Below are 241,813 nucleotides of genomic sequence, written 5' to 3' on the forward strand. Positions count from 1 at the left end.
ATCGCCCCCTGGTGGGCATGCCGGGTGGATCCCGGTCGGGCGCATGCGGGAGTCTGTCTGTCTGCCTCTCCGTTTCCAGCTTCGGAAAAATGAAAAAAAAAAATTAATGAACCAGGCCTACATGTATCAACATAGACTAACTCCTAAAAACGTAACAATCAAGTGGAAAGCAATTGTAGAAGGCAAGGTACAGTGAGATAGCCTATCTGGAAAGTTTAAAAACATAAAATGATGCCAAATGCTCAGGAAGGAGATCCGCCAACCTAACCGGTAGAGATGACCTTTGGGGATAGAGGGAAGGAGATGGGGTGGGTTGGGTGGACGCTGTTAGCAATTTTATAAGAATATTTTATTTTTTATTTTTATTTTTTTTCTTTTCATTTTTCTGAAGCTGGAAACAGGGAGAGACAGTCAGACAGACTCCCGCATGCGCCCGACCGGGATCCACCCGGCATGTCCACCATGGGGCGACGCTCTGCCCACCAGGGGGGCGATGCTCTGCCCCTCCGGGGCGTCGCCATGTTGCGACCAGAGCTACTCTAGCGCCTGAGGCAGCGGCCACAGAGCCATCCCCAGCGCCCGGGCCATCTTTGCTCCAATGGAGCCTTGGCTGCGGGAGGGGAAGAGAGAGACAGAGAGGAAAGCGCGGCGGAGGGGTGGAGAAGCAAATGGGCGCTTCTCCTGTGTGCCCTGGCCGGGAATCGAACCCGGGTCCTCCGCACGCTAGGCCGACGCTCTACCGCTGAGCCAACCGGCCAGGGCCTATAAGAATATTTTAAATGAGTGTGGCCAAATATGAACATTTGGTGAATCTGAGTAGTTGGGTCCACTAATTCTGCTTTATTATGTTCTACCATTTTTGTGTTTGAAATGGTTCATAATTAAAGATGTTGTTAGCGTGTGAGAGAGAAAAAAGAGAGAGAGAGAGACAGGAAGGGAGAGAGAGAAGGGAAGGAGATAGAGTGAGAAGCATCAATTCATAGTTGCGTCACTTTAATTGTTCATTCATTGCTTCTCATATGTGCCTTGACCTGGGGGCTCAAGCTGAGCCATTGACCCCTTGGCATGAGCAAGGGGGGCTCAAGTCAGCGACCTCTGAGCTCAAGCCAGCAACCATGGGATCATGTCTATGAACCCATACTCAAGCCAATGACCCTACACTCAAGTTGGTGAGCCTGCGCTCAAGCCGGATGAGCCCATGCTCAAGCCAGCGACCTCAGGGTTTCAAACTTGGGACCTCGGCATCCCAGGCTGACGCTCTATTCACTGTACCACCACCAGTCAGGCTTATAATTTAAAAATTTAAAAATAAGATTACGGTAAATATGCCTGCTCCAAGTGCTTCAGAAACTAGAGGCTTAAAAACATTCATTCCCTCTCTCCCACCTCAGGATTTGTTCTGTCCCTTTATGCCTCCAAGCTTTTCAGTCTCTCACTGGACACAGTCTGTGAGCGCCTCTGTGTGCCGGCCTGGTCTGGATACAGTGGTAATAGTGTCAGCAATCCCAGCACTCGTAGCTCATGTGCTGTTCCTTCTGCTTGTTCCTCTTCCTTATAGACTCAAACCAGAGTGACTTTCCAGACACAAGTGGTATTCTTCTTTCCTTCTTTTTAAAAATTTGATTTCTTTTTATACAAGGCACATCTAGGTTCAGGTCTTACTGATTTTGTAAGTATTCAAAGCAAGTAACCTGGCCTCTCTGAGCCTCGGTTTACTCATCTACAAAATGGAGGTGGTAGCACATCTCCCAGGGTTGTGTGAGAGTGAAGGAAACGTGTGTGATGCCTAAGCACAGCACCTGGCACGGAATGGGTGTGAGGACCCAGTCCCCTTCTGTCCTCACCCTTCTCAGGAGTGCCTGGCCCGTGGCTGGCCTCTGAGGATAGCACATGTTCTCACACTTTTCACTATCCGGAATTCCCCTTTTCATTATTTTCCCCATGCTTTGGAAGATTTTGATCCCAAATTGTATGTATTAAGTCATTATTAATTTATCTCTCATTTTTTATTAATCAAAGACATAGATAACTACCCCTCAGAGCTTCTGATCTGTGCAGCCAGCTGGGAGCTGCACGTGGTCGACATAATTCCAGCCAGAGGCAAAGGCACTCAACAGTGTGTGTGGTCTGGGCGGCCTGAGGAGGGGTGAACGCATAATAGATGCATCTTACTCGTTTTCTTTTCATTGGCCGTGCTTTGTGGAAGCTGCTGGCCTTGCCCGGGTGGCACTGCTTTGACAGGTCCCTAACTGATGGGCTAGGCTAGGGGCTGAGTTTTGGGAGCCAGGCTCTAGCATGGGGCCTCACATGCATCCCTGACCCCTCATCCCACAGAGCTCACTCCAAATAGATGGAGTGCACCATGTGCAGAAGAGCATGGGGTTCACATAGTGGGAGGTGGCAAAGCTGTCTGTGTGTGGGTCCCATAGGCTCTGGCTGGAGTCATCCCATCGTCCTGCCCCTTGCGCCCAATGCTGGCAGAGCATACTAGCTTGCGTTGGGACAGGGTGGCAGCCTTGGCCAGATCCCGGATCTCAGCCTTGGCACTGCAGCCAGGTGGGCACACTGGGCTGGATGGCAGGCCACACCAGCCAGCGTGGAGGGCAGGCGAGCCTGCACCAGCTCCCCCGCTTGGACTCGGGAGCTTCCCCTCCAGCCCGGCTGACCGCAGGGGAACCGGGCAGGAGAGGAGGGAGATGATGGTGGGGGGTGTTCGTAACAAGGAACAGAAAATTTGCGCTTAAAGTCTAATATGCTGAACGTAGAACCCTGATTGGAACATAAATTTGGGACATTGGGGTGGAAAGTGGAATGTGTAACCTGGAACACAAGAAAGTGACTTTATAACTAACTGCACGGGTGCTGGCTTCCAAGGCGGCCCTGGTTGCCCTCCCTCACCCGGCGCCCAGGCCACTGGCCCACACCTGCTCCTGGATGATGCTCATGGGCCGATTCCGGAAAAGTGAAAGTGAGCACGGAGGTAAACAACATTTACTGAATGTCTACCGAATGCCAGGTTTTCATCAGCTGTGCCAGGCTGGGTTTGCCCCAGAGCTGACGCTGAGCACAGAAGTTTCTATGGGGGATGATTCCGGGAAGCACAGGAAGGGATGGGAGAGGAAAACCAACAAAGTGTGTGCTGATGGGCAGGTTGCCCCAGGGGCAGCTGGAGCTCATCTGCCAGGGTCCCCCGGAAAGACTGTTGAATACCCCTCAAAGTCTCCCACCAAGTGGCATTTGTCCACCAACACCCATCATCCCTCAGGGGCTGAGGCTTGCCTCCAGTGCATCAGCTCCCCCACGCGTGGCCTCCCAGTGGTAGCTCAGTGCTTGGCAGCTAGAGAGGCCCTAAGGCAGAAAGGCGCAGGAAGCCTGGTGCACGGAGGAACTCTCTGCAGGTTCCTCCAGGTAAGCAGGGTGATGCAGGCATCACAGCAATAGTGGTGGAGAAAGTGGTGGTCTTGCATTAATTAGGGCAGGGCGCCTTAGCATGTCCACTCTCATCCCCCACCCATCCAGTGCAACCTCTGACCAGGTATCTGTTGAATGAATGAATTAACGAATGAATGACCTGGTGGAAGCATGTGGACGTGGGTTTGCTATCACTCTTCTGTAGAATGAAGATGGGACTTCCCTTCCTCCCAGGGCTGCTTTGAGGAATATAAAGATATTGCGCAAGTAAAGTGCCCAGCAGTGGGGCACTCTGAGTGTGTTAATTCCCTTCTTTTTCACTTGGAGCTCCCATGTGAGCCTGAGTGCAGCCAGGAGGCCCCAGAGGCTGAGCATGGCGATTTCTGTACTTGGGCTCTTTGAAGCTTGGCTTTGCCCCCCTTCTTGATGGGGGTGCTGATGTGCTGCTTCCCTGACCAGAATTGCCAGTGGCCTGAGGGGCAAGTTGGAGGCAGGAGGGACCAAGGCTCTTAATGAGGAAGGCTACAAGGGTCTTGGCACCCAGCTCTGCCACTTCAGGCATCTACAACCCTCTACCCCGAGTCTGCACCAAGCTCAGACCTCTTCTTCCTCCCCACAAAGGGCCTCTGTGTGGGAAGAATCATGTCTCGGTGAGAACACAGGCTTTGCAGCGGTCAGAGGCAAGTCAAGTTTCAGCTCTGCCACTGAGCAGCTGTGTGATCTTGGGCAAATCATTCATTTCTCTGAACTTCAGTGTCCTTGCTTGTAAACTAGGGATACTTTTATTCCATCTCTCAGCAAATGTTTATTGAGCACTTAATCTGTGCCATGGGCTGAAATACAGCAGTGATTAAATATGGATCTTTGCTCCCTGACTGATCATGTGCTGACGGGGAGACAGACAATAAACAGCCAGGAGTCTCAACCAGGATAGTTCTGCCCCCAAGCAGGTGTTTGGAGATGTTGAGGGACACGAACACCTCAAGAGCTGTGAAGATTATGTGGGATAATGTACACAGATCGCTGGCACACAGTAGGTGCCTAAACAAATACCTGTTGATAAATGAACTAAAAACAATTCTCTCTGAGCTCTGATTCCCAAACAGTGAAATAGCTGGTAATCCTTACCCTGCAAAGTTGTTACAAAGATTTCTAACTTTGTTTAATGAATTTAAGTTACTAAGTAGAGCTTATTATATGCCATGTATGCTTCTTCTAAAATCTTGTTATTCTCATTTTATATATGAGAAAACTTGAGGCACAGAAGAGGAGATTCAGGAACCTGCCCAAGGTCACATTGCCTGGATGTAGCTGGTTAGGAATGTGCCTGGCAAACCATAGGAGCTCAATAGTTGCTTTACTGTGGGGCATGGCAGGAGCTTGGAAGGCTCCCATGCTGAGTTGTTCTTTGTGCCTGAGACCTGGGTGTGAGTGAGTAGCTGAGGAGAGAGTTAGGGAGGGGAGAGTGTGGAGGGAAGGATGGGCAACCTTGAAGACAGGAGGGCCCAGAGGGTAAGAGGAGGCAGTAAAACACTCCAGACAACAACCCGGAGGTCATTATCCTGAGGCAGCCATTCTAGCAGCCTCTCCCGGGATAGGGAAGGACTCCAGGGCAATTTCCCCTTACGTAACTGTGAACTTTCTCTAACTTGCCTTGGCTTGTTAAAGAACCTGGCTGCAGCCCTGGCCAGTTGGCTCAGTGGTAGAGCGTAGGCCTGGCATGTCGGAGTCCCGGATTTGATTCCCGGCCAGGGCACACAGGAGAAGCGCCCATCTGCTTCTCTACTCCTCCCCCTCTCCTTCCTCTCTGTCTCTCTCTTCCCCTCCCGCAGCTTAGGCTCCATTGGAGCAAAGTTGGCCCGGGTGCTGAGGATGGCTCTATGGCCTCTGCCTCAGGCACTAGAATGGCTCTGGTTGCGACAGAGCAACGCCCCAGAAGGGCAGAGCATCGCCCCCTGGTGGGCATGCCGGGTGGATCCCGGTTGGGCGCATGTGGGAGTCTAACTGCCTCCCCTTTTCCAGCTTCAGAAAAATACAAAAAAAAAAAAAAAAGAACCTGGCTGGGCCAAAGATGCAGGACTAATTGTCCATCAAAGAGGAGGGGAGGGGAGCAGCTGGGCCAGCACGAGTCTGCCTCACTACCTCTGCCTTCTGGCCCAGCAGATCCCCTTCCGGGACCCCCTCAGTCAGGTTTCTCTGCTGACCACACCTCAGAGCACCGCCTTGCAGCTCTCCAGTCCTGAGTTTGATTCCTTAGTCCCCGGGTCTGCCACTTGCAGGGCATGGGATCCTGGACAGTCACTTCTGGCCAGTTTCTTCATCCGTGCAATGGCAAAGGTGGTACCTACTGAGAGGGTGGTATGAAGATCAAATGATGCAACCTACAGGAAGAGCTTAGCCAAACACCCAGCTCAATGCATGGCCACTGTAGTGGTGTAATGGCCACTCAAGGTGTTACGTAGCTCTTGTCTACCTGTAAACACCCAGACACCTACGGTGCACAGCTCTTTATAGTTTACAAAGCCCTTTTGCTTCTCAGATCCTGCATTTTGTCCTCATAGCAGCCCAGCGAGGTAGAGCAGAATTAGAGAGCTCCCTTCACACATGTGGAAATGGAGGCTCAGAGGAGGAAGTGAGTGACTGGCCTGAAGTCACACAGCCTCTCAGATGGGATGAGGGTCTAAACCTGGGGAGTTTCTAACCCAAACCCCTCAATCATTCCACTTGAACTGTGGATAATAGCAGTGACCAGAGCTCCCGTGAGGGGCCTGTTCTGTGCCTGACCCCCCCCCCCAGCTCCTGTCCGATCCTGGGACTGTGGGTACCCACACTGTGCAGTTGCTGCTCCGGGGCAGGCTCTTTGCCATGTGGGGCCTCTGTGTTCTCTGTGATGTGGGGACGGTACCCTCTTTCTTGGAGGATTGGGAGTTTCAGTGAAATGTGGAATGGAAGGGCCCAGAACCAGGAGGGTCCCACAGATGGTGGCAGTCCAGGCCCCCTCCTCACTTTCTTCCTGTTGGACCATAGTAGAGACTGTGAAAGTCATGCCCTTGTCCCAGGGCTCTTGGGAAACCTCAGCTTTGGCCCTTCTGGTCTTCTGGAAAACCATTCCTGGGTGTGGCCTTCATACCTGGCCTTTGGGAGCAGAGACAGGGTAGAATGACTGAGAGAAAAATAGACTCAGAGAGACAGGAGAGAGGAGAAGGGATGTGGCTTCCTCTTGCTGGCAGAGCCTCCGCCCTGGGGCTGGTACCTGGCTCCCAGGGGTGGGAGGAGCCAGCAAGACCCATGGGCCTCCTTCTGCTGCCCCCGGGGGTTCCACCCAGCCCACCACCAGCCTTGACTGCTCAGTGAGTGCCTCCCCCTGCCTCCCCTGCATTGAACTTTCTACCTTCTCTCTCACTCTCCTGGTTGTTCTCTCTCTGTATTCCCACCTCCTTTCTCCTTCTCCACATCACACAGGGCGCTGCCACTACCTACGCTGACCCCTTTCTATCAGGCACTGCAGAGGAAGGCTGGGGTTACACATACACTTCGCACCAGGCAGGTCCAGCCCCTGTGGACGGGGTGGGGGGGTACTTCTTGAGTGTTCCCACCTTCTGGCCTCTGTCATCAGGACCATGCTCATGGGGCGCCCAGTCCCTAGGCCTCTAGTTAATGGTGAGATGTGGCTCCCTGGGGCCCAACCAGAAGCCTCCTGCTCTGTCCTCTGTCCCACCCCCTTTTGACCGTCCAGACCCTTGTAGAAAAGGGAAGCATTAGGCAGCACCCTTGCTCTCCCCAGGGCACCATCCCTGGACTTGGGTACAGTGACAGAATGCAGGTATGAAAACAAAACTGGACTAGATACATTCGTGCACACCAGGACTGCGTGAGCACACACACTCGGGGTGAGGAACACTGAGGCACAGCATGCACCTGGAGATGATAATGTTACAGACACACAGACCTTCTACCAGCAGATAGCTGTGCACCCATGGGAATAGATGTGCACTTATAAAGATAAATGTTTACAGAGAGGCACATATCCCCTGAGATTGTCATGCACACATGCCACTTTGACATTTGCACTGAGACATGGAGATACACCCAGTGAGGGACATTCCCACAGAAGTCTTTGTGTAGATCCAGAGAGAGAGCTGGCACATGCAAGTCTCGATGTCGATCCATAGACGTGGAGACACAGGTATACGCAGAAGTATGTGTGATCTACGTGTATACCCAGAGGTGGGCATGTGTGCAAAAAACAGATATGCCTGCAGTGTTAGGTGAAGTCATAAAAGGGCATATTCATGCTCAGAATCAGGCAGTCACCCATAGAGACTTGTGTACGTGGTACCGGATGCATAGACACCAAGTGGGTTCATGCACCTGAGGATGATGGATTCATGACCAGATGCTGACTCGGGGCACCTAGAGATGAAAAAGATGCACAGTGACAAAGCAGGCACACGTGGTAGCACCCCCCAGACATACAGCACCCCGCCAGGGGCTGCCCTGTGTCCAGGAGCTCTGTCTGTGTGCGTGAAGAGGAGGGTCATCTCTATGCCAAGACACCCCTGGAAGTTGGAGAGCGGGTCCTCAGAGCCAGGGCTGACTGTCTCGTGAGCAGCTCAGGCACTCCTTAGTGACCTTGGTGGGCAGGTACCAGGTGCCTCTGTTGCTTCTCCACCACCTCCCTTGGGGACCAGGAGAGAAGGCTACTGATTGGAGGAAGGGGCAGCCAGGCAAGGGAGGCCTCACCCAAAGGTGACAGTTCTGCTTAGCGGGTTGGTTGCGTCACCACCTTGATGGGAAGCACCGGCCGAGTTTGACTGGGGGCAGCTCTGCGTCCAGTTTGGGAGCTGTCGAGTCCGCGGGGCCGAGGCGCACTCTGGCGGCGCCCGTTGGCTGCCAGCCCTGCAGCCGTCCTTGCCTTGCTCTTTGCTAGCCAAGTCCCGGTTTTGTCGTGGTAGGGATATGCCTGGCTTAGGGGATGAATCGTGCTCAGCCAGTCATGCTGACCAGTGATGTTCTAGGGCCAGGCAAGTGTCTTAGTGTGGGCTCTTCCAGAAGCTGACCCTGTGACGGATTGGAATGCATGCGGTTTATTTAGGAGAAAAAGGGAACACTGATAGCATTTAGTGACCGCTGGTGACCAAATATAGTTCGACTGTAGCATAGTCCTGCAGGCCTTGGAGCAGGGAGGGGAAGGGAGAGAGAGAAGACAGGAAGTGTGACACTCTTTTCAGGAAGCTGGGCTGTGAACGCCAGCAGAGGGAGGTGGTGGGAGCTGGGGGAAGATAGGCCATGGAAAGTGTGTATCCTTACCTCCACCCCCACCCACCCCCACCCCAGAGATGGGGAGATCTGCATGTGCTTAAATGTGGAGAAAGCCAGCCAGGCAGGCGTGGCTGAGGTTATGGAGAGGGAGGAGCTAGTGGAGAGTTAGGTACCTGAGCCAGAGGGAATGGTGGGCTCTGTACAGGTGGGGGATTGTCCTTGGACAAGGGATGGCACTACCTTTTCCTGAGGCTGGAGGAAAGGGTGCTGGAGCTTGTAGAGATGAAGGGTTTTGCTTTCTGGCTTGCCCTTTTGCTCCGTATGAAGACGTGTGGTCTTCTGCTGGGGGAGGTGGAGATGCAATGTCTCCAAGAGACTGGTGGCCATCTGGGATGATGTCTGTGGAGAATCTGAGAAACAGCCACCTAGGGAGACAAGGAAAGTAGGGGGGACTGAAACCCTAGGTCAGGCTGGAGACCGTGAACTGATGCTGTGCTGACTAGTGGTAACAGACTCTGCCCGGCACAGGTCCAGACACATGGCGAATGTGGCCAGTGGGGCTTGTCCAGCAGATGTCACCAAAGGAGAGCTGGATGACCCTGACCCTGGAGTCTAAGCCCAAGGAGGAAGATGGGGCAAGGGGTCCACAAGGTGGGGGAAGAACAGCAGAGAAGAAGGACTAGAGTGTCAGGAGTTTGCGTGAGAGTGCAGGCAGAGAGGTGATTGTTCGGGGGTGGAATGAACATGGCAGAGGTGAGCGGTTCAAGAGCCAGCAAGTCCTGGGGTTTGTCACAATAACAGAAATAGTCTTATGAGGGCTTAGTTGATGCTGCCATGGCCCTGCCTGCATCCTGCGACATCACCAGCCCCGGACACGCAGACAGCTGTGCCTGCAGCCCCTGGACTACAGCCCATGCCTAGGCAGGTTGGAAACGCCCGGGGGTGATGCCCTCACCAGCCTTCCCCCAGAGGCAGCTGGAAGTTGGTGGACAAACACTTCACATTCTTGCCCCTCAGTGGAATAACTCGGGGTGGTAGTCTACACTGTCTCTGGAGGTGTCCACAGGGGTTGAGCCTCGTTGGCCCACAATAGCAAACTGCTCGTTCACACACCCTGAACTTGCTTCTTCTTATCCCTGTCTCAGCTCCTCACTTCCACACCTGGGTTTCCTGGGGTCCTTTCTGACATAAACTACAAGTCCCCCCCCCCCAGTCCTGTCACAAGGTCTTCCTGTGGAACAACTCAAACCAAGATAGTGGCTCACCCCGTGGGAGCTGCAGCGTCCTGCTCTGTGAGATGGGAAGTCCAATACCTGCGTGGTGCGTGTGAGGCTCCTAGCACCACGCCCAGCACTGAGCAGGCACTGGGCTAGCTCTTTCCCTCACACAGTGGTTGTTTTATAAACGCTCCTGTCCCCTAGACTGCCCAGGACAGCTGAACCTTTCTGTTCCTGCCAATCAAGCCTCACAGGTAAGCAGATCCCTCAGGCCTGACTATTCCTGATGCTCTTTGCTGAACACCTCCCAGGTGGCCTCCCACGCTGGCAACAAAGGGCTCCCTGGGGACCTCCTGACAAAAGGATGGGCTGGAGACAACATGTGCTCTGGCAGATGGACATCTGAGTTCCTCTGAGGTAAATAAAAATCATGCTCGCTCCTAAGCACTGAGCCAGGCCCTGGGAAGACTTCCCTGCATTATCTCATCTAAGGCTCACAGCAGAGCGCAGGCCTTCTCCTGTCCCACAGACGAGGAGGCTGGGCTCAGAGAGGCTGGGTGACTTCCCCAGGCTCCCACAGCCTGGCAGTGCATGGGAGAGCCAGGATTCAGACCTCGTCTGTCTAACCAGAGCCCAGGCTCCTTACGGGGAGGCGGGAAAGGCCACATTTACCCCGGATGCCCCATGCCTGGTGCAGGTTCTGAGCGAGGAGCTGAGTAAATGAGCGCTGGGCTGCGCTGAACCAAATAGGGCTCTTAGAGGAAACAGATCCTGTTCCCTTGTGGACACCGAGCCTCGAAGGGCATTTCTGCAGCCTAGCTTCGAGCACAGGGTCAGGCACTTAGGGATGTTCAAGCAAGGTTTGTGGATCAATCAAAGAGTGAACACCTAATATTCTTGGCAAGAATTTACGCCTTGGTCCTGATCCATGATTGTGTTAGGAGTTGCACAATATGATTATCCCATTCTATTCTCCCTGCTGCATTCTCCCATGAAAAAGACTTTTCCCTCGTCAGCTGTCCACTGCAACCTCCTTCGCTCTCCCTCTGAGCTAGTGTAAGCATGTCTGAATGATGCTTGTCCTACTGATTAGAGGTTCCCTTCAGTTCCCCCATGAGTGGGGGAACCTGTAGCAAGCACCCATTATGTGCTTTAGTCTCAGCTACCATGTTTCATTTCTGCAGCAGCCCTATTGGCAGGGCTGAATGGTCCCCCTGGACAGTGAGTAAGACCTAGACACAGAAAAATTAGATGACTTGTTCCAGATCACCTGGCAAGCTGAAGGCTGACCTGGGACGGATCCCAGATGTATCTGCCCACACTCATGTCCTTGCTCCACCACCAAATTCCCTTCCAGCCCCAGCTTGCTTCCCTTCCCGACACTGTGTGGACAGTGCAGATCTCAGAACGTGTAAACCCGGTGACACTAGATCCGTCACCTTAGGGTGGAGTGAAGGAAGCAACTGGGGATCAGCTTACTAATTCGAGGGGCCGATGAATTATTTATCCCACCATTAACTTGGAGGCCCTTTCGGCCTCACCTCTCTTTCCCCTGCTCCAGACCCTCAGCATCTGGCCTGCTCAGCCTGCGGACCTGCAGGGTCCTGCTGAGGAGATGCTGGCAGAGCTGGGGGCCTGTCTGCTGCTGGCAATGACATTGCTGGGCCCACACTGCCGGACCCAAGCCACAAAAGGTAAGGAGCTCCTGGTGACAGGCAGGAACGGGAAAGTAGGGGGAGAGGTTGGGCCGGCCGCAGTGGGGGTCTCAGGAGGTTTCTATGTGGGAAGCCAGAGAGCAGGAGGCCCTTTTGGGAAGTTGACTGAGCTGAGGAGAGATATTTGCTCCTGAGTGGGGGAGACAGTATTTACAGAGTGCCTGTGATGTGCTGGATGCTTTACATTTATGATTGCATTTACTCTTCACAACAAACTTTAAGGTGGGTATTAGTCCCCCATATTACAGATGAGAAAACTGGCCCTGGCCCGTTGGTTCAGCGGTAGAGCGTCGGCCTGGCGTGCAGGAGTCCCGGGTTCGATTCCTGGCCAGGGCACACAGGAGAGGCACCCATCTGCTTCTCCACCCCTCCCCCTCTCCTTCCTCTCTGGCTCTTTCTTCCCCTCCCACAGCAGAGGCTCCATTGGAGCAAAAATGGCCCGGGCGCTGAGGATGGCTCTGTGGCCTCTACCTCAGGTGCTAGAATGGCTCTGGATGCAACAGAGCGACGCCCCAGAGGGGCAGGCAGAGCATCACTCCCTGGTGGGCATGCCGGGGTGGATCCTGGTCGGGCGCATGCGGGAGTCTGTCTGTCTGCCTCCCCATTTCCAGCTTTGGAAAAATGAAAAAAAAAGAAAAAGAAAACTGAGGGGGAGAGAGGTTAAGTCACCTGTTCAAGGCTGTATGGTTACCAAGAGCAAAGGGAATGGCTCAAAGAACTCTTACAGGGTTGTTGCTGGAAGGAATCTTCACTCTGCTCCTGGGAGGCTGCTGTCTTTCCCACTCAGCCAAGTGAAATCAGAATCCTTTGTCACAGCGTTCAGCACCCTCCAGCATTGGCTCTGATTCCTATATAATATCCAGCCTCAGTCCCTTACATCCCAGGGTATCCTGCACTCTGACAGAGAGTCACACCCCCTTCCAGAGGTGCTTCTCCCTCATGGCTTTCACCTGCTGGCTCCTGGCTCATCCACCAAACTAAGGTCAAAGACCACCTCCTCCAGGAAGCTTTCCACATCCTACCATCATTCTCAGATGCTCCCTCCTTGGAGCTCCTGAACCCTCTGCCAGCACCCTGGTCCCAGGCCACTCTGCGCTGCTCTAGCCCTTCGAGGGCCGTGTGCCTGTCTGTGAAGTGAAGGTAACATCAGTTCTCCATCACAGGGCGGGCAAGCAGCTGGGGCTCAGCAAAGAGCCGTTAGTGCATTTTCCTGCGACTCGGGAAGGAAACATAACTTGCCAGTCACCTGGTTGGTGGCACAAATGGGCAGGGCACACAGGTGTCTCGCTCCATGACTCGGTGGTGGGAGGAGCTAATTGTTCCTGTTTCCAGACACCAGGGCTTCAGTGGCCTTGGGTGACCTCGGGGGTCAGGGTGCCTGGCTGAGCCCTGGAAAAAACAGCCTCATTTGTGATGGGAAGGGAACTCCTTGGGAAGGTTGTTCTGCTCTGACCCTGTCAGGTCTTTCCATGTCCTCTGGGCAGGGCTGGGGGAAGGACAAGGACAACTACTGGACAGACTGTCCCTTTGTCCTCCTGCCATAAAGGCATGAATCAGACTCTCTTCCTGCCCTGGCCTGACCCAGGGGCCAGGCAGGGAGTCGATAATGTGAATTGGGTGTACACCTTGCAGCCCTTGCTTGGCTTTATGTCATCACTGCTCATAGCTACCCAGTGAGGGAGGTGTCATTATCCACATTTCACAGATGCACGACTGAGGCTCAGGACATTACGTAATGGTGAGCCTGAGCCTTTGTTTATGTCATTTCTCTCTCCATATCTTCTCATTCCTCCTAGTCAAACTCAAAAATCACCTCCTCTGTGAATCTTCTACCTCCCCTTGCTGGCCCCAGCAAGACTGGCCTCCCTTCCTCTGAACCCCTCAGCTCCTGTGTGGACAGCACTGTCACGCTGCACAGCTTTGCCTTAATAGCCTGATTCCCCACCTCTCTCCCACCTCCACCCCACCCCACCCCACCTCAACTGTGAACTCCCAGGGAGGGGCTCATGTTTGGTGAGTGTGTCTTCTCTTACGAGAACTTTGGTTAACAGTATTCTTCAATATGCTTTTGGTTGCAAGTGACAAACCCACCCTGGATGAATTTAAGCAAAAAGTGGGATGCGTAGGCTCTGCAACCAGGGTTACCTGCAGCCAGGGCATCTCGGCTTCAGGGTCATTTCCACTTTCCACGTGGTTCTTGTGATCTGCTGATGAGCTTTCTTAGTGAGTCCTGAGCATGGTCCCGCTGATGGTTCTCACTCCCAGCCTAGGGACTCGGGGGGACAGGGTTCTTCTCCAGGAATTCTGCAGCAGGACTCTGGCCTGACCTAGAGCACAGGCCCACCTTGCAGGCCAGTCACTATAGTGGTGATGGGAGCCCCAGGATTGCCCAGCTGGGAGCAGGGGAGCCAGTGTCTAAAAGAGGTGGGATGTTGTTGCAAGAGGTGGAGAAATGGTTGCTGGGTGGACCAAAAACAATAGATGACAACTATAGCAAGTAACTTTTCTTTCTGGGCCTCAGTTTTCTCATCTGTAAAATGGAGTCAATAATCTACTTTGTCTTATGGGGCTATTGTGAGGATGCTATAAGATCACTCACTCATTCAGCAAATATGCATTGAGCACCTGCTTTCTGCCAGGTACTGTGCTAGGTGCTTGGGATACAGCAGAGAACAAAACACAGAAATTCCTGCTCTCAGAGAACTTACAGTTTTTGTGGAGAGAGACAAGCAATGAACCAAACAAATAACTAAAATATGCAGTACACTGGATGGTGGTGAATGCTGTGGAAGAAAAGGTAGAGAAAGAGTAGGAGTTTGGGAGGGTTACATTGTAAATAGAGTGGTTGGGGAAAGCCTCCCTGAGAAGGTGACCAAGAATGTGTTGGGTTTGTTTGTTTGTTTTTAGCATGCATGCGAGAAAGAGAAAGAGAAAGAGACGGGAAGGGAGAAAGATGAGAAGGATCAACTTGTAGTTGTGATACTTTAGTTGTTCATTGATTGCTTCTCTCTTTTTTATTCAGTGTGAGGAGGGGAGGCAGAGACAGACTCCTGCATGCACCCCAACCGGGAGCCACCTGGCAAGCCCACCAGGGGGAGATGCTCTGCCCATCTGGGGCCATTGCTTCATTGCTCCGTTGCTCAGCAACTGAGGTCTATTTAGAGCCTTAGGCGGAGGTCATGGAGCCATCCTCAGCACCTGAGGCCAACTCATTCCAATTGAGCCATGGCTGCAGGAGAGGGGGAGAGAGAGAAAGAGAAAAAAAAAGTGAGAAGGGTTGGTGTGGAGAAGCGGAGAAGCAGATGGGCGCTTCTCCTGTGTGCCCTGACTGGGAATCAAACCCAGGACATCCACACACCGGGCCAATGCTTTACTATTAAGCCAACCATCCAGGGCCAGCCCTGATTGATTCTCATATGTGCCTTGACTGGGGGGCTCAAGACAAGCCAGTGACCCCTTGCTCAAGCCAGCTACCTTGGGCTCAAGCCCAAGGGATCATGTCCACGCTCAAGCCAGAGACTCTATGTTCAAGCTGGTAACCCCACACTCAAGCTGATGAGCCTGTGCTCAAGCCAGCGACCTTGGGGATTTGATCCTGGGACCTCACCATCCCAGGTTGATGCTCTATCCACTGTGCCACCACTGGTCAGGCAGAAATAAAATATCTTGCTTGACCTGTGGTGGTGCAGTGGATTGAGAGTTGACCCAGAACGCTGAACTCACCAGTTCAAAACCTAGGCTCACCAGGTCAAGGTATGTACGAGAAGCAATCAATTAACAGCTAAAGTGAAGCAACTACGAGTTGGTGCTCCTCACTCTGTCTTCTATCTCTCTCCTCTCTCCCTCTCTCTCTAAAAATCAATAAATAAAACAATCTATATTAAATTTATATTGATGTTTTTGATTCAAATTAAGTATCACAAAGGTTTGACTTAATTTTTAAATTTCATATTTGTATCATTCTTAGTTTCTATTGACATTAACATGCTTGCTTTATTTCAATATATAAACTATATTACAATATTTACTCTTATTACTAATATCAGTCTACTTAATATACTTGAAGATTTCTCTGTGGTTGATTTTGTCCTTGTGGAACATTCCACTAGGAATGCACAGTCAAAACAGTGTCTTTCAAAGTCATTTGAAATCTTTTTCCTCCATGTGACTGTGCCTCCAACTTGATATATAGTGAAGTTTATCTTTTTCAGTTTGGAATATTTAAGGGTTACTTAAATTTTTTGATAATTTAAAAATCATATTAAAATTATTCATAGTTATAAAGTCAAAATTATAAAACAAGTTGCATTTAAAGAGGCCCAGCGGTCATCCCTGCTCCTCCCATGTCTCCTTCCTCTGACAGAGGGTCATTCTTATTCGTTTCCTTCCATTGTTTTCTTTTTTAAACTATAAGTAAATATGTATGTATAAGAATATACTTTTAACATTAGAATAGGCTGTGCACATTTTCACTTAGGGTGAGAGGGAGGGGTTATTATTTTAAAAAAAATTTTTAAGGGCCTGACATATGGCACTATTTTATGTAAAATTATAGGCTCACTCGACACCTGTTTCCTTTCCCTGCTTTTTCTACATAGCACTTATAACTATTTAATATACTCTATATTTTACTTATTATGTTTGTTGTCTGTCTGCCCCACTAAAATGTAAAGTCCATGAGGGCAGAAATTTTTGTCTGTTTTGTTTCTGCTATGACCCCAGCACCTAGAATTGCTAGCACTCAAACGGTTTTTGCTGAATGAATAAAATAATGCTTGATAAATATCTGAAGAATAAGTAGAATACATGAATTAATCTAAGACTGTGGCTTCATGCTCCCTCATCCCAGCCCAAAGACCCAGCTTTGTAGTGGGGCCCCCCACCCAAGACCCTAGTGCTGACTTTGAGCCGTTCTTCTCTCTTACCCCAGGTGTCAAATGTGGGGGGGTGCTCTCAGCACCTTCTGGAAACTTCTCGAGCCCCAACTTCCCCAGACTCTACCCCTACAACATGGAGTGCAGCTGGCTGATCGTGGTGGCTGAGGGCTCCTCCGTGCTGCTCACCTTCCATGCCTTCGACCTGGAATACCACGACACCTGTGGCTTCGACTTCCTGGAGATCTACAACGGGGCTGCAGGAGACCGGGGCAACCTGCTGGGGAGGTTCTGTGGCCAGGCGCCCCCCCCACCCTTCACCTCCTCCTGGCACGTCATGTCTGTTATCTTCCACTCAGACAAGCACGTGGCCAGCCGCGGCTTTTCTGCAGGCTATCAGAAAGGCAAGGGGGACTTGGTGTCGGAGAGGGTGGTCCGGGCATGGAGGCAGAGGAAGAGCAGTGGGGCTACACTGAGACTTGCAGGGTCTCAGCATCTTAGCGTGTAGGCTGCTCCGTAACCTGGATGACCCTGCTGTCATAGCGCATGGGACAATGGCAGCCTCCGTTTGTAGTCTAGTAATTGCGGGTACCCATCCTCATGGTGACAATCCCCATGTCTCCCTCCATCGTTCCTGGGAGCCCCAGAGTGTCTCACTGTGCTCAGGAGCGAGGCCTCTCGTACTCTCCTATTCTTATCCTTCGTATCCCCTGGCCTGGCGTCAGGACACAGAGGGACGCCATGCTGCCACTGCTGCAGATCCCTCTGTGGCATCCCATTACTCATGGGCACGTGACTCCTTTCCCCGCCCCCAGGGTCCTCTGGACGGAAGGGACACCAGGATCTGTGTGGGACTGGTAATGCTTTACCTCCCAAAGCTTTTCATGACCTCGCCTCATGTATCTGGGGCCTCCAACCCCTCCCTCCTTCAACCAGGCTGGCACGCTGCCCCTTGGTGTAGTGAGGGAAGCAGAGCGCTTGCTCTCCTTGGCTCATTCCTTCTGTCCTGGGCTTCTCTGCGCAAACTCAGACCTCCTGTCTTCTCCAAAACCAAAAACAAAGGCCTTATTCATGGCAGCTCAAGCTATAGACTACTCCTGAGGCTCCTGGTACATGGGGTCCACCAACAACAATTAGGGGGCTCAGATGGGACACCAGTTCCCTCTGGCTTTAGAGGCGCAGAATTGTAGAATGCTAAACTATAAGACTCACAGACTGATTTAGTAACAGTTTCGGACTTTTGGACCCTTAAAATTTTAGAATGTTCAGATATCAAAGTCATAATACCATGGGCAGTGTATTCCAACATTTTTTAAAACAGTACCCTTATATCAAATTGGACCTTATGTTAATCCCTGATATATGAGAGATAAAGGTGACATTTTAGTGTATGCATTTATTTTGTAAGTTCATATTTTTAACATTTATTATAAATCAGTCATTGAAAATGTAAATCAATATTTATGGCCTCCAGTGAGTTAAAATGTTATGACCTGTGGTGGCACAGTGGATAAAACGTTGACCTGGAATGCTGAGATCACTGGTTTGAAAGCCCTGGCTTGCCTGGTCAAGACACAGACAAGAAGCAACTGCTTCTCACTTATCCCCACCCTCCTCTCTCTCTCCCTCTTCCTCTCTCTTGCCTCTTTCTTAATCAATAAAAAAATCTTTTAAAAAAATTCCACTTCAAACCCTGTAGCATACCTGTTTCACAGTTACAGTGAACTGATAGGAGTGTCCTCATTCTATAGTAATGTAGTTAAACAGATTACACAGAAAAATGTTACATGTAAAGCATGTAACTATGGACACTGTCTTTCACATTAAAAAGTAGTTTGGTCTGACTGGTGGCGTAGTGGATAGAGTGTCGAACTGGGACACGGAGGACCCAGGTTCGAAACCCCGAGGTCACCAGCTTAAGCGCGGGCTCATCTGGTTTGAGCAAGACTCACCAACTTGAGCACAAGGTTGCTGGCTTGAGCAAGGGGTCACTCGGTCTGCTGTAGCCCCCCAGTCAAGGCACATATGAGAAAGCAATCAATGAACAACTAAGGTGCTGCAACGAAGAATTGATGCTTCTCATCTCTCTCCCTTCCTGTCTGTCTGACCTTATCTGTCCCTCTCTCCGTTTCTCTCTGTCTCTCACAAAAAAAAAAAAAAAAAAAGTTGTTTGAGTACAGCATAAGGATGGAATTTGCTCCAGATGCCTGTAGGTAGATGGTCCAGAGGCCTCTGTGGAACCCCGGAGCATTATCTGAAAGACTCCACTGAAGGTGTTAGGTTTGGAAGGGCCCTCACAGGCTGTCTACACCAGCCCTCTCCTTTCACAGTCAATCAGTCTGAGACCAGAGAGAGAATGTGCCTCCCCAGGTCACAGGGCTTGGAGGGGAAACTGCTGGGACGAGAAGTCGAGGCCTTAGCAGCCCAGCACAGTGCTAGGTCCACATAGCCATGCCATGGGTGAGATTCTGGACTCTCAGGACACACGTCTAAGTGCACCCCTCCCAGCTGGTGGCCCCCAGCCAGTCACCGCATTCGTCATCAATGACCTCCTGGCTGTCTTGTTCACACGCGGTTCCAAAGGGGTTTCACCAGTGTCTTCTCAGAGTCTGCATGAGTCTGAGCCCAGTGGAGCAGGATGGGCAAGTCTTATGATTTCTAATAGTCACACGAGGCTCAGAGAGGCTGGGTGACTTGCCCAGGGTCACACAGCTAATATAAAGCAGAGTTGGGAGGACACTTGTCTTCAGACTTCAAGTCCATTTCTACTTCATCAGACCCTCTCTCTAAGCCTCAATTTCCTCACCTGTTAGGAAGGTTTAATAACATTCCCAAACTCAGTCACCTCAGCCTCTGTACCCCACTGGCCTGGTAGGAGGGGTCAGTCAGTATCACAAGGTCAAGTGCACAGGCCCTGCAGTTAGCCGAACCCTGTTTTCCATGTTATCAGCCAGGTGACTTGCTCTCAGGGCCCTGTCCATGTCCCTTGAGCCTTGCCTTTTTAACAGTTCCTGCTAACCTCATCTCCTTGTTTGAGAGCTTCTTCCCCTATCCCCAGCAGACCTCAGCCTGGACTCTCAGGGTGGCGTATGAATGCTCCAGCTTCCTTAATCTCAGGTGCCCTGCCTCTGCGGTGTGTGCTTTACCCATTCCCCAGAGTTCCCCAACAAGATTCAGCATCTGGCTTGACAGCGCCCTTTAGTAGCTATCTCCCCTCCTCTCCCCTTTAGTGGCCCTCACTCCCTCACTCCCCACAGGGCTACCCCTGTATCTCCCAAATAAACTCATTGTGCTCAAATCCTTGTCTCAGAGTCCCGGGGAAGCTAAACTCACACGGGTAAGTTACTTAACTTCTCTGTGCTTCCATATTCTCAACTGTAAAATAGGGAAAACCACTGCACGGATGTTATGGTAAATGGTTCGAAAAGATGTAGTGCTGAGTACCTGGCCTGTGCCTGCCACTTGGCAAGTGCTTAGTGGATGGTGACAAGTGGCACGTTGGGGGGGGGTGTCTGGTTCTCATGGGAGGAGATCATGGAGCCACAGGAAAGGAGAAAGGCTAGTTCAACTGGGCTTCCTTACAGATGTGTGTGGTGGTGTCCTGACGGGCCTGTCGGGAGTCCTCACCAGCCCCGAGTACCCGAACAACTACCCCAACAATGTGGAGTGCCACTGGGTGATCCAGGCCACCGGCCCTGCCACTGTCAAGCTGGTGTTCGTGGACTTCCAGGTGGAGGGCAACGAGGAGTGCACCTATGACTATGTGGCCGTGCTCGGGGGGCCTGGCCCTGCCCGGGGGCACCACTACTGTGGCAGCACCAGGCCCCCTTCCCTTGTGTCGCTGGGCCACGAGCTGCAGGTGGTCTTCAAGTCCGACTTTAACATCGGAGGCCGGGGTTTCAAGGCCTACTACTTTTCAGGTAAGAGGGACTGGGCGTCCACCCCAGTCCCCTGTGCATGGTGGGCTCCTGCCTTCCACAATGCTTGTGCGAGGAGAAGGCCACACTCTCCTGCCTCTGGGCTGTGTGCTTTGTGCTCTCTCTCTGCCTGGAATGCTCTAGCATACCCTTCCCTGCCTGGCCAATGCCAAGGCATAAGCATGCCACCTCCTCTGTGAAGACTTCCTGGCTCACTAAGAATCCCTTCCTTCAATTCCTTCTGGGAGGTTTTCATAGCAGCGATCTAACACGTCACTTCTGTGTGTGGTTTGTATGTCGATGTCCCCTGCCTGGCTGTGACTTCCTGTGGGCTTATCTTTACACCTGCCATGTAGTAGGTATTTCATTCATGTTGGTACAAGCGAAGGAATGAACCCTTGGGGTATTCACCATCTATAGAAGGAGATGGAAAAGGAAACAGACAATGATAACTCACTGTGACCTATGCTGTGTAACAGTAAGAATCATGGATGACATCCAGGAAGAGGAGAGAATTAGACAAAGCTTTGAAGGAGTTAGCCAGAAGCAGAAAGCAGGGAAGCGTGTTCCAAGCAGAGGGATCTGCATGTGTAAAGGCACAGAGGACAGAGGATTCGCTGTGCTTGTAGTACTAGGAGATGTTTGGTGAGTCTGGAAGGTAGGGGTGGATGAAGGCCAGTGAGAAAAGGATCAGGATCAGGTCATGAATTACATTGTCAAGTCCAAGTTTGGACCCAACTCTGAGGATAGGTATTAGGTACTGTGTTTGGATTGCTAACAGAGCCAGTGCTTATGAAGGGGTTTGCCAGTTGGAATGACAGTCCCAGCTTCCAGCTAGTTTCACGTTAAAGCATCTTTGGAATTGATTGTCTGGTTTTCTGGCCATGGTGCCTACAACCTCCCAGGGTGGTGTTAGGACCACGATAGCACCCGTTGCCCAAACTGCAGCTGCAGACAGTGACAGTCCCCACACTTCCCACACTGCTCCTTCTACCCACTCTTCCATAGGAGACTGCCAGGAGGTGTACACAGCCATACGGGGCAACTTCTCCAGCCCACAGTACCCCAGCCCCTACCCCAACAACATCCGATGCCACTGGACCATCCGCCTGCCTCCTGGCTATCGGGTCAAGATGTTCTTCCTGGACCTGGAACTGGAAGGGCCCAACAGCCTGACCAAAACCTGTGACTTTGACCATCTGGCAGCCTTTGATGGGACCAGCGAGGAGGCACCCCTGCTGGGGAACTGGTGTGGCCGCCACCTGCCGCCACCAGTCACCTCCAGCCGCAACCATCTCCTGCTCCTGCTACACACAGACCGCAGCACCACCCGCAGGGGCTTCTCCGTGGCCTACATTGGAGGTCAGCTGGGGTTGGTGGGTGGGTGTGCTGGGGGGGAAGGTGACGAGGCGGGGTCCCGGGTCTTTGCAGCCTCCTTCCTCCATCCCATGAACTGGACTCCCCAACCTCTTCCCGGTGGCTCCTGCTCTGGGTCCTTTGAGGCTTGCTTTCTTACACTATTGCAGGGACCTGTGTTTCCAGCTTCCAGCTCTGCTATCCCTAGTCCCTTCCTATCTGGTCCTTCCCCCATGGGCCCTGGCCTCTCTTATAATGTAGTTGATTTTGATCCTCTCTCCAGGGGCAATACAAAATATTGTAATATTGCTTATGGTAAACAGTTGGTATAACCACATAAATGCTGACCAGGCTTGCTTATATCAGTCAGAAAGCCTGACCGACAGTGGCTTGAACAAATGGCTTTTGTTTTCCTCACATAACAAGAAGTCTGGAGGTAGACAGCTCCTGTGTGTCGGTTCAGGGACTCAACGCTGTCCCAGCAGGTAGCTCTAGGATTCTCTTGGCCTTAGTACTGCAAAATGGCTGCCACAAGTTCAGGCATCATGTCATGTCCATCCGTGTTCACGGCTAGAAGAGGGTAGGAGAGGTGCCAGCCACAAATGTCCTTTTATCAAGAAAGCAAAGGCATTTTCAGAAGCCGTCAAAAGATTTCTCCTTGGTCTCATTGATGTGAACTTGCCCAGACAGCCATGCCTAACTGCAGAGGAGGCTGGGAAAGTTGGTCCTCAGCTTCTCCAGCCTCCAGAGTGCCAGTCAGATTTGCCAGCTGACAGTGTTCACCATCTCTCCCCTCTTCTCACACCCTTCCCTGGGCCAGAGCACAGAGCGCCTCAGTTCGGGACGGTTATGCCCTCTGCCTGACCCGGCTGAAGGTCTTTGTTGTGCAGGTGTGGAAACGAGGGAACAGAGAGAGGAGAGGACTTCACTGCAGTCGCATAAGCAGCGAGTGGCACAGCCAAGACTAGAACTCACTTCCCGGCCTTCTTGTGTGTCTGAGCAAGGCCCCCAGGGAGAGGACCCCAGACTGAGCTCAGAGAGACCAGGGTCACATCCAAATGCTGCCATTTACTGACCATCCATCTGTAAAGGGGTTGATGAATGCCCTAGACAGGCGGTCATTAAGATGAAATGAGGTGACACAGGTCACAGTGCCTGTCTCTGAGGGCATCCTTACTGAGGGTAGATTTCTTTCTCTCCTGTGCCTCAGACCTGTCTGCATTTGAAAGATCTTTCCTCTCCTCCTATGCAAGAGGGGATCGCAGAGGTGGGGATGGAAACAACAGAGCTGCAGCAAGCTAGCGGCAGAGAAGTGACCTGGGCAGACCAGCCTCTCGGGGCCTCAGCCAGCTCCATCCCTGAACTGGGCAAGGACTGTCCCTCTGTTGGAGGGACTCCCTTCTCCGATTGCGCTCTGGAGAGCCAGTGCCACGGGGCTCTGCCGCAGCTAGCCGGCAAGTCACTTTCTCTCCATGGGTCTCAGTTTTTCCACCTGTAAAATGAGGACATTGGCTGAAGGATCTTTAAAGTCCCTCTTCGCTCCCATAGTCTTAGTTCTGGGCCTGGGTCCTCTCCCAGCTCTGTGGGATCTCAGAAAAGCCACTTCTTTAGATGACCTCCAGAGACTGAGGATGGGGCAGCTCTAATCCTGGCTCCCGTGCAGGGGCAGGAGCCCCCTCCTACCCCCTCCGCCCCCAGATCCCTGTGGGAGCCCAGGGTCAGACAGGGGCACTCATGCTGGGCGAGGCGCCAGATGTGGCCCAGGCTGCAGCGGCCTCCTGGCTAGAGGACAGCCTCAGCATCAATCAGAGGTGTCACACAGTTCAGCGCCACCGAGATCACCGTGGGAGACGACAGACCCATAAATCCCCGACTGCCCAGACACCAGAGGCTGAAATATGTCTGAGGCATTTCCCGAAGAGGCGTTGAGAGTTCCAGGCCTTTGCCTGCCAGCTCCTTCCTGTTCCTCCCACCGGTCACCCTCCTTCCTTTCCCCTACACTCACCCCTGCCCCAGCAAGCACCGCCCCATACAAACACACACACACAGACACAGACACACACGCACACACACACATGTACACACACATGTACACGTACACACATACACACATGTACACACACACACACACACACACACACACACACGCTTGCACAGACCCAACACATGAATCACACCGCTGTGTCCTGGAGGGAGCAAGGGCCCCAGGTAGAGTGGAGAAGTCAGGACCTCTGGAATCCTAGAGACTCAATGGTTAAGATCCCTACTAAACAACTTCACCTCCAGAGCTTCAGTTTCCAAAACTATAGCAAGGGTTTAGTCACGTTCATGTCACGGGGTCATTGTGGGGAGAGAGTGAGGCTATCCTCACCACTGTTTTCAAAACTGCAGCCTCCCAACCCTCCCCCTCACCTCCCTCCACCAACACACACACTCTGCTCTCTGTCTTTATTCTTTGCCTTGTTTGCCTTCAGACCACTCAAACACTTAGGTGCATTTTACATATTTATTGTCCCTTCACTCAACTATAGTGTAAGTGCTGAGAGGGCAGGAATTTTGGGCTGTTTTTTTTTTTTTTTCCATTCTGTAACTGTGGTGCTTAGAATAATGCTTACACATAGTAGACCCTCAGTAAAGATTTGTTAACCAATTGAAAGAATTGCCTGGCACATGGCGAAGTAATCAGCAAATAATAGCTAAATCTTGATTAAAAATATTCATTCATTCATTCACTCATTCATTTAATCAAGTATTCATTCAGCATCTACTGTAGCTGCCAAGCTCTGTATGAGGTTCAGAAGACCCTGAGAAGCACGCGTGGTGCCTGTGCTGGGCCACTCGTTGTCTGATGGAGTTAAATGCAGTAATGCATATAAAACATCCCATAGGATTGCATAAGAGCCATTCCACTCTGTGCTCAGTTTTCCCGTTCACCACCCTTGGATGGGAGCTTGGGAGGGCGGCATCAGATTGCCTGTCCCTAAGACCTCCAGCTCCTCCCTCCTGTCCCCAGTTGTGCCCATGAACGTGAGCTGCTCCCGCACGGACTTCCAGATCCTGATCTCCACGCAGGCGCTGGCCCCACTGGGGCGGACCCAGGTCTACCTGGGCAGCCGTCGCTGTGCTGCCCAGGAAGTTGGCAGCACCTTCCGGATCCAGGCCCGCTTTGACACCTGCGGTACTGAGTCTCAGGTAGGGGCTGGGGGAGGAGGGCAGCAGGACGGAGGGGCTCTGGCCACTGCCGAAAGGCACCTGCCATTCCTGAGACATCAGCGTCTCTTTACCTCAGCAAACTTGTTCAGTGTAGACCCAACAGAGAACTTAAATAAGGGCAGCAGAGAAGGGGGCCTGTTGCACAACCCAGCACAACCGAAGGCCCCTATTGTAGGCTCCTCCCATCCGGCCCCAGGGGCTGACCTTCCCCGGAGGCTTTCCTGCTGTCCCCGCTCTGTTCTCCCTGGAGCTCCCCGTGGCCACCAGTCCTCACTTCTTCAACACGCAGAGCTGTGTGAGCCCTGCTGCCTCCTGCCCGCCCTCCCCTAATCTGTGGTCCGAATCCTTTCCTGGGTTCCACAAAACAAAAGGCCCTTCAAGTAACAGGATCCACCTCCCTCCAAAGGCTTGCAACTGAAATTTTCTATCTTTGTGTTTTAGAAACCTTAAACCCAGGCATGGGCCCTCAGAGCCCCTGAGCAGTGCCCCCTGCACCCTGATGTTTGTATTCTTAGGGATGGGTCAGGCACGGGAACGGGGAAAAGGAACAGTGGCCTCTATTAGGATGACCCCCTCGCCTCAGTATCGGGGATTTGACAGTCTGGCCTGGCAGAACTCACATGCCTTCCAGCATACCGTACTCCTCCACCCCCAACATGAGCTCTGGCCCCTCCAGTCCACCCCTGGCTTCCCTCGCCTCCTGGCAGCCACTGTCCTTTTGGCCTGAGAGGAGAAGTGGAGGTCAGTCTTGGCTGCTAAGATGATCTTCCCATACCCCTACTCCATGCCCTAAACCACTCAGGGATTTTCTTCGGGGCAGAACCACATTCTACAGAGTCATGAAATGATGGAGACAGGGAATGCAAGAATTGTATGATCTAGAACAGGGGTCCCCAAACTATGGCCCGCGGGCCGCATGCGGCCCCCCGAGGCCATTTATCCGGCCCCCGCCGCACTTCCGGAAGGGGCACCTCTTTCATTGGTGGTCAGTGAGAGGAGCAGAGTTCCCACTGAAATACTGGTCAGTTTGTTGATTTAAATTTACTTGTTCTTTATTTTAAATATTGTATTTGTTCCCATTTTGTTTTTTTACTTTAAAATAAGATATGTGCAGTGTGCATAGGGATTTGTTCATAGTTTTTTTTTTATAGTCCGGCCCTCCAACTGTCTGAGGGACAGTGAACTGGCCCCCTGTGTAAAAAGTTTGGGGACCCCTGATCTAGAAGGAAGAACTCATAGATACTCAGAGTCATGAAACCACCACCAGAACTTGGAACCACAGAAGCATAGAATCTTGGAGTCAATATTGTGGAAACTAGAAGCTGAGAACCTTAGACTCATGGATTCTTAGTGTAATGCTTTCAAGTCTTAGTTAGCCCCAAGAGAACCAGCCTCTGCGCTGAGTTGCTTTTGAAGATGCACGGCTCAGACGGCTAAAAGCATGGCAGCCTTTCTGTGCGTCTCTTACAAAATGTTGCAGACTTGATTTTATAGCTATAACATCATGTGTGGCCTTCCTGCCCCAAGCTTCTCACTCATCAAAAACTTTCCTGTGCCCCATTTTATGAGTTTGTTCTCCCTTCTTTATTACGTAGATTCACTTCCGCCCTTTGACTGGATCCCCTTCCACTCTTAGGTCCTCTCTTTTTTTGCCTAGTGTCCCGATTCTGTGTTACAAAAATCCAGGATGCCAGTCCTCTTCAGAGGGTGTGGTGGCTGACAGGCTAAGGGCACAAATACAGATGGTTCCTTGGGGACATGGACTCGGAACCTTTTGAGAACGCAGAGTTGGGAGAGATCGACCCTTAAGGTCACCTGGTCTACAAAACTTCCTTCTCCAAAGTGTCCGGTGATGGCAGCTTCTCGCGCCTGCTCACTCTGTTTTAGGGTGTTTTGATTTTTTTTTTTTTTTTTTTTTGTATTTTTCCGAAGCTGGAAACGGGGAGGCAGTCAGACAGACTCCCGCATGCGCCCGACCGGGATCCACCCGGCATGCCCACCAGGGGGCGATGCTCTGCCCCTCTGGGGCGTCGCTCTGCCGTGACCAGAGCCACTCTAGCGCCTGAGGCAGAGGCCACAGAGCCATCCTCAGCGCCCGGGCAAACTTTGCTCCAGTGGAGCCTTGGCTGCGGGAGGGGAAGAGAGAGACAGAGAGGAAGGAGAGGGGGAGGGGTGGAGAAGCAGATGGGCGCTTCTCCTGTGTGCCCTGGCCGGGAATCGAACCCAGGACTCCTGCACGCCAGGCCGACGCTCTACCACTGAGCCAACTGGCCAGGGCCTAGAGTGCTTTGATTTTTAAAGCCTTGTGTCAGCCACCACTGTGCATGGGCAGTTGGCCACCTGAGGAGTCCACGGCTGCTGCACATTTCGAGTGGTGGGGAGAGGAGCCCTGTATCAATGCAGCCCCTGCTCCAGACCACATCAGGCTGCCCAGCAAATGCTGCCCCAATACCTCACCATCTCAGGGCAACTTGACCCATTCCTTTCTCATCAGTGGAGGTGGGGAGAGCAACGGTGTGCCAAACTCACATCTTACTCCTCAATGGCTCTTCCCAACCTTAAGGTGGTGCCACTCTGGTGACCAGGGACTCAGCAGCAGGGACACATTATTGCTGCAGACATAATTGGGAGAAAAGATTCCAGAAGGAAGGTCACATAACACCAGGGCCAGACCTTCTATCTGGGAAGCAGGAGACTTGGCTTCCGGACCTAGCTGTGGGCGTGATTGCCTTTGCTAGGCCTCGTGGTCACAGCTGTAACTTGCCAAGGAAGGGAGATTGAGCTAGGTGCCGTGAAAGTCCCCTTTGACTCCATGTTCGTTGATTTAGTGAGGCAAGATGACTAAGAGCACAGTTAAGAATTGGGAAGATCTGGGTGAGAACATGTTCCCTGTCACTTGTGTGCTGTGTGACCTCAGGCAAGGGATTTAACCTCTGGGCCTCAGTTTCCTCATCTGTAAAGTGGGGGTATTAATGGTACCAATAAGAGAAGGATGTTGTGAGAATTAAATGAGATAATGCACTTGAGATACCAAGCCCAGAACGTGGCAAATGTCCCTGTGATTATTGTTACTATCTGTCACAGACCCAGCCTCTGTGAAGCCAGAGCAAACCCTGACCCGTCAAATCTGATATTGTCCTTCCTGACACCCTCACAGCAACCCTTCTACACGTGGGGACACTGAGGCTCCGTGTGGGAAGGGCCTAGAGTCCAGGCTCCTGGGGTTCTTCCCCCTGAGTACTGAGTCCTCACATATCTAGGGGGGCACAGTTAGCTCTAGGCCCCTTCAGATGTGAATGAGTGCCCTGTGACCCCCACAGAGAAGGAACAACACTTCAGTGGTCGTCAGCGTGCTGTACATCGACTTCTCGGCTGGTGGGCAGGAGGACATCCACAAGTACGAGGTTCACTGTGAGCCCCGGCGCAAGGAGGCTTCTGTCCACCTGCTGTCCGGCTCTGACTGGCTTGGGCCCTATGCTGCCATGGCTGAGCACCTTCAGGAAGCACCACCCATGGATGAAACAGAGATACTGGAGGGCCCTGTGGCCATGGTGGCTCAGGACACCAGTGACATTGTCTTCCTGGGCCTTTGCATCCTGGCGGGAGTCCTCATGGTCATTGCCATTGTGGTCCTGATGCTGCTGTGAGAAGGTAAGGTAGGGACCTGGCATCTGGCATCCCAGGGAGGCAGCTTGGGAACCCCACAACAGGGATGGGACCAGGCCTTGTTGACTTGCTGGTGACCATGGACAAGTCACTGTCCCTCTCTGAGCCTCAGTTTCCTGAGGACTATCACTCTGCCATGCTTATCTCACAGGACTGGCATGAGGCTCAGAGAAGAGTATGGGTGGATAAGAGCTTTGTGAACGATAGCATGGCATGTATGAGTATGCAATTGTTGTCATTAATTTTAAAGATATAAAAGAACTGTGTGTGTTACTGTCACTGGAGACAGAGTGATTAACGCTGACTCATTCTATAACCTGTAAGTGTTTCACCAACTCAGGGTACAAATAAGGGCATCTCTTATTTTTCAACTAACCACGCATCCCAAGCCTTCATTAGCAGAAAGTTCAGTATCCATCCAGAGGCTTTCACTCTCCCCGAATTGATCCAAGAACGTGAGGACTTCTGTCTGAAGCAGCTCAGGGCTGCTTCTAAACTCCAGAACAGAGAAAGGGAACAGAAACCCCACCTAGGACTGTCGTTTCGGGCCCTGCCACATGGTGTTGCTGTTGAAGACTGGCTGTGTGCATCCTGGTGGACGCCTGCCCACTGAGGAGGCGATGCCCTGCTGGGTCAGATCCCTGTGTAAACCACAGGCAGATCCACACTGTGCTCAGTAGTGAGGCTGGAGGCCGAAACCGGTATCTCCTTCATGTTGGCATTTTCCCCAAAATATTTTGTAATCTTTGACTGAAAAGCTGATTGAAGTCCCACATGTCTCTGTCCTCCTCACCCCTGATGTTGAGCTTAGATCACCAGCCTGCCCTTCCCCTCCAGATGAGTTCTCTTGGAGCACTCTGGATCTTCTACCATTAGGTTTCACTTGCAGCTACTCCAGTCTACTCACATGTTTCTAATTTCCCACCACAGGGAGCAGGGGCTGGGTTCCGAATGCTGACCTGTGAGAAAACCTCGGACATCCTTATGTGGATTGGTACATCCCTCCCCAGAGCTCTACATAGCAGGAAGTGGAACAATCTTGTTAATGAAAAAGAAACAAGACATGCATTTATAATTCACCACTTTCCCTTGTTCACCTTTATATTTGCATAATACATCATTCAATGGAGTCCTTCCTTAATAACAGAAATCTCCAAATTGTGTTCACCACTGATGTCAATTTAAAAGACCGTAGCCAATTACAGTTCTTTCAACAACCCAACAAACATCCGGCTGTTTCCAGCTTTGTATCTGTTGTTGTGACAGGCCTCGGGCACACAACAGTTAACACATCCAGGAAATTCCTTCCTCCTAGGTGCTTCTGATCAGTGCAGCAACATCAGGGGCGGGAGGGCAGGTACCTGGGTAACTCGCAGAGTAAAGAACTGGAAAGAAGAGAGCCAACATAAGAAATGAATTAAGCGGGAAGCCTGACCAGGTGGTGGCACAGTGGATAGGGTATCGACCTGGAACACTGAGGACCCAGGTTCAAAATCCCGAGATCACTGGCTTGAGCGTGGGATCATAGCCATGACCCCATGGCTGCTGGCTTTAGCCCAAAGTCGCTGGCTTGAACAAGGGGTCCCTGGCTCAGTTGGAGCCCCCCCCATCAAGGCATATATGAGAAAGCAATCAATGAACAGCTAAGGTGCCGCAACTGTGAGTTGATGCTTCTCATCTCTCTCCTTTCCTGTCTGTCCCTGTCTCTCTGTCTGTTTCTCTCGCCCTAAAAATAACAAGAAAATAAGTGGATTAAGGGAAAAAAAGTTGCCTGGACATTAGGAGAACTGGATTCAAGTCCAAGTTCTTCTTCTTATTAATTGTGTGAGCCTGGGCAAGTCATTTTGATTCTATGAGTCCTGATACCTCCACTTGCAAAATGGGACCACAGATAAGAGCTTGCTGTGAAGATGTAGCAACATGATGAATTAAAGAAGTCTTTTGGGGTAATGAATGTGACAGCAGGAGAGAGTCTGGACTGCTACCTCAGGCCCCTTGCTCTTTCTCTCCCACCCACCTTCTCACTCTCAGACACCTCTAGCCACTGGGCCACACTACCACTCCCAGATTGCATTGTGAACACTTCACAAACCACCTGGGTCTCCATATCCCTGTCTGGGAAGGACCAGCTATACATCAGATACTCTCTGTGGCTGACCTCCTCCAGGTTCTGCCCTCCAGAACTCATGGGTGGACCTTGGAGTACAGCTGGTGGGCCCCAGACAGGTGGGCCCAAGCTGGCCTTGTCCCTGTCACTTCATCATGGTGGGGAGACAATAGCTCAGCCTGTGCGAAGCCTAATTCTCAAAGCTGAGTGTGTGAGTGAGTGTGTGGACGTGCATTCATGCGGGGAAGTTGGGGGCCTCCATCTGTACTCCAGCAGCTGACCTGCAAGGGCTACTGCACAGAGGCCAGAGCTCGGGCCCTGCAGCCGGGCCACCAGCGCGCCACTACGTGTTGGCTGTGTCACCGTGGGCAAGTAACCTCATCTCTATAATAATGTGTACTTCATCAGTTCACTGTGGGAATTAAATGAGATGATGTGTGACAGTGCCCAGGACACAGGAAGGATGCAACACAATTCAGTTGTTACCACTGACTGTGCAAAAGCTCTGGACTGGAAACCCAAGCTCTCGGCCCAGCTCTGCCGCTGGCTGGCTGTGCAGCCATGGGAGAGCCCATTCCCTTCTCTGGCCTCGTTTTCCCTATTTTCAAAATGTGAGAAGCATCATTATCACCCCCAGCACTGTCACTGTCATAGCCACCACCCTAAGCTCTGACTATGTGGCAGGTGTTTAAGATGTGTCATCTCACTCATTTAAGCCACCTTGTAAGGCTGACATAAATTGCCCCCATTTTACAGATGAGGAAACTGAGGTTTGGGAAGTGAAAGTGCTGTGCCCAAGATTACACGGCTATGAAATGTTGAAGCTGGTCTGAAAGGCGCCAGTTCTTCCCTGAGCTGGGGCACTACGCAAAAAGCTGGGTCCTCTTGGGACCCCAGGCCACTGCTCTCAAACATCACAGCTGTGTCTGGTTGGGAAAGAACGGGAATGGCTGAGAGGGAGAGGGTGCTCAGGTGCTGCCATTCCCTGCCCTCAGGTCAGCCAGCATGCTGATTATCCTATGTTAGCTGCAGGAAATAACAGGCTTTGTGACAGCACAGTGTCTATTAGAAATGAAAGGTCTGAAATGATACCCATTAGCCAACACGCCCCGGCCCCGGAAGAGTGTCAGGGCATGGCGAGCATGGCACAGCATTCCTGCTCACCTGCCAGCTCCCTTTTCAGAAAGTGGGTGGCTGTGAAGGAGCCTGGCTTGAACCCCAGCTTTTTCCCCATTGGCTGTGTGGCCCTGGGACATGCTTATCCCCCAGCTAGGAGCTTGGGTCCTCCTCCCAGCCTGTCTCATAGAGCCAATGCTACTGATGAGGAAGTTTTCGGCAAATGGATGTGCTGGCCTTGGGAAAATACCTTCTGAGCTGCAGGTCAGACAGACCTGAGTGCATTTCCAGTTTTTCCCTGAGTCTGTGTGACCTTGGGCAGGTTGCTCAGCTTCTCTGAGCCTCAGTTTCCTTATGTATGGAATGGAATAGAAAGATCCTCTTTACAAGCTGATTGTAAGGGCAGAGAACATGAAGAGAGCTCCCCATATGGGGCCTCCACCAGGACGAGTCAGAAAGTGGTTGGCTGGCAGGTCGGGCCTGACAATGGCTTCCCTGAGGAGTCCTCAACTCCCAGAGCTGGAGGGGGCCTGACAAGAACGCAAGCCCCGCACCATCTCCTCCCACCTCCCACTGCTGAGCCAGCCCAGCCTCCCCGCTCTCCTGCTGTTCTCCAGTGGACCCGGCCCTCCTATCTCCAGGCCCCTCTGCGTGGAGTGTCCTTGCACCAGAGCACTGCCTGACCTGGCTCCTTCACATCCTTCCCTGACCATGTACCATTTTACCCACACGTATCACTGTGCTCCCTCGGGGGGGGGGGCTTACTTTATTCTGTCACAGAACTCTGTATCCCCACCTGCAATGGTGTGACAGCCGTGTTTGCCCTTGCTCCTCTAGACCTGATCCCCTCACTGTGGTGCCAGCACCATGAAGGAGGTTGTCCCCTTGTCCACCCCACCAGAGCCTGGCACACGAGCCTTCCACGAGTGTGGATGAGTGAGTGAGCAAGCAAGCCAGTGAATGAATGGATAAATTTGATGCAATTCCATTCATTCAACCCTACGTGTGTGACTGTATTTGTACTTTGGGACAATTGGAGTCAAGGACATCTCCCAGTGTCTTCTCTGAGCCACCCTCTTCCCGCTTCATGGAACGCAGACAGACTCAGACGGGGCCCTCCCTCCAGGAGCTCACGCCTGGGGCAAAGAACCAGCTCTAAGGCACACCCTGCCTGCAGGGACCGTACCACTGGGGGTCCACAGGAATCAGCAGATACCCAGTAAAATCAGGAATCTGAAATGAGTTTAATAAAGGGGTTATTTATTAATTTTTAATAATTTTTCAGCTATAGTTAACATACACTATCATGTTGCTCTCAGGTGTACAACATAGTTATTACACATTTATATACCTTACAAAGTGACCACCCCGATAAGTCTAGTCAGTACCCATCTGCCACCCTACAAAGTTATTACAGTATTACTGACTATATTCCCTGGGTTGTACTTTACATCCCCACAGCTGTTTTCATAACTGGCAGTTTGTGTTTCTTAGTCCCTTCCCCTTTTTCACCGAGTCCCCCAACCCCCTCCCATCTGGCAACCATCAAAATGTTTTCTGTATCTGTGAGTCTGTTTCTGTTTTGCTTATTCATTTATTTTGATTTTTTGGATTCCACACATAAGTGAAATCATATTGTATTTGTCTTTCTCTATCTGACTTGTTTCACTTAGCATAATTTCCTCTAGGTCCATCCTTATTGTCGCAAATGGCAAAATTTCATTCTCTTTCGGCTGGGTAATATTCCACTGTCTATATGGCATAAAGGGGCTGTTTGCAAAGGTGCAGGTGGGGTGCAGAGAAGCCACCAGGAGAGTGCAGAAGCGGGGGCTGCTGACAGTGAGGTCATTACCGTCCTCAGGCCTGAAGAGTGAGGAGAGGAACACAAACCAGCCAGGGAAGCCCTCGCTTTCCTCCTACCCTCCAGTCTCCCTGGGTAGGGGGTCCTCACTGGCTGAACACTGAGGGATGCAGACCATGTCTCCCCAGGGCACAGAGCAGGGTGGAGTGTAACAGTGAATCTGGAGGCTCAAATGGAAACAACACAGAAATAAACAAAAACTCTTTCCTCTCTAAGGCTTTTGGGAACAAGACAGGGTTAAAATTACTGACTCGACTTGTGTAGTGCTAGAGGAGCCCAGAGGAGCACTCATGCCCAGGAGGCTCATCAGGTAGAGGAGGGGGAATGCCATCCAGGCACAGGGAACAGCATGTGCTAATGCAAGGAGGCATGAAAGAGCATGTCATCATGACAGGTAGGCAGGAAAAGGGCCGCTGGGGGGCTGGGAGGTATTTGGGGTGAAGCTGGAAAGAGAGGCTGGGAAATGATTATTTAGGTCATCTGGATGGCACCACCTGCTTCTCTTAGAATGATGGGAGCCCTTGTGTCCTTGGCTTCAGAATGAAGACACCTACTGGACCAAGAAGCCAAGTGACTGCCCTTTTCTGTCTTGGGTGTGGGGTTCCTGTCTTGGCTCTGCCTCCAGCTTTCCACAATCTTTCCAAGTCTCAGTTTCCTCATTTGTAACTTGCAATTAAAAGTAGATACATTTATTGAAATTTACTCAATGACAGGCATTTTTAAAGATTTTTTTTTTTGTGCCTGACCAGGCGGTGGCGCAGTGGATAGAGCATCGAACTAGGATGTGGAGAACCCAGGTTTGAGACCCCGAGGTCGCCAACTTGAGCGCGGGCTCATCTGGTTTGAGCAAGGCTCACCAGCTTGAACCCAAGGTCGCTGGCTTGAGCAAGTGGTCACTCGCTCTGTTGTAGCCCCCCGGTCACGGCACATATGAGAAATCAATCAATGAACAACTAAGGAGCTGCAATGAAGAATTGATATTTCTCATCTCTCTCCCTTCCTATCTGTCTGTCCTTCTCTCTGACTCTCTCTGTCTCTGCCAAAAAAAAAAAAGTTTAAAAAAGATTATTTTTGGCATTTATTTTCTCCTTTAATTCTATAAACAGCAGCTGTTATTATTCCTTCTAAGAAACAGTACAGGTGGGATTCAGTAGGTGTGTCTGAAGAGCCCAGACCTTACAGTAAGGCAGGTGAGTAGAGTTAATGAGAAAAACAGATGGCAACTCTAAATCACACTTGTCACTGTAACAAGATACACGTGAGATATGACTATTGAGCTCTTTGTATCTGACTCAGATTCTAAACTCTTTCTATAAATTAGTTCATTTAATCCTTGTAGTAATGTGTGAAGTGGGTACTGTTATGAGTTCCATTTCACAGATGAGGAAACGGAGGCACTGACAAGTTGAATAATTTGCTTGAGGTCACAGCTAATAGTTCTCAGGAACTGTTCTAGACACTTCGTATGTATTAGCTTGTTTAGGCCTCACAGCATGCACAGAGGTTGCATACCTCACCCACGGTCACATTGCTAGTTAGTGGTGTGGCCAGGCCTCAAACAGGTGGTTGGATTTCAGAGTCCCCGCTCCTACCCAGCAGTGCTCATACTTCTTGGCACAGTGCCTAGTGCAGAGCATGACCTTGATAAGCATTGACCAGTCCTAGTGTGAGGCTGTCTGGGCTCCTGAGGTCCCAGAGAGGCCCCACTAACTGCTGCTGCATCACAGGGGCCTTGTCAGGGCTGCACTCAGGGGAGCCTTCAGGGAACTCCGTGGCCTGTCTGTTCTGCCCACACAGGCCTGGAACACATAGTGCAAGAGTCAGGTCTGCTACCCTGGGCACTGAGCCTCAGAGTGTCCCAGGGCCACTTCCATGTTGCCCTCCAAAGTCAACAACACCCCCTGCCTGACCTCCCTCCTGGAACATCTAGCCAGTGACTTTGGGCTTAAGCCAGAGACCATGGGATCACGTCTATGATCCCATGCTCAAGTGAGTGATCCCGCGCTCAAGCTGGTGAGCCTGTGCTCAAGCTGGTGACCTCAGGGTTTTGAACCTGAGACCTCAGCGTCCCAGGTTGACACTCTATCCACTGCGTCACCATCAGTCAGGCTGGGGGCTCTTTTAATGAAACCAAAACCACACAGATTCTCCCCAACTGTCCCCTGCCTTTTGGCCAAGAGGATCCTTCAGGGTATTTCTTCATGGCTGAGTGCCTGGGCCTGAACCGATGGGTGATGGAGGAACAGTGGGAGCATAAATGTGTGTAGTCCTGCCCAAAACCAACAATGACACAAAGCAGGTGAGCACTACGGCCAGAAAAGGAGCCCCAACCCTGCCTGGAAGCAAGGAGGGTCCCTCGCAGGTGGTGAGGCCGGGCAGGTCCTGGGGAATGAGCGGACGTTGAACAGGTCCTTCAAGGGGAGAGCGGCAGGGGAGGAAAGCCATTTCAGGCAGGGCTCAGTTGGAGATTAAAGATTTAGGAGCCTCAAGGGAACCCCGAGTTCACCACGTGGGTCAGCACAGAGTGGAACGAGACAGTGGAGGAGACAAGTCCAGAAAGTCTGAGAGGGGACAGGCGTTGCTGTCCAAAGACTTCCCACACAGCGGCCGTGTCAGCTCTTGGTCCCCATTTGGTGGCTTCAGGAGTCCTCTGGGGCATAAGGGTTTCCCCAAATCATAAATCCTGTCCACTGGCTTTGCAGCTGAAGCCCCAGAGAAGGTGATTGATCTACGGTCATTCAGAAGTGACAGAGTCACACTCAAGTCACCTGTCTCCTAGGGATGCTCTGTCCCTTGCAGCACACTCTCACTGTCCTGCCTCCTTCCTGGAGGTTAAGTTTTCACTTGACCAACGTAGGAGTCAGTCAGGACACCCCACGTTCCATAGGACTCCCCTGGCCACATTGTTGACCTGACCAGATCCCACCCACCCACATCACCTGGGCCAGGGAGTTTCCCTGTCTTTGAAACTAAACACAAACAAGCCCCAAAGAGAAATTGCCCCATGCTTGAGCTCCAGATAAATGGAGCTCGGGTCTATGGCGTGTACACACCTTTTGCCTCATAGCCAGGATAGGCTAGGAAACTGTTTGAATAAAACTCCCCTGAGCAGGTGCCCAGCCTTTTACACTTTGCAAAGTGTTTTCCCTAAACATTCTGCCCTTTGATCCTCACACCTGTCCTGAGAAGGAGGCATTACACACTTTACAGAGAGGGAAACTGAGGCTTGAGAGAGAAAGTAACGTACTCAAGGCCACACAACAAGCTGATGATACAAGTAACCCTAGGAGGCTGCATGTGTTGGTCTAGCAGTAGTTAAATGGCTCGTCTCTGATTAATATGGTGGGCAAAACCAAGAACCATTTGGTCTGAGTGGGACAGAGAAGTGCCATCGAGGCCAAGCCTTTCAAAGATGCAGGACAGTCCGCAGGCAGAATGGAGTGGAGCTAAGGAGAAGGGCTTTCAGGGCAGAAAAACTGAGCAAGGCCTGGAGGTGGGAAAGCAGGAGGTGCACAGGGAGCACTCCAGTGGGGCAGATGCGCAGGGAGTGTGGGGACATGTGGAAGTGGCACACTGCTTTCCCAGCGGCCCTCTTCTCCCTTGCTCTGTCTCCCAGCTGCCTCCCCTAACATCTCCTCTGCTGTCACTGTTGGCATTCGGAGTCTCTCCCATCATTCTGGAAGCTGCTGGAGGTAAGTGACTTGGTCTGGTTCATTTCGTGTCCTCAGCCTCCAGCACAGGGCTGGCCTGGCACAGAGATGGAGTCAGTGAGTGCAGAAAAATGAGTGAATGAGTATGCAGTGCCAGCTGCATTACATACAACAGCAGCTAACAGTGTTTTGAACACCAACCATGGGGTGCCTGGCTAACTGCTTTTTGCATACATCATCTCTTTATCCTGTGAGGGCTGTGTTATTATTTAGTTTTTTATTACCATCAAAACTCCATTTTATAAATTAGGAAACTGAGGCACAGAGAGGTGAAGAACGTAGATAAGGTAAAAGAACTTATAAGTGTCTTTCAGATTCATCCCCAAGCCAAAGGCTCATTGAGAGATTTTGCACACATTCTCAGCTCCATGGAGAGATTCCCTCCTGCACACACGTGTGCGCCCACAGGTGCACACAGATGCACACACAAATACGTCCAGGGCGCAGCCCTGTGCTCCTGGATGCCCGCCCAGCCTAGTGTAGGGGCTCGAAGGGCTGGTGCTGGGCCAAGGGCAGGGCAGGGCAGGGTAGGTGGGAAGGGTCAGGCGGGCTCTGAGACTGGGGGTGCCGCTCCCTGTCACCAGGCTTCTCCAGCTCTGTCAGGGTCTGGAAACGCTCTCCTTTCACATAGTCTGCCTGCCCCATGCAGTCTCCACCACAGACTATGACTCACAGAAAGGAAGCAAAGATCTCCCACAACCCTCTGGCATGGCAGGCCCTGAGCCGGCTCCTTATAAACAGCGTCATCCCTGGAGAGGCTCACAGGGTGCCCAAGTCACCCAGAGATGGAAAGGGAGTTCCAATCTAGGTGTGTTAGACCATCTGGCCCAACGTGTCCCTCGCTGCCCAAGTGTCTTACCAGAAGCCCCAACCCAAGACCCCTCTTTGTCTGAGAGAGGATGGTCCAGCCGCAGGGAGCAGGGGAGGGATGGGAGGGCAAGGCCTGACCTGAGCTCACACCATCAGTGGAGGGGGAGCTGGCACCAGGGCTTGGGGTGGGGATGGGCCACAAGATCATCTCTCCTGCCAGAGCTGAACTTGAGGCTGGTTGAAGGTCAGTCTGGAGGTTTGGGGAAACTTTGTCTGGACACTGGCCGTCTTTGCCAGCTCTGTCAGAGCAGAAAGAGCCCGTGGAAGGGAGGGGCCTGCTGGGAGTCAGGTGTCCAGACCAGGCCTGAGTTCTGAGCAGCAGGTGAGTTTGTGTGCGCTGTGTCCCTGTGCTGGCATTCACACACATGCATGGTTGGACAGGAGTGCTTTGAGTGCGGCTGGGGCACAGGGGCAAGGGGCTTGTGCTGCTATGTGTGCACGTGTGTTTGGGTGCGTTTGCATTTGCATATGTGTGTGTGTATCTAACACTACCCCCACTGTACCTTCATGTGTGCCCAGCCTGCTTTGGTCTATGAAACCCCATCTCTTCCAGGGTCTCATTTGATCCCCACCACAGAGCTGTGAGGAGGCATGGTGGGGGTCATGGAGAAAGGTCGGCTGAGAGGGAGCTAGGACTTCTGTGCACGGTGAGGGGGAAGGCCTGACTGCAGGGATACGCTATGTGTGTGTAATCATGCATAAGGGAATTCGTGTGCATGTGTGTATGTATGTGTGTGCGCACGCACCGCACACACACGCTTCCTCTAGAGGAGACTGGAAGTGATGATCCCTCAGGCCCCTTCCAGCTCCACAGAGCTTGTTCCTGAAGGGCTGTGTTGGACTATTTTGGGGTCAGTTTGGGCAGGAGCATGGGTCAAGGTCTATACACAGCTGGTGAGAGTAAAAGCTTGTGTGTGCTGTGGGTGGGCTGGAGTGTCTTCTTCCACCAGACGACAGTTCCTGAAACCCCAGGTCTTAAAGAGAGAGTTGGCCGACAGCTCTCCAGGCCCCTCTGCCCACCGGACAGAGGTCTGCACTGGTGTTGGGCATAGTCTTGCGGGGCCTTGAGCAGGGGTCTGTGGCACCACCAGGAAGCCGATGGCTGAGCCACTATATTTGGGTTTGCCAATTTCTTGGCAGGAAAAAGATCCAAAATGTTTCTCTGAGGTTTGTCTCCAACATCCCAAACCAGTCCCTAAATCCTCCTGACACCCTTCTCCTCCCCGACTCTTAAATCTTATTAGCGCGGACTAGGGCAGACAGACACCAACTAAATCCTTAAAACTGAGATAAGTAAAAGGTAGCCAAATGTCCCGGTCTGCCCAGGACTGAGGGGGTGCCCAGGACATGGGACTTCGAGTTTTAAAATCAGGTGACCTGGACTAGTCAGTCACCCTATTTGAGTGAGTGCAGCAGGGGAGAAAGGACAGGTGCAGTGGGGGCAACGTCCTGGAAACCTAAAGGCCCCTGTGTCCTCACCCCAGTGGAGGGTCTTGCTGGCTACAGACTCCCCGGACAATCTCTTCTGTCATGGGGGTTTCGTTACCATCTCTGTGGTATTTGGTGACTCTCAATCTGGGTCTTCCCCCAGAGCTCTCTCCTGGCTTCAGTCCCTTCGTCTGCGGGTCTGGATGACAGCACCAGGCTGTCCCATACAGAGCCGCTTCGCAGGACTCCAGTGAAACCATTATGTTCCCTGAGCCTCGTTCTCCTGTGTTCCTCTTTCGGTGAGCAGCCTTACCACCCACCGGTCACCCAGATGCACATCTGGGCTCCTCTTTGATCCCTCCCTCTCCCTCACCTCCCACATCCAGCCCTGTCAGTTCCATATACAGTACTGCTGCTCTCTCACCCCTGCCACCATCACACTGATACCAGGAGCCTCCCCTGGCCTCCCTGCCTCCAGCCATTGCGCTGGGTTCATCTTCTAGACCATGGACCATGGAGTCTAGTCCAAGATTAAGAATAAGAGAGAATGTTGGCTTGGACTTCCTTCTAAGTTCTGGGTTCTGAGAACTCTTGTTGTGCCACTTTGGCAACACTCCTTACTTATACCCTCCCCTGGAGGAACTGACAGGGTCACACTAGTGTCCTTGAGGGTTTTTGTCTGTGCGGGCTGGCCACAGCCAGTTCAAGCCCCCTCTGCTCCACTCCCACACTGCAGCTGGGGGGTCTTCGCGCTCCCCAGTGCTCTCGGGATGAAGCTGGAGCTCCTCACCTTGCTTACTAGGCCCTACATGACCAGCCCCTGTCACTCCTGGGGTGGCCCTTCTAACCATTGCTCTATCTGTTTCACTCTGCTGTTGGTTTTCTGTGTTCTGTGAAGAATGAGGATGATATGTGTGTAATGATGTAGGTGAGTGTGTGGTAGTTGTGATGGTGTATGTGTGGTGGTTGGGATGGTGTGTGTCTGTGTGTATGTGGTGGTTGGAATGGTGTGTGTCTGTGTGTGTGTATGGTGGTTGGGATGGTGTGTGTCTGTGTGTGTGTGGTGGTTGGGATGGTGTGTGTCTGTGTGTGTGTGGTGGTTGGGATGGTGTGTGTCTGTGTGTGTGTATGGTGATTGGATGATGTGTGTCTGTGTGTGTGTACAGTAGTTGGGATGGTGTGTGTCTTTGCATGTACAGTGAGTGGTTGGGATGGCATGTGAATTTGTTGGTAGGGACGGAATAGGGCTTTCAGACCCCTCACATCTATTAGTTCTATTTGTATCTGTTTTATGGATTGGGGTTCCTTATATGACTTCCTTTGTGAGAGGCTTCTATAGTTCTAAAACATTTGTAAAGATTCAGTGCTCTAGGACTACTTGTTCTCTCCTCTTCCGTGCCAGTGGGTTCCCACCTCTGTGTGTTTACCCAAGTTCTTCTGACGGCCTCCATCTCCGTCTAAAAATGCTGCCCTCTCAAACATCCTCACCTCCAAGAAGCTTCTGGGGTCACTGCCAGGACAGGATAGCTCCCTCGTCTATCCACCAGTGCCCTTCCTCTCTCCCTCCTTTGTGTTCTGGTCTTACTCGCCCACCTAGACTGAGAGCTCACTTCTGTAGCAATCTCCACACCGATACTCTTCCTTTCTCCTCTGCTGACTTGTGCACAGAGAAGAACAAAACCTTGACAGGATTGTTGGGCAGCACACGGCCTGGTGGGGAGACAGACAGAGGAGAAAGTCACGGGTCTGGTTTGGACCATCCAGATGGAAACGTCCTCCAAGCAGTTAGAGGTGTGGGTCTGGAGCTCAGGAGGAAGGCCGGGGAAGAAGACTGGGGCTCGACAGTCATCAGCATGTAGAGAAGGTTATCAGGAGAGTGGGGAGGAGGGAGGTGGGAGGGCTCCCTCATACTGTGTGCTCTGGAAGGCAAGTCCTGGCCATCTTGCTCACCACTGAGTCACCAGACCCAGCGCAAGGACCAACACATAAAAATAGCCACTGAAATCCTAGGTGGACAAAGGGAGGAGGCGACAAATCCCGAGACCTAGGAAGAGGAACCAGAAAAGTATAGATGTTAGAAAAACAGAGAGGAATGGGTTTCAAGGGCAAAGCAGCCAGCAGTGCTGATGTAGCAGCCATCAGTCTGGGTCAGAGCCAACAGCCATGATTTATATTTGGGAATGAGGAGAGCACTGGTGAATCAGGCAAGTGACATGGTGAAGGTGGAAGCCGGGGTCAGTGCCCGGTGAGCATGGAGTCAGATTTGCAGCAGTCAGGGACATCCCGAGAGCCCTTGCAGGAGAAGTGCATGAAGTGGAGGGGGAGTGGCAAAGACCCATCTGGTCAGCATCGGACCTGGTCAGGAAGCTGGGGTCTAACTGAATGACCTTGCCTAAGTCCCCCCGGCCTCTCTCGGGGGGTCTGCAGTGACTCTCCTGCATCCTCACTAGCTGTAGTCCTTGATGAGCCTCCGCAGGACCAGCCCTCACTTGATGCTGCTGGGACTCAGGCCCTTTGGCTCTGCTGAGGGAAGGACTTCCTACCTCGAGGAACACTGATGGGCACCCCTGTTTTTATTTTTTTTTTATTTTATTTTTTTTTACAGGGACAGAGAGAGAGTCAGAGAGAGGGATAGACAGGGACAGACAGGAATGAAGAGAGTGAGAAGCATCAATCATTAGTTTTTCGTTGCGACACCTTAGTTGTTCATTGATTGCTTTCTCATATGTGCCTTGACCGTGGGCCTTCAGCAGACGGAGTAACCCCTTGCTTGAACCAGCAACCTTGGGTCCAAGCTGGTGAGCTTTTGCTCAAACCAGGTGAACCCGTGCTCAAGCTGGCGACCTTGGGGTCTCAAACCTGGATCCTCTGCATCCCAGTACAACACTCTATTCACTGTGCCACTGCCTGGTCAGGCAACACCCCTGTTTTTAATTTTTTTATTTTATTTTATTTATTCATTTTTTTTTTTAGAGAGGAGAGAGAGAGGGAGAGAGATAGAGAGGGTGAAAGAGAGGAGAGAGAGAGACAGAGAGAGAAGGTGGAAAGGAGCTAGAAGCATCAACTCCCATATGTGCCTTGACCAGGCAAGCCCAGGGTTTCGAACCGGTGACCTCAGCATTTCCAGGTTGACGCTTTATCCACTGCGCCACCACAGGTCAGGCAACACCCCTGTTTTTAAATGGCCCTGGGAAGTAGGTATGTGGAGAAGAGATAACTAGTAGCTTATAGTTTTCTCCCCTCTCCTAAAGCTGAGATTTCTCTAAAGCCTTGGCACATCAGATGGAAAGGGGGAAGGCATTGGTGAGGAGCTGAGAGACTCTAGGAGCATCTAAGGTCAGAGGGAGGGTTGGTCTTGTATCCGGATGGCTCAAAAGACCCCATACCCACCTCACTGCTAGCTGGTCCTAGTCTAGTCATCCAGAGCTGCCATGGTCATTCCTAGCCCAGAGGTGACCCCCATGTCAGTGGTGAGAGCTCTGAGGGAAGAGTAGGGACCCTTTGGCTCTGACTGGCTTACTTCCTTGTTGAGTGACCGAGGGTCAGGAGGTCATTTCTCCAGTACTGTCTGTATCGTAGAGTTACCCAACTGCTTAATACCCTGACATTCTGGGCTCCAAACTGTCCTACCAAGACCAGTAGCAGTCACAGCATGGCACAAAAGGTCCCCAGAGACAGAGCCATCAGAAATGGGTGTGGGGACTAAAGGCTCCCCTACTATTTATTGAGGGCCTCGTAGCACCGAGCACTGTGCTGGCAGCAGATGTGCAGCCTGGGAGGCAGGAGCTTAGATTCTAGTCAAGCTCTGCCTTTAACCCACTGCATGACCTGGGTCTCCAACTTGCGTGTGTATGGGGATCAGAAGCACCAGGAGGTGACACCAGTTGCTGGGCCCCACCCCCAGTTTCTGATTTAGTAGATCTGGGATGAGGCCCAATATTTGCACATTTCTAACAAGTGCCCTAATGATGCTGACATTGCTAGTGGAGGGACCGCACTTCGGGAACTGCTGGCCTAGGTGCTGCCTTTCTCTGAGTCTGGATTTCCTCAGCTCTCCACAGGGGGACTCATGCTGGTTCTGCCCACCCCCTCCCAAGAGGTGCTGTGAGGCTCAAATGTAAAAATCCAGGTGAATTATGGAACTTCCCAGAGATGTTTGGGACCTCAAGATCCATCTGCCTGCACTCCGCACTTGACAGGAGAGGAAACTGAGGACCAGAGACTGCTCAGACCAAGGTCACAGTCAATTTGAAGGTGACGGAACTGGAACTAAAAACCGAGTCGCCTCCACCCTTCTGGGCTCCCTCAGCCTGAATAAGCTGTTTTAAGTATCTTGTCTTTTAGATGAAGTGACACCACATGGCTTTTGTAGAGGATGTTCTGAGTGTTCTGCTTGTGTCTCTTGGTGTTCACCATTTCTGGGCATGCTGACCTGATAGCTCCCAAGTGCCAGCCCCTGCAGCTGTGCCTGAGGACTTTCTTTGGCCTCAGAGCACACTCAGCCTGGGGCACGCATGCAGGAAAGTTGCCAGAGACTTAACATACACACTGCACCCCCCCCCACACACACACATCCAGCAGATCCCAGCCACTGTCTGGTAGGCACATCCCCTGCTCCCTCACCCTGGATTGGTTCATCTTTAATGCTCCTTCTATATTTTTAAAATTTTTTTTTAAATTTTATTTATTCATTTTAAAGAGGAGAGAGAAAGGGAGAGAGAGACAGAGAGGGAGAGAGAGAGGAGAGAGAGACAGAGAGAGAAGGTGGGAAGGAGCTAGAAGCATCAACTCCCATATGTGCCTTGACCAGGCAAGCCCAGGGTTTCAAACTGGCGACCTCAGCATTTCCAGGTCGACGCTTTATCCACTGCGCCACCACAGGTCAGGCAACTCCTTCTATATTATCACCCAGAATTCCTTGCTGGAATTGAGCCCTGGCTGGTTAGAGCAGAAACTTCCAGCCCTAGCCGGTTGGCTCAGTGGTAGAGCATCAGCCCAGCATGTGGATGTCCTGGATTCAATTCCCAATCAGGGCACACAGGAGAGGCGACCATCTGCTTCTCCACCCCTCCCCCTCCCCTTCTTTCTCTCTCTTCCCCTCGTACAGTCATGGCTCAACTGGTTCGAGTGCATCAGCCCTGGGTGCTGAGAATGGCTCAGTGGAGCCTCTGCCTCAGGTGCTAAAAATAGCTTGGGTTGTAAGCACGGCCCCAGATGAGCTGAGCATTAGCCCCAGATGGCGGTTGTCAAGTGGATCCCAGTTGGGGCACATGGAGGAGTCTGTCTCTCTATCTCCCCTCCTCTCACTTGGAAAAGAAGAAAAGAAACTTCCTTGATAACACACCCTTTACTTTTTTCCCTTCCTTGTCTCACCTTCCAGTACCTTAATAGTGCTTCTTCTGATCACCTTTCAAATTAACCGCTTGTCTCAAATCCTCATTTCTGGGTTTGTTCCTGGGGATCCCAGACACAGACAGTATAATAATAATTACCATTTATTTAACACCTATTATGTGTCAGTATCATGCACATATGTCCTCATGTGATCCTCATGACAACCTTTAGAAGTGGGCATTATTACCTCTGTGTCACTTTGGGGGTTACTCAGATTTAGAAGGAAGATGGCCTGACCAAGGATTGATAAGCTTTCAATCCACAAGGGGGGCCTGGATTTCCCCCCCCGGGGGCCCAGCCCCACTGGATGGTCACACCCAGAGAAGAAACAGTGTGGGGCACTTTTGAGCCCTGAAACTGTCCCCACAGAGACACCATTAATGGTGGCAAAAGTAGAATTCCTTCCAAGGGCCTCACATGAGGATACTGATGAAGGAGCCAGACCCAGAGAGGGAGAACAGACAATGGTCTTATGGTGACTGTGACTGACAATCTGGTTTGTGGCTTGTAACGTGGGTGGCCTTGGCCAGGCAGGTTCACACTGGATTCAGGCAGACGGCAGAGGAACTGCGGAGCCGGAAAGCGTTGGGCCATTTCCCGTTTAATCGATTCTCACAATGGTGGGCAAGCAAACAGGCAGGGGAGAACCTCTTCTCACAGCAACAGGCGAACAAACGGCAAACGGCTCCTCACAGTGGCGGGCAAGCAATCCGCCCTGAGGGAGGCACCCGTGGCTTTACAGTCTATACACACGGGGCTCTGCCACGTGCTCATGCACTAATCATGCAAAGTGCAAGCAAACAAGCCTGACACAGCTGTTTTCCCAACACGAGTACTTTGGGGAAGAATAACTGAGGAATTCTTTGAGAGGGATAAGTTCCTGCTTTTGTAGAAGGCTTAGTTAGGGTCACTGTCTTTTGGACAAGTAGAATGCCGGTGGCTGAGGCCAGGCAAGTTCACCTTGGATTCGGGCAGACGTTAGAAAAACTGTGGAGCCGGAAAGCACTGGGCCATTCTGTTTAATAATCTCACAATGGCAGATGAGCACACAGGCAGGGGAAACACCCTTTCAGGCGAACATACAGCAAAATGGCCCCTCACAGTGACAGACAGGCAGGCAACCCACACACCCACACACCCACCATCCCCCATCTCTCATCTCTCTCAAGCACAAGCACCCATAGCCTTGTATAGGCTATACACACATGCCCCTGCCATGTGCTCACGCAAAGTGCTTGCAGCCGTTAAACCTGCGAGCAAGCCTAATACAGCTGCCCCACAAGAATGGGACTCCACCTTGTAGTCACAGGCTGGTGAAGCCAGGCAGTGTTTAACGTCATATATTCTTGTGGGGACAGAAGATGGTCTTTGTGTACGAAAGTGCAATGTTTTATTTTAGATTTAAGTCTCAAAGCGTGTTTGCAGAGCAAATAGTATTGTTATATAAAAAGAAAGGCCCACTTTAGACTTCATAGTGGGTGCATTTTCCCTAGCGGGAACTTTGAATTTATCTCCCTATCTCTGGCCTCAATTTCCTCATGCATACCAAGCAAGGCAGCTGCATGGGCCCCAGGCTCTCTGAGGTCCCAGGGCTGACAGGGCCGGTGGCTCTCTTGGGGCTGCTTGGCAAGTCTAGGCAGGTTCCTGCCCTAGTCTCGCCTAGAAGCACATCTGTAATTGAGCCTGCAGGGTGGCTGTGACAGGCGCAGCCTGTAAATCTCCACTGGGGAAGCAGCCCAGGGAGATAAATTATGCTGCAGCTGGCTCCTCCTGGCGTTCCGGGAGCAGCCTGTGTCTGAGGGTAACGTGGAGAGAAGGGCTGACAAAGTCCTTCCTCATCGATGAGATACTCAATAGGGTGGGGGGGCATGAGGACCCAGGCCACCTCTGGGGGGCAGAAAAGAGAGGTCACAGAGTGGGGTTTGTTCTTTAGAGTCCATGAACAAGAGCATATGGTGATTTAAGCAAAACAGTGACTTGGTCAGAATGCATGTACTGTCATGGAGTGCTGACATGTCTCTCTCCTCCCCTGGGTTCTGAGGCCAAACACTGAGTCAGAACTGAGTCAGCTTAGTGAGACTGAGAGAGGGTATGTATCACTGAATACAAATAAGAGAAATATTAAAAATAGCTAATATTGAGTGCTTATTCTGGGCCAGACCCTATGATTATTTTGTTTTACATGTATTATTTATTCCTCACAACAATCCCAGGAGGTAGGTACTGTGGGGCAGCTGTGTTAGGCTTGCTCGCTGGTTTACTGGCTGCAAGCACTTGTCTGATTGGTGTGTGAGCAGGTGGCAGCGCCACGTGTGTGCATGGCCTCTGTAAGGCTGCGGGGGCTTGTGCTTGGGGAATGCGGATGCACGGATTGCCTGCCCACCACAGGAGGGGCCATTTTGCGGTTTGTTTGCCTGAGAGGCGGTTTCTCCTGCCTGTGTGCTTGTCCGCTGTTGTGAGACTTTATTAAATGAAATGGCCCAACGCTTTCCAGCTCCGCAGTTTTTCTACCGTCTGCCCGAATCCAATGTGGACCTGCCTGGCCTCGGCCACCGGCATTGCAGTACCTCACGATAGAGTTGAGAACACATGTCCATGGCACAGAGAGGTTAAGTAACTTGCTCAGGGTAACTCAGCTAGTAAGTGGCTGAGCCAGAATTTAAACCCAGGTCATTTGACTCCAGAGCTTGTGCCCTGAATCACTCTGCAAGCTGATCAATACAGTAGTGAGGACAACAACAACTTATGTGTCAGAAACCTGTCACGGGAACTAGAGGAAGAATTAACGAAGGCTGGACAAGGAGTTCCTTGTGGGGAAAAGAGCTGTGGTTAGGCTTGCTCACTGTGGTTAGGTTTCCCGGCTGCAAGCACTTTGCATGATTAGTGCGTGAGCACGAGGTGGAGAGCCACGTGTGTGTCTCTGTGAAAAGCTATGGGCGCTTTTCCTCGGTGGTGGTTTCTCAGATCGCTCTCCCGCCACCGTGAGGTGCAGTTCCCTGAGTCCCTCAGCTGCCACCGTGAGGGGTGGTGTTCCTGATCCCTTGCCCTCCACTGCAAAAAGCTGAAAAGCCAAAAAGCCTTTGCTTATCTGCTTGCCTGTCTCTCTGAGCCTCCAATAAACGGGTAATGGCCCGGTGCTTTCTGACTTCACAGTTCCTCTACCGTCTGCCTGAGTTCAGTGTGAACCTGCCTGGCCTCGGCCACCAGCATTACAGTTCCCAGGCAGGCTGGCAGAGGGAACATCGAGTGCAAAGAGAAGGGGCTGAGAAAGGTCATTGCACGTTAAGGAGTAATACCCTTGGGGAGGCTGAAGCATGGAGGGGCTGCACGCTGGGAGACGGGAGGCAAGGCCAGAGCCTGGTGAGCCTTGGTGCCAGGCTGAGAAGCACAGGCTCTGTCCTGTGGGCAGGGGTCGGGCAGTGACAGGGCCAGGTAGGAGGACCACACCACCTCTCACTAGCTCTGTAAGTGACAAGGCACTCCCCTCGTAGAACCTCATCTGTAAAGCAGGGGTGACAATGCCTGCCAAATTCTATTGATATCTCGGCGTTTGGGCAAAGACTAGTAAGGCAACAGACAAAAAGGATTTGAAAAACCGTGAGAGATTTGACAAAGGCAGGTTGGTGGGTTGGGCAGAAAAAGCAAACAGTCTGTAGGTGTGAATGTAGCCAGCTGTTTCCCATAGAGGTAATCAGATTCATTCCAGCTTTTATTGTTATTAGAAATGATGCTGGCCCTGGCCGGTTGGCTCAGCGATAGAGCATCGGCCTGGCGTGCAGGAGTCCCGGGTTCGATTCCCGGCCAGGGCACACAGGAGAAGCGCCCATCTGCTTCTCCACCCCTCCCCCTCTCCTTCCTCACTGTCTCTCTCTTCCCCTCCCGCAGCCAAGGCTCCATTGGAGCAAAGTTGGGCCGGGTGCTGAGGATGGCTCTGTCGCCTCTGCCTTAGGTGCTAGAATGGCTCTGATTGTGGCAGAGCGATGCCCCCAGATGGGCAGAGCATCGCCCCCTGGTGGGCATGCCGGGTGGATCCCGGTCGAGCGCATGCGGGAGTCTGTCTGTCTGCCTCCCGTTTCCAGCTTCGGGAAAAAAAAAAAAGAAATGATGCCTTTCGCTCCACTACCTCGCCTGAGGATCCTCAGACCTTTAAAGTTAGATGTAATTATTCCCATCTTACAAATGAAAACACTGAGGCAGAGAGGTGACAGGAGCCAACCCAGCCCTGCAGGCTGGAGGGCAGAGTCGACGCAGCCTGAGTTTCACAGCTACCTGGTGTGTTCTTTCGACCCCATCTGGCATCGCCATGTTGATGCTGAGCAGCTTGGCAGAGCTGACGCTTCCGAAGGGCACACCAAGGACACGAGGGGCAAGGAGGCAGGAGACAGCAAGAACTGATGACTGGAGGGATTCAGCGTTGGAATAGTCAGGTCTTGACGATTTGTCAATAGCCTCGAAGGTCTGTGACAGGTCATAATTTGTCATTTTACTGTGGCCCAAGTTTGGAGTCTATGCAGCAAGTCCAGTATGTGAAGCAAAAGCCAGTCAGTGAGCAGCTCTAACCGATGGCCCAGCGTCCACATCTCAACCCAACTTCCCGGTTCTCCTCTCCTTGGGGGAGGCAAGGTGGCCGGGCTGAGAACACACAAGAACTTTAGGAGCAGCCCATCTGGGGCAAAATCCCAGCTGTACCACTTGAGGCTGTGTGACCTTACGTAAGTGACTTCCTGTCTCTGAACCTGTTTCCTGATATGTAATACAAGGATAATAATACCTTTCTTACAGGCCTGTTAAGAGGATTAAATGAGATAGAAGTAATTTGTGGATTCTGCAGGACAGCCAATGAACTGGTGGTCCCAGCGTGGTCTGGAGTGGTGGGGATGGGAGACAGGGCTGCAGAGGTGGGAGACTTACTTCCCACCATACACCTTTTTGTAATTTTTCAAAAATAATCATGTGTAGGGTGCTTGTTATTCAAATAAATAATGGGATTTCAAAAACTGAGAAATGCCTGTAAAATACTTAACAGTCTTGACACAATGCTCTATAAATGTGAGCTTTCATTATTATACATATTATTCTAAAGCAGTTTTTAAGAACTCTGTGTCTTTGTGGAAAACAATTCTCCCCTGAAGTTAAATGCTCCTTGATGGAGCTGAAGAGGAAGAGGCTAAAGCAAGTGACGCTTCTTAGCCAGAAAATAAGTTTCACGGGGCCGACGCCTGCCTTTGACTTGACTCCCGCTGAGGCCGCACAGTCAGCTGAGGCCACTGCCCGGGCACCTGCAGGAGCAGGGCTGCTTCGCTGGAGAGGGGGGCTGGCCTGGTCAGGAAGGGCCTTGAGTGCACAGCAGCCCACAGCCTGGCCTGAAGCCTGTCTCCGCTCCTGCCGGCTGAGTAACCTTGGCCAGTCATCGAACCTCTGAGCCATCCGATGTTTTCATTTGACAAATGAGGATGATAATATTCATCTGCATTGCAGGGCTATTATGAAAGTTGTAAGAGAGTTATGTGGTAGCTATACTATCATCAGGTCTTTATCTTCATTATTAGAAGGTATTTTGGCTTTATCCTGGGACAGTGCGGGCCAGTCAAAGGCTGTCTGCCTGGTGTGGTAAGGTGGGATTTTATGGGATAAAAAGGTCACTGTGGAGGTCAGTTCAGACAGGGGACTAGAGGGGGAAAATGGGTGGAATCTGGGGATTCTCTGTGTGACCCTGCCCACTCCCATCCCATGTGACCTCTCCGAGCAGCACCCTTAGCCATGAATTGAACTAACCTAGGGAAAAGATGGTTCTGCATTGTGGCAGGAAAACAAAATCTGAATGTAACTAACAGAGCTTTACCTTATCCACTTGCCTGGGATGGTATTTATGCTAATCCTATTCCAAGCAAAAGCAACTCAGACTAATAAAAGCCACGCCTGAGCTCGGGACTGCACACCATCTGTCAGTCCGCACACTTGGGATTAGCCTTTCCTGGTAGTGTAGGCTGTGCTGCTTGGCCCCATGGGTTCTCGTGGGCCAGCCAGGAGGTGTGGAGCGGGAGCCATTCATTCGTTCACATGCACCTCATTCAGCATGTATGTATGGGGCCCTCCTGGGGCCAAGCCCTGTGCCAGGTACTGGAAGAGCCAGAGGAGACACAGACAAGCTTGCGCCTTCCACAAAGGGTGTGCTCTGTTGTGGGAAGCAGAAAAATAAAGTAAATAAATGAGCACGTTAAGATCAGGTGGTGCTAAATCCTGTGAAGAGAAAAGCACTGATGTGGCAGAGAGTGACCTGGACAGTGGGGGACTAATGAGAGGATGGTCAGTGAAGACCTCCGTGAGAACTGACAAGGTGGCAGCCCGGGGTTGGCAGCCCGTGCCAGGCAGAGGGAAAAGCGGATGCTTAGGTGCCAAGGAAGGGCCACAGTTGGCATGTCTGAGAGACAGAAGGCCTGAGCCGGTCAAGCCAAGGGTAGGAGTCAAGATGGAAACAGTACCAGAGGTCAAGACATGGGAGACCTTGTTGGCCAATGCAAGGACTTGGTGTGATGGGCACCACTGGAGAACTTCGAGCAGGGGAGGGACATGACTTAAAGTAGGTTTTAGATGTTTTAGTCAGAACTGCTAGATGGAGAACCGATTACAGGAGCGACAAGAGTGTCCTTGAGGAGACAAGGTAGGAGGCTCTGATACTGGGGTCGGGAGCCAAGTAGAACTGGGGTTATTTTGGAGGTAACGAGAGTAAGTTAAAGGGTAGAGTACCTAGCATAACCTCTAGCACACAGCAGGCGCTTACTACATGGTGGCTGGCGTTTTGACTTTTAATCCTCCTCTGCCAAATAGCCTCCCACAATAATACCTTTTAAACAAAATCCTGAGCCTGACCTGTGGTGGCGCAGTAGCTAAAACATTGACCTGGGCCTGACTGTGGATAAAGCGTTGACCTGGAAATGCTGAGGTCACCGGTTCAAAACCCCGGGCTTGCCTGGTCAAGGCACATATGGGAGTTGATGCTTCCAGCTCCTCCCCCCTTCTCTCTGTCTCTCCTCTCTCTCTCTCTCTCTCTCTCTCTCTCTCTTTCTCTCTCTGTCTCTCCCTCTCCTCTATAAAATGAATAAATAAAATAAAAAAAAAACAAAAACAAAAAAACACATTGACCTGGAATGCTGAGGTTGCTGGTTCAAAATCCTGGGCTTGCCTGGTCAAGGCACATATGAGAGTTGACGCTTCCTGCTCCTCCCCCCTTTCTCTCATTCTCTTTCTCTCTCTCTCTCATTCTCTCCCCTTGATAAAGGAATGAATTAAAAAATTAAAAATCCTGATATCTGATCAGCTCCCAGTACTGACCTGGGGGCCCCTGTGACAAGATTCATTTTCCTTTGTGGGCTGGCCTCAAGTTATGTCTTCCATGGGCTGCTTTCCTGTGAAGTGAACCTCTTGCGGGCCATGCATTTTCCGGCTCTGAAGCAATCCAACCCTTAGTGCTTCCTCAGGGAGCCTTGCTCTCTGCAGCAGGCAGGAGGGGATGGGGCTCTTGCATGTATAAGAGATCTCCTGACCCAGCACCAACTTCAGAACCACGAGAAACCCATGGCTTGGGTGAGATCCTAAGCGTGGACACAGGCACGAGTCTCACCTGGTCTCACTCACTCTCAGTGCATGTGTAACGAGTTCCTGCTCTGCTCCAGACTCTGTGCGGGGACACAGGAGTGAATCGGACCAGACTCTGTGCGGGGGCACAGGAGTGAATCGGACCAGACTCTGTGCGGGGACACAGGAGTGAATCGGACCAGACTCTGTGCGGGGACACAGGAGTGAATCGGACCAGACTCTGTGCGGGGACACAGGAGTGAATCAGACCAGACTCTGTGCGGGGGCACAGGAGTGAATTGGACACAGTCGTTGCCCTGCAGTTCACATTAAGGTGGAAGGGGAAATATAAATAATGCCTGATGGTGTTCTAGGTGCTCGATATTTGTTGATGAACAGTTACCCGCATGGTGAGTAAGCCCTTGATACTGTACCTATAATTTTACTTAGGTATTTCCTTATCTCAAAATCTTTAAAATTCTCACCTGACCAGGCAGTGGCGCAGTGGATGGTGTGTTGACCTGGGATGTTGAGGATCCAGGTTTGAAACCCTGAGGTTGTCAGCTTGAACAAGGGCTCATCTGGCTTGAGCATGGGCTCACCAGCTTGAGTGCAGGGTCATTGGCTTGAGTGTGGGATCACAGACATGACCCCATGCTCGCTGGCTTGAGCAAGGGGTCACTGGCTCAGCTGGAGCCCGTGGTCAAGGCACATATGAGAAAGCAAGCAATGAACAAGGTGCCACAAAGAAGAATTGATGCTTCTCACCTCTGTCCCTTCCTGTCTGCCTGTCTCTGTCTATCCCTTTCTCTCTTGCTTAAAAAAATAAATTTTAAATTCTCCAAGTAGAAATTCCCAGCCTAGAAAAGACTGGCCCCACCTTCTCCTGTCTCACATTCTTCCCTCCTGCACTTTGGCTCCAGTCACATTATCTTTATTGTTCCCTACTCTTTAACATTCCTCTGCCTTGCAGCACATACAAACCTGTCCTTGTACCCAGAATACCAACTACTTCTCCCATTCACTACATGTTAAACTCCTATAAGCCCAGCTCAGAAAGTAGCATCTTTGCAAAGCCTTCCTGATTCTCCCAAGACTAGGCCTGTCCACAGGTATCATTAGGCCTCCCTCCATTCTGTTCCCATGGTCCCCCACTCAGCCCTCCATTATGTCAGATGTTTATAGATCGGTGACTGTGAGCTCTGATACAGAGTCATTTCCTGGTTCATCTCAGTGGCCCGGGGCCTATTATAGGGCCTTACACAGAGAAAGGGGATATTCCAGAAGCATTTTCATTCATGGTGGTGATAAGGACAAGAGTACGGCTGTAGTATAGACAGATGTGAGAGACGAGAACGGGGCCAGGGAGGTCAGCAAATGCCTTGTAGGGTACGGCCTTGACTGCCAGGCCTTAGGGTAAATTTCAGCCACTGGAGAAAAATCTGAAGAAGAATAGGAAAAGACTAGGTCATGGGAGACAAGTAAATGCTGAGAAACTGTCCCAGGCAGAGAAGACTGGAGAGGCATGGTGACTTAAGTGCAATGTGGTATCCTGGATTGAATCCTGGAACCGGAAAAGAATAGAAAAACCAATGCCCACTTCAATGAGGCGAAAGAGCAGGGCAGGAGAACTATTTGGGGTTGTGATAGGGGATGTAAATATTGATTATATTTATGTGATATTCTCAAAGACTATTAGCCCTGGGTTCATTTCCCAACATAAATAAGAGAAGATAACCCTTGCCATTTAGAACTTAAGGTCTATTAATAGGTAAAAAAAAAAAAATCCTGTACCTCTATAAACATACAAAGATCATCCCCTTCTTCAACTCTGAAACCACTTCATGAAAATTCTATTCAGATGGGGAAATTGAGGCCTGAAGAGTTAAAATCGCTTGTCTCAGGTTGCTAGTTGAACAGCAATAAGCCAATGATTATCCTACTCAAAAGTAGGCATGAAGAGTTGCGGAGGAAAACGTCTTGCCAGTCATATAGTGTCTCTCACACAGCACAGTTGTCAGTGTGGTTTTTGCATTAAAATACATGAATTTATATTCATTGGAAAAAATCAGATTAGATTAGAACCCAAAGTATAGAATAAATATATGTGAGTTGATACTGATATTAAATAAATAAGGCAGAGCAAATCTTCCTTAGGGAAGAATTCCAAATAATATAAGTACTCTACCCTCCCCCAGCAATTTAATTCCCCCACCTTATAACAGGGTCTGGACTTAGTGACTCGCCTTCAAAGAATAGAGTAAGAAAAGGAAAACATTGTAACTTTCGAGTGGAGAGACCTGGCAAACACTACCTTCCCCACGCAATCAAGGCGAACATCACCAGTGATAAATGATGTGGATGTCATGTACCCCCTGATGAGAGGTGACAAGAAGGGCACCTCTGTGGTATTCCTCCCCAAACACATAACCCTCGTTTAGACATGAGGAAGTCAGCAGCCAAACTCAAACTGAGGAGCATTCTACAAAATGCCTGGCCAGCACTGCTCCAGACTGTCCAGGTCATGGGAAACTAGGAAAGGCTGAGAAACGGTCTCAGAGCAGAGGAGACTAGAGAGGCATGGTGATCAAAGGCAGTGGTATCCTGACTGAATCCTGGAACAGGAAAAGGACATTAGTGGAAAAACTTGTGAAGTCTGAATGAAGTTTGGAATTGAGCTAACAGTAATGTGCCTATGGTGAATTTTTTAATTTTGACAAATGTACCATATTAATATAAGATGTTAATGATAGGGGAAACTATCCTGGCTGGGTAGCTCAGTCAGAGCATCATCCTGATACACTGAGGTTGCAGGTTCGATTCCCAGTCAGGGGACATACAAGAATCAACCAATGAATGCATAAGTGAGTGGAACAACAAATCGATGTTTCTCTCTTTCTCCCTCTTAAAACAAAAACAAAAACAAAATACCAATAGGGCAAACTAGATGAAGCACATATAGGAATTCTCTGTATTATCTTTGAAACTATTTTTTAAATCTAAAATTATTCCAAAATAAAGTTTATTTAAAAAAAAAATCAGGCCTGACCTGTGGTGGCGCAGTGGATAAATCATCGACCAGGGATGCTGAGGTCGCCAGTTCAGGACCCTGGGCTTGCCTGGTCAAGGCACATATGGGAGTTGATGCTTCCTGCTCCCCCCACCCCTTCTGTCTCTCTTCTCTCTAAAATGAGTAAATAAAAAGAAATCTTTAAATATAATAAATTTTTTTTTTAAAAAGTAAGGAGCAAGTGAAAACAACCCCCCCCCTCCACTCCATCCAAAGCCTCTCTAAACTGGGTATGTATCTGTACACATCTTTTTCTTTTTCCTCTTTTTTTTTCAATATGTCCCAATAGGAATAGTTTTTCCCCTTATATAAATGGTTCATACTTTATATTTGGTTCTATAACCTTTTTCACTTAATAATTTGTCTTAGTGATATTTCCATGTTAGAACTTACAGAACTCTGCTGTCCAATACAGTAGCCACTAGCTACATGTGGCTATTAAACACTTGAAAATGTAGTTTGCCCAAATGGAGATGCGCTATGAGTGTAAAATGCTCACCAGATTGCAAAGACAACACGGGAAAGAACATACAGTCTCTCCATAATAATTTTTATGCTGATTACATATTGAAGTGATAATGTTTGAGGTATACAGAACTCAAAATATATTAATTTCATGTTTCTTTTTACATTTTTAAAAAATATTTATTCATTTTAGAAAGGAGAGAGAGGGAGAGAGAGAGAGAGAGGAGAGAGACAGAGAGAGAAGGGGGGGAGGAGCAGGAAGCATCAACTCCCATATGTGCCTTGACCAGGCAAGCCCAGGGTTTTGAACCGGCGACCTCAGCATTTCCAGGTCGACGCTTTACCCACTGCGCCACCACAGGTCAGGCTCTTTTTACATTTTTTTAGTGTGCTCTCTGGAAAATGTAAAATGACATATGTGGCTCACATTGTATTTCTATCAGACAGTGCTTGCTGTTACAGGAGCTGAACTCATTCTTTAAGCTATCTGTTGCGTAGTGTTCCAAAAGTTTGTATCACAATTTTATTTAACCATGCTTTTCTAATGTACATTTAGATTGTTTCTAAAATTTTATTACAAACCACATTATAATTAAAATCTTCAGACATGCCTTTGTGCACACATAAAAAAATTTCTCTAGAGCAGGGGTTGTTGGCAAAGTAAGATCCCCAGACCAAATCCAGCACAGTGCCTGCTTTTGTAAACAAAGTGTTATCAGAACACAACCACACCCATCATTTACATGTTATCTAAGGCTGCTTTTGCACTACAACAACAGAGCTGAGTAGTTTTGATGGAGACCAAATGACGGCCAAGCCTAAAATCTTTACTGTTTCTTTAAAAAAAGTTCACTGACCCCTGTTCTGAGTTGTTACCAACTACTAGAAGAGCTATGTTGCAGGTCCAGTTTCCTAGAAAGTAGACTCTGAGATAGAGGTTCGCCTATAGGAACTTTATTAGGGATTACTCTTAGGTGGAGGGAGGGAAAGAAGCAAGTTAGGCAGAGAGATAAACTGGACAATGTAGTATTAAGACTTCAGCTAGTCCCATGGGAGGTCCTTCAGTTGTCCTGAGTTGGGCCAATGGGGCCAGACCTTTATAACCCTGAACCAGCCTGCCCTGAGAAAGGAGTACACGTGGGTCAGGTAACTTTCTTCAGCTGAGGGAAAGTCCCAGTGAGGGCTGCTGGCTGAGAGGGCACAGGTCCACCGTCCTAGGGGCAGGGGAGGGGGCTTGGCAGTGCAGGAGAGCATAACTACAGTCCATACCTTGTACCACAGAGCTACTCATCCTTGTTTAAGCTCTGGGAGCCGCTTCCATGATTCTGGTGGACCTCTTTTCTTGGAGAAACTTATAGAGAAAAGTTAGTGGGACAAACAACAACCTCCACCACCATGACTGGTCTTGAGGCCACAACTGATACTCATCATCTCCTTCTGTTGTCCATTCTCGATCTCCCTTTCCCTCAGCTAGCACCTTTTCTGGCCTTAGTGACTTACATGGCGGCATAATCCAGGCGTCCCCAAACTGCGGCCTGAGGGCTGCATGCGGCCCCCTGAGGCCATTTATCCGGCCCCACCACACTTCCGGAAGGGGCACCTCTTTCATTGGTGGTCAGTGAGAGAAGCACTGTATGTGGCGGCCCTCCAAAGGTCTGAGGGACAGTGAACTGGCCCCCTGTGTAAAAAGTTTGGGAACCCCTGATAGACCCTCTATCCTGAGAGGTCTGGGCCTGTGATCACCATATCTTCTCAGGCTACAGACCCTGCACCTGTCGATTTACCATAAATATTGGTCAAGGGAGTACTAAGATATATCCAAATGGATCAATTGTGTACCAAAGATATACCTCCCTGCCTTCCACTGCTTTAAAGCAAACTTACCTCCTCCCAACGATCAGCATTAATTATCCCTGAAAGAACAGTGACTCCATTTTGTGTCTGCTGGTCCCTTGACACAAGGAGCTCAAAGTACCTGGATGGCAGTCACAGCTAAAAGTCCTGAAGTAATCTTGTTTGGGAACTAGGATCTCTAAACCGGCAGAATCCAGAACTGCGGGAACAAGAAGCACAAATGCTTCCTGGAGTGATCAGATTAAGACCGTTACCCGTGTATTCTGCCTGTTGGAGACAAAGTTCTGTGTAATGGTCTTTGATTTAGAATGCATGCTGCCTCCTGAAGGGTGGCACCCTATTCTCGCAGAGTTTCTGAGCTGGTGCCTTACAGTGCCTTCGAAAGATAGTTCCAAACTGGCAGCTTAAGGACAATGCAGGGCATGAAAGACACATGGGTTCCACGGCCTGCATCCACGGCTTCACCTCCCTTGCTGTAGTCATGTGGGATGCCAAGCCAGCGGGTCAAACACTCTGTAAACGCTTAGAAAGCTGTGCTGAATAAAACCTTACAAACAAAGCCATATCTGGAATATGTCCACTCCAGTGAAAATGAATTGCAGCTCTTTCCAGGGTGGAAAGGGTTTAATATAATCAACTTGTCAAGTGTCTGGTTGTTCTCCTGAAGGGATGGAGATGTGTCTGAGACTTAGAGTTGGTCTCTGTAACCGGCAGGCTGAACACTCAGCATCAGCAATAGCTAGATCAATTTTGGTGTGACACATACTATGGGGCCCATCCAGACCCTCTTCCTATGCCACCATGGTTACTGTCTATGCACCACTGTGCCAGCTCTGGAGTCGCCTTAGAGGCTGGCTGCTATCAACTGTACATACATGACTATTCAGGGCTTATTCCATGGTATACAACCTGGGGTGTGTTAACATGGAATACATGACCGTCACACTTGGTGTCCACTCTCAGAGGTCCAACCACATGCCTCTACCCAATTTCCTTGTCCCTGATTTTCCAATCTTACTCCTTCCAGACCCCTAGCTAAGCAGACAAGCTCGTCATGAGATCCATGTACAGTCTAACCTTGGGCCCTCTTTCTTTCCACAAAAAGTGGATGACTAGGTGCACTATCCAAAGCTCTGCCCATCGGAAAGACTTCCCCGTCTGCCGTCTTTCAAGGACACGCCTGCGTGGGACTGCAGCGCAGCTCCAGTCTGCTTCTGGCTTGCTCACTCATACTGAGCCGACTTCCCTGGGAACAAGTGTGCTCTTGTCACCACATGCTGGATATGAGAAGCTTCTCAGGCAACCACAGGTGGGCTGAGGGAGAGGCACTGGTGCAAAGGCGGTGGGTGACACAGATGTGGGCCACCTACTCATGCAGCTACCATCTGCCCTTTGGCCCTGCTGTGTCCAGTGCCGGTTGTACAGTGTCTATCTTCTGATGCCTTGCTGCTGAGAAACCAGCTCATGATAAGCAACTTTGACTCTACGGTCAACTTGATAATCCATGCTCAGACCATCAGGCTTTCCCAGAACACTGTAGCAAATCAGGAGCTGTGTTTTGAAAAGGGTGTAACTCCTGGCTACAGACAGCACGGCCCTGTTCCAGATCCCTAGAGGTCTACCTAGTGATTCTGCTCCTGGGCCTGGTCATAAACTCCATAGGCATCTTCTCCCAGCAGCGATACCTCAGATACCATGGATTCTGCTATATCATATGGCCCACACAGCATGGCTACTCGTACTATAGTCTGGACCTGCTGCTGAGCCCTTTCCTGATCTGGGCTCCCCTCAAAACTGGCAGTCTTCTGTGTCATCCACTATATGGGATGGAGCAGTGTTCCCAGATGTGGAATATACTGCCTCCAAAACCCAAAGAGGCCTACCAAGCATTGTGCTTCCTTATTAATGGGAGAGTGAGAGGTGCAATAATCTGTCTTTTACTTTGGAGAGAATGTCCCTACCATATCCTAGACCACTGGTCCCTACAATTTGCACTGATATGTCAGGCCCCTGTATCTTCATACTGTTTTCTTACACTCTCTGCAATGCATGTATTTCACTAAGGCTTCCAATATACTCATCGTTTCTTGCTTATCCAGCCCAATTAGCTGGTGTTGTCAAGGTAGTGGATCACTGTGATGTTCTGCAAGATGTCTAGGCAGTACAGGTCTTTTCAGACTAGGTCATGAGAGGGTGGGAACGTGAACAGCCCTGAGGCAAGACTGTAAATGTGTATTTTTGTCTGTTTGAAGCCAGTATGAACTGACTTTCCTTTCTGATAGGGAAAGAAAAGAGAAACATTCACCAGATTGGCGGCTGCATACCATGGACCCGAAAACATGTTAATGTGCTCTAGGAAAGATGCCATATCTGACGTAGCAGCTGCAATTAGAACTTAGAACTACCACTTGGTTGATTTTGCTGTAGAGTTCACTGTCATCTTCCAGGATCCATCTAATTTTTGTAGGGGCCAAACCAGTGAATTAAATAGAGATATAATGGTGATCACTATCCCTGCACCCTTTAGGTCTTTAAGGATGGCATTTATCTTTGCCAATCCCTGATTACTAATGAGGTTGAACATCTTCTAACATGTTTATTGGCTTACTTCCTTTTCTTTGAAATCCCATAATTCATAACCATTTGTCTTTTTTTTTTTTTTAATGGTTTATCTAGTCCTTGGCACTCACCTTCACTAGACTGTGAACTTCTTGGAGCCAGAGAGTATTTCTTCTTTATCCTTGTGACCCTTGCAATAAACACAGACTGAACGAGTGATTTTTAACAAGATGAAAAAGCAATATTTGATTGGACATCCTGGTCTTCTTGAATCTTGAAACTAACCTCCTTAGCTAATGGGTAAGCCAATCCCTGACAGCAATTATATCATTCTGGTTGATTTAAAAGAAAATACAATGTTATCCAATCAAACCATCATTCTTTTGAAATCAAGGCAGTGTCACTGAGCCAATCGAAGCTCCCAAAGCCTTGTTTTCTGGATGGACTCCCCTCGATAGCAATAATGGGCCGTAACAAACTAAGCCTTCGTCCCACATGGCTGTGATAAACGCATCCAAAACACATTACAAATCTCAGAATGAGGCTCTGAGGCCTGAGGCTGCAGCAAAAGAAAACCAAGGTTGACAGGCACAAGTGTAAGAACCTGATATTCTTTAAATGAAAAAAGGCCAGCTGCCTGTTCCTTCACCATTGAACACAGTAAATGCATTATCTGAGCTTCCTGCCATTTTTCAAAGCTGGGACTCTCTAATGATATCTGTTTGGTCAACTCTAAACTTCATTTGTCAAAAAAAAAAAAATCTCTAATTTAGTAAATCTCGAGTGTTCTTTGCTTGGCCATAAATTGTCGGAGTTTTAAAAATGTTTTAATTTTCTAAAATATGTTTATATAGAAACATTTTTATCTTTCTAAAATGCAAACCTCATTAGGCCCCTCACCTCCTCACAAAGTTCTCATAGCCTCCAATTATCTGAAGGCCAAAGACCAAACTTGTTCACAAAGCCTCTAGGGCCCCGGCTAATGCTTTTGCCCCATTCCTAAGAACCTTATACCTCTACCACTCTGCATCATCTGCCTACACTTCACACCTCTGGGCTTTTGTACATATACTTATCCTTTTGCTAAGAACTATCCTTTGGCCTGACCTGTGGTGGTGCAGTGGGTAAAGCATTGACCTGGAATGCTGAGGCTGCCCGTTGGAAGCCCTGGGCTTGCCTGGTCAAGACACATATAAAAGTTGATGCTTCCTACTCCTCCCTTCCTGCTCTCTCTCTCCCCCCTCTCTAAAATGAATAAAGTCTTAAAAAACACACACACAGAAAAAACCATCCTTCAAGACTTGGTTCAAACATGAACTCTTTAAAGACTTTTCCTTCCCTTAGAATATTAATCACTCCTTTCTATACTTTCTCAACACTGTAAATAAATATATACAACAAACACCTTTTATGCTGTGCTGTAATTATTTACTTATGTGTCTGTCTCCCCACCAAGACTAAGAGCTCCTCCAGGGTAGATGTTATAGCTTATCTATCACAGTTTCCCCAGTGCCAGTCTGGTCTTTGGCACACAGTGAATAGGCAACACTGCTTGTTGAATGAATGAATGAAAATTAAGACTCAGTCCCTACCCAAAGGACCAGGACCTTCAATTTAACCACAAGAAGGAAAGGATCAATGGGCTGCTGAAGCAGACTCTAATTTCCCCAACTTCCCTAGCAACCAAACACATTTAGAAGACACATTCATGCCTCGACTTACAGGTAACTCAGAGAACCTAGGAACTTTGCCCACACCATTTCAAGGGTCAAGCCTTTCATTTTTAACAGGCAGGAACGCAGAGATGCTTCTTAGTGGGTGGGTCAGCTCAGATGGATGATTGCAAGCCTCGTTTCCTTCAGCAAGCACTCAGAATAGCTCCATTAGCATTCATGGAAATTCTGCACATGCGTCAAGGAGAAAACAGCCACAAATAACACAGCCTGCATTTCCAAATCTCCAAAGCACATTTCTGCAATCATTTTACTTTCCAACTATCACCACTGAAGCCTTTCAGCCACAGAACAATTTGTTTTCAACCTACTCTGGGTTTTTAAGTTAGCACAACTTTTTGGTTGCTTATAAAGGGAAGCGTCTGACTTCCAGTCTCTCTCCCTGCTCCAGCTTCTCTTCTTCAGCCTGTTAACAAAAAAACCGATCAGCTCCTGCTCAGAACCAGCCCACAAACTTTCACCCGTTGCTCAAGACCCTTCAGATTTGTCCTGGTCCTTGCCTTCCTCTCCTGCCTCATTTCCAGCTACTCTCCTCTCCTCTGGCCACACCAGTCACCTTCCAGCACCTCACAGTTCTGATTCTTTCCATACTCTGCTTTCTTTGCCAGGCATACACCTCAACCACCCAGTTAACTACTTCTGACCTTTAAAATCGCACCACACACAGGTATCACCTCCTCCAGGAAGTATCACCTAATTTGATTAGATACCTTTTTTGTAGACCCACAACTAGTCATTCAACTATTCAATAGTTAAGGAGACTTGAGTTTGTATTAGGCTTTGTTCTAGGTGCTGGAGATACAGCAGAGAACAAAACAAAGACTCGGCTTTCATGAAGCTTAAATTCTTTTACTTATTTATTAAAAATAATTTAAAACAAATTCCTGTTTTTAAAATTTTTACATTGATTTGGGGGGGGGTAAGAGAGAGAGGAGAGGCGCACCAACTTGTTCTACTTAGTTGTTCCATTTAGTTGTGCACTCACTGATCACTTCTTGTACATGTCCTGACTGGGGATCGAACCCGTGACCTTGGTGCAAGGGGACAACACTTTATTCACTGCGCCATTCAGACAAGGCTGAATTTTTAAAAATTGATTTTTAGAGAGAGACAGAGACAGAGAAACATCTACTTGTAGTTATACCTACTTGTGTATTTGCTGGTTGACTCCTGCATGTGCACCGACTAGGGATCAAACCCACAACCTTGATGCATCAGGTTGACACTCCAACCAACTGAGCTATCTGGCCAGGGTTTACATTATTTATTTATTTTATTTTCTTACAGGGACAGAGAGTCAGAGAGAGGAATAGATAGGGACAGACAGACAGGAACAGAGAGAGATGAGAAGCATCAATCATTAGTTTTTCATTGTGACACCTTAGTTGTTCATTGATTGCTTTCTCATATGTGTCTTGACTGTGGGCCTTCAGCAGACCGAGTAGCCCCTTGCTTGAACCAGTGACCTTGGGTCCAAGCTGGTGAGCTTTTGCTCAAACCAGATGAGCCCATGCTCAAGCTGGCGACCTCAGGGTCTCGAACCTGGGTCCTCGGCATCCCAGTCCGACGCTCTATCCACTGCGCCACTGCCTGGTCAGGCTGACATTTTTTTTTTTTAAGTTAAGTTACAGGTGTACAATTCTATAATACATCATTTGTATATTGCATTGTATGCTTCCCACCCAACGTCTGTGTCTTTCCATCACCATATGCTTGACCCCCTTTATCCTCTTTCCCTTCCCCCTGCCCTCCCTTCGGCTCTGGTAACCACCATGCTGTTGGGCTACAATCTAGTGGGGAGATGGAATCAAACGCACAACCACAGAACACGTGGATATGTCCAGAACAATACACAGGGTATTATGGTAGGGGCAGGAGGGGGAGTCAGGTAGAGAGCAGCATTTCAGAGAGAAAATAGCATGTGAACACACTTAGAGGGAGAGGGGCAGGTGAGATTTCCAGCTTTGATGTGTCCTTTTGTTTCTAGTATAGAGAGGTGAATTTGAGGTTAAGACTGGGCGCAAAGCTACCAGTTAGGAAGCCATGTAGACAACCTGGGAAACAGGATTAAGTCCTAAAGTGGCAGCAGAGATGGAGAAGAGGCAAGAGATTCTAAATATACATGAGAAGTAAAAGTATTAGGGGTTGGTTGGGAAAGGGTAGGAGAGGAGGCATCTAGGCTGAGCCCTAGGTTCCTAGCTTGAGTACCTGGGTTGCCAGCATTGCCCAGTGAGAGAAGACATGTAATATCTGAGATACCCATGGGGCATCTAGAAGAAATCATCGGACACTCAGGGAGCATGTATAGTCTGAAGATACAAATTGGAACATCATCTGTATGTAACCATGAGAAAGCAAATAAAATTAATTAACCTGGGAGACTGTATCCAGTCAAACAGACATGGGTTTTGAATCTTAGCTCTGCCATTCACTATCTGTGTGACCTTCAGTAAGTTACTAAACCATTCTGAGCCTCATTTTTCTTATCTTTAATTGGATATTATTATTACATAAATGTCTATCACAGTGCTAAGCACATGGTAGGTGCTTAATTATTATTCTAGCTCTAGGACTTCCTAGCAATAGGAAACTGAACAAGATACTTCTACTTGGTAAGCCTCGGGTCTCACCTGCAGCTGCTGCTAGGTACCCACAGTACCACGTGGAATGGGTGTTCAATAAATGGTTGCTGAGTAAATGAAGAAATCTAAAAAACACTGAAACAATGCCTCCTAACAACAGGTGAGAGGTTTAAACAGGATTAAAAAAGACTATATAAATGCTAATAAATTATCCACCACTTAGAAGGTAGACGATGTTAGTTCCTTCCTTTCTGTCCTTTCTAACCCATCCTGTCTATTTTTGTATTTTAAACTGTTTTAATAGCTCCTTCTTTTCATATTACAAACATGCTCCAGTCTTCCCAAACCTTCTAGAAAACCTTCCTTGGCTCTAGCTATATCTCTCAAATTCTTGCCCAACCATTCTTTATTTTCACCAGCTACTCAACCCAAAACACTTTTCAATGAACAAGCCATATCTTTTGCTTTGGGGGGGGGGAAGCCCCAGTTTATTATTACTTTAAAAAAAGCAAATATCATTTACATAATTGTTCAAGCAGACTTATACAGAGGTATTGCATTTTAAAATATATATATGCAATTCTTCTACTACAGTAATTCATTTCAAGAGAAATTTCATTATGTATCTTCTACAGAGCCCTAAACCGAGAGAGCCAAGTATTCAAATAAACCCCAAGGTGTAGGGACGCTTCAAGCCAGTTCTTCATTAGAAGCCTCAGCATGGGGGCTCCAGAGACCAACACAGAAGGTCTTCCGGGGAGAGCTGAAACGTTCAGATAAGTGAGTTCTGGAAAAAAGGGGTAGTTGGCTGGCTCTGGCAGGCTCACCCCTGGGGTAGAGCAAAGAGAATAGACAGGGGAGTTCTGAGAGGCACCGGAGCTATCTAAACTCAGGGGGATGGAGCCGAGTGAGCGGCAGCAGTAATTGAGTTTCAGTTACCTGCAGGGTGGCGAAATAAAGTAGTAACTTCATCTGCCTGACACGGGGGAAGTTTAGAGGTGTCCTTGGCATACTCGCAGTGAAATCCATCACCTTTTTGCTGTGCTGGGTGATAGCAACCGTACAGCGCTTCCTAGTGACAGCCAGTGCGTGTCCTGTTAGGCAGCACCAGGCGCTGCTGCTAATGAAGCGCTTCCTGCAGGCCTGGCTCCCAGGCTCTCTGCAGCCTCTGTCTGAAGGAATGGCACCATGGGAAAATTTAGCACAGCCAGTGTCAGCCATCAGCCAGACTCAAAAGAGTCTTTGAATGGCAGAGGGGGGCACGTTTTCTTTTCTGCCCAGCCCAGGGTTAGAACCATCCTCCGGTCATTTTTTGTGGGTCTGTACAAACGTGCCAACCGGCAGAGAGCCGTTCTTCAGCTGAGCCCGGATTTCAGCTCGGTGCTTTAATGTGAAGACCAGGGCTCTCACCGTCCGCCGGTAAGGCCCATTAATGAGGCGGGAGCAGAGATGAAACGTTTCCCGCTCAATATTTTCAACCAGTAGGTGATCCATCTAAAAAACAGCAAAATTATCAAATTAGGGCCTTGCATTGCATAAGGATTTAAAAACAAGAGAGGCTGGAGCACTCTGCTCAGAAGCTTCCATTAATCAACTGAGATTCAAGGACATCTACTTCCTGTCACAAGAGAAACAGGAAGAGCAAATTAATTCCACCCTGGCAATTAAGGAACAAGGCCATGTGCTTTGTGACAGGGACCTCATTCACAACCCCTGCCGGGTGGTAATATTTGCCATTATAACAGGAAACTGGCCTGAACTAAGCAACGGGTACTGGGCCCTGTACTTTACCAACCAGGAAACGAAGACCAAGGGTAATAAATCAGTATAACAGTTTATAATTTTTGGCAGGGGGTGTTGTTTTAAAAGTGACTTTAACCCCTTAGTGCATTTCAGAAACACTGGGTCTGGATCCTAATATGTGTGTAGAGCAGTTATAAATCACTTTTCACATTTAATGCTCACAACTCCTATTACCTCATTTTACAGATGAGGAAATGGAATCAAAGGTAAAGAAAGGTTCAAGGTCTTATAACCACTAAGAGGCAGAGCCGGGACTCTGACCTGGAACCCCAACTCCGAAGTTCATGTTTCTTCCCTTTCGCCACACAAAGTGCCCCCTCAACATTCTGAGAGACCGGGAGAGTTTGGGGAGACGCTTGCAGGGTCAACTAAGCAGAGCAGGCTTGGGGATGGAACCTGTAGCAATTCTGGGGTGGTCTGGCTCAGGCCCAAATCCTCCTACAGACACAGACATAATCACTGTAGGACAGGTCTGGGATCTGTCCAGTCTGGGTCCAGGGTAGCGGGGCTGCTGGTCAGAAAGCCCAGTCCTACCTCTCTTTCCAGGCCCGTTCCAGCCACTCCCCACCCAGTCCTGAGCATGGGCCGCAGGGGCCCGCTAAGCTGCCTTCACCAACCTCTGCGCCTCTGCACAGGTACGTGTCCCTCAGCAAGGTCCACTTTCCCTAGGAAATACCTTCCTATTTGTATGTCAAAATTCAGCTAAAAAGCAAAATGCCAAAAATCAAATCCTAGCTCAGAGGGCTGAAAGTTCTTCTTTGGGTTACCACAATGTCCTGAGCTTCCCTTAGTCATTATCATAATACAGTTTTGGTTTTTTTTAATATATTTTTTTCTCTTTTAACGTTTTATTTTCTGAAGCTGGAAACGGGGAGAGACAGTCAGACAGACTCCCGCATGCGCCCGAAGGGGATCCACCCGGCACGCCCACCAGGGGCGAAGCTCTGCCCACCAGGGGGTGATGCTCTGCCCCTCCGGGGCGTTGCTCCGCCGCACCAGAGCCACTCTAGTGGCCGGGCCATCTTTGCTCGAATGGAGCCTTGGCTGCGGGAGGGGAAGAGAGAGACAGAGAGGAAGGAGGGGGGGTGGAGAAGCAAATGGGCGCCTCTTCTATGTGCCCTGGCCGGGAATCGAACCCGGGTCCCCCACACGCCAGGCCGACGCTCTACCGCTGAGCCAACCGGCCAGGGCCTCATGATACAGTTTGATGATCCATTTTTTGTTTGTCTCCCCTAACAGCGAGTTCCTTGAATACGAGGCACAAATTTCTCTCTCTTACTTCCTTTCCCCCTTCATTCAAATATTTATATAGCACTTACTATGTGCCTGGCTCTGTGCTTGGGGAGAGGAAAAAGCAGTAACAAAGGCTGGTACAGTGTCTGACTCCACAAAGAGCACAGTCCAGTCAGAACAAGTAGTGAACAGGGACTGGGAGTGTGCCGAGTGCTGGGAAAGAGGGCAGCCGTGCATTGGGCAAGCCAGCCAGGGCCACACCGTCAGGAAAGAAATTTTAAGGAAAAAAAAAAAATGCACCAGAAATAAAAAAGGATCATCTGACATTTGATAAAATATCCTAATATAAGGAATGGATGGACCAAAACAAACAGAAAAAAGAAACTTGGAAGAAATAAGGACCAAGAAGGGAGCAGAATAGGACTGAGGGAGAAATAGAGAATGAATGTCCAGGCCTAGACATCTGCCTAGGAATAGGAGACAAAAGACATTCAGGGACCTTTATGGTCCTCATCACTGACTGACCATCCAGGCCTGTGCTGGAGTGAGTGGACGTGGCGTCCTGTCTCTCCGGAACCCAGACTCCTCAAGCTTTTCAGGGCCGCCAAGGTGGGCACTGAACTAGCCTGTGGCCTAAGGCAGCCCTGGTAGATTACTTTAGGAGGCTACAAGGGTGGCTGGCTGTCTGCCCAGCATTTGCCCAACAACATTTGCCAGAGAACCTCCTCAATCCAGTGTGAGACTGTTTAGAGATTCACTTAGTTTAATGTCAAGAAAATGTTTTTTTTTGCCCTGGCTGGTTGGCTCAGTGGTTGAGTGTTGACCCTGTGTGTGGAAGTCCTGGGTTTGATTCCCAGTCAAGGCACACAGGAGAATCGACCATCTGCTTCTCCACCCCCCCTTCCCCTCCTGCAGCCATGGCTCTAATGGTTCGAGCTGTTGGGCCCTGAGCGCTGAGGATGGCTCCATGGCCTTGCCTTAGGCACTGAAGTGGATCGGTTGCTGAGCAATGGAGCAGTGCCCCCGATGGGCAGAGCATTGCCCTGTAGGGGGTTGCCAGATGGATCCCAGTCAGGCGCATGTGGAAGTCTGTCTCTCTGTCTCCCTGCCTCTCACTTAAGAAAATAATAATAATAAGTAAATGTTTTTTCCTTTTTACTAAATTTACTGGGGTGACACTGGTTAACAAAATTACACAGGTTTTGGGTGCACAATTCCACAACACATTGTTTGTACACTGTACTGTATTGTGTGTTCACCACCCAAGTTGAAAGGAGTAGTTGTTTAGGGATAAAGGGTGTATGCACACATTTAAAAAGGTCATTCCATTCCATCAAACTGTAGTATTTATACAAATAACAACAACAACAAAAAACTCTGAGGGTGCCTTGGAATTCACATAACTAGATACTCATACATATTTCATTTAGCAAATAGCTGCTGAGTCGCTACCTGAGTCTGTCCTGATCTGGGTAGTGGGGAAACTGAGCAGAAAAGACCTGACCCTGCCTTTCTAGGACCCAGCTTAGAGAGGAGATGCGTGTACACAAACAACCATGGGGTTGTGGAACAGGTGTTCTATCAGCCGTGTGGTGGGAATAGGGAGCAAGCATCTAACAATTCTCACATGTGCTTTCTAACTAAATGAAGGCCAATCTGAATGAAGAAATTAAGAAAAACATCAGGGACACTAAAATGTAAATTATGTGGGAAAATGTCATGTACCTTTTTGTATAACAAGTTCACTGCACGAAGTGAAGAATGCCTACTTATGACTGCCTTTGGATAATACAAACTTTCCCAAGTTGTTGAGTCCTTTCCAATGGGTCCTAACTTAGTGATTTAGGTAAGACTCTTGGGGACTTAGCTAAAGATCCAGAGTCTCACTGAGACCTTGAGAAAAAGGGGTTTTGCTGTGAGATGCATCTGTAGAAATAGAACTGGGAATGTTATAGAAAACCTAGGGACTTATTCAGGGACCATATTCCCTGGGCCTCTCATGATCTGCTTGGTCTCCTCCTCACAGATTTTTCCTCCTCTCTATTTGCCTTACTTGCCACCAATTCTAACTGCCTTCTTCTCCCCCCATACTCTACACATCTCTACTCACGGCCTCTGCTTCCTCAGAACTCCTCCAACATCTGTTTTGTCTCAACATTCCCATTGTTGTTTTTTTAGTATTTCCTAGTTCACATTTCTCAGAGGCAGAGAATCTGATTTGCCTTCCCTATCTATTTGTACCTGTGAGTTATCCAGTTGTTCTATCCTGGACAAATTGGCTATAGCTAGGAGAAGATATAAAACATGACCACCTAGAGCTATCTTTCATCAAGGATTCTGGCCTCAGTAGGAAATGGTGCCATAATCAATTAGTGATGTCTGCCACGTCTGTAAGCCCTTCATAAAGTAAGGGAACAAGGCCTTCTTCCTGTGTGTACCTTAAGTGCAGAACTCTCCACACTGTACTGTAACTATTTATTTGCCTATCTCCCCAAGAAGACTGTGAGCCCATCTAGGGATGATACTGTGTTGGATCCATTTCTAAACTCCCCATGCCTAGCATAGGTACTAGCACATGGTAAGAACTTAGTAAATATTGTATCTGTTAAATAAATGTCCTGTTTTCCCCATGTAAGTGCTCTCCTTTCCTACTCTTTCAATAACATCTTATATATAACAGATATGAAATATGTTTTTATTTTATATATTTTTTCTAGTTAGCAAAATCCTACCCCTCTTGCAAAGGCCAGTTCAATTGCCATCTCTTCCATACAACATTCCCAGATCCACCCATCAGATTTCACATTCTGTCCTTTGTGTGTCTACACCACGTGCTAGTACCACTATTTCAGATATAGTCTTGCCTTATATTAGTCATTTACAGGCTCTGAACCAGGAGAGAGTAAGCTTTCTTAATACCATATAATTTTTTTTGAGATTTCCTACTTCTTCTTCTTTTTTTTAATGTTTATTGTATAGATTTTAGAGAGAGAGGAATGGCGAGAGAGAGACAGGACTATCGATCTGTTCCTGTATGTGCCCTGACCAGGGATCGAACTGGCAACCTCTGCACTTCAGGACGATGCTCTCACCAACTGAGCTATTTGGTCAGGGCAAGTAAGCTTTCTTAAGATAACGAATGCAACTCACTTATATTTGCATTCTCCCCTGGCACTAGTGGAGCAGTACTAAACATTTACTGAATTGAATATCCACTGGAAACAAACTTTGTGTGAGTTTTAGTACAAATAGCATGCTTGAATTTGTACATATCTAACCACACTTTTTTTTGACCACTTAAATACATTTATGAAAGAGCTGGTCAAAGCCAGAGGTGCAGTTTGAGACCATTAAACAAAGAAAAAACTAACAGTCCCATATGGGGATGTACCCCTGACCTGGATCTCATTAGCACCATCTGACAACCAACTGGGCCAACCAGCCAGTGTTTCATAACTCTTAATGATACAGGCTCACTTTGAGAATCAGGTTCTTTTTTTTTTTAATGACATAATAGGAAAATGATCACAGGCTATGAGGTAGGAAGGAGAGTGGATAATGAGGAAGGGGAAGTAAGAGAATGACACCACAGGGGATGTTCATATGAGGAAAGATCTAAAAGATAGGGAGGAACAAAGAAGATCTGGAAGGGAGAAAGTAAAGGGGAATGGAGCCAGGGTCTCAACAATGGGAGTTTCTATTCATCTATTCCATTATCCCAAGAACAAGGAAACAATCCATGAACCTGGAAAGCAAGAGCTATACAGTAATAAAGAGACACATTTGACTGTGTGTGTATATTCCACATCTGTGGCTTTCACTATTAAAGAATATGACCAAAACAAATAACATGAAGACATTTTTTCTACAAAAATGTAATGAGTAGATCTGCAAAAACACATGCTAGGATCAAACTGGAAAGGCTTTTTAGTCATTGGACCAATAACTTACCCAACGGCTTACTGTCTGATAAAGCACATTTGTGGAGATCGGATGTCTGATTTGAATGCACTAAACATTGCTTACTGTCAAAGAATGGGTCATTGATTTACCCTAATATGAAAATGTTTCAGATGATAATAGGTGCTAAGTGTTAGCTGTTATGCAAAAGCGTTTATTATATAAAATTCTCTGACATATCAAACTTATAAAATTACTATCAAATACTGTTTATGCAAGGAAAATAGATTGATTTTTTCGCCAGGGAACAGAGTACGATGCATCCTTTTAATTTTTAAATTTTACTCTTTGGGAACAAAACCACTCAACTATGCTTAATCTGATATTTTTTCCAATTACATTAGAAAGCACTAACGAATGTATCACTTTTTTAACTTTGCTTTGTAACACTTGAGTGCTTACCACTCGATGTGCCATTTAAAGGATAATTAATGGATAAACTAAAAGGATAATTATTATGGAGTTTAATATAGTAGGCAAACTACTCATTAATCCTTACAAGCAGTGCTTCGTTATTATCATTTACGTAAAAAGATACCACAGGGAACTGCTATTTACCACCACATTAACTACTTATTATGTACCCACATCCTATGTTTCTGTACTAATTTTGGTTTATTTAAAATAAAAACTTTATTTAAAATATCAAATAGCAAGTCTTATTGGCTAATCAATACTCTAGAAAATGAGACTTACAACCTTCAAATTTTTTCTCCCTTCCAAAGATTTAATATTCATTAAAGCTTCGTTTAGGAAAAGGTAAGCAAATTTAACAGCATAGCAATTCGCTGAACTAGCAAACATTAAAAATTATAAATGAAAAAATAAACATATATAGAAAAGGATATACAAAATGACACTAACTGGCACTGATTTAAGATTAATAAGACTATCCAAATGTAAATAACTGTCAATTTTCTGCAGTGTTATTTAAATAATCAATAAAACTTGATTTATCTTATGGAACATTTGGCACATAACTGGCTCTTAATAATCTGGGATAATCATAACTTTATAGCATTCATTTAAAAAGCCACAATAATTCACCAAACAGAAAATGCACCAATGTTTCAATGGTGACCTTATTTTTCCTTTCTAAATTTTTCTCATTTTCTATTATAAGTTTATATTTAAAACCCAAAACTTTATTTTAAAAAAGTAAATAATATACTACAAGTCCATTTACCTTCTTTTTGTGGATGCATTATTAAAATAGAAAGGCTAAAATATTTTTCAGCGATTTAGCATTTAAATCAGACTTCTAAATTGCTTTTTTTGTTAATAATATTGTTGTTCTTAAGAAAACTTTAATAAGGATACCCTAAGAAGAAAAAATATAGATGTTACATGTCTGATTTTTCCAGAGTATAAATCGACCCCTAAGGTTTGTTTGATGATGGTTATTAATATTATTGTTAATGAGCAAAAATCCTTCTAGCATGTATGCTTCAAACAACTAATGTCATCTGAACTGCTGGTTAGAGAACAGGAATTATGTCTACTGAATTGAGACATAGCTTTAGAACTAAAGGTATGAGTATGGACAATAAATGCGGGAGTAAAGTAAAGTCTTTTCAATAAACAGCTATTTATTTTGTCATTGATATTGCATAACACAGTTTACCCCAGAATTTTTGCTACAGTGGGAAGGAAAAGAATTTTAAATGGAAGCAGCCAACATTTATTAAGTGACTTCTAATCACCAGGCACTATACTATTTTTTTTACATAAATGGTTGATTAATTCTTTCCAATAACCTTAGGTGGTAAGTATAAGAATTACTTTCCATATAAAAAAAATTTAGTCTCAAAAATGTTAAGGGAGGCCCTGGCTGGATAGCTCAGTTGGTTAGAGCATTCTACGTCAAGTTTATGGGTTCAACCCACAGTCAGGGCACATATGAGAATCAACTAATGAAAGAATAAGTAAGTGGAATGATAAATTGATGTTTCTCTCTCTTTCTCTAATAAGTTAATTAAAAAAAATGTCAAGGGATTTGCCTAAGGTGCCACAGCTGGTACATACTAGAGCCAGGGTTTTAGTCAAGGTCTTTCTAGTTCCTCTGTACAACCCTATCTCCCAAAATGATTACAAATCCAGAATGCTTATAGAAAAAGCAGAATAAAGCCATAACATTAAGACTATGAAAGTCCACTATAAAAATGTGAAGCTCACTCAACTAAGAGCTCCTAGTCTGACCAGGTGGTGATGCAGTGGGTAGTGTCGGCCTGGGATGCAGAGGACTCAGGTTCGAAACTCCGAGGTTGCCAGCTTGAGCACAGGCTCACCAGCTTGAGCATGGGATTATTGGCTTGAGTCTGGGATCACAGACGTGTCCCCGTGGTCATTAGCTCAAGCCAAAAGGTCGCTGGCTTGAAGCCCAAGGTTGCTGGCTTGAGCCTAAGGTCGCTGCCTTGAGTACTTGAGTAAAGGGTCACTGGCTTAGCTGGAGCTCCTGGGTCAAGATACATAAGAAAGCAATCAATGAACAAATATGATGCTGCAACAAAGACTTGATGCTTCTCATCTCTCTCTCTTCCCGTCTGTCTGTCCCTGTCTGTCTCTCTCTCACTAAAAAACAACAACAAAAAAAAAAGACCTCCTAGAAATCACATTATAACCAGACATTACCTCTAATTCCAACACTTCTGAGAGTAATTTCTGGGCGTTTTTCCTAAATGTCTCAGTTTTGGAATCACTTCGGACTTCAATAGATGGTCTATCTGCATGTTTCTCAATAAAAGTTCTCCACTCAGTGTAAACTTCTCTGGCAAGACAAGCCACTTCCGAATCTGAGTGCTGACGCATCTTGTTCACAGTGTGACCTGAACAAAATAAGAGAAAACAGAAAAAAAAAAAAGGTTGTTCTGTCTCCTGTAAAGTACAGGACCAGATGGACTTGGACTGACGTGCTATAGCAATTAGTAATTCACCCTCTGAAGGATTTGAAGGCTTTTGTGCAAATGACCATTTCTCAAAGACTAAGATTATAAGATAATCACTGGGGGAGAATCACTGGACTAGTCAATATAGTAAGTCATAAAATAGAAGCATGATCAATAGATACTTAGAACAACTAAGGTACCAATTCCTTAATCCAAAACTACAATAAAAGAAAATGAATTAAGCATTCTTATCTTTCTGGTACATCTTATCTTTCTTATATTTCAGAACAACCAAGTAGCTTTAGTTATTGAGGGAATAAATGTTCTTTATCCAGCTAATAAATGTAAAATGATTGACAGAATTTTAAAAAATCTGTGGCCCTGGCCGGTTGGCTCAGTGGTGGAGCATCGGCCTGGCGTGCAGAAGTCCCAGGTTCGATTCCCGGCCAGGGCACACAGGAGAAGCGCCCATCTGCTTCTCTACCTCTCCCCCTCGCCTTCCTCTCTGTCTCTCTCTTCCCCCCCTGCAGCGAGGCTCCATTGGAGCAAGGATGGCCCGGGTGCTGGGGATGGCTTCCTTGGCCTCTGCCCCAGGCGCTAGAGTGGCTCTGGTCGCAACAGAGCGACGCCCCGGAGGGGCAGAGCATCACCCCCTGGTGGGCAGAGCGTCACCCCCTGGTGGGCATGCCGGGTGGATCCTGGTCGGGCGCATGCAGGAGTCTGACTGTCTCTCCCCGTTTCCAGCTTTTTTTCCAGGAAAAAAAAAAAAAGGCTGACCTGTGGTGGCGCAGTGGGATAAAGCATAGATTTGGAACACTGAGGTCACCGGTTCGAAACCCCAGGCTTACCTGGTCAAGGCACATATGGGAGTGGATGCTTCCTGCTCCTCCCCCTTCTCTCTCTCTCTCTCTCTCCCTCTTTCCCTCTCTCTCTTCTCTGAAAATTGAATAAAGTCTTTAAAAAAATTAAAAAAAAAAATCTGTGGGACTTCCAGTTAAGATGGTGGCGTAAGTAAACATGGTATGTACCTCGCCTCCTCACAACCACATCAAAATTACAATGAAACTACAGAATAACCATTATTCAGAACCTCCTGAAATCTGGCTGAACGTAAATCCTACAACCAAGAAATGAAAAAGAAGCCATATTGAGACTGGTAGGGGTGGAGATGCAAAAAAGACTGGTCCCAAACCCACATATGGTGAATAAAAATCAGGAGGGGTAGTTCAGCTGTGGAGGGACCCCTCTGACCAGTGAGGGGTCCCAACCCCATACCAGGGTCCCCAACCCAGGGTTCCAGTGCCAGGAAGAGAAGTCCCCATAACTTCTGGCTGTCAAAACCAGCGAGGACTGTGGCTGAATGAGATGAAGGGGTGCTGGGGCCCCAGGCTGCTCCTCTCAAGGGCCCACACACGGACTTACTCAGACTCACTCCCTCTGAGCTTCAGCACAGGGGCAGCAGCTTGAAAGGCACAGAGGCATATAGGGAGGGACTGAATTGTCTGGCATCAAGGCGAGAGCTGGGGGTGGGCAGCTTTCTGCCAGACAAAGTGCTGGCAGAAGCCATTGTTCCTTTGATGGGCCCTCTCCCCACAGAGCTGGCAAGCGGGTGCCATATCTGAGACTCCATCAACCTGGCTCACATTATTTGCCACGTTCTGATGATTCCTTGAGGACCCACCCCTATCAACTTGCAGGGCCATCCAAGTTGTTTCCAGAGGCTTTTCCATTCAAATGGTCTGTCATGGCTCATGCTTCAGATTTTCCTAAAATCTCTAAAACAAGCATCTGGCCTCAGCATGCCCTGTACCTTTCACTGTGGCCACAGGCCTGGCACTAAGAGCAGACAGCCTTAGTTCACAGCTTGGCCTCACCTGGGCACCTCCAAGCCCAGCAAAAGTAGCAACCACCTACAGATTGCTTCATAGCTCATGCCAGGTGACCGCAGGCAGAACACAGGCAGTGGCTGACCTTGGCCTGCACCTCCCAGGAAGCCCCGGAACCACTGTACCAGTGGACAGCTTCAGACCATGTCAAAGTAGCACCCAACCATCTCCACAAGTGACACACTCAAAGAGCAGAATCAGCAAGCACCAGAGCCCCGCGGATCCTTGATAGTGGTTGCAGGTCACAGCCAGTCTTTGCAGACGATCAGCCTGGGGGGAAATCCCTCCCATTGATGTGCAACAACAATGAGGCTGAACTACAAGAGGTGGGTGTGCACAGCCCACATGGGGGCACACCCTGAGTGCCTGGGGGTTGGGGAGGCTATGTTCTGTAGGGTTCAGTGGCAGAGCCTCCCCAACCCCCAAATTTGTACTTCATAGTCCCTTCACCTTTTTTTACCCATCCCCCCATCTGACAAGTGTCAAAATATTCTCTGTATCTGTGAGTCTGTTTCTGTTCTGCTTGTTTATTTATTTTTAAGATTCAGTCATTGATACATATGTCTTTATTGCTATTTTATTGTTCAAATCTTTTATCTTTTTTTCTTCTTCTTAAAGAAGAGGTTTTAACATTTCAAATACTACTGGTTTGGTGGTGGTGAACTCCTTTAGTTTTTTTTCTTGTCTGGGAAGCTCTTTATCTGTCTTTCAATTCTAGATGATAGCTTTGCTGGATAGAGTAATCTTGGCTGTTAGATCCTTGCTTTTTATCACTTTGAATATTTTTTGCCAACTACATCCAGCATGAAAGGTTTCTGTTCAGAAATCAGCTGAAAGTCTTATGGGAGTGCCCTTGTAGGTAACTAACTGCTTTTCTCCTGCTGCTTTTAAGATTCTGTCTTTAATCCTTTACATTTTAATTATGATGCGTCTCGGTGCGGGTCTCTTTGAGTTCATCTTGTTTGGGACTCTCTGCACTGAACTTGTATATCTAGTTCCTTCACTATGTTAGGGAAGTCTTCTGTCATTATTTTTTCAAATAGGTTTTCAATTTCCTGCTATCTCTGTTCTTCCCGCATCCCCATGATGAGCCAATATTTATTTTCAAAGGTACATTTGTGGCCTGACTGGTGGTGGCACAGTGGACAGAGTGTTAACCTGGGACGCTGAAGTCTCAGGTTTGAAACCCTGAGGTTGCTGGCTTGAGCTCAAACTCGCCAGCTTGAGTGTAGGGTCTCTGGCTTGAGCATGGAATCATCAACAAGATCCCATGGGTAACTGGCTTGAACCCAACGACTGCTGGCTTGAAGCCCAGGGTCACTGGCTTGAACAAGGGGTCACTGGCTTAGCTTGAGCACTCTGGTCAAGGCACATATGAGAAGCAATCAATGAATAACTAAAGTGAGGCAACTACAAGTTGAAGCTTCTCATCTCTTTCTCTCTCTCTCTCTCTAAAAAAAAGTACATTTGTGTACACATATAAACACTATGTGTGTTTATATGCAGAAGAAAAATTCTAAAAGAATTTATAATGAAATTATTCATGGGTCTCCTCCGAGTAGTGGGACGGTGTGTGTCTATGAGTTCCAGCTCACAATCTTGTGGGTTGGGTCAAACTGTAAGCACTTCTAACAGTGCAGGCTATGCTGTAACAGAGCTGCATTCGGGCTTCTTTGGAATCAAGAACCTTCTCTATATGTGTTCCCCATCATATCCTTTTCTCTTTCCAAGAAATGCGCCTGACTAGGCTGTGGTGCAGTGGATAGAGCGTCGGACTGGGATGCAGAGGACCCAGGTTCGAAACCCCGAGGTCACCAGCTTGGGCACGGGCTCATCTGGTTTGAGCAAAAGCTCACCAGCTTAGACCCAAGGTCCCTGGCCCAAGCAAGGGGTTACTTGGTCTGCTGAAGGCCCGCAGTCAAGGCACATATGAGAAAGCAATCAATGAACAACTAAAGTGTCACAACAAAGAACTGATGATTGATGCTTCTCATCTCTCTTCGTTTCTGTCTGTCTGTCCCTTCTATTCCTCTGACTCTCTCTGTCCCTAAAAAAAAAAAAAAAAAAAGAAATGCGCTGTTGGTCCAGCTTTATATACAAGAACTGAAAACACAGAAGTCTCTCAAACAGAGTGCCCTCCTACTTGTCAAACCAATGCCTTCTTCATCCTGATGTTATTTGATTCTTCAGTGGCACCTGACACCGCTGCCTTCTTCCTTCTGAAATATTCTCTTCCACTGTTTTTTTTTTTGTATTTTTCTGAAGCTGGAAACGGGGAGAGACAGTCAGACAGACTCCCGCATGCGCCCGACCGGGATCCACCCGGCACGCCCACCAGGGGCGACGCTCTGCCCACCAGGGGACGATGCTCTGCCCCTCTGGGGCGTCGCTCTGTTGCGACCAGAGCCACTCTAGCGCCTGGGGCAGAGGCCAAGGAGCCATTCCCAGCGCCCGGGCCATCTTTGCTCCAATGGAGCCTTGCTGCAGAAGGGGAAGAGAGAGACAGGAAGGAGAGGGAGGGGGGCGTGGAGAGGCAAATGGGCGCCTCTCCTGTGTGCCCTGGCTGGGAATCGAACCCGGGACTTCTGCATGCCAGGCCGACGCTCTACCACTGAGCCAACCGGCCAGGGCCTCTTCCACTGTTTTTTTTGAGACACAATCTTTACTGGTTCTCCTCTTTCTTCTCTATTTCTTCTGCTGGTTGTAGATGCCTTGCTCGCTGCAGTGTTATTCTTAGTCTCTTCTCTTCTTTTTTCATCTGCCTTCCCTGAGTAATCCTACCCACTCCTGTGGTCCAACTACCATCTGCAAGCAGACGACTACCAAATATGTACCTCTAGCCCAGTGGTTCTCAACCTGTGGGTCGCGACCCCAGCGGGGGTCGAACGACCGGAACACTGGGGTCGCCTAAAGCCATCGGCAATACATATTTTATTTAAAAATGTATTGTATAATAGGCCCTGGCCGGTTGGCTCAGTGGTAGAGCGTCGGCCTGGCGTGCGGGGGACCCGGGTTCGATTCCCGGCCAGGGCACATAGGAGAAGCGCCCATTTGCTTCTCCACCACCCCCTCCTTCCTCTCTGTCTCTCTCTTCCCCTCCCGCAGCGAGGCTCCATTGGAGCAAAAATGGCCTGGGCGCTGGGGATGGCTCCTTAGCCTCTGCCCCAGGCGCTAGAGTGGCTCTGGTCGCCGCAGAGCGACGCCCCGGAGGGGCAGAGCATCGCCCCCTGGTGGGCAGAGCCTCGCCCCTGGTGGGCGTGCCGGGTGGATCCCGGTCGGGCGCATGCGGGAGTCTGTCTGACTGTCTCTCCCCGTTTCCAGCTTCAGAAAAAAAAAAAATGTATTGTATAATAAATATGTATTTTCCGATGGCTTTAGGCGACCCCTGTGTTCCGGTCGTTCGACCCCCGCCGGGGTCTTGACCCACAGGTTGAAAACTGCTGCTCTAGCCCAAAGGCTCTCAGTGAGCACAAGACCCACATATTTGTCCCCAACTACACATCTCTGATGTTTGTTTTGCAAACACCTCTAAATCAACATTTCTAAAATGGAAAACAAAATTCAACACGATTCCCCTCAGTCCCTCCTCCTGTATTTCCTATCACACAATGGTACCACCATTCACCCATCATGTCAGGCTCCTTAACATTTTTTTCTTTCCCTTTTTCTGTCCAGCTGCCTCTTTATCCTCCCTGCTACCCCTGATTCAGGTCCTCATCACCTCTCCACGGGTCTACTGCAATTATTTACTAACCAATCTCTGTCCTCAGTCTAGCCTTCTCCAATTTACCTTCTATAGTGAAGTCAAAAATAACTTTTTAAAAACACAACTTGATCACATCACTCCCTTACCAAATACTCTTCAGTGGCTCTCTCCACTGCCCTCAATTAATTCCTAAGTATAGCATTCAGCTCTGGATGACCCGACCCTCTTTGGCCTTACCTCTCATAAGGTCACCCTCTTTTCTCCCCCCTCACACCCAGCCCTCCTGCTCCTTTATCTCCATGCACTAAGTTCTAGACACAGGAAACAGTTTGTACATCCTTGTTCTGGTTCAGGCTGTCTAGCCTTCTTACATTTCTGTGCCTTAGCTCACTGTCCCCTCTGCCTAACAGGGGGTCCCCAATCTTTTTTACACAGGGGGCCAGCTCACTGTCCCTCAGACCGTTGGAGGGCCGCCACATACAGTGCTCCTCTCACTGACCACCAATGAAAGAGGTGCCCCTTCCGGAAGTGTGGCGGGGGGCCAGATAAATGGCCTCAGGGGGCCACATGCAGCCCATGGGGCCGTAGTTTGGGGATGCCTGGCCCTAGAATGTTTAAATGCTCACTTTCCCTTCTAAATTGCAAATATCTGAGGACAGAACCCATACCTTACTCCAAGTTATATTCTCAGCTCTCAGAATAGTGCCTACCACAGAATCATCAGTAAATGTTTGCTGAACTGAATCAAAGTTAAATAAAAAAAAAATTTATATTTGGATTTCAAATTGGTTTTGTACTAATATTTGAATATGGATGCAGTTGATTGGGAAAATCACACAATTGTAAACAAAATAATGGAACAACACAGTAAAGAATTGAATCCAAAGGCACTGGGAAAATCAAAAGCTTCTAATTCTTACCCATTGCTAAGAATTCTTTCTGCTTACTACTCCTAATTTTATATGAATTATCTCATTTAATTTTTATAACTAAACAATGAATTAAATACTATTTTTATATCTCTTTTTACAAATGAGAAACTGAAGCTCAGCAAAGTAACGTGCCCAGATCTCACGGCTAGTATGTGTGGAAGCCAGGGCTGGAATACAAGTGGCCTGACTCCAGGGCCTGTACACTAACACCCTTTACTTCTCTGTTGTTAGGAACTGGGACACAGGGAGTGTTCAATAAGGTTCTGTTGAGATGTTGTTCACCTTCTTGGTACTATTCCCAAATCAGAAGAGCACAGGCCTTGAGAGGGGGCGACAGGGCTTCAGGCTTCATCTCCCAGGACAGGGCAGTCCAGTCAATGCTTCTGGCCTGCAGGGGGCAATGCATCTCATGGATAACTCTCAGAGGAGCGCCACCCAGACTGGTCAGCAGCTCTGCCAGCACCAAGGAGATCATCCCAGGAAGGGCAAGGCTGTAAGGGAGCCCAGGGATGTAAGATTTGTTAGCAAAAGGAAGAAGTCTCAAAAAAAAAAAAAAAAGACAGCAGGAAAGGCAGTCTGGGCAGGAAAAGGAGAAGAAGAGAAGAAAAGAGAAGGGGGTGGTCTAAAGAACCTTTTTCTTAAAAAAAAAACCCACAAAAAAACAAGGCAAATGAAAACATAAATTTTAGATCACAAAAGGAATTTTGTGATAATAATGATGACAGTTAACTACTATACTAAATGCTTAACATACCTTAATTCATTTAATCCTCAGGACAATTCTATGAGGTAGGTGCTGCTGTGATTCTCCCATTTTATAGGTAAAGAACCTGAAAAACTAAGTTAAGTAACTCGCAAAGGACATGGCAAGCAAGGAGGTCCAGGCTTCAAAGACAGGCTGTTTGGCTCCAGAGCTCATGCAATAACCCTGTACTATTGCCTCTGGGGATGACACAGTTCTACCTCTTCCTGATTCAGATGAAAAAATGAGGATCCATGACCTCTCCCCAAGGTCACAAGTTGGTCAGTAGCTACATCAAGGAAGTTAATGATCTGCAAAAAGTCATTATTTGCTCCATGAAATTTATGTCGTAGAGCATGCAGTGTCACTGGCTGAGCTTATGATCTAGGTCAAGCCCCCCTGGGTTTAAGGGTAGGGGGTTTCTGCATCCCAGCACATCAAGTCAAATTCCCTATGGGAAGCAGTCTTTCACTCATTTAAGAAACATTAACAAATAAATAAATAAAATGCTAGGTATGTACCAGGCCCTGTGCTGCACACTGAGATAGAATGTTGACCAAGAGGCAGCCCTGTGTGTACTTAAGGAGCTCCAGGTAGGTCGAAGCACAGGAGGAGACACTTAAACAAATGCATAAAAGTGTTACAGGCCCGCCTGGCCTGTGGTGGCGGAGTGGATGGTGCATGCACCTGCAGTACTGAGGTCGCTGGTTTGAGCCCCTAGGCTTGCTCAGTCAGGGAATATTGCCACAAGCAATCAGTGATCAACTAAAGTGAAGCAACTATGAGTTGATACTTCTTGCTCCCCCACTGCTCTCTCCTCTCTCTGTACAATCAATCAAGAAAAGGAAGGAAGGAGGGAGGGAGGAAGGGAGGGAAGGAGGGAGGGAGGGAGTAAGTAAGTAAGTTACAGACCCTAGATGGTACTGAAAGGGGAGCCCAGGAAGGACCAAAAGGACTGAGTCAATTCAGATCACAAAGGAGCCAGGAAATACCATGAAAGAGGCAAATTTTCATCTTGAGTCTTGACATTGACTCCAGGAGACCGAACTCACAGAAGAAGTAAAGCGAACAAGATTATAGAACCTGAAATAGCATGGCATAATTTGAGGGCTTGTGGTAAGCAAAAGAGTGGTCCCCAAAGACAGCCTTGCCCTCATCCTCAGAACCTGTGATGTTACTTAACATGGAGAAAGGGACTTTGCAGATGTGATCAAGGTTAAGGACCCTGACGTGGGGTGGACGAGCCTGGGTTATCTTGGTGGGCCCAATCAAATCGCACTCCTTAAAGGCAGAAGAAACAGAAAGGTGGGTCAGAGAGATGAGGCGGCAATCCTCCAGCTCTGAAAACGGAGCACAGGAACCACGAGCAAGGAATACAAACAGCTTCTGGAAACCGGAAAAGGCAAGGGAGCAGATTCTCCCCTAGAGTGCCCAGAAAGGAATGTAGCCTTGCCAACACCTCTGTTTTAGCCCACTGAAACCCTACTGACCCATAGACCATAAGATAATAATGTGTTCTTTTATATCACTAATTCTGTGACAATTTGGTATAGCATTATTCATAGTAAATGAAGGACTGCTGAAGAACTGGGAATCTGTGGCACAACTTGAAACTAGAAGGCCACTGGAAAGGTCCTTGCCACAGACATTCGTTATCTTGGGCAAGTCAAATCATATCCCTGTTCATTCACTCACTCACTACTTTGTTCATTCAACAAATATTTTTAGCTGCACACAGATTATATTTCATCTGGGTTATGAAGGACAAGTAAAAGCCATTATGGACAAAGGTGCATGTTCAGGTTTCAGGAGGTAGTATAAAGAATATCTTAGCTTTGTCACTATTATTTGGTTTTCTGACCTGGGTAAATTACTTTAAACTCTCTAAACCTCAGTATTCCCAATTGTAAAATGGAGAAAATAACATTTACCTTCCAGAATTGTTATGTGGATCAAATGAGGTCATAGTCGGGAAAGCACTTAGCAAATATAGGTTTTCTTGTCAATCAATCATAAATGAAAATAAGACATCTCTGAAATCAGATCAATATGATTGACATACAACTTTTCCCAGAATATTCATATATACAGCACTGCAAAGTAGAGCATGCTTGCTGACCAGGTTGAGTGCAAGGCCTAACTCCACTGCCTCATCAGCCATCTACCCGATACCCCTACCACTGGTCTCCTTTAAAATGAAGGCAGCCAGCCATGGAGTCCCCATTATGAGTCCCCATTATGAGTCCCCATTATGTGCCAGGTCCACAGGCTTTTGTTTAGCCGCCCCTCAACTTCCCAGACCACTTGAGATCAGTGAGGCCACTCATTTTCCTTGCCTCTTAAACATTCTCCTCCTCGGCCTTCATGTCACAATACAAAAGTCCTGGCTCCCTTCCTCTCTCTCTAATTATATTCCTTCTGCCTCTTCACAGGGTCTTCTTCCTCTTCCTACTTCCTTACCATGGATCTTCCAAGTTCTATACTTCAGCCCTTGAATCTTTTCTTTTACTCAGAGAATTCATCCACTTACGGTATATGATTTTAAGCAAATGCTTCCAGGTAAATGACCACCAAATATGTATTTTTAGTCAAAAGCTCTCAAGTGAGCTTCAGTCTCACTTCCCCGATTGCCTGCTGGACATTGCTACCTGGAGAGTTCATGTGAGAGCAAAATGCTACAGGCATTGACTAACATGAACTAAATTCTGTTTGAAAGGCACTAACAGGCATGCAGTCCTATTTAAAAGAGGTGAGTTAAAGCAGATGGCAGGACCCCTAGAGATGGTCCAATAAAATAAAGGCCCATATGGCTACTGTCCAGGGCACAATGGCAGTCTTCTGCTTACTAACAAAGAACATGGCCCTAAGAGACCCAGGTTCTCATTATATCTCTGGTGCTAACTTACTATGTGGTCCTAGATAACTCACTTCATCTCTCTGGGTCTGTGTCCTTTATAAATTTATGTAGGTAAATGGATTTAAAAGTGTTATGCCATTGCCATTTACAAAGTTCATAAATAGAAAAAGTTTTAAGATCTCAACCAGTAAATGGACAAGGAATACAAACAATTCACACACACAAAAAGTGCCAATAAACACAGAAAAAGTCATTCTCTTGCAGCAAATGAAAACAAGATGCTATTTTAACCTATTAGTAAGACTTTCAGAAAATGGTAGGGATATAAAGTAGAACATTTCTAAAAATCCAAGATTCAAAAATGGATCAGGATTGGAGATACATACCCAAGAGCTGTTTGAATTAAGGCCTTGGTTAAGCTCGAGAGTGGATAGGCTCTCTGCTGGACTCGAGCAGAAGACTGAGGGCGGAGCGTTATGGAAGAGTACCCCATAATCGGGAACAGGGGACAAGGACTGAAGAAACAGGAATATAAGAAGCTAGAAAGAGTCATGGAGAAAATCTTATTTGACCATGTCATTTTCATTCTTTGGATGAATATATTCTGAGTTTCTGCTATATGCCACACCAATGCTGGAAACGTATCACTAAATAAAATGTGTTGCATGGTCCTGCTGGCATAGGGTTACTGCTTAGTAAATCAAAAATAAAGAAGCAAATAATTAAATAAGTAATTGCAAACTCAGGAAAGGGCTAAGGAAATAAACATTTAAAAAATTGGCAACAAGTTCAGTGTCACTTACATTGACAGAAAAAGACTGATCAATAGTTTCAAATTCGTGGTTCTGGGCAGATGAAAAATGAGACACAACTACTGGACTTGGATAGAATGAAATCACTGTGTCCTGAGAGAGAACAGTAGCTGTGGGAGAAGCCAGCATGAAAAGGATTGAATGAAGGAATGGGAGGTATAGAAATGGAAGTTGTGATTATCAATAATTTTTTTAAAGATTTTATTGATTTTTAGAGAGAGGAGAGTGAGAGAGAAAAATAGGGTGAGCAGGAAGCATCAACTTGTAGTAGTTGCTTCTCCTTTGTGCCTTGACCGGGCAAGCCTGGGGTTTTGAACAGGTGACCTCAGCGTGCCAGGTTGATGCTTTATCCACTGCACCACCACAGGCCAGGCAGATTATCAGTAATTTTTAAAGACATTTGGCTATAAAGGGAAGAAGAGAAGCAAGATGTCTGTAAGAGATGGCAAAGCCAATTAAAGGGAAAGACCTGAATCTGTATGAAAGCAGAAAGAACCAATGGATAGGGTAGGAGTGGCAACAAAATAAAGGGGCTTCTTGGCCTCTGCATCTCCAGTCAAGCCTTGCTAACGCCAGTCCATTTTCCCTGATAAGGCTGCTCTTCAAACCTGTCAATCAATGGGTTAGAATCTCTCCTATTTTAAAAATGATAACTTTCTTCAACCCCACATTCCCTTTCTAATATTGCCATCTCTCTTTCCTTTCAATATCAAACTTCTTGAAAGAGCTGTTTATCTTCGCAGTTTCATTTCCTCACCTCCTTCTCATTCCTCAATTTTCTGACCCTAACCCTGCCTTTGACCCTACCAAAACCATTTATAACCTTAACTTGCATACTTAATGTGCAAGTTTTAGATTTAGCATATTTGGCCTTTGAGAACAATGGACATTGCTGACCTAGAAATATTCCTTCCCATTTCATGACAGCATTCTTTCCTGTTTCCCTTGTCAGTCTCCTTCTCTAAGTCTCTTCAATATCAGTGTGCTTCAGGTTTTTGGACTTAGCTCTTGGCTTTTCTTAAATACTGTCCCTGGGCAAGCTCAATTTGCTCAATTTCTAACTATACGCTGATGATGACTCCCAAGTATATATGGATAGTCTCTCCTTAGCTTCAGCCTTGTACTTCCAACATTCTGTTGGACATTTCCTCTTGGATGTCCCACAGTATATAAAACACAATTAGTCTAAAACTGAATTTATTAATCTCTCCACCTCCATGATTGCTGTTCCCTATCTTAACGAGTAGTACTGCCACCCGCCTGCTTGACCATAACAGAATTCTAGGTTTTAGCCTTCTTCATTCCTTTATCTTCGTTCCCAACATCCAGTGAATCTCTAAGTCCTTTGGGATTTTATTGCATTTATGTCTCTTGCTTCCAACCACACTTCTCTGTCTCTGTGACTATTACTCCACCCGGGCCACCCTCATTTCTCAATCAGATGTTTTAGTAGCTTCTTCACTGGGCTTCCTGCCTCTAGGTTTGCTTTTCTCAATATTTTTCCCACATGGCAGCCAGATAGATTTTTTTATAAAATGTAAATGTAAATGTGCCACTCCTTCATTCAAAATCTTCCAATAATAATCACTTACTATCTTTAGGGTCTTTCACTGCAGTAAAACTAGATTCTAGATAAAAATCACCTCATTACCTCTTTTGTGTGTGTGTGTGTGTGTGTGTGTGTGTGTGACAGAGACAGAGAGAGGAAAAGACAGGGACAGACAGAGAGGAAGAGAGAGAGATGAGAAGCATCAATTCTTTGTTGCAGCATCTTAGTTGTTCATTGATTGCTTTCTCATATGTGCCTTGACCGAGGGACTATAGCAGTTCGAGTGACCCCTTGCTCAAACCAGATGAGTCCATGCCCAAGCTGGCGACCTCGGGGTTTTGAACCTGGGTCCTCCACATCCCAGTCCAACACTCTATCCACTGCACCACTGCCTGGCCAGGGCACCTCATTCCCTCTTAAAGAAAAGTAAGCAGAGGCTAAAAGGGTTGGCTCAGGGCAGGATGAGGTTAAACTAAGGGCTGATGTAAACAGTAATGCTGCTGAAATACTGACCATTGGGCCAATCGTGAAGTGAGAGAGCTGATCCTGGGACACTCACAATGACCTGGGACCCTTGAGAAGTGCACTGAAGTATTCTAGGTCAGCTGGGACCCTTTGTTATTGGCACAAAAAAAGAAAAAACGCTAATCCTCTATACAGGGAAGTTTCTCCAACTTAGTCCTACTAAATTCCCATAGATTGAAAGAAAATAATGCACTCACAATTAAAAATCAGGAAACACATGGGAAGGCAAGCACCATGAGACTCAGCAGAAACAATAAACAACAGATTTAAACCCCTAAGGACTACAAATACTAGAACAGTCAGATGAAAAATACTGAAGAACTATACATTAAATGTTTGAAGAAATAAAAGGTATAATCATAAGAATGTACAAATAATATTTTTAAAAGACTGATTTAGGGGGAAAAAGAAGCTTCTAAAACTGAAAAATAGTTTTTGAGATAAAGAACTCAATGAATGGGTTAAAAAGCAGATTAGAGTCAGCTAAAAAGAGAATTAGTGTCTCAGGAGATATATATCTGAAGAAACTTCCCAGAATATAACAAAAGCCAAAGAGATAAAAAATACACGACAAATAAGTAAGGGGTACGGGAAAAAATGTACCTCTAATTGTAGAATCTCAGAACGAAGTAATAGAATGAAAGAGAGGTACTTTTGAAGGGATAATGGCTGTAAAATTCTACAGATGAACACAAATCTACATGTCCAAGAAGTACACTATCTCTAGGTTAAACAAAAAGAAATATGTGCTGTGGCGGCCAGTCTATAAGATATCACCCAATGATCCTCACCTCCTGCTATTTATAACCTGTGTGTAGTTGCCTCCCAAACTGCACCAGGGTTGGTCTGTGTGCCCCACAGAATATGACAGAAGTGATGGTATATCACTTCCAGGATTAGGTTACAAGACCTGTAGCTTCCATCTTGGTTGTTCTGTCTTAGATCACTTGTTCTGGGGAAAGTCAGCTGCCATGCCATGAGCATCCTTAAGGAGAGGCCCATGTGATGAAGAACTGAGGCCTCCTACTAGCAGTTCTAGGAGTGAGCCATTTTGAATTGATCCTTCCAGTCTCTGTGTGGCTTCTTCAGCGTTCCTGGGTTGAAGAGTCCTTTTAGTTTAGTCCAAAGTTGGTTTTTCCAGCTGATAGTTCATAAAATTAGTTTGTAATCCACATTGGTTCTGGGAGGTAGATGCTGGTACGTCCGCCTACTCCAGCGCCATCTTGTCTCTCCTGAATTGATCCTTAAGTCCTGGTCAAACTTTAAGGTAACTAGAGTCCCAGCCAACAGCTTGACTGAAATCTCTTAAGAGACTATGAGCACCTGACCAGGTGGTGGCGCAGTGGATAGAGCGTCAAATTAGGATGTGCAGGACCCAGGTTCAAAACCCCAAGGTCACCAGTTTGAGTGCAGGCTCATCTGCTTGAGCGTGGGGTCACTGGATTGAGCGTGTGATCAACACCATGGTAGCTGGCTTGAGCCCAAGGTCACTGGCTTGAGCCCAAGGTCACTGGCTTGAGCAAGAGGTCACTTGCTCTGCTGTAGCCCCCCTTCCAAGTCAAGGCACATATGAAAAAGCAATCAATGAAAACTAAGGTGCCACAATGAAGAATTTATGCTTCTCATCTCTCTCCCTTCCTGCTGTCTGTCTGTCCCTATCTGTCCCTCTCTCTGACTCTCTCTGTCAAAAAAAAAAAAAGAAAATGTCACCCCATTAAAATTAATTAAAAAGAAAAAGAGAGAAACACTATGAGCCAGAATCAACCAGATAGCAGCTCCCAGATTCCTGACTCTGAAAAACTGTGTCAGAAAACAATATTTAAATTCCTCAATTTGGGGGTAATTTTTACACAGGGATAGATAACTAATATACTTGCTAAGACCAAACAGTTTTTAATGGCTTACAAAGAACCTTCTCCATCTGGTCCAGACTGTCTCTCTAGCTTCATGTCAAACACACCAAACTTCTTTTAGTTTCTGCAGTGCCTCCTGTTCTCAGCTCAAAGAATATACCTCCTGCCTGACATTCTTCAACGTCTTTTCCTTTACTCCCAATGCATATACTCCTTAGGCTAACTTCTGATCATCAGAATACTTATCACACTGTCTGATAGTCTTGTTAAATTGTCTGTCCTTCCATTAGACCAGGGGTCCCCAAACTACAGCCCGCGGGCCGCATGCGGCCCCCTGAGGCCATTTATCCGGCCCCCGCTGCACTTCCGGAAGGGGCACCTCTTTTCATTGGTGGTCAGTGAGAGGAGCACATTGACCATTTCATTAGCCAAAAGCAGGCCCATAGTTCCCACTGAAATACTGGTCAGTTTGTTGATTTAAATTTACTTGTTCTTTATTTTAAATATTGTATTTGTTCCCATTTTGTTTTTTTACTTTAAAATAAGATATGTGCGGGATTTGTTCATAGTTTTTTTTTATAGTCCGGCCCTCCAACAGTCTGAGGGACAGTGAACTGGCCCCCTGTGTAAAAAGTTTGGGGATCTCTGCATCAGACTATAGATTTCAAAGAGGCGTGGACAATAGCCGCCTCCATTATTATGCCAGCACGGTTCCTAGCACAAAGAAGGCACTCAGTAAACACTTGCCTCTTGTAGCCCACAGGATAGGGACAGGCAGGAGACTCAAGGTAGAAGAATGTAAACACATGCAGGCAATGATCCAAATGACTCTTCAGCTTAGCAACTGTCATAACTATAAAGAAATCAAGAAACACCTATATTTTCTAAACCTCAGGTTTAGGGAAGGCTTGGAGTAAGGTCAAGACTTAAAAGTTGGATGGTTTCCAGCTCCTCCCAAGTCAAGCCCCCTTGTTGTGGTTTCATTATGATCCTTGAATTAAAATCCCTGATCAGACACACCCATTCTTAAAAGCATATTCACAATTTACTCAAAGAACAAAATTGAAATGATTTTTTAAAAATTATCATACCCTGTATTTTCAGAATAATTCCAGCCTATTACATTGATATTTAAGGTCTGATCATAACTGTGCTGTGTGCCTAAACGTGAACATATATAGGTATATACATATATGTAAATATATACATGTCATAAAATATTAAATCACTAGTACCCTCTACTGGTGGAAATACCTTATCTGCTCATATGAATGGTCTTATTGCCCTCTAGTGACCACCACCTATAATGAGAAAACCCACCAGCAGATGGGAGCATTGCCTTGGCTGTGATGATAGGGTTTTATGTTCTTGAAGCCTCTAATTTTCTCAGATTCTGGTTTATATTACAGGGGTGCAACTCTCAAGACTCTTGGGGGGGCTCTCTGGGGGATTTCACACAGTTCTTGCCAGCTGTTAGAGCCAGTGTGAAGCTGCTCTGTCTCCTGCTTCTCATAAACAAGAGGTCAAGGGGATGCAGAGAAGGCAATGGCTGCACTAGTGCGGGTAAGAACAGCAGCTGTGAGTGACTGCCCTGGACTCCCTGGGGAGCCAGAGCAGCTTGAGGAACACATGTTGGCCCTCCCTTGCATATTATTCACAGTTGTGTGCTATACTAAAGCGGCAATTCAATGTAGTCCCTGACTTACCTTTCAAATATTTCCAACGCTATAACCAATGATGGAATAGCAAAGGATGCTATCGTTTTGTTTTTATAAACCGTACTTTACAAGTTATTTCTCCTCAAGACAGAAACTAGACAACTCTCTTTCAAGATTTCACTGACATGTCACCTCTTCTATGAAGCCTTTTCTGAATTCCCCAGATGTGACTACTCTTTCCTTATGCCAGCATATACCTTGTAGAGATCAGAATGGTACCCAGGATATTATTTGTTTTTATTTAAACCTATAATTTCTTATTGCTCACATTTGTCTACATGCTTATTTCTCCACCAAGCCCTAAATTCCTTGAGATCAGGAACCATGTCTTATTCATTTCTGCATACCCAGCATCAAGCACACTCAAAATGTTATCCATAGATCACTGCCAGTTACCAGTCCATGCGGTAAACACAGAAACTGAAGCATTTAGAAACTTTTATAGCAATCTGACAGAGTAATTCTACATCTGTTGGTCTCATTTTTAAAACTGGGGCTTGTATTTTGTATATTTTAATTTTATTTTTCTGGTAATTTTTATTATATATTCTAAAAGTATTGGTCTGCAAACAATGGAAAGTTTTTAAACAATGGTCCCTTACCATGGATAGTTTGAGAAGCACCGATATGAGAGATAACTTAATGTTTGAGTGAGGGAGGAAAGGGAAGGGAGGAGATAAAAATATAAGCACTTTGTATAACATTCAGAAGGAACATACCTATCCTTGTTGATTTTAATACTTCCCTGGAGGGTATTTTCTTCTTTAATTCTTGTAAGGTTTCAACTAGATTCTCTTTGGTTTGATCAGGAAGCTCCAACATAGTTTTCCATCTTTTTATGTCTTCTACAACCACAACTCTCTGGGAAAAGAAAAGTCATTTGGAAAATGGAACATTTTCATTAGAAAGACATCTGCCTTCACCTGAGCTAATGGGGCTCCTATTGACATATGAATTATTGATTATGACCTGAACCAAAGCACAGTATGTGTGATAGCCCCAAATGATGGGTAATTGCTTAAAAGCAGGTTCTGCTTACTGCAAATCAGGAAGAGAGTTACATCTATTAGGAAAAGTGCAACTTTTAATCTTACCATGTCAGACACCACTGGGCACTTAGCAGTGAGAAGCAATAGGATGAGAAAAAAAGAAAAATGATGCTGAGGTGAATCAACCATATAGCTCACTTAAGTGTGTTAATTCATAGGCAAGGACAGAGAGGAAAAAATCATAGACACATTTATTTCAACAATAAAAGCACACTTCAATAGCTCTCCACTTCCCAGATGATACAACTCAAACTGTTTCTTGTTTGAACAATTTTTAAAAACTTCAAACACATAGAAAGGTAGAGTAATTCACTATGTATTTATAATAAAAGTTAATATTTTGCCTTTTTTATTTTATAAATAAAACATTACAAAGTTTAACCCTTCACCAAACTCATTCCCCTCCTTCCATTCCTAGAAGAAGCTACCATACTTCCATTAAGTGTAAAATTTTAACAGTTAAGAAATCTGGGCGGAGGGATGAGAAGATTCTTTGTTCTGCACTGCAACTTTTCTTTAGTTTTGAAATTATTTCAATTAAAGAATTTAGAAAAGTAAACAGACAAAATAATAAAGTTGTTTTTATAATTAAAAACAAATCTTGTCTCAATGGTTATTACCCAGGGGAGGGGGCCGAGTTAGGAATGGAAGGGGACTCTGGGATCTGGAAATGCTTTTTCTTGATCTGGATACTGGTGACACAGGTGTGCTCACTTTGTGAAAATTTGTCAAGGTATACATTCATAATGTCCATTTTTCTACATGCATGTGATCAATAAAAAGCAACCAAAAAATCTCCCTCTCTATATATCGACTCCCTCTCCTGGCTGGGGTCTGCTTCCAGTCTAGCAGGAAGTGGTGGAAGGAGATGTCTGACTCTTCTACTTCTGTCATTGCTCCTCCTCCTCCTCCCTCTTCTGCTTCTTTGCTTTGGTCTCTGACTCTTCTGAAAGGCAGAAACCGCAAGAGCCAAGCTGAAAACAGGAGGCTAGTGTGTCCCAAAAGGAAAGTTTATTTTTAAAGTGCAAGGGTGCAAGCGGGCTGAGACCAGCAAAAGGGTGTCAGCCAAGAGCTGCGGGAGAGAGCAGTAGATAATAGAGGTTCAGGCATTTGCTGGCATGGGGTTGTCTGCACCTGAACATACTCAGATTAGCATATCAGGGTTTGCTACCTTGGTTACAGGCTGTTTCTTTTTTCCAACCCTCAGGCCATTCATGATAGCCTTGTCTCAAGGACATTTTTCAGAACCTTCCCAGGGTGGGTGGGTGAGTGGGTGGGTGGGTTGGGGGGTTTGCTTAAGGGGAAGTAGAATTTGGGAGAGGGAGATGCTTACTGAAGAAGTTGCCTTAGTGCAGCGGTTCTCAACCTGTGGGTCGCGACCCGTGTTTTGGTCGTTTGACCCCCTCCGGGGTCGCGACCCACAGGTTGAGAACCGCTGCCTTAGTGGAAGTTGGGTGAGAGGAATTTGAGGGGTTTTTTTTTTGTTTGTTTTTTTTGTATTTTTCTGAAGACAGAAACGAGGAGGCAGTCAGACTCCCGCATACGCCCGACCCGGCATGCCCACCAGGGGGCGATGCTCTGCCCATCTGGGGCATTGCTCTGTTGCAACCAGAGCCATTCTAGCGCCTGAGGTAGAGGCCATGGAGCCATCCTCAGCGCCTGGGCCAACTTTGCTCCAGTGGAGCCTTGGCTGCAGGAGGGGAAGAGAGAGACAGAGAGGAAGGAGAGGGGGAGGGGTGGAGAAACAGATGGGCGCTTCTCCTGTGTGCCCTGGCCGGGAGTCGAACCCGGGACTCCTGCACGCCAGGTCGACGCTCTACCACTGAGCCAACCGGCCAGGGCCAGGAATTTGAGTTTTAAAAGAGCTAATTTAACTCTCACACCTTCCAGGTTTGAAGCTAGGAAAAGTAGGAGCAATAGGACAGGAAAAGCCTTACTTTCTGTTGTGATACTATGCTAATCAGGTTTTAGTGCTCTGGGATATTTTCAATAGGAAGAAGGTATAAATATATCATTCTGCAACTTGATTTTTCACTCAATTAATTTTATTATTTTAATTTTTTTAGTGAGAGGAGGGGAGGCAGAGAGATAGACTCCCACATGTACACGATTGGTATCTACTGGGCAAGCCCACTAGGGGGCGATGCTCTGCCCATCTGGAGCCCTTGCTCTATTGCAACTAGAGCCATTTCTTAGCACCTGATGCGGAGGTCATAGAGCCATCCTCAGTGCCCGGAGCCAACTTGTTCCAATCGAGTCATGGCTACAGGAGGGAGGAGGAGAGAGAGAAAAAGGGGGGGGAGGGAGAGGTGAGGGAGGAAGGGTAGAGAAACAGATGGGCACGTCTCCTGTGTGCCCTGACTGGGAATAGAACCCAGGATATTCACATGCCGGACTGATGCTCTACCACTCAGCCAAATGGCCAGGGCCTCAATTTATTTTCTTGATTTTTTTTTTTTTTTCTGAAGCTGGAAACGGGGAGAGACAGTCAGACAGACTCCCGCATGCGCCCGACTGGGATCCACCCGGTACGCCCACCAGGGGCGATGCTCTGCCCACCAGGGGGCGATGCTCTGCCCCTCCGGGGCGTCGCTCTGCCATGACCAGAGCCACTCTAGCGCCTGGGGCAGAGGCCAAGGAGCCATCCCCAGCGCCCGGGGCAGAGGCCAAGGAGCCATCCCCAGCGCCCGGGCCATCTTTGCTCCAATGGAGCCTCGCTGCGGGAGGGGAAGAGAGAGACAGAGAGGAAGGAGGGGGGGGTGGAGAAGCAAATGGGTGCTTCTCCTATGTGCGCTGGCCGGGAATCGAACCCGGGTCCCCCGCACTCCAGGCCGACACTCTACCGCTGAGCCAACCGGCCAGGGCCTATTTTCTTGATTTATTCACACTGATATATATTATATAAAGCCAGATAATCCACTTTAATAGTACTGGATAGTATTCCATTATTTTTGTATACAAATATCTTAGAATTTTAAAATCTATTCCCCACATTCAGGGTTGCAGATAGTGTGAATTTAAACTATATATAGATACAGATAGATATGTAAATATAGATATAGATAGTTCTACTTTATTATAGTCAACTATTTTTTCATCCAAAACCCTGAGAAGACCACACTCTTCACGTTACTTCCTTGGACTAATGGAATTTTTCTAGTTCATTTTTTCTCAAACATGGAAGCCCTATTTTGGCTCTCAGCTTCATATGGGAGTTATTAGCCTGAGGACTTATGTGCAGTCCTCATACTGGCCCTAAATCCCCAGACCCTAAGCATTACATCTGGTTTCAATAGACCTATTCAACTTCAGCTCCCACTTGCACTCTGGGTTTGGATTTCTTCTCATGGCTCCTGAGGATTTCTTGTTCTTGCTTTTGAGTTCAGCTCTGTTTCCGAGACTTTTTATCCAGCATTCCTCCATGGTTAGGATGAGGTTCAGGATTCTACTCTGCTCATTCCAGCATATGGAACTATAGAAGCCCAACTCTTTGGCATGGCATAAAAGGCCTTACGTGACTTGGCTCCTGACTCCTCTTCAGTCTCATCATCTGTTCCAGATACACCAAAGTATTTGAAGCAATCTATAGATTCAACGCAATTTCTATCAAGATACCGATGGTGTATTTCACAGAACTAGAACAAATATTCTAAAAATTTAAATAGAACTTGAATAGCAACAGGATCTTGAGAAAGAACAAAGTGGAGGAATCGCACTACTTATATCAAACTATACTACATAGCATAGTAATCAAAACAGCATGGTACTGGCATAAGAACAGACATACAGATCAATGGAACAGAAGAGAAAGGCCAGAAATATATACATTCCTTTATAGTAAAATAATTTTTGACAAAGGAGGCAAAAACATACAATGGGGTAAAGAGAGTCTATTCAATAAATGATGTCGGGAATATTGGACAGATTCGTGCAAAAAAAAAGAAACTTGACCACCTTCTTACACCATACATAAGAATAAACTCAAAATAGATAAAATATTTAAAGGTTAGACTTGACACCATAAAAATCCTAAGAGAAAATATAGGCAGTAAAACCTCAGACATTTCTTATAGTAATATTTTTTCTGATATATATCCTCAGGTAAGGGAAACAAAAGAAAAAATAAACAAATGATACTACATCAAACTAAAAAGCTTTTGCACAACAAAGGAAACCATCCACAAAATGAAAAAACCTACTGAATGGGATACATATATGGGAGAACATATCTGCTCATACATCTGATAAGGAATTAATATGCAAAATTTATAAAACACTTATAAAATTCATCACCCAAACCACAAACAATCCAGTTAAAAATTGGGCAAAGGACACTTCTCCAAAGAGAACATACAGAGGGCCAATAGGCATATGAAAGACGCTCAGAGAAATACAAATTCAAACCACAATGAGATATCACTTCACACCTGTCAGAATGACTAGCACTAATATAGTGTGTCCGTAAAGTCATGGCGCACTTTTTTTTTTTTTTTAATTTTTATTTATTTATTCATTTTAGAGAGGAGAGGGAGAGACAGAGAGAGAGAGAGGACAGACAGAGAGAGAGAAAGGGGGAGGAGCTGGAAGCATCATCTCCCGTATGTGCCTTGACCAGGGTTTCAAACCGGCGACCTCAGCATCTCCAGGTTGAGGCTTTATCCACTGCGCCACGACAGGTCAGGCTCATGGCGCACTTTTGACTGGTCACAGGAAAGCAACAAAAGACCATAGAAATGTGAAATCTGCACCAAATAAAAGGAAAACCCTCCCAGTTTCTGTAGGATGATGTGGCAGCATGTGCACATGCGCAGATGATGACATAACACCATGTATACAGTGGAGCAGCCCACAGCCATGCCAGTCAAGATGTGGACGGTACAGAGGAAAGTTCAGTGTGTTCTGTGGCTCGCTAGATTTGAATCCGTGACCAAAGTGCAACGTGAATATTGGCGCGTTTATAACAAAGCACCACCACATAGGAATAACTATTCGGTGGGATAAGCAGTTGAAGGAAACCAGCAGTTTGGTGGAGAAACCCCATTCTGATAGGCCATCAGTCAGTGACGAGTCTGTAGAGGCTATACGGGAAAGCTACCGAAGGAGCCCTAAAAAATCTGTGCGTGAGCCCACATCGAACTGCACTAAATAGGTATGAAACTGGGAGCGTTTTCCTTTTATTTGGTGCAGATTTCACATTTCTATCGTCTTTTGTTGCTTTCCTTTGACTGGTCAAAAGTGCACCATGACTTTACGGACACACTGTATATCAACAAGCAACAAGTGCTGGCGAGGGTGGGGAGAAAAGGGAACCCTCCTGCATTGTTGGTGGGAATGCAGACTGGTGCAGCCACTGTGGAAAGCAGTATGGAGTGAACTCAAAAAATTAAAAATGAAACTGCTTTATGACCCAGCAATTCCACTTTTGAAAATTTATTCAAAGAAACCTAAAACACTAATTTAAAAGAATATATACACCTCTATATTCATTGCAGTGTTATTTACAATAGCCAAGATTTGTGTCCATCACGAGATGAGTGGGGAAAAAAGCTGTGGTACATGTACACAACGGAATACTACTTAGCTATAAAAAAGAAGGAAATCTTACCCTTTGTGAAAGCATGGACAGGCCTGGAGAACATTATGTTAAATGAAATAAGCTAGTCAGAGAAAGACAAGTATCATATCATTTCACTCATATATGGAATCTAATGAACAGAATGAACTAACAAGCAAAATAGCAACAAAGAGCAGGCTGACAGCTGGGGAGAGGGGGGCTGGGAGGATGGCAGGATGGAGGGATTGAGTAACAAAGAAAAAAAAAAAGAGAAAACTTATGGACATGGACAACAGTGTGGTGACTGCTGGGGGGAGGGTGGTTGCTGCCCAAATGAGTCAGTGTTTCACTCTCTGTCTGGAATGTTCTTTCTTTGCCTATCTATTTTTTTAAGACTCTCTTCAAATATCACCTCCTCTGTGAAGCCATTCTTGCCTCTCTCCAATCAGATTTGACCATACTCCTTTTTGGTCCATTTGTAATCTTTACAGACTTCTATTACTGTGTCTCTGTTTTGTTTTTTTTTACAGAGACAGAGAAAGGGATCGATAGGGACAGACAGGAACAGAGAGAGATGAGAAGCATCAATCATCAGTTTTTCATTGTGACACTTTAGTTGTTCATTGATTGCTTTCTCATATGTGCCTTGACCGTGGGGCTATAGCAGACTGAGTAACCCCTTGCTCGAGCCAGCGACCATGGGTCCAAGCTGGTGAGCTTTGCTCAAATCAGATGAGCTGACACTCAAGCTGGCGACCACGGGGGTCTCGAACCTGGGTCCTCCGCATCCCAGTCCAACACTCTATCCACACCACCACCACTTGGTCAGGCACTGTGTCTCTGCTTTTTGCATATACTTGTCTACTAGTCTATCTTCCCCACTGAACTGTGAACAACTTGAGGGCTGGAACAATTCATGTGTCTTTCTATACCTAGTGCAAAATTGGTGTGATTGAACAAAATCATTTCTACCCTCAGGGACTAAGTATAGTATAGTTTTCAGATCTAAAATTTTAGGGCGGAAATAGAAAAATATAAAAACCAGTTTCAGAACAGAAGAATTCCATATACATCAAAGAATGTTTTCTTATTTTCACCCAGATGTGGCCCCAAAACAGATATTTCAAGTGTATATCAGAATTTTGGAGAGGAAAAAGAGAGTGAACATGAAATATCACTGAGGTAGCTACACTGAGTAGTGGAATGGTTACTGCCAGAAAGGAAGGTGGTGCTCTCCAATATACCATCTAGTCTTACATTTTTTGGATGGCTGAAATATCAAGTTTGACAAAATCAATTAGGGACAACGATTCGCTCATAAACAATAACATGGGCACCATTCCATGGTGCTAGTCAATCAGACAAAGGGAGGAAAGGTTTTTTTTTTGTTTGTTTGTTTGTTTTTTTAAGAGAAAGAAGCTTTTTTTTTTTTTTTTAATTTTTATTTATTTATTTATTCATTTTTTAGAGAGGAGAGAGAGGGAGAGAGAGAGAGAGAGAGAGAGAGAAGGGGGAGGAGCTGGAAGTATCAACTCCCATATGTGCCTTGACCAGGCAAGCCCAGGGTTTCGAACCGGCGACCTCAGCATTTCCAGGTCGACGCTTTATCCACTGCGCCACCACAGGTCAGGCGGGAGGAAAGGTTTATAGAGCATTCTTAAGTGCTGAACCTAAAAAAATTAGCATATTCTAGAATTCTTTTAACTTAAAGAAATCTCGTATGGCAACCAACAGAAGAAATCACTTTCCCTTAAGGGAGTAAGAAGAGTTTAACCAAATTAACCTTTACCATTCAAATGTACACTACATGAGCTCTATTGAGTATCACTTTCATTGAATGTGATAAGGCTATGGCAAAATTACTTGTACTACACTGATAACAGAAATACAATGGTCCCAATATTCTTACGATTTCTGTTCTTCCTCTGCATGGCATTCAGAAACCTCCACTTTAACAGTTCACCACATTATGGGCAAACTGTAAAATCAGATTGTCTAGTTCAAATCCCAACTCTGCCACTTATAGCTGCATGACCTTGAGCAAATTATTTAATCTTTTTGTGCCTTATTATTCACCTGTAAAATATAAATAATGAAAGCATCCATTTTGCCTGGCCATCCACTGTGGTGGCACAATGGATAGAGCATTGACCTGGCATGCTGAAGTTGCCTGTTCAAAACCCTGGGCTTGCCCTGTCAAGGTACAAATGACAAGCAGCCAATGAACTAAATGAAGTGAAGCTGAAACATCTCACTCCACACCGCCCACTCTGTAAAATCAATACATAAAATCTTTTTTTAAAAAGCATCCATTTCACAGAGGAGTTATTAGAATTTAAAGAGTTAATATATGGAAAGCATTTAGTACAATGCCAGGCCCACAGAAATGGGCTCAATAGATGTTAGTAGTAACCATTACTGTTATCATCATCATCTTTCTCAGCTCCAGTTTTACTACACTAGCCTCTCCTTTTCTGTACATGAAAAGAGGAAACCATCAGTTTTTATCACATTCCAGGCACAATGCTTAGCCCTTTCAACATGCATTTATTTATTTAGTCCTCATAACATTGCAGGTTAGATACTGTTATTTCTGATGTTACAGATGAGGAAATCGAGGCTTGAACATTCAGCAAATTCTTGGCATTAAAATGTGATGCTGGTACGTGGGCATAAGTCATTTGGCAGACAGACCTATCTAACTCAATTTTAATTTGTCATTGCGTACACATGAAAGTAAGCACGTAAGTGTGCATAAGGAAAAGAGAACAGCGAGTACCACTTATTGAACAGCTATCTGTCACTACTTCTCTCTACCTAGCCAAATCTTTCCTTCCCTTTGGGGTGCGATAACCACTAAAACAAGATGCTGAGCTCTCTCCTCTTTTAACTTTTACTGTCCAAAAAAACACTTTTATAATAAATCACATATGATTTTATCATTACTTAATAATTTCTTATGCTATGATTCTCTAATAGGAAGTCCCATGAGGGCTCCTACTTTGACTTAAAGTTCTCTTATGTTCCCTACAGTACCTACCATAGTGTTGGATCTAAAGTTATTTCACAATAATATTTATAGAATAGTTTAATGTCCGGACCAGTTTAATGTAAGGGCATCTCCAAATAAAGATGATTCTCTTATTTATTTAATAAATTTTTACCTACAATGTAATAGGCACTGTGTTAGGTCTTAGAGAAGAATTAGAACATATTAAGACACTTTGGCCCCAGTCCTCAGGAGTTCATAGTAGACTAGGGAAAACTACCAGTTATCAGATAATTATAATAAAGTGAGGTAAGTGCTACAACAGATATTTGAGCCAAGTGCTAAGAGTATTAAAGAGGGATTAACTCCTCTAAATGACCTAGAAAGCATCTCAACATTCACTTATTTACCAACTATTTATTGACTACTTACTATGTGCCAAGCACTATGACAGGTCCAAAAATACAGGGGTAAATAAAATACCCAAGGTCCCTGTACCCATGTAATTTATAATCTAGGATTCACAGAAAAAGTTACATTTGAGTGGGATGACAAATGGGTAGAAATTTACTCTGTAAAAACAAAGAGAAAGGCTTTCTAGGAAAAGGAAAAAGCATTATTCAAAGCCCTGGAGACATGAAAGAGACTAGCTTATCTGAGAACAGCAAGAAATGGAGTGTGGTTAGAGAGTAGTCCTGTGAACACGGTGCTACAAGGAATAAGATGACAAGGCTCACTGGTCAGATCAGAAAGGGTAACACATGCCATGCCAAGGCTTTTGCAGTTTTAGTTCATTTGGTCATTCAGAAAAATGTATTGCAAATTTCTATATGCAAAGCCTGTGCCAGACACAGGGGACACAAAATCAGAAAGACATACTCTTTCAAGAAGCTTAGAGTATAGCAGGGCATGGGTATGTAAAGAAACACACAGAATTGAGCACAAGCAAGTGCAATGATAGGGGCATGTTTAAGATACAGGGATGGCTAGGGGATGTAAAACTGAATAAAAGAAACCTCATTTAAAATGGAGTTGGGCAGCCAGGAGAAGCTGTCATGCACTACCACTAGATATCAACTGCAGACCCCAACAGGAAGAGACCACATCTTGCACTCCCAACAAAAAATGTCCCTGTTTTACTACCAAAGAAATAGAAAGATTTGCTACCTGTCCAGAAACAAGCCTAGCCAATGAGAACCCTCAAAATTCAGCCAATTAGAAGTAATCAACATTCAGAACACTCTTCTTCCAATAGACTTATCTTCAAGGCAATCCCTTCCCAACATTTTTTTTTTATGACAGAGACAGAGAGAGGGACAGACAGGAAGGGAGAAAGACGAGAAGCAACACTTCTTTGCTGCAACTCCCCAGCTATTCATTGATTGCTCTCTCATATTTGCCTTGATTGGGGGGGGGGGCTACAGTAGACCAAGTGACCCCTTGCTCGAGCTAGCAACCTTCGGCTCAAGCTGGTGAGCCTTGCTCAAACCAGGTGAGCCCATGTTCAAGCTGGCGGCCTCAGGGCTCGAACCTGGGTCCTCCTAATGCTCTATCCACTGTACCACCGCCTGGTCAGGCCCCCCCTTTTTTTTTCTATAAAGTTTCCTCTCCTTTGTTTACTGACTTGACTAGTTTTTGCTATAGCGTGTTTGTGTTGAATTTCAATTCTCTGCCATTCCCAAATAAATTCATTTTCACTGGTAAAAAACTGGCTGTTTTATGTTTAAGTCAACAAGAAGGGAGTGATTAGATTGGCTCTGTATCTGGTGGACAGAAAGGACAGAATAAACTACTCTACTATGAACTATGTCATGGGGAACAAATAAGATTTCATAAAGTAAATGATAATAGCAAACACTTGCATAGTACTTAGAATGTGCCAGGCTCTGTTTCAAGTTCTTTATATACAGGCAGGGGCTAAAGTAGGTTTACAGTTATGAGTATGTAGAGTTTATTCTTTTTTTTTTAAGAGTTTATTCTTATATTATTATTTATTGTATTATTTTCCATATGAACAACGATATACCTACTTTTGCCCCACCTGATATATTGAGTCACTCAAACTTCATAACTACCTTATAAAATAGATATCATTTAATCTCATTTTATAGATGAAAGACAGTTTAAATAACTTGTTCAACATCACACCAGTAGCAATGGCAGAGCTGGGATTTTAACACAGGCAGTTTAAAATAGGATCTAGAATATGTGTTTTTAATTACTATATCATATCATCTCCAAGACAAGGGAGTAAAGCCATTCTAGGCCAACAGGAAAGCATATGCAAAGGTACAGAGGTATGAATGAGCACATCTTTGGTAAACTGTAAGCGGTTGACACTGGGTGAAATGTACATTAAGAAGAACCAGCAGGGGATGAGGCAGGCAGGTGCCAGGTCATGGAGGGCCTTGGGTGTCATGTAAAAAAAAGTCTTTATCGGCCCTGGCCGGTTGGCTCAGTGGTAGAGCGCTGGCCTGGCGTGCAGAAGTCCTGGGTTCGATTCCTGGCCAGGGCACACAGGAGAAGTGCTCATCTGCTTCTCCACCCCTCCCCTTCTCCTTCCTCTCTGTCTCTCTTCCCCTCCCGCAGCCGAGGCTCCACTGGAGCAAAGATGGCCCAGGCGCTGGGGATGGCTCCTCGGCCTCTGCCCCAGGCGCTAGAGTGGCTCTGATCGCAACAGAGCGATGCCCCGGAGGGGCAGAGCGTCGCCCCCTGGTGGGCGTGCCAGGTGGATCCCAGTCGGGCACATGCAGGAGTCTGTCTGACTGTCTCTCCCCGTTTCCGGCTTCAGAAAAATACAGAAAAAAAAATGTCTTTATCAATAAGTACTGAGAAACCACTGAAGGATTAGGCAGGGGAATGACTTGAGTATTTTTTAATTTTTTTAAAACTTACTTCTCTAGCCTGACCAGGTGGTGGCGCAGTGGATAGAGCGTCGGACTGGGATGAGGAAGGACCCAGGTTCGAGTCCCCGAGGTCGCCAGCTTGAGTGCGGGCTCATCTGGCTTGAGCAAAGAGCTCACCAGCTTGGACCCAAGGTCGCTGGCTCCAGCAGGGGGTTACTCGGTCTGCTGAAGGCCCACGGTCAAGGCACATGTGAGAAAGCAGTCAATGAACAACTAAGAAGTCGCAACGTGCAACGAGAAACTGATGATTGATGCTTCTCATCTCTCTCCGTTCCTGTCTGTCTGTCCCTGTCTATCTCTGCCTCTATAAAAAAAAAATTAATTAATTAATTAAAAAAAAAAAACTTACTTCTCTAGCCTGACCAGGCAGTGGTGCAGTGGATAGAGCGTCGGACTGGGACACAGAGGACCGAGGTTTGAAACCCCACGGTTGCTGGCTTGAGCACAGGCTCACTGGCTTGAGCGTGGGGTCGTTGGCTTGAGTGTGGAATCACAGACATGACCCCATGGTCGCTGGCTTGAGCCCAAGGTCGCTGGCTTGAGCAAGGGGTCACTCACTCTGCTGTAGCCTCCTGGTCAAGGCACATATGAGAAAGCAATCAATGAACAACTAAGGAGCTGCAATGAAGAATTGATGCTTCTCATCTCTCTCCCTGTGCTTGTCTGTCCCTGTCTCCCTCCCTCTGTCTCAAAAACAAACAAACAAACAAAAAAAACTTACTTCTCTAGCTAAGTGTAGGGGGGAGAATGACAGGAGATCTTAAGTTAAGAGACCATAGCACTGGTCTAGATAAAAACTAGTAAGATTTTGAATTTAGAGTGGGAGATATAAAGACAAAAAAGGTTTTTAGGAGGCAGAATTGAAAAATTGGACACAAGAGAAAAGAGTTAACGATGGTTTCTCTTTCTAGCCCTAGTTACTTAGCATATGGATATAAAAGTAAATACAGGAGAATAAAGAACAAGTTTTAAAGAAAAGCTATTGCATTTAATAGAAAGGTTATTCCATATGCCTACTGTTTATTTTGATTCCATAACCTTCATATGACTTATTCTTATCACCATATAGTGATTCTCAACTGGGGCACAAGTAAAGATATAGAGGGGAGAAGCATATAGAAGAAAATTAGATTTTAAGTGTTTGATGACCAGGCGGTGGTGCAATGGATAGAGCGTTGGACTGGGATGTGGAAGGACCCAGGTTTGGGACCTTGAGGTCTCCAGCTTGAGCAAGGGCTCATCTGGTTTGAGCAAAGCTCACCAGCTTGGACCCAAGGTCTCTGGCTTGAGCAAGGGATTACTCAAGGCCCTTCGGTCTGCTGAAGGCCCGCGCTCAAAGCACATGTGAGAAAGCAATCAATGAACAACTAGGGTGTCACAAAGTGCAACAAAAAACTAATGCTTGCCCTGGCTGGTTGGCTCAGTGGTAGAGCGTCGGCCTGGCGTGCAGAGGTCCCAGGTTCGATTCCTGGCCAGGGCACACAGGGGAAGCACCCATCTGCTTCTCCACCCCTCCCCCTCTCCTTCCTCTCTGTCTCTCTCTTCCCCTCCCGCAGCCAAGCTCCATTGGAACAAAGATGGCCCGGGCACTGGGGATGGCTCCTTGGCCTCTGCTCCAGGCGCTAGAGTGGCTCTGGTCACGACAGAGCGACGCCCCGGAGGGGCAGAGCATCACCCCCTGGTGGGCAGAGCGTCGCCCCCTGGTGGGCGTGCTGGGTGGATCCCGGTTGGGCGCATGCGGGAGTCTGTCTGACTGTCTCTCCCCGTTTCTAGCTTCAGAAAAATACAAAAAAAACCCCAAAAAACTAATGATTGATGCTTCTCATCTCTCCGTTCCTGTCTGTCTGTCTCTGTCTAGCTCTCTGACTCTCTCTCAGTCTCTGTTAAAAAAAAAAGGATTCCTAAAGAATTTAAGTGTTTGTATGTTAGTGTACCTGTAGTTTAATTATTACTCTATTTTCTTCCAGTCTGATATCACAATCCTGTTCATCACCATCCCTCATTGAGAATCACTGCTATAGATAATGATTCATGAATACTCTAAAAAAACAAGAGATGTGAAAAACTTGAATATGTTCCATGAAGTCACAGAACTGCAAGACGAGCTATAGAAATGATCCCTAAAAGTCTAGTCTTCACAGAACTGCAAGGCAAGGAGAGACTTTGAAGGTCATCAAGAGTTCAGTAGGTCTCAACCAAGGGCTCTCTGGAAATATGTGAGGACAATTTTTGGTTATCACAATGGGAGGTGCTATTGGCATTTTTTTGTGTGTGTGTATTTTTCTGAAGTTGGAAACGGGGGAGGCAGTCAGATCCACCTGGCACGCCCACCAGGGGGCGATGCTCTGCCCATCTGGAGTGTCGCTCTGTTGCAACCAGAGCCATTCTAGCGCCTGAGGCAGAGGCCACAGAGCCATCCTCAGTGCCCGGGCCATCTTTGCTCCAATGGAACCTTGGCTGCAGAAGGGGAAGAAAGAGACAGAGGGGAAGGAGAGGGGGAAGTGTGGAAAAGCAGATGGGCGCTTCTCCTGTGTGCCCTGGCCGGGGATTGAACCCGGGACTCCCGCACGCCAGGCCGACGCTCTACCACTGAGCCAACCGGCCAGGACCGCTATTGGCATTTAAGTGTCTGAGGGCCAGCAATGTTAAACTTCCTATAACTCACAAGACAGTCCCAAATAATGGAGAATTATCTTACCACAAATGACAACAGCACTCCTTTAAAGAAACGGTGATATGGTTCAACCCTACATTTTTTTTTTTTAAATATTTTGTTGTTTTTTGTTTTTTGTTTTTTTTTTAATTTTTTATTTATTCATTTTAGACAGGAGAGGGGGAGAGAGAGAGAGAGAGAAGGGGGGAGGAGCTGGAAGCATCAACTCCCATATGTGCCTTGACCAGGCAAGCCCAGAGTTTCGAACCGGCAACCTCAACATATCCAGGTCGACACTTTACCCACTGCGCCACCACAGGTCAGGCTCAACCCTACATTTTAAGGACAAGGATAAACTGAGATCCCAGAGAAGGAAATGCCTTGCTAAAGATCACCCACCTGCACAATGAGGACTAGAATACAGGGCTTCTGTTTATACCCCATCACTGTTTTCTAATCTTGATCTGGTAAGTCTCTGTCCTATCTAGGAAAGTCCATCTGAATATATAACTCAAGTACACAGAATGCCATCTTGCTGTCGTTCTTTGCACATTTTCTCTAGCCCCAGACTGCACTCTCACCCTCAGAAGTCTAGGTTGGAGGTCCAAGTAGGCAGTTATCAGCATGGGATGTCTTAACGATGAATAAGGTCACCCTGGCCAAATACAGAAAATGTGGCAAAGTTCTTGGGAGCACAAACCTTGCAGTCTAGTAGAGGAAGAGGAACCAATAAAGAAAACAGAAGTCAGTTATGTAGGAAGAGAGGTTCAAGAAGACAAAGGGAACTAATTACAAGCAGGTTTTTTTTTTTATTTCAGTGAACTATTAATTACCATTAATTGGGTATCTTTGTTGATTGAGTTGAGTGACTCATTGTTGGTTGTCTATTCTGTATCTATTCCTTGACTTTCTTGTTGCAGAGTCCTTTTTTTTTTTTAGCCAGTGACATAGATAGGGACAGACAGGAAAGGAGAAAGATGAGAAGCATCAATTCTTTTTTTTTTTTTTTTTTTTACAGAGAGAGAGAGAGTCAGGGAGAGGGATAGACAGGGACAGACAGACAGGAACAGAGAGATGAGAAGCATCAATCATTAGTTTTTCGTTGCGCATTGCGACACCTTAATTGTTCATTGATTGCTTTCTCATACGTGCCTTGACCGTGGGCCTTCAGCAGACCGAATAACCCCTTGCTGGAGCCAGCGACCTTGGGCTCAAGCTGGTGAGCTTTTGCTCAAACCAGATGAGCCCGTGCTCAAGCTGGCGACCTCAGGGTCTCGAACCTGGGTCTTCCGCATCCCAGTTCAAAGTTCTATCCACTGCGCCACTGCCCGGTCAGGCAGCATCAATTCTTCATTGCAGCACCTTTGTTGTTCATTGATTGCTTTCTCATATGTGCCTTGACCAGGAGCCAGTGACCCTTTGCTCAAGCCAGAGACCTTGGGCTTCAAGCCAGAGACCTTTGGGCTCAAGCCAGCAACCAAGGGGTCATGACTATGATTCCACACTCAAGCCAGTGACCCCTTCAAATCTGCGACCTCTGCCTCAGATGGACGGTCTATCCACTGTGCCACCACCTGGTCAAGTGCAAAGTCCATTAAAACAGTCTCTTTCCCAGTCTCAGTTATGGAGGTCATGTGATGCAGTTCTGGCCAATAAGATAAGAGAGTATAACCTAGCCTTACTGAGTTGGTACAGGGTACATAGAATCATACTTGGTACTTTAACATTCCTAACAGACAGAATTTTGCAAGAGGAATAACATAGGAGGCTGGTCCTTCAAGCTAGCAAAACACCAGGAAGCCAAAGCAATTAGAAAAGTGCAAAAGAAGTATGGGAATTAATAAATAGCAGTACAATAATTCATAGGTCTTTCTGCCTTGCTATCACAGTCCACTGCATTTTCTCTAGTCCCAGGTCCCCTCTCACCTTCAGAGATTCAATTGTGGCTTGCTTGTAAATCTTTCTTCCAGCATCTTTCTTCTGAGGACTATTCTGGAGTCTAGGCGTTCGAATGACGAATTTATCCATTTTGAGGGGACTCCAACTCCCTTCACATACTGGCAGTGTGTTCTGCTCAAGAAAGAGGGCAGATTCTAAAACATCATCAAAACTGCTGGGATATGTGTTCCCTAAAGTGACACATCTGGAAGCATTCTTGAATTATGAGGACTACTGGATGGAATTTACTGAAACTTGTACAATGATGGGTGTACTTCCTGAGTCAGGCAGTGCCTACTTTACTGGAGATTCCAATATTGTGCCAGGTGTTGAACCCAGTGACAAGTCTCTTCCAACTTAGGTTGGGTTATGGCAGGGTTAAAATTCCACTGGGTTCAGTGAAGCTCTAACAACTACCCCAGCATAGTCGGAATCCCAAGGGTTCCCTTAGTAACCAGCCATCAACAACCATTTCCAAATCTCCATGAACTGCTTGATGGTCAGAAGACCCTATCCACGACTACAGTCTTCTGGATCCCCGAGCAAAAATACACACCATCTTCCTCTGCCCTCAGCATTCCTGAGCCCAAGAAGGGGACCCTAGCAACGGTCTGACGTGAAACCCACCAGGAAGAGCAGCCTTGGCAGCAGCTAGGCCCCTCCAAAGAACACCTTCTGAGGCCCCCAAACCTGATGGAACTAAACGGAAGCTTCTTTCCAGGACGGTAGTTTCTCGGCAGAGGAGCCGTCCGCCCTCCGAGCGCCTCAGGGACACAGCAAACCACACTCCCCAGAATGCCCTGCGAAGGGAGCGGGTGAGGTCGCGCGCCGGGCGGCTGTAGTTCGCCCAGACCGATTTTTCCGACGGCACCGTGCACCTCCCGCCTGTGCGGAACTACGTGCCCCAGCGTGCACCTCCAAGGGAAGGAAAGAATCAGGGGGTGTGGGTTCGCTCTCGGTTCGCGATGGTTGGCTCCACCTCTTCTCTCCAATCTGGTAGTTTGTAGACCCAGGGCTGGGCGGAGGCGGCAATTTCGCGCGGGCCTGGGCGGGGAGGAGACCGCAGAGGCGGAAGCGGTGGCCCGTGGGGCGGAGAAGGGGCTGGCCCCGGAAGGAGGAGGAAACCCTGAAAAGAAAACAGCAACAAGCTGAGCTGCTGTGACAGAGAGAAACAAAATGGCGGCGCTGAAAGGGAGCCTCTGGGTCAGGGTCCCACTGGGGCTCCCGCCGCTGCTGCTGCTGACCATGGCCCTGGCCGGGGGCTCGGGAACCGCTTCGGCCGAAGCGTTTGACTCGGTCTTGGGCGATACGGCGTCTTGCCACCGGGCCTGTCAGTTGACCTACCCCTTGCACACCTACCCCAAGGTAGGGCCCCTCCGAACCGGGCTACAACCCTTCCCTGACCGCCCATTTCTCCGCTCTCCCGCAGCTCTTGTCGGCTCTGGGAACCTGGCCGTTGAGCCCACCTTTCAACCGCTGTCTCCTACTTGTGTAACTCCTGTTTTCCTCCCTAATCCTACCCGCTCCCTGCTGCTGCCGCCGTAATGACCGGAAGTTGGTGCTGCACCCACCCTATAATGGGCTAGAGGACAGATGAGAAACATTCGGTCTCTTTTACCCTGGGAACCCGCGGGGCAGCTGCGGAGACTAGCACTCTGAGCGGGAGGAGGATACTGATCATTCATGCAGGTCCTCACCTTCAAGGTGCGTAAGGAACGGGGGGGGGCACAGGAGGAGATAGGTACACAAGCTCTCGAAAGGTTAGTTCATAAATCCTGTTGACTGAGCACCTCTCAGACGCCTAGACAGTTCCCCTGTGGTAGGAAATGTAATGTACTAAGTCAGCCCGACGAGTTGTGAGACGCACAGGAAAGCTTTTCAGCCTGTATTCCAGGGACTGGGATGGTTTAGAAAAAGAAGCAGTTAGAGAACCCTGCGTGGAGAGAATTTACCATTCAGTGCAGAAGAGAGGGGATTCGAGGAGTAAGGAAATGAGACCGCCCCTCAGGGAAAGGGGATCACAGCCGACGGAAAGGTGTGACCGTACTTCCACTTCCTGCCGCTTTTCCTTTCATTCCATTCTACTTCCCAAGTTGTTTTTTCAGCTTCTTGAGAACTCTGTTTACTCAACATTCTAGATTGCCTGGTGACTCCCCCCACCCTTCCCCGTGTATATTTTGGATATATGCCTTCCTCACCCCACTGCCTTTATCTATCAGAGTTTTTGCTGATGTTCTCCTTTTTCTGCTTGTTTTCTCCTCTGTGCTGTATGCTTAACCGTGTGTCTAGTGCTTTTTGCTCCTACAAAGTGACCACAAGGACTGGTCCAGTGAAGTTAGGTTGTTCCTTATTGGCAAGTGTTTTCGAGTCTTTGAAAAGTTCTGGCCCTGGCCGGTTGGCTCAGTGGTAGAGCGTCGGCCTGGCGTGCAGAAGTCCCGGGTTCGATTCCCGGCCAGGGCACACAGGAGAAGCGCCCATCTGCTTCTCCACCCCTCCCCTTCTCCTTCCTCTCTGTCTCTCTCTTCCCCTCCTGCAGCCGAGGCTCCATTGGAGCAAAAGATGGCCCGGGCGCTGAGGATGGCTCTATAGCCTCTGCCTCAGGCGCTAGAATGGCCCTGGTTGCAGCAGAGCGACGCCCCAGATGGGCAGAGCATCGCCCCCTGGTGGGCATGCCAGGTGGATCCCGGTCGGGCGCATGCGGAAGTCTGTCTGACTGCCTCCCCGTTTCCAGCTTCAGAAAAATACACACACAAAAAAAAGTTCTGAATGCTTTCACTTCCCATATATGTCTGTTTACATTTTACATTGCATTGAGGATTATTCCTTTCAAGACAAAGTGTGGGAGAGGGTATTCTAAAATTTTCAGTCAGAGACTAATGCAGCGAAGAGAGAAATGAGAAATTCTGACTTCTACACTCAAATCAATGTATACTGTCCCTAAAAACATTTGCATGGGTTCAAATACAAACATACCGTACGTTTATTTTTTTTAATTTTTTTCCATTTTTCTGAAGCTGGAAACAGGGAGAGACAGTCAGACAGACTCCCGCATGCACCTGACCGGGATCCACCCGGCACGCCCACCAGGGGCGACGCTCTGCCCACCAGGGGGCGATGCTCTGCCCATCCTGGGCGTCGCCATGTTGCGACCAGAGCCACTCTAGCGCCTGAGGCAGAGGCCACAGAGCCATCCCCAGCGCCCGGGCCATCTTTGCTCCAATGGAACCTTGGCTGCGGGAGGGGAAGAGAGAGACAGAGAGGAAAGCGAGGCGGAGGGGTGGAGAAGCAAATGGGCGCTTCTCCTGTGTGCCCTGGCCGGGAATCGAACCCGGGTCTTCCGCACGCTAGGCCAACGCTCTACTGCTGAGCCAACCGGCCAGGGCGTACGTTTATATTAATAATGAAGCTAACTAGATCCAGCCTGGTCTTTTTTTTTTTTTAATGTAAAGTGTGGGCTCTGGAACCATACAAACCCAGCTTCCATCCCCAGTCCACTTTTACTATCTGTGTGCCTTGCTGATGACTTCTCCTCACTTCATTTTGTCAGCTGTAGAAAAATACCTTCCTACCCTGCAGAACTAGTGCGGGGATTAATGATAATATATGTGGCATACTTAGCACAGTGCCTAACATATGTCAGTAATTGTTTCTTGCCTGACAAGGTGGTGGCACAGTGGATAGAGCATCAGTCTGGGATACTGAGGATCCAGGTTCAAAACCTCGAGGTCACCTGCTTAAGCCCCGGCTCATCTAGCTTGAGCATGAGCTCACCAGCCTGAGCGTGGGGTCACCAGTTTGAGCATGGGATCATAGACATGACCCCCCATGGTCACTGGTTTGAAGCTCAAGGTTGCTGGCTTGAGCAAGAGGTCACTGGCTCAGCTGGAGCCCCCCAGTCAAGGCACATATGAAAAAGCAATCAATGAACAACTATGAGTTGATGTTGCATATCTCTCTCCCTTCCTGTCTGTCCCTCTCTCTGTCTCTCTTAAAAAAAAAGTCTCTTCCATTATATATTATGAAGCCTGTTTGGTATGTATATTATTAGTAGTGCTGAATAATGAGAGAATAGTTAGCTTGACTTAGTTCAGGATATGAAAATGCAAATAAAAGTCTTTAAATAGAATCATTGAGCCCTGGTTGGGTAGCTCAGTTGTTTAGAGTGTTGTCCTGATATGTCAAGATTGAGAGTTCAGTCGGTCAGAACACATACAAGAGTAAACCAATGAATGCATGAAAAGTGAAACAACAAGTCAATGTTTTTCTCTCGCTTTTTCTTTCTCTAAAAAACATTTTAAAATAAATAATATAGCCTGACCGGGCAGTGGCGCAGTGGATAGAGCGTCGGACTGGTATGCAGAGGACCCAGGTTCGAGACCCTGAGGTCACCAGCTTGAGCGCAGGTTCATCTGGCTTGAGCAGAAATCTCACCAGCTTGACCCAAGGTCGCTGGCTCGAGCAAGGGGTTACTTGGTCTGCTGAAGGCCCACGGTCAAGGCACATATGAGAAAGCAATCAATGAACAACTAAGGTCTCACAACGAAAAACTGATGATTGATGCTTCTCATCTCTCTCCGTTCCTGTCTGTCCCTGTCTATCCCTCTCTCTGACTCTCTCTCTCTGTCCTTGTAAAAAATAAATAAGTAAATAAATAATATAAATAGTATTATTGAGATTCCTTACAACTATTTAACTGGTATTCGGTTTGGTGGAGAATACCATTTCCTTGTTCTCTAAATCAGAGGATATATATTTTATAAAAGCTTACCAGTCATTTGTGATAAATGGGATGTGAATTATTTACTTAAAGTAATAATGTTATCTAGAACATGAAACACATACTTGGAATAAGGATATGATTTTTCATAACCATCTATTGAGTGTCTACTCTGTGCCGAGTGTTGTATCAGATGTTAAGTGATAGTACAGTGCCTGGCACATTATGGATGCTCATTAAATATGTTATTAATGTTATGTCTATTAGCTAGCATAGCACAATATTAATTATATTATGAGTATAAAATGTGTAATCCTCATATTCAAGATTGATAGAAGAGTATTGTCCCTGTGTTTCAACTGAGGAAACTGAAGCTGAGAGAGATCCAAAGTTGTATAGAATAAGTGGTGAGGCTGAGCTTCAAACCTAGACTCTTTTCACCATGCCATACATATTCTTTTCTGAAAATGGTACTGGAGGGCTTATTGGGTTGGTTTAACAGAAGAAAACATATCTGAAAATGAAATGGCATTCAGTAAAGCTCATACTAATGAGTTTATACATCCTTTGTGCAATAGAAGGAATTATGTGGTTCTCCAAAGACATGAGAATTCTTTCACTGTTGTACAAAGTCTGCAAAAGCTATTCAGGTATGAAATTTATTTTAATTGCTAAAATTCTTTCAATTTCACCAAACAATGAATGCAGCTAGAACTGAGGTCCAAAAATGTGCTCTCTTCAAAGCTGTATAATAAAGCTTCTTTTTTTATTTTTTTAAATTAAGTGATAGAAGGGGAGGCAGAGAGACAGACTCCCTCATATGCCCCAACCTGGATCCACCTGGCAAGCCCCCTACTGGACCATGCTGCCCATTTGGGGTATTGCTCAGCAACCAAACCACTTTTAGTGCCTGAGGCAGAGGCCAGGGAACCATCCTCAGCTGATGATGCACTAGAACCAATCAAACCAATCTAGTCATGGCTGTTGGAGGTGAAAAGGGGGAGGGGAGAGGAGGAGGGATGGAAAAGCAGATGGTCTCTTCTCCTGTGTGCCCTGACCAAGAATCCAACTCAGAACATCCACATGCTGGGCCAATGCTCTACCACTGAGCCAATCAGCCAGGGCCAAAGCTTGCTTGATATTAGACTGTAGCCATTTCTTGCTGATGGATTGCTACTGCTACATAAATTTTGTTAATCCTCTCCTGGAAAGAAATGCATAGCTTTGTATTCTATTGGTTGCTAACTGGTGTATACACATGCTGTTTTCTTACTAGGTGCCTGCCAGTTTGTACACAGTGGATCACACAGTAAGTTGAAGAGGTTCCTCTACATGTATTGTTTTGTTTCAAATACTTTATGTGTTAATTGAAGGAAAGCCTGTTGACAACATTGTCATTAGCCTGACTGGTAGTGGGTAGGGCGTTGACCTGGGTCCCAGGTTTGAAACCCTAAAGTTGCCAACTTGGGTGTGGGCTCACCAACATGATCCCATGGTCACTGGCTTGAGCCCAAAGGCTGCTGGCTTGAGAAGAGATCATTGGCTTGGCCTGAGCCCTTTGGTCAATGAAAGTATGAGAAGCAATAATGAACAACTAAGGGGACATAACTCTGAGTCGATGCTTCTCATCTCTCTCCCTTTCAGTCTCTCTCTCTCTCTCACTCTCTCACTCTCTCACTCACTCACTCGAAAAAAGACAGCCCTGTACCGGATAGCTGAGTTGGTTAGAGCATCATCCCAAAGCGCAGAGGTTACTGGTTCAATCCCTAGTCTGAGCATACACAGTAACAGATCAGTGTTCCTGTCTCTCTCTCACTCTCTCCTTTTCTCTCTAAAATCAATAAAATAAACATTTAAAAAAGAAAAAAAAAAGACATTGTCATTAGTCTTACTAAGCAGGTAACTTTTTTCAATAGTGAAGAATATATTCTTTCTTGAGCTGACACAAATATACAATGATGCCTATAACTATTGTTTTCTATTTTAAAACTATTTATGATTAACACTACTATTATTGAGCACCTTGTATGTCCCAGGCACTGTGCTAGGAATAGCTACCTCCAGTGTTATTGAGGGGATTAGAGATAATTTATAGCTATTATCTCCTTTTATGATGAGAAACAGAGTTAGATAGGTAAAGTAACATGTGCTGGGTCACTCACCTAAAAGGTTTTAATCCAGGTCTGGCTAATTCCATTGGCCTTTCCCATATGGCACACTATTGCTGCTGTTTGTGTGTTTAGTTAATAAGCCAAGATTTAAAAATCTTTTTATGTATGCATTTTTATAGATGTACACCTCACATTGTAGGGGCTGTTATAGCAATATTTGTCATGTGAAGACGATTGTGATACTTTTCCTGATAAGTTTATGATTTGTATAAATATTTATGTGGCAGAAGTATGCTATTGATCCTAAGGTACTTGCTTACTCATTTCTATCCCTGTTAATGTTCTGATTATGTCACTTAATTTTTTTCTTTCAATTTTTCCCACAAAATATGAGGAAAGAGTGATTTTACCCACTAGGCTTCTTTCTTGGATATCACTTTAAAAACAAACTGAAACCTCTTTATATGGCAGAGGTCTTGGATATGACCTGGCTCCTATCATTTTACTTTCAGTTATAAAATTTTTTATTGGAAAGTTTATAATAAACTCTACTAACTTTACTTTCCTTTGACCTTTTTTCCCTGAGGAAAATATATTATTTTTTTGTAATTCTCCCTGTTCTTGAATTCCCTAGGAAGAGGAGCTGTACGCATGTCAGAGAGGTTGCAGGCTGTTTTCAATTTGTCAGTTTGTGGATGACGGAATTGATTTAAATCGGACCAAATTGGAATGTGAATCTGGTAAGATGCTATGCTAATGACATGAACAGTATGTGACATTGGTGTTGTCTTTGAGATGTGTTATACTTTTAACATATTTTCCTTAGAAAATGACAAGCATAATGTTTAAACTAGTCATCTAACATATTTTAATTATTATGAAGTTAGAGTTTTAGTAGCTGCTAATAGAAATTTCATGGGCTTTAAATTTCATCTATTTGTTGAGACAATATTTATTTTGTACTGTGGATAGAACACCCTTGTTTAAGCAAGTGCTTGGTTTAGACAAATGCTGTAGTAATTACCCTTCTCATAATTCATCACTACCTTTTCAGTGGATGGTATAATTTTCCTAAGCCTTTCAATCATAGGCTAGTTGACTTAGCTCCTAGTTTTTTTTACTGAATCAGGCCTTTGATTCAGTATTTAATAGTGTATTCTTCTGTGGGTCACGCCAATAAAAGAAGTAACCGGAGTCTTTGTTGTCTCTCTTTTTTTTTTTTTGGTCTTTGTCATCTCTTAAAAAACTATTCTTACCTTTTGCTGAAAGAGATGAGATGTGTTTAATAAAAGAAACCTGTAATCAGGACAAAATTGACATTTAACTTTTTAAAGAACTATAATGGGATTTTGTCCATTTATTACATTACACTGTTTATTCATGTAGGAGGAAGCGTCTTACTCCCTATTGCTATCCCATGACTAATATCCAGGCTCTGTTATAACATTACCTTATTTTTTATGGTTCAGTCTCCTACCTAGCCATTTTTAATATGTGCATAATGCTTTTCAGTTTACTATCTAGTGTCTTTGAGAAGTATATTACAAGTACATGGCTGGGTTGGAAAGAAAAATAAGATTGTTATAGTAGTGAAATGTTCTGTCACAAGAAAGAAATGGCTCTAGTGAACTAAATGAAGAGAGTATATCTGGTAAAGATTCATTTCAACTTTAGAATCCCTCTGTAGAACATTTTCTAAGTTCCATTTTCTCAGAATTTAGGGTGTTAGACTGATTGTTTTATTTTTCCTTGCCATGTGAATACTCTTGCTTTGTGTGTGTGTGTGTGTGTGTGTGTGTGGCCCATATGGGGACCCTTGCTTTTCAACTAAACGATCTAGTTCTGAATAGTAACATCATAAAATATAAATCAGTAAATCACTAAAATATAGTTTGTTCAACCCTATGAAGTAGGTGGTTGTATTTCCATTTTAGACATTTGGAAGTCAATAGAGAGGTTAAACAATCATCCCAGGTCACGTACACAGCCAACAAATGATGGAGCCAAAACTTAAGATTACCTGTTAAATGAGGTTGCCTATTTAATGTTTTTTCCACTGTGCAAACCTTAGCTATGCGGCTCCCCTCTTATGAATATCATCGTATAGCCAGAGCCCGAGTATGTAATTAATAGATTTATTCCTGATTGAATTGTGGGAGATAAGAGATAGGGGTTTTATTAAAATGGTACATTTGCTACTATTACCAAATTTGGAAATTCATATTGAAATGCTTTTTAAGAAATTTCTTTATGAAATGCCATATCTCTTTTCTATCTTTTTCTCTCTCTCTCTCTTTCTTGTAATTTGACTATTTTTTCTCTTAACAGCATGTACAGAAGCGTATTCCCAATCTGATGAGCAGTATGCTTGCCATCTTGGTTGCCAGAACCAGCTTCCATTTGCTGAATTGAGACAAGAACAAGTATGAAACAAAATTTTCTTTCAAATTTGCCTGCTTAGATTGCACTTACTTGTATTAAAATATTTATCTCCTGCTTGATCCTGTTTTAGTGTTCTATTTTTTAATTAGTTTTCAGCAAGCAAATTATATGTTTGCAAATAGAAAAATCAATTCTATTTTTGTGTAATTCTTTACTGTTAAAAAATATGTTCATGCCTGACCTGTGGTGGCGCAGTGGATAAAGCATCGACCTGGAATGCTGAGGTCACCAGTTCAAAACCCTGGGCTTGCCTGGTCAAGGCACATATGGGAGTTGATGCTTCCTGCTCCTCCCCCTGTTCTCTCTCTATCTCTCCCTCTCTCTCTCTCCCCTCTCTCTAATAAAAATGAATAAATAAAATCTTTAAAAAAAATTAAAAAAAAAATGTTCATGTATGTAATCTCATTTTGTTTTTTCTCATGGGTTAGTGAAGATGTTATCCCCCTTTTACATTCAGAGAAACTGAGTTTCAGGAAAATTGATAGTTCGGAGTCCTTTTTTCCATTCCAGCTACAGTCATCATCATTTCTCATATATGTTACTAAATTAACTTCCAAACTATTTTTCCATTTTAACCCCCTCTAGTTTATCTTTTTGTGTGTCCAAACATTTATTTTTTAAATGGAAATCTCATCATATCATACTCCTATCTTATAGACTTCAGTTGTTCCCCACTGAGTATAGGTTCAAGTCCAAACCACTTATCACTACCTGGCTCATGATTACCTCTCCTATGTCATCTGTTATATTTCCCCATGCCTCATACTCTATGCTCCAAATGTACTGGGGAAAATTTCTTAATTTTATTAACTTTTGCATGGAAAATACAGCCATATGATTTAAAACTCAAAAGGTAAAAAAAATAAATAGTGAAAAGACTCCTGGCTCATATCTCTTTTCCTCCATGAAAGTAGCCTAAGTTACTAATACAGATATATTTTATTCACATACAAGAACATATGCATTCTTTTTTTAAAATTAAAGTATACATAATGAATGTCTGCTCTTTTTTCACTATGTAATATTCCATTGTAGAGATGTATCATTTATTTAAACATTCCTTTATTTATGGGCATGTAGGTTGTTTCTAATCTTTTTCCTTTAAAAATGATACTGCATATTTTGCACAATTATGAGTTAGAATTAGAGGAGAGATGATATCAATTAGTGTTAAATCTTATCAGTAACTTACTATATATGCACATATATGTTGAGCCCATAAATACTTTTCTCACTCTGCCCTGTATCATGTCTTACATTTTATCCATGTATTCTTTTGATATTTTTCTTTCTTTTTTCCATTGATGTTCATTATAGCATGATTTATTTTACTTGAAAGCATTAAAGATGAAAATGGTGTGATTTATCCTTTTCCCTTCTACTCTTGAGGCCTTGCTAGTCCTTATTTAATCAAATCTTAAGATTCTCCATATTTTTGGACCTGATTCAGAAGTTTTTTATTCTATACAGGTGATAGGTAGTTTATAAATATGTTTGGTGGCAAATTAAATGGATTTTCAACTTTACCATAGTCAATTTATATGGATAACTAAGAGTTTACTCTAATGCTAATGATTATCATAGATTCACCTAATTCTTTATAACCTGTCCCAATAAGGATTTGGAGAATCTTTATTATGTTGCTCTCTTGAATATACATATATAAATAATGATATATTTATCATGGTTTAATTTTTTTTAAAGCTCATGTCCCTGATGCCAAAAATGCATCTACTCTTCCCTCTAACTTTGGTGAGATCATTCTGGAGTGACATGATGGACTCTGCCCAGAGCTTTATAACCTCTTCATGGACTTTTTATCTTCAAGCTGATGATGGAAAAATAGTTATATTCCAGGTGACAACTATGCTTCATATATTCCCCTAAATACTAACAACCGTAAATATATATGTTTTGAATGTCTTGGCATAGAGCCATGTATGTAGTCACTTATAAATTGATTGTCAAATAATAATTACTTATTTGGCCTAATGGAAACATTGGACATTGTGACACAATTTGACTTACCCTTCTGTCTGCCCATTGGAAGCCTTTCTAAAGCACATCAGTCCTTATCAGACAAGAACTCTGAATTTTCTAAATTTTATAGTGGCTTAAATTGATCAAATAAAAACACTAGATATGGGAGATAATTAATATACTTTGACTATAAATAGTGGCATGAATTTGTGTATGGAAATAGAGAGAAGCAATATGATATAATTTTTAGTTGTTTTTAAGGTTTTTTCTCATAACTCTTGTAAGAGAGCTTACTGAAGAAGCAAATTGCATGCTAGAGAGGTAACTTTTCTCCTACCTCATTATTTACCATGTGATGTGATACTAGTAGCTATTTTTTTAAGGTTCTTATGTAGTAGGGAATATATGTATTTTATCTCAGATCTTAAAATAACCTCGTAAGGTTGTATTATCCCTATTTTATTGACAAAGAAACTGAGAGTCTAACTTGTTTAAGGGCACCCTGCCAGTGAGTAACAAAAATAGGCTTCAAACTTAGGTTCAAACTTTAGCTCCAAAGCTCATAATAGCACCCTACCATACTATCTTCCTTTTTTTTTTTTTTTTCTGTATTTTTCTGAAGCCGGAAACGGGGAGAGACAGTCAGACAGACTCCCACATGCGCCCGCCCGCGATCCACCTGGCACGCCCACCAGGGGGCGACGCTCTGCCCACCAGGGGGCGATGCTCTGCCCCTCCGGGGCGTTGCTCTGTTGCAACCAGAGCCACTCTAGCGCCTGGGGCAGAGGCTGAGGAGCCATCCCCAGCGCCCCGGCCATCTTTGCTCCAGTGGAGCCTCGGCTGCGGGAGGGGAAGAGAGAGACAGAGAGGAAGGAGAGGGGCATACTATCTTCCTTTTAATTTCATAGTTAAAATCCTTAAATTTGCAACCCCACAAGTTATGTTGTGGTACTATCTTTCTTTTGTAATCATTAAAGCGAACCTATAATTATTATTACTAAGTGAGTGGCTTACTGTAAGCCACTCTGTAAGGCTACTATGTGATCTTTAGCACTATCCTAAGCCTTGAGTTTCTAATTAGTAAAACACAGAAGAAATTTTTATTCTTTAAGTTCATGAATAAGTTCTGTGTCCTAAAGCTACTTAAGTTAAAACATAAGTTGACTCTTAAGAGTGGAGCCCTCATTCATTCCTGGTTAGATATGAGGTTAGTTTCGTTTCCCTCTTTGTGTCAACTTGAGTGTAACTAAGATGGAGAAGCCCCAGCTCCAGAGGATCAGTGTGCTATATATAAAGTGTGGAGTACTTAGCTATAATTTATGGATTACTCATACTTAAGGAAGAATGGAATGTTTCAGTTGAGAAAAAAATAGGGATAATAAATGTTTAGCCAAAAATTCTGGCAGTCTGCTGAATTATCCTGATCAACTAGAATTAGAACTCATTTTTGCAGGGCATGATATTTAATGCAGTATATTCTAATTTGTCCTTCTTTTTTCTACTTTTTAAAAATGTTGTCAGGAAGTTAAACTAATTGCTTGATGATGCCAGAAATCTGTTTGTAAGGCACTGGATCTGATATTTAGGAAGTGCAATTAAAATATATTGTAGTTAATGTGTTTTGTTTTGTTTTTATACTGTACTTCTGTTACTTTTCTCTCAGTTTGAATGTTTGTAGAGATGATGTGTTACTGAACTTGCTACTGAAGAAGACTTAAGAAGCACAGATAACTTACTTGCTCTCATCATTATTTCAGTCTAAGCCAGAGATCCAGTATGCACCACAGTTGGAGCACGAGCCTACAAATTTTAAAGAATCGTCACTAAGCAAAATGTCTTGTAAGTTTTATTTTAAGCTTCTTGGGATAAAAACATTAGCAGTCGAATCTGGTTGTGGCAAAATTGGTTGTGTGATTGTTTTTACACTAATGGAAGGTGAACAAACAATTTCTAAAATAATGGTTTTCAAACTTTAATGTGCATTAGGATCTGGAGAGCTTCTTAAAACAGATTTATGAGCACCATCACCAAAGTTTCCAATTTACTAGATCTGGTACAGAATTTGCATTTCTGACATTGTCTCAGGTGGGAACTGCACTTTTAAAACCACCATTCTAAAACCATTTAGTTTGCTTTGAATGATGTTGCGAGTATAAACTAATGAAGTATGCTGATATATCCCAATAAACCAAACAGTGAAACAATCCTGAAAGTATGAGTTTTTACTGTTATTTTTATTTCCATACTAGAATTGAATTTTAACTAATGGAATATAAAACATCAAGCTAAGGCTGAGCTTACCTTTTAAAATGTACTAGCTCATACTTCATTTAAGATACTGATTTAATTAACTTTCTAATTATTTTACTGGGTGGATAATGACAGCACATAATGCCATCTTTAACTTTACATTAGAATAAACCAAATTCTATTATTTAAACCCACATGTAATTAAATTGAATGCTTCAGTGTCATTTAGTATTTGGAAATAAAATAAGAAATCTTTAATGTAGTAGAATATCCATTTGGTTTTTTTTTTTTTTTATCTTTTTTTTTTTTTTTTCATTTTTTCTGAAGCTGGAAATGGGGAGAGACAGTCAGACAGACTCCCGCATGCGCCCGACCAGGATCCACCTGGCACGCCCACCAGGGGCGACGCTCTGCCCACCAGGGGGCGACAATCTGCCCATCCTGGGCGTCGCCATGTTGCGACCAGAGCCACTCTAGCGCCTGGGGCAGAGGCCACAGAGCCATCCCCAGCGCCCGGGCCATCTTTGCTCCAATGGAGCCTTGGCTGCGGGAGGGGAAGAGAGAGACAGAGAGGAAAGCGCGGCGGAGGGGTGGAGAAGCAAATGGGCGCTTCTCCTGTGTGCCCTGGCTGGGAATCGAACCCGGGTCCTCCGCACGCTAGGCCGACGCTCTACCGCTGAGCCAACCGGCCAGGGCTCCATTTGGTTTTTGATGTGCCGTAGGAGCTTTCATTCATTATTAAATGTATCAAATTATATTTATAAAAACAACTGGCCCTGGCTGGATAGCTTGATTGGTTAAAGCATCGTTCCTAAGTGCAGAGGTTGTGGTTTCGATCCCCGGTCAGGGCACATACAGGAACAGATGGATATTTCTTTCTTTCTCTCTCTCTCTTACTCTCTCTCGCTCTCTCTCGCTAAATCATTAAATAAAAAAACAAAAAAAAACCTGGTTATTACCTTGGCCAGTTGGCTCAGTGGTAGAGTGTCAACCCGGCTTGTTGAAGTCCTGGGTTTGATTCCTGGTCAGGGCATACAGGATAAGCAGTCTTCTACTTTTCCTCTGCCCCCCCTTCTCCTCCCAGAACCATGGCTTGATTGATTAGAGTGTATTGGCCCTGGGCACTAAGGATGGCTCTGTGGAGCCTCTGCCTCAGGCACTAAAAATAGCTCGGTTGCAAGCATTGGTCCCAGATGGGCCAAGAATTAGCCCCAGCCAGGGGTCATTGGGTGGATCCTGGTAGGGGCGCATGTGGAAGTCTGCGTTTATCTCCCTTCCTTTCACTTAAAATAAAAAAATAAAAATAAATAAAAACTGGTTTTCTATAAAGTATATAGATCTAAAAGTAGTCATTTGAGACTTTTGGAATACAGGATATCATAAACATGTATCTTGTTATTTCAGCAGATCTACAAATGAGAACATCACAAGCACACAGGAGCTATCTTGTGGATGGAGAAAGCGATGGCTTTTTAAGATGCCTATCTCTGTATGTATTCCTCTTTATTTTTTGAAACTTCTTTAACATTTTCTTTATTTTATTTATTTTTGAGAGAGAGAGAAACAGGAAGGGAGAGAGAAGAAACATCAACTCATGTAGTGTCACTTTTAGTTGTTCGTTGATTGCTTCTCCTACATGCCTTGACCAGGAGGCTTAAGCCAAGCCAGTGACCCCCTTGTTCAAGCCAGTGACCTTTGGGTTCAAACGAGTGACTTTGCATTCATGTTGATGATCTGGAGCTCAAGCTAGCGACCCTGCACTCAAGTTGGTAAGCCTCCATTCAGGCCAGATGAACCTCTGCTCAAGCCAGCAACCTTGGGGTTTTGAACCTGGGTCCTTGGTGTCCTAGGTCAACAGTCTAGTCACTGTGCCACTCTTTATTAATGGGTATAGGAGATAAAATCTGGGTTGGAGAGATAGATTCCTTTTTATTATTTTAAAATTTTATTAACTGCTCAAGAGTGAAACAACTTTTTTACCTTTTCCCTACCAAACTTATACTTTTGGATATTTTAGTTTATTTAAAAGGTAATACGCATACTACTTTGGTAAAACCCAAGCAGATAGTTTTTTCACAGTACAAAAGCTTGCTTGTTAGGATTTTTTGATTTATGTTAAGAAATGTGCTACTCCAGCCATTTAAATGAAGTATATGTTAATGGTTTGGGGATCAGATTTTTGTTTTTAGCGCAAGGCCACACTGAGATTATTAGAGGTAGCTAAGAACTATAGCTTAAGGAGGGCTCCATGTTTTATACTAAGGAGTATCAACTGTGTGGAGGATTCTGAAAGGCTGGCAGAGAAAAGTGGGCATGTGGGGGTAATTGGTCCCTTATGCCCTCTTAGGAAGGAATATCATGCTTTCTGAGGGTGAAAGGGCTTTATTAAAGTATGTGTGTTCTCACTCCTCCAAGGAGTTATGATATGAGTCCTCCCCCTACACCCCTTCCTCTAGAAATAATGAAAAAGAGAAAGTGGGTCTTAACACTTATTGGTAACTGTTTATACTCTCTGTGTCAGATACCAGGCCAAGCACTTGAGTGGAACCGCAGACAAGTGCTTGCCCTCATGCTCTCACACCATGTTCTATCTCAGGTGTAAGACTGCAGTAGTCCAAACTGCATGCTTCTTGTAATTTCTTGTGATAGAAATAGTTTCTTGACAGGTTTTATCAGATATCAGAAGGGTCTTATGGAATCTGGAGATTGATGCCTTTTACTGACTAAAATCAGTAAAGACTAGGTAAGAAAATAAGGACTTGACTTTAAATTTTCCCTTTCATTTCTAAACCTACTTTTGACCTTCTGCAGAAAAGAACAATTTTTCTTTCTAGTGTTTAGGATTTTTGTTGCAATGTGATCATTTAATAAAAGCTAAGTAATCACCTAATCTTAAATTATAATTTACTCTCAATACTTTTACTACTTGGCATCTTATTGGTGATTTATTGCTCTTTAAGATTTTGTCATTATACTTTAGTTCTTCTAAATCTAACATTTTAAAATTAATTTTGTAAATGTTTGAGGAAAGAACTAACTTTTTTTTTCTTTTTGCATTTTTCCAAAGCTGGAAACGGGGAGGCAGTCAGACAGACTCCCACATGTGCCCCACCGGGCTCCACCCGGCATGCCCACCAAGGGGCGATGCTCTGTCCATCTGGGGCATCGCTTTGTTGCATCCAGAGCCATTCTAGCGCCTAAGGCAGAGGCCACAGAGCCATCCTCAGCGCCCAAGCCATCTTTGCTCCAATGGAGCCTCGGCTGCGGGAGGGAAAGAGAGAGACAGAGAGGAAGGAGAAGGGGAGGGGTGGAGAAGCAGATGGGCGCTTCTCCTGTGTGCCCTGGCCGGGAATCGAACCCGGGACTCCTGCACGCCAGGCCGACGCTCTACCACTGAGCCAACCGGCCAGGGCACAACTAACTTTTTGACTAGAAATTTAATCCTATGAAGTTTCTGTACACAAACATCAATTATTATAATAGTGTACTACATTTTAATAAAAATAATTCTTTTTTTGTAACAGAAACAGAGAGATGGACAGATAGGGACAGACAGGAAGGGAGAGAGATGAGAAGCATCAATTCTTTGTTTCAGCACCTTAGTTGTTCATTGATTGCTTCCCCGTATATGCCTTGACCAGGAGGTTACAGCAGAGCGAGTGATCCCTTGCTCAAGCCAGCAACCTTGGGTTTAAGTCAGTGACTTTGGGCTTCAAGCCAGCAACCTTTTGGCTCAAGCTGGTAAGCCTGTGCTCAAGCCGATGACCTTGGGGTTTCGAACCTGTGTCTTCCGTGTCCCAGTTCGACACTCTATCCACTGTGCCACTGCCTGGTCGGGCTAAAAATAATTCTTTTAGAAATGCTTTTTTCTCTCATTGATATTATTTGACTTTTAGAACAGTGTAAACTGTGATAAGTAGATAGATAAGAGAGGTGAATCAACTATTCCCATGGTTATATATCTACTATGTTAAAATTCATACCTAGGTTCCCTAATTCTACATCTTCTACTCATCCTATTCTGCCATAGCTGTCTGCTTTTTAAAGGGTCATTATTTTTCCATGATTGCATACAAGATCACCTAGTTAGTCAGTGGAATCTGGTCTTCTGGCTTTTACTAGAGTGCTTCTTTTTATTTTATCACATAGTTGTTAGAAAGTTACCCTTGGCCTCCAGAATGGAAAATGAGGTCACACTCATTTTTCACTTACCATTTCTTTTTGGAGAGTTTATTATATGCCAGGTACTGTGTTAGGATCTTAAGACCTAAGAAAGGATGTTCAGTCTCTACCTCTATGGAGTTCTCAAGTCTAGTATAAAGACAGACATGCAAACAGTAAACAACACAAAAATGGTTGCTACATATTATAATACATACCTCTCCTATATATAGAGTGCAAGGAGTACTAAGTCTATCAGAGCTTTCAAAGGAAGGATTTACAGAGTAGATAGAAATGTCTTAAATGATGAGTTGAGATTTTTGCTAATTTTAGCACACTTGTTTAAGAGATTAGACCAAATCCAGGTAGACAGGAGTTTGATAGGAGCGGGAAAACAATAATTTTTAATGATCAAGAGAAGGCCTCTGTCCTGACCAGGCGGTGACACAGTGGATAGAACGTCGAACTGGGACACAGAGGACCCAGGTTCAAAACTCCAAGGTCACCAGCTTGAGCGTGGGCTTGCTAGCTTGAGAATAGGGTTGCTGGTTTGAGCATAGGATCATAGACATAACCCCATGGTCACTGGTTTGAGCCCAAAGGTCGCTGGCTTGAAGCCCAAGGTCGCTGGCTTGAGCAAGGGGTCACTCGCTCTGCTGTAGCTCCCTGGTCAAGGCACATATGAAAAAGCTATCAGTGAACAACAAAGGAGACACAATGAAGAATTGATGTTTCTCATTTCTTTCCCTTCCTGTCTATCTGTCCCTCCCTCTGTCTCTCTGTCACAAAAAAAAAAACCCCAAAAAAACCCCAAGAAGTGGGCTCTGTAAAGGAGAGAGGATCATGTTGGAGAACTTAGTTAAATCAGGGGCAAGTTACAAGGTCTGAACTAGGGCAGTAGGAGTAGGTAAGGAGTACAGGAGATGACAGAGATAGTTGAGAGTCTTGTAGGATAATGTTTTGTTGTAGAAGTTGAAGTAGATTGACTCCATAAAATGAGCCTTTGTTTTGTGGCTTAACTAGTTGTGACTAGAGCATATATCAAATATATCCTCGTGGTGTGGAAGGGAATTACTTAGCACTCAGGTTAGGACTGGAATATATAAATTAGGTATTTTTTCATTAAAAATATTTTTACTTTCTTATCTTTCTAAATTGGAATACTTACACATCATATTGGAGTTCCCTGCTTTTAGATACAATGCATTTTTTAAAGTCTACCTCTTTTGCTAAGTACAAACAATGACTGCATGCTTTTACCTTAGCATATTCAAGTGTTGGCAAACCATCAGGTGTATGGGTTATGGTGGGAACTTCATATATTTTATTAGGCAATATTGGGTGAGCATAGATGTGAAAATTGGACTATCTCGTTCAACTAGACTACCTAGTTACATAGTTTTTCAGAATTAGTCCCTTAAATATTTAAAAATAGCTTATCTTATTCCTATTTTTGAAATCTTAACCTATAGTTTGTCAAATAATATGTCAGAGAAGAAGCTCTAGTTGCTGATTCTTGTCACTGGCTTTCTACATTAAGATATTTTAGTCATAAGAAACATAATTATGTCTTTACTGAGATACTCCATAATGGGTACAGAATGCCTCATAATAGATGTACTCTTGTAAATTGAACTGTAAGTAAATTGTGGCAGGTTAAATATTTGAAATGTTCTAGAAAAGGTAATTTCTGGAAGCCTTTTGTGAATCTCCTTATAAAGCAAATGATTGTTTCATAATTTTCCTAGTCTATACCTTAACTCTGGGATATTGAGTTTCTTTAAAACAAGTATCATTGTAATATCTTGCAAAATAATATATGTGACACTTTTATAGCAGTGTGTAATTTATAGGACACTTTCATTTGCTTTATCTTATTTAGTAATTTAAAATTTTCTTTGACAGTAATTTGCTTTAATTTTACACATTTAAAAGAAAGCCAGTACTGTATGTGTGATTTTTTTAATTATAAAAGGGGTACAGCCGTGTTACAGAAACTTGAGAAATGGAGGGAAGGACTTCATACTACTCAAATATAGTACCTATTATAATATTTCCTTCTATACGTAAGGGTTTGTAATTGATTGTATAGATAGTAACCATAAAGTTTTAATCATATTATTCATCTAAGTACATAAGGTTGATTGCCTTTAATTACTAAGAATCTCCTATTTCTTATATTATAAAATTTTAACATGACTAATTGTTGATTTTTTTTTCCCAGTAACTCGGGGTGGATTTTAACCACAACTCTTGTCCTCTCGGTGATGGTATTGCTCTGGATTTGTTGTGCAACTGTTGCTACAGCTGTGGAGCAGTATGTTCCCTCTGAGGTAAATTTAATTCTAATACTTAGGCCATTTGAAGACTGAGCCCTGTGACTAATCATTAAATGCCTGTTTGTTTAACTAGAAAACCAAGGCCTCTCTACTAATGAAATGAGAGAAGATTTGGTGCTTTTAATCATACACCTGGGGGTTGGCACACATGAAAATTACAGGTTTGCAGCACAAGTATCACTGTTCCAGTTTTCTGTAAAGCTAACTACCATAGTTAACATATATGTTGGCTGGTTTGAGTAGTGTTTCTCTCTCTTCCTGGTTCTTTTTTTTTTTTTCTTTTTTCTTTTTAGACAGAGAGTCAGAGAAAGGGATAGATAGGGACAGACAGGCAGGAACGAAGAGAAATGAGAAGCATCAATCATCAGTTTCTCGTTGCGACATCTTAGTTGTTCATTGATTGCTCTCTCATATGTGCCTTGACCATGGGCCTTCAGCAGACCGAGCAACCCCTTACTCAAGCCAGTGACCTTGGGTCCAAGCTGGTGAGCTTCTGCCCAAACCAGATGAGCCTGTGCTCAAGCTGGTGACCTCGGGGTCTCGAACCTGAGTCTTCCGCATCCCAGTCCGACACTCTATCCACTGCGCCACCGCCTGGTCAGGCTCTTCCTGGTTCTTTGAGACTGAAAATAAGCTGTTGACATTAGTTCCTAAGGTGATTTTTTTTTAAGATTTTATTTATTGATTTTAGAGAGGGGGCAGAGACAGAAATGGGAGAGGAACAGGAAGCACCAATTTATAGTAGTTTCCTGTATGTGCCTTAACCAGGCAAGCCCAGGGTTTCAAATCAGCAACCTCATCATTCAGGTCGATGCTTTATCCACTACACCACCAGGTGCTAAGGCAGCAGTTCTCAACCTGTGGGTTGCGACCCACAGGTTGAGAACCGCTGTGCTAAGGTGATATTTAAAAAAGAAGACTTGAGCCTGACCAGGCGGTGGCGCAGTGGATAGAGCGTTGGACTGGGATGCGCAGGACCCAGATTCGAGACCCGGAGGTCGCCAGCTTGAGCACGGGCTCATCTGGTTTGAGCAAGGCTCACCAGCTTGAGCCCAAGGTCACTAGCTTGAGCAAGGGGTCACTTAGTCTGCTGTAGCCCCCCAGTCAAGGCACATATGAGAAAGCAATCAGTGAACAACTAAGGTGCCGTAGCGAAGAATTGATACTTCTCATCTCTCTCCCTTCCTGTCTGTCTGTCCCTATGACTCTGTCTCTGTCACAAAAAAATAAAATAAAAATAAATAAAAAAGAAGACTTATAGAACCACTTAAAATTTAAAGAGTAATTACTGCTTTAGGAGCAGCAAGGTTAGATTGTTTAATTTTGAGTTAAAGTATTCTGGTATCTAACCCTGAGAGAGATGGAAAACTATCACTGACTTCCTTGGTAATTAAAATTTAACTGACCCAAGAAACGTAACTTAAGATAAAGGGGTTTTGTTTTGGGAAATTTATAATTTGATGATTTAATTTGGCTTTCAAGGAAAGAAAGTTATTTATATAACTAAATATGAAATAATAATGTCTGTTGACCTCAACTCCAAATAAAATGAACTAGTTATCTTGTGCTTCGAAGGTACAATAGAAAAAGAGTGAAAAGAAGAAAGGAGAGCCATGGCTGGATAGCTCAGTTGGTTAGAGCATCCTCCCTAAGTGCAAAAGTTGCTGGTTCGATCCCCAGTCAGGGCACATAAGGAATAGATCAGTGTTTCTCTCTCCCTGTCTCTCTCTCCCTTCCTCTTTCACTAAAATTCAGTAATAAAAATTAAAAATAATTAATTAATTTCTGTTAAACAAAAAAAGAAGGGAAGAAAATTGAAATAGAATTTAACAATAAGTAAGTAGTTGGCATGTGCTTAGCATTGCACTAAAACAATCTTATTGTAATAGACTATAAAGATACCATTTTCTTTGTTTAAAACATTTTTACTGATTTTAGAGAAGAAGAGAGAGAGAGAATCAATTTGTTTTTTCATTTATTTATGCATTCATATGGTTGATTTTTATTAAACAGTTTATTTTTTTTAGATTTTATTTATTGATTTTTAGAGACAGGAGAGAAAGAAAGAAAGAGGGGGAAGAAACGGGAGACATCAATTCCTAATAGTTGCTTCTTGTCTGTGCCTTGACCAGGCAAGCCTAGAGTTTCGAACCAGTGACCTCAGTGTTCCAGGTCAACGCTTTATTCATTGCGCCACACAGGTCAGGCCCTTATTGATTCTTTTGAATGTGCCTTGACTAGGGAATCAAACCAGCAACTCTAGTGTATTGGGATGATGAACCAACTGCGCTCCCAGCCAGGACTAAAGATGTGTTTTGATAGAAGATTTACACATGAATAATCAAGATAATAATATGTTTTATTTTTTTAAGATGATATGTGATACAGGCAGCTAGAAAATGGGATAGGGTAATCTGATAACTAACCTCTATATAGTTCTTTAAAATTTACAAAGTATTTTCATATATCCTACATGTCCAGCAGTGCTCTATAGCAGGTTTTATCCATTTATAGATGAGTAAGCAGGCTTACAAAGTTCAGTTAACCATCCTGAGATTGCACAGCAAAGAAAGTATTGAGACTGGAATTCGCTCTTGTCTTTTAGACTCACAACTCCTGTGCTTTTTCCTGTATACTGTCTTTCCTATGACTGATAAGGATTTTATGTTGCACAAATAACAAGTATATAAAGCGCTAAGGAAAGCAGATACCATGTGCTGGGATTGTCAGATAAGGCTTTTAGGTAATGTGGATCTTGACCTGAACTTTGAAGAATGGGTAGGTATGGATTAGCAGAGAGCGGAGGGAGGACAGTTTTCCCAAATGTTGACAAAAATAAGCTAATTATCAGGGAAGTACTGTAAGGAACTGACTTGTTTGAAAGAATTTATATTAGGAAACTAAACCAAATGGATAAAGTTGGAAAGGATTGGGAATTAAAGTATTAAAGATTGCATAAACTTCTATAAAATTCATCTGCTTATGATATGAATGTACTGATGACATCCTCTTGCTACGTTACTTGTGTTATTTTTAGTTCTGATGTATATATTTTAGTCATTGTTTCTGATAAAATGAAATTACCCATCTTACATAGGATTGCCTTTGGCTATTCCGTTAAAGTTACCCCATGCACTCTAAATCCTGTACAAACAAAGCTACAAACCTATAGTAATACATCTTTGTTGACCTCTCCAGCATGTGGTACTTTATTCCTTCCTGTGTATATTACGAGCCCAATTCCTTCTCCTCACCCCTAGAACAACCTGGATTCTGGTCCCCAGACCTACTGACTAATTTGAGCATGTTCTACTAGGCACTGTTTTAAGTACTTTATATAAATTAGCTTATTTAGTCCTTTCACTAATTCTGTGCAATGGCTGACATTAGTATCCCCATTTTCCAGATCTGAAAACTATATGAGAGAGTATATAATTGCCCCAGTGGCACATACTAGTAAGTGGTAAAACCAGAATTTGAAACCAAAGCCAATATCCTTAAGTTTCTTTAGTTATCTGGGAATCATAAATAGGGGAGTTGATTTTGTGATTCATATCAGGAGCTGATCTCTTGTGTGCCCACTAACATTAGGAAGATGAATACTACTGGGACCACATGGTTCATGTTTTTGAGCCAGGATGCTCACACTCTCTCTTATTCAAATAGTTCTTAGGTGGATCTTCCATAATGTTTCCTCTCTTTCCTCCTTACTTGACTTGTGGAGGTATTGTTTAGATGTAACAATGCCTTTTGTGGTTTTGGTTACATCCTATAGACTTGGGGATCTTTCCTTCCCTTTCAGACAACTCTTGACCTTCCTTTTCATTTTAGATATTATCTCTACTGTGATGATTTTTGTTTTGATTGTATAGCTTTAATTCTGTGAGAAATTTTCTCTTTCAGATTTTTGGGGGAACACCTCCCTTTCCCCATTAGAGAGAGAGAGAACAGAAGGAGGGGTGGAGAAGCAGATGGTCATTTCTCCTGTGTGTCCTGACCAGGAATCGAACCCGAGACATACACATGCCTGGCCGATGTTCTATCACTGAGCCAACTGGCCAGGGAAAAGCTATCTAAACTTTACTTTTATAAAGCCTTTTTATTGATTTTATTATTGGAACATCAGTTATTTCTGACCCCTCTCCATAGCAACATGAGACTCCATTTTATTTATTTCTTTTCTCATCCCACAATAAGCCATAACTATTAATTATAGAAACAGTACAAATTTCAAACCAAGCTGTAGTAACTCTTTTGAAACACCAAAAAAGAGGTCCTCCTTTTAAGATTATTACATTGTTAATTCCATAATAGCATTTACAATATCATTACTGTTGTTCTTCAGGGCTCGAACTGCCTTTGCTCTTGACACATTTGCTTGTGACATCACCAATTCTATGTTGAGACTCCATTTTAATTATACAAGTGTAATTTATCTGTGAGCAGTGCTATTTATATTGTTATGTTATTTACATATAATATATGATCCTCAGTGTTTGTAGGAAATCATAAGCCTGCTGAGAGAATGAGTCTCCCCCAAGTAAGACCTGGTATCTTGGAGTTTCAACATGAAATATAAAAAGCTTCCTTTTCAAGCACTACAAAAAAACTTAAAATGGTGGTAATAAATGTCTGGAAAGTGGTCATAGAAACTTATGAGCAGCTTTATTTTTCTTATTTAGGAAAGCTCTAAAATAATTTATTTTTAGCCTGCTTTGCACATAGGTATTCGTCATATACCTAATAGCCAGAAAGAGTTGGCAAAGAATTTCATTTCTCTGATTGATCGTAAAGCAGTGTCATTTTGAATGACTTGATGTATAAAGATTTTGGTCCTCTTTTTCCACTTTTCTTCCTCTGTTCTTCCACATTTATATAATTTTTGAAACTTAATGGGGTGATACTGTCTCTTATTGAGTGATCAAGCTAAGAAGAGTTGTCATTCATAGTGGTCCTTGTCAGACAGGTCAAACTTGACATATAAGAACAGGGTTTAGCAGTATTAGATGTTCCTTCCTAAGATCATGCAGCCTCAGAAATTTGCTATAATGACAGATGTTGATATGCATGCATCCTCATTGTTATCTCTTCACATGTTTGCTTCCTTTTCCCTTATTTGTCAAAGCCATGATTACCTGATTTTATGTATTCAGTTAAAGGACTTCAGAAGACTCTTAAAAACATTAATGTTAGTAAATCACGTATGTTTATGGATAAGTTCTTATGTGCCCATCCTTATTCAAGGGATTAAAAGTATAGTGAAGAACAAGATTGTAAGGTATTTTTCCCCGCCGAGAAGGAAGGAACAGGCCAGAGCCACAAAGTGTGGAATAGCAGACGGCTTTATTGAGTACAGAGCGCACATCCCGCCCGGCAAGGTTCCCTGGCCCCAAAGAAAAAAGATAGAGGGGAGATGGAGGTCAGGGAAGTTGCACGGATTAAACCGCGTGGGAGATATTTAAAGGGCCCCTCTAGGGAAGTGGAGCTAACATGACGTGGTGAAATTTCACTGGCTGGCAGACGATCTTTCCAAATGGTTCCTGGGAAGCTTCCTTTGGCGGGTTTGATTGTGGGCGGTTCCAGCCAAAGTGGGCAGTCCTAGCCAAAGTGGGCGGGTCTGAGTTCCCCACGTGACCACCCCTCATTATCCACCGACCTTACATTCTGACCTTTTGTGTTAAATAGAAAAAGGGGCACCGTTTATTCATCTGGCTACTTCCTGCTGAATAGGGGCATTGTGGGGAAGGGGAGATTGGAAGGTGGTGGCTTTGAGGGGTGTCAGGAGGAACATCTGTGTGATCGTGATTGGAGAAACTTCAGGGATGCGGTCCTGTAAGGATTTTAAAAAAAGAGAGGAGTAATAGGGGATTTGCAGGGTCCAGCCTTTTGGTGAGCTGGAGATGGATGGAGTCCAGTGGTTCCGACTGCCAGTGGTCCTGTAAGGAGGCAAGCTTGAGGCAGAACTGCATGTCAGGAGTGGTGTAAAAAGGGGAAAGGAAGAGGGTCCCATCCATTCCCATAACCAAAACCTGTGAGGGAACTAGAGGTCCAGAGTATGAAGGTAAAAACAGAGAAGGCAGCCCCCATGTCCACAAGAAATGAAATGGACTTACTCACTTGTTGCAAAACCCTGGGTTCTCCGAGTCCAGGCTGTGTCCTAGGAGTTTGAGCGATGCACCCACCTGGCTGGATTGGCCTTCCATTTGGGAGGCTTGTCCTCCACGTAGAGACGCTGAGGAAAAAACCTGTTGCCCAAAGGGGCAATCACTCCGCCAGTGACTGGGCTGCTTGCAGTCAGGGCAGGGCTCAGTGGGCAGCCGTGGGCAGGGGCCCTGCTGGGACCAGTGGTCCTGCTTGCCACACTTAAAGCAAGCTTCTGGTGGCTCTGCTGGTCACAGGGTTGCCACAAGAGTCGGGGTTTGGAGCATTACCTTCTGATGCATGCGGGGCCTGGCAAACAGCCTTGGCCTGTTTCTACTAATTGGGACCGTTAAAAACTTTAAATGCCATGTTCACAGGTTCCATATAGGGGTTTGGGGGGTTGGGAATAAGAGGAGGGGGGCTCGTGCAGAGCCCGGCACCCAGATCCTGCAGGAAACGCTGGACAGGGCAGGAACTTCCTGCAAGAAAATTGGGGTTGGACATCCTGAAAACCGGTGTAAGAGCCAATGCCAGGCTGAGAAAGGCCTGACGGAGGGGCCCCTGGCCAGCAGGGGAGGAGAAAGAGATGGTAGTAGATGGTGAATAAGAAACAGGTTTTTGCGAAGGGAGGGGAGAGAGAGTTGGGAGTCCGCGGAGAAGGAAAGATTAGGAGTGGAGGTTTTAGGTGAGGTTTCTCTGGCCAGAAAAAGGCCTGTGCGGTGTGAAACAGGCGGCACAGAGATTAAGGACAGGTGCGCAAATAGAGGCCAAGAATGTAAGAGATCTCCAATCAGTTCCCAACTTTTTTGGCGATAGTTAAATTGGTGAGGGTGTTAACACCCAAAGTCCCTTCAGGAGGCTAATTCAGTGGGTTCTGTGGCCTGGCCACAGCGGAGAAGAAGAACAGTTTCTTCTTCCTTAGGGAGGGAGATTCCTGTGCCCCAACAGCTGCCCTCAGTTCTCGGAGTGGTCAGACTTGAGTATTAGTGTCCTAAAAACTCAAGGTCGAGCCACGGATGAAAATGGATGTGCTTGGGGAGGTCTCCACAAGCACACGCTCACTCGGACGGACAGAAAAGACTCCCCTGACGTAGCTATGGTTTCGGACAGGGAGTCTCGGAGGAAAGAACTGAGAGGAATGCTGGAGGCAAGGGACTTACGGTACTGTGCACCGAAGTGGCGCAGAGGTCCTGGTTCTTTCTTGGAGGGGGGGGGAAGGAGCAGTCCTTGCAGACTTCTAACTCCTTCCGGGTTTTCGGCACCAAAATGTAAGGTATTTTTCCCTGCCTAGAAGAAGGGAACGGGCCAGAGCCACAAAGTGTGGAATAGCAGACGGCTTTATTGAGTACAGAGCGCACATCCCGCCCGGCAAGGTTCCCTGGCCCCAAAGAAAAAAAGATGGAGGGAAGATGGAGGTCAGGGAAGTTGCACGGATTAAACCGCGTGGGAGATATTTAAAGGGTCCCTCTAGGGAAGTGGAGCTAACATGATGTGGTGAAATTTCACTGGCTGGCAGACGATCGCTTCTTTCCAAATGGTTCCTGGGAAGCTTCCTTTGGCGGGTTTGATTGTGGGCGGTTCCAGCCAAAGTGGGCAGTCCTAGCCAAGGCCCGCAGGTCTGAGTTCCCCACGTGACCATCCCTCATTATCCACCGACCTTACAAAGATCAAGATGAAATAGAGTTTAAGGTTTCCAAGACTTAGGAAGTAGGGTGAAACATGTCTTAAATTATATATAATAAACATTATTTTCTTTGTCTAAGAAAAAACAAGACCAAGAATCTTACCATTTAGAAGCTTTAAGTCTCAGAAAAGAATATAAATGCCACAGCTTTTTAATCCAAATTTTGTTAAGAAACTGAAGTTTTAGAAAAGATTTAAGTAACTTTTCCAAGATTCCATAACTGATTAGTGGCAGAGCGAAGCCTAAAGCCCAGATACATATTTACTAACTAAATTTATTTTTAATTTTAGAAGTAGTCTACAGCCATACCATCCTGAACGCGCCCTATCTCGTCTAATTTTAGAAGTAATATGTGTAAACATGAATTAAATCTTCCCCAGCCAATAGTTTTTAAAATTTTTTCTAAGTAGTTACCATTTTTATATTTTCTTTTTTTGTTTGTTTGTTTATCAGCTTTAGTAATATCTTTCTACTAAAAGCTGAACAATTAATTAGTTTCCTTACACTATCTCCCACCTCATCTCCATCTCTTCACATTGTTCTTTGTTGTTGTTTCAAATGTCAGACAGTTCTTGGTTGCTATTTCAAGGCTTTAAACGTTACTAGGTAAAGTTGTGAAAGTTGTTCTTTCACAATACCCTAGAGAAAATTATCACATGTGAATTCTGGGTTTTAAGGAGGTCACAATATATCAGATCCATGTCCAGTCCATCAACCACTGAGTCTGTTTGGAGGGTATTCTCTTACTGGAAAAATATAAGATACTAGACTATCTCCTTGCAGGATACTTGTTGCCTTGAAACAGTAGGCAGCAAACCATATCTGAAACCTGAAACAAGTAAGCAACCATCACGATGACGCCACTTTTAGAATATTTTTATTATCTCAGAAAGAAAACTCATACTCATTAGTAGTCACTCCCCTTTTCCTCCCAAGCACGACCACTACCACCCCAGCGATAGACAATATATGGTCTCTTGTGACTGGCCTCTTTCACTTAGTATGATGTTTTCAAGGTTCATTCATGTTGTAGCGTGTATCAGTATTGATAGATACCTAAAATCTTCCAGGTGCTCTTTATTCAACATCTTTTAAATGCACCTTTCTAACATTGAGTACTTCTATACTCTCTCAGTGAGGTCAGCACTTCAATTTGTAACTCATGATTCAGAGATGTATTGCTGTAGGAGTAAACAATAAAATCTATCTCATTTCTTTCTTTTTTCTTTTTTTTTTTTTTTTTTTTGTATTTTTCTGAAGCTGGAAACGGGGAGAGACAGACTCCTGCATGTGCCCGACCGGGATCCACCCGGCACGCCCACCAGGGGGCGAGGCTCTGCTCACCAGGGGGCGATGCTCTGCCCCTCCGGGGTGTTGCTCTATCACGACCAGAGCCATTCTAGCGCCTGGGGCAGAGGCCAAGGAGCCATCCCCAGCGCCCGGGCCATCTTTGCTCCAGTGGAGCCTCGCTGTGGGAAGGGAAGAGAGAGACAGAGAGGAAGGAGAGGGGGAGGGTGGAGAAGCAGATGGGCGCTTCTCCTGTGTGCCCTGGCCGGGAATTGAACCCGGGACCTCTACACGCCAGACCGACGCTCTACCACTGAACCAACCAGCCAGAGCTCTATCCTATTTCTTAATAAATACTTTTCATTTTGTTTTTCTGCTATTAGGAGCTAGACCCACATCTAAATAGACCTACTTGCATAAGATACTAGACATTAGCATTATACTCCAATGAATTTTATAACATTTGCAGTGACTCTATTTTATGCTTTTATTTTTTTTGTTTCACTATCTTCTTGGATAAGATAATAATTTTTTTTTTTTTTTTTTCATTTTTCTGAAGCTGGAAACAGGGAGAGACAGTCAGACAGACTCCCGCATGCGCCCGACCGGGATCCACCCGGCACGCCCACCAGGGGCAGTACTCTGCCCGTCCTGGGCGTCGCCATATTGCGATCAGAGCCACTCTAGCGCCTGAGGCAGAGGCCACAGAGCCATGCCCAGCGCCCGGGCCATCTTTGCTCCAATGGAGCCTTGGCTGCGGGAGGGGAAGAGAGAGACAGAGAGGAAAGCGCGGCGGAGGGGTGGAGAAGCAAATGGGCGCTTCTCCTATGTGCCCTGGCCGGGATCGAACCCGGGTCCTCCGCACGCTAGGCCGACGCTCTACCACTGAGCCAACCGGCCAGGGCCTTGGATAAGATAATAATTTAAGGAGCTTTTGTATGTTTATGAAGACCTTTCTGTCAGTATGAAAATGTTTCATGTAAATTCTTTGTTCTCGGCCCTGGCCGGTTGGCTCAGCGGTAGAGCGTCGGCCTGGCATGCGGGGGACCCGGGTTCGATTCCCAGCCAGGGCACATAGGAGAAGTGCCCATTTGCTTCCCCACCCCACCCCCTCCTTCCTCTCTGTCTCTCTCTTCCCCTCCCGCAGCCAAGGCTCCATTGGAGCAAAGATGGCCTGGGCGCTGGGGATGGCTCCTTGGCCTCTGCCCCAGGTGCTAGAGTGGCTCTGGTCCCGGCAGAGCGACGCCCCGGAGGGGCAGAGCATCGCCCCCTGGTGGGCAGAGCATCGCCCCTGGTGGGCGTGCCGGGTGGATCCCGGTCGGGTGCATGCGAGAGTCTGACTGTCTCTCCCCATTTCCAGCTTCAGAAAAATACAAAAAAAAAAAAAAATTCTTTGTTCTCACAGCCTTTTAAAACAGCACATTTTCCAAATGTATTTAGTTAAAACATTCAGTAACAAAGTTGCTTATTCCAACTTGACAACTTGGTTGGAGAGCTAAGATCTTAAAGAAATTGATCACTTATTAAAGCAGTGGTTTTCAACCACTGGTCCTTCAGAAATTTTATGCCGATTCGTGAAAGAGTTAACCGCCCTGATGTTGTATAAAGATTATACTTGGCCTGACCTGTGGTGGCGCAGTGGATAAAGCGTCGACCTGGAATGCTGAGGTCACCGGTTCAAAACCCTGGGATTACCTGGTCAAGGTACATTTGGGAGTTGATGCTTCCTGCTCCTCCCCCTTCTCTCTCTCCTCTCTCTCTCTCTCTCTCTCTCTCTCTCTCTCTCCCACCTCCTTCTCTCCTCTCTAAAATGAATAAAGTCTTAAAAAAAAAGATTATACTCAATGATTCTAGACTCTATAATTTTTGTACAACATTAGAGTGTTTAAATCTTTCACAGACCAGCATGAAATTTCAGGTGGACTGGCAGTTAAAAACCACTGACTTGCCTGACCTGTGGTGGCGCAGTGGATAAAGCATCGACCTGGAAATGCTGAGGTCGCCGGTTCGAAACCCTGGGCTTGCCTGGTCAAGGCACATATGGGAGTTGATGCTTCCAGCTCCTCTCCCTTCTCTCTTTCTGTCTCTCTCTCCTCTCTCTCCCTCTCTGTCTCTCCTCTCTAAAAATGAATAAATAAAAAAAATTAAATAAAAAAACCAAAAAAAAAAATAAAACAAACCACTGACTTAAAGAATCAAACATCGTACTCTGGCCAGTTAGCTTGGTTGGTTAGAGCATCATCCTGAAGTGCAGAAGTTTCCAGTTTGATCCCTAGTCAGGACACAAACAAAAGCAGATGTTTCTGTCTCTCTCCTGCTTTCTCCCTTCCTCTCTCTAAAAATCAATAAAATAAACATTTGAAAAAGATAAAAATAAAAAAAACTCAAATTAAAAAAGAAAAAATTACACATGGCAAATTAATGCTCTTGGTATGACCACACTAACTCCATTTAGACCTGAGCAATTTTTTTTGATACTCAGTTGTTATGCTTCTAAATATTTTAAGTTGGGACATGTGGAAAAGTTTTCTTTGGCCATCACTGGCAGTTGAATCACCTATCTGTAACACTTTGAGTAAAAGCATTCTTATTGAGGACATTTATAGAATTATTTTTATGAAATATCCATTGATTTAATTGTGGTTTGAAGACATACTTAGTGAAGTTTCTAATTATCTAAATTCTAACATGAATTGATTTTCTTTTGCAGAAGTTAAGTATCTACGGTGACTTGGAGTTTGTGAATGAACAAAAACTAAACAGATACCCAGCTTCTTCTCTGGTGGTGGTTAGGTCTGCAGCTGAAGATCATGAGGAAGCGGGGCCACTGCCTACAAAAGTGAATCTTGCTCATTCAGAAATTTAAGTTTTGGGGGGTCTTTTTTGTTTTTGTTTTTTTTAAAGAAAAATATAATAGATACCTAAATTTTCATTTCTCATAGAGCCTTTAAAATTGATGTCATTGAATATAGGGCTTAAAAATTACTATAAAATGAAAATAAAGTTACCCAAATATGTGAAGACTATATCTACTGTAATTTTACCTGTAGTCTTTTTCCCAGTAATTTAAGAGATGGATATTTGGGATTGTATTTTTATTTTAACATCTATAGCTACATTATTACTTGCATTGTTTTGTTTTCATTTTTAGCCACATTCTGTGAGCTGATCATTGTTTTACCCACCTGTCACCATGATACCATCAATCACTTTAATTCATAAGCTGAATATTCAGTAGGATATGATGCTTCCGCTCAGAAATGACCCACAACCTGTCATTTAAAATTTAGCAGGAAATGCACTTACACTACATTTTCAGTTGTATTGAACTGAAATCATTAAAATTGTATTTGAATAATTATATGCTGAAATTTGAATTAATATACTCAATTTTTCTCTCACCCCTACCCAACCTGGACCAGAATTATGAAATGTTCTGTTTCTACCTATGGCTATATAATATGATGATCAGGAAACAAATTGAAGTAAAAACGATGCAATCAGAAATGCATTTTAGGTTACTTGCACGGACTATAGATTTTTTTTTTTAATGAATCCAATGAAACATTTTTCTCTGGTAGAAAGCATATCAAGTACAAGTTTTTACTTGGCAAAAGCTATTATTATTATCATCATTCCTTTACCTATGGTGATACAAATTTGAAAATAAGAGTGATATCAGGTAACATGGTATACCAGAATCTTAACATGATTTGGTGTTATTTTACCATGAAATGTTTAATAACTTTGCAAACCAATACTTTCCTTATACAGAGGGCATTGCTGGCAGCTGAAGTAGTACTTTTTTTTAATAGAGACAGGAAGGGAGAGAGATGAGAAGCATCAACTTGTAGTTATGGCACTTTAGTTGTTCATTAATTGCTTCTCATATGTGCCTTGACCAGGGGTTCTCCTGCTGAGCCAGTGACCCCTTGCTCAAACCAGTGACCTTGGGCTTCAAGCCAGCAACCATGGGATCCTGCTGATGATTCCACACTCAAGCTGGATGAACCTGTGCTCAAGCTGGAGACCTTGGGGTTTTGAACCTGGGACCTCAGCGTTTCAGATCAACACTCTATCCACTGTGCCACCACCGGCCAGGCTAAAGTAGTACTTTTTGACTAAGGAATGAGACACACACTTATCTTACAGCCTAATCATCAGCTTTCTCTGAGTCGAGAAAAAAACAACTACTAATCAAGTAAGACCTTGGTCACAAAAATACAGGTTTTGGTTTTTAAAATAGTTTGACTAGATTTGGTAGAGGGTTAGAAGATACATGAACACACCCAGATGCAGAAGAGAGGAGTAAGCAGTCATTGGAGTCATCAAGAAATCAGTTTCTTATTTTTTATGAGAAAACAGTTATAGAACATGGGAATTGGGTTGGAGTACACCTTAAAGAAAAATCCTGGTTGTCTTATTTCTTACCCCTGGTACTTACTTAGTATCAGGGACAGGTTTAACTGAAACACATCTAGTGAAGCAAACTGAGGGGGAAATAAAATGCTGCAGATTTATAGGAGTCAGCACATTGTTAGAAAAGCCCTCCCTTATAAAAACAAAATAATAAGAAGAATACCTAGATAAAAAGGAGCAAATTGTAGATTGTCGTATATTCTCTCTCTCACCTGCCCTTGATTTTGTTTTTCTTTGCTTCCTGAGATACCCTTATTTGTCTTAAAAGTATTAATCCAAGTATAGACAAACTTTCCCCTTCTGTTTATGAGATTCATATATGTGAAAATAACCCAATCCTTCCTGATGTTCAGTAGGTAAGCAAATATCTGTGTCCTCCCCTCTTTTGATTTTAGGCTGATTAAATCACTGACATTTTCAAAGAGAATTTTACTTTAGCCTGACCAGGTGGTGGCGCAGTGGATAGAGTTTCAGACTGGGACGCAGAGGACCCAGGTTCGAAACCCCAAGGTCGCCAACTTGAGCGCAGTCTCATCAGCTTGAGCCCAAAGGCTGCTGACTTGAAGCCCGAGGTCACTGGTTTGAGCAAGGGGTCGCTCACTCTGCTGTAGCCCTCCAGGCAAGGCACATGTGAGAAAGCAATTAACAACTAAGGTGCTGCAACGAAGATGTGATGCTTCTCATCTCTTCCTTCCTGTCTGTCCCTCTTTGTCTTTCTCTGTCTCTCTCTGTCTCTGTCACCAGAAAAAAAAAAGAATTTAACTTTAAAAAAAGAAAAAATTAGCAGACCTATGGTGGTACAGTGGATAGAGTGTCAACCTGGAATGTGGGGTTGGAGTCATTGGTTTGAAGACCCTGGCTTGCCAGTCAGGGGCACATACAAGAAGCAACTACTACAAGTTGATGCTTACTGTTCCTACCCCCCCCCCATTTCTCTCTCTCTCTCTCCCTCTCTCTTTTCTTGTCTCTTTCTCCTGTCTGTGAATGAGGCTGTGATTGGCCACCTTAAATTAGATAGGTATTTATTTGGCAGAGTTGGGATAAAAACTCTGGTCTGTCTGACTCAACTTGAGGTTAGGCTCATCTCATGTCAAGAGGGTCTGTCCTAGGCACAGCCAGGTGAAGATGGAGTCCCAGATCATAGAAAATATAAGGAAAAACAAACCAAAGGGAGCGGGAAAAGTTGAAGAAGACTTCATGAAATGAGACTTTTACCTGGTCTGGGCAAGAAAGATGGATTTAAAAAGAGGAACCCAGCAGAAGTTACTCTATGTGAGTGACAAGCTACAGACTGGGAGATACCTTTAACCATTTTAACAAATGACGAATCCAACATAAATCTATAAGTCAATAAGAAGCCAAATCACCCATAAACGAGTGGGAAAGAGGTGAAAAAACAAATCACCAGGTAGGAAAATCCACATGACCAAATACATTTTTTAAAGAGCAGCCTAACAGCCTACAGTAAGTTAGTGCTTTTCTTTTCTTTCTATTTTTTCAATTTATTTATTTTAGAAGGGGAGAGGAGCAGAAAGCATCAACTCCCATATGTGCCTTGACCAGGCAAGCCCAGGGTCTCAACCAGTGACCTCAGCAATCCAGGTTGACACTTTATCCACTGTGCCAGCAGAGGCCAGGCAGTTGAGGTTTTCAAATTGTTCATTCAAATCTTATGGGGATCTTGTAAAGATGCAGGTTCTGGTTGGGTAACCAACTCCCACATGATGTGGCTGCTGGTCTGAGGACCAGACTTTTGAGTGGTGAGGGCATGGGTAGAGGTAAGGGTGTGAACCTTTCAGCCAGCCAGGCCTGTATCCTCTGCCACTTTTCAAACTATAGAAATGATCCCTGAAAGTATAGTCTTAACTCTGCCATTTTTCTCTTTTTTTTTTTTTTTTCTTTTTTAAAAAGAAGCTGGAAACGGGGAGAGACAGCCAGACAGACTCCCGCATGCGCCCGACCGGGATCCACCCGGCACGCCCACCAGGGGCGATGCTCTGCCCACCAGGGGGCGACGCTTCGCCCCTCCGGGGCGTCGCCCTGCCGCAACCCGAGCCACTCCAGCGCCTGGGGCAGAGGCCAAGGAGCCATCCACAGCGTCCCGGCCATCCCCGCTCCAATGGAGCCTTGGCTGCGGGAGGGGAAGAGAGAGACAGAGAGGAAGGAGGGGATGGGAGTGGAGAAGCAAATGGGCGCTTCTCCTATATGCCCTGGCCGGGAATCGAACCCGGGTCCCCCGCACGCCAGGCCGACGCTCCACCGCCGAGCCAACTGGCCAGGGCCTCTGCCATTTTTCAAATGTGAACCTTGGGCAAGTTATTAAATGTCTCTATGCATCAATTTCTTTTTTTTTTTAATTATTTTCTTCTCTGTGTGTGTGTGTTTTTTTAAGATTTTATTTATTTTTAGAGAGGAGACAGAGAAGGGGCAGGGGCAGGAAGCATCAACCCCCATATGTGCCTTGACCAGGCAAACCCAGGGTTTCGAACCAGCAACCTTGGCATTCTAGGTCAATGCTCTATCCACTGTGCCACTACAGTTTCCACATCTGTAAAATAGAGATGATAATAGTCTCTATCTTCTGGGGCTGAGAGGACCAAATGAGTTAATATATACAATCTAGGCCTGACCTGTGGTGGCGCAGTGGATAAAGCGTCGACCTGGAAATGCTGAGGTTGCCGGTTTGAAACCCTGGGCTTGCCTGGTCAAGGCACATATGGGAGTTGATGCTTCCTGCTCCTCCCCCCTTCTCTCTCTCTGTCTCTCCCTCTCCTCTCTAAAATGAATAAATTAAAAAATTAAAATATATATATATACAATCTAAAGCATGTCGTACAGCAGGTGGCTAAGGTAAGTGCTCAATACACAGTAGTGATCGGTGGTAGCAGTAGGAATTTCTAGAGATTCTTAAGCCTCATCACTGATGTGGAGCTAAAGCAGGTCCTGAAAAGCTTCTGCATTCAAATCTCCAGCCCTACCTTATAGGGCCTTGTCTCTGCACCTCAGGCTCTTTGTCAAATGGGGGTGAGAATTTTAACAACCCTAGAGCATTGACTCAGACTACAGAGTGGGGAAAGGCTGGGCAGGAGGAGGGCCCTCCCGCCCTTCCCTCCACCTGGGAGGCAACCTGAGGAGGGACGGCCCACAAGGGTGCGGCTAGGCTGCCCCTGGTGACAAGGCAGGGGACCTGCGCTGAGTTCTATGCACCCACCCCAGTGCCCAGAGACTGGAGCTGGGGGCTGAGTGCTTGGAACTGGAGACATGAACAAGATCTTCCCTCAGGTAGGATCTGCCCTGAGATGGCTCCTGCCCTGGGGGAGCCGACCTGGGGCAGGAGTGGGCCGTAAAGGGGAGATAGTTGTTGAGGTGGCTCAGCGTCCCTCTGCTCTGGACAGGGTGGGGAGGGATGCATCCACATCATGGGAGGGGGCATCAGGGAAAGCCTCTGAGAAGGAGCCATCTGAGATGCTTTGAAGGATCAGTGTTTACCAAGTGAACAGTGGAAGCAAAGGCATTCCAAGCAAAGGGCACAGTATAGGCAAAGGTGTGGAAATGTGAAGCGGTAATGATGAGTTCTTTTGTGAGTGGCTAGTGGTTCTATCTAAGGCTCTCAGTGACTTTTGTGAAAAATGCTTTTTTTGTGGCTCTACAAGGCTGGACTGAGCCCATGCCTCACTCTGTCTCAAGCAGGCGGATGGCAATGGCAATGCTGCTGCTGGAACCAAAGTCCTCCCTGGAGAAGAAGGTAAAGGATGGAGGGCCTAGGGCCAGTGCCCTGAGGCCCTCTCTCAGGTAGGGTTCCCTGAGGTTGGGCCATTGCTACAGAGGCTCAGAGAGGACACCCTAGGCTCCAACTGTCCCTCAGACCTCTCTGCTCCCTTCCAACTTCACTGCCAAGTTCCTGGCCAGCTAGGCTGATAACCTACTTAATGGAAAGCTGATAACCTACTTAATGGAGTTATTCATCTTTCTTCTGCACAAGCATTTGCTGAGCACCTACTGTATATTGCCTACCTCACAGACACTACACCACATATAGAATCCACCTGCGCCCTATACAGGAAAGAGCTCTGGAGTCAAATACTTGACCCAGTGGGTGACCTGGGCAACTCAGTTTACCACTGAGGGATAAAGTTGGCAGGATCATACACTTACTCAGAACCTACTATGTGCCACTGACTTGTGCGACTAGTTCATTTATTGAGCATCTACTATTTGCTCTGTCTTGACCCATATTTGATCAATGAGGAAGCAGACCCAGAGAGGTAGATACTAAATATGGCTATAAGAGATCAAGGCCCTATTATGTGCCTGACACTGCATGGTCTCTTAAATTCTTAGGACAGCTCTGAGACACCCCCCCCCTTCCTGTTATGGGGCAGTAACAGATGAGGCAGCTGAGGCTAAGAGAGGTTGAATCACTTGGCCAAGCTGGGATCCCACAGAGCTGGAAGGTGGGAGAGAGGGTTCAAATTCAAATCGGGGTCCTTCTGTTTGCAAAGCTCTGGTACCTTTGTTGCTTCATATTAATGTTTGTTTATTTCCAAGTCCTGGCTCATGATGGGCACTGTTGTAAAACAAATGCCTTCTTTTCCACATCTGTCCAGAGGAAGGATTGGCGCCTGAGGGCTTTCCAGCTTTGGAGAGCAGCATCTTCATCTGGGCGTGGGCCTCAGTTCTGCCCAAGTCTCTCCTGTGACCCCGTCTTGCCCATGGCCTGTGCTGTACAAATATTTGAGGAGTGGCTGCTTGGTTGACCAGGACGCTCTTGCTCAGCCTCACACTGTCTTGTCTCCCTGGTTACCTGAGTTTACCTGTGTTTGCTGACAACAAGGAAACCACAACTAGGGCTTGTAGAGGTTATCAGTTTTTTAGCTTTATGCTGCATCTCCTACTATCCTCTCCTTTCCCAACCACACATGAATCTCAGCTTCAGTCACACTGGGCCACTGGCTGTCCCCCACACACCACCCACCAGGACTTGATCCTCCTAAGCTTCCTATCTGGAATGTCCTCTCCTTGTACCCTTACCTCACCTGCCGGGCGAAATCCCACCCTCCTTCGAGCACCTGTGACACTTTGCTCACACTTCCTTAACCACACTTACTACCTGGCTCTGTGACCTACACAGGGACAGAGCTGACTAGCAGGTGAGCAGAATAGGCAGCTTCACAAATATGAGTGGGTTGGATGGATGAGACCTGAACTGACCTGAACTGGAGTCTTCCCTTCTCTCCTGGAGCTGTGGGGTCAGAGTATTCACAAAGCATCTACTATGTGCCTGCTTTTTTGCTGGAACCTGGGGACACAGATGTATCGAACCCGTTCTGCTTCTTTCTCTGAAATAACTGGGACCCAGAGCGCAGCAGTTGTACCCATACTCTCCTTTTAACCTGCCCATGAATTAATTGCATTTTAAGTGAAATTATAAACTTTCAGCTGGCAATGACTGAGCTATGAGTGCTTTTGTGTCCTCTACAGAGCAGGACACCTAGTAGGTTCTCAATAAAGCTTTCTTTTTTTTTTTTATTACTTCACAAGCAAGCAAAAATTAAAGGAACAGCCTGACCAGGCCGTGGCGCAGTGGATAGAGCGTCAGACTAGGATGCAGAGGACCCAGGTTCAAGACCCCGAGGTCACCAGCTTGAGCGTGGGCTCATCTGGTTTGAGCAAAAGCTCACCAGCTTAGACCCAAGGTCGCTGGCTTGAGCAAGGCGTTGCTCGGTCTGCTGTAGCCCCACGGTCAAGGCACATATGAGAAAGCAATCAATGAACAACTAAGGTGTCGCAACAAAGAACTAATGATTGATGCTTCTCATCTCTCTCCTTTCCTGTCTGTCTGTTCCTAACTATTCCTCACTCTGACTCTCTGTCTCTGTTTAAAAAAAAAAAATTAAAGGAACAAAGTAAATTAAAGGAGCAGGATGTTTCCAATTACCATTATTTTCATAGTGCTTAGGATACAGCCAGGTACATAGTAAATGCTCAGTAAACACTAACAATAGCTAAAACCTTTACTATATTAAAGCACTGTTTTAATATATTAAGTAGCTTAATTCTCTCGACATCCCTATGGTAGGTATTATTACCTTCATTTTCCACATCAGGAAACAGGCACAGAGAAGCAAAGTGACAGTCTCAGAGGGGCCCAGCTGGGAAGTGGGGGAGCTGGGATTTCAACCAGCCTCCTGGAGGGCTGCAAAATGGACAATCAGTTGTCATCGTGGAAAGTGTTCTGGTTTTGGTGGCAAATAGGTGTGAACTCACATCCCAGCTCTTCATGAGGTCAGACCTTGTCTTCTCTGAGCCTGTTTCCTCATCTATAAAGTGTTACTTTGAAAAATAAAATAATGGCTATGAAGGGCCTGCTGTAGTTTCTGCCCCATGATAGGGGTTTGAAAAGCAAACCCTGCCTTCTGAAGAGATGGCCTTGTGGAAGGACAGGAGGGTAAGGGCAGTGGAGCAGAAACCTGGGCCCCTCAGCTCAACTTGCCATTCACCAACTACAGAACTAGGGGCCAGGGACTGGTGCTTGGTGGCGGTAAGCCCACAGTCAGAACTGACAGCATCATGATGGGCTTAAGAAACTCCTCCTCCAGGGAACCTATTTGGCCCCCAAACAAATCCCCACATGGGGACAAGTCACTTATAGGAAGGTGGGCGGAGGGGGTCCCTGGGCCCCAGTGCTGGCTGCTCCACCACTGGTTTTCTGCTCCACACAGCAGGCTGCAGCCCCCTGTGCTGCTCTCGCCGAGGGGCCTGCCTTTCCATCTTTGTGCTGCTCCTGCTGGCAACTCTTGCAGCCCTGATCGCCGTGGTCACCATCCTTGGACCCCCACCACGTACTCCAGGTCAGGGTGGGCAAGAGAGGATGGGTCAGACTCGCTGGGAGGGAATGGAGGGTGCAGAAAAATGGGGGGAACCTGACCCTACCTGGCTTCTCCACGAAGTGACTTTTGGACAATTCCTTAAGGTACGTGCACAGACTCAGGCACACACACTGACATTAATGTGTCTCTGAGCTTCCATTTACACATCTGTAACCTGAGATGTTCAGAGAACTCAGCTTAGATGATCCACCTCCTCCAGGAAGCCTGCCTTAATCTCCAGGCTGGGTTAGGAGACTTGCCTCAGCCCCCACAACCTCCTGACTTCCTTTTCTCCTAGCCTGGCTGTCCTGAGTGGTGCCATCTGCCTGTGTGTCTGTCTCCATCATACAAGATAAGAGTGTGTCTGATACTTCCCTGTGGCCCAAGTTTCACTGGTGCACCCCAACATGGTCTCTGCCCTCACGGAGCTAACAATTTGGAGAGAGACATAGGCATTAATCAAATAAGCACATTAAGACAAGGTTAACAGGGCTCTGGGAGTCTGGAATAGGGCCTCTGACCCATCTGGGAATCAGCATGGACACCTTGAGAAATAGAAGGGAGCTGAGGCATGTGGGAAATGGGAATTGTTTAGTGAAGGTGATGATAGGAAAAGCATCCTAGGCACAGGGAACAGCATGTGCAGAGCCCCTGGGGTGGGAGGAATCATGAGGAGGAGAGACTGCAAGAAGGCCAGTGGATACAGAGGGCTGGAGCAGCGGGCAGGCCAGGTGCCTAGGGCCTCAAAGGCTGCACGGAGGAGGGAGCACACCATCCAGAGAGCCATAGGAAGGGGTTTGAACTGAGTGTAGAGTGTCACAGCCCCTACTTTTCTGACAAATGGTGGCTGGAGGGTGTAAGGGGACAAGATGAGGGAGGCTAAATTCACAGTTGTCTACATGCCTATGCAGAAATACAGGCACTTAGGGCAGATGTGCACACATAAGGAGTTGCACTCACGTGCTTGTATGTACACACATGTGTCTTTTTTATTTTTATTTATTGATTTTTTATTTTTTATTTTTTTTCCGAAGCTGGAAACGGGGAGGCAGTCAGACAGACTCCCACTTGCGCCCGACCGGGATCTACCCGGCACACCCACCAGGGGGTGATGCTCTGCCCATCCGGGCGTCGCTCTATCGCGATCAGAGCCACTCTAGCGCGATCAGAGCCACTCTAGCGCCTGGGGCGGAGGCTAAGGAGCCATCCCCAGCGCCCGGGCCATCTTTTGCTCCAATGGAGCCTTGGCTGTGGGAGGGGAAGAGAGAGACAGAGAGAAAGGAGAGGGGGAGGGGTGGAGAAGCAGATGAGCGCCTCTCCTGTGTGCCCTGGCCGGGAATCGAACCCAGGACTTCCGCACGCCAGGCCGATGCTCTACCACTGAGCCAACTGGCCAGGGCCTATTTATTGATTTTTAGAGAGAGTAAGGGAGAGAGACAGAGAGAAAGAAAGAGAGAAAGAAGCATCAGCCTGACCAGGTGGTGGTGCAGTGGATAGAGTGTCGGACTGGGATGCAGAAGGACCCAGGTTCGAGACCCCGAGGTCACCAGCTTGAGCGCTGGCTCATCTGGTTTGAGCAAAGCTCACCAGCTTGGACCCAAGGTCGCTGGCTCCAGCAAGGGGTTACTCGGTCTGCTGAAGGCCCATGGTCAAGGCACATATGAGAAAGCAATCAATGAACAACTAAGAAGTCGAAACGAAAAACTAATGATTGATGCTTCTCATCTCTCTCCATTCCTGTCTGTCTGTCCCTGTCTATCTCTGCCTCTGTAAAAATAAATAAATAAATAAATAAATAAATAAATAAATAAAATTTAAAAAAATAAAAACTATTTAAAAAAAAAAAGAAAGAAGCATCAATTTGTTGTTTCACTCATTCATGCCATCGTTGGTTGATTCTTTTATGTGCCCTGACCAGGAATTGACCTTGCAACATGTTGGGACAATGTTCTAACCAAGTGAGCTACCCAACCATGGCTGTGTGTCTGTGTTTATGTGTCTGTTATGTATGTGTCTCTGTATGTGCGTACATGTCTGTGTACTTGTGTGTGCATATCTGTGTGCATGTGCATTGTGTGTATGTGTGTGTGACAGTGTGAGAGTTTCTCAGAGTCAGTCCCCCTTGCACTAGCTGAGGCAGTTCTGGGAGCTAAAACATGTTTCCCATGTGCTCAAACGCACAAGCACAAACCTGCGGTCATCTCCAGTCTGCATGCATGTGTGCGCTGCTTGTAAGCCAGGGTGACCTCTCAACTTATCTGACAGTTTCTCTCCTTTAACTCTTTGGGGCAGCTCTGGGGGTGGGTGCCCCCCTCAATGGGTGGGAGGGAAGACTCTCAGAAAGAAGACATGTTAGATGGTGGCCCCCCATCCCTGGACACTGGGAAGGCAGCCCCGCCTTGGGAAAGAGCTGAGTCAGCAGGCCTGGGTTATTTGCTGTGCGACCGGGCTGTTACGCCTCTCTGAGCCCTCCTTTTCTCATCTATAAAATGGTGCTAATGATAATGCTTCAAAGGGGTTTAGGGGGGCAATAGAATAAAAATGTGAAAGTGCTTTGTGACCATGAAGTTGCGCCCAGATATAAGGAATGATGGCATAACGGTCCCCAGCCCAGGCCCAATATACTGTTTCTGATAACCCAACCCAGTGCCAGGAGCACCACCATTAAAACCATTTCACTGACTAAGCCCTGTCCTCAGGAGCCTCCTGTGAGACCATCAGGAAGATCTCAGTGAAGGAGGGAGCCGTGACTCACTCTGCACATTCTGTGTTCTGGTGTCATATAAATCTCCCCAACCATGCTATGGGTGTGCATTATGATCCTCATTTTGCAGACAAGAGATCTGAGGCTCAGAGAGGTAGATTCGCTTGCCCAAGGTCACTCAGCTGTCAAGTAGTAGAGCTGGGACTTTGGCCTCCAGTGCTAAGCTCAGTACCCTCCTCACTCCTCACTCCTCACTCCTCAGTGGGCCTCAGGTATGGGAACCTGGTGATGCTCTTGTGAGCACCACCCTTGACCCTCCAGGCTTCCCCCTGCCCAATCAGGGGCCCAGGCCTGTGTGACTCTGACAAACAGGACCGGCTTCCTGTGCCATGATCGAAGGAGCTGCATCTCGGCCAGTGGGGTCTGTGATGGCGTCCGCACCTGTCCCCATGGCGATGACGAGGATGAGGCTTTGTGCCGTGAGTACCTGCTCAGTTCTGCCCTGACTCTGGAGGGGCCTGCCAGGGCCCTTTGAGGGTTTACCCCCCCAACTCTAAGTAACCCTGCAGCCGAAATGAAGCTCAATCATTCTTGAAATTACCAGGCACTTTTGTGTCCTCAGCCCTTTGCTTATATGGTGCCCTCAGCCAGAAACACCTGTCCCCACCTGCACACATATTTATGTGCCCACATTAGGGAATGCCATCATTCTGTGCATCATGCCCAGAGAACCTGTATTCAAACTTCATGGCAGAGTTCAAGTGTATCTCTACCAGGAAGCTTTCCCTGACTCTTCTCTTTTTATTTATTTATTCATTATAGAGAGGGGAGAGAGAGAGAGAGAGAGAGAGAGAGAGAGAGAGAGAGAGAGAAGGGGAGGAGGAGCAGGAAGCATCAACTCCCATATGTGCCTTGACCAGGCAAGCCCAGTCTTTTGAACTGGCAACCTCAGCATTTCCAGGTTGACGCTTTATCCACTGCGCCACCACAGGTCTGACTCTTCTCTTTTTTTAAGTGAGAGGATTAAAGATAGAGAGACAGACCTCTGCATGTACCCCAACCAGGATTTACCTGGTGACTCGTGTGGGGCTGATGCTCTGCTCATATGGGGACCATGCTTGCAACTGAGCTATTTTCAGTGCCTGAGGCAAAGGTTCCACAGAGCCATCCTCAGCATCTGGGGCCAAGGTACTTGAATCAATTGAGCCATAGCTGTGGGAGAAAAGAGAGAGAGAGAGAAGAGGGAGGGGGAGGGGGAGGGGTGGAGAAGCAGATGGTCACTTCTCCTCTGTGCCCTGACTGGGAATCAAACCTAGGACTTCCACATGCTGTGTCAACACTTAATCCACTGAACCAATCAGCCAAGGTCTTTCCCTGACTCTTAGATCAGTTTAAGTTACCTCCTTTGGGCTCCCACAGCCTTTGTGATCCCCTGTGTCCCAGCCCTAGTCACGTTGGTTGTCATTCTTTGATTGGCATATTTGCCATGGCCATCAGACTGTAAACTCCTCTGGGGCAGGCCTGGTCTGCTTGACCTTGGAGACCCCAGTGTCTAGCACAGGGCATGACACAGAGGGGTATTCAGAATAATTTGCTGAATAAATGATGGAATGAGTAAGTAAATGGATGAATGGGATGATCTTGTCCCAGACCTTAAAGACCTGAAAATTCTCAGGAGAGAGGAGCCAGGACACTTTCCAGGAAGGAGGGAGAGAGCTTGGTTAAAGTGGGTGGAATAGGGGAGATAATGAGAGGAGTGCCTTTATATCATTAAACCTTCAAGACTAGAAGAGATCTTAAAATCATCTAGTCCATGTGCCAGCTCATGCCCAAATCCCCTCTATAACAAACCCAAGAGAAGCCACCTAACTTCCACTTGTATACTCCTGGGATGGGGAGCTCACTACAACTTGAGGCAGCAACTCCCATCATTGCATGGTTTTTCCATGAGAATGTCTCCCACTAGCATCCTTGATTGGTTCCAGCTCTGCCCTCTCATCAATCCCTGCCCCCAACAAACCACATTTTAATCTGTCTCCATGATGATGGCATTGCATGAAGTTGAAGACTGCTTTTTTGCCCCACATAAGTGTCCCTTTCTCTGGGCCACATTCTAAAATTCCAGACATCTCCCTTGTGTTCAATTTCCACCAGCATCCCACAGAACACATACCAGCTGCCCATGTTTGCCTCCCTGGACAGCCTCTAGAAGCATTCGTAACACTTCTGACCAGCTTTGGTTCGTCCAAGTAACAAGGGCTTTCCCCCTCTCAGATCTGAGTTACACTTCTATTAATGTGGCCTGAGTTTGTGTTAATTTTTGGTAGACTTGTCACTCTGCTGCCTAACGCAGAACCCACTTTCAAGAAAGGTATTCTGACTCCCTCTCTCAGGGTATGTGAACTCACGTCCTCTGAGTTCTGGGACCCAAGTGCAAGACTTCACATTTATTCTTGTTATGTTCCAGTTGTAGAAGGATTCCTGGAGATGTCGGAACTTGAACCTGGTCTTGCAGTAGACTGATTTTGGATCGGTGCCAAGGGGGACATTTCTGGAGGGAGGAAAGTGCAGGCAGTGGTGTAGGGTAGGGGTGCACAGAAGCTGAGCAGAGAATGAGGAAGTGGGAAGCAGCTCTCTGGGCATCTTGTTGGATGTACAGGAAAAGAACATTTCTCTCCTTTTGACTCGATCTCCTCCCTGGGAGATCTCCTCCTCATGCCCTTCCTGGGATGGATACACAGTGACCCCAAGTTTAGCAGCTGCCAAGGTGGCTAGGACAATCCACCTTCAGACAGCCCTGAGAAAGAAAGCTGTGGCCAGATGTAGACTTCCTCCTGCCTCATCTGTAGGAGATGTGCCCCAGAGTCTCCCCAAATTCCTTGTGGCCCACTGTGGAGACCCAGCCTCCTGGATCTACTCAGACCAAAAGTGCGATGGGACCAACAACTGCGGGGACTGCTCGGATGAACGGAGCCCAGGTGGGAATCGGCACAGGGTGGGCTGGGGCAGGTGGTCAGGCAGTGACCAGGGCTTGACCAGGAATCTCTGAGGTGCCCCCTGCACCCCCTCCTTGCATCCCTGCCTGGATGCCTCCAGTGGATGCCCTCACGTGGCTCCTTCTGGAGGTTTAGTGGTGGGGAACTCACTTTCAAGGACACAGAGGAGGAAGCTGGGGCTCAGAGGGTGATTGCGCAAGATGTCTGTAGCCCACCTAGAGTTTGAACTTGAGTTTCCCTCACCTCCTCTGCACCTCCCTACAACCTTGTGAGGAAAGCAGGGCAGGAGTCACTGGCCCCAATTTATATAAAGGTAAACTAATGCCAGAGAGCAGAAGGGACTTAATATAACAAATGATAGGAAGGGAGCTTGGTGAACCCTCCCTAATTCCAGGTCTCCTGACTCCGCATCTGGTGTCTTCCCCCCCCCCCCCCCCCCCCCCCGCATCTGGTGTCTTTTAACTGCCCTGATTTCTTTGCATTCTCTTCCTCAGTGTTTAATCAACAAACATGGTCTGAACACTGTGGCTGGGGATGTCCCAGGGTCTGCTAGAGCAGTGGTCCTCAACCCCCAGGCCCGCGGACCGGTACCGGTCCGTGGGCCATTTGGTACCGGTCTGCAGAGAAAGAATAAATAACTTACATTATTTCCGTTTTATTTATATTTAAGTCTGAACAATGTTTTATTTTTTTTAAATGACCAGATTCCCTCTGTTATATCCATCTAAGACTCACTCTTTTTTTTTTTTTTTTCTGAAGCTGGAAACAGGGAGAGACAGTCAGACAGACTCCCGCATGCGCCCGACCGGGATCCACCCGGCACGCCCACCAGGGGCGACGCTCTGCCCACCAGGGGGCGATGCTCTGCCCATCCTGGGCATCGCCATGTTGTGACCAGAGCCACTCTAGCGCCTGAGGCAGAGGCCACAGAGCCATCCCCAGCGCCCGGGCCATCTTTGCTCCAATGGAGCCTTGGCTGCGGGAGGGGAAGAGAAAGACAGAGAGGAAAGCGCGGCGGAGGGGTGGAGAAGCAAATGGGCGCTTCTCCTGTGTGCCCTGGCCGGGAATCGAACCCGGGTCCTCCGCACGCTAGGCCGACGCTCTACCGCTGAGCCAACCGGCCAGGGCAAGACTCACTCTTGATGCTTGTCTCGGTCACGTGATACATTTATCCGTCCCACCCTAAAGGCAGGTCCGTGAAAATATTTTCTGACATTAAACTGGTTCGTGGCCCAAAAAAGGTTGGGGACCACTGTGTTAGAGGACAGTAAGGAGTCAAACATGTGTCCTAGCCACAGGACTCACATCATGCTGATGCCAAAAGAAGTGATGAGGACATGGGGAGGTTTTTCTTGGGAAGAGAGGGTGTTAGAATCAAGGGAGACTTCTCAGAAGAGGCAGTATTCAAGTAGTCCTTGCAGGGGTCCCCAAACTTTTTACACAAGGGGCCAGTTCACTGTCCCTCAGACAGTTGGAGGGCCACCACATACAGTGCTCCTCTCACTGACCACCAATGAAAGAGGTGCCCCTTCTGGAAGTGCGGCGGGGGGCCGGATAAATGGCCTCAGGGGGCCACATGCGGCCCGCGGGCTGTAGTTTGGGGATGTCTGGTTAGAGATTGGGCAGGGTTTTGACAGGCTGGGTGTGCAGGGAAGAATGCTGGTGGCGCTGGGCACAGGGCAAAGGAAGTCATGAGGCACCCACAGGGAGTTCTAAGTGGGTGGTGGGGCTGAGTCAAGGTGAGGGAGAGAGGATGGGCTGGGGCACTATTCTTTAATAACAACCTGGAGAAGATGAGGGAACCGAGGCTTAGACAGGGTAAGAGACTTGCTTGAGGTCACACAGCCCAGGAATTGGGATCTAGTTTCTCTCTCCCCCAGGGATATAAGGAATACAGTCAACCCATGTCAGATGGGATGGGGCTCTGGGAAGCTATGGCAGGTGTGCCAGAGCTGGGGCGTGCCCTGGGCCTGGCAGGACACTACAGCTGCTCTTCTGTTGGCTCTTGTCCCTCCAGTGACTGAATGCCCACCCTGCGGCCCTGGGTGGTGGCGCTGCCCCTCAACTGTCTTCACGTATTGTGGCTGTGTCCCGAGGAGCCTCTGCCGGGACCATGTGCAGCACTGCTCTGACTGGTCTGACGAGTACTCCTGTCCTGGACCCTAAGTGGGCCGACTGGGTGGCACCGGTAATCCTTCACATGAGTGTCAAGTCGAAGAACACGAGGGCAGGAGGTAGACTTCAAGATCAACTAGTGTGATCTATGCACTGTTGCCTCTGAATAAGACTTGTCTCTCCTGCTTTTAAGATGTCCAGCCTCTCTTTGAATGCCTCCAGTGACAGGGAGCTCACTATCGTGTTAGGCAGCTCCTAACAAAGATGAGGGGAATCTGCTTCCATGATTTTAGGCCTGCTTCTGGACCCACACAGAGGAAATCTGCTCCTCTGCTCCAAGACAGATTTGCAGATCCTGACCTTAGAGAAAAGATAAGTCTGGGGCTCAAACATCAAACTGAAGAATCTAGGCCTTATGTAGAGTGCATGCCACTTCCTGTCCCTTTGGTACACACGGCAGATATTGCTGGGCTTGGCTACAGCCTCAGCATTTTTCTCATCTCAGTAATCCTAGCAGGCCCTACTGACTGATCACGTGAAATTGCACCTGAGACAGGGCTTTGTCATCTTGCCAATGGAACGCCATCCAGGAGGCTCTGAGCTATAGAGTAGATGGTCTGTAGAAAGATCTCCCCTCTGTCCACCCCATTCTCCAGCATAACACTCCCCACCCTCCACCCTGTGACCAGTGGCCAAACAGCCCAGGTTTCTTGTCGTAGGGATTGTATTTTGATCCCAGAGCCTGAGTGAATGAGCTTTTCTCTGCATACCATCCTAGCTTCACAACACACAAACAAGGATGGATGCTCCCACTAAAGAGATGAGGAAACCAAGGCCCAGAGGCAGAAATTACTTTCCCCATATCATATAGCAAAGTCAGTGCTAGAACGGGGACTGAAACACAGTCTGGTGTCCCAAACCTGAAACTTTTTCTGCTATCAATAGGATTATATCTTGGATTGTGGAGTAAAAGGGGGCATGCAGAGTCCCTGTAGGGTATCTTAAAAATTAGCTTAAGGGCCTGACCAGGCGGTGGTGCAGTGGATAGAGCATCGGACTGGGATGCAGAGGACCCAGGTTCGAGACCTCGAGGTCGCCAGCTTCAGCGCGGGCTCATTTGGTTTGAGCAAAAGCTCACCAGCTTGAACCCAAGGTCACTGGCTCCAGCAAGGGGTTACTCGGTCTGCTGAAGGCCCACGGTCAAGGCACATATGAGAAAGCAATCAATGAACAACTAAGGTGTTGCAACGCACAATGAAAAACTAATGATTGATGCTTCTCACCTCTCTCCATTCCTGTCTGTCTGTCCCTGTCTATCCCTTTCACTGACTCACTCTCTGTCTCTGTAAAAAATAAAAAAAATTAAAAAACTAGCTTGAGGGTCATAAAGTGATCCACACTTCTTCTGAAAGAGAGACTTGAAATGTGGCCAACAAGAGGGTTCCTGTTAAAGGAGACAGACATATTCCCATTTGGAATTAATAAAATCAGTTTTATATATCTCATGTGAGTTTTGAACTGAAACTGAGCATCTGAGAGACAGGTGAGCTCTGGTTCATTCATCACTCACTGAAGAGTCTCTACGCACCTGCTCGGGGCCAAGCTGGGTGCCGGGTACCCAGAAGTGAAGAGACCTGGGTCCCTGCACATCAGGAGCACAGGGTCCCTTGGAGGATGCACTTTGCACCATGGAAGGATGGAGGAACAGCAGGACATGCTAGACTGCGGGTACTGAAGAGGGGCCTCCAGGAGCCAGGACACAGTCACGTTCCTGACCCTGAGGCACTAGGACCAGCTCCTTGGACAGGGCATGTCAGGGATCCTCCCCAAGGGATGGTCAGCCCTGGGCTCTGGCACCTTCAGTTGAGTTTCTCTCTGACTGCAGCACAAGCAAGGAGCTGCGGGTTCACTTGGGGCATCCTGGGTTCTGAACACCAATCCAGAGGAGCTTCTTTCTTAGAGGAGGGGCATTTGGGCTGGCTCTGCAGGGCATGAGAACTTCCAGTGGTGCAGGTGGCAGTGAGGGGCATTCTCAGCTGAGGGGCCACGTGAACGAAGGTATGGGTGTGTGAGATGGTTCAGTTCAGCCAGGGAATGCCATTAGGTCAGGGCAGCCAAAACAGCAGTGGGGTTAGAGGGGAGACAGGAAGAGGTGAGGAGATGAGTGGGGACATGGTCCTAGAGGGCACAGCATGTCACACTTCATTCTAAGGACAGTGGTGATAAGGCATGATAAGCAACAGCACCATTTGGAGCTATAGTGACCTTTCATTACAACAGTCCAAGAAAGAGATGTTAGGACTGGGACAAAGTGGGCAGAGAGGAAGGGATGGTCAGGCGCTACTTCCTGGGAGAACACATGGGTCTTAGGAAATCTATGTGAGTGGGAGTCAAGAGGTGAAGAGGAAGGAAGACGAGGGAGTCCTGAGAGGGAGCCCCTGGCCTCCCGCCCTGGGCTATGGCTTCTCCAGCAGGATACCAGTCTCCAGGGAAGAGAGGGTTGAGCTGGTGCCTGGGGAACAAGAAGCTTGTTTTAGCACTCAAATGCCAACAGGCTCCTGGCGCCCTGAGCATTGGTTGTTGAAAACAAGGTCGCTGGGGCGAGACCATGGGAACATGAGCTTATGTTTGCTCATACCAGTCAGCCTTGGTGCTTCATGCGGCCGGAGAGCACCCAGTTCCCAGCAGGGGTTGGCTGTGCTGTGGTTGGGCCCTGTGCGAGAGAGGTAGGTGGACCTTGGTAGGCATCCAGCCCTAGGCTTCTTCAGTGGTGTGTGGCTCTTCTCAGAAAGACTCCCAGGGGCACCAGTATCGTGGCCCCCCTCGCAACCAAGCCCATCCGGGGGCCCCTGGGGGTACAGGGCTTCATTTTTCAGGATGGAGACGCCGAGGCCGGGACCAACCTGTGTAAGTGCACTCCGCGTGTCAGTAGCGGGGTGAGGACTAAAAGCCAGGTTCCTTTTCTTTTTAAATTTAATTAAGTTTATTGGTTAATGACATTGCATACATTTCAGGTGTGCAGTTCTATCATACAACATTAGTGCTGCATTGTGTGCTCAAAACCCAGAGTCTAGTCTTCTTCTGTCACCATATATTTGACCCCTTTAACCCTTTTCATCCTTCCCTCCACCCCCCCCTTTCCTCTGGTAACCACCATACTGTTGTCTGTGTCTATGAGTTTGTTTGTTCTTTGCTTTCTGTTTTATATCCCGCATGAGGGGAATCATAGGGTTCTTGTCCTTTTCCATCTCATTTATTCCATTTAGCATGATATTCTCAAGATTCAAGTGATCACAAATATAAAAGCCAGGTTTCTAGGAGCATGCATTAGCGTTTCTAGGAGCATGCATTAGCGCAGGGGTGCCCAAACTTTTTACACAGGGGGCCAGTTCACTGTCCCTCAGACCATTGGAGGGCCAGACTATAAAAAAAACTATGAACAAATCCCTATGCACACTGCACATATCTTATTTTAAAGTAAAAAAACAAAACGGGAACAAATACAATATTTAAAATAAAAAACAAGTAAATTTAAATCAACAAACTACCAGTATTTCAATGGGAACTATGGGCCTGCTTTTGGCTAATGAGATGGCCAATGTGCTCCTCTCACTGACCACCAATGAAAGAGGTGCCCCTTTCGGAAGTGCGGCGGGGGCTGGATAAATGGCCTTGGGGGCCACATGCGGCCAGCGGGCCGTAGTTTGGGGACCCCTGCATTAGCGTTTGCCGGGCACTTACCGTGGACCAGACACTGCTAAGTAAGAGCTTTAACTCTCATTCTTGCTATAACGCTCTGAGGGAGGAACTGTTTTTACATGAGACTCAGATAGGCCAGGCAGCTGGTTGCAGGGTCTATGACTGATGAGGCACAAAGCCAGTTGTCTGGGCACTTAGCCAGGCTAGTTTACTGTTTTATGCTATGTCTCATGAGGTCTAGAAGCTTCCTGTGGTGATGGTGCCTGAGCAGGGATGTGAGAGAGCCAGGTGGGAAGCAGGGGCAGGGCAGTCCTGACTGAGGAGTGTGAAGCGGTTCCCCACGGCTGGAGTGTGAGGAAGAGCCTCAGATTCTGGGCGGCAGGGAGTGAACTTGACTCAAGGCCGCGGGGAGCTGGCAGAGGAGTTCAGCAAGAAGGACACACTGGATTTCTCCTTCTGAGGAGGGACTGCAAAGAAGGCTCCCTCTGCACATTAGGAACAAGAATGTCATGGCCAGACTATCTTGCTGGCTTGTGGAGAAGGAAAAGTGAGATGTAGAATGTGAATGCCACTTGGAAACAGTAAAGCTTCAAGCAGAAGAAAGGGGAGTGCTAACTGCTATGTTAGGGGATTAATGAGTCTTAACAGCCAATATTTAGCAAGCAGTCAGTGCACGCCAAGTACTATTGCAAACTTTTGTATATCTTATCTCTTCTCATTTTCTCTAATCCTCACAACTATTACAGGAACCTGGTCTGGTTTTATGCTCACTTTACAGAGGCATGAATCTGTTTGCTTAAGATCACACAGCTTTTAAAGGACTTAACCAGGATCAAACCTTGCTAGGCCCAAATCCAGAGCCCACCGTACCCCGCCTTAACGTCTCACTCTCCCTCTGCCAGGACTCCCTAGAAGAGGAGAGCTGGAGCCCAAGCCAGGGAGCGGCAGCCTGGAAACAGGAGGTGGCTGCTGCTAGCGGAACAGCATTTGTTCTTTTCTTATTTACTGGCTCTTCCTTTCAGAAAGAAGCAGATGCCCTAGCAACCTCCAAACAGCACTCTGCAAGCCGGGGCCAGAAGCCACAGTGCTCAGTATGGCCAGCCAGGGCCCTCCCCTGGTTCTCACCATCAGAGCAGGGGATACACTGCCCCAGACTGCAGGGAGAGCCCAAGCAGCCAGCATCAATATTTGTCATCTCCCAGCATCCCTGGACCCAGCTCCAAGATCAGTACTTTAAGTAAATCAGGCTCTTTGCTGTGCAAACACACAGGGATAGATGGATGGAATTTAAAGTAGCTTACCCTTCGCCCCAAGGTTTGGACTGGAAATCTAGTCTGATTTAACCTTCTGCCGTTGCTGTTTGCCTGGAACTCTCAGTTCATCTTAAGACTCATTGAACTACAGACATCAAAGCTGGTGAGGAACTCAGAACCCAGTCGGGCTTTTGACAAGAGGATACAGCTTCTCAGGGAAAGAATGGATCAGCCCAAAGTAGCACTGCCTAATGGCTGCCGCTGGGATTCTGAGGGCCACCCAAGTCAAGGTAGAAGTGATTACTCTGAACCCTTAAAAAATAGTTTTCAGCCCTGGCCCGTTGGCTCAGTGGTAGAGCATCAGCCTGGTGTGCAGGAGTCCCGGGTTCGATTCCCGGCCAGGGCACACAGGAGAAGCGCCCATCTGCTTCTCCACCCCTCTCCCTCTCCTTCCTCTCTGTCTTTCTCTTCACCTCCCGCAGCCGGGGCTCCATTGGAGCAGTTTGCCCGGGTGCTGAGGATGGCTCTGTGGCCTCTGCCTCAGGCGCTAGAATGGCTGTGATTGCGGCAGAACGACGCCCCAGATGGGCAGAGCATCGCCCCCTGGTGGGCATGCCGGGTGGACTTCGGTTGGGCACATGTGGGAGTCTGTTTGCCTCCCCATTTCCAACTTCAGGAAAACAACAACAACAACAAAAAAAATAGTTTTCAAATCAAAACTTCAATGAGATACCATCTCACAATAGAAGGGCTATAATCAACAAGACAGGTAACAACAAGTGTTGGAGAGGCTGTGGAAAAAAGGAACCCTCATTCACTGCTGGTGGGAATGTGAGTTGGTACACCCACTATGGAAAACAGTATGAAGTTTCCTCAAAACATTAAGAATAGAGTTACCGTATGACCCAACAACCCCTCTACTGGGCATCTACCCCAAAAATGTGAAAATATTTATTCACAAAGATATATGTGCCCCTATGTTCACTGCAGCATTTTTCACAGTGGCCAAGACATGGAGACAACAGAAGTGTCCCTCGATAGAGGGTTGGATAAAGATGTGGTACAAGCCCTGGCCGGATGGCTCAGTGGTAGAGCGTTGGCCTGGCGTGCAGGAGTCCCGGGTTTGATTCCCGGCCAGGGCACACAGGAGAAGTGCCCATCTGCTTCTCCACCCCTCCCCCTCTCCTTCCTCTCTGTCTCTCTCTTCCCCTCCCACAGCCAAGGCTCCATTGGAGCGGGGTTGGCCCGGGTGCTGAGGTTGGCTCTGTGGCCTCTGCCTCAGGCACTAGAAGGCTCTGATCACAACAGAGCAATGCCCCAGATGGGCAGAGCATCGCCCCCTGGTTGGCATGCCGGTGGATCCCGGTCGGGCGCATGCGGGAGTCTGTCTGACTGTCTCCCGTTTCCAACTTCAGAAAAATACAAAAAAAAAAGAAGATGTGGTACATATATACAATGGAATACTACTCAGCCATAAGAAAAAATGAAATATTTCCATTTGCAACAACATGGATAGACCTTGAGAATATTATGCTAAGCAAAGTAAATCAGTCAGAAAAAGCTAAGAACCATATGATTTCACTCTTATGTGAGATATAAAACTGAAACTTATAGACATAGGCTACGCTACAGTATGGTGGTTATCAGAGGGTAGGAGGTATAAAGGGTAAAGAGAGTCAAACATATGGTGACAAAAGATGATCAGACCTTGGGCGGTGGGCACACAACGCAATGTACAGATTATGTATAATAAATGTATACCTGAAGCCTGTGGTGGGATTCAAATAATTTAACAACTGGTCTCTGCCCTAATGACCATTTTAAATATAAAAATATATACCAAAAATTAGTTTATTATTTCATGCATTTAATACTTAAATAAGAATAAAAGAGGTACACAAAACTAGATTATGTTATAAGTTTTAAAATATTAATTAAAAATATTAAATAATACCGGAAAAAAACTGTTATTTATTTCCAGTGACAGCTTGTCACCCCCTGGTTGTTCGGCACTTTTTCTCTTTATGTTATATGTTTGTTTACTGAAGTAACAAACGTCAGGGAATTAAAATGTAGTATTTCATCAAAGGTATAATGAATTTTATGAAATGAATAAATAAATATTACAAGCACAGTTCCATCAAAATTTTTTCTCCTGTGGACAGAATGGACATTATTACAGGCATTTAGAATACACTGTTGTGCAGATGGAGGTTAAAAAGAGTAAGGAATGTAAATTTGTGATTTCCACACTGGGCAGCTGCCCAGGTGCCCACCTTAGAGAGAACGCTGATTACAAGTGCCATTTTAACAACTGGTTTGCCGAACTCAACAAAAAATTAGGTATCGGTTCTGCAGAACCAGTGCAAACAGCTGAATCCCAACACTGTCTGTGGAGCTGGAACCTTGGCTTCAAGAAAGGAAAAGGCATTCACATTTGTTGGGCCCCCACGGAACTCAGCATGCTAAGCATTATCCCATTTCACAGCTCAGGAAACTGAGGCTCAGAACAGCCAGGGTCACATAGTCTGTCTGTCACACACTTGGGACTTAAAGAACAGATTTTTCTATTCCTTTGGGGACACTGGCAATCAGCTGAATCTCACCACTGCTTGAAGCCTATATAATCTTACTAGTCAATGTCACCCCAATAAATTTAATTTAAAAATAAAACTTTAAAAATGTTTTAATTGAGATATAATTTACATACAATGAAATGCACAGATCTTAATCATATGGTTCAATTAGTTTTTTAAAATAGCTTGATTGACGTATAATTGACACACAGAAAGCTACACAAAGTTAAAATGTATACTTTCATAAATTTGCACACATGCTTATACTCATGAAACTATCACAACTAAGATAATGACTACATCCATCACTCTCAAATGTCCTTGTATCCTTCATAACCCTTGGCTCTCACCCACTCTCATCCTCAAGGCCATACACAGGCAACCACTGATTTATTTTCTGTCAGTATAAATTAGCTTGTGCTTTTAAAGAATGTTATATAAATAGAATCATATATATATAGTATATACTCTTTTTATCTGTCTGGCTTCTTTCACTCAGAGTAACTGCTAGGAGATTTATCTGTGCTATAACATACCCAATAGTCATTCTTTTTATTTCTGAGGAGTATTCTGTCATATGGATATATCATCATTTGTGCATTCCAGGTTGAAGAAATGCATTCTTCACTTTCCATTCATTAATGGATTTTGGGTTATTCTCAGTATTTATTATTACAAATAAAACTGCTATAAACATTTATGTATAAGCCTTTATATGCATGTATGCTTTGATTTATCATGGGGGAGTATAGACTATTGGATGTGGTAGATGTATGTATACAGAGGTGGATTTAATAGCGGGAGCACCAAGCTTTATTTAAATCTTAAGCACCAAGTCACTGCTTAACCCAAATTTAGAAAAGTTAATAGTTTAACTTTTCATGAAACCACCTATTTTCCACGTGGTTTTATCACTTTACATTCCTGCCATCAGAATCTGAAAGTTCCAGTTGTTCCATATGCTTTTCAAGACTTGGTCTGTTCAGCCATTTTAATTTTAGCTATTCTAATAGGTGTGTGCTAGCATCTCATTGTGATTTTACTTTGCTTTTCGTAGTGACTAATGATACTGAGCACCTTTTTTTTTTTTTTTTTTGTATTTTTCTGAAGCTGAAAACGGGGAGAGACAGACAGACTCCCGCATGCGCCCGACCGGGATCCACCCGGCACACCCACCAGGGGCAACGCTCTACCCACCAGGGGCGATGCTCTGCCCCTCCGGGGCGTCGCTCTGCTGCGACCAGAGCCACTCTAGTGCCTGGGGCAGAGGCCAAGGAGCCATCCCCAGCGCCCAGGCCATCTTTGCTCCAATGGAGCCTTGGCTGCAGGAGGGGAGGAGAGAGACAGAGAGGAAGGAGGGGGGGGGGTGGAGAAGCAAATGGGCGCTTCTCCTATGTGCCCTGGCCGGGAATCGAACCCGGGTCCCCCCGCGCGCCAGGCCGACGCTCTACCGCTGAGCCAACCGGCCAGGGCCCTGAGCATCTTTTCATGTGCTCTATTACTACCCATTTATCTTCATCGGTAAAGGATTTATTCAAATCTTTTGCCCATTGATAAGATTGCTTATTTTTTCATTACTGGGTTTTGAGAGTTCTTTATATATTATGAATACATATCCTTTATCAGATAACATGATTTGCAAATATTTCTCCTGGTCTGTGGATTGCCTCTTCTTTTTTTTTTTTTTACTGAGACAGAGAGAGAGTCAGAGAGAGGGATAGATAGGGACAGACAGACAGGAACAGAGAGGGATGAGAAGCATCAATCATTAGTTTTTCATTGTGACACCTTAGTTGTTCATTGATTGCTTTCTCATATGTGCCTTGACCGGGGTGCTACAGCAGACCGAGCAACCCCTTGCTCAAGCCAGCGACCTTGGGTCTAAGCTGGTGAGCTCTGCTCAAACTAGATGAGCCCACGCTCAAGCCGGTGACCTTGGGGTCTTGAACCTGAGTCCTTCGCATCCCAGTCCGACGCTTTATCCACTGTGCCACCACCTGATCAGGCGCCTCTTCATCTTTTAACAGTGTCTTACAGAAGTTTTTGAATTTGATAAAATACAATTGATCAATATTTTTCTTTTATGAATCATGTTTTTGTATTTTTTGTGTTTAAAAAATCACTGCTTAACCCAAAGTCACAAAAATTAGCCTTTTAGTTTTAGGTTTTATGATTAGGTCTATGATTCATTTTGAGTTAATTTTTGTAGATAGTGCAAGGAATAAATCAAAATTCGATTTTGTTATTGTGTTTTTTGCACATGGAATCAGTTGTTCCTTTCTCTATTTAACTGACTTTGCAACTTTGTAAAATATCAGTTATCCATTTACTTGTGATCTAGTTGTTCCATTGATCTATTTGTCTGTCTTGATGTCAATACCACAGTGTCTTGATTCTTGTCCCTTTATAATAAATCTTAAAATCATGTAGTGTTGGTCCTACTTTTTCTTTTTCAAAGCTGTTTTAGCTAGTCTAGATCCTTTGTATTTCCATATGAATTTTAGACTCAGTTTGCTAAATTCTGCAAGGTCTGTAGGAATTTTGATTGGGATTGCATTGAAACTACAGATTACATTTGGGGAGAAATGCCATTGTAACATTGTTGAGTCGTCTCTCCCATGATTACATTATATCTCTTCCTTAATTTGTTTTCTAATTTTTCTCAGTAATATTTTCTAGTTTTCAGTGTACAAGTTTATAATTCCTTTGTCTGATTTATCTCTAAGTATTTCATATTTTTGATGGTAAGTGGTATTTTTAAATTTTAATTTTTAGATATAAAAAGTTAATATTTGTATATCGATCATGTATCATACAAAGTTGCTAAACTCACATATTAATTCTAGAAGATTTTTTTTTTGGTAAATTCCATCAGATTTTCTATGTTGGTAATTATAAAGCCTATGAGTAAATGCAGTCTTATTTCTTTGTTTCCAATGTGATGTCTTTTAATTCTTCTTTTGTCTTATTTCAGTGGCTGTTTACAATGTTGAATAGAAGTGGTAAGAGCTGACACTTGCCTTACCTGATTCATACATTCCTGAGCTAGAGGAGAGGGCATTTAGTCTTTCATCATTGACCATGTTAGCTGTAGGGTTTGGGCATGAGCTTTATCAGGCTGAGGAAATTTTTTTTTTCTTCATTTTTCCGAAGCTGGAAACGGGGAGGCAGTCAGACAGACTCCCGCATGCGCCCGACCGGGATCCACCCGGCATGCCCACCAGGGGGCGATGCTCTGCCCCTCTGGGGCGTTGCTCTGTTGCATCTAGAGCCATTCTAGCACCTGAGGCAGAGGCCACAGAGCCGTCCTCAGTGCCCGGGCCATCTTTGCTCCAGTGGAGCCTTGGCTGCAGGAGGGGAAGAGAGAGAGAGGAAGGAGAGGGGGTAGGGTGGAGAATCAGATGGGCGCTTCTCCTGTGTGCCCTGGCCAGGAATCGAACCCGGGACTCCTGCACGCCAGGCCGACGCTCTACCTCTGAGGCAACCGGCCAGGGCCTCAGGCTGAGGAAATTTTCTTCTGTTCCTAGTTTACTGAAAATTTATATCGGGAACAAGACAGTGAATTTTGTCAAATGTTTCTTCTGACAAAGGTTTTGATTCATATATTTTAAAACTGTGCATTTAGGTGCATATATGTTTAGGATTGTTATATCTTCTTGATGAACTGACCCATTTATCATTAGGTATTGATTTTTATCTCTGGTAATAGTCTTTGCTCTGAGATCTCTTTGATATTAATTTAGCCACACCAGTTTTTCCTAGCCCTGTGTGGTCATCAAGAACTGTTTCCTCTAATCCTGTTGGGTGGTTCTTTCCCTGGACTTGGGCAGTTTTCTCATATGCATGTGTTGAATACTTGAGGGGCACCCTCTACATATCTCTGAAGCTCTCTGTGTCTGTGTCACGGTGACAATGAACTACTCAGAGACCAGATGAAATGCTCTGAGGGGGCAAGGGGCAGCAACAGCCCCAGTCAGCAGACCGAAGAACTGAAGCCTTGTCCCCAAACTTAGATATTTATTAGCCAGTATAAATAACTCAAGGAAACAGACAACAGAAGTTCTCAGGGGGTGAAGTAAAGGGCAAGGAACATACTGACTTCTAATCTCTGTTCTGAGAGCCTAAACATTTGTTACTGAATCTTATCCTACTGTTTTGCTGTTTCCAGTGCACACTATTTCCAGTACGGGTCAGAGAGGCCCCTGGACTCTCATCCACTCAGGGCTTTCACCCTAGGGTGCCTCTCTGTCTCTAATTCTTTACTCTAACTCTGCAAGTCTTCACAGCATATTCCTACATGTCTGTAGCTTCTTTCTCCTCTCCACCACTCTTTTCTATGAGTACTCACTGCTTTGCTTTTCCTAAACTCTATACCCCATCTCCTTAATTCTGGATTCTGCCTGGATACCCTTCTCTGTGCTGTGGCTTGGACACTCTCTCCAGGCAGCAAGCTGGAGCAATTGTAGGGCTCACCTTGTTTCTTTCTCTCAGGGCTCACTGTCTTTCATTGCTTGATGTCCAGTGTTTAAACCATTGCTTCTGATAGTCTTCATATGCTTTTTGGTTGTTCCAGGCAGGAAAGTGAAGCTGATTCCATCACTCCACCTAGGCTGCTTTCTGAATCCTTTGAGCAAGGTAGAGGGAGATACCTTCCCAGAAGTCGTCCAGAACTAGCCAGGCTGGAGGTGGGGTGTGAGGGGAGGTGGTCTATCCTTGGGGATTAGTTCTATTTCATTCATTGAGAAAGCAGGGCCCAACCATTACTATTTCATTTCATAGGCTAGATCTAAGGCAGTGACTTCAGCTTCCTCTTTTCCCAAGATGCGAGTGGTGGAAGTGAGATCAAGGCCTGTAAAATTCTCCATTTAGCTTGCTCAGTGCCACGGAGAAATGTTGGCCCTGAGTCAGTCTGAGATTTACACCGACTCTTTCAGCAAGGGCTCCACATAGCCAAGCAGTTTCTCATCTGCAAAGCAGACTGAAATTTCCAGAATCCTTGTCTTGGAGAACCCTTGTCATTCTCATTCCATCATAGCATCTTCATCCAGACTCTCAGAGGGGTCCTGGGATCTGCCTCATCAGATTCTTGGGGGTGGAGGTGGGTGGCATACAGGGGTTTTGCTTGAGGGAAATCCAGGTTTCTGAGGCCAAACAGCTCTCCAGAATCAGAATGGAGGGGTTGGGGGTAGGTATCTGCACATTTTTTACACGCTCCCCGAGAGATCATTGGAAAATTCTGGGAATCACTGATTTAAATCCTAAGCCAGTTTTTCCCTTCCAAGAGATACAACCTTTGCTAGGTGTGCTATCTTGTTAAGCTATACTATCCCTTTCTGCTCCTAACCACATGAGCATTATGTGGCATAATTATTTTAAGGTTTTATTTATTGATTTTACAGAGAGAGGAGGAAGGGGAGCAAGAAGTATCAACTCATAGTTGCTTCACTTTAGTTGTTCATTGCTTGCTGTTGTATGTACTTTTTTTTTTTTACAGAGACAGAGAGAGAGTCAGAGAGAGGGATAGACAGGGACAGACAGACAGGAACAGAGAGAGATGAGAAGGATCAATCAGTTTTTCGTTGCAACACCTTAGTTGTTCAGTGATTGCTTTCTCATGTGTGCCTTGACCCGGGGGCTATAGCAGAACGAGTGACCCCTTGCTCAAGCCAGCAACCTTGGGTCCAAGCTGGTGAGCTTTGCTCAAACCAGATGAGCCCGCGTTCAAGTTGGTGACCTCGGAGTCTTGAATCTGGGTCCTCCACATCCCAGTCCGATGCTCTATCCACTCCGCCACCACCTGGTCAGGCGCTTGTTGTATGTACCTTAACCAGGCAAATGCAGGGTTTTGAACCAGTGACCTCAGTGTTCCAGGTCGATGCTCTATCCATTGTGCCACCACAGGCCAAGTGTAGAATAATTTTTTTTTAAGTGAGAGGAGGGGAGATAGACAGATTCCCCATGTGCCCTGACTGGAATCCATCTGGCAACCCATCTGGGCCCAAAACTGGAAATCAATCAAGCTATTTAGCACCTGAGGCTGAAGGTGGGACCAACGAGCTATCCTCAGCTCCTGGAGCTGACTCTTGAACCAATTGAGCCACTGGCTGCAGGAAGGGAAGAGGGAGAGAAGGGGGAGAGGGAGAGAAGAAGATGGTCACTTCTCCCGTGTGCCCTGATCTGGAATTGAACCTGGGATGTCCACACACCAGGCCAACACTATTCACTGAGCCAACTGGCCAAGGCCCCAAATGACATATTAAAACTCAATTTTACTTCTACAAAGAAAACAATCTACACTGCCTTTTTCATTTTATAAATTTCACAAATCATAGCTTTTGATATAATCCTGTGCAACAGGCTAGCACCTTGCCTAGCACTGAATAGCCAATACATATCAGATCTAACATCTACCTTTTATTTTATTTTTTTATTTTTTATTTTTTTGTATTTTTCTGAAGTTGGAAACAAGGAGGCAGTCAGACTCCCACATGCGCCTGACCGGGATCCACCCGGCATGCCCATCAAGGGCCAATGCTCTGCCCATCTGGGGTGTTGCTCTGTTGCATCCAGAGCCATTCTAGCGCCTGAGGCAGAGGCCATGGAGCCATCCTCAGCGCCCGGGCCATCTTTGCTCCAATGGAGCCTTGGGTGTGGGAGGGGAAGAAAGAGACAGAGAGGAAGGAGAGGGGGAGGGGTGGAGAAGCAGATGGGCGCCTCTCCTGTGTGCCCTGGCCAGGCATCAAACCCGGGATTCCTGCACACCAGGCCAATTCTCTACCACTGAGCCAACCGGCCAGGGCCCACATCTACCTTTTAAATCCTGGTTAAACTCCAGAGCATTTCCAAGTATCAAACCTGTCACATCAATTTTAATTCCTTAAGGTATTCTCTCTTCCCTTTACCTGGCAAGAGGTCTTGCTTTAAGCTTCCTGTTAAGGATAGAATACAGTCTAGAGCAGCACTGTTCAGTGGAAATATAATGCAAATCACAAATGCAAGCCATCTTGTTTTTTAGTAGACACATTAGAAAAATAAAAACAGGTGAAATTGTTATTTTTAACCCCCAAATTACCATCTTAACATGTAATCAATACTTTGATGTCTGATGTCCAATGTATATTTTACTACACATCTCAATTTGGACTAGCCACACTTAAAGTGTTAAATGGCCATAAATGACTAGGGGCTACCGTATTAGGGAAGGTTTAGAGCCTTGCTATTCAAAGTGTAGTCTGCAAAATAGAAGCACTGGCACCATCTGGAAACTTGATACAAATGCTGAATCTCTGATCCCACTCCAGATCTACTGAATTAGAATCTGCATTTTAACAAGAAGCCAGGTGATTTACATGCACAATAAAGCTGGAGAGCCACTGGTCCAAGGCAAGTCATTGGTCTTAGGTTTATCTTCAAACAGAAGTGATAATACTTTGTAGAACTACTATGAAGATTCCTGGTGTTTTACTTCATAGACATAATAGTTTAGATTTTAATAAATGGCAACTATTATTTAAAAGGCATTGCAAGAGTGGGCTTTAGAAATGGACAGAATGGAGTATACATTCTGGTTCTGCTATTTATAAACTGTGTCCTTGAACAACTCACTTGAGACTGAGTTTTCCTAACTCTAAATTGGGGCTAATACCTTTCTTCCATGGAGGACAGGGCATGACACAGGAGGCATTCAATATGGTGAGTGTGTGTGCACAACTGCATAACTGGCCGGGCTAAATTTGGTGTAGTAACAAATCATGCTAAGCTGCCTTGTTATTTCAGATGGCCTTCCATCCCAAACCAAAGTGTTATTTCCTGTGGCTCTAGTCCATATTTCATAAGCAGAACTTAAGGACAGCAAAACGTTTATTTGAAAAAATTACTATGTATTGAAAATATACATTAGAAATTACATACTTCCATAGCATTGCCCTCCCACACCACAAAAAGTAGAAATATCTCTTTGCTATGCTAATGCCATAGGTAAATTCAAACAAAAAGGAAAACAGCCCCCTTTCCTCATTTAGAGTTGTAGACAGGAGGGGGGGTCAACTTCTATCTTCCAATCAATAGGAATTTAGTAAGTCCCAGTCTTCCATAGCAAGACAAACATACTTCTGCTTTGCAGGCTGCGAAGAGTTACTCTGTTCCTTTTCTGGCTCTTCAAAACCTCTCTTCTTGCTCTTCGTTGACTCTTGGCTTGAAACAGCTTCACATTTCAACAATGGCCCATGGCATTCTGGGGCTTTCTCTCTATAGAACTGGAGCTTCTCAGAAGAGTTCGTGTGGGTGTCTGCCAGGGGACACTTCACTGTTTCTGTTCGAGCCCGCTTCCCATCTGTGAGAGAGAAGGGAAGGGTGATGAGTTTACTATGCAGTAACGCTAATACCTGCCTGGGTCTAGAAAGATAACCCAAAGAAAGTGACAAAGGCCCAAACAGGGTGACATTTAGATGAATTTATTCCCTTTTGAATGTCCTCTAAAATAACAGTGGCATATGCACTAGCCACTGAAGATGTGTATTCTGCTACTTACTTCCGGGATAAGAGACCTTAGGCAAGTGACTTGAGATTCAGTTTTCTCATCTTTTTTATTTATTTTTCTCTGAAGTGAGAAGTGGGGAGGCAGACTCCCATGTGTGCCTGACTGGGATCCACCCAGCATGCCCACCAGGGGGTGATGCTCTGCCCATCCAGGGTGTTGCTCCATTGCAACCAGAGCCATCCTAGCGTCTGAGGCGGAAGTCATGGAGCCATCCTCAGCACCTGGGCCAACTTTGCTCCAATGGAGCCTTGGCTGCAGGAGGGGAAGAGAGAGATAGAGAGGAAGAAGAGGGGGAAGGGTGGAGAAGCAGATCAGTACTTCTCCTGTGAGCCCTGGCCAGGAATCAAACCTGGGACTTCCACATGCCAGGCTGATGCTCTACCTCTGAGTGAGCCAGCCAGGGCCAGTTTTCTCATCTTCATAAGGGTGATGTGAAGATAAATGAAATAAGGTACATAAAATGCTAAGCACAATGCTTGGCACACAGTAAAAGCTAAAAACCATTTACTATTACTATTCAGAACCTGGACTTGACTGTCATCTAAGAAGCAAATTATATTACAAGTCCAGCAAATGATACATTATAAATATTTTTTGGTTTGCCCTGGCTTCTTGTTATTTTGTTACCTTTATTTTTCCTTCACTGGATTTCATCACTTATCCCCATTTAAAGAAATTATAGTAAAATATATGTAAGTAAATTTACTGTAACCATTTTTAAGTGTACAGTTCTGTGGCATTAAATACACTCACAATGCTGTATAACCATTACCACTATCCATCTCCAAAACTTTTTCATCTTGCAAAACTGAAACTCCATGCCCATTAAACAATAACTCCCTATTATCCTTCCCCTAGCCTGTGACAACAACCTTTCCACACTCTGTCTCTATGACCTGACTATTCTAGAGCTTCATATAAGAAGAATCATACACTATTTGTCTTTTTTTTGACTGGCTTATTTCACTTAGCATAATGTCTTCAAGTTTCCCCCCATTACAGCATGTTAAACTTTCCTTCATTTTTTTTTTTTTTTTGTATTTTTCTGAAGCTGGAAACGGGGAGAGACAGTCAGTCAGACTCCCGCATGCGCCCAACCGGGATCCACCCGGCACGCCCACCAGGGGGCGATGTTCTGCCCCTCCAGGGTGTCGCTCTGCCGCGACCAGAGCCACTCTAGCGCCTGGGGCAGAGGCCAAGGAGCCATCCTCAGCGCCCAGGCCATCTTTGCTCCAATAGAGCCTTGGCTGCGGGAGGGGAAGAGAGAGACAGAGAGGAAGGAGGGGGGGTGGGGGTGGACAAGCAAATGGGAGCTTCTCCTATGTGCCCTGGCCGGGAATCAAACCCAGGTCCCCCGCACGCCAGGCCGACGCTCTACCGCTGAGCCAACCAGCCAGGGCCTTTCCTTCATTTTTAAGGCTGAATAATCCACTGTACATAAATAATACATTTTGTTTATCCTTTCATCTGTTGAGCTGCTTCTACCTTTTGGCTCCACTTAATTCCTTTTAAATCTTCTGTAATCTATCTACTTTTGTGCCACTGCAAGTCATTAATGGAAGAAGATGGGTTATAAATACATACATTTAATAAACTATTTTTCAGGTACTGGTGCTCAAAGCCAAGTGTGAACTTACACTATAGGCTATGTTGAGCGAACACAAGTCTTGGTGATCTAATTAAGTCAGTACTATCGCAATTATTTTTCCCACTTTGTGAAAACAAGCTAACTGCTTTAAAGGTGCAAAAACCTAAGGGCAAAAATTACAAAAGAAAGGGAATTTCTCACAGAAACGCTGAGCTGCCTTTCGAGGTTCCAAGGCTTCTTGTGGCTTCACAGCTCCCGAAGTCACACGCTCCCACTGCAGAACGATCTAAAACGCATTGGGAAAGATATGAATCTGAACAAAATCTCAAACTTTTAATCTCAAACCTTCCGTGTTCCCCTTTGTTCCTTTTCTATAAACATAAACCCCTGCTGTAATCTTACTTCAGATCACTGGTAATAAGAATTAAAGAATCAAGTCAAGCCTGGATTTTAATACAGGAGTTAGCATACAAACACATTAGATATGTGTATTTGCATGACTCAGGAAAAAATTTCTTGCCCTTTGGTTAGGAAAAAATCTTTAAAGCTCTTGCCCTATTTTCATCTCTATACCAAGCTAGAAATAAACTGTATTTCCTTAAACTAAATACTAAAATTGAAAACCTTAGTCACTATTATTCACACATACCTAGTCTCACACTCTCATGCCCTAAAATACACCAAGTATAACTCAAACTCCTGTATGTGTTTAAAATGCCTACATTCCATATCCTCAAGATACTTTTTAAAACCATTACAAATGTATTTTTATTAAAAGCTACTACGAATTCTTTTGGAAATCCGGCTGAGTATACACTATTCATAAATAAATGATTATTTCACATGTACCATGAGTAACAAGAACTAAATTTAATATTTTTCATTATGGTATGCAATAAAATGATCATAAAGAAAAACATGTTCAGGACACAGAGGTAGTACAACACAGTTTAAGAACACAATTCACTCTACTACTTACTAGCCAAGGGATTCTTGGCAAGTGATTTAATTTCTGAGTCTCAATTTCTTCATCTGTTCCATAACATACATGAATGGTGTAGCACAGTGTCTGGCACACAGAAAGCACTTGATAAATATCAGCTGTCATCCCTTCTATACTACTTTTCCTGATTATGGAAAATGTGGACAAGTCTAAGAGAATGCCCAGATGGATTAGCTGAATCTGGTGACTTGGTGGGCAACTGAGAAAACAGTGCTTCCACTAAGAAATAAGAACATCAATAAGAAGAGCTTGGGGACAGGGAAGAAGAAAATGAGTTAGGTTCTGGACAAGCTGAATCTGAGATGCCAGGTGGAGATTTATGGATGATATTTAGGAATGGGCCTAGTGTGTGAGAGAAGGTGGAATTATCCCCACAGGGACAGTTAAAGCTCTGAGGACAGTAAAGATCACTATGGGAAAGTGAGCTGGAGATAGTGGAGAAGAGGTGAAGAATCAGCAAGAGCTAGAGGGAGGAGTGAAAAAGTTAGGGAAGAGCCAGGACAAAAACTGAGAGAGAGAGAAAGTACAGGGCAGACATGTTTATATCAACGCTGCAGAAAAGCCAAGGCAGGAGAAAATGAGATCACGTTACCTTCAAGAGAACACCTGCTCGCCTGATCAGGTGGTGGCGCAGTGGATAGAGCATCGGATTGGGATGCAGATGACCCAGGTTCGAGACCCCAAGGTTGCCAGCTTGAGCGCGGGCTCATCTGGTTTGAGCAAAGCTCACCAGCTTGGACCCAAGGTCCCTGGCTCGAGCAAGGGGTTACTCGGTCTGCTGAAGGCCCACAGTCAAGGCACATATGAGAAAGCAATCAATGAACAACTAAGGTGTCGCAATGAAAAACTGATGATTGATGCTTCTCATCTCTCCCCGTTCCTGTCTGTCTGTCCCTACCTATCCCTCTGACTCTCTGTCTCTGTAAAAAAAAAAAAAAGAAGAAAAAAAAAAAAAGGAACACCTGCTGTAGAGAAGTGGAGGCCAGACCTGGATTACAAAGGACTGAGAACTGAGTGGGCAATAAGGAGGTGGGAGAGATAATAGGAACAATTTACAGTTCTGCCGGGGGATGAAGAACATGTAAGAGTAATAGTTGTGTTTATACACAAAGAAAATAGCCAACATAGGGAGAGACTGAAGCTGCAATGGTGGAGCAGTAAAAGAAAGTAATTATTAGTAAAATATCACAGAGGAAGCTGGTGATCTTAGGGAATGGAACTGGAAAAATAAAACAAAAAACTAAAGGGTATCACTGGAATAAAATAGCATCTGTTTCCCTTAGATAGGAGGGAAGTAGAATATAGCTGAAGAAACAGCCTCATATTTTCTGTCTTCTGCTGAGAATGAGGCAGGAGCACTGAGTCAGCCTGAAACAGTTTCAATAAGGGATCAACAAGGGATAAAGCGCTGCGGCCCAGCCCTAGGGGCAAGGCTGAGGTGGCATGGCATGAAGCTGCACAGAGCCCAGTTCACCTACTGCAGGCCAGGCTGCTAGGGATTTTACTTCACCCATACCAAGCTCTGCAAGAGATATCCTGGTTCCTGCCATTTCAAAGGTGAAGAAACAGAGACTCAAAATTGCCTTGAGTCATACAGCTATTGGGTTGTCAAGCCAGGATCCCAAACCCAAGTCTCTAACTCGACGGCCTATGCTCTTTCCACCATGACACCTGCTACCAAACTACACCAAGTCTTTATTATGACCATCCCACACCTACCTGCCCAAGTCCACTATTGGGTATGTCTAGGATTCATCAGTGCTACCAACTGTCTGGCAACGCAATATGGTAATTATTTCAGCATGCATTTTCTGGACCAACTTCAAAGTGCTTCTGAAACACTGACTCACCAGCACCCCTTCCTGTTTACCTACAGGGAGGTGATACTACAATCAGGCAGTTGGACAGGTCCACCATCATGCATTGATGCCAAGGAGCAATCGAAAACAAAACAGTCTGGGGAGTCTTCTAGGCCCCCATCAAGAAATACTGGTGTCAAGTGTCTGAAGGAGAAAGGCACCAGCCTCCGGCAAGCTTGGATCTACTAGTGCCGAGTCCTGGGTTACCTTCTGACTTCCTACCTAAGTCTGTACTTTTCCAAGTTGAGAGAGACCATCAAGAAGATGACACCAAGTCCAAGTAAAGTTCAGCCAAGAGGATGAGGATGGGAATACTCAGAGAGAGAACAAAAAACACTCTTCCCCCCGAAGTCTCTGAGGTACAGAATTGTGCCCCCAAAAGAGGAAGTCAGATTTGAATCTTTATCAGTATGACTTATTCTCTTTCTAGACTGCTAAGAGAATCTGTCCTTCACAAGTTGGGTTATGCTGCTTTCTTCATAGCAAGACAGAATTCACTTATTTTTGAAACCTTTTATAAGATGGCATTTTCTCCTAGGTCCAATAAGAATGATGCACAACCTAGTAACCAGAGCATGAGATTTAAAGAGCAGCATCTAATACCTTTCCTTAAGTGGCGGGGTCAGTTATAGAACATCAGTATCTCCGACTTGACAAAAAATGGCACTTGAGCCAAGAAATACCAAGAGGATTAATGTTTGTTCAAAGTGTTGAATAAGAAGACACTTAGAATTAAAATGAAAAACCATGTCAATTGTAGGGGGGAAATAGGCAGTACCTGGTCAGCCCAGCCCTCAGTCTTGCAGTTACTGTGATCAAATTCCTTCAAAGGCACTTTGGAGTGGACAAGACCTATGTGGGTCTGGAGCTTGTGTTTGACAGCTTTGATGTCCTAGTGAGGGAAAGACAGAACAGGAAGCCCACACATCTGGTCAATTAGTACTTGCTTTCAACAGGAAATAAACACCATCATAAATATCAGCCTTTTCTAAACACCAATTAACAAAAGCAACATATCAAATTGTGAGTGCAGAAAAATAAGAGAAGGGAGTAAAAGTCCTACCTTGAGCCCTGTCCCAGAGATATCTAAGCAGTTTAGTTTTCTAAAAGAGAAGAGGTATCCAATTCCTGCATCTGTGATCTCAGGGTTACCTAGATGTCAAAAACACAGGTAGTATTCAGTTACAGTACAACCATTGCTAAAATGCCAACAATAAGGTCAGAAAAAAGGTCAAACAATGATAAAATATAAAATATTAAGTGAACAAACTTTTCAGAGTAAGTTAAATAGAGGGAGCTTATTTTTATTCTATCTGTAATATGAAGGAGCTACATGTGAGATTATCCTTAGATCCTTCAGCTCTAATTTTCTAGGAATTGGGAGGTTAGCAGAAAAATAAATTAACCAGGTAGTTATCCCAAAGGGTTTAATTTGCAACTATATGGCAATAACAAATATAAACTTGTATTAAATTGGTTCATCAGTCTTTGTTCATGGTCATTTCACTTCCAAAGGAAAAAGTCTTATTTTAAAAGGTTTTCAAAGGTTCTTGGCCACAGAGACTATTACTACTCTTACTAACTTGCTTATTTCCCCCCCAGAATCTTTTCTTACATATTACCTTCTCATATCCGAGAGTACTACATTTAGCACTGAGTCAAGGTCATGAGCACAGTGCCTGGTACACTGTAGGTGCCCAAAAAGTATTTGTTGAGTGAATACACTTTCCTGGGAGGAAGGCAGAACATTTATTATCATCTTCATTTTATAGAAGCCAAAACCAAGGCTCAGAGAGGTTAAATAACTTGTCCAAGGGGACACAGCTAATAATAGTAACAGAGCAACAAGGAATGCCCTTTGACCTTAAACCCAGCTCCTTCTATTCCTTTGACATACCATCCACCATCCCACCATACATTTAACAGATGCTCAGTTAAACTGTCAATGATTTCTATCAACTTTCTATCATTGGTGTCAATATCTGGTTAATCCCGAGTGAGTTACCACAATTGTGGATTCATCCAGATTTTCATCAAACAAATATTAAAAAAAACCTAGATGACAAATAACATGGTTCAGCAACTCAAAGAAAGTAAAGATGAACCAAATGTGCTTTATAGATGCTACGAATATGATAAACGGCTGTCCTGTCTGTATACAGTGAGTGGCAAGGATGAATCTGTCAGGCTTTTCCTACCGTAAAGAGGCCAGCATGCCAGGAGAGGTATTTGGCCAGGGGTCAGAGCCTCTGGCTTTAGCCCTGCTCTGCCACTAACTTGCTGTGGCACCTAGGAAAGTCCCCTCAATTTATCACCTCTGAAATGAAGGGAAGAACTAAATGATTTATAAGGCCAATCTTCAAACATTAATAATCTATCATTTCTAATAAAACTTACAAGATAAGTCTAATAATGTTAGATTTTCAAGGCCTCTTTTCATCACTCGAACTGGTGCTGTCATTTTCCGAACCCCAGCATCAGATAAACAATTATCCTTCAGGTGGAGTTGAGTTACACTAGAGAAACAAAGTCCATAAATAAATTAATTAAAGAGAGTTTGAGAAAGTACAGATGTAACATACTTTCATAAATTTTATTTAAAAATATAAAATATCCTCTAACCCCTATTTCACACCCAATGCATTTATTTAATGGAGTTAAAGATCTTTTAGTGCTATTTCAGTTACTAAGTGAGAGTTAACTGAGGGATTCAAGTATCTTATAGTATTAATCTCAGATCACAGAAGGCACTAAAGGTATATAGTAGAATGAAATAAATGGACTTCATTAAGGAGATGAATATACCTTGCTAAACACAAAAGTTGCATTCCTGACAAATACTGTGTAAAACCCACAAACACTCTAAATATGCCAGGAAAAGTCTGCTAAAGAACTCCTTTGAGAATTCTTTTGGCAAGCAAACAATCCTCTAAATTTAACTAGCTTTATAAATCCAGATTTTCAGAATTGGTTTTTAAGACATACCCATAATCCAATCCCATCCAGCTACCCTGACACTGGTATATAAATGTGTTCCCCTGTCCCACACACAAGAAATCTGAATTTTTACTAACCTCACATAAAAATAACTTTATACACTGCAGTATGCGTCTGTCCTGGGAAGGCCCCAGAAAGCGGGTTAGACTAAGGTTGTAATGCTGTTATCCCTCTGGGTGTTTATGAAACCACAAAGGAATCTATTTGGCCCCCCTCTCTGCTGACCAGACTGAGATCAGTCAGATTATTTGTGAATGTTATGAACTGGGTGCTTTCTGTAAATTATGTTTTTTGAAAAGGATGTATTTGGCTGTCTTTAATAGTTTATTTTTAAATAATTTATAGTTCACTGATAGTTAAAATAAAAAACAACTACAGAAAATTGTATAACTTCTCATTTCTTGCTTGAATAAACTAGAACTAGACAAATAAAGGGTAAAATCATGTTTCAACCATGTAGCTTCAAGTACTACACTGAAATTAAGGTTATTTATAAAAATGAACCACCTGACTTACTTTCATAAGAGTTGTCCAATCTATATTGTTTCTACCAAGTAAATGGAAGTTGAAAAAGTCTACGAAAGGCCCTGGCCGGTTGGCTCAGCGGTAGAGCGTCGGCCTGGCGTGTGGGGGACCCAGGTTCAATTCCCGGCCAGGGAACATAGGAGAAGCGCCCATTTGCTTCTCCACCCCCCCCTCCTTCCTCTCTATCTCTCTCTTCCCCTCCCGCAGCCAAGGCTCCATTGGAGCAAAGATGGCCCGGGCACTGGGGATGGCTCCTTGGCCTCTGCCCCAGGTGCTAGAGTGGCTCTGGTCGCGGCAGAGCAACGCCCCAGAGGGGCAGTGTATCGCCCCCTGGTGGGCACAGCCTCGCCCCTGGTGGGTGTGTCGGGTGGATCCAGGTCGGGCGCATGCGGGAGTCTGTCTGACTGTCTCTCCCCATTTCCAGCTTCAGAGAGAAAAAAAAAAAAAATCTACAAAAAATATTAGCAAATAAGCACAGGAGTGGGGGACAACTGGCATTCTTCAAGATGATCCTGATGGATAATTTTAAAAAATAATAAAACAATTCATCTGCAAATGGTGGCAATACCTAGACAGAGCCTCATTGGTGAGATGTTCTAGAAGTTCATGCTCATCTCCAAGCTTGCAACAGGAAAGATCCAGGCAGGTCAGCTCCCGGAAAGACTTAATCTCCTCAAGTTTTTCTGAAATCACCAGATATCTGTGGCATAGAGAAGAATCAACAGGTTTTCTTTCCCTTCTCTTAAAACATTACCATTTGTGGCTCTGTGCCGCAGTCAACATTACATCAGGACGAAGTGCAATGCAATAAGCAAACCTGACTGATTACTATGTGGGCACTGGTAGAATTTTTTCATTAGCAAATGCCTTGAAAGTCTTACATGATAACGAAATAAAAACTTTAAACAAGCAGCGGAAAGTATATGAACAAAGACAAGTCACAGGAGAAAACACCTGCTTTGTTAGAAGGCAGACAGACTTTGGTGGTATTGGGAACTTATTGAAGAATTTCCAAACTTTAGGACGCTCAAAAATTTTAAATTAATCTTTCCTCTAAGCTTACTTTTTATCTAATGCTCAATATTTAGTGGTTTGAAAACTGGAACAGGACCAAGAACTGTGGGTTCTAATCTTTTTTTTTTTTTGGTGACAGAGACAGAAAAAGACAGAGAGAGGGACAGATAGGGACAGACAGGATGGGAGAAAGATGAGAAGCATCAATTCTTCATTGTGGCACCTTAGTTGTTCATTGATTGCTTTCTCATATGTGCCTTGACCAGGCAGTATAATCTTTACATCCAAGAAAAAACCAAGATATATTTGGCAGATCACATTTTACCTTTCCTACTCAATCCCAAATTTAAGTAGCTGCTCACTCCACTGTGCCTCTGCTATCCTAACTTTACTTTGAAAATATGTGCAACATGATTACTATGAGGACTCACTCTAACCTAAATGGTTATTAAGACAAACCTATGAACACAACCAATTTAATGACACTGGAGCCCTTCGCCAAAGGAAGCATCAGGGAGATCTCCAAAGAAAAGGATATCAGCAAGGCATTCCCCATCCCAGGCTGTGGCTCCACCCTGCTTTCTAGTCGTTTATCTCTTTTAGATGACATCAGCGAGAAAAAATGAAAAGGGATTAGGTGTGACAGGAAACAGAGGGAGAGGATCCTAAAAGAACAGGGAAAGTGACTTGTGGCAAAAGAATGCTTTTCTCACTCCCTTTCCTCATGGATGTCTAGATGTTTTTCACAGAGAGATGGCATGCTAGGACCAGTGGGGTTATACTTACAAGTGTTCGCATCTCTACTCTGTCTACTCTGTCAGCTGGATAATAATGACCAAAAACAGGATGGGATAATCTATTGGTAAGAGAGAAGTTAGATCTCTTTTCTTCCTACTTCCAACAAAGGTAAGAGGTACAGAAGCTGTTGCTGGCCTGAGGGGTAGGTACAGATGGCCTGGGGCACTAATATCCTCTCTAAGCTGCCTGAACGACCAAGCTCAGCTGGGTACACAAATGGGCCTTATTTACTCAGACTATTTTAACTGCACTATAAATAAAGCTGCTGTTTTCCATCTTACAATCACAGAGTTGAAGTGAGTTTTAATGAGGATTTGGGGGATTACTGGAAATCAGAGAAAGAAAAACACATCCTTTGATCAATGAACTAAAAGATTTTTAGTAATTCTGAAACAGGTTATCTGAGAAGGACATAGCAATATATAACATAATTAACAAACATTATAAAAATCAAAGCTGAGAAACCAACATGCCTTACTAGATGTTTATCTAGAAGAGCAATTTTCAACCTTTTTCATCTCATGGCACACATAAATTACTAAAAATCTGCAGCACACCAAAATATATATATTACCTGTCCATCTGACAAAAATAAAAATAGTTATAATTTTGATTGCTTCACAAAATAATAATAATAGTAATTATGTACCCTTTTTGCTCCAGCATGACTTTTTAAAAAATCAGGTGCCTATATAAGGAGTTCTGGTACCAAGAATTAACCAATCAGACATAACCTTATGAAACATAACCAATAAAATTCAACTCTATTTTATGATCTATATATTTATGAATCAAAACAGAGAATTTACACTGGATGGCTATTGTGGTGTTGGCTGTTATCATTTTATATGTGACAATCTAAGGGAAAAGAGGTCAGTGCCCCTGCCTAAATAGTCAGTACATATTGTGTGTTTTAAAAATTCTTGCAGCACACTGGTTGAAAATTGCAGATCTAGAACATAAAGTTCTATAGTCTTGCTCCAAACTAGTCTTCCAATTTTCATCTTAAAGAGTTCAAAAGTGAAGGGAGAGCCTGACCAGGCGGTGGCGCAGTGGATGGAGCGTCAGACTGGGATGCAGAGGACCCAGGTTCGAGACCCTGAGGTCGCCAGCTTGAGTGCGGGCTCATCTGGTTTGAGCAAAGCTCACCAGCTTGGACCCAAGGTCACTGGCTTGAGCAAGGGGTTACTCGGTCTGCTGAAGGCCAGCAGTCAAGGCATATACGAGAAAGCAATCAATGAACAACTAGGGTGTCGCAACAAAAAACTGATTGATGCTTCTCATCTCTCTCCGTTCCTGTCTGTCCTTATCTATCCCTCTCTCTGTCTCTGAAAAAAAAAAAAAAAAAAGTGAAGGGAGAAGCAACAGAAAGAGCACAGACATATTTTAGTGTCAGACAGACCCGAGTTTGGATTCTAACAACTCTAATTACTTGTGTGATTGTGAGTTACTTACCTCTCCAAGCCTCAATTTCTCCAGCTAAAATATGACTGATGATTACTTCTTTTAAAGGATTATTAATGCTCTCGTTAAATGTTAGTTATAATTACTTCAGTTAGACAGGGTGATAGTTTAAGGAAAACATACTTGCCTCCCTGCGACCACCAGCGGGATTAAAAATCACCAGGGTTTCAACACAAAGAGGAGAGTTGTGCAGGGCTGGAACCCAGGTGCAGACACTCACTTCTCCTTCTGGCAGGCAGCTTTGCGACTCAACCCCAAGACAGCAAGCGCCTACACCTACCTACCCAATTGTCTTATTTTCTCAAGCTCTTTCCCTTTGACCTGAACGCTTCTGTGCTGGTAAAATCTTTGCTGCTGCTGTTTCAGCCCAGGATTGCAAATGCAAACCCACTCTCCTGCCCTCTTCCTATTTTCCTTTGGGAATTCAAAAGAAGGGAAGTTTGTGATCACAGTTGAAAATTGAACTCTTATTACTGAATAAGACAGTAAAATTGGCATTAAAATATGAGCCAAAAGATTATGTTAAAAGTGTTTCTTGCCCTGGCCAGATAGCTCAGTTGGTTAGAGCAGTGTTCTCCAACCTCCGGGCCGCAGACTGGTACCGGTCCGTGGGCCATTTGGTACCGGTCCGCTGAGAAAGAATAAATAACTTACATTATTTCCGTTTTATTTATATTTAAGTCGGAACGATGTTTTATTTTTTAAAAAATGACCAGATTCCCTCTGTTACATCTGTCTAAGACTCACTCTTGACGCTTGTCTCGTAAGTTCGACAATTACATTTAAAAATACCAGTTTTTACGCCGGTTGCATAATTTTATTTTGTGCATTTATCCGTCCCACCCTAAATGCCAGTCTGTGAAAATATTTTGACATTAAACCGGTCTGTGGCCCAAAAAAGGTTGGGGACCACTGGGTTAGAGCATCGTCCCGAAGCACAGAGGTTGCCAGTTCAATCCCAGGTCCGGGCACATGCAGACACAGATCTCGGTTCCCGTCTCTCTCTCTCTCTCTCTTCCTCTCTAAAATCAATAAATTTAAAAAAAAAAAAAAAAAAAAAAAAAAAAGACTTCATTCATTCCCTGTGGATGAAATACAGATGTCATCTATTAAGCTCTAAGCAAGAGATATTAAAAAAAAAAATGTTTCTTGTATCTTTCCTATTATACAAATAGTGCCTGACCAGTTGTGGCATGGTGGATAGAATGTCCACCTAGGACACTGAGGTCCCAGGCTTGAAACCCCAAGGTTGCTGGCTTGAGTATGGGATCATCGACATGATCCTGTGGTAGTTGGATTGAGCCCCCCAAAAAGCCGCTGGTTTGAAGCCCAAGGTCACTCATTGGCTTGGCTGGAGGCCCCGGGTCAAGGCACGTATGAGAAGCAATCAATGAACAACTAAAGCACTGCAACTAGGAGTTGCTGTTTCTCATCTCTCTCCCTTCCCTTCCCCTCTCTTCTAAAAAAAGGCACATCCGGCCCTGGCCGGTTGGCTCAGCGGTAGAGTGTTGGCCTGGTGTGCGGGGGACCCGGGTTCGATTCCCAGCCAGGGCACATAGGAGAAGCGCCCATTTGCTTCTCCACCCCCCCCTTCCTCTCTGTCTCTCTCTTCCCCTCCCGCAGCCAAGGCTCCATTGGAGCAAAGATGGCCCGGGCGCTGGGGATGGCTCCTTGGCCTCTGCCCCTAGAGTGGCTCTGGTTGCGGCAGAGCGACGCCCCGGAGGGGCAGAGTATCACCCCCTGGTGGGCGTGCTGGGTGGATCCCAGACAGGCGCATTCAGGAGTCTGACTGTCTCTCCCAGTTTCCAGCTTCAGAAAAATACAAAAAAAAAAAAAAAAAAAAAAAAGGGCACATCTTCCTTGGAGAAAAAAATTAAGAAAAAATGAAAAATAGGCCTGACCTGTGGTGGCGCAGTGGATAAAGCCTCGACCTGGAAATGCTGAGGTCGCCGGTTCGAAACCCTGGGCTTGCCTGGTCAAGGCACATATGGGAGTTGATGCTTCCAGCTCCTCCCCCCCCTTCTCTCTCTCTCTCTCTCTCTCTCTCTCTCTCTCCCTCTCCTCTCTAAAATGAATAAATAAAAAATTAAAAAGAAAATGAAAAATAAAAAATTAAAATCAGTTTCAATTCTACTATCTAGATTATATTTCAATGGGTTTCTCTTTTTTCTTTCCATATATGCAATACATATAAAAATTCCTATTTTAAAGACAAAACTGGGATCATGTAGTATATGTAATTTTATTTCTTTTTTTCACTTAGTATATAATGATAATTTCATAATTTTAAATGCTCTGAATATTATCTTAATAGTTATATATCTTATCATATGCATGTACCACAATTTGCTTAACTAATTTCTTACTGTTGGATAATCAGCTTTCAGGTTTCACCGTTACAATTACTACTATAATGAACACCCTTATGTAAAAATATTTGATCCTATATGTGATTATTACATAAGAAATTAGAATAGCTTTTTTTTATTTTTCTGAAGTGAGAAGTGGGGAGGCAGAGAGACTTCTGCATGCGCCTGACTGGGATCCACCCGGCATGCCCACCAGGTGGTGATGCTCTGCCCATCTGGGCCATAGCTCTGTTGCAACTAGAACCATTCTAGCACCTGAGGCAGAGGCCATGGAGCCATCCTCAGAGCCTGGGCCAACTTTGCTCCAATGAAGTTTTGGCTGAGGAAGGGGAAGAGAGAGAGAGAAATGAGAGGGGGAAGGGTGGAGAAGCAGATGGGCACTTCTCCTGTGTGCCTGGCTAGGAATGGAACCTGGGACTTCCACATGCCAGGCCGACATTTTATCACTGAGCCAACCGGCCAGGGCTAGAATAGATTCTCAATAAATGGAATTGACAGGCTAACAAATGTTATGTATAACTTTTAAGGCTCTTTTTTCTTTTTCACATCAGACAGGTAATGTGCCAATGCTATAACAAGGTGTGAGGAAAGCACATGTCACATGAGTGTGAAGACACAATCATCATGCTTATGAACTACAAAAATATCTTTCTTTAGGCCTGCCCTGTGCTGACGCAGTGGATAAAGCATTGACCTGGAACACTGGGCTTGCCTAGTCAAGGCATGTATGAGAGTTGATGTTTCTTTCCTGCTCCTTCCCCCCTTCACTCTCCCTTCTCTCTCCCCACTCTCTAAAATGAATCAAATCTTTAAATAATTTTTAATTATTGATGAGAGAAACACTGATTTGTTGTTCCACTCATTTATGCATTTACTGGGTGCTTCTTGTATGTGTTCTGACCAGGGATCAAACCCACAACCTTGGTGTACTGAGACAATGCTCTCAGCAACTGAGCTACCGGCCAGAGCATTAAGGCTCTTGATACATATTGCTAAGCTGCTTTCCAAAAATGCTACACTAACTTATGTGCTTGTCCTGGCCAGATAGCTCAGTGGTGAGAGCATTGTCCCGAAGCACAGAGGATGTCAGTTCAATCCCCAGTCACATACAGCAGTGGTCCCCAACCCCCAGGCCACGGACTGGTACCAGTCCGTGGGCCATTTGGTACCGGTCCGCAGAGAAAGAATAAATAACTTACATTATTTCTGTTTTATTTATATTTAAGCCTGAACAATGTTTTATTTTTTAAAAATGACTAGATTCCCTCTTTTACACCTGTCTAAGACTCACTCTTGATGCTTGTCTTGGTCATGTGATACATTTATTCATCCCACCCTAAAGGCCGGTCCATGAAAATATTTTCTGACATTAAACTGGTCTGTGGCCCCAAAAAGGCTGGGGACCACTGACATACAGGACAGACTGATGTTCCTGTCTTTCTCTCGCTCTCCCTCTTCCTCTGTATAAAATCAATAAAAAACATTTTTAAAAGCTCATGTGCTCATCAAACATGAATAAAAGTACTATTCTTATCCAATCTGACATCACAAATGAATAAAAAGCATTTTCACCATAATGAAAAAAACCCATAATGGGAAGTAGAGGGAAAAAAACAGAACACAAATTGTAGATTAGGATATAAAGATATGTATTTGTCTTTTTTTTAGAGGCAGGAAGGCAGAGAGACAGACTTCTGCATGCGCCCCAACTAGGAGCCATCTGGCAAGCCCCCTACTGGGTGATGCTCTGTTCATCTGGGGCCACTGCTCCACTGCTCAGCAACCAAGCTATTTCAGCACCTGAGGCAAGGTCATGGTGCCATCTTCAGCACCTGGGCCAACCTGCCCAAACTATTTGAGCCATGGCTGCGGGTAGGGAAGAGAGAGAAAGAGAGAAAGGGAGATAAGAGAGGGGGTGAAAAAGCAGATGGTCACTTCTCCTTTGTGACCTGACTGGGAATCAAACCCGGGACTACCACACACCGGACTGACTTTCTATCACTGAGCCAACTGGCCAGGGCCTAGATATGTATTTGAAAATGACTACCATGAATGTTGATACTATTAATTTTTTAATATTAGTTTTATGTATTTCCTAAATATATAGTTTGTATTACCTTGATCAAATAATCTTAAAACAAGGTATATATCATAATTCTATTTTTTTTTTTTTTTTTTTTTTTTGCATTTTTCTGAAGCTGGAAACAGGGAGAGACAGTCAGACAGACTCCCGCATGCGCCCGACCGGGATCCACCCGGCACGCCCACCAGGGGCGACGCTCTGGCCACCAGGGGGCGATGCTCTGCCCATCCTGGGCGTCGCCATGTTGCGACCCTCCTGGGTGTCGCCATGTTGCGACCAGAGCCACTCTAGCGCCTGGGGCAGAGGCCACAGAGCCATCCCCAGCGCCCGGGCCATCTTTGCTCCAATGGAGCCTTGGCTGCGGGAGGGGAAGAGAGAGACAGAGAGGAAGGCGCGGCGGAGGGGTGGAGAAGCAAATGGGCGCTTCTCCCATGTGCCCTGGCCGGGAATCGAACCCGGGTCCTCCGCACGCTAGGCCGACGCTCTACCGCTGAGCCAACCGGCCAGGGCTCTATTTTTCATTGTTTAAATTTTCTACAATAAATGTAAATAACTTGGGATAAAAAATAAAGAAAATGTATTTCAAATATATGAGCTGCAATGAAATACTGCTTGACTTTTTCATTTAGGCAAGGTAATTTTTTCCTTCCCACTGGCAGTACCCCCAGGCCTGTAACTGAGACAACAGCACAAAAACAGAACTTTCACAGGGTGTCTGCACAGTTCATGAGTACGTGGTCCTGTTTTTGTCTGCTTCTGTTTATGCCTTTTCTTTTTATAGTACAGTATTTAGCCTGGGATAAACAAATTAATTCTATGAGCAAATTAAATAAAGATTGCTTCTTTACTTTTTCAAGCATATGAGCTTAGTTACTTACACTTTCTGGTATGACTTTCTCTTATTTTATTACATACTTTCTGTTTAAGCCTAGTTTGTTTGTTTGTTTTTTAGTGAGAGAGAGACAGATGAGAAGCATCAACTTACAGTTGTGGCACTTTAGTTGTTCATTGGTTACTTCTCATATGTGCCTTGACCAGGGAGTTCCAGCCTAGCCAGCGACCCCTTGCTCAAGCCAGTGACCTTGGGCTCAAGTCAGTGACCAAGGGGTCATGTCTATGATCCCATGCTCAAGCTGGCGACCTCTAGTTCTGAACCTGGTTCCTCAGCATCCCAGATTGACACTCTATCTTCCCTGCACCACCACCTGGTCAGGCAAGCCTTGTTTTAATGATCATACAACTGTCCATCTTAATAGTAACCTGCCTTTCACATTTTTTAATTACAAAAAAGTTCATATAGTGGTATGCTATACAGCTATTTAAAAAATCTACAAGTACTGGCCCTGGCCGGTTGGCTCAGTGGTAGGGCGTCGACCTGGCGTGCAGAAGTCTCGGGTTCGATTCCTGGCCAGGGCACACAGGAGAAGAGCCCATCTGCTCCACCCCTCCCCCTCTCCTTCCTCTCTGTCTCTCTCTTCCCCTCCCTCAGCAAGGCTCCATTGGAGCAAAGATGGCCTGGGCGCTGGGGATGGCTCCTTGGCCTCTGCCCCAGGTGCTGGAATGGCTCTGGTCGCGACAGAGCGATGCCCAGGAGGGGCAGAGCATCGACCCCTGGTGGGCAGAGCGTCGCCCCCTGGTGGGCGTGCCGGGTGGATCCCGGTCGGGCGCATGCGGGAGTCTGTCTGTCTCTCGTTTCCAGCTTCAGAAAAAAAAAAAAAATCTACAAGTACTGATAAATGATTTCCTTTCCTTTTCTTTTTTTTTTTTTTTTTTTACAGGGACAAAAAGAGAGTCAGAGAGAGGGACAGACAGGAACAGAGAGAGAGATGAGAAGCATCAATCATTGTTTTTCCATTGTAACACCTTAGCTGTTCATTGACTGCTTTCTCATATGTGCCTTGACTGCGGATCTTCAGCAGACCGAGTAACCCCTTGCTCAAGCCAGTGACCTTGGGTCCAAGCTGGTGAGCTTTTGCTCAAACCAGATAAGCCCGTGCTCAAGCTGGCGACCTTGGAGTCTCGAACCTGGGTCTTCCGCATCCCAGTCCGACACTCTATCCACTGAGCCACCGCCTGGTCAGACTATGATAAATGATTTTCAAAATGTGAAGAGGCCCTGGCCGGTTGGCTCAGTGGTAGAGCGTCGGCCTGGCGTGTGGGGGACCCGGGTTTGATTCCCGGCCAGGGAACATAGGAGAAGCACCCATTTGCTTCTCCACCCCCTCCTCCTTCCTCTCTGTCTCTCTCTTCCCCTCTCACAGCCAAGGCTCCATTGGAGCAAAGATGGCCTGGGCGCTGGGGATGGCTCCTTGGCCTCTGCCCCAGGCGCTGGTCGCAGCAGAGCGACACCCCGGAGGGACAGAGCATCGCCCCCTGGTGGACAGAGTGTCGCCCCTGGTGGGCGTGCCAGGTGGATCCCGGTCGGGCGCATGCGGGAGTCTGTCTGTCTCTCCCCGTTTCCAGCTTCAGAAAAATACAAAAAAAAAAAAAAAAAAAGTGAAGAAACCAAGGTGCACAACAGTGTAAGCAGTGTGTTGCCATTTGTTTTGTTTTGTGTTTTTTTTTTCATTTTTTTCATTTTTCTGAAGCTGGAAACGGGGAGAGACAGTCAGACAGACTCCCGCATGCGCTCGACCGGGATCCACCCGGCACGCCCACCAGGGGCGACGCTCTGGCCACCAGGGGGCGATGCTCTGCCCATCCTGGGCGTCGCCATATTGCGACCAGAGCCACTCTAGCGCCTGAGGCAGAGGCCACAGAGCCATCCCCAGCGCCTGGGCCATCTCTGCTCCAATGGAGCCTTGGCTGCGGGAGGGGAAGAGAGAGACAGAGAGGAAAGCGCGGCGGAGGGGTGGAGAAGCAAATGGGCGCTTCTCCTGTGTGCCCTGGCCGGGAATCGAACCCGGGTCCTCCGCACGCTAGGCTGAGTGTGTTGCCATTTGTATGACAAAGAGGAGTATACTGTGTATGCATGTGTATGTGCAGAATATCTCTGGAAAGATATAAAAGAAATTGATAATAGTTGCTGATGATAATTGATGATAATTGGAGAGAAGAAATAGGAGATAGATGGGAGGGAGGCTTATGTTTCATTTTCTTTTTTGTATTTGCTTTAAATTCTTTTCTGTGCATATTTTTTTAAAATTTTCTCTTTTTAATTAGTAGATGCTTTGGAAGTCATTTTACATGATGGTCGAATAATAATTTTAAATAAATCAATTAAAGTATATGAGCAAAGGCAGAAACAAACAAAAAGAATTTGCTCTGTTAGGAAAGACAGACCTTGGTTTTAGTGTTGGGACCTTATTCGAAAATTTCTAAACTTCAGGCTACTTGAAATTTTAACCCTCATTCTTTTAAAGTTTCTTTTTATATAATGCTCAATATCTAGTGGTCTGAAAACTGGTAGAGCTGAGAATTCTGATTACTAATTTCCATATCCCCAAAAGCATACCAAGAGATATGTGGCAGATCACATCTTTCTTCTATTTTCTTTTACTAGAAAAGTTGGTAGAATAGTATTTTCTACCTAATAGAACTGTGGCAAAAAACAAATTCTTACAAAATAAGAATAACTTTCAAAATAAAGTTAAGTGTGGACTGGGGGAGTGAGGAGAGAAGACAATGATTTTCCTCAAAATGGCCTACCACTTTGTGTCCGAAAGCTCTAAATTGAAGTGCTACTTGATGGGGAAAGCCCCCAAGCCTATGGAGGCCTAGGGCTTGACACAATTAACACATCCAATAAAATACTCAATATCCTAATCAGAATACCCACCTGTTTCGTAAACACAGGGAGCAAAGCACCAGACTTCCGTAGGCCTCCGTGAATTTCTGTAAAGCTCTCAGCCCTGCACCAGGCTCTGTGAATTTCTGTCTGGCCTCAGCAGCAGAAAACAGCTTTTCAGCAATCTGCTCAGGAAAGCCAATAAGGGAATCAATGTGATCAACATTGTCGGAGATGAAGCCTAGGACCAGGCTGAAGAGGGATTTGGCAGAATATCGAAGGTTCCCCTCCCGGGTGTATGTGAAGATGAAATGATCAGTCTTCTCTTTCTGTGCAGTATCATCTTCCCTGTTCATGCAAAGCTCCACAGAGAAGCCTTTGGGAAACAGTCTGAAAGGCCTTGGCTTCTGCAGGCTGCTCCTAACGCCATCCAAGGCCAGATTGACCATGTGCAGCTGCCCATTCTCTCGCACATAGATGGGCCCTGGGTCCAGGTGGTTTTCTGAGTTGAGGTAGTAAGACATCGCCTTGCTTTCGACTGTAAAAGCAAGGCACAAGGGAAGCAAATCCAATTAAAATGCCATTTGTAACATGTAACTTCATCTTGCTGTGCCCAGCACTTTACAAGCCTAACAGGCAGGCCTTGTGGCTGGTTTGGGAGAATAAAGCTTGCCAGTTGCCTGTGAACCCTGGCACTGGAGGCTGCCTCTATTGCCTCTACCTAGAATGCCCTTTCCTACCCTCCCCCTTTTCTTAGTTATCTGGTGATCTCCGATTCATCTTTCAAAACCCAGCTGAAATCTCATTCTAAAATTTACCCTAAGTCAGTCTGTCGCAGAACTGGGCAAAGAATCATCTACAAGGAAAGTCATGGCAGCACAGCTGATATTAGCAAAACAACTGCTAACAACCTAAATGTCTGAAAACAAGTGTGCTATTAAATTATGATACATCCATACCATGGAATGTTATTCAATCATTAAAATTATAAATTTTTATTGATTTTCAAGTTACAAATCATACATTTGGAATGTGTTATTTGTTTTTTACACCATATTTATACACAGAATACGAACTAGAAATGAAGAATTTCCTTGTTACCATGGCACCTTCCCCACACTTCTCTGTTGTACTTGACTCAATGTTCTGCTACTGATTTGTTTCTGGGTCTGTGTTCTGCTGGTTTGAGCTCGATAGGAGGTACCAAGCTTAATTCAACCATATAACCAAAGGGCTCTAGCAACTACTAGGCCCTGGGCAGATATCTGTAGAACTAAAGTTTACTCATTTGCTAAACCTTACATAGACCACAAGCAACAGGGTTTTTATTGGATTTACAAAAGATCTCCATCACAAGAACTAAATAAAAGCAAATCCAGTCTGACCAAGTGGTGATGCAGTGGATACAATGTTGGCCTGGGATGCTGAGGACCCAGGTTCAAAACCTTGAGGTCGCCAGCTTGAGCATGGGCTCATCTGGTTTGAGTGTGGGCTCACCAGCTTGAGCGCTGGATTGCCAGTTTGAGCTTGGAAACCTAGACACAACCCCATGGTTGCTGGCTTGAACCCAAAGGTTGCTGCCTTGAAGCTCAAGGTCATTGGCTTGAGCAAGGAGTCACTACCTCGGCTGGAGCCCCCTGGGTCAAGGCACATGAGAAAGTAATCAATGAACAACTAAAGTGCCATAACTATGAATTTATGCTTCTGATCTCTCTCCCTTCCTATCTCTGTCTCTTCCTCTCTTGCTAAAACAAACAAACAAACAAACAAACAAAAAACGAAACTATTCTATCCCGTTGGAAGTATCACTTCTATTAAGGTCCTATTAGGGCACTTTTGAGATAAGGCAAAAATATCAAAAACAGTTAGATATTTATGCGATCACATGGGTGACATTTTGTGTCCAAGGACTAACTAGAATAAATACTAGTTTTCCTGAAGAATTTGAAGATTTCAAAACACACAAGAAACTGCTACATTAAATGGAAGTATTTGATTATCATTTCTACAACAATACATAGGGAGAAGAGAGGTAAAATTTAATATAATATAGGTCAAAAAGCTATTATCTTTGCAAGACTCACTGACTTTTAGAGTTAACCAACCCAGCTTCTGCACTGATGCAGGGCTAGGATGTAGCTATGATGACACTTAGAAGTGTCAGCAAACAATCAAGTCAGTGATCAAAAATGCTGAGTCTCTGGAGATCAAATAGTTGATCCTGTTTGCTGGCATCAGCACAATCCATGTTTCTCCCAAGGATAATTATGTGTGTAAAACACATGAGAAAAGAGGGCCCTACTTAGGCTGAGAGCCTCACCCTAACCTTTCCTGATCATTTTCTTATGTCCTACTCTGGTCATGCAATACTACCCAGGAAAACTGTTGGTGCTCTCTTTTCTCCCTGGCCTTTGCCCATTTGGCTCCCTTTGGCTGGAACAGTCTTCTCTGCTTCCCTGACTGAACTAATTCCTACTCATCATAATGCTCAGGTCACCACCATTCCTCTGCTGGGAACCCTTCCCTGTAGCAGTCAGTGTATGTCTGTCTGGTTTTTCCCAGAGCACCAATGGTTACTTCTCCATAGTACTCAGCACCATATACTATGTCTGTTCCCATTAATGTCCCCATAGTTGTGAGCTCTTTGAAGATAAGGCACTTATTTGATTTGTTCCTCTTTCCCAGGCCTAACTAACACAGCACCTACCACTGAGTAAGCCCTCAACAGATATTTGCTGAACTGACTGAGATGAAGTGTGAGACCTCAAAGGGACAGACTTAGTGCTCTGAGCTGCAGGGCCTGCTGATATTGTTGCTAGGACCCAGCTCCTCTTCCCGGCAACAGCTGTAGCTCCTCCCCCACTTGCTAGATCCTTCTGCAGGTGGTAGAAGCAAAGCAGATGATGGGAGTACACTGCTACTGGTACTACCAGGAGACGGAAAATATCTACGAACCAGAACACAACAACAACAAAAAACCTTCTGTCAGTGTCTTTTATCTCATAATCTTGCTAGCATTCATCCTGCTGCTAAGACGATGTCTCGCTTATTCTAAGCTCTTCTTCCAGTAGAAGTAAACATCTGGTCCCTTCAACCTCACAGACTTTAATCTTGATGAGAAGATAAAGCAGATCCCCTTTGATTGACCTTGTGATTGGACATTCAGAGCCCTACTCTCTGCAGATCAGAAAAAAGACAGCAGGTATAGTCCTAAAAGAAATGACTTGATTTTTAATAGAAAGGCAAATTTGGTGGAAGATAATGTATTATAATGGATCTGCATACTCTAAACTCCCTGGCAAAGAAATAGGATCTGCCCATCTGTAGTAATCCTAACACTCACCCCCAGCTGTGCCTTCCACAAACTTTGGAGTAAAATGAACAAATGGATGATTACTTGCACGAAAATGAGAATAGTCTGATTCTATCCAGCAGAGGGCACAGCAGCTTGGGATGGATGTTAACCCAGGCTGCCCCAAATCCTGGCAGTTTCTGCTTCCAGGGATTATTTTCAAAAAAGGGCACAGTTCTGGCTATATTTTTACCTTTAAATTACTCATCAAATGCTAGTTCTCTTTCTAAGTAACAAAATTAAATCCAATATCTCCTAAAGAGTAAACTCACATCATCTGTCCAGAAAGCCCAAAGCCTCTTGATTCTTCAAATATGGCACTGAAGAACTGATCTTTGTTCATGGTATCCTGGTGACCTTTGATTTCTACTACTGAATCTGTGCATCTTGCATTCTGCCAATAGGCGCTTCCTGAGACTTTGTGAGGTACTATAAAATGATCTAAGAGTTATAACCCTTAGTATTTATACCTTTCAAAGTTAAGAACCACAAAGGCAAGAGGATCCCACACAAAACTTCTATACTTGGCTTTTGCTTCTGCCTAGCTGTCGTCCAGGGTGGTCTATTATAAATAGGCCTCCTCAGGAGACATACCATGGTAAAAACCCCACACAAACTGTAATCAGTATCTGTAATAATAACAACGTCCAATGTAGATGTGCATTAGCTGTATTTTATATTAGATCAGCAGAGTAATAAAGGAATTCTAATAGTCTCCCAGACCCCTACAGAGAGGCAGTTCTGTAACTCATCCAACACTATAAAAAAATATCACAATAGTGCATGTTTAGTATTTGACTACTATAAATGAACCAACACCACCAAGCATGTCATTTCATCAAATGAATAAAATATAACCTCACTACATTAGTAACTCGGTTCTCTACAGCCTCTTTAAATAAGAGGCAAAATAAAAGAACTGATAACTAAACATAACAGTTCTTTAGAACTTGAAGCCAGCTTACCAAGCAAGAAACATGCCTATCCCAGTCAAGCAGGGGTTGGGGAAGTAGGAAGCAATAGTATTAAAATTGTGAGTTGAGTCTATGGACAGATCATTTGAAGAAAAAGGAAGAAAACATCTAACTTCAGTAGGTAAAATAAGTTAATAATCCCCGTAATGATAAATCATTGTAAACATTATGACAATAATGATAGTGGGTATGATAGCTACTACATATTCATTAAGTACCTACCAGTTGCCACGCACTGCGCTAGGTATTACATATATTAAATGAGCTCACATAATCTTCAACAATCCTATGAGGTCAGGACTTCCATTTAAAAGATGAAGAGGCTCAGAGAAGTAAATTAATTAACTTAAGGAACTGAGCTAATAAGTGGCAGAGACAGAATCCAATCTCAAGGCTGTATTCCTCCAAAGTTCAAGCTCTTTTCCATTGCATGATGCTGCCTCTCAAGAATAAAAATATGACATAAGCCTTGAGGATTAAAAAAAAAAAGTGTTAAAATTCATCTCACCCACCTGTTTTATCTCACTGGTATTGACTGGCTCAAGCTAGGAGGATGGGATGTGTATGTGTGCAGGGAAATTGAAGAAAAAAACACACAAAGAACAGTGGACATCTGAGGAAAGAGTTGGTGGGAAGAGAGCCAGGACAGAACTACGTTGAGGCCTCCCTTCTTCCTTCTGCCAGGGCAGAAATTACCCACATCCCCACACCAGGAAAACATCTGTCAACTCATGGCCTTCATCCCAAGGCTGCAGACACCCTTGGTTAATTTGAAAATGCAGAATTCTTGAGAAATTTTCCAACATGAAAACCCGAACAGAAACTAGTTTCAAACCAGGAATACCCAACTAACAATCTTTACCTTCATTGTTCTGTGTCAGCCACCATTATACAATTTTCAACTCCTCCCACTGTTTTTTCCCCCCTTAACTTGCATTTTTCCACCTGCCTTCTCACCCATACTCTTCCCTCTCCCAAGCTCCAGAGGATGATATCATACCCAGCTTGCCCGTCTTTTCAGGAACATACCAACCTCCCTCACATCTTGAGATTTTGTTTTTCTACCGGCTAACTAGAGCTTCTCACACAAAATCCAATCTCCACAGGAAAAATCCTAACTCCTCCTTTCTTCACTCACTCTCAACTCCTCTGCCCCCACCTCTAAAACCTTATGCCCTTCTAATCCTTCCATGGCCCTTCTGAAATCTGGCTCCCTGTCCCCCAGCCCCAAGCCCACCTCCACCAGCCTCCCCCTCCTTCCTCACATCATTCAACCCCTACCCACTCTGATCCCCAGACACCATCTAGCCTGTCCATCACTATCTATTCTTCCCTTCCTCTCCCTCTCAGAACTCCCTCTCCTAGGATACAAATTTCTCCATCTGTTACCTTGTCTTCTGTCTTCAACCTTCAAAACCCCCTCCCTTTAAGCCTCACTATGCTCAACTTCACAATCCACAGCCTCAACTTCTTTCTTCCCTTCCTTCAAGACCCCACCCTTTCTAATATTTCAATCCTAGATCCTTTCCTTCTTGCATTTCTCAAAGCCCCTTCCCCAGCACTGCAATTCTCCACTCTCTCAATTCCCACGCATACCCCTCCCCGAGTCCACTCAAAAACATCGTGCTCCCGCCCCGCCCCGAACCCCAGTTCCCACTCGCCCCCATACCTAACTAAACCTAGCACCACTACTTCACCCTTATACCCACCTTCCACACTCCTAGGTCCTCATCTTCACACCTTTCACTCAACCACACCCCAACTGCATCCCTCTCCGTCAACCCCTCCCCCACTCCGACCCCCCCTCCCCCGCCCCCACTCGCGACCCAGGGCTCCGTACGCGGCCCAGCCCGCGGCCGCCACCTACCTGTGCCCCTACCCGTGGCAGCGAGCTGCAGCTCCTCTGTGGCGGCTCCCTCCCCCCTCGGCGTGGCTGAGAGGGGAAGCGGCTCGGTGCTGCGGGCACAAAGCTAAGGAGGGTGGGACAGAGAAAGGATGGAGGAGGGAGGGGGCTGGGGGGGACCTAGCTCCGTGGGACCGCGGGGCTGACGGGGGCGGAGGGATAATAAGCTGGGCAAGGGAGGCGCGCGTGCGCGGAACCCGGCATGAGAGGCGGGGCCAGGCCTGGAGGCGGAGCTGGGCTCTGGGCAAGCGACTCGAAGGCCATGGGCTCGGATCTCGAAGAGGTGGCGACTGCGCGTGCGTGCTCGCGCGGGGGTAGGTCCCTTGAGTCTGGCGAGGCCCCAGGGATCGAGTTAAACCGGGGGAGGGTCTGCGGCGCGTGCTCCTGCACTTGCCTGGGTGGGAATGCGCAGCTCAGTCCGCGAAGTAGCTGAGCATGGGGGCGTGGCCTAGGGGTGGGGCCTGAGGGCTGGGTGAGGAAAAGAGCCCAGAGCGTAGACGTGCTGGATGGAGCCCTGCAATTCCGAGGAGAACCCGGCGGGTGGGAGGCAGTGGGAAAAGAAAGTGGGCGGGGCAGGGGAAGGGTTGAGACGCGCGGGGCGGGGCCTGCGGCCTAGGTGGGGCGGGTAAAGATGTATGTGCGCTGGGGAGTTCCGTGGAGGCCTGGGGGGAGGGGACGGGGCTCCGGGCGCGGCAGAAGGGACGTCCAGAGGCCGTACTCTCTCTGTGTGTGGAGCTAACCCGAGACCCAGGCAAGCGGGCTAGGCCGGCACCAGGGGAGGTGGGAACCTGGCTGGACAAGGTCGACAGGGAGGGATGCTAGTGGAGAGGGAAGCGAGAGCGAGTGGAGGTTGGGTCGTGAGAGGACGCGCGGCGCGGCGGCGGGAGGCGGGAGGGCGCCGAGCGGCCCCTGGTGAGGGGACGCGGATGGGGGAGATCGGCCTGAGGTCTGTTCTCTCCCCTTAGCACCAGAGACACTAGTGCCAGCCTATGAACTTTTTTCAGTTCTGAAGTAATGTTTTGACCCACAAAGGGAAAAACAGTTGAAAATTGAAATTAATAAATATCCGAATATAACCCACCAAGTTCAACGTAACCCACATAATTCTGCATTATATTTAATGTAGGATGAGTTCATTTAACGTATTTTATATAATTTCGGGCGGGGCTCCAAAAAAGTATGAATGTTTAGGGCACTCGGAGGTCTCGAAATGGCCTGGGACTTAGGAGAAGGATTTTTGGGGGATGCAAGTGAGAGGTGGTGTCAGGGCTGGTTTGCTTTTCAAGTGATACCAAGCTTAGACTGTAGTGGGCGGGGCCGGGGGGGAGTAGAGGAAGGCTGTCTTCTGATTTACGCAGAAGTGTCTAATAGATGTTATAGGAAAGGGTGTAAGCACCAGAACCAAAGAAAATGAACTGAGGACTAACTCGGAGAGGTTTTTGAAAAGAAGGACGTGAAATGGCCTGTGAACTGGAAGTGAATGGATTATTAAGTGGCTCTGACAGAACAAGGCATCAGAGAAGTCCAGGTTAGGGATCTTTAAAAATGCAAAGGATAGCACCCCAGAGTTCACACCCTGTGATAAACTGAGGCCTTGAGGGAATAAGTATATTTAGATTAAGGTATCCCAGGGTAAGATTAGACTGCATCCCCAAACTTGCATTTTGGAGTTGTGGGGGACTGTTCTGTGCACAATGGGATAGTTAGCAGGTAAAATGCCCAATAGCATCACGTCCCCCTCCCAGGTTGTGACAGCCCAAATGTCTCTAAACGTTGTTAAATGTCCCTTGGGAGACAAAAACACCCTGGACTACAAGATAAAACCCATTGTCTTTAACCTGGCTTTTAAGATGTTGCATTATCTGTTTGCTATCTATCTTTGCTAGAATTTAATTGAATATAAAAGAATCACCAAATGCAGGGATTCTTTCTATAGCTTCCTTCATAGATTATCACCTAGTCTTCTTGGACACTTTTAGGGATGGAAAAGATTTAAAATCTGTACTTTCCCAGAAAGTTCTTACATCTATGATGTCTTCCTGCTTAAAATTCCCATTTGTTGAGTCCAGTTCTCCCTCTTGGAGTTGTAAAAGAAAAATTCTAATTTTTTTTTTTTTAATTTGTGAATACTTGTGATGTTAAAAATTGTAGTCATATTTCTCTTATCTCTCTCTTGAAATGTTTCAGCCTGTATTTTAGCTTTATCCATGTGACATAGTTTATAGATTATCATAAACTTTCTGCTCTCCTCTGAACAGTATCGAGCCTGATAATGTCCTACTTAAAAATATACCACTCAGGGCCCTGGCCGGTTGGCTCAGCGGTAGAGCGTCGGCCTAGCGTGCGGAGGACCCGGGTTCGATTCCCGGCCAGGGCACACAGGAGAAGCGCCCATTTGCTTCTCCACTCCTCTGCCGCGCTTTCCCTCTCAGTCTCTCTCTTCCCCTCCCACAGCCGAGGCTCCATTGGAGCAAAGATGGCCCGGGCGCTGGGGATGGCTCTGTGGCCTCTGCCCCAGGCGCTGGAGTGGCTCTGGTCGCAACATGGTGACGCCCAGGATGGGCAGAGCATCGCCCCCTGGTGGGCAGAGCGTCGCCCCTGGTGGGCGTGCCGGGTGGATCCCGGTCGGGCGCATGCGGGAGTCTGTCTGACTGTCTCTCCCTATTTCCAGCTTCAGAAAAATGAAAAAATATATATATACCACTCAGAACTGAACACACTATTCTGGATGTAGATCACAATATTAGCATATAATAGATATATTATATTATTAGTTGCATACTTGTCCATCTTCCTTGACTCTGAGCTTGAAGGCAAGAATTGAGTATTAGTCACTATCTTTGTCTTAGGCTGTAGTTTGCATTACTATCACAGTGCCTGGTGGTTAGTTGGAGTCCAAAAATTTTGATGGAGTGTAGTTCCTTTACTTTTGGGAGCAGGTACAGTACACTCTTGCCTTATACTGACTTTGTAATGAACCAAACCTGTATGTTATAAAAAGCATTCTTGGCCCTGGCCGGGTGGCTCAGTGGTAGAGCGTCGGCCTGGCGTGCGGAGGTCCCGGGTTCGATTCCCGGCCAGGGCACACAGGAGAGGCGCCCATCTGCTTCTCCACCCCTCCCCCTCTCCTTCTTCTCTATCTCTCTCTTCCCCTCCCACAGCCGAAGCTCCATTGGAGCAAAAGATGGCACGGGCGTTGGGGATGGCTCCTTGGCCTCTGCCCCAGGCGCTGGAGTGGCTCTGGTCCCGACAGAGCAATGCCCCAGATGGGCAGAGCATTGCCCCCTGGTGGGTGTGCCGGGTGGATCCCGGTCGGGCGCATGCCGGAGTCTGTCTGACTGCCTCCCCTTTTCCAGCTTCAGAAAAGTACCAAAAAAAAAAAAAAAAGCATTCTTATCCTGGCCTGTGATGGCGCAGTGGATGGGTCTTTGACCTGGAATGCTGAGGTCGTCAGTTTGAATCCCTAGGCTTGCCCGGTCAACACATACATGAGAGAAGCAACTAATACACTTTGGTGCTTCCTGCTCCCCGCCACTTTCTTTTTCTCTGAAATCATTAAATAAAATCTTGGGGGAAAAAAGCATTCTTAGCTCATAGGCCATATGAAAACAGGTGGCAGGCTAGTTTTGACTGGCAAGCAGTAGTTTGGCAACCCCAATCTAGACTAGTCTTTATGTGATTAATTTTTTAAAAGTCTGAATATAGGCCTTTACTATTATCCTTATTAAAGATCTTACTTATTGCAGCCCATCTTTCTAGCTTGCTCGGATCGTTTTCTGTGCTGATTCTGCATCTAGTGTATTAGCAGACATCCCAGTTTTGCGTCATCTGCAAAACTGGTAAGTGTACTTTTCCCATCCTTAATATTGAATGGGAGAAGGATAGAGGTCTTCCACAGTTTATTTTGTTCTATTAATCATCATTAGTGTATTTGTTCTATTAATCATTTTTAGTATAGCCATTCAGAGAGTTATAAATGTGTGTCTACCTGAAGTACTGCCTGTCAGCCAACCCTCATTTCTCAATCTGATCCACAGGGTATCTTGAGAAGCTTTGTCTGAAGTTTTGTTGAAATGTTCAGAACTTGTCCCTAATTGGTAGTAACCCTATCAAACAAAAAGAAATGTAAAAGTGTAGTATAACTTTTGTGAACTACTGTTACTGCTGTTTCTTATTTTACTACATTTTGTTTACTTTTCAAAGCCATCATTTTAATAATGAAGTTTAATAATTTTGTTGAGAATTAGCATCCAAGTTCAAGTTCATTAGTCTGTTATTTCTAGGAATTCACAATCTTTCTTCTCTTCAAACTAAGGGTAAATGTTCATCTAATACCAGTCTTCTGCTGCCAGTAGTATTAAAAGCAAGAAAAAAATACAAATAAAAATTATTAGAAATTATGTCTTTTTCTTGACCAATCTTACAGTTTTAATATTAACATACTGGAATTTAAAATCACAATAAGCCCTGGCCCGTTGGCTCAGCGGTAGAGCATCGGCCTAGCGTGCGGAGGACCTGGGTTCGATTCCCGGCCAGGGCACACAGGAGAAGCGCCCATTTGCTTCTCCACTCCTCCGCCGCGCTTTCCTCTCTGTCTCTCTCTTCCCCTCCCGCAGCCAAGGCTCCATTGGAGCAAAGATGGCCCGGGCGCTGGGAATGGCTCCTTGGCCTCTGCCTCAGGCGCTAGAGTGGCTCTGGTCGCAACATGGCGAAGCCCAGAATGGGCAGAGTATCGCCCCTGGTGGGCGTGCCGGGTGGATCCCGGTCGGGCGCATGCGGGAGTCTGTCTGTCTCTCCCTGTTTCCAGCTTCAGAAAAATGAAAAAAATAAAAAAAATAAATAAAATCACAATAAAAATGAATTTTATGCCTATAAATATAAGAACCAAGAAGAAGTGGATAGTTTTCTATAAAATATAAATTTCAAAATTGTCTTAAGGTATACAGAACTTGAAAGAAGTATTGAACGTTAAATAGTAAAAAATATCTATCTACAAACACTTTGTCAAGCTTACAGGATCAAATAACCTGTCTTATACAAGTCATTCCAACAACTAGAAAAAGAGGGGAAGTTCTCCAACTTCATTATGTTGGGAGTACAGTCTTGATTTCGAAACGAGACATGGACTGAATAACAAAGGAAAATTATAGTTCAGTCTCACTTAGAAATATATTCTGCAAAAATGATAAATAAAATATTGGAAAACTGAATACCACTATGGATAAAAATAATATATCTTGGCCATGTAGATATAGAGTTTGTAGTGGGAATTGAGGATGCTATACCATTAGAGAATTTTGGATAAATTCATCACGTTATCGACCTGAAGAAAAGTCTGTATGACACATCTTAGTAAATATTAGAAGAGCATTTGATAAAATTTAATTCGTGCTTAAAAGAAAAACTAACAAACAAGAAATAAAGTAATTTCTATAACCCAATGAACAGTGTCTAACAGAATCTTCAGTGAAGATTACATCTAATGGTGAAATAGTAGAAATATTTTTCGGATGGTAAGAAATAAGATTTTTAAAAAATAAAGTTCTGGGTTTTTTTCTTTTTAAATATTCCATTAAATGCCCTGGCTGGGTAGTTCAGTGCAACAGAAGTCCTGGGTTCAACCCCTGCTCAGGGCACATACAAGAAGCAATCAATGAGTACACAACTAAATGGGAAAACTAAATGGAACAACTACGTGCAACAATGAGTTGATGCACCACCACCACCACCCAGTCTCTCTATTCCCTTCTCTCTCCCACTCCTCCTCCTTCTCCCTTACATCAGTGGAAAGATAAAAGAAAAAATTTTTTAAAAAAGATCCCATTCAAAATAGCAATAGATGCCTGGCCTATGGTGGCACAGTAGATAGCATTCACCTGGAATGCTGAGATCGCCAGTTCTAAATCATGGGCCTGCCCAATATAAGTACATACAACAAGCAAGCAATGAACAACTACAGTGAAGTAACTGTGAGTTGATACTTCTCACCCCTCCTCTCGTAAAATCAATACAATAAAATCTTTTTTTTTTTTTTAAAGGTGGCAAATTTGTTGAAACCATAGGCATCTAAGAGTAGATCAAGTAAAAGAGGTGAAGATACGTCTGGGGGGAACTTTTAAAACAGTTTAAGGACTTAAGTCTTAAATAAATGAAGAGATATGCCCAATTCATGGATATGAGACTCATTGTCACAAAAATGATATTCTTTCCAAATTGTAAGTGGAATTGAATTGCAATCAACACCTCAAACTTTTTTTCCCTGTAACTTAACAAAACTTTCTTATAAAGTACAAGGCTTAGAACCAAATCAATTTTTAAATTTAGAGGAATTTACCCTACTAGATATTAAGATGTATCTTATTCTATCCTTTTACTTTCAACCTAACAATATAGTTAGAATGGATCTCCTTATTCTTTTTTAAATTTCACTTACTAATTTTAGAGAGAAAGGACGGGAGAGAGAGAGACAAGAACAGCTCCTGACCAGAAGTTGAACTGGCAACCTCTGGGCTATGGGATGATGCTCTAGCCAACTGAGCTATCTGGCCAGGGTAAAGAATATCTCTTTAAAAGAGTACCTATGCCTGACCTGTGGTGGCGCAGTGGGTAAAGTGTTGACCTGGAAATGTTGAGGTCGCCAGTTCGAAACCCTGGGCTTGCCTGGTCAAGGCACATATGGGAGTTGATGCTTCCAGCTCCTCCCCCCTTCTCTCTCTCTCTCTCTCTCTCTCTCTCCCCCCCTCCTCGAAACATGAATAAATAAAAAAAAAAAAAAGAGTATCTAGTTGGTTGTTGTTTTTTTTATTCAGTTTGGTAATGTAGTGTTTAGTTTGTAAACATTTAATGGAATAATTGAAAGCTATCTTCTTGCCATTTATTTTCTATTTGTCTTTATTTTGTGTCTTCTTTTTGGTCTTCTTTCAGAGTAATAAAGTATTTTTATGCTATTCCATTTTTTCTTCTCTGTTGACCTTCTTTCTATAACTTTGTTTTATGGTTTTTAGTGGTGACTTCATTCTGATCCTAGAATTATAACATACATCCTTAACATTCTAGTCTATTTTGAATGAATATATCACTTAATGTTCAGTGTACAAAACTTTATTAAAGTATATGACAATAGTATAAAATATAGTTAAGAGGGATATCTATTAACTTCAGAATAGTTTTTACTTCTGAGCAAGGAAGAGAATGGGGCCAGTCAGGGCCTACATTTTAAAAAATATATATTTTAAGTAGATATGACAAAAATATTAACATTTATTAAATCAGGGCAGTGGTACAATATATGTATTTAATATATGTATTGTTCTCTGTACTTTGTCATTTGTTTATTTGAAATAGTTTCATTAAAAAAAAAAATTTAGATTGGGATCAGGGTGTAAAGCAGGGGTCTCAAACTCGCGGCCCGCGGGTCGCATGCGGCCCGCCAAACAATTTTGTGCGGCCCACAGACTGTTTTCAACTGCAGTGAGAAAAGTGTTGCGTAACAGTTGCCTTTTGTAGACCTAGTGCGGCCAGCCAAACGGCTGTGATCTTGCTCTGCGGCCCACATGCTGAGTTGAGTTTGAGACCCCTGGTGTAAAGGGTATTTGAAGCCTTCCTCACCTTTCTAAACACTCTTTTAACTCTTTGTAGATACAACTTTTCTAGTCACTTTGCATCTATATATTAGTTTTTGCCCCATTACCACCAGAGCAAGGATGAAGGTGAGTAAGAGCTGACGGAACCTTCTGTCTTCCTTCTGTCTTACCCACCAGGTTCATAGTAGAGCTCAGTAGTATCTTTTCAGGATATTTCTATTAAACTTAAAATATTATAATGCAGCGTAAATGTCTTTGACCATGACTCAAGGGAGAGATTAAGAATTTGAAAATAGGCCCTGGCCGGTTGGCTCAGTGGTAGAGTGTCGGCCTGGCGTGCAGAAGTCCCGGGTTCGATTCCCGGCCAGGGCACACAGGAGAAGCGCCCATCTGTTCTCCACCCCTCCCCCTCTCCTTCCGCTCTGTCTCTCTCTTCCCCTCCCACAGCTGAGGCTCCATTGGAGCAAAGATGGCCCAGGCACTGGGGATGGCTCCTTGGCCTCTGCCCCAGGTGCTGGAGTGGCACCTCTGGTAGCAATAGAGCGACGCCCCCGGAGGGGCAGAGCGACGCCCCCTGGTGGGCAGAGCATCGCCCCCTGGTGGGCGTGCCGGGTGGATCCCGGTCCGGCGCATGTCTGTCTGACTGTCTCTCCCAGTTTCTAGCTTCAGAAAAATACAAAAAAAAAAAAAAAAGAAAAAGAAAGAATTTGAAAATAAATAAAAGGATGTTTTCTTTCTTACATTTCTGCTAAATAAAATAATGATGATGTCTTTTAAGAATCAGCAGTCACAAAGAATTTTTTTCTTTGCTCCAGGTTTTTAAAAATAATTTCAGAAATACAATTTAAGTAATTCTTAAATTATTTTTTTAAAATTATTTTTATTTATTTATTCATTTTAGAGGAGAGAGAGAGAGAGAGAGAGAAGGGGGGAGGAGCAGGAAGCTTCAACTCCCATATGTGCCTTGACCGGGCAAGCCCAGGGTTTTGAACCGGCAACCTCAGCATTCCAAGTCGACGCTTTATCCACTGCGCCACCACAGGTCAGGCTCAATTTAAGTAATTCTTAAAAATTAACCCACTCATTATGTTGCCTTAGCTTGTTAACTATTTCTATAATATTATTGAGGGTTTTTTTAATTTTAGAAGCAGAAATACTATGTCACAGCAGTCAGGGACTTGTTTTATGAAGTAGTGTAGAAAATATTCATATCTTACCAATTATTCCTGGGAGTTTACTTATGTAAATAAACATGTTAGAGTTCCTTCCACTTGTTGAATAGCTTGGTTGTTAAGCTGTGTGCTAAGCAACAGGCTTTCTTTCTCTTTCTTTTCTCAGGTAAAGGGCCGAGAATCAAGAAGTGGCTTTTGTTGTGACTGTTTTGTTATTGTTTTATTTGCAGGTTGAACATTTTAAGATGAGAAAAGTTGACCTCTGCTTGAGCTCTGAAGGGGCTGAAGTGATTTTAGCTACATCAAGTGATGAAAAACACCCACCTGAAAATATGATTGATGGGTAAGAGTTACTATTCTCTTTAATAAAGTCTTGATAGGTCAGTGAACTCTGAGTACTGGGACTATGTGTTTTACAACACTAATACTGCTAAACATAGTTTAATAAACGTTTGGTGAACTAGATTACCTGACAATATTCACCTTTGGTCCCATTTCTGAAACTAATTTAGATGTATATATAATTAGGTTTTGATCATTTTCTTGATAATTCCTAGACTAACCTTTACATAGTTTTTTTCTTTTTTTTTAAATTTACTGTGTTAACATAGACTCAAGTGTCCTACTCAATATAACATCTCACCCCCCACCCCCGTGTCCTCCATTACCCCCACTCTCCTTAACTCTCTCCCCCCTTCCCTCTGGGATTTGCTGTCTTGTTTTCTGTATCCATGTGTTATGTATATATAATTTCACTAATCCCTTCATCTTCTCTGATTCCATCTTCTCATCCCCCTTCCCTCTGACTGCTGTCCCTCTGCTCCCTGTGACCCCGCCTCTGCCTCCATTCCGTTCCTCGGTTCACTTTGTTCATTAGAGTCCACATATAAATGAGATCATATATTTGTCTTTCTCTGCCTGGCTTATTTCACTTAGCATAATATTCTCCAGGTCCATCCATGCCATCGAAAAAGGTAAGATTTTCTTCTTTTTCATGGCTGTGTAGCATTCCATTGTGTATATGTACCACAGCTTTTTTTTAATCCACTCGTCCACTGATAGACATTTGGGCTGTTTCCAGATCTTGGCTATTGTAAACAATGCTGCAACAAACATGGGGTGCGTGTCTGCTTTTGAATCAGTGATTTGGTTTTCTTAGGATATATCCCTAAAAGTGGGATAGCTGGGTCAAAAGGCAGTTTCGTTTTTAATTTTTTGAGGAAACCCCATACTGTTTTCCACAGTGGCTGCACTAGTCTGCATTCCCACCAACAGTGCAGAATGCTTCTCTTTTTTCCACACCCTTGCCAGTACTTATTATGTGTTGATTTGTTAACTAGCACCATTCTGACAGGTGAGGGGGTATCTCATTGTGATTTTAATTTGCATTTCTCTGATTATTAGTGACGTGGAACATTTTTTCATATATCTGTTAGCCATCTGTATGTCCTCTTTGGAGAAGTGTCTTTTCAGAAAGTTCCTCTGGCCATTTTTTAATTGGATTGTTTATCTTCTGGTGTTGTTTTAGAAGTTCTTTATAAATTTTTATTATTAACTTTTTTTTTTTTTTAAGTTGAAAATGGGCAAGCAGTCAGACAGACTTCCACATGCACCCAACCGGGATCCACCCAGCGTGCCCACCAGGGAGCGATGCTCTGTTGCGACCAGAGCCATTCTAGCGCCTGAGGCAAAGGGGTTCGATTCCTGGCCAGGGCACACAGGAGAGGCACCCATCTGCTTCTCCACCCCTCCCCCTTTCCTTCCTCTCTGTCTCTTTCTTCCCCTCCCGCAGCGAGGCTCCATTGGAGCAAAGATGGTCCGGGCACTGGGGATGGCTCCTTGGCCTCTGCCCCAGGCGCTGGAGTGGCTCTGGTCATGACAGAGTGACACCCTGGAGGGCAGAGCATCACTCCCTGGTGGGCAGAGCATCGCCCCCTGGTGGGCGTGCCGGGTAGATCCCAGTCGGGCGCATGCGGGAGTCTGTCTGTCTCTCCCCGTTTCCAGCTTCAGAAAAAAAAAAAAAAAAAAAAAATTAGTCAAACCTAACTAATATTGAAGAGATGCTGAGTATTTATACACACATCAATATACATACATACATATGTGTGCATATATTACTTTACATTTGCATAAGACTTTATAGTTTCATAGGTGCTATGTTGTTTGACATGTACTATAAGCTTAGGGAATAAGAGGAAAAATAAAAGTATTTTGACCACATTGTAAAGATGAGGAAAAGGATGATCAAAGATAGAATGACTTGCTCAAAATCACACAGATAACCAAGTGGCAGAATCAATCAAGATTAACACTCACCTGACCTGTGGTGGCACAGTGGATGGAACATTGACCTGGAATGCTGAGGTGGCCAGTTCGGAGACCTGGGCTTTCCCAGTCAGGGCACATATGGGAAAGTTGATGCTTCCCACTCCTGCCTTGCCTCTCTTTCTCTCTTTCTTTCTCTCTCTCCTCTACCTAAATAAAAAATCAATAAATAAAAAAAATATATATATATATATATTTTTTTTTTTTTTAAACAAGAAGTTTATTTAAACAACAAGACGCTTGACGTGAAGGGAAAACTATCTAGGACTTATTTCTTTTAGAGTAATTTATCCCTACTTAAAGACAGATTGCCCTACATGTAACAGCTACGTACAAAAAAGTTATAAAATTGTCCTTGGTTTTACAATGATAAATGAAAAACATTAAAATTCTCCAATCAAACAAGGTATGCAAGGATTCTTTTTTTTTTTTTTTTTTTTTTTTTTACAGAGGCAGAGATAGACAGGGACAGACAGGAACGGAGAGAGATGAGAAGCATCAATCATTAGTTTTTCGTTGCGCGTTGTGACTTCTTAGTTGTTCATTGATTGCTTTCTCATATGTGCCTTGACCGCAGGCCTTCAGCAGACCAAGTAACCCCTTGCTGGAGCCAGCAACCTTGGGTCCAAGCTGGTGAGCTTTTTGCTCAAGCCAGATGAGCCTGCACTCAAGCTGGCGACCTAGGGGTCTCGAACCTGGGTCCTTCTGCATCCCAGTCCGACGCTCTATCCACTGCGCCACAACCTGGTCAGGCGCAAGGATTCTTATGTTGTTCTTTTCTTTTGTTAAACAGTGAAAGCAAAATAACTTATTGGAATATAAAGATAAGAGCTGAATGAGCATGCCACTAATGGAGAAAGGGGGTATTTTCACAGAACCAGTATTCCCCCCCTTCCCATCTCCATTTGATGTCAATCAAAACATACCATTGGCCATTTAGTTTTTTAAAAAATGCAAATGCTTGTGCACATACATCAGTTACTTTATGTACAATAAAGAAATAGGGAAGGGGGAAATGAAAGAATAGAGAAAACTATATGGTAGTAGTCAGGATGTGGTGGAACCAAATTGCAGTTTTCTAATTGAGAATGTCTTCTTGGTCTGGAGAAACAGAGTTCTGAAGTAAAGTAGCAGGTTCCCTTTTTAGTAGACACCTCCTGTCTGCTGCTGGAACACATCAATTGTATCTTCATCCTCCATTTCCAACTGTGCAGGTGTGTCTGTTTCATTGATTGGCTGCCCATCAAATCGGAATCTGATCTGCCTCATTGACAAACCCTGTCGTTCACAATAGGCTTTCATTAGTTTACTAAGTGGTGTATGCCTCTTAATCTTAAACTGCACCACAGAACCATCCTGCCCCGCCACCTTCAAATTAATATGATCGTTGTTCTCAGTCTTGACTCCTTCCTTGGGCTTTTCATCCGCCATGTCGAGTGCCGGAGGCTCTTCAGCTGCTGCTTCACAAAAGAGGTACCAGATCCCCACGGAACGAGCACACAAGCAGCACCAGGAGCCAAATATTTTTTTAAAAAAGATTAACACTCATGTTTTCTAACTCCTAATTTGGGATTCTTTCTACTTCTCTATAACTCAAACTTAAGGTTTGCATCAAAGACTTGATATCAGCTTTTGCCCATGCCTCTTAATACTTATTAGTTTTTTACTTTCTGAAATTCAGGTAATAGTTATTTATCCCACTATGCTTGAAGTAGAGAAATTAATATCTGGGCCCTGGCCAGATAGCTTGGGTACAGTGTCATCCCCATAGGCCAAGATTATAGGTTCAACCATGGGTCCATGCACATACAAGAGTCAACCGATGAATGCAAATCAGACAACAAATTGATGTGCTCTCTCTCTCTCTCCCCCTCTTCCTCTCTCTCTAAGTAAGTTTTAGACAAAAAAAAAAAAAAATTAATGTGGGAACTGCTTTGAGAATACATGGACCTATAAAGATTTGCCTTAAGTTGTTTGCCAGAAATAGAGATCTTTCCATATATCAATCCATATAAATGAATGACTAAGGACATAATATAATAGTTTTTAGATTAGACAAACCCCTTAGAACAGAAAACCAAGTGGAATGAAAGAATTTACTGACCTGGTAACTGAACAGAGCACATTAGAGACTTTTAATCTGTATGCATATTCAATAAATGCAATTAGACTTTATATAATTAAAAATTATTCTCTGTTCATAAATTGGTTTATCTAAATGGAAGTAATCATAGAATTATTTTGAAAAAACAGTGCTATAAATTTGCCCCAACTGGACAGTGCTCCCAGCTCTCTATTTCTCAGAAATAGGAGTTAAAGAAAGTGATAATATTTCTACTTGACCTTAACTCTTTTTTTTTTCTCTGGCATTTGATATATCAATGAAAAGAAGAATAAACTTCTACACTAGGAAAGAAAATGAGTTAAGAGAAAAAGAAGAGAAAGAAAATTAGTTATTTTGGGATAATGTAGAAGAATACTAGTTAAAATTCATAAGTAAGTGAACTATATGTGTTACCTTGGGCTAAGAGTATATGTGTTACTTTTTGAGCCTCTGTTTCCTGGTCTAAAGGATAATACCACTGTCCCTGACTACCCCAGAGTTGTAAAAAAAAATCATGTGAGATAATAGATACCAGTCATTAGCTATAAAGCCTTATCTAAAAAAATAACTGTTCTGATAAGTTAATTAAATATGAGGATTCAGTTATATGTCATTTTAAAATTTATGGCTGTACATACTGTTTGATGTATTATATCAATTGTGTTTATTAAAAGCACCCAAGAAAAAAACATAGGACAATTAAAAGTCATTTAATATTTAAAACCATATAAATATAATTTTAAAAAATTGTGAAATAGTAAGCATAGTGTTAAAAACTCAGAATTGTGAGTTAGGAAACCTGACTAATGTCACCCCAATAAGTCTAATTTAAAAATAAATTAATTTAGTTTGACCAGGCTGTGGTGCATTAGATAGAGCATCAGCCTGTTTGCTGAGGACCAAGATTTGAAACCCTGATGTCACCACTTGAGCGCGGGCTCAGCAACTTGAATGTGGGGTTGCCAGCTTAAGTGTGGGATCACAGACATGACCCCATGGTCGCTGGCTTGAGCAAGGGGTCACTGGCTTGACTGGAACCCCCTCATGAAGGCACATATGAGAAAGCAATCAATGAATAACTAAAGTGCCACAACTATGAGTTGATGCTTCTAATCTCTCTCCCTTCCTATCTGTTCCTCTCTCTCTCACTCACTAAAAAATAAAAAATTAGGCCCGCGCGGTGGGGACGGCCCACGCCCAACATGCGAAGGCCAGCAGTGCGGGAGCGGGGGCTCAAGCAGGCGCCAGAGTGAAAGCGGGGCCCGGTGCGGGGGCCCACACTGCGCTGCTGAGGGAGACCGGGCCACCCAGCTCAGCCGGCTGGCCGCGGGGCCACGGCCACGGCGGAGGCCGAGAGCTGGGAGCCACGAGAATAGAGATGGCAGGACCTATTAGCAAAATGTGTCCTCCCCTTGCGTGCAACCCCGAGGCCACCGAGATGACTGCTGCAGCCTGGCTCTCACAAGCACCCACGTCTCACTAGCCAGGAGTCCACCAGGCGCCATGGTGTTTTAGCCCCTAAGAGCTGCCTGTGACCTCAGGTCTCCACGGGCCTGGGATTGGTACAGCAGCAAAGTCACCATGGAGAGGCTGGGGAACCACAAACATGGATTTTGAGAAGAAAGGAGGGAAAGGGGAGTCGGAGGAGGGCCGGAGAATGTCCAAGGCTGGCGCCGGACCAGCCACAGCATCTGGAGCACGGACCAGTTCGGGGGTCCTGATGCTAGGCCCCAACTTCCGGGTTGGGAAGAAGATAGGCTGTGGCAACTTCGGGGAGCTCCGGCTAGGTGAGCTCCACTCATTTGCATTCAGGGGACAGGGTGCGGGGAAAGTTGCCCAGTGGGGTCATGGCCACTCAGACGGCCTCCCTGATTATTGCAGCCAGGATGCAGGTAAGTGTGTGTGAGTTTCTTTTCCCCAAGGAGGAGGTTGGGCAAGAGGGATAGATTCCTGGCTTCACTGTTTGTCCGGGGAACACCTCTGTTGTGGGATCCAAGCCCACACACAGGAAGGCTGACATAGAAGCTGTTAGTGTAAGCTGATGCACTTATAAGCTCAGCTCCTGCTTAGCATTTGGCCATCAAGAGCTGTAGGTGGCCCCATGTTTGGGGTTCCTGAATCCATGCAGTGTCACGGGATGAGGCCCAACTCTGCTGTTGGGAGGGGCATATAGGGTGAACTCTGGGCTGTCACATCAGTGACTAAGACTGGTAGATAAGGGAGAGAGGCTTTCCCAGAGCATAAGGCCCCTTGTGCCCAACCTAGTCTACACAGAGGGGCCTGAATAGCATGGCAGCCAATTTTTCAGGTTCCTCTGGACAGAGCTACCCTGCTGCCCCATTAGGGTGTGCATGTGTCTGTGTGCACACACAAGCATGAGAATGCATACACATGTCCCTGGGCCCAGTCATGATTTTGCAGCCTTTGGGGACTTAGAAAATGTCTTGGGTCCTGTTCTTGGAGTTAGGAGCAGGAGCCTAAACAGTTCAGGTCTGCGCGAACAAATGAGAGGTCATGTTTAGAGGATCATGGGATGTGGTGGCTTTTGAATTGAAACATTTTTTGAAAACTGAGGTTTGTGTTCTTTTCTGCTTGGCTTCTTTGCTCAGCACGTTTTTTTTTTAGAGTATCTGTGTTATCATGTGTGTCAGTAGCTAGTTGCTCTTTGTTCTCTGTTCATTTGAATTACTGCATCCCAGTTCATTCATCTGTTCTCGTGCTCAGGGATATTTGGCTGTGCCCAGATTTTGGCTATTGCAAATAAAGCTGCCCTGAGCATCCTTCTCCAATTCTTGTGTGTGAGTGTTTTTGTTAAAGCACTGGGTCACAGGGTAGGTATGTTTTAAGAAAAACTGCCAAACCGATTTCTGGAGTAGTTGTACACTTTAACCTCCTGCAGGCAGCATATGGGAATTCTGGGTATCCTATATCCTCACCAACACTTGGGGTTGTCAGGTTTTTCTTTGTTTAAGAGTATGAAGTCGTATCTCTGGATTTTATTTGCATTTAATTGATAACTAATGTTGAGCGTTGTTTGCCTATATATAATGTGTTATTTCTCTGTTTTTAAGATTTTCTTTGGTTTCAAATTTTTATTCTGCCATCATTTAGGTGTGGTTTCTTTGTGTTTATCCTGCTCGGGATTCATTGGACTTGGATCTGTATGTTGACACTTTTTCATTAAATTTGGAGCTATTTCAGTCAAATAAAAATAAAAATAAAATAAATTAAAAAAATTTAATGATTAATATACTAAGACTTGTCAACTTAAGGTAGAAAAAAAAGGAAACTTGACTTCTTTTTTTCTTTATACCAGCTTTAATGAAGTTTACATCACGCAACCATGTAAAGTGTACAATTCAGTGGCTTCCAGTGTATTCACAGTTATACAGTCATCTGCACAGTCAATTTTAGAACATTTTATCGCCTCCAAAAGAAACTTTGTAGCCCATCATAGTCACACTGTATTATTCCTCCTATTCTCACCAGCCCTAGGCACCCACTAATTTTTTTCTGTATCTGTAGATTTGCCTATTCCGACATTTCATATAAATGGAATTATACATATGTGGTCTTTCCATGACTGGCTTTTTTCAGTTATGTTTTCAAGGTTTATCCATGTTGCAGTTCATATCAATGCTTCATTCCCTTTTATTGCCAATTAAAATTTTATTGTATATATATAGTACATGTTATTTATCCATCTGTCAGCTGATGGATATCTGGGTTGTATCTTCTTTTTGGCCAGATTTCTCTCATCTTATTTTAAAGTACCAACTTATAGGTCTAGGAAACACAGCCAACCTCAAGCAGAATAAAAAGAAACCATATAATCAGCTAAAAAATTAAGATAAAGAAAAAGATTTTAAACAGTTGGAAGAAAAAAAATACATTAAATATAATGGTACCAGTGACAATTGACTTTGCATGACAAACAGTGAAATCCAGGTAAAGGTAACAGTGGAACAATATTTTTTAATACTGAAATAAAGAGAACCCCCCTCAAAACCTGTCAATCCAGAATTCTGTATCTAGCTAAAATATCCTTCGAAAGATGAGGATAGAATAAAGTTTTTGTTTGTTTGGGGGTTTTTTTGGGTTTTTTGTTTTTTTTTGCATTTTTTCGAAGCTAGAAACGAGGAGGCAGTCAGACAGACTCCCACATATGCCCGACGGGGATCCACCTGGCACGCCCACCAGGGGGCGATGCTCTGCCCCTCTGGGGCGTTGCTCTGTTGCATCCAGAGCCATTCTAGTGCCTGAGGCAGAGGCCACAGAGCCATCCTCAGTGCCCGGGCCATCTTTGCTCCAATGGAGCCTTGGCTGCAGGAGGGGAAGAGAGACAGAGAGGAAGGAGAGGGGGAGGGGTGGAGAAGCAGATGGGTGCTTCTCCTGTGTGCCCTGGCCAGGAATTGAACCTGGGACTCCTGCACGCTAGGCCGATGCTCTACCACTGAACCAACTGGCCAGGGCTAGAATAAAGTTTTATTCACCACAAGTACACCTGCATCACAGGAAATGCTAAATGAAAATCTATAGGTTGAAATAATAGAATACAACATGCAAATTTAAATCTACAGGAAGAAATTAAGTTCACTGGAAATGGTAAATATTTGGATAATATAAAAAACCTTTTTATTTTAAGTTTTTTTTGAAAGACAACTGACCACTTAATGGGAAAAGAACACATTGTGCTGTAGGATTTATTACATATACATTAAGACATGGGAGCATGAACCTACATGACGTATATACACACTTTTAACTGGTCCCATGTGACTACAGTAATGGGAGATGATAGTATGATGGGTGAGAATACAGTATTTTAATGATGGGACCAGATTATTATTTACAGAGTTGTAAAGTGCCATACTAAGGTGTTTAAATTTATAGACAATAAGGGGCCAATGAAATCTTTAGAGTGTCATAAATTCTATGTTTCTATGTTTTTCAAGAATATATCTGGTAATAATAAGAATTATTAAAGCTGGGGAGAGATTCAAGGCAGAGTGAACAGTTAGACATTGCAAGAATCCAGGCGTTGTTTATTTTTTTAAATACTCACTGGAGTTTGTGAATGTTTAATTCTTATTTGCCTATTTTTTCTCTTTTTCAAAACAATTAACAATAGGAATCCAGAAACATTTTGGACCACCACAGGAATGTTCCCCCAAGAGTTTATTGTTTGTTTTCACAAACCTGTAGAAATTGAAAGGCTCATAATCCATAGTTATTTTGGTAAGCAAATCATACATTAATTTTCATCATCTTTTAATTTTTCCAGAGGCAGAAGGCACATATGTAAACTTTTGACAAGACACTAATTTTGCTTTGCAGCATAGAATTCAGCTGTATTGCTGGGGTGGGAGAGTGGGGAGTATGGGTTAACTGCCCTGAGCACAGTGAAATTCTATGAAACTGCAAATTTGAAACACTTCCAAAGCACGTAATAATTTCCATGCAATTTACTATGTGAAAGTCTTTGGCACAAGACCCTGTTATGAACATAGGAAGCCAGCCTGCCAGAATGCTAGGTTTCTTGACATATTTATTACAGATTCATTTGGCATGGGATTCTCTGTCAAAATCTCTCTGAAAATCTGATAACCCTGATTATTTGCATTGGATAATTTTGATTTTTCTATTATTAATGACATTTTCTGGGGGCTTTGGGAAGAGAATCTCCCACTGGAATATCATTCTAATCCTGTCTTATGTTTATATAAAGATAAAGTATATCAGATAGAATCGTGGCAGGAAACAGAATACATTCCAGATGGTTCAAATGAAGAGACTTTATTGATGGAACTCCTTACAAAATTATGTTCTGGCTTGAGAGCATAAACCAAGGATGATGAGACAACCAGAAACTGGCTACAGCAGGAAGCCATTACCACCGCTTTGGCAAGGAAAGGAAGTAGTGTTATGGGAGCTCAATGAAAGCTGGAGCCTGTAATTAAGGGCCTGCCTGGCAGAAGTTTCATTATGAAGGGACACACCACTGTCAAAGACATGACACTGAACCAGGAAGGGAATGGAGAAAAAACAACCTGATCTCACTTCCCTACTGCCCTCCAGTTTTTCTCCTAGTGCTTCCCATTGGCCACATCTGACCAGTAGCCAGTACACAAGTAAGTCCAGGTGATGGCAATGCACAGGGATCGTCACCACAGGGGTCAGAACAGAGTAGGGGAAGAATGGATCTGGGGTAGCCGGAGCTGCATTAGGGGTAATGGAGAAAAACAGTGCAGAAGGAAGATGATTTCATTCCTGTTGAGTCTCTCTTCTGTCATTCATTGTAGAGGCTCTGGAGTCAAAGACCTAAAGTTTGAATTTCAGGCCTGGCACTTAATCACTCTTTATCATTAAACACTTTGCCTGACTTCTCTAAGTTGCCTGATTTCTATAAGCCTATTTTCTCATCAGTAAAGTAGATTAACAATACTTTTCTCATAAGACTAGTCAAGAGCGAATTAGAATGACTGACTCATAGTAGGTTCTCCTTAAAGGTAAAGATTTATGACCAGGACCACTAATACTATTACTATTATTAGTATTAGAATTACTACCAATATACATAAAAATCTTATTGATACCAAATTCAGAAAGGGTCCGCTAGCTCTGTGTTGTATGTTTACAAACATTTGTTGGATTACAGAGACAAGACTGCATTTTACCATAGGGACTTATGAAAAAACAGAGTAAATGAGTGATTTTCAGAACATAGTGCTCCTGATCCCAGTTCTTTGGGCAGATCTAGCAATATTTGACAGTCTCAGAGGAAAAAAGGAATATAAGGAAAACAACAACATAGAATCAGGTAATTAATACTTTATTTTGTTTATTTACAATGTCAGTGCGGACTTTGCGGATTGAAAAGAGCATGTCTGAAGAGCCAGTTGATTTTGAGCAGTGGATTGAAAAAGGTATGTGTTTGTTTCACCGGCATTGTTCTGAGCATGAGGGAGTAGAGAATTGTCCTTTGACTCTGTGTTTCCAATCAGTCTTTTTTTTTTTTTTTTTTTTTTTTTTCATTTTTTCATTTTTCTGAAGCTGGAAACGGGGAGAGACAGTCAGACAGACTCCCGCATGCGCCCGACCGGGATCTACCCGGCACGCCCACCAGGGGCGACGCTCTGCCCACCAGGGAGCGATGCTCTGCCCATCCTGGGCGTCGCCATATTGCGACCAGAGCCACTCTAGCGCCTAAGGCAGAGGCCACAGAGCCATCCCCAGCGCCCGGGCCATCTCTGCTCCAATGGAGCCTTGGCTGCGGGAGGGGAAGAGAGAGACAGAGAGGAAAGCGCGGCGGAGGGGTGGAGAAGCAAATGGGCGCTTCTCCTGTGTGCCCTGGCCGGGAATCGAACCTGGGTCCTCCGCACGCTAGGCCGACACTCTACCGCTGAGCCAACCGGCCAGGGCTCCAATCAGTCTTCATTTAAGGAAAAATGATGACCTGAATGATTCTGGTGACATATTTAGAACCTTGAAAAACACAAGTTTGAATATAAGACAGCTTTTTTACTTACTGGTTATGTGATTGTTAACATGTTCACTTAATTTTTCTGAGTTTCTGAATCCATATCTGTAAAATGGAGATGATACCTATCATTTTTTTCAAGTACTTTCCTTTATTTTTTTCAAACTATTTTATTTATTTTTTACATTTTTTATTATTAATTTTAATGGGGTAACATTGATAAATCAGGGTACATATGTTCAGAGAAAACATCTCCAGGTTATTTTGACATTTGATTATGCTGCATTCACATCACCCAAAGTCCAATTGTCTTCTGTCACCTTCTAACTGGTTTTCTTTGTGTCCCTTCCCTCCCAAACCTCCCCCCTCCCCGTAACCACCACCCTCTTGTCCATGACTCTGAGTCTCATTTTTATGTCCCACCTATGTATGGAATCATATAGTTCTTAGTTTTTTCTGATTTACTTATTTCGCTCAGTATAATATTATCAAGGTCCATCCATGTTATTGTAAATGATCCGATGTCATCATTTCTTATGGCTGAGTAGTATTCCATAGTATATATGTACCAAAGCTTTTTAATCCACTCGTCCACTGACAGACACTTGGGCTGTTTCCAGATCTTCGCTATTGTGAACAGTGCTGCCATAAACATGGGAGTGCATTTCTTCTTTTGAAACAGTGCTATGGTGTTCTTGGGGTATATTTCTAAAAGTGGGATAGCTGGGTCAAAAGGCAGTTTGATTTTTTTTTTATTTTTTTTTCTGAAGCTGGAAACGGGGAGAGACAGTCAGACAGACTCCCGCATGCGCCCCACCGGGATCCACCTGGCACGCCCACCAGGGGCAACGCTCTGCCCACCAGGGGGTGATGCTCTGCCCCTCCGGGGCATCGCTCTGCTGCAACCAGAGCCACTCTAGCGCCTGGGGCAGAGGCCAAGGAGCCATCCCCAGCGCCCAGGCCATTTTTGCTCCAATGGAGCCTTGGCTGCAGGAGGGGAAGAGAGAGACAGAGAGGAAGGAGGGGGTGAGGGTGGAGAAGCAAATGGGCGCTTCTCGTATGTGCCCTGGCCGGGAATCGAACCCGGGTCCCCTGCACGCCAGACCGACGCTCTACCACTGAGCCAACCGGCCAGGGCGGCAGTTTGATTTTTAATTTTTTGAGGAATCTCCATACTGTTTTCCACAGTGGCTGCACCAGTCTGCATTCCCACCAGCAGTGCAGGAGGGTTCCCATTTCTCCACATCCTCGCCAGCACTTATTCTGTGTTGTTTTGTTGATGAGCACCATTCTGACTGGTGTGAGGTGATATCTCATTGTGGTTTTATTTTGCATTTCTGTAATCATTAGTGATGTTGAGTATTTTTTCATATGCCTATTGGCCATCTGTATGTCCTCTTTGGAGAAGTGTCTATTCATTTCTTTCGCCCATTTTTTTTTTTTTTTAACTTTTTTTTTTTTTTTTTTGCATTTTTCTGAAGCTGGAAACAGGGAGAGACAGTCAGACAGACTCCCGCATGCGCCCGACCGGGATCCACCCGGCACGCCCACCAGGGGCGACGCTCTGTCCACCAGGGGGCGATGCTCTGCCCATCCTGGGCGTCGCCATGTTGCGACCCTCCTGGGTGTCGCCATGTTGCGACCAGAGCCACTCTAGCGCCTGGGACAGAGGCCACAGAGCCATCCCCAGCGCCCGGGCCATCTTTGCTCCAATGGAGCCTTGGCTGCGGGAGGGGAAGAGAGAGACAGAGAGGAAGGCGCGGCGGAGGGGTGGAGAAGCAAATGGGCACTTCTCCTATGTGCCCTGGCCGGGAATCGAACCCGGGTCCTCCGCACGCTAGGCCGACGCTCTACCGCTGAGCCAACCGGCCAGGGCCTCTTTCGCCCATTTTTTGATTGGATTGTTTGTCTTCCTGGTGTTAAGTTTTACAAGTTCTTTATAAATTTTGGTTATTAACCCCTTATCAGACGCAATGTCAAATATATTCTCCCATTGTGTAGTTTGTCTTTTTATTCTGTTCTTATTGTCTTTAGCTGAGCAAAAGCTTTTTTACTTTGATATAGTCCCATTTGTTTATCCTGTCTTTTATTTCACTTGTCCGTGGAGATGAATCGGCAGATATATTGCTGCGAGAGATATCAGAGAGCCTACTGCTTATGTTTTCTTCTAAGATGCTGTGGTTTTATGGCTTTCATTTAAGTCTTTTATCCATTTTGAGTTTATTTTTGTGAGTGGTGTAAGTTGGTGGTCTAGTTTCATTTTTTAGCAGGTAGCTGTCCAGTTTTCCCAACACCATTTGTTGAAGAGGCTGTCTTTACTCCATTGTATGCTCTTACCTCCTTTGTCAAATATCAATTGTCCATAAAGATGTGGGTTTATTTCTGGGTTCTCTGTTCTGTTCCATTGAGATAATACCTACCATTTATGGGTTTTGTGAACAGAAGTCTGGCATATAGTAGACAAACAATAATTATCAGTTTTTGTCTTTTTTCCAACAGAATAGGTAGCCTCTGGTTAAACATATACTGCCTTCATGTGCCTATCTCCTTTCATTCCCAAAATACCCTGAAAATAATAGTAAAGGAATAAAAAAAAAGCATAAAACTAGATGGACAAAAAATAAACAAAAAACCAGGAGATCACATAACCAGTAAGTAAAAAAGCTGTCTTATATTCAAACTTGTGTTTTTCAAGGCTCTAAATATGTCATGTGAGATCAGTGTATATTATAGATGAGGGAATGCAGATGGACAAGTAACTTCTGTGCCTGAATGGAGTAGGATACAATCTAAGTGCCTGGCAAGGAGAAAAAAAAGAAGTAAGCCAGTTTGCCCATCAGAACCCCAGAAAGGTCTAGAACTTGAAGGCAAATGACACTTGTGAAAGAATGAATGAGACAAGAGCCAGAAAAAAAAGATCTTTAGTTGAAAATCTATATACAAAGTGGTTGGACCCTAGGTATCTACTCCTACCCCCAAAAGCTCTTTCTTCCCATAAACCACCCCCAAGGGATGACTGTGTCCTTCCCAAGGGACAGTGAATGTTGAGGTTTATCACTCAGGGAGACCAGGCATAGCAGAGATAGTGAATAAGACATGGAATTGAAAACAGGGATTTAAGTGGAAGCCTGCATATTGAATAATGGGAACTCCTCCAGTGCTCTGCTGTTTGTGACAGCAACCAAGACTATAGCTACAGCCAGCAAATGGGAGGATTCATCTTTACAGAAACTGAATGGCCCTAGAAAAAAGATCTATGGATGTCGACAAAGACTAGCTTATATCCTGGCCACCCTACTGAAGTCCACTAGTCATCAAGCCTGGCTCATGCACGTAGTTTTCAAATGACTTATTCATAAGTAAAAAAAAAAAAAAAAGACAGCAATCACCAGACATTTGATGAAGGCCTCAAACCCTGAATACAGTCAAGCCTTTGGCTTTAATTTTGAAACTATAGGAAATATGCAGTATAGAGGAACAAATTAAATGAAACCGTGAGGCAAGATGACAAAATGTGGGACATTCTATAGAACAATGGACCTGGTCTCTTCAATAAGTCAATGGCATAATGAAAAAAATTGTGTATGTGGGATAGAAGTTTTAAAAAGTTCAAGTTTGCCTGACCTGTGGTAGCACAGTGGATAAAGTGTCAACCTGGAATGCTGAGGTCGCCAGTTCGAAAACCTAGGCTTGCCTGGTCAAGGCACATATGGGAGTTGATGCTTCCTGCTCTTCCCCCCCCCTTCTCTCTCTCTCTGTCTCTCTTTCTCTCTCTCCTTACTAAAATGAATAAATAAAATCTTTAAAAAAAATTTTTTTAAAGTTTAAGTTTAGGTTCTGACTGGTTGGCTCAGTGGAAGAGCTTCAGCTGGCGGGTGGGTGTCCTGGGTTTGATTCCCAGTCAGGGCACACAGGAGAAGCGACCATCTGCTTCTCCACCCCTCCCCCTTGTCTCTCTCTCTCTTTCTCTCTCTCTCTCTCTCTTTCTCTTTCTTTCTCTTTTTCTCTCTTCCACTGCTGCAGCCATGGCTTCATTGGTTTCAAGCACATCAGCCCGGGTGATGAGGATGGCTCTGTGGAGCCTCTGCCTAAGGTGCTAAGTATAGCTTGGCTGCCAGCATGGCCCCATATGGGCAAAGCATAGGCCCCAGATGGGGGTTGCCAGGTGGATCCTGGTAGGGGCACAAGTAGGAGTCTATCTCCCCTCTTCTCACTTAGAAAAGAAAAAAAAGCTCAAGTTTTAAAGAATTCTGATTTGAATAAATAATCTATAAAAAGACATTTGGGGGACAATGGGGAAATTTGACTATAGAATTGGTACTTATATGATATTAAAATATTAAAATTAAAAAATAATTTAAAAAAAATTTTTTTTTTTTTCTGAAGCTGGAAACGGGGAGAGACAGTCAGACAGACTCCTGCATGCGCCCAACCGGGGTCCACCCGGCACGCCCACCAGGGGCAACGCTCTGCCCACCAGGGGGCGATGCTCTGCCCCTCCGGGGTGTCGCTCTGTTGCGACCAGAGCCACTCTAGCGCCTGGGGCAGAAGCCAAGGAGCCATCCCCAGTGCCTGGGCCATCTTTGCTCCAATGGAGCCTCAGCTGCAGGAGGGGAAGAGAGAGACAGAGAGGAAGGAGAGGGGGAGGGGTGGAGAAGCAAATGGGCGCTTCTCCTGTGTGCCCTGGCCGGGAATCGAACCCGGGACTTCTGCACGCCAGGCCGACGCTCTACCACTGAGCCAACCGGCCAGGGCCAATTTTTAAAAAATTTTTAAATTGACTTTAGAGAGAGAGGAATGGGGAGAGAGAGCAAGAGAGAGAGAAAAAAAAATCTGTTGTTGCACTTATTTATGTATTCATTGGTTGATTCTAGTATGTGCCCTGATCAGAGATCAAACCTCCAACCTTGGTGTATCAGAACGATGCTCTAACCAACTGAGCTACCTAATCAGGGCTAAAGCGTTATTTTTAATGTTAGTATGATAATGGTATTGTGGTTATGTAAGAAAATATCCTTATTATTTAGAGGTGGATAATCAAATATTTAGAAGTGAAATATCATGATGTCTTAGACTTGCCTTAAAACAGTGGTCCCCAACTCCTGAACTGCGGACCGGTACCGGTCCGTGGGCTATTTGGTACCGTTCTGCAAAGAAAGAATAAATAACTTACATTATTTCCGTTTTATTTATATTTAAGGCTGAATGATGTTTTATTTTTTAAAAATGACCAGATTCCCTCTGTTACATCCGTCTAAGACTCACTCTTGATGCTTGTCTCGGTCACGTGATACATTTATCCATCCCACCCTAAAGGCTGGTCCGTGAAAATACTTTCTGACATTAAACCAGTCTGTGGCCCAAAAGAGGTAGGGGACCACTGCCTTAAAACATATGGGAGTTGATGTTTCCTGCTCCCCCCCTTCTCTCTCACTCTCACTTATCTCTAAAATGAATAAAATAAAGAATTATTAGACAAATCAAGTATGGTGAAATATTAGTAATTGTATTTTAGATGATGAGTTATATATAGGAGGTATATTCTGTCTTTTATGTTTGTTTGAAATTTTCCAGTGTTTCATAATATAAAAAACTAAGCAAATGAAATTAGAGGTTATCATTAACTTCTGGTTGGGGAGGAGTTGATTAAGAAAATGTGATAATAGCCCTGGCTGGATAGCTTGGTTGGTTAGAGCACCATCCCAAAGCACAGAGGTTGCTGGTTCAATTCCTGGTCAGGGCACATAGAGGAACAGATCAATGTTCCTGTCTCTCTCTCTCTCTTAAATCAATAAAATAAACATTTTTAAAAATGTGATAATTTACTTATTTCAGCAGCAAATAGCATGTATATAGACAATAATGTAGCCATCAAAATTGAGAGGATGGCAGGAGGGAAAAGTTGCTGGAGGAGGAGGAAGATACTAGTTTAAGAGACCTAAATTGTCACCACATATACAGTCAGTAAAAAGTTGATAAATCAAGAAAAGGGCCTGACCAGGCGATGGCGCAGTGGATAGAGCGTCAGACTGGGATGTGGAGGACCCAGGTTCGAGACCCCAAGGTCGCCAGCTTGAGCGTGGACTCATCTGGTTTGAGCAAAGCTCACCAGCTTGGACCCAAGGTCGCTGGCTCGAGCAAGGGGTCACTCAGTCTGCTGTAGCCCCATGGTCAGGGCACAAATGGGGGAGCAATCAATGAACAACTAAGGTGCCACAACAAAAAACTGATGATTGATGCTTCTCATCTCTCTCCATTCCTGACTGTCCCTATCTATCCTCTCTCTGACTCTCTCTCTGTCTCTGTTAAAAAAAAAAAAAAAAAGAAGAAGAAGAAAGAAAGGGAATATGAACATAGTATAATTCCAGGAAAAAATCTCAAAGAGTTGAAAATATTTATGTAAGGAGCAGGACTGGAGGACAAAGGAGAGGTCAAGCAAGGGATTACTACAATATTTTTTATTACCTCAGAGAAAGGTTAGGAAACAGAAAGAAAGTCATACATAATCTTACTTCCCAGAGGCTTCTCTTTTAATGCTATGTGCTTTTTAAAATTGTGTACCCTGGCCTGACCTGTGGTGGCGCAGTGGATAAAGCGTTGACCTGGAAATGCTGAGGTCGCCGGTTCAAAACCCTGGGCTTGCCTGGTCAAGGCACATATGGGAGTTGATGCTTCCTGCTCCTCCACCCTTCTCTCTCTCTCCCTCTCTCTCTCCTTTCTAAAATGAATAAAAAATAAAAATAAATAAAAAATATTGTTAAAAAAAATAAATAAATAAAATTGTGTACCCTGGCTATTTTAATACAAGTAAAATTAATTTCTAAGTAAGTCAATATGTTTTATCATATTAATTAAATATTTTATTTTTTCAAAAGAATTGTTTGATATGATTAACTCATGACCAAATAAATCAACCTGTCCTAAAATTACATAAATAAATGTTTTTTAAAGTTGGATACCAGAAAAGATCTATTCATGACTAGCATAATTCTGCATCATAATAAAAATTTGTTGTGAGAAACTGAGCTCTAGTCATTGCCCATGGGAACAATAAAATGGCTCCTTTCAGGCCTGCAATTATTGTTAGTAGCTTGATCCTTGAAAGGGATTTTTCATATTTTATCAATTCCTCATTTTATATTTCTTTACTAAAACGTACATTTGGATTACCTTGTGTTTATACTCACTAGAGATATTTTATAGCTCATAAATAGTTCATTTTTCATACCTATTATATTAAATATCTCTATTTGTATATTAAATTTTAACCTCAAAATACTGGTGAATCTGGTTTAACTATAGTTTTCTAGATATCATGTTTGGCTGAACATAAATTTCAGTAGCTATCTTTACATATTTTGAGCCCTAACCATTTTTGTTAACTTTACATTTTAGATCTAGTACACACAGAAGGGCAGCTTCAAAATGAAGAAATTATGGTAAGTAAATATATTTTGTAGAGATAAACATTATCTTTAGCCAGCACAATAGATTTACATTTTAAATCTATCTCTGTAGTCATAAAGTTAATAAATACTCTCATGCTCTTATAGGTTCTATACTTAATATGTTATTCTCAGTAGTATTATAATATAAATGTAGCATTCATAAATTAGGCTTTTATCTATTACAGACAGAATGACAGCAAGGGAAAAACAGAATTCACTTATTTGTTTTCCTTTTAAATTTGTTCATTTATTTATTTGGAAGTATTTATTTTCTTTGCTTTCTTCCATTTGATTCTGTAGGCCTTTTAGAATAGGAATCAAAAAAGGTCTAAATGCCAAAACTGGATGTTATTTAAGCATGAAAGGACAAAGGAAATTCAGATAAGGGGAACTGGAGCATAGGATCAGCAACAAATAAGCCAAAGAGAAATGAGGTGGAAAGAGAACAAGCATTTTTCAACAACATTCCATTGGGCTTTGCTTGTCAAGTGGAATGAATGCCTGTTGATGAGGAAGCTGCTGCCTCATCAAGAGTTTCTCTGTTCCTACTAGTTTGTCAGGCTCTGGTTGTGTTTATTTGGTTTTAAATAAACACAAAAACATGAAAAAAGTGAATGTGTGGGGTTTTTTTAGGTAACAGTGTTTGACTAATTAAGGCTTCTTAAAATGAGAGTTAAAGTGGTACTTTGTCCATTAAATTTCCTTTTTCACAACTTGTTGAGAACTGCTATGAAATCCGTATTTCACTGAGTCTGTAGGAAGTTTTTTTTGTTTGTTTGTTTGTGTGGTTTTTTTTTCTGAAGCTGGAAACGAGGAGACAGTCAGGCAGACTCCTGCATGCGCCCAACGGGGATCCACCCAGCATGCCCACCAGGGGGTGATGCTCTGCCCATCTAGGGTGTCCCTCTGTTGCAACCAGAGCCATTCTAGCGCCTGAGGCAGAGGCCTTGGAGCCATCCCCAGCGCTCGGGCCATCTTTGCTCCAATGGAGCCTTGGCTGCGGGAGGGGAAGAGAGAGACAGAGAGGAAGGAGAGGGAGAGGGGTGGAGAAGCAGATGGACGCTTCTCCTGTGTGCCCTGGCCGGGAATCGAACCCGCTACTTCCGCATGCCAGGCCGTCGCTCTACCACTGAGCCAACCGGCCAGGGCCTGTAGGAAGTTTTTGAACCTATTCTTTTCTCTACCACCCAAATGTGCCCAATGACTGGGAAGGAGAATTGAGGGGGATTGAAAAATGATTAGACTGAATTTTATTTTCCTATTTTTACCCATCTTTACCAATGGGTTATGACTAGTAAGTAGGTTTCTGCTGAATATTTTGTTTCAGGACTCACTATGGATCAGGGAGACTCACATCATTATAGAACGTTTAGAAAATAGTAAGGGGGGATTAGAGGCTGAAAGTCACTCATGATTTTATCACCCTGTCACAACAGCTTTTACTATACCTACTTTCCTCTAGTTGTCAACCATATGCATCATATATAGTTACAATCAGTGTTTTTCAACCGCCAGTCCGTGGACTGGTGCCGGTTTGCCAGAAATTTTGTGCTCTGATGTCGATAACTCTTCATGGACTGGCATGAAATTTCTGGCAGACCAGAGGTTGAAAAACACTGTTTATAACAATAATGTATGAACAATTTTGTATCACTTTTAAAACTTAATATTACATACAAGCTTTATAATTTTAAGATTAAATGTATGAAAATAGGCAAATGCTAACTAATTTTCCTTTCTCTGTCATTATAAGTAATACTACAAGAGACATCTTATATATGTTTCTACAGCCATGATCTTCACCTTTTAAATTATTTTCTAAGATTAAATGTCAGGGAGCCCTGGCCGGTTGGCTCAGCGGTAGAGCGTCGGCCTAGCGTGCGGAGGACCCGGGTTCGATTCCCGGCCAGGGCACACAGGAGAAGCGCCCATTTGCTTCTCCACCCCTCCGCCGCGCTTTCCTCTCTGTCTCTCTCTTCCCCTCCCGCAGCCAAGGCTCCATTGGAGCAAAGATGGCCCGGGCGCTGGGGATGGCTCTGTGGCCTCTGCCTCAGGCGCTAGAGTGGCTCTGGTCGCAACATGGCGACGCCCAGGATGGGCAGAGCATCGCCCCTGGTGGGCGTGCCGGGTGGATCCCGGTCGGGCGCATGCGGGAGTCTGTCTGACTGTCTCTCCCCGTTTCCAGCTTCAGAAAAATGAAAAAAAAAAAAAAAAAAGTCAGGGAATGGAATTACTGGGTTGAAGGATATAGACATATTTATAGCTTTTTTATATATTGCTAAATTGCTTTCAGGAGAAATTATATAAATATAAAAGTATAGTAGTGTTTCAGGGTAATATATTCTGAGGCATCATTAATTAAAAGAAGTCTTTTATCATGAAAAATACTCTAGAAGACACTGAAAAAATTGATCAGAAATATACAATTGTAATTTTTATCTCCATCTGCTGTTTTACATCAAACTAGGGCTGATATTTGGCTGATACACACTTGAACAACTGTACTGTTATATGTGGCTGGCTTCTCTTTGGAATGTTTTTTTTATATATTATAATATATTTTTAGACTACTACTCTTTCATCAAATCCTTTTTTCTGTTAACTGCTTAACATTTAAGTAGAACTACTAAGAGCATTCATATTGATTTTTCCCCTACAGGCACGTGATGGCCATGCCACTTACTTGAGATTCATTATTACATCAGCCTTTGATCATTTTGCATCTGTGTATAGCATTTCTGCAGAGGGAAGAGCAGTCTCAACTCTTTCTTAATAATTACAACAAAATGCTTTGTGTGATTTTTTAACTATTTATTTTAAAATAAAGTTCTCATTGGTATACTTTATTAAAGGGATTTGTATCAATCTGTTTTAGTTTTTATTTATTTTCTCTAACATTTTGCGCAAAGAAATTTGGTGTCATCAGTCAGCAGTGATGACTATCATGGAGGATCTAAGGAAGCTCTTCCTTCAATATAGAGCTTTTTCAGGGAAGTGACTGGACATGAAAACTTAACTGATAATAAATGGTATCCCCACAGCATCTAATAGGGTGCCTTTCAGATCTCAGTACATTAATTTTTTAATATGTTGATTGATTGCCAAGGGCTAAGTGACCAGTATAGACAGTGAACAATAGATGAGTTCAGAAAAGAGAAAGTACTTATGGGAAGGTTTCATTGAGGTCATGGAACTTGAGCTGGGCCCTGGAGGACAAATCATTGTTGTTGTTTTTTTATTTTGTCCTAATTTGAAAACCTCACAGAAGAATTGGGAAACACATAATCTTACCTTTCAGAAACAACCATTATTGATTTTTTAAAAAGTATTTTGGGTAGTAAAGAACAGAATGGAACAGATTGGGTTGAAGTTATACTTTATTTAAAAGGTTGACCTTGTAAACATATATAACTAATATAGCCAAAAATTAAAATAAAAAAAGCAATTGTAAAACATTGAAAACAAATAGAAATCAACCTAACTTTATCATAAGTTGATAAACACAATAAAGAAATGACGTGAGAACATATTTTTGTCTGTGTAGTCTGCGTTAGTTTCTTAGGGTTGCTGTAATAAAGTTCCACAAACTTGGTGGCTTAAACAATAAAAATTTATTCTCTCACGGTTCTGGAGGCTAGAAGTAAAAAATCAAGGTATTGGCAGGGTTTGTTCCTGCCTTTCTCTTAGCGTCTGGTATTGCTAGCAAACTTTGGCATTCCTTGGCTTGTGGTACCAGAGATCCAATCTCTGTCTCTGTCATCACATGGATTTCTTTCTGTGTTTTCATGTCATCTTTCTTCTGTACATATCTTTCTATGTCTTTTTATCTTTTTTTTTAATAAATAAATTTTTATTAATTTTAATGGTGTGACATCAATAAATCAGGGTACATATATTCAAAGAAAACATGTCCAGGTTATCTTGTCATTCAGTTATGTTGCATATCCATCACCCAAAGTCAGATTGTCCTTCGTCACCTTCTATCTAGTTTTCTTTGTGCCCCTCCCCCTCCCCCTCTCCCTCCTTCCCTCCCCCCGCCCCCCATAACCACCACACTCTTGTCCATGTCTCTTAGTCTCGTTTTTATGTCCCACCAATGTGTGGAATCCTGCAGTTCTTGTTTTTTTCTGATTTACTTATTTCACTCTGTATAATGTTATCAAGATCCCACCATTTTAGCCTGACCTGTGGTGGTGCAGTGGATAAAGTGTCGACCTGGAAATGCTGAGGTCGCCGGTTCAAAACCCTGGGCTTGCCTGGTCAAGGCACATATGGGAGTTGATGCTTCCAGCTCCTCCCCCTTCTCTCTGTCTCTCTGTCTCTCTCTCTCCCTCTCTCTCTCTCTCTCTCCTCTCTAAAAATGAATAAATAAAAAAATTAAAAAAAAAAAAAAAAAAAGATCCCACCATTTTGTTGTAAGTGATCCGATGTCATCATTTCTTATGGCTGAATAGTAACCATGGTATATATATGCCACATCTTCTTTATCCAGTCTTCTATTTTTTTTTTTACAGTGATTAAAGCCTTTAAGCAAACTCTTGGCCAATACAGCAAGAATCTATAAAAGAGTAGTGTCCTTAACAAGTTCACCAAGTCCAAGTTGGCCCCAACACCATGCGAAGTCCCTGATGCAACCCAACCCCAGTTCAATCTGTTAGGAGCTGTCCCAAGGAGCAGGAGTCCAGGAAGTCCACATCCAGGAAAGGTCCACATGGCACTGGAATTGTTGTCATAATCCTATACTTAGCAGCTCACGTCCAAGTCCCAATGACCGCTGCTTCTAGCTGGTAATGATTCTGGTAGACTGGAAAAGCCATCTGCAGCATGCGTGGATATGGAGCTTCTGTTCTCCTCTGCCTGGAGAGATGAGACCAGGTTGCTTTTCCCTGGAGCTCTGTGACTGTGGCTTGGTAAAGAGAACCTTGGGATACACTAAGCTGGGTGGCAAAGGTAGATTCATAATAGAAGTTGGCAAAAGGGGGAAAGAGAGCTCTAAATTAGGAGTAGGTCCCAGCCTGAAATATGAGTGGGGCATTGAGGTAGGAGGAATAAAGGAAACACTATATATTAAACAAAGCAGCAGTCTTTTTATCTTTTTATAAGGATACCAGTCATTGAATTAAGGGCCCACCCTACTCCCAAATGACCTCATCTTAAATAATTACATCGCAATGACCCTTTTTCTAAGTAAGGTTACATTCAAAGGTTCTGGGTGATAGGACTGAACATATCTTTTTGGAGAGACAGTTTGGCCCTTGACACAATCTTACTGAAATTTATTTGTGATAGTTAATTGTACGTGTTATATTGACTGGACCACCATGCCAAGATATTCACTCAAACGTTATTCTGGATGTTACTATGCATGTGTTTTTTGGATGAGATTAACACTTAAATGGGAGGACTTTGAGCAAATAAATTGCCCTCTATAATATGGATGGGGCCTGACCTGTGGTGACGCAGTGGATAAAACGTTGACCTGGAACACTGAGGTCACCCTGGGCTTACCCGGCCAAGGCACATATGGGAGTTGATGCTTCCTCCTTCTCCCCCTCTTCTCTCTCTCTCTTTTGCTCTCACTCTCTTCTCTAAAAATGAATAAATAAATTTAGAAAATTAAAAAATATATAATATGGATGGGCCTCATTCATTCAGTTGAAGACCTTAATAGAACAAAGACTGACCTTTTCTGAGCAAGGAGTTCTGTCACCAGATGGCCTTTGGACTTGTACTGCAACGTCACCTCTTCCCAGGTCTCCAAGTCAGTGTCATAAAAAATGTTAATTAACTAAGGAAGGGGATCTGCTCTACATCCAAAGAGATGTGAGGGCTCCAATAAGCACATGCCATGTTTATTTCTTATTTGGATGCTGATTTGGACAAACCAACTGAAAAGAGAAGTCTTTAATAATTATAAAATCTGCTTATGAGCCCTGGCTGGTTGGCTCAGCGGTAGAGCATCAGCCTGGCGTCCGGGGGACCCGGGTTCAATTCCTGGCCAGGGCACATAGGAGAAGCGCCCATCTGCTTCTCTACCCCCTCCCCCTCCTTCCTCTCTGTCTCTCTCTTCCCCTCCTGCAGCCAAGGCTCCATTGGAGCAAAGATGGCCCGGGCGCTGGGGATGGCTCCTTGGCCTCTGCCTCAGGCGCTAGAGTGGCTCTGGTCGCGGCAGAGCGACGCCCCGGAGGGGCAGAGCATCGCCCCCTGGTGGGCAGAGCATCGCCCCTGGTGGGCGTGCCGGGTGGATCCTGGTCGGGCGCATGCGGGAGTCTGTCTGACTGTCTCTTCCCATTTCCAGCTTCAGAAAAAAAAAAAAAAAATCTGCTTATGGACTGAGTGTTGTTGTTCATTTTATTAGGTGTGATACTGGCATTAAGCTTATGTGAGAAAATGCCCATATTTTACAGAAATTACATTTAAGTGTATAGGGGTGAAATGACATGATATCTGGGATTTACTTTAAAATACTTAAGCAGATATTTTGCTAAAGAAAAAAGGTGTTGGCCCTGGCCGGTTGGCTCAGCGGTAGAGCGTCGGCCTGGCGTGCGGGGGACCCGGGTTCGATTCCCAGCCAGGGCACATAGGAGAAGCGCCCATCTGCTTCTCCACCCCCCACCCCCTCCTTCCTCTCTGTCTCTCTCTTCCCCTCCCGCAGCCAAGGCTCCATTGGAGCAAAGATGGCCCCAGCGCTGGGGATGGCTCCTTGGCCTCTGCCCCAGGCGCTAGAGTGTCTCTGGTCGCGGCAGAGCGACCCCCCCGGAGGGGCAGAGCATCGCCCCCTGGTGGGCAGAGCATCGCCCCTGGTGGGCGTGCCGGGTGGATCCTGGTCGGGCGCATGCGGGAGTCTGTCTGACTGTCTAGCCCCGTTTCCAGCTTCAGAAAGAAAAAAAAAAAGAAAAAGAAAAAAGGTGTTGAAGCAAATATGGCAACAAACTTGAATCTGGATGATGGATATACAGAGTTTCATTGTACTAGTCTCTCAACTTTTATGTATGCTTGAAATTCTTTTAATATTCTTTTTTTTTTTTTTTTTTTTTTTTTCTGAAGCTGGAAACAGGGAGAGACAGACAGACTCCCGCATGCGCCCGACCGGGATCCACCCGGCACGCCCACCATGGGGTGATGCTCTGCCCACCAGGGGGCGATGCTCTGCCCATCCTGGGCCTCGCCATGTTGCGACCAGAGCCACTCTAGCGCCTGGGGCAGAGGCCACAGAGCCATCCCCAGCACCGGGGCCATCTCTGCTCCAATGGAGCCTTGGTTGCGGGAGAGGAAGAGAAAGACAGAGAAGAAGGCGCAGCGAAGGGGTGGTGAAGCAGATGGGCGCTTCTCCTGTGTGCCCTGGCCGGGAATCGAAATTCTTCATAATAGAAAAATAAAAATAAATAATGCTACTAAGGACATCTTTGTGCATAAATCTGCCTGCTTCTCAGATGATTCTGTGAAAGAGATTCCCAGAAAGGGATTACTCAGTCCATCAAAGTTAGGAACAGTTTTAAGGCTTTCAATACTTCCTGGTAAATTTCTTACCAAGATTTCTTGCACAAATTGACTCTTGGAAAGGTAGTTTTTAGATAAATGGAGGAAAGTAGGAAAGGCATTCCAAGAACAGTGTTGATCAGATGTGAAGGTGGATATGTTTTCATGACATACACTTGGGAATGATGAATATATAAATCAGACTTGAGCAAAGAATAGACTAAAACCGTACATTTCAGCCAGATCACAGAAAGCCTTTAATGCTTCCAGGTATTTTTCTGTAACTGGAGACAAATATTAATAAAGTTTGTGTGGACAGTGACCAGAGCAATGTGTTCATTTGTGTTCAATACTTTGAAATCCTGAGGATTTTCTTTCTGCCAGTTTCCTAAACTGAAATGTCAATAATTCTTTGTGTGAAAAACACTGTTAAGCCTTAGAGATTGCTGGAAGGGATGTACAGAGGTTATCTGATTGATTTCTTTGGCACAGGCCTAGTAAATGATCTCTAAACTTTTTTTCTCTGTGCTCTGTGGATGCCCAGAAAAAGTTTATGTAGTACTTGTAATAATACCACTTTATGATATTGAAAATAGCACCCTTAAACCTTCATTTTCCTTGGCCTAAGGAACTCTTTTCACTTTACAAAACTACTCCCAGTTTCAGGCAATAAATATGATCATATGTGGCTTTATAATCTGTTTTTCACTGCTGAATCCCATAATCTTTAAAAGTTTCATTTGTCCCCAGTTGGCTTTCTCTATCCCCCGCATTTGGCTGTTTCTCTGCCTGCCCACTAACTTGATTACCAAGGAAGGTGCTGTGTGTGTTCTGTGATTGAGACACTTAAGTTTGCTGTTGCCTCTGCCTGGAGGGCTCTTTTCCATAGTACAGCTAGATTCCTGGTTCACTTCAGATCCTTACCCAGAATCCTCAGACCTTCCCTGGTTTTCCTATTTAAAATTATAGTGTCTCCCTACTATCTCTGCCAGCACCCCAACTCCTTTCCTTGGGATCAGGTATCCAAGGTAGCCACAGTCTGTCCTGTGCTTCAGGGGTTCTTGTACTCTGCTTTTCTTTTCTCAATACCCTTAAAATCCAGCTTTGATTTTTTTCTTCAATGATATCCCAAGCCCACTAAGAAAGATGAGGGCAGTGCAGCCTCCTTTCAAGTGTGAACATCTTGGGTAGAGGACGCAACTGATTGAATTGCCCTAGGTAGGCCCCCACATCCTTTTAGGGATGTCCCTACTTATCACTATTTTTTCTTATTTATTGTGTACAGGGTGTGGCAAAAGGAGGTTTACAGTTGTGAGTATGTGAAAGAATTTACTCTTATATTAGGATTTATTAATTATGGAATTATTTTCCATATAAACAACTATAAACTACTTTTGCCCCATCCTGTATATCATGTTTATTGTCTCTCTCCCTCACTAGTATGCAATAAGTTCCACAGGGCAGGGAATTTTGTTTCCATCGTTCATGACTATATTCTCAGGGCTCAGAACAGTGACTGACACATAAGAGATTTTCAGTAAATATTTGGGGTTTTTTAGTTTTTTTAAATTAACTTTAATTTATTGTATTAACATGGATTCAAGTGTCCTACTCAACTAACTCACTCACAGTAAATATTTGTTGACTGAATAATTGAACATTGTTTATTTTATTTGCATGTCTGGATCTCTTTATTCTGTGTAATCCTTAAGGGTTTTTTTGTTTGTTTGTTTGTTTGTTTTTTGTATTTTTCTGAAGCTGGAAACGGGGAGAGACAATCAGACTCCCGCATGCGCCCGACCGGGATCCACCCGGCACGCCCACCAGGGGCTACGCTCTACCCACCAGGAGGCGATGCTCTGCCCCTCCGGGGCGTCGCTCTGCCGTGACCAGAGCCACTCCAGCGCCTGGGGCAGAGGCCAAGGAGCCATCCCCAGTGCCTGGGCCATCTTTGCTCCAATGGAGCCCTGGCTGCGGGAGGGGAAGAGAGAAACAGAGAGGAAGGAGGGGGGGCGTGGAGAAGCAAATGGGCGCCTCTCCTATGTGCCCTGGCCGGGAATCGAACCTGGGTCCCCCGCACGCCAGGCCGACGCTCCACCGCTGAGCCAACCGGCCAGGGCCTAATCCTTGAGTTTTTAGAAAGCTAGCTAATATATACATTTTTGGGTCACTTACTATGGCCTTGTGCCTATCACAGTGACTTATATAAAGTTAAACAACCAATCAATACTTATTCATTGATTGATTTTAGAGAGAAATGATAAGAATATATCAGAGAGAGAGAAAGATTGTTTCCCCTCATTTGTGCGTTCATTGGCTGATTTTCTAAGGTAATTTAAATTTATTGATTTTAGCAAGAGAGGAAGGGGTAGAGAGAGAGAGGAACATGGGCCTGCTCCTGAATGTGCCCTGAGTGAGGATCGAACCGGCAACCTGTGTGCTTCAGGATGGTGCCCCAACCAATGGAGCTATCTGGCCAGGGGCATTGGTTAATTCTTGTAAGCCCCCTGACTGGGGATTGAACCTGCAACCTTGGTGATTAGGACAATGCTCTAACCAACTGATTTAGAAGGCTATTCTAACCAACTGATTTAGAAGGGTATATTAAAAAAAGTAAAGCCCTGGCCAGTTTGCTCAGTCAGTTAAAAGCATCGTCCCGAAACAACAAGGTTGCTGGTTCAATCCCTGGTCAGGGCACACATGGGAGGCAACCAGTGAATGCACAACTGAGTGGAACAACAAATGAATGCTTTCCTTTCCCCTCCCCTCTCTCTCCCATCTTCTCTCTGTCTCTAAAAAAAAAAAAAAAAAAAAAAAAAAAAAAAAAAAAAAAAAAAAAAAAAAAAGCCTTGGCCAGATAGCTCAGTTGGTTGGAGCACTGTCCCAGAGCATGGAGGTTACTGGTTCAATTCCCTACTCAGGGCAAGTTGATGTTCCTATCTCTCTCCCCTGCCTCTCAAAAAAAAAAACAAAACAATCTAATAACTTTTTAACCATGCACTCAAGAAAGGCAAAAGAAATACACAAATGAAAATTATTTTGTCTATCACTCATTTAACACAGACTTTAAAAAAAATTTTTTTTTTCTAATTTTAGTGAGAGAAGAGGCAGAGACAGACTCCTGCATGCGCCCTGACCAGGATCCACCCAGCAAGTCCACTAAGGGGCGATACTCTGCCCATCTGGGGCCCTTGCTCCATTGCAACTGGAGCCATTTTTTAGCACCTGAGGTCATGGAGCCATCATCAGTGCTCGGGATCTATTAAACTCACTCCAATTGATCCATGGCTGCAGAAGGGGAGGAGAAGAGAGAGAGAAAAGTGAGACAGGGAGGGGTGGAGAAGCAGATGGGCACTTCTCCTGTGTGCCCTGACTGGGAATTGAACCAGAGACATCCACATGCTGGGCTGACACTCTACCACTGAGCCAACTGGCCAGGGCTCGACCTTTTTTTTAAGCATTGCAGTTGTGAGTCCTATCTCAGGAATGTTCCTCTGTGCAGGACTTCCTTTGGGGGCTTCACCTTAGGTGATGTTCCGTCAGCTCTTTGTAGCTTGACCCTGATAGCATGTCTTCTAAAACATAGTGTGTGACAGAATATATCTGAGAGCGTTAAAGTTTTAAACAAGCATATAGCCTTTGACACAGAAATTTTGTTTCTAGAATTTACCCTGATGAAATAACCAGATGAGTGACAAACGGACAAAGTTTTATAGCAATGCTGTTTATAAGATGGAAAACTAGAAACGACTATGCATCCATACATTATAAATCCATATCATACTTTATGATAGGATATAAATCACATATATATGTTATAGATGGATACTTCTGGTTAAAGATAGTAGAGTAATGGGGGGTTTTTTTTTTGTTTTTTTTTTGTATTTTTCTGAAGCTGGAAACGGGGAGACAGTCAGACGGACTCCCGCATGCGCCCGACGGGGATCCACCTGGCACGCCCACCAGGGGGCGATGCTCTGCCCATCCGGGGCGTCGCTTTGTCGCGACCAGAGCCACTCTAGCACCTGGGGCAGAGGTCAAGGAGCCATCCCCGGTGCCCGGGGCCAACTTTGCTCCAATGGAGCCTTGGCTGTGGGAGGGGAAGAGAGAGACAGAGAGGAAGGAGGGGGGAGGGGTGGAGAAGCAGATGGGCGCCTCTCCTGTGTGCCCTGGCCGGGAATCGAACCCGGGACTTCCGCATGCCAGGCCGACGCTCTACCACCGAGCCAACCGACGAGGGCCAGAGTAATGGGGTTTTTACTCTTATTTTATTTCTCAAGAGTCATTATTGATAACAAAAAGAAATTATAAAAAGTAAGAGAAAAGAATTTTCAAGGAAATAATTACAGCCTCTAACTGGGAAGCATCCTCGCTGAGGACTGTGAAATCAGGATTTGGTGAAGGAGAAAGCTGAGAACTGACTTGCTTTCTCAGAACTAGAGATTTAAATATGTCAGTCATGAAAGGCTTATCCAACAATCTTTTGATTAGATTGTCACGATCTTCATCTGCAGTGGCTTCAGAAGAATAGAGAATGTCCCTGTAGTGCTCAGGTTAATAACTCAAAACTGCAGAGGAGATGGTGTTGAAGGAGAAACCAGGCAAGATACACCAGAGGAGACTGCTGGAGGTAAAGCATGGTGAAGGAAGGTGTCTCAGATAGCTCGGGCTGCCACTACAAAAGACCATAGGCTTAAACAACAGACATTTATTTTCTCATAGTTATGGAGGCTGAAAGTTCAAGATCAGCATGCCAGTAGGGTTGGTTTCTAGTGAGACCTCTCTTCTTGGCTTGTAGATGGCCACAATCTTGCTGTGTATCTATGTGACCACTTCTTTGTGCATGTGATACGGAGTGAGAAGAAGAGAGAGAGGGTATACTCTCTAGTGTCTTTTTTTTTTAGATTTTATTTATTTTTATAGAGAGAGAAGAGAGAGAGAGAAGGGGGAGGAGCAGGAAGCATCAACTCCCATATGCACCTTGACCAGGCAAGCCCAGGGTTCCAAACCAGCGACCTCAGCATTCCAGGCCGACACTTTATCCACTGCACCACCACAGGTCAGGTTCTAGTGTCTCTTAAAAGGACACTAATCCTATCATATCAGGGCCCTAGTCTTATGATCTCAATTAAGCTTAATTACCCTCCTTATATGCCCTATCTCCAAATATAGTCACATTGAGCGCTTAGGGCAGGGGTCGGAAACCTTTTTGGCTGAGAGAGCCATGAACACCACATATTTTAAAATGTAATTCCATGAGAGCCATACAATATGTTTAACACTAAATACAAAGTAAATGTGTGCATTTTATGTAAGACCAGCACTTTTAAAGTACAGTAAGTCTCTGAATTCTTTTTAATAATGTTGTTATGCTGTTGCTAACCAATGATGAATAAAGTACTTCTCACCATTAATGCGACTTCTGGTGCTGCATGGTTTTGCTGATGGCTTTGTAGTCTGGTTGATACGTGGTGAGGTTAAACTTCATGCAGGCGTTGAGAATTCCATCCATTAAACATGATCATAAGTTGGTCTTAACGTTCTTTAGATGTGAGAAAGACTGCTCACATGCATACGTAGAGCCAAACATTGTCAGTACAGCAATACTCATACACTACAGTGTGTGGTATGTGACGGGAAGCGCATTCCAAGTTTTGACAATCAGCTGGTCCGCAGGTTGAAGTTTTTTCATTTCTCCCCACTTGTGTTTGCTCGCCAACTCTGCTTGCTGTCATGCAAGTCTTTCCAAATCTTCATTCAGTGACTTGAACTTATTCATCCACATGTCTGAGGCCTGCAAGTCAGCATCTTGTAACTCAAAATCTCTGACGGAGACACTGGGGATGTAACTCAGGTTGGTGCTGTCCACTGCACACTCGTGTGGATGGGTGATGAACTTAAAAAGACGAGTGCACTCACGAAATTCTCCAAAGCGTGCTTTGAATGACTGCAGGAGATTAGATGTGAAGCCCGCTAGCTGCTAGAGATCAAGATGTTGAGCAGGGTCACTTGCTGTGCATGCATCTTTAAACTCTCCCAGTTTTTCAAAGTGCAGTAAATGACCTGTTTCAATGTCCGCGATGAAGACTTCCAGCTTGTTTTCAAGTGCAAACACCAATGCCTTGCATTTTCACATTGAGCTGGTTCAGATGTTCAGTCATGTCCACAAGATAGTAGAACTTCAGGAGCTACTCAGTGTTAACTAACTCAGGATGCTCGATATTTTCATTTCAAGAAAAGTCCAGATTTCGCTCAGACAAGCTGTGAAATGGCTGAGCACCTTCCCTCTTGACAACCACCACACATTGCTATGCAGAAGCAGACCAGGATAATTATTCCCAACTTCATCCATCAGTGTTTTAAACTGGCAGTCATTTAAAGCTCGGGCAACAATTAAGTTGACCACCTGAATGACCGGCAACATCACCTCACCAAGCTGCTCGCCACACATCTGAGCACAAAGTGCCTTCTGATGTAGGATGCAGTGAAAACTTAGGATGGGTCTCTTTTCATGTTCACAAAGAAGCACTACAAATCCTCTGTTTTTCCCCACCATGCACGGAGCCCATCAGTACACACCGAAATAAGTTTACCCACCAGTAGATTTTTTTCTTTAGCGAACTCAGTGAAAGACTTGAATAAATCCTCCCCTTTTGTCTCTTTCATAGGCAAAACAGCAAGACTTTCCTCATGTAGTGTGTCACCGACGGCATACCTTGCAGTCACGCTGAATTGGGATGAATGACTTATGTCTGTTGACTCATCCAAAGTGAGAGAACAGAATGGTGCTGCATTTATGTCCTTCACTTGTGTTGCCTCAATTTGATTTGCGAACAGTTCTTGCCGACAGAGGCATGTCTTTTATTCATTTGATTATCTTGTCTTTATCCGAAAAGTCATCAAAAAGTTCATTGGCAACATCAAGCATGAATGTTTTGGCATACTCCCCATCTGTGAATGGCTTTCCATTTCTCACCATTGCTAAAGCAACAGCAAAACTAGCCAAATTCCAGTCACCTTGTTGGGTTCAAACACGGAGTTGCTGCTGACTAGCTTGCACTCTGAGCAGTAGCTCTTGACATGCTTTCTTCCTGCTGTCCCCCACTGGATATTTTGATGCAAATGTAGTATGGCATGTGTCGAAGTGCCGCTTTATCTTTGACCATTTCATTGATGCAATTTTATCATTGCATATTAGACACACTGCAGAACCTGCTCTCTCCACAATGGCGAATTTCTCTGTCCATTCCTGCTGAAAAATACGATACTTCTCATCTTTTTTTCTTTTAGCCATCTTCTTCGTCAAAAGGGTTTCTGCAATTAGCTAGCTGACTACTTGATTAAAAGGAGGGAAGTTTACTTCCTGACCTCAGAACGACCCGTGTACGTTAGGCATTATCCAATAAAAATTTGGTATTGTGCTGGAGGACAGCTGTGATTGGCTCCAGCCACCCGCAACCATGAACATGAGTGGTAAGAAATGAATGGATTGTAATACATGAGAATGTTTTATATTTTTAACATTATTTTTTTTATTAAAGATTTGTCTGCGAACCTAATGCAGCCATCAAAAGAGCCACATCTGGCTCGCGAGCCATAGGTTCTCGACCCCTGGCTCAGGGCTTCAACATGTAAATTTGGGGGAGGGGACACAATTCAGTCTGAACTAGGTGGGAAGAAGGCAGCCAAAGCAGAGAGAATGAGACTGAAGGGGAATTCTAGGAGCCCCTTGCAGAGGAACTTAATAAGAGGGTATTCAATACAACTAACCTAAAATGA

The 241,813-nt window shown here is 45.1% G+C and overlaps 7 protein-coding genes and 1 non-coding gene across 22 annotated transcripts; 4 read left to right on the forward strand and 4 right to left on the reverse strand.

Annotated features, from left to right (window-relative positions):
* The first annotated feature begins 10,119 nt into the window (after positions 1-10,119).
* CDCP2 (CUB domain containing protein 2) lies at positions 10,120-29,657 on the forward strand. Its single transcript, XM_066269115.1, has 8 exons — positions 10,120-10,144; positions 11,452-11,584; positions 16,536-16,883; positions 20,064-20,399; positions 21,405-21,758; positions 24,766-24,944; positions 28,286-28,616; positions 29,562-29,657. Exons 2-7 carry the CDS (start codon positions 11,506-11,508, stop codon positions 28,610-28,612), a joined length of 1,623 nt encoding a protein of 540 aa, XP_066125212.1. The 5' UTR covers positions 10,120-10,144; positions 11,452-11,505; the 3' UTR covers positions 28,613-28,616; positions 29,562-29,657.
* Positions 29,658-65,420: 35,763 nt separating this feature from the next.
* TCEANC2 (transcription elongation factor A N-terminal and central domain containing 2) lies at positions 65,421-109,421 on the reverse strand. Of its 2 annotated transcripts, none has more exons than XM_066269121.1 (5): positions 109,196-109,421; positions 108,494-108,637; positions 92,136-92,277; positions 74,583-74,776; positions 65,421-66,449 (listed from the first exon to the last, which is right to left on the reverse strand). In XM_066269121.1, exons 2-5 carry the CDS (start codon positions 108,593-108,595, stop codon positions 66,261-66,263), a joined length of 627 nt encoding a protein of 208 aa, XP_066125218.1. In that variant the 5' UTR covers positions 108,596-108,637; positions 109,196-109,421; the 3' UTR covers positions 65,421-66,260. The 2 variants fall into 2 exon arrangements, with proteins under 2 accessions (XP_066125218.1, XP_066125217.1); XM_066269120.1 differs by having other exon boundaries at positions 109,133-109,421.
* Positions 109,422-109,537: 116 nt separating this feature from the next.
* On the forward strand, positions 109,538-140,643 carry TMEM59 (transmembrane protein 59). Of its 4 annotated transcripts, none has more exons than XM_066269116.1 (9): positions 109,538-109,870; positions 114,499-114,531; positions 115,968-116,073; positions 117,662-117,756; positions 119,480-119,632; positions 121,513-121,594; positions 123,410-123,494; positions 128,391-128,499; positions 140,328-140,643. In XM_066269116.1, exons 1-9 carry the CDS (start codon positions 109,682-109,684, stop codon positions 140,481-140,483), a joined length of 1,008 nt encoding a protein of 335 aa, XP_066125213.1. In that variant the 5' UTR covers positions 109,538-109,681; the 3' UTR covers positions 140,484-140,643. The 4 variants fall into 4 exon arrangements, with proteins under 4 accessions (XP_066125213.1, XP_066125214.1, XP_066125215.1 ...); XM_066269117.1 differs by having other exon boundaries at positions 123,413-123,494; XM_066269118.1 differs by lacking the exon at positions 114,499-114,531.
* Positions 140,644-145,235: 4,592 nt separating this feature from the next.
* On the forward strand, positions 145,236-159,636 carry LDLRAD1 (low density lipoprotein receptor class A domain containing 1). 4 transcript variants are annotated; one of them, XM_066269122.1, is made up of 6 exons: positions 145,236-145,318; positions 145,724-145,781; positions 148,759-148,887; positions 151,951-152,088; positions 154,459-154,587; positions 156,623-159,636. In XM_066269122.1, exons 1-6 carry the CDS (start codon positions 145,298-145,300, stop codon positions 156,769-156,771), a joined length of 624 nt encoding a protein of 207 aa, XP_066125219.1. In that variant the 5' UTR covers positions 145,236-145,297; the 3' UTR covers positions 156,772-159,636. The 4 variants fall into 4 exon arrangements, with proteins under 4 accessions (XP_066125219.1, XP_066125222.1, XP_066125220.1 ...); XM_066269125.1 differs by having other exon boundaries at positions 148,762-148,887; XM_066269123.1 differs by having other exon boundaries at positions 145,243-145,318; positions 145,727-145,781.
* A 12,454-nt stretch (positions 159,637-172,090) lies between these two features.
* On the reverse strand, positions 172,091-198,537 carry LRRC42 (leucine rich repeat containing 42). 3 transcript variants are annotated; one of them, XM_066269127.1, is made up of 8 exons: positions 198,408-198,537; positions 192,266-192,752; positions 181,328-181,459; positions 179,635-179,753; positions 178,301-178,389; positions 178,016-178,129; positions 174,577-174,661; positions 172,091-172,580 (listed from the first exon to the last, which is right to left on the reverse strand). In XM_066269127.1, the coding sequence occupies exons 2-8, from the start codon at positions 192,736-192,738 to the stop codon at positions 172,309-172,311; spliced, it is 1,284 nt and encodes a 427-aa protein (XP_066125224.1). In that variant the 5' UTR covers positions 192,739-192,752; positions 198,408-198,537; the 3' UTR covers positions 172,091-172,308. The 3 variants fall into 3 exon arrangements, with proteins under 3 accessions (XP_066125224.1, XP_066125225.1, XP_066125226.1); XM_066269128.1 differs by lacking the exon at positions 198,408-198,537 and adding an exon at positions 197,053-197,722; XM_066269129.1 differs by lacking the exon at positions 198,408-198,537 and adding an exon at positions 196,763-196,977.
* LOC136332457 (small nucleolar RNA U13) lies at positions 186,950-187,051 on the reverse strand. The gene has a single exon (XR_010730717.1). It is a non-coding gene; the product is annotated as a small nucleolar RNA U13 (small nucleolar RNA).
* A 100-nt stretch (positions 198,538-198,637) lies between the features above and the next one.
* On the forward strand, positions 198,638-234,345 carry IFT25 (intraflagellar transport 25). 6 transcript variants are annotated; one of them, XM_066269130.1, is made up of 6 exons: positions 198,638-198,726; positions 207,429-207,541; positions 216,759-216,865; positions 218,485-218,553; positions 226,503-226,546; positions 229,215-229,420. In XM_066269130.1, the coding sequence occupies exons 1-6, from the start codon at positions 198,646-198,648 to the stop codon at positions 229,326-229,328; spliced, it is 528 nt and encodes a 175-aa protein (XP_066125227.1). In that variant the 5' UTR covers positions 198,638-198,645; the 3' UTR covers positions 229,329-229,420. The 6 variants fall into 6 exon arrangements, with proteins under 6 accessions (XP_066125227.1, XP_066125229.1, XP_066125231.1 ...); XM_066269132.1 differs by lacking the exon at positions 229,215-229,420 and adding an exon at positions 233,603-234,345 and having other exon boundaries at positions 198,650-198,757; XM_066269134.1 differs by lacking the exons at positions 198,638-198,726; positions 229,215-229,420 and adding exons at positions 198,789-198,983; positions 233,603-234,345.
* On the reverse strand, positions 210,590-211,035 carry LOC136331137 (small ubiquitin-related modifier 2). Its single transcript, XM_066269136.1, has one exon. It carries the CDS (start codon positions 210,952-210,954, stop codon positions 210,667-210,669), a length of 288 nt encoding a protein of 95 aa, XP_066125233.1. The 5' UTR covers positions 210,955-211,035; the 3' UTR covers positions 210,590-210,666.
* Positions 234,346-241,813: the final 7,468 nt, after the last annotated feature.

This window comes from Saccopteryx bilineata, chromosome 3, assembly GCF_036850765.1.
Source record: "Saccopteryx bilineata isolate mSacBil1 chromosome 3, mSacBil1_pri_phased_curated, whole genome shotgun sequence".
Taxonomy (NCBI): domain Eukaryota; kingdom Metazoa; phylum Chordata; class Mammalia; order Chiroptera; family Emballonuridae; genus Saccopteryx; species Saccopteryx bilineata.

Excerpts from the sequence above, each read along its gene's own strand:
- LRRC42 (XM_066269127.1), bottom strand. The coding sequence starts at position 192,738 with ATGTCTTACTACCTCAACTCAGAAAACCACCTGGACCCAGGGCCCATC. Across the intron at positions 178,390-179,634 it reads AACATTATTAGACTTATCTT|GTAACCCTGAGATCACAGAT; the intron begins GTAAGTTTTATT and ends TTTGACATCTAG. Across the intron at positions 172,581-174,576 it reads AAAGGCAGCTCAGCGTTTCT|ATGGGAAGCGGGCTCGAACA; the intron begins GTGAGAAATTCC and ends TCTCTCTCACAG.
- LOC136331137 (XM_066269136.1), bottom strand. The coding sequence starts at position 210,954 with ATGGCGGATGAAAAGCCCAAGGAAGGAGTCAAGACTGAGAACAACGAT.
- TMEM59 (XM_066269116.1), top strand. The coding sequence starts at position 109,682 with ATGGCGGCGCTGAAAGGGAGCCTCTGGGTCAGGGTCCCACTGGGGCTC. Across the intron at positions 117,757-119,479 it reads CTGAATTGAGACAAGAACAA|CTCATGTCCCTGATGCCAAA; the intron begins GTATGAAACAAA and ends TTTTTTTTAAAG. Across the intron at positions 121,595-123,409 it reads GTCACTAAGCAAAATGTCTT|CAGATCTACAAATGAGAACA; the intron begins GTAAGTTTTATT and ends TTGTTATTTCAG.
- TCEANC2 (XM_066269121.1), bottom strand. The coding sequence starts at position 108,595 with ATGGATAAATTCGTCATTCGAACGCCTAGACTCCAGAATAGTCCTCAG. Across the intron at positions 74,777-92,135 it reads ATTAAAATCAACAAGGATAG|GTCACACTGTGAACAAGATG; the intron begins GTATGTTCCTTC and ends TATTTTGTTCAG. Across the intron at positions 66,450-74,582 it reads CAGAAGTGTTGGAATTAGAG|ATGGATCACCTACTGGTTGA; the intron begins GTAATGTCTGGT and ends GCTGTTTTTTAG.
- CDCP2 (XM_066269115.1), top strand. The coding sequence starts at position 11,506 with ATGCTGGCAGAGCTGGGGGCCTGTCTGCTGCTGGCAATGACATTGCTG. Across the intron at positions 16,884-20,063 it reads TTCTGCAGGCTATCAGAAAG|ATGTGTGTGGTGGTGTCCTG; the intron begins GCAAGGGGGACT and ends GCTTCCTTACAG. Across the intron at positions 24,945-28,285 it reads CCTGCGGTACTGAGTCTCAG|AGAAGGAACAACACTTCAGT; the intron begins GTAGGGGCTGGG and ends TGACCCCCACAG.
- IFT25 (XM_066269130.1), top strand. The coding sequence starts at position 198,646 with ATGAGAGGCGGGGCCAGGCCTGGAGGCGGAGCTGGGCTCTGGGCAAGC. Across the intron at positions 207,542-216,758 it reads CCTGAAAATATGATTGATGG|GAATCCAGAAACATTTTGGA; the intron begins GTAAGAGTTACT and ends AATTAACAATAG. Across the intron at positions 218,554-226,502 it reads TGAGCAGTGGATTGAAAAAG|ATCTAGTACACACAGAAGGG; the intron begins GTATGTGTTTGT and ends TTTACATTTTAG.
- LDLRAD1 (XM_066269122.1), top strand. The coding sequence starts at position 145,298 with ATGAACAAGATCTTCCCTCAG. Across the intron at positions 145,782-148,758 it reads AGTCCTCCCTGGAGAAGAAG|CAGGCTGCAGCCCCCTGTGC; the intron begins GTAAAGGATGGA and ends TGCTCCACACAG. Across the intron at positions 148,888-151,950 it reads ACCCCCACCACGTACTCCAG|GGGCCCAGGCCTGTGTGACT; the intron begins GTCAGGGTGGGC and ends CTGCCCAATCAG.